Source organism: Schistocerca nitens, chromosome 2 (genome assembly GCF_023898315.1).
Source record: "Schistocerca nitens isolate TAMUIC-IGC-003100 chromosome 2, iqSchNite1.1, whole genome shotgun sequence".
Lineage (NCBI taxonomy): Eukaryota > Metazoa > Arthropoda > Insecta > Orthoptera > Acrididae > Schistocerca > Schistocerca nitens.
In genome coordinates this window covers 470886329-471174686 of record NC_064615.1, presented here as the reverse complement: position 1 = coordinate 471174686, position 288358 = coordinate 470886329, and the positions used below count along the sequence as shown (strand labels likewise).

The following is a 288358-nucleotide window of genomic DNA, read 5'->3' as shown; positions in this document are numbered from 1 at the left end:
CTACTTAAACCTAACTAACCTAGGGACATCACACACATCTATGCCCGAGGCAGGATTCGAACCTGCGACCGCAGCGGTCGCGCGGTTTCAGACTGTAGCGCGTAGAACCGCTCGGCCACTCCGGCCGGCTTGCTTAGTAAACTAACAGCTCCTCCAATAAGCTCTGGTCTGGAGTTCTCCTTTCCTGCTTTACGTTACGTTACGTTGTTTTGTGCATACACAAGACATTCGAGCGGCATCATGCACTCTGGTAACTGATGGCTGATGCTGTGCTTGTACCATGTCAGGACCTCTGGCTACCAGATATTTGCATTTGTTTATATTTTGGGTCTGTTGAAATAAACAACACCAAGTGCTAAAATTCATCACGTCTTGTTTGATTTGCGCCAAATAATCATTGGATACTACTACTCTACCAACAAGAAAGTAGCCGCCATTCTTTGCTATGCAGCGGGTTGTTGTTGTTGTTGTTGTTGTGGTCTTCAGTCCTGAGACTGGTTTGATGCAGCTCTCCATGCTACTCTATCCTGTGCAAGCTTCTTCATCTCCCAGTACCTACTGCAACCTACATCCTTCTTAATCTGCTTAGTGCATTCATCTCTTCGTCTCCCTCTACGATTTTTACCCTCCACGCTGCCCTCCAACGCTAAGTTAGTGATCCCTTGATGCCTCAGAACATGTCCTACTAACCGATCCCTTCTTCTAGTCAAGTTGTGCCACAAACTCCTCCCCAATTCTATTCAATACCTTCTCATCAGTTATGTGGTCTACCAATCTAATCTTCAGCATTACTCTGTGGCAGCGGGTTGGTCACCTAAAATTATTACTGCAAATATTTCCGAAACTGTAGACGAGCAACTGAACTGCTGCTTTCACAACTTGGAAACACGCATAGGAGCTCAGTTATGGGCTCAGCTCACTCTTTCGTCACAGAACATGGAATGTAGCAGTTATAGTACCCTCCTACTTCTGGTCAGTTGCAAATTAAATCAGCAACAGTGTTGCAGGGAGGGTTGGTCGATGACAGTCTGGAGAGATCTTTCAGTCTCCAACATTACAAAAATGGTTCAAATGGCTCTGAGCACTATGGGACTTAACTGCTGAGGTCATCAGTCCCCTAGAACTTAGAACTACTTAAACCTAACTAACCTAAGGACATCACACACATTCATGCTCGAGGCAGGATTCGAACCTGCGACCGTAGCAGTCGCGCGGTTCCAGACTGTAGCGCCTAGAAAGGCTCGGTCACACCGGCCGGCTCCAACATTCCACTATGAATGCGAGGACACTCTGTGATTCCCATCAACATAGGGGAAGACGTCAATCGTAACTGTAAATTCTGTTCTATGATCGAACTGCTAGAATATGTAGGTAATCTAACTTCATCAGTGTGGGACACTGATTTGCTTTGATGTATATGTCCGAGAATTAACCATGAATGGATGTATTGTACAGTCACATATCTACATTCGCAATCTAATATATGGTACTTGCAAAGCAGTGGCACAGTGTTTCAGCAATGATACAGAAACTGTGAAGCATGCTGCCATGTCATTGGTCGATGTTGAAATTACGGAAAAATTAGTAAAATCACTAAAATTGATCGCATTATCAACTGTGGTGCTCATTACAGTGCATTATCCCATATCGATGGGGTCATTTCCGCCCCGACCATCGATTGATACACTGTTTATTGCCACATAATGATTAACTGACACCAATTATTTGAGATTTAGAGACCTTCCGGGATGGCCAGCACGGAAACAGTGATTGCTTACACGGTTGCAACATGAGGAATCAATGCTCTCGATCTCTTTGAAACAAAACACCTAGACCCCATCACTGTAGAAGATGAGCTTAAATGTAGGGTTCATCACATTTGCACAATATTTGGGAATGCTCCACAATGCCCCAAACTCTTCCAGTTTTCATATGTTGCGATGTCCTCCACACTTTTGTTAATAAGAAACACCACCTCTGTCTTTTATTTCAACCACCCTACATGTTGTGGGAGCAGCATTGTTGACAGCATCCGATCTCCAGATTTCTGTGAGAGTCAATGGATCGAAAAGTGTTAATGTCGGTTTTGTACCTGACACAGACCTTGAGGTCATAGTGGAAAAGCAATATGAATGACGGTGAACAAAGCTGTAGTCATACAGTGCTTGGACGTGTTACAGCAGAAAAAGAATGTATCAAACTGCGTATGACAAAACAACCCAGGGGCCCTCTCCTTCTGAATGATAGTCGATATGGTCTTTCTCCAGTATGGGTGACAAAACTTTACACTGGTCTGTGCAAGCGACTTCAATCACTAGCCACCTGCTCTAGTTGACCAATACCTGTACAGTTAATAGGATAGCCACATATTCTGAACATCAGCATGCAGAAGTTATTCGTTTTCGATATACCGGAAGAGAGGGCCGTGGTAAAATCTAATCGATTTCTCTACTGGATGACGTTAGCAACGTTTTTATAGTTTGTAGTATTTCTCCACTGGACGTTGCAAAAATAATGAGGAGAGAGGTTTCCTTCTGTACATTGGAAATGGAAATGAAGTCCCATGCTTCTTTACAGAGCGTAGGGGAACGATGCGGGAGACCCGCACCGCCTTACTAGGCAAGGTCCTAATGGAGAGGGTTTGCCGTTGCTTTCCTCCGACCGTAATGGGGATGAATGATGATGATGAAGACGACACAACAACACCCAGTCATCTCGAGGCAGGAAAAATCCGGGACCCCGCCGGGAATCGAACCCGGGACCCCGTGCTCGGGAAGCGAGAACGCCACCGCGAGACCGCGAAAGTACATTAGTGTGCTATTTTTCTCGTTGTGATAGCTCTCTTCTAACTAATGGAAAAGTGCGGTCTGAACTTGATGGGATTTCAAGAGAATTAGATGGGGGCTGTGACTTGGCAGAAGACATCTCTTACTCATGGAAATAATGTGGATTCAAATGCTACACATCGAAGAGTGGAAAATTCGTGAGAATACAGTAGGGCAAGCGCTACTCTTGATGCAAGGGGAGCTGAGAGGCGCGGTCTATACCGCTTCTTCTAAGTGTTGGGGGCAAACATATTACAAGCTCTCACATTAGTCTCCCGAGTGACTGCTGTGAGAAAATTAGAAGCTAATATGAAGATATTTACCAACGGACAAGCAATAGCAGTAGTCCCGTCTTTTGTTTTTCTCAGTAAATAAGAGGCAATATTCTTCCGTGAGTTTTGCATGCCTGTAAGTGGATGGACTGACATCTTAACAGGTAGACTACATTTACATTTACCTCTATATTCTTGCTTCACAAGCCATCGTACAGTGTGTTATGGAAGGTATCCTGTACCACTATTAGTCATCCCTTTCCTATTCCACTCACAAATAGAGCGAGGGAAAAAGAGTGCCTGTATGTTTCCTTATGAGCACTAATTTCTCTTATCTTTTCAACGTGGTCCTTGTGCGAAATTTATGTTTGCAGTGGTAGAATCCTTCTGCGGTCAGCTTTAAATGTTGGTTGTCAATAGTGTACCTTGAAAAGATCATTATCCCCCTTCCAGTGATTAACGTTTGAGCTACCTGGCGAGTGTAATCCGACTGCTGAAAAAAAATTACTCGTCATGCAATGTGACTTCATGATCAAGTTAATCATTTAACCTATCAATCTGATATCAATGACGTGCCACCTGACAGTTGGAAGCGATGGCTAGGGTACCACTATTATGATTCAGGATTAGAAACAGTAATCAGGCGTTTTCTCATTGCAGTGATATCTTTTAACGAAATTTCAGTCTCCCACCTAAACAGGGAGAGATGAATCATAATAAAATCAGAAGTATTACCGAATTTATAAAGTGATACATAGTATATACCTCATATTTACAACTTCTCTGTGGTGTTACCTTAAGGGACATCGTATGTGGCGAAGCATTTGGTAACTTTAAGAGAATTTGAACGTGAGGAGGCATCCTGTGACAAAGATAAATCTTAGCAATCTCTCATGAGGCAAAAATGAGTTTAATATTCTAGTGCTGTTACACAGTGCATAACAGATATTAAGCTGATTAGAACAGATTATTTTACCTGGTGAGAGAATCTCACATCATGAGGTCCTTCCTCTCCAGCCCAGACTGAGTCCTCTTCCCACCAATTTCCAAATGGGGAGGGGAGGGGGGTGGGGGATTTCTCAGAGGAGGAGGGGTTAACTAAATGGTCGATTTAATTAATTAGTCAATTAATTTGATATCAAAAGTGTGCTTGTATTGGCGAGGGAGAGGGGTTGGGGATTTTACACTGTGTTGGTGGGGTGGAGGGGGAGGGGTGGGGCGTTTCTCAGAAGGATGGATTACCTGCTGGGGGTCATAAATCAACGCTCAGGGGTCATAAATCACTTAGCAGAACAGCAGGTTAAGCGGAAGTGATTGTAAATCAGTCAAGTTTGCCCCTGAATGTGTGCAACCCACACCAACTAAATGCGGTAGAACACAGGTACCCTACTACTTGTAGCCTGCCAAAAATCTTAAAAATAACACCTCGGTAACTTCTAATTTCCTTTTATCTGATCTGTTTATTATCCACTTAACACAGCGACTACCATCATCTTAAGGACTTCATTTGTATTGATTTCTGCATTTCGTCTCATAACATCATGTTATTTGAACTATGCTTTATTTCAAATTAATTTGCTTATTCTGTTGGTATGCTCCATCCTTCAACATAAGATATGATGTACACTAAGCAGTTGAAATTGGGTATTTATCCAACACTTCTATCATTTATAACTATTGGGTTATCAAATGTTGCATGTTTCCATTGGAAGCCCGTTGCCTTGCATCATGTTACTGATATCTTCAGATAAAAATTTTACATTTCTGCAGCTAATTGATATCAGATATATAGGTGTGAAAACTTGTTCATTACTCTTACAATTGCTCCTGAAAGGAGAGCAATAGACTCTATCCGTAATACACATTCGACAGTTTGCTGCTTTAACTATGTCGGATCTGTACAGTAAGAAGTAGTATACAATGAAGTTATTAGGATAACTCTAATATCATGTCGGATCTCCTTTTACTCGGCATAGTGCAGTAACTCTACACAGCATGGACTCAATAAGTCGTCAGAAGTCCCCTGCAGAAATACTGAGCCATGCTGCCTCTATAGCAGTCCATAATTGTGAAAGTATTGACAGAGTAGGATTTTGTGCACGAACTGATCTCTCGTTTATGTCCCATAAATGTTCGATGGGATTCATGTCAGGCGATCTGGTGGACAAATCATTCGCATGAATTGTCCAGAACGTTGTTCAAACCACTCGCAAGCAATTGTGGCCTGGTGACATGGTGTATGGTCGTCTATGAAATTTCCATCGTTGTTGGGAACTGAATTCAATGAATGGGTACAAGTGGTGTCCAAGTAGTCAAACATAACCATTTCCAGCCAATGATCTATTCAGCTGGACCAGAGAAACCAGCCCATTCCATGTAAGCATAGCCCACACCATCATGTAGCCCCACCAGCTTGCTCAGTCCCTTGTTGTCAAAATGGGTCCACCACTTTGTGGGGTCTACGCCACACACAAACTTTACCATCAGCTCATACCAACTGAAATCAGGACTCATCTGACAAGCCCTCGGGTTTCCATTTGTATAGGGTCCAACTGATATGGCCGGTCACAAGCCCAGCAGGGGCGTTGCAGGTTATGTTGTGCTGTCAGCAAAAGCACTCACGTTGGTCGTCTGCTGTCACAGCCCATTAACACCAAATATGCTGCACAGTCCTAACGGATACGTTCGGCATTCGTTCCACATTGATTTCTGCAGTTATGCAATGCAGAGTTGCTTGATGTTAGGCCGGTATTACACTATCAAATTTCTTTGTCAAATATCTTTGTCACAGATATTTGATGGTGTAATAGGGAACTTTGTCAAATGTCGTCCAATATTTGATCAAATCTAGGGTCTCTCTACAGATTTGATCAAAGAAGTCGCTTGTCTTCTGTTCACTGCAGTGTGACATGTTACCACATTCTGTCGTCTGTAGTGTTTTTATAAACATTGCTGGTAAATATAATTGGTGTGTGCCGACAACTACAAAATTAATAGAGATGTATGAAGCTGATGAGGCGCTTTACAGCGTGAGGCACGCTGAATACAAAAATAGATTAAGAAGATTGGACACCTGACCTGACCTGACCTAACCTAACCTAACCTAACCTAACCCTCTCCTGTAGCAAGGAATCGGAGTGTTACAGTGAGCCTGTCTTCTGCAGTTGTAGCAGTCCTTAAGTGAATATTTTGCTTTGTGATATGAGGATACACTTCATTGAGCACATACAGAAATGTATGCTCATCTACTCTTAAGTAATTGATGTATGACTTGGCGTCCTCCACTATAAGCTCACATAACAAGTTTTTGTTCAATGCTTTTTATCGTGTCATCGTAAAACCCACGGCTTCACCCATGTATGTTTCCTTTTTTTCCCCCGCTTCTCTTCCGCATGTGCACACAGTGCAATTGTGCTACATGCAACTGCTACGGTTAATAACAAGTTGTTGTTGTCAGCCATCTTGAACTTTGACGAAAAATATGATGACAGTGTAATACCCCTTCCAGCACTACGTCAAAGATCTTTGTCAAATATATTTGACGGAATATTAGATCACATCTTTGATCAAATCTTTGACAAAGAAATTTGATAGTGTAATACTGGCCTTAGCACTGACAACTCTTCGCTAACGCCGCTACTCTCGGTCGTTAAGTGAAAGCCGTCGGCCACTGTGTTGTCTATGGTGAGAGGTAATGCCTGAAATTTGGTATGCTCGTCACACTGTTAGCACTGTGGATCTCGGAGTATTGAATTACCTAACGATTTCCGAAATGGAATTTCCCATGCGTCAAGCTCCAATTACCACTCTGCATTCAAAGACTGTTAATCCCCTTCGTGCGACCATAATCACGTCGGAAATCTTTTCACATGAAACACCTCTGTACAAATTCCACTTCCACCAATGCACTGCCATTTTATACCTTGCATACGCGGTACTTCCGCCATCTACGTACGCGCTTATCGCTATACAATGACTTTTGTCACCTCAGCGTGTGCAATTAAAATTATGTATTTAGCTATGCAGGTAGTGCAGTTTGCCAAACACTGCTAGATCGCCGGCCGGGGTGACCGAGCGGTTCTAGGCGCTACAGTCTGGAACCGCGCGACCGCTACGGTCACAGGTTCGAATCCTGTCTCGGGCATGGATGTGTGTGATGTCCTTAGGTTAGTTAGGTTTAAGTAGTTCTAAGTTCTAGGGGACTGATGACCTCAGATGTTAAGTCCCATAGTGCTCAGAGCCATTTGAACCATTTTTGAACTGCTAACTATCCTCCAGCTGGTGTACGTCCTTGCTGTTCTTATCATTGATGGAAATGGAAATGAAGTCCCATGCTTCTTGACAGAGCGTTGGGGAACGATGCGGGAGACCCGCACGGCCGAACTAGGCAAGGTCCTAATGGAGGTGGTCTGCCGTAGTGTTCCAAATTTTAATTGAGCCACTGTCACTTTTTCTCTGCCTGAGCGACCTCAAGTAGGCAACAATTAGTTATTTAAACGTATAAAGTGTAAGTATTGTATGATATATTAAAGAACTGCGTACTTTCTGTGTGTTAACGTGTAGAGCGCATGGGTTCCGGGCAATGCGACCTACGGATCATCTACGGACGCGGTGTGCAGCAGTGCTTGTCACTACAAGAAGTCAACCGACGGCCAGCGCCTGGGAGAGATCTGTGATCGCATTGTCAAGATCTCAATGAATATTGTCTTAATAAAAATAATTAATGTTCTTTATAGAATATGTTAACATCTGTATCAATTCTTGATGAGTTTGCATTAAATCTGCATGAAGGTTAAATGCAATTGTGAAGTTGTTGAATATGTATGTGAATCTGTTTGCGTAATTCATTGCAGAATAGAAACGTAATAGATGGACGGAAATTATTCTGAATGTAGGTTTATTTGTCACACACAACTTCTTGAACGGATCTTTAACAATCGAATGAAACAACAAGTTTACTGTTTCCAGTCACTGATTGTTTATATCCACTATGCGTTTCAAAGGTTTCAACCTTTATCATTAGGTGGATTTATGTGTGTTAATATGACATGTGGGTGTTGCGTTATGACTTCAGGGAACATGTGGCACTGTCTTCAGTGATCAAAACTCCCTTCTCTGTCGTAATATCACATATAAACTGTAACACTTTGTGAACAGCCTCTCTGATAATGGAGCTTTAAAACTTTGTAACGCGTTGTGAGTATAAACAAACAGCGACTGGTAAACTTGTCGTTTCATTCGATATCGATAACAGTCACAGTAAAGTTTAACCTAAAATGTTCGCATTTAAAGATACTTGAGAGTTAAAAGTTTACTAACCTGTGGTGAACTCTACAAAGAAACGCAAGAATATATTTAGATTAATATTCACGCTAGAAATAACTGTAACAATGTATGTCGTTAGGGCTCTTGTTTAGCAGACATGATCTTTTGAATTCAGATCTAAAAGTCATAAACTTGGCACATTTCTCTTCAAAAAAGTTGAAATAATCCGCTTCAACACAAAAATTAACTAATATATAAAAAGTTTAACGAGAACATATACCAAGAGGGTAGGGAAAAGTGAGAGTTCCGGTGTTTGCGGCGTTGATAATGGCGACTCGGTCCTGCATATAACTCAGAGTAATATATCGTGCCTCATCCATTACCACCGAAGGAAATCCAGCTACATAATTTTGTAGCAGCACTGCACAGTACACAGTCGGCATGTCAATTACATCACCCACGTTGGCAGATTCCGCTGTCTAAAGCCACCACATCTGCTTTTCTACGTACTTGGGCTATGCGAGGCTGTTAAATAACGCGCAGTTTTCTGTGGCATTCAGGCCTAATTGGGGACAATGATCTCGAGTGTCAAGTCAAGGCACCAGCATCATGTTACAGGCGAACCGTATACTGCCGTCGGAAGCTGCTATGCCACTGCTGAACATGTCCGCGGAAAGATTTCTTGATGTAGTTTTCATCAAAGTCGCTTCACAAATATTTCGTTACCGAGCAGAATACGTCTCAGTTTGTTAATGACAAACGTGAACTCGCCATTCTGAAACAGCTTAGTTACAACATAGAGGAAACAGGATGTCCGATCATGTGATTTTTCGATTGAATGGCAAGAACTGTAAAAGACTGTAGGCTTAGAATTTAAGGTCTCATCGACGCGGAGGTCGTCAGACATAGAGTACAAGCTCGGATTGGATTGGGAATGAATGTGGAAGGAAATCGGATGAGACCTTTTCAGGGGAACCATCCCGATAGTTTCCTTGAGGGATTAAGGGAAACCACGAAAAAGGGATTTGTGGATGGCCGGACGGGGGTTTGAACCGCTGTATTCCGTTTGCGAATAAGATGGATTAATCATAGAGCCACATCGTTCGGTCGGCTGGATAAGAGGCGGGTGCATACAGGTTACGTGCTTTACACAATATAATACCTAACATGCACACTGTGCACTGTCTTGGATATTTACTGTTTTATTTTTTTCCTCTTTTCTTTGTTCTTCTGCGTCGCTTCCTCCTCCCTTTCCTCCCCCACGTTTAAAGATGGCAAGTGCGTGATTTCAATTTTACTTACATACGAGGTGTGATCAATAAGCAACGGGAATTTACGTTTTTCTTAAAAAATATTTATTTACTCATCAACATCAACTTTTTCCACTTCAAACTAATCCCCTCAGATATAATACACTTGTGCCAGCTCTTTTCCCGATCTTGGAAGCACTTCAGGAACTCACTTTTCCTTATGGGGTTCAGCTCCTTCAGCGATTCTGTTTTTATCTCATCAATGGCGCAAAACGACGTTCTTCCATTGTTCTCCTCAGCCTCGGGAATAGAAAGAAGTCGCAGGGGGCCATGGTGGTGGTGGTGGTTAGTGTTTAACGTCCCGTCGACAACGAGGTCATTAGAGACGGAGCGCAAGCTCGGGTTAGGGAAGGGTTGGGAAGGAAATCGGCCGTGCCCTTTCAAAGGAACCATCCCGGCATTTGCCTGAAACGATTTAGGGAAATCACGGAAAACCTAAATCAGGATGGCTGGAGACGGGATTGCGCAGGGGGCCATGTCCGGCGAACGGTGGCTGAGGCAACATAATGGTTTTGTTTTTGTCAAAAAAATCAAGCACAATCACTGTCGTGTGAGCGAGAACATTATCGTGATGCAATTTCCGCGAGTGGTTTTACCACAGTTCTGGTCGTTTTCCTGAGCGGTGTCTATGCGACGTCGACTTTGGTCGAAAGTCAACAATTTCGGAACAAACTCTGCTGCTACACGTTTATGTCAGAAAAGTACTGCACATACTGTTGCGGTATGTGTCATCCCTATAAACTGCAGCTGTCACAATATTACTAGAACAGAGACGCTTACAAAATGCCTTCCAATACTTGAAAACCGATGACATCGTATCTAACCAATTGCGCAGCATTGTAACGTTTTTCTGTTCCAGAGGAATACCAGGTATATGACGTCTCTGCCTTAGCAGAACACTACTGCAGTGGTCCTACGTCCGTTCAAGTTGGACAAAGCATCAAGTGTGTAAGTAGGCTGTTTAGGTTTTCTTATTGGTAACGCCACGTAGCGCTCTGTATGAAAATCACTGGCTGTGCTGTGTGCAGTCTGTGGCTAGTTTGCATTGTTGTCTGCGATTGTAGTGTTGGGCAGCTGGATGTGAACAGCGCGTAGCGTTGCGCAGTTGGAGGTGAGCCGCCAGCAGTGGTGTATGTGGGGAGAGAAATGGCGGAGTTTTGAAATTTGTCATGAACTGCTATATATATTATGACTATTAAGGTAAATACATTGTTTGTTCTCTATTAAAATCTTTCATTTGCTAACTATGCCTATCAGTAGTTAGTGCCTTCAGTAGTTTGAATCTTTTATGTAGCTGGCAGTAGTGGCCCTCTTTATTGCAGTAGCTCGAGTAACCAAGATTTTTGTGAGGTAAATGATTTGTGAAACGTATAGGTTAATGTTAGTCAGGGCCATTCTTTTGTATGGATTTTTGAAAGTCAGATTGCGTTGCGCTAAAAATATTGTGTGTCAGGATAAGCACAGTCTCGTATATAATTCTTCAAAAGGGAACGTTTCAAGTGGAACGAAGGGAGATTAGAACTTAATTTTCCGTCGACAATGAAGTCATTGGAAACGGAGCACAAGCTCAGACTGAAGAAGGAAGTTGGCCGTGACCTTTTCAAAGGAATCATCCCAGACTTTATCTTCACAAATTTAGGGTAACTACGAAAGCCCTAAATCTGGAAGGTCGGATGGGGGTTTGAACCACCGTCTTCCCACTTACGAGTCCAATTTATTACCACCTGTCTCTATGACAAAACATCACAATCGAGAACCGTGCAGTGGTGTTGTGTGAAAGGAACAGATGAACTTTTTGATATTGTCTGGATATGACTACTTCCTGTACACATTTGTTTGTTTTGTGTTCAAAACCTATCAACAAATGAATGCCAGACAGGTTCTGTTTAAGATATTTTACTTTATATTGTAGGGGAAGTGACGCATGTAGAGGATAGTTAGTATACCTAGGACCACATGGTGTTTTTTTCGTCAGTACTTCAGTTTTAGCGACTGATTTTAGAATCCCACGAAGAAACGCGCATTAGAGGCCACTATCAGTAGTTTTCGCCATTTTCTACAGTTTTTGTTGTTCTTGCGACACGAAGTTGAGTTTTGTGCGGCATTTATAAGTATTGCGTGTTCTACACATTTAAATGCTGTACAATATATTAAAGCTATTTGGAATAAACTATGAATCCTTCAGTAGTAATGTAGTGTTTGATATAATGTTTAATTTCGCTGGGTACCAAATTAGGTTTAGCTTTAGCTGGATATTGCAACAACAGGTCTGTAAATTTGGTATTTTGACTCAGGGTACGTACATTTTCCTCTGAGATTGACATAACTTTGCTCTCAGAACTGCGCTAGGTTACGTCATCTGTTAATCTCTTATTATGGACATCTACTAATAATTGAAATTTATTAAAAAAATCGGCTCCCAATTTAGCTATATTGATTTTCGCTACGATAAACGGCCACTGAAATTGACGTCGCACTCCAAAATAAATGGTGTGAAGTTCGATTCCGAATGCAGGAATTTCGTTACCATTAGGAGCATACAATTTATATGGTAATTCAACATTAATGTTTGAGTCAGTTGTAATTACAGAAACATCACCCCAACTGTCAACAAAAAATTGCATTTCCTGTTTTTTGTCGGTTACAAATAGGCGAGTTTTGCGGCAGTTGCCTTGGGCAGCAGAACTTGTCTCTATTCAGCTGCTGGGTTTCGTTTCCCTGTTCGAACCAGATACGTGGAGGCGGGCATTTTTAAAGTTCGCAGCGCCGTCCAGAGCGAAAGCGGTAATAACAATGCCCTTCAGGATGTACTTCGAGATTTACTGCGGCTGTTATTACGTCGACGGTCGAAGCTCCTCTGGCGAGGCCTGTCTGGATAATCAGTTGACAATGCAACTATTTGTTGCTATAGCCCCGAAATTCTCGACGTTATGTCACTCATTGTCAACAGAACATCCTTTTGGTCACAAGACTCAATGTTCACGACGAGAAATACGTTACGCGTATTCATTTCTATTATTCAGTCAACCATTACAACTTTTTTTCTAGTTCCTCTTCACTGGCAGTTAAAATATTCATCACAGCATAGGGAAATTTTTCTAGCCACAGTGTGTTAATGACCTTTTCCGACACATCTACTCCTGCCAAGCCTTGCATCCTGCGTAATAACTGGCTAGGCTATTGACCTCCGAAATCCATTCCAGTAACTAGTCTCTTAATACGCTTGTCTTCCCTTTGAATGTACACACTTCAAAAAAAAAATTGCATCACCTCAGTTCCGAGAGTTTCGGAACCTGTACAGAAAACTGGAATAGAGATCAACATAAACATCATTTCCGCCCTTTTTATTACTCATGAAAACCACACATTTCATGTTGTACCACCATACAGCGAGACCTTCAGAGGTGGTGGTTCACACACTCGTACCTCTAATACCCAGTAGCACCTCCTGTTGCGTTGATGCATGCCTTTATTCATCGTGGCGTGCTATCCACCAGTTCATCAAGGCACTGTTGGTCGAGATTGTCCCACTCCTCAACGGCGATTCGGCGTAGATTCCTCAGAGTGATTGGTGGGTCACGTCGTCCATTAACAGCCCTTTTCAATCTATCCCAGGCATGTTCGATAGTGTTCATGCCTGGAGAACATGCTGGCCACTCTAGTCGAGCGATGTCGTCATCCTGAAGGAAGTCATCCACAAGATGTGCATGATAGAGACGCGAATTGTTGTCCATGAAGACGAATGCTTCGCCAATAATCTGCCGATATGGTTTCACTATCGGTCGGAGGATGGCATTCGCGTATCGTACAGAGCCTTCACCAGCTTGAACAGTGGCCTGCTGACATGCAGGATCCATGGTTTCTTGAGGTTGTCTTCATGCCTGTCTTCATCCACTCGATACAATTTGAAACGAGTCTCGTCCGACCAGACAATATGTTTCTAGTCATCAACAGTCGCTTGTCGGTGTTGACGGGCTCAGGTGACGAGCAAAACTTTGTGTCGTGCGGTCATCAAGGGTAAACGAGTGGGCCTTCGGCTCCGAAAGCCCATATCGACGGTGTTTCGTTGAATGACAGTCTGACACTCGTTAACGGCCCAGCATTGAAACCTGCAGCAATTTGCGGAAGGATTGCACTTCTGTCACGTTGAACGATTCTCTTCAGTCGTCGTTGGTCCCGTTGTTGCAGGATTTTTTTCCGGCCGCAGTGATGTCGGAGATTTCATCGGATTCCTCATATTCACGGTACACTCGTGAAATGATCGTACGGGATAATCCCCACTTCATCGCTACCTCGGAGATGTCCCATCGCTCGTGCGCCGACTATAACACCACGTTCCAACTCATTTAAATCTTGATAACCTGCCATTGTAGTGGCAGTAACCGATCTAACAAGTGCGCTAGACACTTGTCTTACAAAGGCCTTGCCGACCAGAGCGCGGTATTCTGCCTGTTTACATACCTGTGTGTTTGAATACACATGCCTATACCAGTTTCTTTGACGCTTCAGTGTATTTCTAAATGTGTGTAACTTGCAACTGATTTTTGATAATACTCCTGCTTAAATTGATTTCAGTTACTGATTATTCGAGTGTACTGGAGTAATAATGTAACAGACAGACGATTAAATGCACTGGTGACAAGATTTTCTAGCTTGCAGCGCTTTTAAATTTCGATAGAAACTTTTTCCTGGGAACATGATCATGCTGTACCTTGGAACATGCTTTCATTTTTGGAAAAGCCTTAACTTAGAGGAGTAATTTTTGTTATTTCAGAAAAAGACTGCAGTACATGAAGAGGGAGTGGTATCGTTTAGAAACGGGATAAGAAAGACTATTAAACTTCCCTTACGGTGCCGGCTACAGGCGAAAGTCTGAAAAGTCTACAAGGCACAACACTCTCCCCAGCGATGCCCAGTTTCATTAGAGCTACAACTATCAACTTTGTTCGTTGATTCATAGGAAACAGAAAACAGTGATACGCAAGCCTTACTCTTCTTTAATAAACTAAGTTAACAAGTCTAATACGACTCGCTTAGTACTGTTAGTCAGCGATAACTTTAATAAAAAGGATCTGAGCACGCTAGAGCGTCTTAGGATGAGAGAGGCCATACTGGGAAAGGGGGAATGGATATGAGCTAAATATTCCGTCCCGTTAGCCTCTGGCTCACTATTGACGTTATTGTAGTGCCCAACTGCCAGCTTGTCTCATTATTATTTAAAACTCTAACATTAATGAAAATCTTGTTGTAGAGGGGCAAGTTGAATGGGTGTTTGTTACACATGTGAATACCTCACAATCAGCTTCTGTCTGTGTGACTGACCAAAGCGAGCGTGAGGGTACAGGTCCTGGACTTCCGATGAGACGTGCGATTTGAGACCTACGTCAATGTTCATTGCCTGAGACTGAGCAGAAGCAACGTTCTGTTGACAGGGGCTGTGGAGAAGCAGAGGTGATATCGGGAGGTCTGTGCCTTTTCTCTTCTCTTCCCCCACCACTACTTTTCCTGTTTAACTTCCCCAACGAACTTTCGGTAATTTATACTTCTAGTATTCACGTCCTCTCCCCCATGAACCATGGACCTTGCCGTTGGTGGGGAGGCTTGCGTGCCTCAGCGATACAGATGGCCGTACCGTAGGTGCAACCACAACGGAGGGGTATCTGTTGAGAGGCCAGACAAACATGTGGTTCCTGAAGAGGGGCAGCAGCCCTTTCAGTAGTTGCAGGGGCAACAGTCTGGATGATTGACTGATCTGGCCTTGTAACATTAACCAAAACGGCCTTGCTGTGCTGGTACTGCGAACGGCTGAAAGCAAGGGGAAACTACAGCCGTAATTTTTCCCGAGGACATGCAGCTTTAGTAGGACATGTTTTGAGGCATCAAGGGATCACAAATTTAGCATTGGAGGGCAGCGTGGAGGGTAAAAATCGTAGAGGGAGACCAAGAGATCAATACACTAAGCAGATTCAGAAGGATGTAGGTTGCAGTAGGTACTGGGAGATGAAGAAGCTTGCACAGGATAGAGTAGCATGGAGAGCTGCATCAAACCAGTCTGAGGACTGAAGACCACAACAACAACAACAACAGTATTCACGTTGCTTCTTATCTTTAAACAGTGTATTTATAGCATCTGTTCTACTTCTAAAATGTTCGTGCCTTGTGCAGTTACACACTATTATTCACACAAATAAAATACCAAGTTATTCCGTCAACAGTATGGTAACTGATATACATAATATGTACAATTGGAGCAAGGACACTGAATATAAGAAGTTCATTCCGCTCTAATCACCCTCAAGATTTATTTTACAGACTGTTGACTGGGGCTCTCTGATTCACAAGAAAGATCCCAATAACAGGTGCAAGGATGACCTTTTTTTGTTGGAATTGATGAAGTTTGCAGTAACGACATAAAAATAGACAGTGATAACTTTTTACACAAGATGAAATCTATGTAAATACAGATGACGATGTTGCTTTCACGTAATGTTGTTTGTTCACAAAATATATCTGCGGGATGTTCCAATGTGTGCCAACAATCTCGAGTCATGAGATCTTTGGTTAGCAACCGATAAACGCGTACTGTGTGTTATCTCTCGAAGCGAAAAATACTCGTTTTTCAGTATCTAAAGGGCTATAGCTGTCTCAAAAAAGACAAGCAGAGGTAGAAAACATGATTCCAGAGGAGCGAACGATATCAGCGGATGCACACAGCTCAGGTAAGACATCCTCTACTATAATATATCCTACAGTGAGGTCGAATTTTGAAGAGATGACAGACAACATGGAGATGAGTTTTGATTCAGAAAAAACTACAACAAATAAAAGAGCTGGAGAAAACGGCAAGGCAAAAATACACGAAAGCCTGGACAATCAACAAGTGCCAGTTGGAAGGAAAACAACAGAGCGAACACACACAACGGATAACAGATAATTCCGACAGAAGGACAACCACGTTAGCACATATATAGGAAGACAGATTTGGGTCCATATACGTAGTGCACGTCGAAAGTCTCGACAGAACTATTGTCAGACTCCATCCAATGGCAGTGCGTAGGCAAATTTATACAAGAATTCCGATTGTGAAACCTGATGTTAAAGTGTCTGTTTTGGTAAAAACCGTGTAAATATAGAATTTACAAAAATTGATTCAGCAAACGAGTTAGTACAGGAAAAGGTTTTCAAAGAAAATTATTGTTATGTGTACATTCCCTTACATATGGTAAAAAAACAACAAACTCAGGGTCGTTGACCTCTCAGCGAAGAGGAGAAATTGGACGATATTATTAGTGAATTCAAAGTTACAGAGGATTCTCAAGCCGTGTGACGCAAAATGTAATTGATATGCTCTGGAAAAATCAAACTGGAGTATTAACATTTGATGCCAGACTCTGACGGCTTTCGTATATATTACAATGTTTCAAATTTCGGCGTTACGGCCAATGCAGGAGACAGACATGACATGAAAGATGCGGTGGACCCAACGCGACACTGACATGTCAATCTTTCTTCATGGTAAGTATTTACTGCCAAGAAAATCACCTAACAACAGAGATAAGAAGTCATGAATACACAAGAAGGAACCAAATACAAGAAATAGCTGCCTACAACAACATATCTTATAATGAAGCAAGCAGCATGGTAAACTCACAGAGCTACACCACTGCAGAGCATAATAGGTCAGAATCTTCCAAATAGTACGCCAGGAATGCAGTGCCGAATAGATAACACTACAGAATTTCCTCCACTGAACAGAAAGGGCAGACTACATCAAGAAATGAACGTTAATCTTAGGACGCCCAAGCCTTTTTTTCCAGCTTTGATGCGTAATGGGGGGTGGGGGGGGGGGGTTCGGCGAGCCAACAGGTATTAAATAAGTTTACTGACCAAAAATTACAAGTTTCAAAATGGTTTATGTATTTTAACTAAGGCATCGGTTTATAAATGTTGTTAATTGTTATTGGATTCAGTGAATAAAAAATTGACGTATTACAATGCAAAATACAGATGTGTTCATATACAATAGACTACTCTGAGTCCTCAACTTCAAGGCAAGAGACACACTTCACAATTTTTTCTGAATGTGTGTTACACACATGTTTATGACACTGTCCACAACACTGTTTTGGTTTACTCAGATTGTTGTACTTCTCCTTCTTTGTTTTAGCTTCTCTTACACAAATATGGCACCGACCTTTCCCTGCAGGAGGCTGACGTGCTTCTGTTGTCACTTCTTTGATTTTCTTTTGTAGAATAGTCTCCATGGATTGAACAATTTGGTTAGATAACCCTCTTGCATTGGCACTTCTTTCTTCTACCTGCAGTTTCACTAGTTCCATCCCAGCTTGCAGAAGATAAAGTTTCCATTTGTTGTGTTTCTTTTCATTCAATCTTGGATGTTGCTGGATGAATATGGTGCTTGCATTGATAGCACAAATGTCGATGAGAGAGTAAAATACAGATAGAGGCCATCTCTTTGTTCCCCTCTTGCAGGTATACATATGCGCCATTTGATCAATGGTATCAATTCCACCTTTAGTGGAATTATAATATGCATTCATCTCGGTTTTATTCTTCTCTCCTCCAACAGTGCCTATATCTTGGTGCATTGTTGACATCATCAGTAAGTTTATACTTGGTTTCGTTTTTGCTATGTAGGACACCAAAGTTACTGGAGGCCTACCTGTTGATAGGTCTGTGAACAAGAACATTGATGAATATAGCTCTCGATTCGACATGTTCTTCATTATGTCTGGAATATGCTTCCTGTTTAACTGGAGAGTTCCTACTGTAGTAACTTTGTAGTCTTGGTATAACTCTTCTGCCAAATCCACCGATGTGTAGTATCGGTCTGTAGTAATATTTCGACCAGTATTTTTCATAGGTGCTACCAGACGTTTGACGACAGCTGCTGAACCCCGTTCTTCTTTCGACAAATTCTGAACATTACCTGCATAGGGTTCCGTATTCAAGACGTATCTATCAACTGCGTCGGACATCATGCGTATAAGGATGCCATAGGTTTATCCTTCATAAATACTTTGAAGGGCAGCGCCCTCTAAACAAGCTGAGCATCTCATCAATGGTGAGGTGGACCCCTGGTTTATACAGTAGTGGAAACCTATCATCCACTTTGTTGAAAACATCACGGATTGCTGTGAACTTGTCTGCTTCCCTTCTTAGCTGGCGGGTACTTTTGTTATCAAACCTTATGATTGCAATAAGTTCTTGAAACGTTCTCTTGCCGTAATAACCTTGTAAACTGGCCGACCCATTAGGTCTGACCAAAGATCGTGTAAACTGACAGAATTGTCCTTATTTTCCCCAATAAGTATCATGATTCCTAGAAAGGCATACAATTCTTTCTCATTAGTCAAAGTAACATTTCGCCTAACCGCCTCTTCATTTGAATGTTTTACTATAACATCCATGATGTCAAGCGTAAGAAGTAACTTCAAGGCTTCTCCAGGTGAACGGCAAACACCAGCTGGAGTTACTCCTGCCTGCTCTCTTGCTATATTAGCAACAGACCTCCGAGGAATTCTAGGCTGTATGGTTACGTACCTTCTTACAGACTTGGCCACAATAACATCCTGATCGTCTAACATCCACATCACTTTCCCGATCTGAATCATACTCCGTAACACCATCCTCACATTCACTTTCACTCCCTGAGTCAGAATCTTCATCTAAAATTTCATTCAGAACTCTTTCTAAACACGAGTCACATATTCTTTTAGTCATTTCTAAGTCTGGGTGTGAACAGTAGGGAACTGCACTAACTCACTGCATGTTTACAAGATAGTTAACAGCTGACTGACACCAACAATCACTTCCTCTGAAAGTAAACCGATTGTAGTGAATATCAAGAATACCAACCAACAAGAAACTAACTTGTATTGTTGTAGAGACGACAAATGCAAAATCCTACTAAGGGAAATTTTCTATACCATGGAAGCCTAAGGTGGGAGGGGGGGTTTGTTGGACCCATAATAAGTTTATTTATTTTTTCTTTCAAGGCACGAATTTTCTATAAAATATATTGACACTAACGTTTCATAAAATAGCCAACAAACAATAACTCAAAGGGAATAAGTAGTATGAAAGTTATTGGGCAAAAGCAGGGGACATAAAAAAATTGTGGGTTCAACGAACTCCCCCTTAGGCGTCCTAGGGTTAGGTCAACAATCGCCGCCTACTACAGATGAACATCGATTAGTAAATGGTATCGTCAGTTTAATATGGACTATAACGGAGCAAATAAAATCAACACGTGGTGAAAACATTTGTATATTTTCACCTCGTGTTGTTTTTATTTGCTCCATTATAGTCGATATTAAACTGAGGATACCATCTGCTAATCTGTGTTCATCTGTAGTTTGCGTCTTAGAAACATTCACTTTGTGAGGTGAAGGTGCGTGCGGAGTAGAGATTATTGGTTGGTCACTGAGAAGATACGTGAGCTGAACACTATGAACTCCAGTTGCTGATGTTATCTCTTCCCGGAGAACTCATGTTTATTTGACTGTTGCGTCGAGGAGCGTAACGGTTCACTGTCGGCAGCGATTGTTGACTTAACGTTCATTTCTTGATGTGCGCTCCCCTTTCTTTTCAGTGGAGGACATGCTGTAGCGTTATCTATTCGGCGCAGCATTTCAGGCGTACTATTTGGAAGATTCTGTCCTATTACATTATGCTCTGCAGTGGCGTAGCTGTGTAAGTTTACCATGCTGCTTGCTTCATTATAAGATATGTTGTTGTAGGCAGCTGTTTGTTGTATTTGTTTCCTTCTTGTGTATTCATGGCATCTTCTGTCTGTTGTTGGGTGATTTTCTTGGCAGTAAATACTTGCAGTGGAGAAAGATTAGCATGTCAGTGTCGTGTAGTGTGCACCGCATCTTTCACGTCAGTCTGTCTTCTGCACTGGCCGTAACGTAGACATTTGAAACATTGTAATATACTGTATATGAAAGCCGTCAGAGCCTGGCATCAAATGTTAATACACCAGTTTGATGTTTCCAGAGCATATCAATTACATTTTGCGTCACACGGCTTGAGAATCTTCGCACTTCTGTAACTGTGAGAAACTCTGTAACTATAAGAAATCAGGAAAACTATTGAACAACTTATGAAACAAGGTAATGCTTAAACGTTTACAGTGGAATGCACGATCAGCAGTATCCAATAACAAAAGTTTGTTATTAAGAGTTACACCGAAATGAAGTAAATATCGCAACACTTCCGGAAACGTGGTTTAAGACTGCTTCACCTACATTATTCCCAGCATACGATGTTATAAGAAAGGACAGAATGGTTGGATGGGGAGGTGTAGCGATTCTTGTGTGGAAGAATCTTTCCTAGACAATTTTACCTATACAGCTACCACCGGGCGGGAAGCTCCAAGTCATAGCAGTCAGAAGTCATTCAGATATGTACAGTTTCTCGCTAATCTCCGGTTACTGCCCGCCCATAACTAGAATCCAAGAGAGAACATGGAGAAATATCTTTACCCAGGCGCAACCACCATACCTGGTACGTGGTGACTTCAGTACACATGATGTTACTTCGGGGTGTGGAGTTGCAGGAGGATACAGGAGACATGTGGAAGAGATAATTGAAGACTATGGGTAAGTACTACTTAGTGATGAAACATCTACCATAATATCTAATCCGGGTAGACGACAGACAGCGGTAAACCTAACCATATGTTCACCAGAATTAGCTACTATACCTCAGCAATCAGTTCAGAGTGATACACTGGGCTCAATCCGCCTCCCAATAGAAAATAAACTAGGAGTAACTCCTGTGATAGACAATGAAGTAGATATAACTGGAAATAGGGAATAAAAGAAGCACAATGGGAAGAATACAAGACATGGACTCAGTACCTAATTTCTGAGCAAAGTATACATCGCAGTGTAGAGGATGATTACAAAATATTTATCGAACTCATAAAGAAAGCATGGCTGAAACAATCCCATTGAATAAAATATCGAAGAAACCAATGAAAAATCTAGCTACTTGGTGGGATGCAGAAAGTTAAAGAGCAGCTGCAGCAAGAAAAAACGCTTTGAGAGAGTAGTGGGCAATCAGTCACTCGACAAGTACCTACAATATGAGAAAATAGATGCCCAAGGGAAGCGTGTTTTAAAGAAAAAGACGAGAGAAATAGCCGGTCAGCAGTTTGTAATAAATAAAATAAAGTAATAATGTCACAGATAGATGGAGATGTATTAAAGCTCTTCGATATAAGAGACCAACGTCGAAAGGATGGATGAATCACTCGCAGACACATTCCTAGACGAAACAGCACGCCCATCAGTACTGCCAGAACCTTTGAGTGCCCCAGAAGAAATATCACATAAATTTCCACTTTCACTATTTACAAAGGAAGAATTATCGATCGCCTTAACCTGCTCAAAGAATACAGCACCAGGAGTGGACAATATTTACTACACAATGCTGCAGAATTCATCTGGATCTGCAGAAGGCGGTTTTTTGAAATACTACACAATGCTGCAGAATTCATCTGGATCTGCAGAAGGCGGTTTTTTGAAATTTACAATCGAATATGGTTATAAAAATCATTTCCACAAGATTGAACTACTGAGACCATTATACCAATTCAGAAAAAACAGCATCTGTTGTCTCTTATAGAGCCATAGCACGATCATTGTGCTTTGCAAACACTTTGGAAAGAATAATTAAGAATCGCCTCGAATGGTGGCTCGAAGCTAATAATGTACGCCACAATATGAAAGTTCCTTTCGGAAATATCGCTCTACGATAGATAATTTGACACAATGGACGTTCGACATACAAAGGGCATTTGACTAAAGACAATATGTTGCATCCATGTTTGTGGATACTGAAGGGGCAGACTATAATCTTATTATGTCCTTATTATGGCAACAAATATTAAAGATAGGAACTCCATATAACTCCGTTTATGGGATATGTAAATTTTTCGTCGGAAAGACTGTCCTCTTCACTCTAAAAAATGAAACTGTAGGCCCAAGATATGCCACCCTTCGCCTTCCACAGGAATCGATAGTGAACCCTATTGTCTTTATACAGCAGACTTAGGAACCAAGCTACCAAGAACTATACAAATATTCCAATGTGCTGACGATATGTGTATATATACTTCTGATACAATCCTTTAAGAAACGTGGAGTGTAATGAGCGCAGCAACGGCCCTGTGAGAAACCTGGTTGACATTTAAAGGTTTACTAATCTCAGTCATTAAGACGATTATTGTCAATTTTGGCAGGCGGGGGCTTCTAGAAGGACTAACAAACTAGACATGAATTAACTAGATTTTCCCAGTAAAGAGTGAAACTAAATTTCCAGGAATAATAATGCTCACGTCTCTCATATGCAGGGCCTATAGCATATCCCATAGAGAAGATCCAGCCTTGTCTTGAAAATGTTGCTCTCAGTTACAAGAGTATGGTGGGTTACGGACTATGAAATACTGCTATTAATATATAGCAGCCTCATAAGATATAAAATCAATTGTGGAAGCATGCTCTTCTGCAGGGCCAACACAAAATCAATTTTGAAACTAGAAATACTCCAATTTAGCCACATCATAACTTTACTGGGAGCTATGCGCTCCACGCAAACAAATGCATTGTTACCAGAAGCTGCAGAAATGCCCTAATGCCCTACGATGGCAATTAATGACACAGATATTCCTGCTAAGGAGACTTTCTGTAATGGACTACCCACAGATACAGAAACTTGTCAGATGGTTTAAGGAAGACATGAGCAGACAGATAATAAACACTGCCCTAAAATCAGAACTCTGTTTAAGCTTCATAAACCTAAAGGACATTTTATCTAATCTCCAAAGAACGCCAACATATCTAATTCAGAATACTAGTATAACCAAACAAGTCAGTAACTCATGTCTTCTACTTCCCAGTAACAATAAATAAAGGTACAGAACAATTAGTAAAAACGTAAAACGTATATTGATGATGATTTACCAGACTATCTGCAGATTTTTACTGACAGTTTCTAAAACCCCAGATAATGGCAGAGTGGGTTACACTTTCATATGTCCAAGCACAAAGTACAAGGAACTGACACCGCTGGCGGAGGCTAAAGCTATACTCGCAACTTTAAATTATTCGCTGACCCTCACAACAAAACATATTTTGACATTAACAGACTGCAGAAGCTTGCTGCAAGACTTACAGACACCTGCCGTCTCAAGAAAACTAATCCAATGGTAAACGACATCGTGGAAGCTGCAAAAGAAAACATGTATGTCGGAAAGAAGATAAAATTTATGTGGATCAAAAGACACGCCATCATTTAATATGATGAAATTGGGACTTAGCGAAAACCGCTGCTCAATACAGTACTTCAATAAATATCTTATTACTATCATCAGACATGAAGACTATTTTATGTAGAAGAAGAAGGCGACACTGGAACGACGAATATCAAGCCTCATTGCGAAAGGGAAATATTGCAGTCAATTACTGCCAAACACTCCTTCAAAGCCCTGGTTCGACACAATTTAGGCGAACAAAAAGTTTATAAACCTCATAATCGGAATGACATTCAATCATGGATCTTTCCATAGCCATCTTCACTGATTACACTTCTGAGACAAACCTTATTTCGAATGTAATGGTATAACCATAGGTGATATCGCTCACATGTTTTTTGAATGTAAACTGTATGAAAACCAGCAAGTCGAATTTATTCAGCAATTAATCAAATACCATCAAACATTACCAACTCTCTCACATCAAAATAATAAACTAATTCTAAAACTAATTATGAAATTTTTAGATAAATGTAACCTCACTCTGTAAAATCACGAAACAGTGAAAGATGGATGTATATCCTTCGGGCTAAAAGTCAAAATAAATAAATCTCATCGTCACTCTATTGAAGTATAGCTATGTGGAGTCATCTTATTTGACAACACTTGGTTATATCATCTATTATTCCATGTATAACAACCTTGTTGTCGATTGGATGTTAAACAGTAATCTCCTCCTCCTCGTCCTCCTCCTACATCATTTATTTGACCCATGCACTGTGTAATTTGATGTATAAGTTAGATTGTTTTGTCTTTGCACTATTGAGGTACACATATGTGGTGCATCTCCCTCTTATACCTAATGTTTACATTAAAGAGCCACAGCTTCTGTTGCAAATTCTGATTACGTCTTCTGTATACTGCTTTTTCTAAGTGTATCTATAAATCAGTGTACTATAACTAAATTGAGAATGTAAAGGATTCTGACATACATGTATAAACAACAAATTATAATTATTATGTTATGGATCGAATATTTTCCAAGGTATACATCCCACTACTTCATTGAGTCATTAATAAGTTAACAGAGTGTATAAGTTAGTTCTTTCTGATTGGTTTTACCTGGATTTTGACTGCACGATTCTGTATTACTCTCACAATGCTAGTAATTAACGTTAAGATTATGATGTAATATCATTTTAACACTTGACCTACTTAGATATTATCTGTCTTGATACTGAATTTTGACACGTGGTTTTTTATTTACTCACTCACCACAATGACAATCATCACATAATATATTAACTATAATATTATTACAGTTCTATACTGAATTACAATATTCCTAACATATGTTCTTATAATACTATACAACATTACAAATATTCTTGAGCCACTCTGTGGTTGAATCCAAGAGTCTGTGTGTGTCCTTCAGTTCACCCTTAGAAGCATGAACTTCACACACAAGTAAAATAGTCCATTGAATTAAAGTTCCTGCATTCACATTTGTGACTGTCTGATTGCATCCCATTTGCCCATCAGCTGTATATCTACCAATACTCATTCTGACACAGTTCTAATCTTCTTGTTGCAGTCATCCAAGAAATTTTGGTTCTTAGGTTCTATTACAGTCCAGAGTTCTTGAGTTGAAGATTTACAGTTCTTTATTAATGTTCCACAAGTCTCTCATAGACTCAAGTCCCTATGTAGGTGCTAGGTCGTGGTGTTTGGGATTTCTGTATTGTTTAGGGTTTTTCTGCATGCTCCTGTGGCTAACTATGATCATCTCATTTCAGTTTTGTACACTTATGGCTACTTTTCAACATAATCACCGAAAAGACTGAGACATTTATCGTACCTCTGGACAAGCCTTGAGATACCCTCTTCAAAACATGTTGCTGCCAATGATTCCAAATGGGCATTGACATGGTTTTAAAGATATCCGTTGGTTTTAAAGTGCAGCCCTCTTAGCCACATATTCAGTAAGCATTCCTATTTGTTTATTTTGAATGGACAAATTTGCATTTGAATTCAGGAATTGTGTTGATCCATGACAATGCTCATCCACACACTGTTGGCACAACTCAACGGCTCCTTGAACAATTTAAATGGGACATTTTCGATCATCCGCAGTACAATCCTGACCTGGGAACCAGTGACTTTCACCTTTTCCCTGAACTGAACACATGGCTAGGAGGGCAGCACTTTCAAACCAACAAAGATCTTCAAAACAACATCAATGCTCATTTGTCATCATTGGTGGCAACATTTATGAAGAGGGTATTGCAAAGCTTGTCACAGGTACGATAAATGTCTCAGTCTCTTCGGTGATTATGTTGAAAAGTCACCACAAGTGTACAAACCTGTTGGTAATACATTAATTGTTTTCTATGAACTTGTCTTTTATTTATAGCCTATCGGAGGTTGAAAAAAAATGGCCCTCGTATATGTATGAAGCATGTAACTATTTTTTTACAGTGAGACATTGCACATTAACATTCTGTATCAAGATAGATAATACATAGACAGGTCAACTATCAATGTGATAGCTATGGTTATGTCATTCCTTCGAAAAAACTGGTTAACATTAAGGAACCACAATTCAGAACTGTCAGACCATAATCTGCACAATACCAACATTTGTGAATGTAGAGAGCCTTCCAGAGGGTTAGAAAACATCATTTTCTTGTTTAAAGAGTACTAAAGGTTTGATATTCACACTTATACTACACAGTTCAGTGTCATCTGGTAACAGGTGCTTTGCATTGTGAGAATAGTACACCATTCGGGCTACAAGTAAAGTGTATTGAAAAGACCAACCTTTACACTCAATTAACATAGTAATGACTCAAGAAAGCAGTGGGATGTATACCATGGAAAACATCCAACTCCATTGCTAGACAAGCCCTCCATAGCATAACAATTATAATTCATTGTCTACACCCCAATGTCAGAACCCTTTACAATTCCCCATTTAGTAATATAAGACTGATTTACAGATATACTTAGAAAACGCAGTATACAGAGGAGGTAATCAGAAGTTGCAACAGACGCTGTGGGGCTTTAATGTAACCACTAAATGCAACAGGGTTATGATACCATGTACGTGTACTTTAATAGCAGAAAGACGAAGCATTCTGACTTCTACATCAAATTAAATAGAACATAGATAGAATAAACGAAATAAGCACATGTTGTCAAATAAGATTACACTGCAATATAAGAAGGAGATAACACCATATATTCATGATGAAACATTCTAAGTTGTAAATCAAATTATGTACTGCATGGGTTGAATAAATGATGTAAATGAAAGCTGTCAAATAAGACTATGCTAAAATGAAAGACGAAGGTGACACTACATATCTTTACTTCAATAGAGGAATGTCACACAGTTCAAGTTTTACAGAAAATTGTATACTGTATGGACTGAGAAAACGATGTAAACACTAGCCATCAAATAAGATTACACTATGGTGTAGGAGGAAGATGTCATCTATGCTTTAATAAATATATGTCCCTAAAAATTTCCTCCACCATATTCTGTAAAACTATATGACACAATTTGAAAGTGAAAACTATTAAGATGGCAGAATTATGTGTTAAAAAATCTTTCTCAATGGATCAGAGCCTAGAGATAGTAGTTTCTGTCAAATAACTTGCTACAAATCAAGTATGGAGTGCAACTTGAGCCAATGCATGTGTTTTCCAAATCCCAGTCCAGATTAACACTTTCTTGCTGCTCCTAACTTAATTTAAGCCTCTTCAGAGATTTATTTTTTATTGAATGATGACTATAGTCATTACACTAAAAATTCAATGAAATGTCTATAATAGGTCATATCTAATGACAAGTTTAGATGCATCATGTGTATATTTTCCGATTCATTATATTACATGTGTCAAACTTTTACTTCTCTCAGAGACCTCATGTTACGTATTATTACATCTTGCAGCTAAGGATCACTAAGTGAGGAGAAATGGTATTTTTACCTTTACTTTGTGTCTCACATATATGAACTTAGAGTATTTACCATGTAGATAACTGTTTCTTAACATTAATATTTCTCAAAAAAGAAAAAAAAGAAAAGAATAACCCATCTTAGTTATGCTAAAACTGATCTGAAAATCATCCCTACATTAAAGTGACTCTCCACCCTAACATAACAACTGACGTTAACATCTGGTTGACATTGTCTTGTTTTCAACTTCAGTTGTTTTATACAGGTGCTTGGGTGGAAAATAATGTAGACTTAGTGGTGACATATTGTGTTAACAGGATGCTGAGGCTGACATTTTAATAATTGTACACCACTAAATTTACTCCCTAAGTAATTATTTTGGGTGCAGAGAAACACAACATGTACAAAATATATATGCATCATTACAAATTTCTGATCACAAATCATGATCATCACAAACATTGCAAATAGGTTAGGGCTTTGCATTGTGTATCGTTTTACTCTCATATCTGTCATACTGCAATATAGTTGTCAAGCTACAATATAAGTAGAGCTTGATGTTGCTTTAATAAATATACACCGCTATATTTCCTCCCTAGGTAGATGTTTTAGGATGGACAGTAATGATAGATGTACAAAATAAATGCAATTTGTTTATTGTAATACGCAAGTATGACTGCATATGTCTGATTACAAATGAAAAAATTCCATCTTGTGTCAGAATAAAATTGTTTGTATTATTATTTATGAAAACACTAATGTTTTGATTAATAAACACTCACGATGCTGCTGTCATAACTTAATTGGTATTTAGCAGTAAAAAATAACAGAGAATTCATAATTGGTATGGGAACAGGGATTTGACCCTGAAAATAAGAAAAAAGTAATGCAGAGGACATAACTTGGTAAAGAAACCCAGTGCTGTACAATTACACTATTGGAAAAAAATCACTAGAAACAGTAATGATCGGAAAATATGGGGAATGAACCATTTGGGGCAATCTAAAGTGGAATGAACACATTCAAACAAAATGTAGGGAAAAGCAGGTGCCAAGAAATGGTTTATAAAACACTTGTCTGGCCTATTCTTTTTGGTATTATTCATCGGTCTTGGACCCTTACCAGATTACATAAACCCATTTTTGCCTGATTTTTTTCCTCTCTTTTACTATGGGTAAACATTTAAAATGAACCTAAAACAAATTGTTTGAGGTATCCTTATTGTAATTATTGATTTTTCACCATTTATTTTGACAAAAAATGTTGTTCCCCAATGGGAACTCCAGGAATGGGAGAGGTCTGGCAAGTTAAAACAAAAAGAAACATATTTTTTTCAATAATATCGATTTATTTAATTAAACAAAAACTTTAGTACAAATATTGATACATACATCCAACTAAAAGTTAATTCTTACAATGATAATCCTTGAAACAATGCTTATGGAGAGATATTTTACATTTTTCACATGCCTTTCTGGCTTTTTATTTATTTATTTATTTATTTTTTTACAGAGAGCACATCTTCCTTGCTTGGGCGCATTTGAAATCCAGTCGCCAGTGCTGTCAAAGTGTACTGTGTCGATATGCCTCTTTAGTAATTCTTTTGATGTCTTTGGTCTTTCTCCTGATGTTGGTGGTCTGCCATATTTTTGCAAATATGTTTGCACGATGTTCCTTCTAAATGATAGGCTGTCAAGATACAGATTATTTTTTCTCCCAGAGAAGTTGCCACACGTTTTGCATTGACACATCAATATAGAAAATAAATATTGTCCACCACAATTTCTTTGATCATACAGGCGTCTGATAACAGGAAATATTTAGATCCATCTTGTCTACAGCACCTATAAAACTATTATACAGGGTGTTACAAAAAGGTATGGCCAAACTTTCAGGAAACGTTCCTCACACACAAATAAAGAAAAGATGTTATGTGGACATGTGTCCAGAAACGCTTATTTTCCATGTAAGAGCTCATCTTAGTTTCGTCAGTATGTACTGTACTTCCTCGATTCACCGCCAGTTGGCCCAATTGAATGAAGGAAATGTTGACTTCGCTGCTTGTGTTGACATGTGACTCATTGCTCTACAGTACTAGCATCAAGCACATCAGTACGTAGCATCAACAGGTTAGTGTTCATCACGAACGTGGTTTTGCAGTCAGTGCAATGTTTACAAATGCGGAGTTGGCAGATGCCCATTTGATGTATGGATTAGCACGGGGCAATAGCCGTGGCGCGGTACGTTTGTATCGTGACAGATTTCCAGAACGAAGGTGTCCTGACAGGAAGACGTTCGAAGCAATTGATCGGCGTCTTAGGGAGCACGGAAAATTCCAGCCTATGACTCGCGACTGGGGAAGACCTAGAACAACGAGGACACCTGCAATGGACGAGGCAATTCTTCGTGCAGTTGACAATAACCCTAATGTCATCGTCAGAGAAGTTACTGCTGTAGAAGGCAACGTTGACCACGTCACTGTATGGAGAGTGCTACGGGAGAACCAGTTGTTTCCGTACCATGTACAGCGTGTACAGGCACTATCAGCAGCTGATTGGCCTCCACGGGTACACTTCTGCGAATGTTTCATCCAACAATGTGTCAATCCTCATTTCAGTGCAAATGTTCTCTTTACAGATGAGATTTCATTCCAACTTGATCAAATTGTAAATTTTCACAATCAACATGTGTGGGCTGACGAGAATCCGCACGCAATTGTGCAATCACGTCATCAACACAGATTTTCTGTGAACGTTTGGGCAGGCATTGTTGGTGATGTTTTGATTGGGCCCATGTTCTTCCACCTACGCTCAATGGAGCACGTTATCATGATTTCATACGGGATACTCTACCTGTGCTGCTAGAACATGTACCTTTACAAGTACAACACAACATGTGGTTCATGCACGATGGAGCTCCTGCACATTTCGGTCGAAGTGTTCGTACGCTTCTCAACAATAGATTCGGTGACCAGTGGATTGGTAGAGGCGGACCAGTTCCATGGCCTCCACGCTCTCCTGACCTCAACCCTCTTGACTTTCATTTATGGGGGCATTTGAAAGCTCTTGTCTATGCAACGCCGGTACCAAATGTAGAGACTCTTCATGCTCGTATTGTGGACAGCTGTGATACAATACGCCATTCTCCAGGGCTGCATCAGCGCATCAGGGATTCCATGCAATGGAGGGTGGATGCATGTATCCTCGCTAACAGAGGACATTTTGAACATTTCCTGTAACAAAGTGTTTGAAGTCACGCTGGTACGTTCTGTTGCTGTGTGTTTCCATTGCATGATTAATGTGGTTTGAAGAGAAGTAATAAAATGAGCTCTAGCATGGAAAGTAAGCGTTGCCGGACACATATCCACATAACATATTTTCTTTCTTTGTGTGTGAGGAATGTTTCCTGAAAGTTCGGCCATACCTTTTTGTAACACCCTGTATGCTTGGACTACGTTCAACTGTTGAACTACTTTTTTTTCTTTTCATCCTGGGACCGCCTACATGCCTCTCTGGTGGGGTGAACAGGGTTACACGCTGACATGACGTGAACTGGTCGGTTGTCATTCCAAACAGCTATCACTGATCCAGAATGTTTTTCTCTTCTGTAATCGAAGCTACCGCTAGGGGACTTCACTATTTCTCTTGGTTCATCTATAGGGCACTTACGTATTCTATTGCTCATTATTGTACGTGTGAATCCTGTTCCATTTTCCCTCAGTGTTTTGACCACATTAATTGAGGGAAAAAACGGTCGGCGTAGATTTTTTATGGAGCTGGTGGTAAGTTGCTGACTATTCAGAACCACATGCTCACCTAACCTAACGTTTTTCAGATGTTCAGTATCTTTTCCACTGTAGGGAAAAATTGTACAAGATACCCAAGTGGCACCAAATCTTGAAGCCAAATCTTATGGGCTTATCCTTCAGGAACTGCTTTGCTCCATGCCTGCCGTAATATGGTACCATAATCTTGTCAACTGAAAGATGTTCCGCTAATTGAGCATGAGACAAAAAGCGATAATTGAGAAGCTTATTAGGAGTGATGTTATGTCAAATCTGTCAAATGGAGGTATTTTTCAGTTATCAGAACAGCGGACAAACCGTTTTATTGTCTCAAATCTGTTGCACCTCTTTGCTGAACTGACAAATGCATTGTATGTCTCTGTGTTGACTTCCCACAGCATTCTCAATCTATGTATAGTTAAGTGTCCTGACAGAAACAGAATTGCTAAAAAACATCTCAGTTCGTCGCATGAAATTGCAAAACTGTGCTCACCTTTCTGGGATGCATATAGGGTAGTCATTTCTCGAAGGTGATTCAATACACCATCGTCAAAAAGGAGTTCAAAGGACCCAACAGGGCTAGAGGGGATATCGTTTCCTTGCAGTGAAGTAAACTGATCGAAATTGGGAGGAATGTCAAGTTTCTCCCACTCATAAGAACATGAGCGATCCCCTGAGCTTTGCTGAGTACTGCTTCCATTACTACTAGAAGGAGGTTCTCATTCACCTGAAGCACTTCTACCCACATACTCTGCTTTGCCCCATCTGATGGCTTTTGCTTCAGCTACAGCTGAAAGTTGTCGACAAGATAAATTATCATGTTTCTTCATCTCCATTGTCTTCTTCTGTCTCCCATCCATCGTCTGGAGCAACAATGTACACTCCTGGAAATGGAAAAAAGAACACATTGACACCGGTGTGTCAGACCCACCATACTTGCTCCGGACACTGCGAGAGGGCTGTACAAGCAATGATCACACGCACGGCACAGCGGACACACCAGGACCCGCGGTGTTCGCCGTCGAATGGCGCTAGCTGCGCAGCATTTGTGCACCGCCGCCGTCAGTGTCAGCCAGTTTGCCGTGGCATACGGAGCTCCATCGCAGTCTTTAACACTGGTAGCATGCCGCGACAGCGTGGACGTGAACCGTATGTGCAGTTGACGGACTTTGAGCGAGGGCGTATAGTGGGCATGCGGGAGGCCGGGTGGACGTACCGCCGAATTGCTCAACACGTGGGGCGTGAGGTCTCCACAGTACATCGATGTTGTCGCCAGTGGTTGGCGGAAGGTGCACGTGCCCGTCGACCTGGGACCGGACCGGAGCGACGCACGGATGCACGCCAAGACCGTAGGATCCTACGCAGTGCCGTAGGGGACCGCACCGCCACTTCCCAGCAAATTAGGGACACTGTTGCTCCTGGGGTATCGGCGAGGACCATTCGCAACCGTCTCCATGAAGCTGGGCTACGGTCCCGCACACCGTTAGGCCGTCTTCCGCTCACGCCCCAACATCGTGCAGCCCGCCTCCAGTGGTGTCGCGACAGGCGTGAATGGAGGGACGAATGGAGACGTGTCGTCTTCAGCGATGAGAGTCGCTTCTGCCTTGGTGCCAATGATGGTCGTATGCGTGTTTGGCGCCGTGCAGGTGAGCGCCACAATCAGGACTGCATACGACCGAGGCACACAGGGCCAACACCCGGCATCATGGTGTGGGGAGCGATCGCCTACACTGGCCGTACACCACTGGTGATCGTCGAGGGGACACTGAATAGTGCACGGTACATCCAAACCGTCATCGAACCCATCGTTCTACCATTCCTAGATCGGCAAGGGAACTTGCTGTTCCAACAGGACAATGCACGTCCGCATGTATCCCGTGCCACCCAACGTGCTCTAGAAGGTGTAAGTCAACTACCCTGGCCAGCAAGATCTCCGGATCTGTCCCCCATTGAGCATGTTTGGGACTGGATGAAGCGTCGTCTCACGCGGTCTGCACGTCCAGCACGAACACTGGTCCAACTAAGGCGCCAGGTGGAAATGGCATGGCAAGCCGTTCCACAGGACTACATCCAGCATCTCTACGATCGTCTCCATGGGAGAATAGCAGCCTGCATTGCTGCAAAAGGTGGATATACACTGTACTAGTGCCGACATTGTGCATGCTCTGTTGCCTGTGTCTATGTGCCTGTGGTTCTGTCAGTGTGATCATGTGATGTATCTGACCCCAGGAATGTGTCAATAAAGTTTCCCCTTCCTAGGACAATGAATTCACGGTGTTCTTATTTCAATTTCCAGGAGTGTATATACCTTCCTCCAAAATGACTAAAATTTCAGAAACAGTGAGAGATCTGAATATATATATATATATATATATATATATATATATATATATATATATATATATATATATATATATATATATATATATATATATATATGTGTGTGTGTGTGTGTGTGTGTGTGTATGACCAAGTTTGTGAATGTATGACTAACGAAGACCATATGTGCCTGGTGTTCCCACTGGGAACACGCAAATGTATACGATGCTTACTAATAAACAAATAAAGTTATTATAATTAATTTTGCATGAAACACTTCCTTGCAGTCCTAATATATTAAGAACAACTAAAAGAGATTAGGAGAAAACTACATTACTGTACAATACTTACTTTTTGGTAGACCATGATGCTAACTAAAATGGGTTCTAACTCTTTGTAAACACTCAACAATCATCAGACAACAATGAGGTGAGGTTCAATCCAAAGCACTTAGAAAGAACGCAGACTCTAAACTAGTGATCTAAAAAGAAACTCGCATTTTAATAACCATTAAATGGCTTGTAATAAATAAACAAAGACTATAAAAATATTGTTCCCAATTGGGAACACTGGGCAAAAATTTGCTAATAGAGGAGGTAGACAAGATCTTATGGAGACCAGCAAGCACATGATCATTTAGTAGATGTGAGAGCATTAGAGGGATGCCTAACGAACTACAGTGGTAGAGCTACAAAATAGGAATTGTACATCATGAAGAGGTTTACTGGTAGCGATGAAAAACCCGAGAGTACATTCCCAATTGGGAACAACGAGCAAAAGAGGTAGACAAGACCTTATGGAGACCAGCATGCACATGGTCATATAGTAGATGTGAGAGCATTAGAGGGATGCCAAACAAACTACAGTGGTAGAGCTACAAAATAGGAATTGCACATCAGGGAGAGGTTTACTAGTGGCGATGAAAATCAGAGAGAGTACGTTCTGGGAACAGTCAAGCAACGTATTACTTCACATACTCCTCACGAAAAAAAATACAGTGAGAAAATTCAAGAAATTAGAGCTAATACAGTTTTTTTCTGACAATCATTGTTTCTACATGCCATTCCAGAATTTAATAGGAATGAGTGTTAAATGATGTCTGTACCAGAAGTACTCTCCACTACACACCATGAGGTGGCATGCTAGTGTCATGATTATGATTCTTTATTTCACCACGTTTCTGTATATCTACAGAAATGGTGTAGACACAAAACACGCTAAACTTTGTATAATTAGTACTAACTTAGATGGAGTAAGTTATTGATAAAAAGATATTTAATGGAATGGATAAAATCTGTGTAATGCATGTGATTCTCGATTCAGTCATCATACAGACAATAACAGAAAACCTTGAGTGGTTGTGCAGCTATTACTATAATTATAGTGAATACACAATTCACTTTTTATGCGTGTTTTTGAGGTGTGGTAACTGTGCAGTAACTAAGTTTTTGTAATTAGACCTGTTTTATTAATCGTTCTCTGTCACTCTCAAACTCAGTGTTAATATAGCATCTTTTTTTTCGCGTTTGCTTGTCAGCAAGCTGGTCAGCATTGTGCTTATGGAGCCTATTTAGGAAATCTCACATGGCTATGAATTTTGTGCATAGTTTACTCAGACTTAGGACACATCCTAGAGGTTATAATGTATAACTCGTTAACTAGTAAGACTGTGTTCTCTCTTTGGAATGAAATGTAATTAATAGGTTTGTTTATAAAAAACTTTTTTTACTGTCAGTCATGTTTTCGTTTTTAAACGAATTGTGTGTTTTGACCCATAGACACTATATATCAATTTCCACTAGTAGATCGCCAGGTACTTTTTATCAGAAAGTGTATGTACAGTATAGATCACACATTGCACTAGAAACAACTAAGAGGGGAATAAGTTGGTACATGTGCATTGTCCAAGTGGTAGGAGGTATATGCTGTTCCTAGATGTAAACCGATATCAGAGTCGTCATATTGACCATTCCATTCTCGAGTATCATGCGGGAAAAATAAAGAATGAATGTATGGAAGTGTGTGGTGCCACCTCTTTTGCACTGTTAACAAGATATAGCAGGTTCAAATGCTCATGTGGATATTCTCAGTTTGAATATAATAGACTTTCTTGAGACTGAGAAGCTTATGTAAACGAATCAGCATGGTTTTAGAAACCATTGCCTGTGCGAAATTCAGCTTGTCCTTTTCTCACATGATGTACTGAGAACTATGGTTTAAGGGCAACAGGCAGATTCCATATTTCTAGATTTCCAGGCAGCATTTGACATGGTGCCCCATTGCAGGCTGTTCATGAAGGTAGGAGCATATGGAATAAGTTCACAGATATGTGGTTGGCATGAGGATTTCTTAAATAATAGAACCAGTACGTTGTCCTTGATGGCATGTTTTCATGAGACTGTTCATGAGGAGTTCCACAGGGAAGCGTGACAGGACAGCTGTTGTTTTGTATATACATATATGATTTGGTGGACAGGATGGGTAGCAATCTGGTGTTGTTTGCTGATGAAGGCGTGTTGAAGTTGAGCGACTGTAGGAAGATACAAGATGACTTAGACAAAATTTCCAGTTTCCAGAATGAGATTTTCACTCTTGCTGAGTGTGCGCTGATATGAAACGTCATGGCAGATTAAAACTGTGTGCCGGACCGAAACTCGAGCTCGGGACCTTTGCCTTTCATGGGCTTCCCAGGCACGATTCACGCCCCGTCCTCACAACTTTACATCTGCCAGTACCTCGTCTCCCACCTTCCAAACTTTACAGAAGCTCTCCTGCAAACCTTGCAGAACTAGCACTTCTGAAAGAATGGATATTACGGAGACATGGCTTAGCCACAGCCTGGGGGATGTTTCCAGAATGAGATTTTCACTCTGCAGCGGAGTGTGTGCTGATATGAAACTTCCTGGCAGAGTAAAACTGTGGTGGACCGAGACTCGAACTCGGGACCTTTGCCTTTCACGGGCAAGTGCTCTACCAACTGAGCTACCCAAGCACGACTCACGCCCCGTCCTCACAACTTGCCCGTGAAAGGCAAAGGTCCCGAGTTCGAGTCTCGGTCCGGCACACAGTTTTAATCTGCCAGGAAGTTTCAAGATTTCCAATTGGTGTGGTGAATGGCAGCTGGCTCCAAATGTGGAAAAATGTAAGTTAGTGCGAATGAGTAGGAAGATCAAGCCTGTAAAGTTCAGATACAGTATTACTAGTGTCCTGCTTGACACAGTCAAATCGTTTAAATAGCTGGGTGTTACGTTGCTAAGCGATATGAGATGCAATGAGCATGTGAGATCTGTGGTAGGGAAGGTGAACAGTCGACTTCTATAGTACCCTTATGTGGCCTATTCTTGAGTACTGTTCGAGTGTTTGGGATCTGTACCAGGTCGGATTGAAGGAAGACATCGAAGCAATAGGAAATATGGACATTATGGAGCCCATAAGTGTATTGTAAAATTAAGCGAAGTAGTAATTTTTGATAACATATGGTATAGAGTGCAAAAAAGGCTAGAATACTGAGACAGATGTCAAAAAGTACGAGCAAATAACAGAATTATACAGGGACAGATGTACTCTGTGGAACCTCAGAACAAACTAGATTTAGTTGCAGTGGATCTTTTCGGCCCTCTGCCCGTTTCTAGGGGATGTTGTGAATATGTGTTTGTGTTGGTGGATGGATTTTCAAAGTATGTGCGATTTTACCCTATTAATAAGGCAAATTACAGAGTAATAGTGAGTAAATTGGAAGAAGACTATTTTGTAAACATTGGGGTGCCGAAAGCAATTTTGTCAGATAATGGGCCGCAATTTATTGCTAAGCGTTTTGAGGAATGCTTGAAGAAGAGAAACATAGACACATTTAAAATTTCGGCCTATTTTCCACAGGGAAATATGTGTGAAAGGTCATGAAACAACTTAACCGTCTCTCTAGAACATACTGTCACAAGAAGCTTTCAGCATGGTCTAATCACTTGGAGTATTTTGAAGAAGTGATTAACAATTTGAAACATGAAGCCACGGGTTTTGCGCCAGTAGAATTAATGGGTGGCATTAGACCTAATAATCTCCTCTTTGACCAAGCAGAATTTCCAACTCTTACAGAGGTAGCTATGGAACAGAAGAAAGAGGTAGCATGTGCAAATATTAGGAAAAAAGCTTTGGAAAGGAAAAGAAGGCACAATACAAGGGCAAGGCCAAAGAGTTTTTAGGTAAGTGACCTAGTGCTTGTGAAAACTAAAGAAAAGTCTAAGGAACTGACATCTGAGACTAAAAAATTCAAACCTCATACAAAAGCCTACAGATTGCAATATTTTAAGTCACCCAAATTACTGGGCTAAAGAAATATTATTGATTTAAAGAAATACATATTGAAGGATCAATTAAATCGTAGTAACTAAATAGCCTCAGGGGAAGCACATTCTTTGCAACGTCAGGTGTTTGAAGAACACCAGGCATCTCTAGTTGTTGGCAATATTATTTCCATTTAATTTCGTATTGTCGACCTTCATCTTCATCATTCAGAACTTTTGCTATCATCTTTACTTCATTTCTGTTGAAGTTGGTAAAGGTTCAAGAGAGGAGACTTGTACATTTTATATTTGATTTTTATGATTGTTGAGAAAATAATATAGTGTAGGGATAAGTAATGAAAGATACAAAGAAGACAACTCTATTCAAATTTAGGGTATACCGAGTTACCTTGTGCGGAATATGAATAATCGAATATGAAACCTACCAGTTTCGTTTTATAAATTCTTAACAACCTCACACTTCATCATTCAGAATTTTAGTTATTATCTTTCATTCTTTCCTATTGTAGTAGAGAGTGTGGTAAAGATGTAAAAGGCAGACAAAATACTAATCAGTATGAAAAACGAATGGAAAGTGAACTGAAAGGCAATACAGTAATATGAAGAGTTTTCAGAAGTATTTTGTAACCTGTAAAGATGTTTTTGGCATGAAATATATTCGAAGCAGGAAATAATTACCTGCAAAATGAGTAAAAAGATGTTTTATATTTTATGAATTTTGAAAGCCACAAAGGTGGACTTAAGTAGAATTCAGTAATTTCAGTAATGTGTATTTTCTTTGACTATTGTGTACAAGGTGTGTTCGAGAGCCACAGAAGTTGGCTTGGGATAGATTCAATATTTTTCTATAAGGGCTTTTGGTATTCTCTATCTATAAGTGTGTATGTAATGTGAGATAGAAGGAGTGATTTCAGTATTTTCTATAAAGTGTGTATTTTATGTGAATAATTTGCAGTAATTTTATAAAATTGTTTTCTATTTTTATATAATGTATATAGGAGGTGTTGCAGTGCCGTAGATGATGGCATGAATGATTTTGAGTGTGTTGAATAATTTTGTATCATTTATGTAATGTATAATGATGTTTTTTAGAGCCACAGATGGTGGCAGAAATAATTTTCAGTATATTTAAGGATGTTGTTTTTTCCTTAAGGTATAATAGTTCATATTATATAAAGTTATGGAGCTTAAATAGCAACTGTAAAAGAAAATAATTTCGCTAAAGGAAAATTCCTAGAGAAAAATATTCGTGGATTTTTTAATCAGCAAGATTTGTAACAGTAACTTGCTTAAGATCCAAGATGATTTTTTGAAAAAATATTTTGGATACTGTTGATTTTTTTGAGAAACAGTTAATTCACTTTTTACTGAGAAGATTACTAAGAAGATGTAACTACACTAAAGTTATAAAAATTAGTAAAGTTTTACTTTTGAATCTGAGAGTCAAGCATTGAGAAATTTGTAACTATAATAAGTATATGTATGTTATGTTAGGATACAAATACTAAGAATGGACACTTAGACATACTGTATATTGCAGATACAGAACTGGATATGATACTGAGAGAGAATCCGATGTTGAGACAGAGCTGGATGCTGTATCCCAGTGACAAGCAATGAAGTGACCCATATGTAAGTGTTAAATTAAGAGATGACCCCTCACATCGCAGTTTAAGGTTCAGGAAAGGACACCATTAGCAGTGCCTAAACTATAATTAGTAAGGTTCTTGGACGCTGATTAAGTGACGAAATAAAATTATTTTTTTTTTTCGTTAAATGATATGTGGAAGATATAGAAGTTTTGATTAGGAAAAAGTCTGTAGTTTCTAGAACTTACGTAAAATTTCCCTATGTGACCAGAATGAGATTTTCACTCTGCAGCGGAGTGTGCACTGATATGAAACTTCCTGGCAGATTAAAACTGTGTGCCAGACCGAGACTCGGATGTGGGACGTTTGCCTTCCGTACGTGAATAATTGGTAAATTTAAATTGAGAGAAAATGTTGTAATAGGAGAGTTTGGGAGAAAGGAGAGAGAAATTTTTGTAAATTAACTTGAGTGTATGCCATCAAGCCCTAGCCATTAATATTTGATGTAGCTATATATAATGTTGTAAGGTAATTTTGATATTTTGTTTATTTGAGAAAGATTTCAGTTAAAATTAGACTTTAGTAAGAACTGTTTAGGTTTTACAGTGTTGGTATAGCTAATGAAATCATTCTTAACTAACAACTGTTTGAAGTAAGAACCATAATATATGCTCAAGAGAAATTTTATATCCTTACGGGAGTGTAACGTCACGAGTCAATATGCAATAGCATTTTACTGCAGTAAGCTACTTTGCAGCATGGCTCATAGCTTTGGAGCCATGGCGGTGATACAGCTGTTTCTATCTTAGCATGACCCATTTGCACCTGTCGCTATCCTAGCCATGGGAAGCGGTACCTGTGTCAATTCGAGTGACAGAATATTCAAGCCCCTAAGAATCTAAATAAACTATACTAAATATTATTCAATTTAGTTAAAAGTCAAAGTACTGCCCTTTGTTATTAAAAAGAAGATTGTGTAAAAATCCCAGCTTTCTAGCTGGCATACTTTCAGAGTTAGAGAAAATAACCTAAAACACCCCAAACCATACTTATAAGATTAAATTCAGTTAGGATTAATAACAGTTTGTCTTTTAGAATCATTTGGAATCATTACTGAAGTTCACAAAATATTAGGTCAATTTGTTGGAATTTTCAAAATATGAAATTCAGAAAATATTATTATTTAGTTAAAATGCTGTTATGTGAATAAATGAGAGTGAGTGAGAGTGTGTATGTGGGACACACGTAAATATTCAATACTATATGATGTACAGCATTACGTATTCGTGTTATGGGAAAGCTATGTTTTCCCCATCTTGCTGATGACGTATGTCTAAGGGTACTTGCTTTTGTAAGAAGGCAGCCAGAATAGCCATTTGCAGAGTAATAATTTTCTAAACTTATTTCAAGATTAGTTTTCTTTTCGTTTTGTTTTGTTAAACATTTTATTAATGTTTGCATGATGAAGTGACGTAAATGCATCTGTGAATGTTGATTGGTGTAAGACAGTTTTAGCGCGAAAAAGAACTCAAAGGATTGTTTTGATTGGCTGGTCATTTTAACAACCAGTCAGAGTTAAGCATTGCCCGCGCATCGCAAGTAGTTATAGGCCCTGGAAGGAAAGACAGTGAGTAAGTCACTAGTCAGCTATCGGACGTGCAGGTCATGTCGGACGCTTCCGTCTTTATTATGTGTAAAATGAAGAAACAATTGGCTTCTCGCGTCCAGATTGTGTGGCCGTAATAGCAGTTGCATTTACTGACAATTTTGTGAAGTTTGGAAGTTTTTGAATTGCTTTGTTGGAAAGAGAACCGCGTGTGAACTTTCTACCTTTGTAAAATTCCGAGTGGCATGTTTCATATTCGTCTACGGAAAATTTGGCGAGCAATTTCTTTATTAGAAATGCACTGAAAAAGGACCGAATGTGAAACTTATATATTGTAGTAATGAGTGTAAGTCGCGTAATAAATCGGGTCGGACTTAAGTACGTTTCCGACTGCCTTGCGTGTGTACTAGCTTGTATGAACTGTGAGCTCAGGACAGTGATATTTTTCGTAAATTAAATACGGGCTGCTGACAACTGTTTATTTTGAACCTAAAGAAAATAAAAGAACTCGTTGCAGAATTTTTCCATTTTTCTAAAGAGATGAAGCAATCGCTCGCAACCCAAAATTTGTTATAAGATATTACAGGATAGCTTGCTACCAGAGTTTACGTGGACTTTGCAAACGTAAGTACTGACGGTGTTTTTCTTCACCGCTGCTTTTGACGCCATCTGCACGGTATCTACGTATGCAGAGAAACGGGCTGGTGATCAGACGCCGTACTGAGGTAGGTGGGACTTTGGTAGTGCACAGTACGACGAGGAACAGTGAACAAACATTTACGCAACAATTCAAACCCTCCCTCCCGCACACCGTGCAGCAATTTGCGGAGGATCTATATACGTAGGTATATACATAAAAGTATAGTGATGTTACCCTGTGTGATGCAATCACACAAAACATGTCACATGCACGCATTGCACTGCTATCATAAAGATTGCCAGATCCGAATTTGATTACAGTTCTGTCAATTGTTCAGTGTCGAAAGTATTGTGGACACAACTGAAGTTGATTTTGAAGCTATTTCCCTTGTTTGTGGTGCAAAAGGCACTCAGCCTACAATTACGTTAAAGTGAGTAAAACAGGGCTCATATTAAAAAAAGAGCCAATAGGTCAAGTTTTGCAAGAGGTGTAATACAGAGTCAGATATGGAAGTCTTGTCCATAGTGTTTTTCTACTCATGATATGAAAGTATGTCCATGTCATGAAGCACAGTACTTCAAGTGTGGCAAGCCTTACATGCAGCCACAGCGTAGCTAGCAGAAAGTAACAGCCAAGACAGTGCAACAGGCACAAATAAGGCCTCACTTTTCTGCTTCACGGAAACCTTCCTTAGACCGAAGAACAAACATTTTATCCATGTAAAAGTGGCTCACATGGTAGTTAAATTTCAATTGGACATACACGTGCGTCTGTTTCTCTAACCAATGAAGACATGTATGATACGTTTGGTACCCCGCACTCCTTGGCCATTGTCAAGTGTTATGCTATTAACAGCCACAAAATACCAGTACTAGGTGTATGTAGATTATGCAGAAGACTGTAATCAGGTTACACATAGCCAGGATATATCGTTTTGAAGATAAAACCGCGCTTAAGCTTTATGTACTTTCAATGAAATCATGTCGTGTTCTGATCAGGGAAAATGCTAACTATGAACGCTGATGATGCAGCTAAATACTGTCACAGCAGACATGCTAACAAATAAAGTACATACAGCTGCAGCGGTTTCATCTTCAAAATGATATATCCTGTCATATCCAGCAACTTTTCAAGACATTATGAGATGTGTTTCATTTCATGTACTGTGTTCTAAAAAGAGTGCGAATATTTTTGGTTTAGACTTGGTTGATTTGTTCAATCTGTGCATGCAAGACAATGTGTTGCACATCAACCCATGTTGCAGACTTGTGCAATAAGTACAGTGAACTTTTTGAACCAGGACTAGGAAGGGATTTTACTGCTAAAGATAATTCACAGCCAAGATTTTATCGTGCTCAGCCTGTCTCCCAAGCTATACCTGAGCAGGTTGCAAAGGTACTGTAACGATTGAAGCACAATGGGGTGCTACAACCAATTTGTGCAAGCCAGTGGGCATACCCCTCGGTAATACTTAAAAATGCATCCAGAAGTTTACATCTGTGTGCTTATTTTAATGCCATCATAAACTTACAAACCATCATTAATTCTTTTACTCCTCTGTGATCAGAGGAATTGATGGACAGGGTGGGACATGGTACATTTTTTTCGAATATTGATTTATGTGGGGCATATTTACTGTTACCACTGGACAAGCAGTCAAAGCCAATTTTTGCAGTCAATATTTACATCTTGATAAATGAAGAACTGTGACAGCTGTTAAATTGTCCTTTTTTTAAATGACCGGTTTTGCAGCTTTGAGCTGCATCATGAGGTAGACATCTGAGCAGAAATAAGTGGAAAAAAATAAAATAGAATATTATCTACACTTCAAGTTAAAGAAGGATGTAGTAAATAATGGACAAAAGCACTCACAATCAATTCATTTAAAATCCAGACCAAGCTTAATTGGACAGCCCAACATCGTCTGTGAATTCAAAATAAACTGTCAGTCGAAGGAATGGTAGTCATGTAGTAAAATCGGCGAAACGATGGAGTCAACCACCCCAGATAGCAAACAAAAAACAACAGAAAACATCAAGAGAATTGATGGAGACTAAAATTTAAATATTGAAAATGTGGAATGAAAAGAAAGGTATTTAATAAACAGGAATATAATTAAATAAAATTTAAATATTGAAAATATGCAATGAAAACAAAGGTATATAATAAACAGGAAAATAATTAAATAAATTCACCACTGGGAGAGCAACACGATGTAGAATAGACTCATATGGTAGTAACATACACTGGTATGCAAGTGAAGAAACTGATAAGACAAAAATCATGATACACTAGGGAACTTAAAATAAGAACAGAGCATTAATAGCCAATAAAAGCATTAATAGTCAATAAACACAGGTTGGGTAAAATAAATATGGAGAAACAGGTTGTTCCAGAGATCATTTGCGTGATATTGTAATGATAAGTCATTTTAGATTCATATCGCAAATTAATTGGTAAATATGACTACATGCCACACATTTATAAGTTTTTTTTAATATACAGATGTGGGTGAGCAATTCCTACCCAACACCTTTTACACATTATAGTAATGGAAATTCTTCTACAGAGCAGAAGCAGCTGTCCAGGATAAACGTTTCCAGTTTGTTTTCAAATTTTACTTTGCTGTCTGTTAGACATTTTATATGGGTAAATTATCAAAAATTTTAATTCCAGAATTGGACACCCCTTTTTGTGTCAAAGACAACCTTAGTGTGGAATAATGAATATCATTTTTCCTTCTGGTATTGTAATTATGTAGATCATTATTCCTTCTCAACTGTAGGGGATCATTTACAACAAACTTCGTAAGGGAATAAACATATTGTGCAGTAGTATTCAGAATGCCCAACCCCATAAACAGATGTTGACAAGATAAGTATAGGTGAGCACTGCATCTTATTCTTATACCACAGTTTTGAGTAATGAAGACTTTCTTTCTTAAGGATGATTTATTCCAGGACATTATTCCATATGACATTGTTGAATGTAAATATGCAAAATATATCAACTTACTGATTTGTCTCTCCCCAAGATTTGCAATGATTCTAAGCGTAAGTACAGCTGTAGTAAGTTGTTTTGGATTTCCAAAATGTGTTTTTTTGCAGTTTAAATTCTCATCAGGATGGACAGCTAAGAATTGTGAAGTTTCTTATTTCCTCCCCATGTGTTCCACTTATCAATGGTGTAATACTCCTAGATGTGCAGAATTTAATGTGTTACGTCTTTTTAAAATTGAGGGTAAGACCATTCACAGGAAACCAGTCAATGATACTTTTAAGAACATTGTTTTCGATGTCTTCTGTTTCTGTATGTATGCTTGGATTGAGTATAACACTAGTATCGTCTCCAAGAAGAACTAATTTTGATTGTTGCATATTAGATAGAAAATTATTTAGAAAAAAGTGGAACAATGGTGAACCACAGATTGAGTCTTAAGGAGCCCCACATGTGGTGCCTCCCCAGTGAGAATAATGCCCACAGACTACATTGATTCAATTACTAAGTAGAGCTTTCTGCATTTGTTTCGTTAGATATAACATAATCCATTGGTTGGCCTTACCGTGAATCCCATAAAACATCAATTTATCTAGGAGAATACTGTGATTCACACAGTCACTGTCTTAGATAGGTCACAGAAAATCGGAACCAGCGCTACTTTATACCGTGATGTTGGCCACCGTGGTTCACTGCCGTGGCAGAGCTGGCAGATATGAGCAGCATCTCGTCATAAATATGGTTGTGATTTGCTATTATCAGGCATGTGCAACCCATTTTTTCAGCTGTCATTGTGCATGTGTTATTCCCAATTTGAATCCACAAGGTCTTATTGACGAACAGTGCTCGATCTCTGCAGCTCTCTAAGCTCAAATTTTATATTATCATGATCTCTGTGAGTCTGTACTTGGCTTGAAGGAACATTTATTTTTTTTTTGCTGCATTGTAGTCATTGCTCAGTCTCTTTTGTGTGAGGTGAGGATGTACGTACTTTGGAGCATTTCCACATGTATTTATGTGTCTTATAATGATGTTGTACTGCAATATTATGAGCATTACATGTTGGGAACACTGGCAGATCTAGTCCACTGTCGAAATGGTACCAAAATTGTATTTTTTCACTCTTTATTTCCAATACAGCTGGTATGGTTCATATGTACTGCGGGATACGTCCGTTCATCAATCCTGTCCACGTTTGAAGGATACTTATTATTAATGCCCAGATAAGTTTTTGTAGCAATAATTTTTTAAACACTGCAGTGTCTAGCTGTCCAGTGTGTGTCTTTGGAATTCTGTGGGTCAGTCGAAATTACGTTAATAGCAATGCCTATTTTTCCTGTAGTTAATATACGAAACTTATAGTAATCTCGCATGTACTAAAAATATTGTAGGGTTTATTTTGTTCACACATCATAATGATGTGTCTTCATTCTACATAGGAGTGCTATCTGGATGAACATAGGATCACCCATGCAAGTCTGAAAGCATGACGGCTGGTGGTGGTGGAGGAGGGCGAACTTGTTTCTGACTGGAGAGAAAGGGGGAGGGAAGGGAAGTGATTGTCAACTACGTTTCCGGGCAAAAGGCGCCAGCGCATTATGATAGGTTTGTTGTGGCAGGGTGACACTTCGATTATCAGTGACTGCCATTTGTATCAGCTACTAAGTCACTTACGTCAAAGATGTTGTTTAAATAATGCAAATTCCTCTACCATACCTGGTGAGATGGTCTGGTGCAGACTTGGATAGAGATGTCGGTCTCTCTCATTCGTGGACAAGGTCTCGGTGGTGGCCTTGGCCATTCGAGAAGTTCCATACTCTACCAGCATCTCACTTAACTCACCTGACATGCGAATGCTGGGGAGATTTCTTCATAATCTTGACATGTATTTGTAGAAGTCTGTGAAATTTCCACTGATATGTTGGAATCTGTATGCCATTATTACTGCAGGGGCAAGATCCCTCGGCCAGAAGTGATATAGCAGCAACGTAATCCACCAGACCAGAGAGCATTGCGTCTATTATGATGCAACGTGGGTATGCACCCACATTTCAGAATCTGAGGGGTGGTCTGCCCTGCAGGTGACATGATTTTTGTTGGAGTGATTTCAGTTACTGGTCGACTCTATCACATAGGGTGTGTATTTTGTAGTACTGTGTTACACACGTACAGTATCTTTGGTTAGAGGCCTCAGCACTTCACTATGACGTCACACAATGTAGTAATGTAGTGGTGGTTTGGCAGTTCATCTATCACAGTGTGATATTTCTTATACATTATATTTTTTTAGAAATTGGTAGTGTTTATAGAGTCTCCTATGATGTCATAATTTCTACCAATGTATTTGTTTCTAACGCTATGACGTCACACACACATTGGTAATGGGGTGATGGCTTACCACTGATAAATAAATCAGCACCGTACTGCATTGTGACTGACTGAGAGCATCATGACATTTTCTTATTGACCATAACATGAAAAACGTTTAGGAGAAACAGTAAAATTGGTACCAAATTTTCTGTTGTCATAATAGATATCCTATTTTCAGCAGTAAATAATTTTATTTTCAAAAGACAACTAGTAATATTTGTAGCATATCAGACTCATAAATTAAAAGAGAATCAGCAAGCTTAGTAAAACGGTTTTTATTTACTATTCTGTAAAACACTGCAGTAAGCTTAAGTAATTTGGTTATTGTTTCGTAAAATATTGCTCCAGACATATTGCAGCCCCACTTTGTTTGCTGTCCTGGGGCAGGGAATGAGTTGGTAGCTATTGATAAGCGGCTGGAAATCGCTCTAACTACTGTCAGGTGACTTGAAACTGCTGCAAATGTATGTGTTGGGAGGCTCCTGAGAGTCATGTGCAGGAGGTACTTTGTATCTCAAGTACTGTCCTCTCCTGAGGATACTGTCTCACTCCAGCAGAAAATACAGAACCTGTAATTAATCATTCATTTGACTGTAAGTGGCGTCCTATACAGGGGGACAGGGATTACAGAGAACTCATGTCGCTATACCTATAGTTCTATCCAACAGATTAGAGGTGCGGTCTTCCGCTGAAACCAAAGTTGAACCAGTGAGATTCACTTTCCTGCTGGAAAATCTTCTGTGTCCTGTGCATAGAAGAAACGAGCACAAAGGGGTGAGAGTGTTAATCGTAGGCAGTTCACATGCATGATGAATAATGGTAGTCCTTACGAAAATGGCAGCAAAAGTGGAAAGGAATACCAGTTGCACTTAGTGTGTATGAGTGGGGGCCTCATTCAACATGTTGAAGAGACTATTCCAGCAGCCATCAGGGGAACAGGTTGCAACCGACTGCAGATTGCGGAGTATGTTGGAACAAACCATACCTGTTGCCTGGGCTCCAAGATCATACTTAGATCATTAAAACGACTGGCAAAGAGGGTAAGAAGAGCAACCTTGCCAATGGAGTTTCAATGGAGCTCACAATTTGCAGCTTTGTCCTCAGAACTCAGCATGGAACTCTGGTCTTGAGCCAAGTGAGGGCTCTCTGGCAAGCTAGGCTGCGACTTCAGGGACTTGCGGCTTATAATAGAGAACTGTAGGGCCCCCATAAATGGGTCAGGTGTCCGCTGATACCCAGGAAGCTGACTGTCTGTGGAGAGTACACAAGGTTTTTTTTAGTTATGGTGACTCTTCATCCAGGCCAAATAACGACAGCTATAGGAGATTCAGATGTACAAATGCATGGCCGAAAAGAATGCTCCCGACAGGCAAGAGTAATAAAATCCTGGCATTTGACTGCCAAAATATTTGCAACAAAGTACCAGAGTTTGAAGTGCTCCTGAAAAGCACTGAAGCTCGCATAATATTAGGTATAGAAAGTTGGTCGAACCTGAAACTGACAACAGTGATATTTTTGGAGAAAATCTAAGTGCTTATCGAAAAGATTGGCTAATGGAAAGTGGAGGTGGTATATTAGTCACAGTAGACAAAAAACTCAAATCCACTGACATAGAGATTAATACTGCATGTGAGAATGTTTGACCAAGATTCAGTATCAGGGGCGGGAATAAAAATGGTAATTGGATCCTTCTATAGCCCACCAGACTCATCTCCTAATGTAACTAAAAACTTTAGAGACAACCTCAGTTCACATGTATGCAATTTCCCTAATCATAGTGTAATAACTGAAGGAGACTTTCATCATCAAACAGTCAAGTGGTACAATTAGAATTTTGTTAGTGGTGGGTGGAACAATACATATTATAAAACAATACTTAAATGCTTTCTCTGAAAACTACTTAGAACACATAGTTCAGAACCGCACTCACAATGGAAATATGATAGATCTGATGGCGTTATATAGAACTGAACTCTTTGAAGATGTCCACGCCAAAACTTGTATCAATGACCATGAGGCAATTATAGCAACAATACAGACCAAATACAAAGGACAAATAAAATAAGCAGCAACATTTATATGTTCAGAAAACGAGACAGGGAAACAGTAACTTCATAAGTGAACACTGGCATAGATATGGGTGAGTGGGGGCAGGAGGCTCCAAATCCCTCTCCCAGAGCCATGAAGTTTTTTTTACATGTGTTTAAAGTTGCTCAAATTATAATATAACAATTATTAGTTGTAATGAATATGAGCTTAAATTCTGTGTGTTGAACACTTACAATGACTGCAATGAGTCTTAAACTGTAAAGTTTGGCAGTAGGGAGAAGTGGCACTATGTCTATTAGAGTGCAATGCTAGTTAGTTAGTTCTTTCATGTTCCATGGATCATTTTGCACGATAAATGGAACGAGTAATTTTAAATTCATATTACAAATTAATTTGTACATCTATTTGTACTCTAAACATCACCATGTGATTATACATACACACATCAAAAAAAGTTTTGCATCTGCCCGGCATCCAGAACTCCTGAACCTAGACTTTCACTGTGGATATTGTATCACAGACATAGTCCCTTTCACTGTTCAGAAATGTCACTAAACCGACCCAAAAATATGAACAACCATGCACGAGCAGCGCCTATTAGACAGAGGGGGTCTGACAACAGATTGGTTTCAGTCATTCCACCAGGAAAGAGGTACACAGCTCGTGTTGTCTGTAGTTCAACCATTGCCTTAGACAAACTGTCCAGCGAGTGGAGCAAGGTGGAGCTTCCCTACTGTTTTGGGGTAGCATTATTTGGGGCCAACGTATGCCGGTGGTGGTCATGGAAGGCGCTGTAATGGCTGTACGATATGTAAATGCCATCCTCCAACAAATAATGCAACCGCATTGGCAACATATTGGTGAGGTATTCGACTTCATGGACTACAATTCGCATTCCTATTATGCACATCTTGTGAATGACTTCCTTCAAGATAATGACGTTGCTCAACTAGAATGGCTAGCATGTTCTCCAGACATGAAACATGTCGAACATGCCTGGGATGGATTGAAATTAGCTGTTTATGGACGACATGAAGCACCAACCACTCTGAGGGATTTACACCCAATCACCTTTGACGAGTGGGACAATCTGGACCACCAGTGCCTTGATGAACTTGTGGATAGTATGCCATGACGAATACAGGCATGCATCAATGCAAGAGAACGTGCTACTGGGTATTAGAGGTACCGGTGTGCACAGTAATCTGGACCACCATCTCTAAGGGTCTCGCTGTATGGTGGTACAACATTCAATGTGTGGTGTTCATAAGCAATAAAAATGGCTGAAATGATGTTTATGTTGATCACTATTCAAATTTTCTGTACATGTTTCGGAACTCTCAGAACCAAGGTGATGCAAAACTTTTTTTGATGTATGTGTATATATTTCTTTTTTTTCCTGAAATGGAAAGAAGATACATAGATTGAGTTAGCAATTCCTAGCCACCACCTTTTACGCATTACAAACATAGCAATTCTTCTACGGAATAGAAGGAGTTGTGAAGGAAAAACTTTTTCAATTTATTTTCAAATTTTATCTTGCAGACATTTTATATCACTGGGTAAGTGGTCAAAAATTTTTGTTACAGTGTTGTGCACATCTTTCTGTGCTAAAGACAACCTTAACGTCATTTTTTCTTCTAGTATTGTAATTATGTATGTCATTATTCCTTTTGAACTGTAGTGGATTGATCACAACAAACTTCATGAGGGAATAAATATACTGTGAAGCAGTAGTCAGAATGACCAACTCTTTAAACAGATTTCTACAAGATGATCACAAGTGATCATGACATATTATTCTTACAGCACGTTTTTACACAATGTAAGAATTTTGAAGTTCCCACCCTGTGTATTACTTCATCACAATGTGCAGCACTTATCACTGGTGCAGCGTCCCTAGAGGTACAGAATTGAATATGATGTGTCTTTGTGAAATTCAAGGTAAGACTATTCACAGAAAACCAGTCAATGATACTTTTGAGGACCTTGCTCTTCCATTTTACTAGGAGTGATTACAATACTGGTGTCATCTGCAAAAAGAGCTAATTCTGCTTGTACATTAGGCGGTAGATCATTTACATATATGAGAAATGGTAGTGGACCTAATATTGAACTTTGGGGAACCCCAAATGCGATTCGTCCCCAGTCATAATTATGTCCCTGGATTCTGTTGGTTGAATTACTACTAAATACAGCTTTCTGTGTTCTTTTGGTTAGGTATGACATGATCCATTGGTTGGCTATAACATCAGTCCCATAAAACCTCAATTTGTCTAGGAGTATACTATGATTCACACACTCAATATGTCATAGAAAATACCTACCAGTGCTATTTTGTTTTTTAATGTTTGTAATCTCTTCATCATTTGGATTTGCAACTCCTCGTGTTTACCATGTTTGCAGTTAAAACTGTAGGATGTAAGGTCCGCAGGTTATGTAAAACACCGTTTTTTCCAAGTTCCCAAATATATTTTAGCACCAATGTGCCTTCATCAGTGGGTTTCCGTTTCATTTAAACTGTAATGTGAATATTTTTACTAAATGAGTAAAAAATTTTGTGGATATTTAGTTCAAACAATAATTAGTTTCTTTTTGTCAACACTTTTACACTTGGTGTGCATGATTTTTCAGGACCGCTTGTATGTTATTTATTACAGGTGACTTGTCATCTGCAACCAAACGATGTTGATGAGAAATTTTGTATGTATGAGTGGTAGTGAACATGTAAATGGCATTATCAGTAGAGCAACCATTCTGAAACCCAAATGGTGATTTACTGTAGATATTATTGTTTCCAAGATGAGATACTATTCTAGAATACATGACCTTCTCAAAAATGTTGGAAAATGATGTCAGCATTTAAATAGGTGGGTAGTTACTGACGTCTCTCTTATCCGATTTCTTAAAGAGGCGTTTAACAATGGCATATTTTAGTCTCTTTGGAAAAATGTCTTGAGTTAATGATGCATTATGTACTTTGGACAAAGTTTAAATGTGATTACCAAAAACTTGAACGCTTTTAATATTTTAAACTTTGAAGCATCCCAGAGTTCAATTCATAGTGATGTAACAACAGTATACCAATAGTCGTATTATATGGGAACAAACCTTTAGTACTCTATTGGAAACTGTTGTGTACATAGTTCCGCGTAGTCAGCGCATACACAACTTTCCCACTAGAGAGCGCCCCGCTAAGCACAACAGCACAGGCGCAGCACTCGTCCATCTCCGCACTACGAGATGGTGCTGCCTTAGAGACGGACCAAATTCTGCTTCCGCGTATTAATATGTAACTCAGCCAATGAGTTTGCTGCTAATGTGGAACCTTTTCTCCTCGCGGATCACACTCGCGCAGTGATACTTGAATGCGCGAGGTATTATAACGAGTGTACAGACCTCCGATTAGTCAGTCTGCATTAGTCTGTACCAGTCTATAGTCAAGTTTCAGTCTGTGCCTAATAAGATTATCATATTCCTGTACATAGCCATGAAGATAAATGTATAGACACTTTGTCAAGTATCAGAGATATATGAGAATAAGATTAACGTACCAAAACCAAAGGAACTTCAGATTGTCAATTGTAAATAGCATCCAGAATCAAGTTACGTAATTTCTATACTTTTTTTTATTTTAATAAATGTGCGTGAAAATTAATCAAGTTCTGTTTAAAGTTGGTCACCATCAATCTGCTACTCTAAGTGGCATTTCTATCGTCTGACCTATTGCCAGAAGATAAACACGCCATGATAAGACCATGAGACATATTGCTGACACTCGCCTACTTCGTTAGAGCGACAAGTCAAATAATCTGATGGTGTGTGTACCGAAGGTCTTACAGTACGCACACCACAGAAACATTATCAGAACCAGAAGAGCTTTTATTATTGAGACAATGTATGACCCTCTTGATTTCACACGTGAAGTTGGTGGTACATTCACATCATGTAATTTTATGAGTTACTTCTTCAACATATTGCTGTGATCTTCCACTTGAGCTGATGGTCCCTATCCTTTCTACTGTATTTAAGAAATGATTATTAAACACGTTTGCTACCTGTGACTTGTCATTTATAACCCTTCAATTCAGTTCAATAGTAATGTTACCCTCTTCTGTGGTTGGCTGTCCTACCTCTTGCTTCGCTATATTCCATATTCCCTTACTCTATTGTCAGACATACTGATTTCCGACATTATGTGCATGTTTCTCGATTTTTTAAATAACCTTTCTTAGCAATTTTGAGTAGTGTTTGCAGTGCTTAACTACTGCAGGCTCTCTACGTGTTCTTCCCAAAAGATACATTTCCATTTTCCTTTCGCAAGATACTTTAATCCCCTTAGTGATCCATGCTTTTTACATGGCTGTTTAATTTCCCTTCTGCAGAAAGCTATTTTCAAATACTGATATGAATTTATCATGGAATAGATTAAATTTTATATTGGCATTTGGTTTTTTATAAATTTCATCCCCAGTTGTTTCTTGTAAACTCCTCTTAAAAACATTTGCCCTATCGTCATTAATGATTCTAACAGACTCCCACTGAGGTGTATCCACACTGTAAGGGACTATGTCATTTATCCCTGACTAACAATGTATCATGATCAGGTAGAGCATTTGTTACTGGGTAAACAGTTAGAATTCAGCTCTCTACTTGGCGACTGTCCTTGTGTTTCGACTGCTGCCTGTTCTAATGATCTAACAGCAGTGGCACTACAGTAGAGTGACGAACTCATGTTTTGTGTGTCAACTGAAAAATAAATAATGTGATGAGTATGTTTGAGATGAAAAACTATATGATATGCTTTCACATAACCTTGTACCTCCACATGTAATTTATACCACGCCCACTGATTATCTGCACGCATGCATACCTAAAGTGGCATCATTGTACGGCATGAAGATAACATTCCCCCTGTTATGTCTCTTCTCAAAATGTGAACAAACTTCCCCTTCCAGCTTTTTCTGCACGAAACTCTCCACTCTGGGGAAATCTTAACTTACCACTGCCTACTTATATCGACTGCTGTTTATATCTATGGAATGTAAGTTTAGTGTCTGAGCTCACTAAAACTTGAAATTAAAAAATACATGGTTTAAACCGATAGTGAATACCAAATCCTTGAACGCTTTTATTATCTTAAACCTCAGAGCGTCCCTAGAATTTAATTTGTAGTGATGTAACAACAGTATACCCATCGGCGTTCGCGAGAGGTGGCAATATGGAGTACCTTGCCCACGCACTTCCACAGGAGACTGGGTAAAGAGTTTTTAGTCATATATTGCGTCAGTTCTCTGTGATACGTTTTTTGTGCTACTTATTCAATGTAGCTCTTATGGCACAACATCTCTCGCAACTATCCAACTCGCTTGTATAGAAAATAGGAATGCTAAAGCCTTACCCCTCCTCCTTGAAAAATCTCTGTGAATGTCCATGAATATACGTAATACATAAGTTGGATGAAAGGAGGCTGTATACATGGAAGAAGCCTGGAGATACTGACAGGTTTCAGATAGATTATATAATGGTAAGACAGAGATTTAGGAACCAGGTTTTAAATTGTAAGACATTTCCTGGGGCAGATGTGGATTCTGACCACAATCTATTGGTTATGAACTGCAGATTGAAACTGAAGAAACTGCAAAAAGGTGGGAATTTAAGGAGATGGGACCTGGATAAACTGAAAGAACCAGAGGTTGTAGAGAGTTTCAGGGAGAGCATAAGGGGACAATTGACAGGAATGGGGGAAAGAAATACAGTAGAAGAAGAATGGGTAGCTCTGAGGGATGAAGTGGTGAAGGCAGCAGACGATCAAGTAGGTAAAAAGACGAGGGCTAATAGAAATCCTTGGGTAACAGTAGAAATATTGAATTTAATTGATGAAAGGAGAAAATATAAAAATGCAGTAAATGAAGCAGGCAAAAAGGAATACAAACGTCTCAAAAATGAGATCGACAGGAAGTGCAAAATGGCTAAGCAGGGATGGCTAGAGGACAAATGTAAGGATGTAGAGGCTTGTCTCACTAGGGGTAAGATAGATACTGCCTACAGGAAAATTAAAGAGACCTTTGGAGAGAAGAGAACCACTTGTATGAATATCAAGAGCTCAGATGGAAACCCAGTTCTAAGCAAAGAAGGGAAGGCAGAAAGGTGGAAGGAGTATATAGAGGGTTTATACAAGGGAGATGTACTCGAGGACAATATTATGGAAATGGAAGAGGATGTAGATGAAGACGAAATGGGAGATAAGATACTGCGTGAAGAGTTTGACAGAGCACTGAAAGACCTGAGTCGAAACAAGGCCCCGGGAGTAGACAACATTCCACTAGAACTACTGATGGCCTCGGGAGAGCCAGTCATGACAAAACTCTACCATCTAGTGAGCACGATGTATGAGACAGGTGAAATACCCTCAGACTTCAAGAAGAATATAATAATTCCAATCCCAAAGAAAGCAGGTGTTGACAGATGTGAAAATTACCGAACTATCAGTTTAATAAGTCACAGCTGTAAAATACTAACGCGAATTCTTTACAGACGAATGGAAAAACTGGTAGAAGCGGACCTCGGGGAAGATCAGTTTGGATTCCGTAGAAATGTTGGAACACGTGAGGCAATACTGACCTTACGACTTATCTTGGAAGAAAGATTAAGAAAAGGCAAACCTACGTTTCTAGCATTTGTAGACTTAGAGAAAGCTTTTGACAATGTTGACTGGAATACTCTCTTTCAAATTCTGAAGGTGGCAGGGGTAAAATACAGGGAGCGAAAGGCTATTTACAATTTGTACAGAAACCAGATGGCAGTTATAAGAGTCGAGGGGCATGAAAGGGAAGCAGTGGTTGGGAAAGGAGTGAGACAGGGTTGTAGCCTCTCCCCGATGTTATTCAATCTGTATATTGAGCAAGCAGTAAAGGAAACAAAAGAAAAGTTCGGAGTAGGTATTAAAATTCATGGAGAAGAAGTAAAAACTTTGAGGTTCGCCGATGACATTGTAATTCTGTCAGAGACAGCAAAGGACTTGGAAGAGCAGTTGAACGGAATGGACAATGTCTTGAAAGGAGGATATAAGATGAACATCAACAAAAGCAAAACGAGGATAATGGAATGTAGTCAAATTAAGTCGGGTGATGCTGAGGGAATTAGATTAGGAAATGAGACACTTAAAGTAGTAAAGGAGTTTTGCTATTTAGGGAGTAAAATAACCGATGATGGTCGAAGTAGAGAGGATATTAAATGTAGACTGGCAATGGCAAGGAAAGCGTTTCTCAAGAAGAGAAATTTGTTAACATCGAGTATAGATTTAGGTGTGAGGAAGTCGTTTCTGAAAGTATTTGTATGGAGTGTAGCCATGTATGGAAGTGAGACATGGACGATAACTAGTTTGGACAAGAAGAGAATAGAAGCTTTCGAAATGTGGTGCTACAGAAGAATGCTGAAGATAAGGTGGGTAGATCACATAACTAATGAGGAGGTATTGAATAGGATTGGGGAGAAGAGAAGTTTGTGGCACAACTTGACTAAAAGAAGGGATCGGTTGGTAGGACATGTTTTGAGGCATCAAGGGATCACAACTTTAGCATTGGAGGGCAGCGTGGAGGGTAAAAATCGTAGAGGGAGACCAAGAGATCAATACACTAAGCAGATTCAGAAGGATGTAGGTTGCAGTAGGTACTGGGAGATGAAGAAGCTTGCACAGGATAGAGTAGCATGGAGAGCTGCATCAAACCAGTCTCAGGACTGAAGACCACAACAACAACAAGTTGGATTTATTCCAGTGGGATAGCAATACATGGTGGCTGTGGCCTAGGATCACTGACCAGTCACTGAGCGTTTATTTGTTGACTTGAGGGTTAAGCAACAAAGACAAGTATAGCCTATGGAACTTTTAAAACATTTAGTCACACTGATAGCAAAAAGAAAATTGCAATACTTAGCATAACAGACTGTGTTGTTTGGCCAGGTCATCTGAACTGATATTTCATGCTAAGTTTTTTATCTATGTTTTGGAAGAGTAAACTAGTATTAAATAATTGTGTTAATTTAATCATACTAACCTTACATGACAATAAATGTAACTCTTGTATCATCCACTCAATATTAAGGTTAGGGGCTACCACTTAAATAAAACATGAATAATTTGTTTCTTGTGCCCTTTTAAACACATTAAAAAATAAAGGTAATTCTCCAGAAGACCCACTGGGGAGCAACACATGACTTTATATGTAGTGTAATGTATAGAATAATGTTCGAAAATGAACGAAAAACGTTTCATTACTAAAGTATAGGGATGTAATTTCCATGTCCACAAGGTCAGCTGTATGAGGGAAGGATTCCCGCCACACAGAAGCCATCCTATATTTTGGCATACCTAAATATACAATTTTGCTTTTGATTCATATTTCATTTCGGTAATAGTTCTAAAGGTCCAAATGGCTCTGAGCACTATGGGACTTAACATCTGAGGTCATCAGTCCCCTAGAACTTAGAACTACGTAAACCTAACTAACCTAAGAACATTACACACATCCACACCTGAGGCAGGATTCGAACCTGTGACCGTAGCGGTCGCGCGGTTGCGGACTGAAGCGCCTAGAACCGCTCGGCCACCCCGGCCAGCAGTTCTAAAGGGCTGCCAATCCTTAACTCCTATGACACACCTACAAATTATGTCATAGACTACGTAATTTTGACGTATTTTCAAATCGTGTTCCTCTGGAAAACAGCAAAAATTGATAACATGCTGAAGGAAACAGAAAACTGTTCAATACGGCGAATTCACGTAAATCCTACTTGGTGGACCTGCTTTTCTGCCACAAGTCAATAGCAGTATAGCTTGTTCAATGGAATTTTGTGGGGGAACTCTCCTATAATGTTGGATTTTCAACTGCATTACAATCTGACCACTTAATGCCAGGGATATGACATAAGGAAGTAACAAGGTTTCATGAAAGCACATCAGGACTATGTACATGTTGATATCTAGTACATTCTTGTAGCAATGAGTATGAAATGAAAATAAATTAATGGAACAGTCTAATGTCAAACTGTTCAATGCATAATGGCTAGTGCAGTGCCACTTATAATAACTAATGTCAGTTTGTGTAGATTGGCAAGCACAGTGGTAAGCATCATGAAAACTTCCGAATTCTGTTGGCGAATTCTTAACTGTATGAGGGGGCATTGCATCAAGAAAAATTGGACAGATTGTATGATATGGTCACGTTACACAAATGCAATTGCCTTCTGTGTACAAAGTAAGAAACTACAAAATCTTGCAGTTTGCTTGACGAAACATTTACATATGATGTGGGTCAGTTACTTGGATCACCGGTATGTGAGTATGAAACAAATGAGAATTTTATGTCATATGTCCAATAGTTTCCTTTGGCTGGGGAAGATTTTTGATTTCATATAAAAACAGCGAGTTACATGTGAACAGTGGCATGGCAATCACAGCTTTTCATTTAAAGCCAAGAAACTTCAAAACAGAAGTGTAAGTCACAGTAACACAACTCGCTACATTCCAATAACATTCTTCAGTTTACCCAACAGAGCTAATGAGTCAACAGAAAAAAATAATTTAGTGACTGTCATACTAATGCCTTCTTTGTTAATAACTATCTTCTTGTAACGAATAAACCATTACAGTGATGTGTTTTTTGTGAATGGGTCTATCTTCTGGACCAAAGGTTCCCACATAGTGATATATATATATATATATATCGCTGCTGGTATGCAAGGACATTCCAAGTGGTTCGCATACAAGTGAACAAAACACATACTGCTATAAGTAAAATTATTTGCTTGTGTTACTTTATTTAGCAGTAGGAAACTGACTGATGAAAGTAGCATCTGTGTAATGTTAAACAAATTGGATTAACCGCAGCATCTTTGTTTCGGAATGTATGTAGAACATAGGAAGATTGGATGCAACCTCCCCACATCTCCCTTCATTTGTCGTCGCTGCCGTGGCCGGGAATGATTCATCTTGTTTTGACGTTGGCAATATTTTGATAGATTGTTGGCGGTTACATGATAGTTTTCGTGCCATTCTGCAACTGCTGCCAATATATGCAGGGTATCGTTCTGTGACGCTGCAGTGGCCAATATGCAGTGAATAGTTTATTGCTGTTATTGTCACTTTGTTGGGCGCCATGTTGAATGACATTGTGATATGAAGAAGGCTTTTATCTGGAGCTGGACTGTGCGTATTGCAACAAGCTTATTCTTGACAACTACAGTTGTGATGTGAAGTTTAACTTGGTTGTGTGACTTTCATGTCACTGTGTTTAAGTTAACCATGAAGCAATCTTAAGCCAGGATGTTCCATCTGTCTACAAGTATGCAGTTAAAGGCCCTAAAACAACACCTAAAAGCAAGTATGATGAAAGATACTTAGAGTTTGATACTACAGTAAAGGCTGGTACAGAAACCATTGATAACTCACTTCCCCATTGCATTGTACACTTACAAATCAAAGCTTGAAACTTAGTTTTTTAAAATGTCATCAAAGTTCTAATCACTCTGAATTAGTTGGTAAACCTATTGACTTTTTCTTAAAGGAAATCTGGGTTTTGTAAAAGAGAGTTCATTTTGCATGGCAGATTTCATAAACACTGATACTAACAAGTAAGTTAAAAAAATAAGAAAAATTGGTGAGTCTCTATTACTGCCCACAGTTAGAGGCATAGTCGAAACAGTTTACAAGGAAACAGCTGCCTAGGAACTACAGAATGTTCCATTACCCAACAAGAAGGTAAACTGAAGACATGTCTTCCAATATTGTAGAAAAGTTGCTATTACAGCTGCAAGAGTGTATTTGTTTCTCTCTTCAGATCCATTATAGTACAATCATCGCAAATACGATGTAGTTACCCATTTTCCTTTACTTATTGACCATAATGGAGATATAAGAGAAGAGTTTTTATTTTCAAACAGCATATGTCAAATGGTACAGCAGAAAATATTTTCAGTATCATTGACCTTTATTTGTTTAAAGAAGGTATTCCTTGCAAAAATGTGTTGGTATTTGTAGAGATGGAGAAATGTATAGCAAAGGAAATGAATAGTCACTTAACAGGACTGGCGGCAAAAGTGAAGAAAGTTGCACATGATTGTTGAAGCACACACTGTATAATACGGCGAGAAGCATTGAGTTCTAACTATATCCTGAAGCCCCAAAACTCTTTATATTGTTTTGACAGACGCTGTAAAGGTTATAAACTTCTCAAAGTGAGGGGTCTAAACTCATCGCTATTCACACTGTTGTCTAAAGATATGGGAGATAAATTTAAAGCTTTGTTCCTACATATGGAAGTAGGATGTTTCTCTCGCAGAAATATTTTAAACTGAATATTTAAACTTAGATCTGAAGTTTTTATATTTCTCAGTGACAAAAACACTAGTATATTGTATAAAGAATTTTTTTGGTGATTATCAATGATTATCTGCGTTTGCTGATATCTTCGACAGGATTTATATTTTGAATATGAGCCTACAAAGAGGATGCATAATGGCTTTCTTAGCAAATAACAAAATATCATCTTTCAAACGAAAGCTGTCTCTTTTTAGTTCATAAGTGCTCAAACCTTAATTCTTTTGCTTTACCTACACTTACATCATTTTTAGAAGACAATGAACTACCTCCCACAGACGATTTTCTTAGAGACATTACTACAGATTTAGAGATCCTTCAAAAATGTTACGAAAAGTACTTTCCCAAACATTACACAAAGTATGCCTGGATAAAATGTCAGTTTTCAGGAAAAGTACCAGAGAAGTAATTACAAAAGAAACTTTCATCGATGTATCTAGCGACAGGTTAATGGAAGATGATTTCAAAAAGAAACTCTGCTTTCTTTTTGGATGGGAACAGAAAACGAATATAGTACCCTTCTCTTTCAAAATAATCAGTCCGATTTTTGGTGCAATTTGTCACTAATTATCTGTGTGAAAGTGGGTTTTCTAACTTCTTGTACATTAAAAATAAATATAGAAACAGTGTTAGGACTGACGAAGGCTTGGGAGTAAAGCTGAGCTCAATCGAGCCAGACTTTCAGACTGTGATAAAGATAAACAGTAACATGCTTCCAACTGAAACATGTAGATATTCTTTCATCAGAATATAAATTTGAGAACTCTGTAATTACTGATTCTGAAGTATGATTTAACATCAAAGTTCCATTTGATCTAGAATTATTTTCTTTTCTTTACTCTAATTTTCAGTTTATTATGCTCGTGCACAACTGCTTTATAGTATTTGTGACGAAAAAGTTTAATATATATTTTAAATTTTATTTCTCTGTTTCTCACTTATGAATTGGATCAGAAGTGGCTCAATTTAATTTTATGTTATTTGCCACAAATAAGTACCACATGTGAGCTTATCATGTTGTACAGAGTGGCAAAAAGTTTGGGGATCCTTGTTCTGGAGGACTACCAAAGTCAGTATGTGGAATTTTTAAACATTTCATTCTTTTCAGATTATGCATAAGATAACACGTGTTCTAGAAAATCATCTTACTTAGGCTACTTTCACTCTTTTCCCTTAACACAAAGCATTTCCAATTACTGAAGCCTTACAGTGGCAGTAAATTTCAACAACAAACGTTTCACATGTTCATTGGCTCTTTTTAGGAACTGTCATAGTGCCAACAGTTCACAAAGAAACCTAACAAGCACAAATTAAATCACTTTTAATAGAAAAGTAGCAAAACTGGAATCACCCAATGAAGACCTTAAAGAAAGTGGTAAGTATGTTAAAAATACAGGAAGATGGTATTAGTTTCACTTTTTGTTCTCAGTCTGATTTTGTGAGATCAGAGGATAGCTACAATTGTGTTGATGTTTCTCTATTTCCGACCCCACCTGTAAAAAGTGATATATCTTTGTTTGTCGACAGAAGTAACTTAAGTGATGCTGGCTGATTTCAAATCTTAGACAATATGTAGTTAACTACGCTGAGAAAGAAAGCATTTGAAATTGACTGTCGCGTAACATACAGTCACTAAGTACTAGTGATTTACAGAGCGAATTACATCACCATCAAGAAGCATCGCAATTTTGCTACTGCAGTGCCTTCATTTCCATTCATTTGAATCAGAATTTTCTGTGGATACAACTTGTGTTCCAATTATAAACGTTGAAACTGTTTACGACACTTCTGCTACTAACATTTTGGTATACTGACCTGAATGAACATCTTATACTTGAACAGAACTAAACCACCACCCCCTTCTCCTTACACCAGAAGAAAAAATTATCTTCACACCTGTATCTCAATGACCAACAGAAAATTTTCACTCAGTACAGGAACATATACAAGAACTATGGTCCATGTTTAAAAGAATAGTTCACCATGCACTGGATAGACTTGTAACAGGTAGAACAGTTCGTAATGGGTGTGACCCTCCATAGTAAACAAGTACGAAAGTTGTAAAGCAACAGAGGCTACTGCACAATAGGATAAAACGAAGCATGGGACTGTAGATAGGGATGCTGAATGGAACATGTTTGGCTGTCAAAAGAGCAACACATGAAGCTTTCAATGACTACCACTGCAGAATACTGTCGAATGATCTGTCCCAAAACCCAAAAAAATTCTGGTCATATGTAAAACCTGTTAATGGTACTTAAATCAGTTTCCAGTCACTCATGGACAAGATAGTTACCGAAATTAAAACCAGAAAGCAAAAGCAGAAATCCTCAATTCTATTTTCATTGACAAACAAAAATTCAGGAATGCTGCCTCAATTTAATTCTTGTACCACAAAGAAATGAGTGGCATAAGCGTTAGTATCAGTGGCACTGAGAAACAGCAAAGACCGTTAAAACTGAACAAAGTCCCAGCTTCTTATCAGCTTTTATACTGAATTTGTGACTGACTTAGCCCCTCTGTTAATTATAACCCTAGGTCCATTGAATAAAACACACAGCCCAGGAATTCGAAGAAAACACAGTTCAAAGCTGTCTATAATGAGCGCAGTGGAAGTGATCTACAAAATTACTGTCCAATATCCTTAATATCCATTTCTTGTAGAATCTTAGAACATATTTTGAACTAAGTGATAAGATGTCTTGAATGGAACGACCTCCTCAAAACCAACTAGCATAGATTTCGAAAGTGTCGATCATACCAAATACAACAAGAAAATTTCTGACATGACATACTTAAAGATATGGATTAAGGCAGTAATGTAAACGCAATATTTCTTGATTTCCGAAAAATAGTTGACTCAGTAGCACACCAATGCTTATTAGCAAAAGTATGATTGTATGGGGTACCAAGTGAAATTCGTGTCTGTGTTGAGGTTATCTTGGTAGGGAGTATACAACATGTATTCTAGGACTGAGAGTCATCGACAAATGTAGAAGTTACTTTGGGTGTATTCCAGAGAAGTGTGTTGATTCGCTTGCAGTTCATATTGTATATTAATGACTTTGTGGATAATATTAACACTAACCTCAGACTTTTTGCAGGTGATGCAGTTATCTACAATGAAGTGCAGATTGAACAAAGCTGCACAAGTATTCAGTCATACCTCAGCAAGACTTCAAAATAGTACAAAGAAAGGCAACTTGGTTTAAATGTTCATAAATGTAACATTGTGTACTTCACAAATGGAAAAATTGTAATATCCTATGACATGATATCAGTGAGTCACAGTTGGAATTGATAAACTCATACAAATGCCCAGGCTAACACTTAGTAAGGAAATGAAATGAGACAACCAGATAGGTTCAGTGGCGGGTGAAGCATATAACAGACTTCAGTTTATCAGTAGAATACTAGGGACCTATGATTGAGATAGCTTACAAATCAGTCAGGCGACTCATCTTAGAATATTGCTCAAGTGTGGGACCCATCCCAAATGGGGCTAACAGGGGATATTGAACAGGTACAGAGATGCATTTCCTTGAACCATCAGAAAGTATCATAGAGATGAAACTTCCTCGCAGGTTAAAACTATGTGCCAGGGTGAAATTCCAACTCAAGCTTCCTCTTTCATAGGCAAGTGCACTACCAATTGATCTAGCCAAGCAACACTCACGACCCATTCCCACAACCCTACTTTCAGCAGTGCCTCATCTCCTACCTTCCAAAATGCACATCAGCTCTTCTACGAAACTTCCAGGGCTAGCATTCCTGAATATTGCGATGACATGGCTTAGCCACAGCCTGGGTCATGTTTCCAGAATGAAAGTTCCGTTCTGCAGCAGAGTATCTGCAGATATGAAACTTTCTGACGGATTGAAACAGTATGCTGGACTGAGACCCGAACTCGGGGCTTTTGCCTTCTGTAGACAAGTGCTCTATTGACTGAGTTACTCTAGCATGACCCACGAGCCCTCCTAACAGCCCTACTTCTGCCAGTACCTTATCTCTGTCAGAGAGATGTTGCAAGAACTACATTGGCAGGCTCTTGAAGACTGGTGGAAACTAAGCTGAGAAAGATTGCTAGCAAAGTCAGGAGCCAGTTTTAAATTATGACTTTAGGAATATGCTACAACCCCCTATGTATCGCTCTCGTAACGAATGTGAGGATAAGATTATATTACTTAAAGCACACATTTAAACAATCATCCTTTCTGCACTCCATACTTGAGTGGAATGGGAAAAAGACCAAGTAGTTATCCAGTACAATGATATGTACCCTCTGCCATGCACTTTACAGTGGTGTGGCTTTAGATGTAGATTGTAAGAAAACAATCTTTGAACGTTTGTAGAGTAACTTAGAATAGAGTGACAGAACTGGTACGTTTTCAAAGTTTTCAGCACAAGCAGCAATTTTTGCTGCTGAAGAATTTACATAGCTTTTTACCCAAATTTAAATCTGTTTCTGCGCCGCAATTACCTGCTCTGAAGTAACGCTGTAAAGATCAGAACTGATCAAATGGCTTAGAATCATCAACACTAAAACTCTTGAATCACAGGTATTCTATGCATGGCAAAATGTCATATCTAATATTTGTTATATTGTCAAATTTCAGCCTCTGGAAACACTTAAATTCTTCCACAGGCTTGGACCACTCCCTTAGAATAGCAATGCAAGTGTCATAGAAACTGTGCACATTTTAATGAAAAACGTTACATTCATTTTTGAAAACCGGATTTGGTAAGATAGTTCAAAGACTTATTTTATTTTTGGTACTAGGAACTCAATTTTCAGGATGTCATTTAGGGGAACAAGAACAGGCAGATGTGTGCCATGCATTTCCACAACAGCATTATTTTGACTTTTCGCTGCTGAGATACTAAAATGGAAAACAAACTTCGTCGAATGAAGAAACCAAAGATACAGTTATGAGAACTCGTTTTGAAATAATTATCTTGTAGTTATTGGTACAGATTTGGCTGAATGGGAGAGAAAACACTTTATAGCAGGGAACATTTCAATCAGCCTCTCCATGGCAGCAAATTAGCTCAACTACCTAATTTTCCAAGAAGTCAAAAACAGTTGGTAAGTAAAATGAACAAATTCATAGAACTCCTTACATTCATCTGTCCTAACTGTGTAGTCAGTAAAGCAATTCAAAATCTCCAGCTACGTGCCATCTATGTTCATTGGTAATGTAACAGCAACATGCTGGAGGCAGTTGCGCAAAATATGGGCCACACACCCAACTTCTATAAGGTTTTTATTAAAGTTACGTTTATTGATGAAAATAAGTTGTTTCCCTGAGGAGGAGCAAGACAGTCAAAGTTGACACTGACTATATTATTAAGTAATTTTATGCTTTTGTAAGATCTCAGAAATGTATTCATACATTGCCCTCGACTTTTCATTAGCGCAGGTGTGCAACTCTTTGAGGTCTTTCGTGTGATTATTCTTCCAGTTATAATGCTTTTTATTACAAGAAATAATTTCAGAGACCCTTGGTTACTCGCATCAGCAGCCAAACCCAGAGATGCTATACCATCATGAAACATGTCAATTGAATGGGAAGCAAGTATCCATTTAGTATTGCTGTAGTTTTGGTCAACAACAGTTTGTGTTTTAAGCAATATAAGAGTCCAAGAACAGTACTTTATTTAACTTTGAGATAAATCAATTGATATAAAAGATTGTAATACCATAGTCGCCAACTTTATCTTTCTTCTGAACTGGTAATTGTTTTCTACCAAAGGTGCAATGAACTGACACATGGTGCAGGGAATGACAATTGAATCTCAATGTAGACAAGTGTAATGTGCTGTGAATACATAGAAAGAAAGATCCTATATCATTTAGCTACAATATAGCAGGTCAGCAACTGGAAGTAGTTAATTCCATAAATTATCTGGGAGTAGGCATTAGGAATGATTTAAAATGGAATGTCCATAAAAATTAATCGTCGGTAAAGCAGATGCCAGACTGAGATCCATTGGAAGAATCCTAAGGAAATGCAGTCCGAAAACAAAGGAAGTAGGTTGCAGTACACTTGTTCGCCCACTGCTTGAATACTGCTCACCGGTGAGGGATCCCTACCAGATAGGGTTGATAGAAGAGACAGAGAAGATCCAACGGAGAGCAGCGCATTTCGTTACAGGATCACTTAGAAATCGCGAAAGCGTTACGGAGATGACAAATAAAGTCCAGTGGAAGACTCTGAAAGAGAGACGCTCAGTAGCTCAGTACAGGCTTTTGTTGAAGTTTTGATAACATATCTTCACTGAGGAGTCAAGCAGTATATTGCTCCCTCCTACGTATATCTCCTGAAGAGACCATGTGGATAAAATCAGAGAGATTAGAGCCCACACAGAGGTATACCCACAATCTTTCTTTCCATGAACAGTATGAGACTGGAACAGAAGGGAGAACCGATAGAGGTACTCAAAGTACCCTCCTCTACACACCGTCAGGTGGCTTGCGGAGTATGGATGTAGATGTAGCTGTAGAACTGATGAAATATTTAATGAAGTCGTATTTATTCTAACAAATTTTCTGAGATTTTCGTTACTCTCGTGTTTTTTCAAAATCTCGTGTACCTTTGTTTTCAATATTCATATACCTGTCAGACATTTTACATTTCGCTTCACTTTCACTATGCCCTTCTCTACAACAAGGATATTTTTGCCTTAGTTTATCTAAAAATTTACACTCCATAGTCTTTTCACTATTAGAGGCACTTCCCAGCACTTCTAAAGACAAAATATTCACTACAGCCAGTAAATGTAGGTATATTAAAATTTCAATGAAATAGGCAGACAATTCATTATTCACTGATAACTGATGGTTTGCTTGAGAAATATGTGTTATATACAAAAAAAATCTAACAGAAAGATACATGACCATGACATTTTTCCTTCTTATTCACATCATAGTCTGCCATCCTTGTGTCCAACAATGAACCGGATCTTTGATGTTAATAATGTACTGCTTGGAAAATTTTCTTTCACATTTCAAGGAGTGCACATATCTTAGAACTGAAGTTACTTGTCAGTGTTGAAGTAATCAGAAGCATATGTTTGTAACCATAGATAAATTAAATAAACTAATAAAAATCAATGAAAAATTTTAAATATTAAATTCGCATACAGCAAAATACAGAACAGTTTATCAAATATAAAAATTTTGCCATACACAGTCAAAATACAAAAAAAGAGGACACGTCCCCTTTTGCTGGATAGAGTGTAACCCTATTTGTTAATATTTTGATGTGTTGTGTCGTATTACTCTCTATTATCACACAGTGGTTAATGAGTAAGTCAACTCATTAAAAAATGAGAAATTCAGTCATATTCATTCTTAATGTGGAATATAACCAATACTTCTTTACCCAGCATACCATTTGCGAAGAGCGCAGGGAAAGGAGAAAATGATAATGGTACTAAAATTATTCTTTAATAGTTAACGTCAATCTGACTTGTGGAGTAATGGTGTAGGTCTATGTGAAATTAATCATTAATACCCACATCTCTTTTCTGTAATTTTATTCACAACTTGTAAGTGGGCTGTAGTGCTATATCTGTTTCTGAAATCAGTTTCTTTGCGTTGTTGATTAAAAATTTCAGTTTTTTACAGTGAAACTGGCGATAATTTTAATCAATATCTTGTACATTACAAAGTTCCCTCTGTCAGGACTACAATTTCTGTTTCTTGTTTTTCCCATTTCTTGTTCCATTTTTCGAAAACTGTCCCCTTCTACAGACTTTCTGTAAGTCAGGGCTTCTGATACTGGGAGGTAGTGGCAGCACTGGCAGTGAATGTGTTTGGAGGTTGCACAACAATCTCAGAAAAAGTTTTGCTTACTAATTTTTTATCTCATACTTCACTTTGGATTTGGGTGTTAACAGCGTAATGAACTGTGATCTCTCGCTGGGTTCAGCCATTGGTCAGTTTTTCATATTTTATTACAAACAGCCACAGTCATCAGGAATGATAAATGTTCGGATTCATTTCTTGTGGTGTTTGGCTACTGCTGGAATATGGTGGACTCTTTTAATGTCCCAACAACTGTCCTCACTGATTAGCTATGTTGAAGTTTACAACAGCTGTGTATAAAACTGTTGATACTAGTTTATGACTTCTTGTATTCGATGATCTACTAAGTTTCTCGGTTATAGTGTTCATTTGGCTAAAACGTCCTCAGTTAACTTGCTATGTCAAATTTGGATAAGTTCCCCAAAGCTCTTGATGATTGCCTCCAGCGACATCGAGGAAAAAGCTAACTGTCATGAAGCTGGGGAGGGTGCCACTTTTATACCTAGAGGATGGCATGAAGCCAATGAACTGCTTGTATGAGATAGTGTGAAAAATGTGAATATATGTAAATAATCTTCGTTTCAATCCTGACATTTGTACTGAGAAAATACAAAATCAACTGCCTGTGTGTATGTGACACTCCTGCAAAAAAAGAAAAAGACTACAATTAAATGTTAAAGGAAGGAACTGATGAAAATAGTGAACTTTGTGATAAATTACATTGAACCAGAGCCTCTATAGCAAAATGGATGTAATAATTTCCATATAAAATTTCAAAAATTTCAAAAACACCGAAAATTGCTAAATTTGTGAAAAACACATCTTCTGGATATGACATTCATGACTTGGAATACATTACGATGGTTAGAAATAACGCGCTTGTTGCAATAGTCATAAAATGTAGCAAATTGAAGAATACCATCATTTTTGTAAACTATTGTATCAGAACTCGAACTTCAGCTCTTCCAGGTACAGAACCAGTGCGAGAAATCCGTCCACAATGTTTACCTTTGACAAGTGGCTTGGGTTAGAGCTATCTGATTTTATCTTAACATATTCGATCAACTTCTATAACTTTCACTGGATATGTTTCCGAACCAAAATTCATTCGTTCAGACTTTGTATTCTGTAAATCCCACCAACAATGGGAATCTTCAGAGATGTGAAACAAGTGAAGACACCTATTGAAAAGAGTGATGTAACTTGTAGAAACTTAAACTGTTCATTGTACTAAAAGTAAACAAGAACTTAATATTATATGGGATTACATCCGCTGCATGTAGCCTAGTAAACAGCAAGAAAACTGATACTTATAAATTGAAAAAGCTGCTGCTTCGACAGCCATGTTAAATAGCTCCATTTATCTCTTGTTCTCTATTTTCGTCAACTTGGATTTTTATACACCCCAAGTGAGTTGTTTATTTCATCTTGTAATTTTCCTACCAGAAATTTGGCACTGGTTAACTATTCTTGTGAGATTTTCCTGTCCTTATCTTGCAAAAACCTGGCAAAAATGCAGGCTGTCCATATAATCTAACTAACTACTTCTGTGATGTTTTAATAGATTTGAATGTTGGGTAGGCCTCTTAAGATTAGGGTCAACAGCATATTTATTCCCCTGGAGTCCATAGAAATCCATTATACAGTTGTATATTTGTGAGTATAATATGTTAAGGAAAAATTGCATGGAAGACAACTGATTCAGGACAAGGAAAGTAACGTTGATATTCAACGTTTGTAGTCCTGTTGTCCTTGGCTGTGTGTAATATTACAGTATGGTGATAATTTTTAACTTTGGACCAAAAACGCAACATGTAGAACAATATTCATGGAACCTGTAGCTATAATTTAAAATTATTACTACATAGTAGAAAAGGCACCCACCATAATTGTTTATAACTTATATATACCTCATCTGAAAATGTAAACTAAGTAGTAAAACCAAAATATGTACATATTCTATACCACTGAAGAAGGCTAGCTAAGAAATTAATGCAAAACGGGTTTGGTACGAAAACTGTGTTTCATTCAGTTGCAATTAGACAGTCCAAAACTAAAAATTATCAACATACCATAACGTTGAAAATTATTTAGGAGACATTAATACTTCTTAAACATTTCTGACAGAGCAGTTGGAGTAGAGTTATTACACTGTATAATTCTGTTAGACCTTGCTGGATCTCCAGAGCTACCTTGGAGTGATTTTATAGTGTGTTCACAGGCAGGCAAACAGGAAATGTTAACAGAAGACTCATTCTCAGCATCAACTCACAGTTAAGGACTGGGAGCACGATGAATTAAGTCCACCTCACTAATATAACTGATTGTTCATCTCTTAGTGACAATAGACTGCATAAGAACACAGAAATAATGCCTAATATGCCACGGAAAAAATTTGGGTATGATTCATTGAAGCAACTATGTGTAGCCCATGTGGTTGTAATTGACACCAACAGACTAATTTTGTCTTCAGAAGGTAATGAGAACTGTCATGGAAGGGATTACTTACATTGCAACAGAATAAGTGTAAATTTAACTGACCAGCAGTGCAGTCATGTCTCTCCTTAAATAAGTTTCACTTTTCAATGGGCTTTGACAGGTATGCAGTACTTGTATTCCAACAGAATAAGCGAAGGTTAAACTTGACCCAGCAGCCGTGCCAGTCATGCTCTAATCAAAAGAGTTTGTTTGCAATGGAATTTGACTGTTGATGAATTTTGGTACTGGAAGAACACATTATGTGTTACATCCTATATGTCTTAAGCAATCGATGTGAAGAGGGTTCATCTTATCATCAGTAACAGTACCTAGTATCTCTTATTAATTATTTATGAATCTCGTAGGTCTCAAGTGAAAGCCAAACTCTGTTGACCCTCTGTGAATCCTCTTGGTTGTTATCTGGATAATTCACACCATTTTCTGCTTGTTGTATTGTTGTAAGAATAAAATCCAGGGTTAAAGTTTGACCATAATATGTTGTGTCTGTTGTGAATCTATCTTTTCGGTGATTGCTTTTGGAGAACGTTGTTTTGTCTGGTATTCTATTTCTTAGATTTCATCGGTATATTCTGAGCTGTGTATTGGTTATGCTTTAACTAAACTTTTGGCTAAATATATGTTCTTGTTTGTATTCCAGGCTTGAAATTTCACTTTTCTCACCATTTATAACTGATGTGAAAACATTTGGTTTCGTTTTGAGACTAAAAATAAGTGTCATCAAATGTGATAATACAATTTGCAAATGAATCAGGACATGTAGAAGTAAAAAAGATAGAACCAACAAATGCGCTATGGTAAGATTAGATGAATTTATTTATAATGCAGAAGATTGTAGATGAATGACATTGTGCTACACTGTTCATGCAAGTGCCAAAATAGAAGTAATTCTCTGATATTATTCTGTACAATCATGCTTATTCTACAGAAAGTCCAAAGAAACTGGCACTGCAGTATTGTCCAAATTATCAAAATTTTCAGGAGAGCAATTTCATAGTTTGAAACTTAATTTTGTGGGTATTAATAGATAAAATTAATGAGTACTAAAGTCATTTGGAGGAACATTTAACATGCATTAAATGTAATATAAACTGATACCTTAAATATTCAAATTGTAGTTTTATTAGCATAATATTTAAAGTAATGTCCTATGTCACAAGGGAAAAAGTGCTACTTGGATATAGAGCAATAGAAGATACTGCAAGTAAAACTGTATTTTTTTTAAAACACCATGTGTCAAAATACTTGAGGCTGTTGAAATCAAAGTGGTGTAAGTCATCTTTTATGTATTTTGAAATAAAGAAGGTTTTGTTACACATATTATAATAAATTACACAAGACATTATTAGTACTTTTTTGTTGTGCAATTCAGAAAGGTGCTGTGGGCTCAAGTGACTTATACCACTTCGCCTTTGAACAAACTTACATATATCGTAAAGTGAAAAACAAGAAAAAAACATATTTTAGTTACAAATTATATATTTTACTCAATAAGTAACAGTAATACAGTGAAAACATGCTTTCTTTGCAATGATAAAACTCAGTGATGTTCAGTTTCAAAAATTTCAGCAGGCCTGTATTGTGTATCTCTGTTGTTTCAACTGTTGTAAGTTGCTGGAAGTAAGCATGGTTGATGTGTGAAATGTAACATAGAAGATGACCTTAGTCACAGGTCTTGGTCCAAGGTATATATTTTCCTGAGTAATATGTTCAAAGAAGATTGTCCTTCCTGATTAAGCTTTCTTTAGACATATGGAAATTCCTCATTTAGAGTTTCCTTGTAATATAGTGTCAGTGGTTCGTTTTCCACTAAGCAAATCCACCACATGTTGAGTCATGACACCGGTATGTTCGTGACACTTTCTTTCTCTTTGTAACTTCTTGTTCAAAATTCTTCGTAGGCTTGAAGTCTTGAATTGATATTTATATTTCTGTTACAAAAACAAAATTTCTCTTTTCTTCACTATGAGACTATGGAGCGCCAATCAGCAGGGACAAAAACGCTTACCTATTGCATAAGAATCTATGGATCCAATACCTGAAACATTGGAGAGGTAGGGGCGACCACTAATCATAAACTTATGGTCAATAATTTCTACGCTGTGGTGGCAAAAATCTTAGCATACCTCCTAATATCATGTCAGACCTCCTATTGCCCTGCTTAGTGCAGCAACTCGGCTTGGCAAAGGCTCAATAAGTCATTGGAAGTCCCCTGCAGAAATATTGAGCCATGCTGCCTCTATTACCCTCCATAACTGCCAAAGTATTGCTAGTGCAGAATTTTGCACATTTACTAACCTTTCGATTATGTCCCATAAATACTTGATGGGATTCATGTCAGGCAATGTGGGTGGCCCAATCATTCGCTCAAATTGTCCGGAATGTTCTTCAAACCAGTGGTGAACAACTATGGTCCAGTGACATGGTGTACGGTCATCTGCAAAATTCCATCGTTGTTTGGGAACATGAAGTCCATGAATGGCTGCAAATGGTCTCCAAGTAGCCTAACAGAGGCATTTCAAGTCAATGATCAATTCAGTTTCACCAGAGAACGCAGTCCATTCCAGGTAAACACAGCCCACTCCATTGTGGAGCCACCCTCCCCCCCCCCCCCCCAGCTTACACAGTGCTTTGTTGACAACTTGGGTCCACAGCTTTGTAGGGTCTACACCACACTCGAACCTTGCCATAATCTCATACCAACTGAAACTGCAACTCATCTGAGAAGTCCACGGGTTTCCAGTCGTCTAGGATCGAACCGATATCGTCATGAGCCCAGGAGAAGCGTTGCAGACAATGCTGCGCTGTTAGCAAAGGCGCTCACTTCTGTCATCTGCTGTCATAGTCCATTAAAGCCCAGTTCCGCTGAGCTGTCCTAACGGATACGTTAGTCGCACACCATACATTGATTTCTGCGGTTGTTGCTTGTCAGTTAGTGCTGATAACTCTACGCAAACGCCACTTCTCTAGATCATTAAGTAAAGGCCATCGACCATTGCACTGTTCGTGGTGAGGGGTAACGCCTGAAATTTGGCACTCTTGGCACACTCTCGATACTTGGCTTTCGGAATATTAAATTCCCTAACGATTTCCGAAATGGAATTTCCCATACATCTAGCTCCAACTACCATTCCGCATTCAAAGTCTGTTAATTCCAGTCATGTGGCCACAATGATGTAGGGAACTTTTTGACATGAATCAACTGGGTACAAATGACAGCTCCGCCAATACACATCCCTTTTATACCTTGCGTAAGCAATGCTACTACCATAAAGTATATACATCTATTGCTATCCCATGAGCTTTGTCACCTTAGTGTATGTTGTCACTGCCTTGCATCAATTTCATAACACAATTCAAATCTCAAATTTCCTCAAGTGTCACTATAAATGCCAACGTGTCTTTATGTTGAGTAATGCGTTTTGTAACACAAGAAGCTATTTCTTGTGAACCACTTGAAGCAGTCATCTCATCCCATGTGTACATAAAGCCGAAATTAGTTGATAGCTCATGACAGCCTAGATTGTATAAATACATGTCTCTTTTATAATAAGCCGTCGAAGTGGTTAATATGGGGAAGACAGAACTTTCTGTGGGTCAAAAGAAAAGGCATAAAACAATTTATCAGTCTTTGAATTTTATGAATCTAACGTCATTGCTGTTCAAGGAGCCTGTGCCCTTTGAAAATGAAATTCATACTATGCTTTCAAGTTACTTTTTTTCATTTTCGTCTTCTAAAGTGGACATCTTATTCTGTATGTTCCATATTTTAACGAGGTATCTTCACATGGTGCGTGAAAGTGCAAGTTGAAGCCACTATTGAAACATCTGTAATGAATGGGCTCTTCAACAGGTAAAATATTTCCCTCCTTGCGGTACTTTCTGTATAAGTTGTATAGAAAGATTCATTAAGGTCATGGGCTAATACTTTATATCTGGGTTTTCAGTTTTAGTAAAATGAGACTGATATGAGGGGAATGATGAGATATAATTCTGAACTACAATCATTCTTTCATCGGAGATTTTTTCATGTGTACCCAACTTCCTCGCTTATCTGCTCCTGGTCAGTCTCTTACTTTCAATTTCTTAATAGTGTTGGTCAGCCACCCATCTGAAATTTGGAAGGTTTAAAGGAAATATTTTTTTCATACTTTAATACTACGAGCATGAGCCAAATGAAAACCTTAAATTTGTAATAAAAACTCGAAATTTTGCGCCGCTATCCGGTAAGTTGGTAAGATGCTACAAACAGCGTGCAGAATAGCCTGTAGGTGGCAGCATAGTGCAGATGCACACATGCCGTCGTAGTATCAGTATAAAGATGGCCGCCCCACTTGCGACTTGCACCAGGGAAGAACAGTGTTCTGTTATTCGGTTTTTGCGTAGTGAACGTCTGAAACCTATTGAAATCCATCAACGAATGAAGGTTCAGTACGGTGATGCATGTTTTTCACAGCAGCAATCCTACGAATAGAGTAGGAAGTCCGCAAATGGTGTGACTTCAGTGGAAGATGCTCTTCGTCCAGGTCAGGCGCAACGAGTTATGACTCCGCGAAACATTGCAGCAGTTGAAGCCATAGTGAAGGAAAACCGCCGAGTGACACTGCATGACATTGCAGCATGTTTACAGATTAGTCATGGATCAGCACACCACATTGTGCATGATGTGCTCCAGTTTCACAAAGTGTCTGCAAGATGGGTGCCACGGCAGCTGACCCCTGAAATCAGAGAGTGACGTGTTGATGCTTGTGAAGAACTTCCTTGGCACTTGGAACGAGAAGGTGATGGCTTCCTTGCAAGAATCGTTACTGCAGACGAAACCTGAGTTCACTTCCATCAACCGGAAACAAAGACAGCGAACAAGGAATGGCGCCATTCCTCATCACCAAAACCAAAGAAGTTTCGAGCAGAACCATCAGCAGGGATGGTTATACTGACTCTCTTTTGGGAAGAAAAAGGCGTCATTTTGGAGCATTACATGCCTAGAGGGACCGCTGTCACCAGTGAATCATAAACAGATCTCCTAAAAAATCACCTGCGCCAGTCAAATCAAAGCGACATGGGTTACTGTCAGCAAGTGTCCTTTTGCAACATGACAATGCATGGCCCCACACTGCCCATACAACAGTTTCAACGATCACAGACCTGCATTTTGAGTGTCTTCCTCATCCACCATACTCACCAGGCCTTGCCCCAAGTAATTTCCATATGTCTGGACCACACAAAGACGCAATGGGAGGAAATAAGTTCCATTCTGATGAAGAGGTACGGCACGCGGTGCATGAGTGGTTGTGCGGACTACCAACAGAATTTTTTTCTAAAGGAATTCATGCACTTTGTAAGTGCTGGAGGACTTGCATTGAGCTTGGGGGAGATTATATTGAAAAGTGATACAGCTTTGTACCACTTCTGCACAATAAATAATATTTAAAAAAGTATTGAAGGCTTTCATTTGACTCACCCTCGTAGTTCCATCAACATGAATGCAAATTTGGTTGGTAGTTGACATTGACTATCTTGATTCATCTCTAAGGCCCTACGTTTAGTCTCATTTGCTTAATCATCCTACACACACGCGCATTCTGACAAGAAAAGGAACCTAATTTCCAAAGTATTTCAAAGGAATTTCTGTGTGGCTCTTCAGATACCTTCTCCACACATTTGTGGGGCGCAGTTACAGCTTATGTTACTGAATTTCTTCTTAGAAACGATTTCCCTTCCTTATTTATGTATGCTGTGCCAGAATTTCTTTTCTTCTTCCTCTCTGGATTTTTACTCTCATGTTTTTACCTTTTTTACTTCGTTTCGGAAATTCATGTTGTGTTTTTTCAACTTCTACTTGGTTAGGCATCAATTTTTTTGTTATTTTTTAGAGGTTAATTCCAGACTGTTACGCTACTACATTTTTTAGGTTGAGCGTTAAGTTTATTATTATTTTTCAGAGTTTACTTAGTGACAATGCTTGTGTAGGGCGACCAGTATTGCATTTCAGAGGACAACATGGAACTGTGTTACAGCCAAAGAAAATTATGTATTTATAAACTGTTAAAATTTCCTGAAGAATCGGACATTTCAGATTCTGATGGTTCATAATCGTCAGAACATCCTGAATTTTCCAATATAGTGGGTTCACAGCTTGCATCTTCATCAGACTGAGGGTCCATTATCACCAACAAGGTATTGTAAGTCCTGCGTATGTAGAAATTCACATTTCACGAACATTTACAGGAGTAGTGGTGAATGTCTTGAAGTTGCTGTGGAGATCTCGCCAGCGATGAAATCCAAGCTCCATTATAAGTTTCTCGATGTTGAATGAGGCAGGGCTGTTTTTTTCTGACTACCTCTCTGATAGGCCTTATTAGGAATGGATGTTTCTCGATGTTGAACGAGGCAGGGCTGTTTTTTTCTGACTACCTCTCTGATGTCCTTGTTAGGAATGGATATTTCCTAAAATATTTCTTCTACAAAAACTATTCTCAATTTTGGATCATATGTTGATTGACCACCATAGCATCAATTGGCTTAGGTTTGCTTTAAGCTCCAGTCATGTTCTGCACTCAGTCCATTGGAACTTAAGCTTCTGTTTTTGCATTAATCAATCTCATATAATTATGTGACTCTAAGAGGAATGTCCTCTAGTTGAGAAAGTTACTTTCACTGTTCCTGAACGTTTCAGTTCTCTCAGAAGATAATTTCAATACTTTATAAAAGTGTAATTTTTGTTCTGGCCTGAACACGAATCGCAGAAAGCTTCAAGATGTTTGGCTTTCTTGTCCAATAATTCTGTCACAAAGTGATTTAAAAAGGAAACAACTTCGTTGACCACTTCCCTTCCTGTATCTTCAGTGTAAGTGCAAACTGCTGAAGTTGCACTTGAAACATGATGAATATGAAAAGACAACTACCTTTCGTAACAGACATCATTGGTACTCATGTTCGGCAAGCATAAATGGTTTTGGTATTCAATGCAGATTATTTCTGTTTTATTAGACTTTCGACTTTTATATAATAATTTCTCTGTGTGGAATAAAACGTTTCAGCTTTGAGTTTGTGTACCTTGTGAACAATGATGATCTTGCTAGTGTCTTTCAAGACTTGTTTCTTCATGCTGTCACCTAAATTTCAGATAATGTTGCGTTCAGCAGTTTCATCTCAGCAGTGTACTTACCACAGATTGAGCATGTATCACTCCTTGGGTACCCAACAGCAATGTTGTATTTGGTGTCGCATACTTTTCTATACATTGCATATGAAATATCAAAATTTGTGTATTTTTCATAGAACGTCTTATGTATTCTTTCACCAAAAGTTCCCATGGGAGATTAAACGTTTTGGTCTTGACATTACTGTAGCGATTTGATCTATCTGTAAATGAATCCTTGTGATCATAAATTGTCTTTCCTACTTCTTCCATAATTTTTTATGCTCACCCCTTCCATCACAAAGACAGTCACTAAACTTCTAAAATTTCTGAACTATCATTAATCGAAGCCTTGTTATACCATGTACTGGCATGAAGGTGTTTCTGCACATAGTAATTTCATGTACAGTGTCGTCGAGATTCACTCTCATCTGTAATTGAAATTACACTCTCAAAGCTGTTCTTCATCTTCATTCTTCATTGATCTCCTTGTGTGGACTGGAAGTATTGTAATGAGCAATGTCAGATGCAATGATTGTTCATTTCAATTTTCTTTATTCTTAAATTTTCTTATATTATTTGATCTTTCTTCAGAACTTATTTCCTCAAAACACTTTAACTTATAGCCTTCTTCTAGTTCACGCAATTGAAATGTTAATTTCTTCATGGCTGTACTCATTTGCCCTTCTACTTGGCTTTTCCTAAGACTGTTAGACGCTGAAGGCCTCTATCTTTCATCCTCAGATGAAGTACTCATCAACCAGTACAAATAATAAACTATTAAAACTGAAATGTCTCACTTACAATGTCTGCATTTTTAAACAGACTGTCTCGAACTAAAGCAAGTTTTCACTATGCCTCTCATCACACACCACCTTTTTTATATTTTGTCTATATATCCAACATGTATTCTGCTATGTGAGCTATGTGCCACTACTGGCGTCTCTCACCACGCACTGTCTTAACATAACTTTCAAATTGACTTATCCTATATCATCATGTGCTTTGTTGTACAAAATGTATGATCTGAAAGACCAATAAAAAATAAAATAAAAAGAATTACTTGATAGTTGACATCTCTGACTTGCTACTACAGTTTTGCCATATCCGCTGTCAGCTACCGCTCAGTTGTAGGTGGCACACAAATATGGTGGTCGTTTCACAAATGCTGTAGTGTGTAATGTGGAGCAACGTTGGAAGTGGCCACTGCGATGTATGACAGAAATGGGAGATGCTCTGTTGGCAGCTGATTTTAAGTGAAATGTAGCAGACGACTGATTTTGTAGCCCTGAATTCAAACCTATGTCCTAACCTAACCAAAGCCTCGTGATATGTAACGTATCCGTGAAAACGGCGATAAAACAATCTGCAGCAGAACTAAAATCACGATCGCTTTGTTCACAGCGTTTAAGGCTAACATCTATAAGCAAGCTCAAGAAAGAAAAATTTCGTAATATGTTTGTTTGCAGCCATCTTTCACAACAAAATTTCAGTTTTAGGGGTAAAAGCAAACTGTAATTTCTCGCTGTCATTCGTTGCCCGAAACTATCCTGACACTGGTTAGATGGAGGGCTGTGTTACCAACGAATGAGCAGCGCTGGTTGCACTTGGTTGCAGATTGTAGGCAACACAAGTAGATTCTAAACGAAAAAAGAATGACAGGAAGAAAATAAGAGTAAATAGAAAAGTCGATATGATGAGGAAAATTATGTGGGAAAGTATTAGAAATAAAAAATACATTTAAACCATTTAATAAAAATGATCATTAAAATCATTTGTTTGGATTTAGTTAAATAAAAAAATGGCTCCATTTGGCGAGATTCGAACCTTTAACCTTTTACATACCAGCTTAATGCACAAACTACTACACTAGGTCATTACACTGCAGAATGCTCTTGTTTATAGAACTCTGGTGCTCAAGTCGAAACGTTTAATTGATAGCTTTCAAAACTTCGGTTGCACGCAATGTTTTGTGAAGCTTACCTAATATAACCCGATCCCTGTGACTGCAATAACTGCATAAATGACGCTGAATCGCATCTTGTTTGGAAGTATCCAGTAGTTTACGGTTAGTACTATGCATGAAACGTGTGTATTTCGTTAGCATCGTTGTGTATGTGGTTTTTAGTGTGATTATCACCTGCGATGAAATACGAAATAAAAAGGCCAGACGCAAGATTCAGGATCCAAACAAATCAAGAAAGAAAACCTGACCAAGAAGAGCAAGTGAAGTAATGGTTGTTGTCGTTTGGCAACAGCGAACACTTCGGACGTGACGCTGAGAGCTCTGGAGGAACAAGCTACAACCCATGACGTGTCAACTGTGAAGCGTACAGCTATATCTATACTCAGCAAACCATAGCAAGTTGCATTGCTGAGGGTACGTCCCATTGTACCAGTTATTAAGGTTTCTCACCGTTCCATTCTCGTAGGGGGCGCGGGAAGAATGATTGTTTGAATGCCTCTGTCGCGTGCATTAATTATTCTAATCTTATCCTCACGATCCCTATTTGAGCGATACATAGGGGATCGTAGCCTAGAGCCATTATTTCAAACCGGTTCTTGAAACTTCGTTAACAGACTTTCTTAGGATAATTGCCGTCTGTTTTGAAGAGTCTGCCAATTCAGTTCCTTCAGTATATCTGCGACACTCTCCTGCTGATTCATCGGACTGTAGTACCAACAATGCAGAATAAAGCAGAATTCTCTGTTACTTGCTTTAACATTGTTTGCCAACCCACAATGAATCTAAAACATAATACACAACATTGGACAAGTACATTCATTCCCTGTAGAGGCAGATATTAGCACATTATTACCCTGCATGCCTAATCTAAAGCAAGTTACACAACGTCTTATATTAATTTTATCTAATTAGTCGACTAACAGAGTCGACAAAACGGAATCCTATATCTCACAGCATACATAACTCTTACTTATTCTTTTCCTGTACTCTTAATTTGATAAAAATTCCGTTTAATCAAATCGGTATATTCGCTGATCGCAGCATCGTCGTACGAATCGTGATTGTTCCAGAGATCAAGTTCCCCACCCCAGTATTTAATGCAGAGGGGCAATATTGCGAGGTACAGTCGCAGATATTACTGTCTTCGTCTGCTGCTGCTATGGCGTATTGTGTTCGGGTTCTTCATAGCCAGGTATAGAAACCTGATTGTTTTTGAAGTTATTACGATTTAATTGTGAAAATGTGAAGTGTTTTATACTAACCAGTTGTAAAAGTCACAGTCCCCCTTCGTCTACACGGGTAACTGTGTGTACTGAAAATTACCAGCAGACGACCTAATTTCCCAACTAGAGGTCACGAGTAATTACCGGTTACCGGCCCGTAGTGTTGTCTTTGTTAATATTATAAGCATAAATTCTTTCAAGACAGCGGGTGATAGTGGAAATAAAAAAAAAAGTGATAGTACTTGAACTTTAACCCGTATGGTTAATAGATAGGGCTCAAGTTTAGTTCATGGCCAGTTGACTGATAAACCTATTGGTGTGTGTTCTGATAAGTCGAGTGCCGGCTTTCTTATCATAAATGCCTTCGACGATACAGTTCGTGCAATATTATTTTTAAGTAAATTCATAGCCCTAGTTACGGAATCGGTGGCCCTGTAATCGTGTCACGATTCACCTTTTCCGTATACTAAATATGTTGTAGCGTCCACGAAATAAACTGAGATATCATGGATACTTTTTGTATTGAATGAAAATTTTTCCCTTTTAGTATCCTTTACTTTTATATTACTGTTTGGCATGTGGGGCTGTGTGATCCCGCGAAGAATATATATCAGTGATTGGTAAAGATCATTGTGTAATTAATGCATCCTTCAGCTTAGGTAATTTTCCAGGATACCAAAAGCAGGCCGCTACTAACGAAAAGTTCACTACTATCACAGTTCTCAAATAATTAAAGTGGTCATTAAATATATACTAATGAGTTGCTTGAATAACTACAACGGTTTTAACAAACTTTAATTGGGGACTGAAGTGGGAAAGTAAAATATCAGTCGTTACAGAGTTCACAAAAGTGGTACTTGAAGCCTTGTGCCACACTTTTGACAGTGTGGATCATAAAACACTAGTAAACAAAGAACAAGCATTAGGTGGAAGACGAATATCAGTCTTAGCAGAAAAATATCCAGCAAGAGGTAGAGATTGTTCACATGTTAGCAGATGATGTATTTTCTGGGAAAAGGTTGTCAAACACATAAATGTAGGTGTGCCATAGGGTAGTGTATTGCACCCAGTTCTAGTCTTATTATGTCAGTGACTTTCCAGACGGTATAAGACACAAAGAAAAATTTCTTTTTGCTGATGACAGCAGCCTCATAATCACTGCCAGAACCCTAATGGGGGGAGGCAAATGGAAACCCTATGCTATGTTTACAGTGGGCACTGTGTAAGAAAAATAACTTTGAACATAAACAAGATAAATAGTAAGCGGACAGATGACCGTAGCAGTCTGGTCCCTTTAATCCCACAAACCAAACCAATAAATAGTAAGCACTTCAGCACAAAGAGGGGGCAAAAGTATAGACAGTAGGTCTAGCTTGTAGGGGGGGGGGGCAGTTTTTAGGGATGGACAACATTAGTTAAGATTGAATGAACACACAAAGATACTGACATCCTTAATGTTTGCAGCATGTAATGCTCATAGGTTTCTAGTAACAGGTTGTAAGAGCCATTACCTTATGGTGACCTATTCCTACATACAATCAGTACGGATACTGTTTTATAATTGCAGGTAAAGCCCGTAAGAATAGTAACAGAAACTGGTGGTTGGGCTCATTGTAAATAATTGAAAAAAATGCGTTTCCTTATTGGATCAAGTGGGTATGTATGTCAATCTGTTGTTCATATTGGGGAAAACATTAGTGTTCACTGATGGTTGTATAAATAATAATGGAAGAAGAGTCAATTAGGACTTGGTTTTACCAAGGAAAATTGAGCAAACTCAAAATAGTATTTTCTATTTGGGTATAAAATTATGATATATTGCCCAAGAAGTTTACTAAAATACATCTGTTTAAAAAGGCAGCTGGAACTACTCCATAAATAATGCCTACTTCACAATTAAAAATTAGGACTTTGAGTACAGTAGGGATTAGTGATGAGAGACCACCACCTTGTCACATTACAATACAAAATTACAAGAAAATGTGCTAAGGTGTATGGTGGAGTTGAACCTGTCACTAGTCAGCAGTGGGTTGATTCAGTTTTCCAGGCATACTGAAGGGAGGACATGAAGACCTACATATTTGTGGTCCTGGAGTCACCAGCGGGTCTCATAGTGTGTGCAGTGCAAAGCTATGTTTTTATTTGTTTGGTGGAAATCGTGTATGATCAAAAGAACATTGTAGGGCCTTCAGTAGGGATCAACCATATGAGCTGGTGCAGTTCAGAAACTTACTTTGTGTTTGTGAGGGTGGAGTTTCCTCTGTCTTAACCTCCTGATTTAGGTTTTCCAACTTAATTTCATGCAAGTACTGGGATAATTCGTTCAGCAAGACTACAGCCAACCACATGTTCTATCATAAACACGTTTGTGTGAATATTGGACTTGTATACCATTTTTGTAAACTTTTTATACAGGGTGATTTCTTTTTCTGCTGTATACAAACTCAACGGATTGATTGGTGAGAGGATATGGAACAAAAAAGGTTTAATGAAATTATATCCGGAAATGCATTGTTTCCATGCTAGAGACCGTTTATTCAGTCATACATTGTTACGGAGATTGCAGTCTTAATACATGCTGTACCATGCAGCCACTGTTATAGTATGTGTTGAAAATGGTTTCCGGGTACCTCAACGCATGCCATAGCATTTTCTGTCTCACATGTTCACATTGACCAGACCGCATCCGAACAGTGTCAAAGGCAGCATGAAAGCGCTGCTTCAGTGTGTCCACATTTGGAATACTTCTGAGGTGGCCTCCATAACCAAAAATCACACGGGTTGAGATCTGGTGAGTGAGCAGGCCATGTAGCTGGACCTCCTTGTCCAATCTATTGATGAGGGAAGGCACAATTGAGATTTGTCTGAACATTAATGGCAAAGTGGGCTAGAGCACCATTATGTGGCAGCCACATAACCCTTTGAATCAACAATGACAGTTCTTCCAGCAGGCAGGCAAAGTCACCCACAAGAAATGTCGATAGTTCCAGCCTGTTCGGTGACGTGAAAGTAAGACGGGTCCCAAAATATGGTCACCAGTTATCCCGGCTGCACTGATGCTGATGATTCGCTGTCACCATACCATGGGGGTTCTGCATTCTATCAAACAGATGACTGTTATGGAAGTTGAAGATACCACTCTGTGTAAACATGGCCTCATCTGTGAATAGCATAGATGACACAAATCCTGGAATCGCGGTTTCCTGGTGAAGAAATAAGTGGTGGGTCATTCCATGTCAATACAACACAGTAAAGTAACATTTTCAACCAGACCATCTCAGATTTCTTTCGAATTTGGTGCATTCAATGACCCAGGTAAGAGATGGAAAAATTACAATTTACAGGTGTGTGTTACAACTGTGAAGAAAGTTATAGGTCTGTAAAGTATGGAATTTGTGCGAAATTTACATGCATCTGTCACAACATAAGTGACTGTAATTCTGGTTCTAATTCAGTTACAGCAATGAAAATGGTACCATTGGAGAGCTAACGAATAGACCTTTACATTGATATGCCACATGGCAAGTTTCTGAGAATTTTCATGCTGAAGGTCATATATATATACACACACCATCTTGAATATTTTTGAAAAAAAATGTATTTAATTGCTCCAGTATGTTGCTATGAATATGGTATATTAAGATTGCACACCAAAGGCATCATGCACAAAAAAACTTTGTCAGCATCAAAACACTACCGAAATGAAGAAGGTAACACACATATATGAAGCACAAATTATGATAAAGTACAATCCATAAGTAATATTGTACAGAAATATGGTTTACATTATTATAGTGGTATTATGAATTATTTACATTACAGTTGTAATGAAAAGGCAATGAAAAGTTATTAGATCTCTCCTCACTATTCTCCAACTAAATTGTTAATGTTCACCAGATCTGATGCAGGGAGAATGTATGTGCTTCCAGTTGGTGTCATTCGATCCACTGTTGTGATAATGTCACATTTTCAGATGACACCAGTGCCTGGTTTTGCAGGAAACACAAATGACGGAGATGATCCATGTGGATGCAAGAGGTTGACCTTTACTTCATCTGTTTTTTCACATGTTTGTAAGACACTTGCAACCCACCAATGACTGTCATACATACAGGCAACAAATCCATGTATATTTGTTAACAGCATTTCATTGACCGTAGCAATCACTGACTGTTTTATACTCACTAAACAAGCAGAACATGTCTTTGTCTTTACTAAACCTTTGTTAACAGGTATTACACAATGAAGTTTATGAGTACCTGGAATTGGCCTTGTATTTTTGAAATGTTGTTTCAGCTTGATCGTATCTTCATCATGGTGGGAAACCGATGTGTTATGGAAGACACATGAAGGAATATTTTCCTTGCACCACTCAAACAACTGTCGTGATGTCAAAATATGATATTCATAAGGTTGCTTATGGCTGGCAAGTCTTGCTAATCTCTTTACAGTTCCTGCTACCCCATTACAAGGTCCTTTACCATGCGCTGTAGCGAAGAAATGCCATTCTGTTGTAACATAAAAATTTTCTTGATGGTAGGACAGATTCATAAAGTTCTGTTTTTGTATTGGGCAGTACATCCATCCAAAAAGTAATAAATGTGCTTTGAATTTCAAAACTGACATTTTAAGAGATTCATGAAATTTGTGTGGAAAGAATAAACATGCACTGTATCATGCTGATGGCAGTCAGATATTTCCACTTACAATACATGTCGTATGTAATTAGTGCTTGAGTCTCTGTAGTAAGCAACAAATGCATGGATTGTAGCATGTGAATTATTCCAGCGGAATCCTTCTACCTCATCCTGAATGGTGAAGGAGAAATTTTCTACAAAGTCACAGAGAACACAAAACTCATTTACTTTGAGACCTTCTTTAGTGATTTTACAGGAATGTGACTGCTGCTGGGAGATAAATGAGTTCAGTAGGAGGTGTTGTAACCCCGATGCAAATACCTCAATGAAATCATCTGTTGACTTTGTTATAGCCTCTAGAACTACCGTGCCTGTAGTTAATCAACACTTATATGCAATTTCATCAATGCAGTTCTTACCAAACAGACCATACAGATAATCAGTTTGTCTTGTCACACCTGGACAATAGGGACATGAACCTAAGAAACATGCTGGTAGTGCAGGATTACATGTACCAAATGCTACACAGTGCTTGTATGATGGTAATGTGTATTTTTCACTCTTTGTTAGTGCTTTAAATTTACAACCTTCAATCATTAACTTGAAAGTCTGGTACAAGACACACACACACACACACACACACAGAGCATGGGTTACACTGGAATTCGCAAGAACACAGTGCTTTGTCCACAACTCACAAAATTTGGAGAATCCAATATTTATATGTAGGTATTTATCTTTAGGCAACGGCCTTGCCACAGTGGCTACACCGGTTCCCGTGAGATCACCGAAGTTAAGCGCTGTCGGGCGTGGCCGGCGCTTGGATGGGTCACCATCCCGCCGCCACGTGCTGTTGCCATTTTTCGGGGTGCACTCAGCCTCGTGATGCCAATTGAGGAGCTACTCGACCGAATAGTAGCGGCTCCGGTCAAAGAAAACCGTCATAACGACCGGGAGAGCGGTGTGCTGACCCCATGCCCCTCCTATCCGCATCCTCACCTGAGGATGATACGGCGGTCGGATGGTCCCGATGGGTCGCTTGCGGCCTGTAGACGGAGTTAGTAGTTAGTTAGGTATTTATCTTTGAAATATGCATACAGTTCCTTAAGGTTGTGCAATACTAGCTGCTTTTTTTATGTTCTGTAATTCCATTTCTTTCACAGACAACAATCTTTTCTTCCTGGCATCATATGGCTCACGTCATGATCACATTAAAAATCACCCACACTGAACAGTTTTCTCACATAATGTCTTATTTGGCTTAGGATTTGGTATCACTAATATACCATGTTCCGCTACTAACTGTTTTGCTCTCCGTACCGTGTAATCTGAGGCAGAAAATTCTTTGATACTCAATCTCTTTGGAAGTACAATTAGAATTTGTGTTTTGTCGCACATACGGTCTGAATTTTGAAACTTATCTTTCAGCTGGATGATAATTTCACTTTCTCCATTTTCACTCTCTTCTTTTTCCGGTTGTGCCACATAAGTATGCTCCAACATAAGAGGCTATTTTTTTCAGTTTTTGCTTTGGGTACTTTTTCTCACTCAGAAGAGTCTTTTTCTTCACAGAAGATTCAGCCTAAATACTGAAGGCTACTATTTAAAGCCTCGAGTGCCAGATCTGATGCTACTTATCTTCACTTAAATCTTCTCTGGAAGTACCAGGCACAACTGAGGCAACATCTGCAGTGATTGTTGGGTTTTGTGAGATTTTTTTCTATATTTACTGCAAATTTTTCCATCTAACAATACATCAGAATATTTATCATCCACTCCTGAACATTCCTTAAATTCTTGTGCACTCTTGCGTGACCTTCTTCCCTAAACGGATTGCAACAATACAATTTTGACTTGAAATCCATTTTTTACTAAGTATTACTTTACAACACATTTAAACTGCACTTTGTTAAACAAGCCACAGCCATAAAACATATGAAACAAAAATTGCATAATATATAGAGATCAGTGGACTAATGGTGACTAGTTGAAATAAGTCTCTCTGATTGGCTGTTCACTAAAACAGGGTAATGTTGATTGGTTGAAATAAAGGTGTCGCTAATTGGCTGTGCACAGCTAGAAATATTAAAGAACAGGTCTGAATAAAAGTAACTGCTATTGGCTGGTGTTACAGAAAAAACCGGATACATAGCTGCTTACTGCATGTTGGATGGTGCACTTAACTTGATATTTATCATATTTATAGTAACATACTGGAGCAATTAAATATATTTAAAAAAAATTGAAGATGGGGTGTTTTGAGATATTAAAGGTCAAAGGTCATGGTCAATGACCTTTAGTATGAAAATTCTCAGAAACCTGCTGTGTGGCATATCAATGTAAAGGTCTGTTCGTGAACTTTCCAATGGTACCATTTTCGTTGCTGTAACTAAATTAGAACCAGAATTAGTCATTTATGTTGTAACATATGCATGTAAATTGAGCACAAATTCCAAACTTTCCACACCTGTAACTTTCTTCACAGTTGTAATGTACATCTGCAAATTGGTATTTTTTTCATCTCTTATATGGGTCATTGAATGCACCAAATCTGAAAGAAATCTGAGAGGGTCAGGTTGAGAGGTGTGTTGAATTGACATGGAATGACCCTGACAGAACTGCTCCCCATGTGGAAAGTCTGTCGATAGTAAGCCCTGCACGCAGTGTAAGTGATAAGTGTAGTAACAATTATCATGGAGAATGTTCCATACAGTCGTCAGGTGTGTCCTGCAGTGGAGGGCAAACTGCATGGCACTGACACAGTGGTCGCCTTCAACTGTGCTAATCAAATTTTTCTCCAGGTCAGGTGTCTGAACATTTTGGGTACATCCTTAATGATTTCCTGTATCCTGAAATTACCCTGTTGGAGACAAATGGCAAAATACTGTTGCAAACATTGAATGCTGTGTTTGTTGTCGGCGGGTATAGGTCTCCTGACATTACCTTGCTGCCGGCTGTCCTTTGCCATTTGCCTTTTCGTAAGTAAACACCTTGTTGACATGCTTTCGATTTCAATACAGAACCATTGTATACAACGCAGTATCAAATCCATTACAAGATGAGTCAGCAAGAGAAGTGAATTGGACATACTATCGATTACTATGGCAGGAAAGGGCACTAGGACATGATGTGTGAGGAACAGTACCACTCTCTTGGAGGATACCGTGCATACTGTAACTGTGGCTGCATGTTACAGCACACATTAGACTGCAGTCACTGCAACAAAGTATGATAGAGTAAATGGTCTCTAGCCTGGAAACCATGCATTTCCAGACAAGTTCATTAAACCTTTTTCGTCCTGTATGCTCTTGTCAATCAATCCCAAGAGTTTGTACACAGGGGGAAAATCATCCTTTATAATGTTACTGCATATTGTGCTACTGTAGCACAACTAACTGTACTAAAAATAATGTTGGAAAGATCTTTGATGTGCTGTATAATTTAAACAGCAAATTTTTGTAATACGCAAATAATAATACAAAAATCACCAGTTTCAGCATGTCAGCTTGAAACACACTGAAATAAAGGTAGCGGCTGCTTGATTTGCATCTATCAGTTAATCACAGAAAGCACGGGACATGTGATATAGTCGGCTGATTGCAATATGACTTTTTTTGTCATGCACACACAGATTAATAAACATATAGTATTGAATAAGCTGTGCCTTCACAAGTACTTGGTTTTTCTTATGGAGATAGTATGATGGTACACAAGAGCACAGCTTAAATTTGTGTGTCAAAAGAGAAGCAGCAATGTTTACTTAGTTGCTTGTTAAATATGTAGCTCTTTATTTCTGAATAGGTTGAGGTTGGCTGACTGGATCATGTATCTTGTGCTAGTTGTGTTTAGCTGACAGAAGCAAATCAAGCAGTCACTGTCTTGATTTCAGTGCTTTTCAAGCTTACATGCTGTAATTTGTGGTTTCAGTCTTTAGTTTAAATGATAAAATGCAAAATTTGATGGTTTTAGTAGTATGATTTGGTGTGCTACAGTGGCAGAAAGTGTATAATAGTGTTACCAAATAAATAAATAAATGTAAGAGTGATTGCTGTACCCATACTGTACTATCTAGCATATTTTTCAGTAATTGAATTATACAAGGGTTGGTCAAAAATATGGAAACACTCGAAACTCGACACATTACTATGCCTAATATTGTGGATGGAACTCGTTGGCATTCGAAACAGCTTCCAGTCATCTCAGACTGGATAAGAATGGGTCCTTTGTTGTTTCCAAGGGAATCTTACCTCAGCATGCCATATTTCATGTATTAGATCAGTATACTTTGCGTATATCCATTCTGTTGTTAGTTATGGGATAATGTTCTGAGGAGTGAACAGGAAAAATATCGAAGCTATATTCAAATTGCAGAAAAGAGCAGTACGTATAATGACAAAGAGTAGCAGCATGGCTCACTGCCTTGAACTTTTTAAAATGGTGGAAATCTTAACTGTCCCATGTGAATATATTTTTCAGAATGTTATGTACATTTAAAAAAAAAAAAAAAATATATTGGACACTATGTTAACAATGGTTCTGTACATGGTTACGAAACTAGGAACTGCAATAATTTGTATCTGGATAGAAAAAATAAAGTTAAAACGCAACAGAGTCTACTGTACAATGCCATCAAATTATATAATAAATTACCGCAAAACATAAGACATAGAGACAATCTCCTCCTTCAAAGAAAAACTAAAAAAAAAATTACAAAATAAAAGTTACTATACAGTAATGGAGTACTTGAATTAAAAAAGGTTACTTAAAATCTGAAAGTTCTGTGTTAAACTATATGGAGAAATAATGATTATATAAGACTGAAAAATGTAAATTAGATTATAAGAAAATTTCACTGTCAACTATTGTGTAAGAAACAAATTTAAACTGTTAAATTGTCTATTATTCAATGACGAAATCCATACAATGTAAATAGTTTCACGGATTAATAAAGAAATCAAATCAAACTATTCTTCCTGAGAAGTAGTGACAAGTTCTGATGATGATGGTGGAGGTGGATAGCAGCCTTCTCTGTAAAGGAGACCACAAAGACTCAATAATAAGGAATTCTGGCGACTGCAGTGGCCAGGAGAGATGTGGCTGTTTGGACAATGTGAACTGTTTGGCCAGGGTCCCTGTCTGTCATCTTGGAACATAGCTCAACAGTTGCGGTAACCAACATTGTAGCACGAAATGGACCTGATTAGCTAAAACTGTCACATAAACCTTGACACTAATTCAAAACTGGAGAGTAATTGTGGAGCCCATTGAATGCCATGGTATGACTACTTAAATCACCATACCACTGAGATGTTTCACTCCTGGGACATAATCTCAGCTAGAAGTTGGAAACAGTGTGAAACAGTTCATCTGACCAAATGACTTTCTTCACTTGATCCATATTCCAGGTTTTATGGCTTCATTTTCACCTTTTCCCAGTACGGGCATTTGCATAACTGATGAGTAGTCTTTCAATTTCAGCTCATTCTGTAATTTCCTGCTTATGGAGCTCCCTATGTTGGTTTGGTGCCAACAGGGTTCACAAGTGCAACTTCCAGTTCTGGCATTAGATAAGCATCCAGTTCCACCCACCTGTTTTGACCCTTTTGACGCATGACATCATCAATATGGTGGAAATGTGTACTTTCAGTGTATACTATATGGTGGTGATGTCATTGCTGCACACTCGTGCCAACAAAGGAAAAAATGCCACAAGTGTGTTACCTCAACAATAAAATTAACTAACAGGACAACCGTGAGAATTTGTGGGCTTAGGGTTCTGACAAGCTAAATATATAACAATACAAAACACTGCACCATCCCAAAACAAATATTATATACAAAGAAAATCTTAACATACATATTAAATGCTACAGGCACAAAACCAACAGCAACTGAACACTTAGCTTGACTCGTATAGCTCAAACGAAGCTCATGATACCAGAAAAGTCATTATTTGCAATTCCAAAAAGTGGAATCAAAGACCAACTATGAAAAGTGGAATTGGAAATTTCCATTGACCTATATAGCTTAAACATGGGTCATGATACCTACTGGCAAACCGCTGATACGAAAACAAAACTTGGAACTACTCAAAAACCCAGAACCCCCCCCCCCCCCACACACACACACACCAAGGTAGTCAGATCTAACAAAAACGTCAAACATATAAACAAAAGGAAAAAGCATAACTCACTGAAAATAAAGAAAGCACTTCCAAATCAACATTACAGCACTGATTACCTAGACTCAAATAAACCCACATTATCACAAGATACTCACATGAACTCAAAACCAGACGTTACACTCAACACGTCAACATCCAACACCAGAGGGCAGCATCAAATACATAAATGCAACATCTACAAACACAAACTCGGAAGCACTGTGCTATAGTGACATCACACACCACAATACCATTATGTTACGGGGAAAGCAGGCAGGTCGAATCGGGCAGTTCCAATGACCCTCAGTTATTCAGTGAGATTTGCAGCTGTTGTCATCGTATTTTCATATCGATCATCTTCAATGACTGTGTGCTATGTTCACTCAACACACACTTTCATCTGTGTTGCGACTTAGCAGTTGCTGTTTTTTACTTCCCCTAAAAGTGGGATAACTGCCTCTTAAACCATGAAACACGTATACTACTTTGGTTAGACACACCCGTCATATGAGCCCATGTTCGACTTCATGAAGCTCTGGTGTACTGCACTCACAACTTTACAGGACACTCTTGTGACAAGTATTGGCACTTGCAATGTATTGGGGACATTGCACAGGTGCCATTCATGGTCAAATACAACAGCGCGACCTGGAGGCTTGGTTAGCATCTGTATTTATATATGTTCAGGCATACATTTCTTATGATATTTCCATATTTTTGTCGAACCCCTGTATTTATAGTTAATTACCCTTCTTAAAGCTAATCGTACAGCATCCATGATGGGCCTGACTTTCTCATGATTATACTGTAATCTACAGTGATATAATTATAAAATTGATAGTATGGTAACAGAGTGTAGCACATCTCAAGGTAACCACCTGAGAAAGAAGAAAAGAAAGTGTGATTGCTGTCTTAAATCATTGGTAAATTATAAAAAATTCAGCTGATTATCATTAAATGCTCTTGTACAGTTAAACATTTTTAGGGACTTGTTTTTCAATTTAATTAAGCAGTAGTCTTTGTGTCTTCAGTGTAGGTATTGTAACTATGGATTTCATATCTGCCGCTGAAAGTATTTGTGGTTAACTTTTACATGAATGAGGCGTGTTGCTTATATCGTCAGTGTTTAAACGTGGTTTGAAAACTGTGACTTGTATATTTTATAAAGATACATTAAAACAAATATCTACATTGTTTATTTTCTTCAACAATGTGTTCCAAGGGCTTCACAGCCTGTTTTAGCGAAATGTTTGAGAGCTGACTATTCAGTATTTCATGGGCCGTTAAATAACTATTCTAGACAGTTCAGATCTCTTATATCTCACCATTTCTTAATCACATACCACGACAAATAACAAAAATGTACAAATTCTCTTATTCTTGTTTGTTATGTTAACTGTTGGCAGTTATTTTTCACTGGAGTAAGTTTAAGGGGGTTCATCATTATAATTAAATAACTAATCGGGCAAGAGATGAACACTACACAAACAACAAATTATAAAATGAATGTGTACAGTTTCCTCTCCTGTTTGAAGTTGGTGTTGCGTCGTACCCATCGTCAGATATTGATGTTACTATGGTTGTTTCTTCACATCATGGAACTTGGAGTTGATTGTGTAGTAGCACCACTGTTTAAGACAGGAAAAAGTTAGATTCGGTGCAATGCTTCTGAGCGCACAAGTTACAGCCAGGTGCAGGCCTGTTAACGGTAAGTTATGCTTACCAGCAGTTTCGAAGTAGAATGGAGGCCACAGGGCCGTAGAACCACTGAAAATGCATCAGTTTACATGGCACAAGTTACAAGCAAAAGGGGCCCACTGGCCTATCTAGGTGTTACGAGTACAAGACTCAGAACGGTGCGTTAGCAAAACAGAGGGGCATGCCACGTATAAATAGGTGCCGGTTTTCTAACAAAGAGGATTCAAGTGTAGCAGCTCTCCTGGATGGTGGGGCGTGTCACACCAATGGCTACACGCAACAGCAGATGGGGTGCCAGCGTTCCAGTCCATGGCGGGTCACTGGTTCAACTGTCTGAGGCCAACGCGGTGTCCGTAGCCAACCAGCAGCGGGCCACTTGACAGCTCGCTACTGCGGGCAGTCTTGTTGGCTCCCAACACATGCCGGAGGCATCCCAAGGCGAGGGCCACAGATTTGGCTGTCGGATCGCAGGCACTTGCTGTCGCTGCGATCTTAACCATGACAGTGAAGAAGCAGGCAGCGGGCTGCCCTGCGGCTCCCCAGTGAGCAGAGCTGAGGCAACGGGGGTGAAGTCCTCAGAGTCGGCTGCCGGCACATCCTGACATCACCAAAACACCGCTGCTGGACATGGCCGGCATGCCACAGTATGTTGCATGGGTTGCAGAAGTAGCCCTTCCGCGCCAAGCTGTTTTGGAGACATTGAAGTGACGTCCTCGGAATCGGTGGACCCTGTGACGCAGACAGAGGAACACGGCACTGTAGCTTGGAATAATAAACCATTTGAAGATCGTGGCCGAGTATTTATACGGCGCATCCTCACAGTTACCATCCATGTCCACCATTCCTGCCCTGCACGCCAACATATACATTTGGCCGTGACAGCTATATTTGGTGTCAGAATAGCGGGCATCATCTGTACAGTACGATGTTAGAGCCCACTGCCTGCATTAAAGTCACAAAATGTGGTGTGTTGACCAATTTTTCTTTTTTGAGTATTGGACGCTTTCTTTCTTTGTGTTGTCAGAGTAAGTATTAGTGTGTTTGGGGCAGTAAGGTTTTTCTTCATTCATGGCATTTAATTACTTTTGTATTTGGTTGAGTATGATGTTTTATTTATCTCCTCCTAAACATAAGATGAGATACTGAGCTGTAGGAAGTCAGTTTATTTTTATAGTTAAATGTTTTGTTTCTATGGGAGGTTGAAATGGGACTAACTGGGAATGAAAGCAACACAATGGCAGTCAGGGGTGCAAGGTGTGTTGGAAACAGAAGCGGTGTGGATTTTGTTGGGAAAGGTAGCACAATTAACAGCGGACAATTCGCAGTTGAGAAGTGAATTAACATCTTGGAGTGAGCGGGAAACCGCATCGGACCCGTCGTTGTTGCCTAGGGTGATCCAGCTGCCGCGAGTTTGATTATTCCGTTTTCTGGCAAGGCATCTGAGGATGCATGTTCATTTGTGGAAGACTTGGAAACTTCAGCTGTGATGAAAGGTTGGTCTGATGAACAGTTGTTACATGTAGCCAAGATTAGATTAACGGGTGAAGCGAAGACATAAGTGGTGTCCTCAGGCCTTAAGGAAGGCTGGGCAGTTTAAGCAATTGAAAGAGGTGCTTTTACAGAGGTACAAGAAACAGAATAGCACTCGGTACTTTAGGGAAAGGTTGAGTACAATGGCGAAGAGACGGACAGAGATGCTAGAGGAATTTGATGACAGAGTAAGAGAAATTAATGAGTATACGTAAGAGTTGGGTCAGAGTGATGAAGCGAATGGTGTTCTGTTGCAGGAGACCGAGCAAAGGGCACTTGATGTATTTTTGAGGAGGTTACCGGCGCATACGGCACTGAATGTGCGTGAAGAGAGACTGAAAGATTTGTATTCAGCCATTCGGCTGGCAATCCAATGTGAGGAAATAGACGTGGCAGTGGGGATATGTGATAGACAAACAGTGTTTACAGTGGGTATGTTATGAGTGTGGTCATATGGGACATGTGCAGAGGCAATGTACCCAGTCACCGAGAAATAGAGGAAGGTGTGGAAATCAGCAGCGTGGAGGATGGAGAAGTGGATTTAGTAGGGATGGACAATTTTTAAATGGCAGAGGGGGCCCAAGACTCACCTGGGCGAGCTCCCGTTTAATTTCAATGCTACAAATACGTATGTAGAGGTGGAATGTTCAGTTGTAGGATCCATAGGAACTTAAGTTTTAAGATTTTGTTGGACACAGGGGTGCAAGTGTCAGTGGCTACTAAGATTCAATGGGACAAAGGAAGTTAGACCCACCATGTTATAGGTTGCGTGGGGTGGGGGATAAGGTCACACCTTTGGGGTCAGTGACAGTTGACTTTCGCATAGGGAAAGTCCGATTTGATGCTAGCTTGGAGGTAGTACCATGGGTAAGCAAGGGCTATGCCATGACCCTAGGAGTAGATTTCTTGCATCAACATCATGCCAAAATTGTCCTTGGACAACGAACTGTGGAACTTGGTGGTATGTTATTTCAGCTAGGGGAAACTGTTGTTGATGCAGAGCTGTCGTGAGAGGCGTTCAACGCAATGAACAAACCAATTGACCCGTTTACATGAGCAGTAAGGCGTAATTCGCATGAGTGTGTGTCTGGTGGCACTGGGATGTCTCTTTGGGTAAGTGTGGTGTCAAATCTACCTGTGGGTACGGTATGTGTTATTGAACCATTGTAGGATAATGAAGTTCTGGATCCATTAGGTTGTTTTGTGAAACGTAAAGAGGGAAACGATGGGTGGGTAGTCCCCGTGAATGTGGATAAATTAGGCGCTGTAGACGCGAATTTGTGGAAAGGAGTTTCAGTAGTGAGTTTGGATGTACCAGATGGCGAAGACTGGTGTTCGAGAGGTAGGCGTAGCAATCAACCACTAACTGCCGATAGAACTGCATTGCATAACTAAGTTAATTATTTGAAAGGAGGAGGAAAAAGAGCATACAGAAAAATTGTTTTGGGAATTTGATTTGTTTTTTTCCGCGAGGGCCGTTACCGGCAACTCCATTAGTTCAACATAGAATACCAACAGGGAATGAATCATCTGTTTACCGTAAACCATACAGAATACTGAGGTATTTGCAGCCAATTGTGGAGGATTTCATTGATCAGCAGCTTGCAGATGGTATTATAGAGCATAGTAATAGTTGATGGGGATTGGGCATTGTCGTTGTGCCTTAAAAAAAAAATCTGTGTATGGAACTAAGAAATACAGGTTCTGTTGTGACTACAGATACCTCAATAATAAGACAGTAACAGACGCATACCCCATTCCAAACATATCAGAGACTTTGGATCGCTTAGGACAGTGCCAGTACTTTTCTATGATTGATTTGACAAGTGGTTATCATCAGTTGAGGTGGCTCCAGAGGATCATCCAAAAACTTCTTTCTCTACTCCTGGAGGCCATTACCAGTACATCATAATGCCATTTGGTGTGAAAAATGCTCTGGCAACATTTCAGAGGTTGCTAGACAGTGTGTTGAGGGGTTTGAAACCACGGCAGTGTCTTGCCTATTTGGATGACATTGTAGTGTTTGCAAGTAGTATGGAGCAACGTAGACAGCAGTTAAGGGAAGTATTTATGAGGTTAATAGCAGCTCGTTTGACTTTGAGCCTGGAGAAGGGTCATTTTGCATTGGAAGAAGTGAAATATTTGGGTCTTATCATCAGTAAGGATGGAGTGCAAACAGATCAGAGGTTGGTACAGGCTGTAAGGGATTTTCGGGAGCTGAAAACAGTTAAGGAAGTGCAATCATTCATCAGAATTTGCAATTTCTATCGAAAGTTCATGAAGGGTTTTGCAGATTTAGCACAGCCATTGTTGTGATTGTTATGGAAGGGTGTGAAATATGAGTGGACAGAACAGTGTCAGAAAGCATTTGACAAACTGAAAGAAGTGTTAACATCAAGTCCAGTTCTTGTGTTTCCAGATTTTGAAAAGGAATTTATTCTAGCATGCGATGCATCGAATCAAGCATTAGGGTGTGTTCTTAATCAGGAAATTGATGGGAAAGAACATCCTGTAGCCCATGTGTCTAGGCAGTTGAATGCAGCAGAGAGTAATTATTCAACAACAGAGGTGGAGATGCTTAGCATAATGTATCGAATCACATATTTTAAATGTTATTTATATGGGAGAAGATATTGGATAGTGACAGATCATGCTGCGTTGAAGTGGTTGTTGGGGTTGAAGGATCCGTCCACTAGACTCGCTAGGTGGGCTGTGAGGCTTAGTGAATTAGACTGCGAGGTGGTGCACAAGCCTGGGAAGAAGCACGGTAATGTGGATGCACTGAGTAGAAAGGTGGCAAAAGTAGAAGTTGTAGATTATGACCTAGCAGTATGGCAAGAATTACAGGACGTGGACAAAGATTGTAAATTGTAGTGGACACAGCCACAATGTATGACGGCCTTCTGTGCAGGGAAAAGAAGATAGGGCCAAGGGTAGTAGTGCCAGTGAAGCTGAGAGATGAGGTTTTGAAAGAAGCTCATGATCATGTATTATCTGGTCATGGTAGGAGTAGAGCAACAAACAGGAGAGTGGCGGAGAGGTATTGGTGGAGGGGTAGGAAAGCAGTTGTGGATCAGCATGTCAAGAATTGTATACCATCTGCGCAGAGACCAGATTTGAGTCGGAAACGGATACAGCTACGACGATTGCTGGAAGCGACATGTCTGTTTTCTGTGTTGGAATTGATGTCTTAGGGCATATCAGTCGAACACCATTAGGGAACAGATTCGTTCTGGCAATAATAGACCATTTTTCGACATATGTGGAGATGGTGGTTATTCCGAATCAACAGGCAGCAATGGTCGCGCAAGTGTTAGTAAACAACTGGATTTTGAAGTTTGGTGTACCAGAGACAATAATTTCTGACCAAGGGACCAACTTCATGTCATATTTAATGAAGGAACTGTGTGAATTGTTGAATGTAAAGAAGTTGTGGACAAGCACTTTGCATCCACAGGCAAACGGAAGGACAGAATGGGTACACAGAACAATTGGGCAGATGCTGCGTTTTTATGAGGATTCTCATCACCGTCAGTGGGGCGAGTATTTGAAGCGTATTGTATGCGCATACAATGCAAAAGTCCATACCAATGCTGGTTTGTCTCCGTTTGAGGTAGTGTATGGGTGAAAAATGCTGTCGCCATTTGATTTAATGAACCTACAGAAAGGAAGGACTGGTGAATCTGTATGTCAATTCACGAGGACAATTCAGGATGTTTGGAAACGGGTACAAAAGATGAATACAAAGGCTTTGGAAAGGCAGGAAGATGCCGTGAAGTGGAAAAGAAGTTTACCGCAGTATAGAGTAGGGCAATGGGTAATGCTATCCAGCCCCTATATGCCAAAAGCGAAAACGAAGTAGTTTGTCGCAAGGTATCAAAGGCCATACCAAGTAGTTGAAACCACATCCCCCGTTAATGTTAACCTTCAGCTACCAACTAGAACAATGATAGTACACATTGGGCGGTTGCGGCCATTTAAGGGTTGTCCGGATGTGATTCCAGGCAAGTCACAGGGGGGGGGGGGGGGGGAGAGAGAGAGAGAGAGAGAGAGAGAGAGAGAGAGAGAGAGAGAGAGAGAGGTGTTATGCGCAGGGGAAATCAGGAAGATAGAGTATAGCATGATGTACCGTATGCTTTGCGATCCAGAAAGTAGTAGAGTATTTGTAGTTTTTTGTTTTCTTGTTATGTATCATTGGGCTTGTGTAGATTAATTAGCCATTGTATTTCATATGTTGTATGTGTTTTTGAGTATTGTGAGCCTGCTGGGGACAGCAGGCCAGGAGGAAAGAACTAGACTATCTAAGGGGCATCGTGGAGCCAAAATTGAGCTTGCAATGGATAGGGATGCATTGGATCTTCTTCACCTACGAAAATTTGATGGTAATAGCAAGTTGTTTTGAGCAGGGAGTATTTGCCGAAGTGAAACATATGGAGCTCAAGGATAGCGGAATTTTAATCAATGGAACTGCTTGTAACATAATAGGATCAACCTCCCGTCTGCCAGTGTCAATTTCAGGAATCGCGCAACTGAATGTTACACAGCCACAGCTGTACTGGCCAGAAGCAACTTTAGAGTTTTTGCCAAGGCAGAATCGGACCTTGTTAAATCCAACTCTGGAATCAGGTCTGTTGATATCCATAAACCAGTTCATTTCAGAGCAAGATGGGCATGTCTCAGCCGAACAGATTGTGCAACATGTCACTCAATATAGGGAAAGGCAATGACAAGTAACGATCGTTTTGAGCACCTCTGTGCCAAGTGCCATCGCGACCTTAACTTTGTTGTGTGTTGTTTTTCATTCTGGTCAGGCAGAGAACCAATCCCAAGAGGGAACTGATGGTAGTCCAAGTCCCAGTGGATTGGATACCAAGGGCATAAGACGGGCAGGTAAGGGGTTGATCGAGCATTAAGTGGAGTGGTCATCCAGTAAGGATTTTTTTTTTTTTTTTTTTTTTTTTTTTTTTTTTTGTCATGTGTTTTAAGAGGAGTAGACCACATCCAAGTTTTCTAATAGTAGTAGTAACTATGTCATAAGTATGTGCTGACCCAAACAAGTTTAAGAGTAGTTAGATGTCGACCCGGGGACCAGGTCTTTCCGAAGGGGGGAATACTGTAGCGGCACCACCGTTTAAGATAGGAAGAAGTTAGATTCCGTGCAATACTTCTGACTGCACAAGTTACAGCCAAGTGCGGGCCTGTTGACAGTAAGTTAAACTTAACAGTGGTTGCGAAGTAGAATGGAGGCCACAGGGCCGTAGAACCACTGAAAAGAGTAAACGCAGCAGTTTGCATAGCGCAAGTTACAGGCAGAAGGGGCCCACTCGCCTGCCTAGGTGTTAGGAGTACATGACTCAGAGCGGCACGTTAGCAAAACAGAGGCACACATCCGCGTATAAGTAGGTGCCGGTTTTCTAACGAAGGGGATTAAAGTGTGGCAGCTCTCCTGTGACAGCAGGGCGTGTCACATGACCGGCTACATACTGCAGCAGATGGGGCACCAGCATTCCAGTCCATCAGGGTCCGTAGCCAGCCAGTTGCAGGCCACTCAACAGCTCGCTACTGGGGGCAGTCTTGTTGGCTCCCAACCCATGCCGGAGGCATCCCAAGGTGAGGGCTGCTGATTTGGTTGTCGGATCGCAGGTGCTTGTCGCCACAATCTTAACCACGACGGCAAAGAAGCACGCTGCGGGCAACCCTGCGGCTCTCCAGCGAGCAGCACTGAGGCAAAGGGGGCGAAGGCCTCTGAGTTGGCTGCCGGCACATCCTGACGTCAAAATGCCTGCGGCTGTACACGGCCGGCATGCTGCAGTACATTGCACGGATTGCAGAGGTAGCCATCCCGCACCAAGCTCTTTTACAGACAGCGAAGTGGCGTCTTCGGCATTGCAGGACCCTGTGATGCAGACAGAGAGGAACACGGCACTGTAGCTGGGAATATTAAAACACTTGAAGATCATGGCAAAGTTTTAATATGGTGCATCCTGACTGTTTCCATCCACGTCCAACATTCCTCCTCCGCTCGCCAACATATACATTTGGCAGTGATGGTTACATAAAATGTATTGTGATGAGGACATAAATTTTTGTCTGTCAGGTAAGATTTGTAATGCTTGTGGGTGGGGGATTCCTGGTTTGATAGTTGCCTGGTGACTCACATAGTGGGAACAGCCGAACAGAAGCTTGTCTTGATCTGCTATTTCTGAGGGGGGGGATATTCGCAATATGGAGATGTTTAAACTTTGATTGTTGTATAAGGTAGACATACAATGAAAGGTATTTCTTTTGTGGTGCCACTCTTTACTAATTGGTTAACAATTAGCTGTCTTGCACCACAATGCCCTGTCACCCAGAGAAATTGTATATTTTGGATCATTTGATCACTGGATAGTTTCTTTACATCAAAGAGGTAATAGATTGTTTTCAAGTTCCAGGATTGACAATCTAGTTTTTTGAGGTGATTCTGCAAATCTGTTAGTGAAATATCACTGATGTTATGCATTGTATATCTGAGTGCTTCTTACTCCCAGAACTTCAACTGTAAAGCTGCTCATTTTGAGGGAGGAGGGTGTTTTCATAGTGGGGTACAAGTATGCAAATCCTGTTGCTTCACTCGACTTACATCTGCAAATGTATATCGAGATGCTTACCGGGTACTCTAAGGTTTGCTGAATGATATTTCGGTCTTCAGAGATAGAAGTGAAGGAACGCCTTGGTTGACGTGGTATGGATGGTTTGTAGTGAGGAGTTTAACACTAAAGTCTTAACATCAGAGGTGTCACATAACTCAATATGAGTGGAGTGGTGTATTTAGTGTGACTGCAACTGCAGGCTAATCGAGTTATTTCTTTGCTGCGCAGCGTATCCCTGGTACTGCTTGTTTTGTTGGACAGCTGATATCTCTGAAGGGGGAACAGTGACAAAAGTGCCCTGCAAAATATAATTTCCTGAGTTAATAAATATACAAATTTTCAGTGGCATTTCTTTGGCTTCCATCAGTAGTACGTTTGTCAGAGTGGATTTCATATTGCCAAAACAAGTCTAATAGCACGGTGCTGCAGGATGTCGATTTTGTTGAGTTTATATTTTGGAGTGTTTCCATTCAAATTGCTATCATAATCCCATACTGAATGAATGAGGTTGAGTTTTAGTGAGGATAAACCCTTTAAATTTGCTCCATACCGTACTTGGGAAACTGCAGGTAGTATGTTCGTGCACAAAGATTAGGGTGTTCAGATACCTGTCTGAACATTTATTTCATGCTCAAGAGTAGATTCCTTGCATGTGTTAAAAGTATCCAAAGTTCAGTGCTTATTCTTTGAGATGACAAGCTGTATCCGAGGTTGACATTCCTTTGACACACAACTTCCAATGTAGAATAAAGTACTGTAGTGTTAATAGTAACCTTGAGCTTGATGAGTATTTAATTTTCTTTTTTACTTAAAATAAAAGATTCAGGTAATAGTTCGCTTCAGAATATAGCCTGCAAATTCTTCGCATAAAAGTAGGTATCACTTATATATATTTGAATAAAACTTTTACTCTGCAGCTGTGCTGGTGCTGATATGAAACTTCCTGACAGATTGGAACTGTTACCATACTGAGACTCGAACTCAGGTCCTCTGCCTTTCACGGGCAAGTGCTCTATGGGTTGAGCTACCAAAACATTTGCCCAAGAAGGCAAAGGTCCCAAGTTAGTCTCAATCTGGCACATAGATTTAATATATTTAATCTGCCAGGAAGTTACTAATGTATATTGTTGTTGTTGTTGTTGTTGTTGTTGTTTTTCTCAGACGTTATGTCTGGTCAAAAATGAAAGTGACGCGGACCTTGATCAAGCCTTTTATCACCAGACTCTTCTCTTCAGCAATACATCATTAAGCATCCTGTATCTCATAGCTGCTCTTTTCTTTCCAATGTAATATCTGTATGTGTAATTTAGTTTGACATTTGCATCTTGTGAAGAATTATTTTCATATTTAGATCAGACTGAGTCATACATTTGGAGGTAAAGGTTTCTTTTGTGGGCCCTCCCTGGAAAGTCTCACCCTGCCATTCATTTTAAATGACTAGAAAACCTCAATTTCTACTGCAGTGCTTTAGTTCCAAAATAGAAAGTTAGACCTATGTTAATATTTATTGCACCAGGAATGTGGAATCATAAACTGTTTGGTTTGTTTGAGGCTCTTATAAGCAGCATTCTGAATAATCTTTATTATGAACATTTTCTTTTCCTCTAATTCTCACTGTCCTCCTCGTGCCTTTTACACAGAAACAGTGCATTGTTTCAACTATGCCAAATCAGTTTGTGCTTAAACTTCAAAATCCCTTGATGCCATATGCTTTTTTACTAGAAAAAAGTTTGTGACAAACAATTCTAATTACTGAAACTATTTTAGTAGCAAGTAGTTTAGAACATTAGTTTGAACCTTATTTGCACAAATATTATGCATTTGTGCTTGTGGTGTGAAATACCTTTTTGTCACATGAGCAGTTTTAGTGTTTGTTACCAATTGCTACATTTGCAATGTAGGGAACACCATGGCTGGTTGCTGCACAAGAAATTCAACGGCGATGCTTTCATGTTTCGCCACTTGCTGCTGCGGCTCGGAAAGTCGCCATGAGCAGGTTCGACAAAGACAGTTACTTACCCTACGAAAAACTTGAGAAGAACCTTAGTATTGTTAAAAAGAGGTAGGTATCCACCTGTTGATTGTTGGCTTCTGTAATATTAAGTGAAAATATAAAGCAGACTTTTTTGTTTGAAATTTGCAGTGTTGTATACTGTTAACATGAAATTCATTTATTTTCACATGACACATCCATAATTTCAATTGCAAATTCTTAGGAATGTTGCAGTAAGGGTGAGTGCATATAGGTGGTATTCTGTTTAGATGCTTAAGGTATTAAAACAATGAATAATGCATCATTGTACTTTGGTTTCACAATAGACTGGGTCGCCCTCTGACATTATCAGAAAAGGTTCTTTATTCTCATTTGGATGAACCGGACAAGCAGGATATTGTGCGTGGCACAAGTTACCTCAGGCTGAGACCGGACCGTGTCGCAATGCAAGATGCTACTGCACAGATGGCAATGCTGCAGTTCATCTCATCAGGTCTGCCAAAGGTTGCTGTCCCATCAACAATACACTGTGACCATCTTATTGAAGCTCAGGTACGTGTGTATTGTGTTAAGACTGTCTGACAGAATAGAATAAACTGAAAAATGTAATGTAAATGTTGTATCATAATATATTGGGGTAAATAGCTTTAAAAAACTTCCACATTAACTGTTAAGTTTAAAATGCGACCAAGAATGTTGTCATCTGAGACATTAAAGTATAACCATAGCATACCAAGTGCTATCCAACTCTTGAGTTTGAAATTAAGGAAGCAAAGAGGTTATTAATTCCGTGAAGAAAAGATCGAAGCATTCATTAAGACAGAATGAAGTTGCCAGTAAACAAGTTATTAATAATTGTTGATTATGCAGCATCATTGAGCTATGCTCTTCATCTCAGATATTTCTGTAAGAATTTAAAATATGTATAGCCCAGGTGTCAATGTGGCTAAGTTGATGTTAAAAGATTTTTGGGGAAAGCGGAAAAACGTACTCTGGCTCTCATGGCAGTGTTACAAAGGTGGCTATTTTCTCAATAAATGGAAAAAAAAATTGCATTGAAAGTGATATTCTACAACTCCTATGCCCGAGTCGTCCTTCGTAAAAAAGGAGCCACTACAAAATACTGATATTTTCTTTACTGTGTTATTGTCATAAAACTTGTGCACCATTGCTATTCTCCATTTCAAAACTTCTATTTCTAAATGCTTGATTTTCCTGGTATTCATTTCCTTTCCATATTTTCAGTGCTTTAAAGTATGGTAGTATTTAGAGAGCAGTTACTCATTTTGATTCTCAAGGTTTCTTCTTCTTCTTCTTCTTCTTCTTCTTCTTCTTCTCAACCATGCAAACTCTTTTTGGGCAGACATTTTTTTTTAAATTAAATTAATCTGTTCTTTGCTTCATTCTTTGATTTTGGAAATCACTGCATTCATTCCACCATGGCGATTTCAGCTGTATTTCACAGTTTTTATGGAAAGAAATCTGCAGAAATTCATAGCAGGTAGCCTTGGCATATGATTTATTACAGTGAACAGTTAGCTTTAGAGCAGTGGTTCTCAAACTGTGGGTTGTGACCCCAAGGGGGGGGGGGGGTTTGGCACAAATCGTGTGCAAGGGGGAATGTGTTATGTTTGGGGGGGGGGGGGGAATATGTTCTTAGCAACTGACAGTTAGGTTTATCTTCTGTCAAACATATGACATGCCGTTGATCTGGCTTGAATTTCACCAGACTTTGGAGTTAACACCAGGTGTGGTCAATGACAATATGAAACCCCAGCCACATTTCCAGCGTTGTTTGAAGTGATTGGTCGAGCTGTGTGACTTCCTTCAATGCCACCTAGGAACAAAGCCTACACATGTGAGCTGAGTAGGCTTTGTTCCTAGGTTGTGTTGCTTCTTTAGATAGTCGGCGGAATACCCTTTGTCACCTGTGCCAATACTGTTCCCGTAACTATCCCATGCAGTGCAAGGTTTGGTTCATGTATCTCAACGCATCCCAGTAGTGACAACTATAGTTATAGTCTTATAATTATAGACTGTGTGAGGAAGACTTGACTGCAGTATGAAGCAGTTCCTGACTAGTGACAAACATAAAGACAACAGTGGTCCGTCAAGTGGCAGAGGGGAGGGAGATACTCCAAAGGTGAAAATGAGGAGGTATCATGCAAACTATTTATTGCTAGGCTTCACAAAAACTACGATCAATGGTGAAGAAAGTCTGCAGTGTGTAGTTTGTTTAACGATTTTAGCTGCTGGTAGCATGAAACGTAACAAGTTAATGAGACATCTTGAAACCAAACATCCTGAATTAACGGGAACCCCAAAGGATTTTTTTGTCGGGAACTAAATGTTTTATTATCTACCCAGAAGAACTTTCACTAGAACGACGAATGTGACGTCTAAGGCCCTTTTAGTCTCTTACCAGATTTCTCATTGAATTGCATAATGCAAGAAACTACATACGGTTGCAGAAACTCTGGATTTACTAGCAGTGATTTGATATAGTATCAACAATGCTCGTTGACTCGTATGCTCAACAGTTGAAAAATATTCCCGTCTCTAATGACACAGTGCGTAGAACAGTTTTAGATGTTTCTGACGATTTACTCGAGCAGTTAATCGATAAATTGTGCAACAGCTATTTTGCACTTAAAGTGGACGAAGCAACTGGCATTCATAAAGATGATCGTTTGATTGCTTATGTTGGTTTGATAGAGGAATTTCTTTTCTGTGAGCTGATACTAAAAATAGCTACAGCTGAAAGCCTTTTTGACATGCTCAATACTCTTTTAATCAAAACGGTATATCATGGCTTAGGCGCATTGGAGTATGCACAGACGGAGCTCACTCAATGTCTGGAATTCATGGTGGACTGCAAGTGAAACTTAAAGCTGTAGCTTCTGATGCTGTATGGACTCACTGCATGATACATCAGGAGGCTCTGGCTGCTAAAGAACATGGTCCACCCCGTCATGAAGTTCTGCAAACGGCTATACAAACAGGGGCGTTCGAAAAGTCCGTGCAAAAATAAAAAACTACTTCAACATAGTCTCCTTTAGACTTACACACTTTGTCCAATGCTGTTCTAATTTGTTGATCCCTTCCGAATAATAGGAATTGTCCAAGTCTGCAAAATAGCTATTAGTTGCTGCAATCACCTCCTTGTTTGAATAAAATCTTTGTCCCACCAGCCATCTCTTCAAATTGGGGAACAAATAGTAGTCCGAGGGAGTCAAGTCTGGAAAATAGGGGGGGATGTGAAACGAGTTGGAATCCTATTTCCATTAATTTTGGGACCACAACTGCTGAGGTGTGTGCCGGTGCATTGTCGTGATGGAAAAGGACTTTTTTGCGGTCCAATTGCCGGTGTTTTTCTTGCAGCTCTGTTTTCATATGGTCCAATAATGATGAATAATATTTACCTGTAATAGTTTTACCATTTTCCAGATACTCGATGAGGGTTATCCCTTGCGAATCCCAAAAGACAGTAGCCACAGCCTTTCTGGCCAAGGAATGGTCTTCGCCTGTTTTGGTGCAGATTCTCCCTTGTTAACCCATTGTTTAGATTGTTGTTTGGTCTCGGGAGTATAGTAATATATCCATGTTTCAATCCACAGTGACAAAACGGCACTTAAAGTCCTATCCTTGCAACACTTCATATGATTCAGTTTTTGGTCCAGCGTGAACAATCGCGGAACCCATCTTGCGGGTAGCTTTCTCATGTCCAAATGTTTATGCAAAATATTACGTACCCATTCATTCGAGATGCCCACAGCACTAGCAATCTCACGCACCATATCATGGATTTTTATCAATGATTTCTGGAGTCGTAACCTCCACAGGGCATCCAGAATGTTCAGCATCACTTGTACCCATACGGCCACTCCGAAAATTTTGAAACCACTTATAAACTGTTTTAATCGAAGGTCCAGAGACATTGTAATGTTTATCGAGCTTTTCTTTAGTCTCCTGAGGTGGTTTGCCTTTTATAAAGCAGTGTTTGATCACCACACAAAATTCTTTTCTGTCCATTTTTGACAGTCACTCAACTTCCTTGACTCACACGAATGCCAAACACAAAGAAATAGACCAATATGGGTGAAACTTGGTGTGCATTCTTTCCAAAGATGCTACTAACTAAACATGACCTTGATACGCGCTGGTGGTGCCGTGTCTTGGACTTCACACAGACTTTTCAAACACCCCTCTATTAAGGCAAAACTATAAATTTGAGAAATTTGAGGCTTTTTCACTAAGTTGCTTTTTTTATTTTTTATTAGTAATGCTCGATGGCTTTCAAGGGGTAAAGTATTGAAAAGAATGTTTGAATTGAGGAATGGGGTACTCTGTTTTTTAAAGGAGAGAAAGTCACTCTTTGGCAGACCAATTTTAGGTTATTGTTACATCAAAAAATTTTGATGAGAAATTTCTAGATGTAACTTAGTTATGGTTAAGATTAACTACGACATTCTATGGTCATTAGTTCACTAGATGTGAACGTGTATTTTAATGTGTCTGCCTTTATCACTTGTGGCATGTGCTGGCTGTTTGAATCATTAGTTGATCATAAGAATTCCAGTATAAACAGACAGTGTTAAATGACTTTATTGCTTACAAAGTATGCATAATTCGTTTCAGAATTATTTACATCTTCAGAAATGAAGGTGGAAATTATTTTGAAAAACATCAAGCATACTTTGTGATCAATAAAGCCATTCCTCACCTGCTGCATGACATTTTATGTGTCCCATCCAGCTTAACTACAGATCTGTACACATTTACACTGCACAAGGTGTACGTCAGAATGTGACGTAGTTCAACTTGGACGACATATAGTTTTAAAATACGTAACTTGTTCTGTCCAGTGTAGTATGTTTGTTAACCCCACTGAGTAAATATAAGTGAAGTTATGACTAGAAAATGACAACTTTAACCTGTAAAAAAAATCTTTAATTTGAAAATTAAGATTTGGTGGGCACTATGAGCACTGTCAAACATGCCAAATCGTAGAGAAAGCAAATGCAAACGTGGAAGTTTTTCACCAATCCAGAATGTGGATATCATGTAGTCAAATGCAGATAAAGTTTCAGTGCCTTATTCCTTTTATATCTGTAGGACTTTTCGCATACGTCCTGGCTGACGAAGTTTCCTTGTTTAAAAACTAATAAGTGTTGTTCTGTTACTGTTTGGTGAAAATGGAGTTGTAGCTCCAAAATGCGTCACAGTAGTAAGAAAATAAAATTTTTGTGACTGGGGACATAATAGTGTTGGTAAAATATGTGTAACCCAGATAAATCTAACTTAAAAAATTGTAATTTTGCCAGTAATACTAATCTGATTTTTGAAGGTGAAACATCACTGAATTCATCACTTTTAGAACTAAGATATTAGCAGCAGACATTACTATTCTTCCATAAAAAAAGTGCATACTGTAACCTATATTGATAATCTTATGTTCCGCAGTTAGTACTTGTTGATAAGAACCACCGCAGTTCTATTAAAGTACATTTATTATGTCACAACCTGTTTTGTTCAGTGAACAGCCTCCCATGTACCCTGCTCTCACTGCTTGCTGTGCTTTTTCAAGGCACTCTGCAGTGTGTTCACATCTACATCTACAGCTATTCTCTACAAGCCACTGTGAGGTGGATGGTGAAGGGTACGTCCAATTGTGCCAGTCTTATTAGGGTTTCTTCCTGTTCCATTCACATATGGAGCATGGGAAGAAGAATTGTTTGGATGCCTCTGTGCTTGCAGTAATTATTCTAATATTGCCCTCACTATCCTTGTGTGAGTGATATGTAGGGGATTGTAGTATATTCCTAAAGTCACCATTTAAAGCCGATTTTTGAAACTCTGTTAACGGACTTTTTTGAGATAGTTTACATCTGTCTTCAAGAATCTGTGAGTTCAGTTCCTTCAGTATCTCTGTGATATTCGTCCATGTATTGAACAAACCTGTGACCATTTGTGGTGTGTTTCTCTGTATAAGTTCAGTATCCCCTCTTAGTCCTATTTGGTATGGGTCTTGCACACTTGAGTAATATTCTAGGATGGTTCACAAAAGTGATTCGTAACCAGTCTCCTTTGTAAACTGATTTAATTTCCCCAGTATTATATCAATAAACCATGACTGAGCCTATGTGATCATTCCATTCTATGTCTCTAGAAAGTGCTACACCCAGGTATTTGTGAGTTGGCTGTTTCCAACAGACTCATTGATGCTAGTCATGGGATACTCCTTTTTCTTCGTTTTGCAATATGCACAATATTACATTTGTGAATGTTGAAAGCAGGTTACCAATCTTTGCAGCACTTCGAAACCTTATCAAGGTCTGACTGAATGCTTGTGCAGCTTCCTTCAGACGGTACTTCATTACAGATAACTTTGCATCATCTGCAAAAATCCTGATGTTACTATTCATATTGTCTGAAAGGTCATCAGTATACAACATCAACAGCAAGGGTCCTGACACACTTCCTTGCGTCAAACTCTAAGGTACTTCTACTTCTGATGATGACTCTCCATCCAAGATAACATGCTGGATCGTCCCTACCAAAAGTCCTCAATCCAGTCACAAATTTCACTTGATACCCATATGACCATACTTTTGACAATAAGCTTAGGTGTGGAACTGAGTCAAATGTTTTTTGTAAATCAAGAACTATTACATCAACCTCACTGTCTTGATCCGAAGCTTTCAGTATGTAATGTGATAAAAGTGCAAGATGGGTTTCACATGATCGATGTTGTTGGAATCCATGCTGGTTGGCATTGAGGAGGTTATTCTGTTAAAGATACCTCATTATGTTTGAGCTAAGAATATGTTTTAAGATTCTACAACAAATCTATGTCATGGATATTGGACTGTACTTTAGTGGATCATTTCTACTACCCTTCATGTAGACATTTGTGACCCATGCATTCCACCAAGAACTGGGCACAATTTTTTGTTTGAGAGATCTAGTTAGAAGAGGGGCTAATTAAGTTGCAAATTCAGTATGGTATCCGATAGGGATTCCATCGGGCCCTGGAACTTTGTAAATTTTGACAATTTCAGCTGTTTCTTAACACCACTGACACTAATACTTATTTCATTCATCTTTTCAGTGATATGAGGATTAAATTGGGGTAATTATCCTAGGTTTTCCTTTGTGAAGGAACATTTGAAAATGGAGTTAAGCATTTCACCTTTTGCTTTGCTACCTTCATTTCAGTTCCTATCTCATGTGGTAGGGACTGGACACTAACTTTGGTGCCACTAACGGTCTTTACATATGACAAGAATTTCTTTGGATTTTGTGAAATTTCATGTGATAATATCTGCTATGGTACTCATTGGAGGCTCGCACATAGCTCTCTTGACAGCCAGACGTGTTTCATTCAGCATCTTTCTAACTATAGCAGCACAATGTGTTTTACATCTATTATGCAATAATCTCTGTTTCTTTAGAAGTTTCTTTACAGTGACTGTATACCATGGAGGTTCCCTCTTATTATGAACTGTTCTACTGGGTACATATCTATCCAGTACATGGTCGGCTATTCTTTTAAACTTGAGCCAGGGTACTTCCACATGCTCCTGACCTGTGCTGAAAATTTCAAGTTCCTCATTGAGATATAACACACTTGATTTTTTTAATCTAGTTCATACAGTTTCATAGGGTGTCTTATAATGCCCACCACTAACAAAATTGTCATTTTCCCAAACAATTGTTGGGTGATTAAAGTATTCACTGATCATTACAGTATGATTGGGGAACTTGAGTACACGTGAGCTGACATTTTCTCTAAAGTTTTTGATTACATCAGGGGATAAGTCAGTTGGATGATAGGAGGATCCAATGATCAAAATGTTGGTGTGAAGCAGCCATTGAAATAGAGCCAGTTGTACTCAACAGCATGTTTTGCCACTGGGTGATTAACCCTGCTCTTCATTGCAGTTTCATGGTTGCCATTCATTCTGATGGGCAGCTGTTTCATGGTCACCCCACATGAAATGCTATGCAAAAATTGTGACAGAGCTAGTGTATGACAAGACTGCTTTCACAGGTGATCCTTCCTTTGATTGGATGGGATAAGCCTATGATAGGTATGAAGAAGGATGTGCTATATAGGTTTATTGGACAGATATTACGATTGGGTCTTGCTTAGAAATGTAACCCATGTTGGGAATGGGGGTGGCATAGGGACTAAGATATTGCATAGATTCACTGGGTGGTGGAATAACTCCTTTAGGAGGTGTTGGGACTGTTGGTGGATTGTTCCTCTGCCCACCTACTCTGTGCAATATCCTAATCCATCCTTATGCCCCATCCTTATGCCACTCCCACACCCAACCGCTTGCCACACAATTTTTATCCCTGTAGAAGAATCACGGGCAAGACCGGTCAGATACATCCACAAAGGACATCTAACGTCAGTCCCATCACAGGCTTATTCTGCCCAATCAGAGGTAGGGCCACCTGCGAAGTTAGTCATGTCATACGTCACCAGTAATGTCATGCATCAACTCTGTTGCACTTTATGCACAGCATTTTATGCCCACCAGCCAGCTGTCTACCCAAATGCCTGGTGTGCGCTTCTTCATCTTAAAACTAGCAGAATCTCTTATTCGCCTTTCAACGACTCAGTGCTCTTTTTAAATTTACTCCTAAATTACTTACATTCCACAAGACTTCCCATTACCAAATTAATAAAACATTTACTTGCAGAAAGAATCTTTTGATATTGTCGTACCTACTATTGTTATAATTTGAGGGGGACTGGAATAATTCTGCTTTCACATTGATTAAATATAAGTAATTAGATTTAATGTATGATTTTTAGGTAGGTGGTGTAAAAGACCTTGCAAGAGCCAAGGATATCAACCAAGAAGTATATGACTTCCTGAGTTCAGCTGGTGCCAAGTATGGAGTTGGTTTCTGGAAACCTGGTTCTGGGATTATTCATCAGGTTGGTTAACTTTGCAGCTCTTAGTGATTATTATTATTATTATTATTATTATTTTAATGTTGGTCTGTGATAAAACGTAATTCATCACAGAAGCATGAGAAACACAGAGCTTTTAATATTCAGTCACCCTTGCTTATGGTGAAGGTTTAAGTATCAAAAGTACTGAATGTAGGAGAGATCATTCTACGATTTGTGCTGAGGTTGGACATTAAAATTGCAGAAAATGTTGTTGCTTTCACAGGTTTTGTTTCATAATGAAGCTGCAATACAGTTGTTTTTGTATAAGTCTTAAAAATATGTTATTGTATATTGTCATTTTATTTCTGATATCTTATTATTTTAAGTTGATTGTTTGATCGCTGTTTAATTTCTTCAGAGATACATAATAGTGGCAGTTGCTTGTCAGTATTTTATATTTATTTGAGTTTAAATGAATTAACTGCCATCTAACGTTTAGATCTTCCAGAGAAGTGAATGCTCGACATGTTTGCTTCATATTGTAGCCATAAAATTTGATCAACACTTTAACCTGATAGAGTAAAAAATCTGCATTATTGTGATGACATATGTGCTCTAAGAAATGTGCCCATCTACTGTCACAGTTTTTACATTGTTTTTGTTTGCAGAAATTGTGAACATGTGCTTTGTGATTGGTTAGGTTGTGCTGCACTGGATGTTATTACATCATTGAATAATTTGCTAGGTCATTTTGCTGGAGAGATTTTGCTCCCTCTACAAATACTATTATAGGGGTTCACACCAGTCAGCATTCTGACAAAATGTAGTGAAGAGAGAGAACAAAGTAGTTCACTAAAAAGTTTCTTAATCAGAAGAGGAGCTTCAGTGATGGCTCCCTCACATGTGTTTTCATGTAGAATAAAGCAGGAATTATATAAAAATGTTAGAAGTAGCCACAATCAAGCTACAGTAGCCCATTACAAACAGTACTGTAAGGTTCTTAAAAATGTTGTTAGGAAGGCAAAGAGTATGTGGTATGTAAATAGAATAGCTAATTCACAGGATAAAATTAAAACCATATGGTCAGTTGTGAAGGAAGTGTCTGGTAAGCAGCACAGATTGACAATATAAAGTCAGTTCGTAGCAAAAATATTTCTGTTACTGATAAATCAGATATATGTACAGTATTTAACAACCATTTTCTCAGCATTGCTGGTGAATTAAATAAAAATTTAATTTCTGCAGGGAGTCATAACTCTCATGTCAAATGCTTTTCCGAGATTGATGTCTGAAATACTCCTCTCTGATACAGACAAGGGGAGGTCACTGGAAGACTAAGGACTCTCATGGTTATGATGGAGTTCCTAGCAGAATATTAAAGTACTGTGCTGCAGTTGTTAGCCCTGAACTTAGCCATATTTGTAATTTTTCCTTTAGGAATGGTCAATTTCCTGAACGATTAAAGTACTCAGTAGTAAAGTTGCTTTATGAAAAGGGAGAAAGGGATAATGTAGACCTATTTCTATGCCATCAGTGTTTGCTAAAGTTATTGAAAAGCCTGTGTATGTAAGGATAATTGATCATTTTATATCAAGTAATTTGCTATCAAATGTACAGTTCAGCTTTAGAAGTTGTTTAACAACTGAAAATGCTATATTCTTTTGTCTGTGAGGTACTGGATGGGTTAAACAAAAGCTTTCGAACGCTAGGCATATTTTTTATTTAACTAAGGCGTTTGATGGTGTTGCTCAAGAGATATTGCTCCAGAAGTTAGACCATTACGGAATACGGGGAGTAGCTCACAGTCAGTTCACCTCTTACTTTAGCAACAGACAGCAAAAGGTCATTATTCAGTGTTGAGAATGGTTGTGATGTGGGGTCTGAGTGGAGTACGGTCAAGTGGGGGGTGCCCCAGGGATCAGTGTTGGGGCTACTCCTGTTCCTTATTTATATAAATGATATGCCCTCTAGTATTACGGGTAACTCTAAAATATTTCTGTTTGCTGATAACACTGGCTTGGTAATAAAGGATGTTGTGTGCAACATTGACTTGGTTTCAAGTAGTGCAGTTCGTGACCTAAGTTCTTGGCTTGTAGAAAATAAACTAACTCCTTCACAGAAAGACTCAGTTTTTACAGTTTCTGACACACAATTCAACAAAACCTGACGTTTTAATTTCATAGAATGGGCATATGATCAGTGAAACTGAACAGTTCAAGTTTCTAGGTGTTCAGATAGATAGTAAACTGTCATTGAAAGGCCACATTCAGTATCTTGTTTAAGACTTAATGTTGCCATTTTTACTATTCAAGCAGTATTTGAAGTGAGTGATTGTTCAACATGAAAATAGTCTATTAGCTTATTTTCATTCACTTATGTCATATGGTATTATATTTTGGGGTAACTCTTCCTACTCTGAAAGGATATATTTGGCTCATAAATGGGTGGTTTGGGCAATAAGTGGTGTAAGTTCATGAACCTCTTGTTGACCCCTGTTCGCGAGTCTGGGAATTTTGACATTGTCCTTGCTGTCATTTCTTGTTAACAATACTAGCTCATTCCCAAGAATAAGCAGCTTTCACTCAGTTAATACTCGGCAGAAATCAAACCTGCATTTTGATCGGACTTCCTTAACTCTTGTGCAGAAAGGTGTGCAGTATACTGCTGCATTCATTTTCAGTAAGCTACCACTAGAATTCAAAAATCTTAGCATTAATCCAAGCACTTTCAAATCGAAACTGGAAAGTTTTCTCATGGGTCATTACTTCTATTCTGTTGAGGAGATCCTTGAAAAATTAAGCTGATTCGTGTTGTATTTTTGTTTGCATTTTACTTAAGCTTATGGCTTGACTTTTTTCGGATCCATAAACATTTTATTTTATCTGTTATTAGTTTTATGTTGTAATTTCATGTACTGACACATTTCATGACCTTGGAGATTTGCTCCTCAATTTGGTCCTACGGAAATTGTCGTGTAAATAAATAAATAAATACCTGTAGAAGTGCATGAACAGTTACTTAGGAACCTAATTACAATTAGGAAAATGGTGTAGTAAACTCTTAACATTAATATAAATAATATTAATGTAAATTCATAAATGTAGGGTTACCATATGTCCTCTCTTTGATGCAAGAAAATGTCCAGGCAGATATACAAAATGTTCTCTTTTTTTCAGCTCCAAGAACAAAAATTTTTTGAACAAAGGAAATAAGTCATCACTGTAATTAATTGTAATACATCTGCATTACTTTTGACAATGAAATCTGTCTTTGATTTGGTAATGAATTATTTATGAATAGAGACGGCTCATCAAAAGGCAGAAGTGCTGGTTGTCGACAGATACACAAACAAAAGGTACAAGGTTATTGGAGCAAATGATGTGCTGTAAGGATAGCTTCCATATTTGGTGTCGTCGGTGAGATTATTAGGAAGTTCTCTGGCCTTTACTCAACCAGTATGTTCTGTCTTTCACATTGTGTTCTTTGGTGTTGCTTCTGCTAGCCTCAGAGTTTGAGGTTAAAGTTATGTTGTTTATTTGAGATAGTGGTGCGTCTTTTGCATCAAAGTGTTATGAACTTAAATACAAAGTGCCAAAAAGAAAGTCATGTTTAGTGTTGGGCATGTGGGGAAATATAAATCATCATAAAAAGGAAGAAGTGAACACAAAGCACAATTCTTGATTTGCTGTGCTGGTACTTACATGTTAGTTGCTAATAAAAGTATGTCATATAAGTATTGTAAGTGTTAAAGTTGGATTGTATTAGTCTAAATGGGTATTTATTATTACAGACTGTAATACCCTCACCTTGTTTTCAGGTGCATTTGATCTAGAAACACATGAAAGCAGTTGTAAACAAGAACATCTGCAGGATGTAAGCTCATCTTCCAAACTTACAAAGTTTTTAATTACAAATCAGAGTAAAGAGAATGATTCGGTGTGTGCATTTGAAGGTACTCTGGCATTTCATGCAGTTCGGTACCATTATAACTTTGCCAATGGACTGCTCAAGTAAATTACACACAGTTTTGCACAAAGACTCTGTCGTTGCTAAGCGAGTTCCATGGGGTGTCTGTACAATTGTGTGTAACATTGTTTTGATTCTGGGGTGAAGACTGATATTGATTCAGTTGTTTTGAGGATATTAAAATACTTTTTCCATTTAAACGTTATGCACAGAGAAGCTGAAAGAATTTCGTGGAGGTTAGATACCAGCAGTTGTTATACCATACAAAAACTAGGTGGTCCTCCCTATTTCCTTGTATTGATTCGTATGTTCCCAGGATTGAAATCATACTTCTTTTCTCAGAGTTCTATTGCTGTGATGTTCACACATTGATGTCAGTTTTCAACAATAATATGGTGAACTTGGAGAAAGAATCGAATTCTCTAGCTGAACCTATTTCTGTTCTAGACTCTACTTTACAAACTGTACAGAGGGAAGGTGCAAACATAATTATATGCGCCTTAAAAAATAAAGGTAATACTTACACACAAAAAGGGAGGGAGGTTACTCACATGAGTGTTACAGGATTGGCAAAGAGATGACAGTTGTATGTGGTTCTGCTGTTGAATATCTACACAAGTGGCTGGCTCAGTATCAACAGTATTAAAGTGCATGCAGCTATCGAGAATTCCTATTTGGGAGATGTTGAAAACTGTATAACATATCTCAACAACCAAACAAATAAAGCATTATGATACATTGTACTTTCATAAGTTTTGTAACTTCAAAAATTTTATTAAGTGCTATCAAGGGAAATAAATCAACCAGCAGCTGAAGGGTGGTATGCATATTTCATGCAGTCATCTAGGGTTATGTTATTCTGAACTGCTGAAAATTGTAGAATTCATTTTTTGCTATACCTAGTTACAATGCTAACACAGAACGTGCCTTTCCTCTCATAAAAACATGTTCGACCAAGGGCAGGAAGAGACTGAAAATAGAAAACATAAAAGGTGTTGTGTGTGTGTGTGTGTGTGTGTGTGTGTGTGTGTGTGTGTGTGTGTCCGGCAAAATTTCAAATGCTTGAACTGTCTAAACTTTTATTGATAATTTTTGGGAAGCAAAAAAACAGTTAAGAACAATCTCTTCATCCTTCAAAAGTTTGTGGCGTAAAAGTGATAAAAACAGTAATGAAATATAGAATAGTGATGATGAATAAACCTTCAAGGTACTACGTATTTAGTCTTCAACAGAAAGCCACTGTTTTAATTTAAGGTACTTTTACAGGGTTTACTTTGAAGGTTTTATTGCAAAAGTGTCCCCCCTCCCCCCCTTCTCTCTCTCTCTCTCTCTCTCTCTCTCTCTCTCTCTCTCTCTCTCTCACACACACACACACACAGTGTCCTCTTTTTATGATGAACATGTACTAACCCTACATAAATGTCCATCTTGACCACAGATGCTATACCATTTGCAATTGCTGTGTTTCAGTGTAGTTTCAATCCTCAGATCTGTTACAAATAGAAAAAACACTTTGACAAAAATAAGTTCATTTAGCTCTGGGCGGACTACTCAGAACCTAAGAATACAAAAAGTATAACATAGCAAAAAGCCATACGGGGTATTACAAAACAATCTGTACATATAAAGTGTGGGTGATGGCGTGGGAACATCCTATACTTACACAAACATAACTACGGCCAGTAAAGGGCCGTAGTACTGAGGTTTTAGCATAACTAGCACCGTAATAAATTCAGTAGTTTGTTATAGAATGGTTTCATATGGCAAAATATTGTGTCTGACAATAAAAAATGAAATAAAATATATAGAAATAAAATCCATACTCAGTCCAAATAAAACTTGCAAAAGGCAACTGTTTGTTAACAGAAACCTCCTTGTAGGACAAAGTAAATAACACAACATTGTGAGAAACTCAAAATGAATGATGTAAAAGTTAATTTAGAATCTATTAACACTAAACTTCACAAAATAAAAAAATAAATAAAACACCATCTTGTTTGAAAGATGCGTAATGAAACAGTAATTATTGAATTAAGCCTTGACAGTCGATAGGTTGTTCAGAATAGAATCTAGCTGTTGCCACCTCATACCCTCTCTTTAGGGTGTTCTTTGCCCGGGTACATAGCAGCCCTCGGAGCCAATGTGGTGCACAATGCTGCTCAGACTAGTAAGTTACTGAATATGTCAAAATAGGCATTCAGCTTACTAACTCTGTTCATTAAGCAATAACCCTGGTTGGTGCTTTCTGTGTACATAGATATCCATTTCCTCCAGTATATGCAGTAACTGTTCTTGCTTCAAAGAACATCCATATAGCGACAATAAGAGTGCAATTGGTACACATTTGGATGAGCAGAAACATGGCAGGAAATATGCAAGATGATTTTGAGGATTGCATAGGACATTAAAAGGACTGTTACTGAACCTATTGGAGGAAATTGAGATTTATATACATAGAAAATGGCAATGGACCTATTACTTAATGAACAAATGAGTTTAATTTTGAATGGCTGTATCGACGCATTCAGGAGCTTACCAGTCGCTGTGTGTGGCATTATATACTGGTCACCACCAGCATCATGAAGACTGGGCCTAATGGCGTAAGCTCCACCACTGGAAAACAAAAACACACTCCAGAGAGCTGGATCCTACTGTGAATACATAATCAACTACAAGACTTTAATTAAAATTTTGAACATAGTTGCTAAGGTTCATTGACTGTGTCAGAATTATATTGGAACAAATAAGCTCTCTGTCACAAATATTAAGTCAAAATTGACCTGGTTTTGACGCTACTATGAGCGTCGTCTTCAGAATTAGACTAACTGTTCTAAAACATATTAGGTATATAGTACATTAATAAAATTAAAGTTTGTACTGACTAGAAAAGATGCAGTACTTACAAGTCGCATATTAAAAAAGATCTGAGCCGGAAAGGCGACGTCATGAACAGTTGTGAGATGGCGAGCCGTTAAGGGCTGCTTGTACTGTGCTGCCAATCAGTTCACCCAAACCAAAAAGTTGAAGCAATCTCTCTTACCAATTTGAAAAATTATGGCTGCCATTTTTTGGAATGAAAAGGGTGCCCTTTAGATTATTTCATGGGCTGTGGGGCAATAATTACAACTGACACACACTGTGAAACACTAATGAAAATCAGATGTGTGATTCAAAATTGATGCTGTGGGGAAACTGTCAACTTTTGTCTGTAAGACAATGCCTGCTCTCACACTGCTGCCAAAACCAAGGAGAAGATATGAGAGTTTCGTTGGAAACTTTTTTGATGACCATCTGTACTGTCTCAATCTTGCATCTATTTCCTCTTCTTGCATTTGAAAAAGTGGCTGGGTGGATTTTTCAAAACGATGATGAACTCAAGACTGGCATTACCACCTGGTTTAATTCCCAGTTGGTAGACTCCTATACAGAGAGATTAAAGAAGCTGTTGCAGTGTAACAGAAAGTTTGTAGATGTGAACAGTGAGTATGTGGAAAAGTAAAATAAATATATAGTAAAATATTATAGTCAATAAGAACCTTTTCTCATGTGCTTACTTCTTTATGGTGAAACGGACCTTAATTTTGGAAGACACCTCGTAATAAACTTTGCTTTATTTCTACAGAATTTAAACATGTTAAAGAACAAGAAGGGTGTGTTTCAAGATAATTTAGTATACTGTAGAGGCTATTGTGCAATACGTACTAATATATATAGTGGCGCACAAAAAATTGGCCCAGAGTGCAGACTGCCACAAGTAGATATAACAAAAAATAGATAAGAATGTAATAATTAGATAATGAAGAAATACTGACAGTACAAAACATAGCCACAAGAGCTTTGAAACAATAGACGGAAATTGGTGGGCAACAGTGAGCAGTCTAGTACTTGGAGCCAGCTTTTCATCCACCACCCTATTAAAAGGGGAAATGTTGTTAGGAAAAATATCTCAGAAGTTCTTGATATATTTGCTTTAAATTTTCTCATTATACTCCTCTAAACATTCAGACGGGTGTGAGTCATATATTTGTTACACAACAATGTACAGGTTTTCTGTTAAAACTGTCTACAGGAAAGAAACATGTTTTTTGCGAAAACGAGTGGCTCCATTTTCTTCCTCGAAGTCAGTTTTAACAGAAAACCTGTATATTAGAAAAGTTGTGCTTACCGCTTATCAGCTTAAGATTAGAATACTATTGTGGAACTTGAATTGTCCAAAACCTTTTGATATGCCTGAAATTAACAATATTATTTTGGAAAATATATCTAAAAACAAAGATGATGTGACTTACGAAACGAAAGTGCTGGCAGGTCAATCGACACACAAACATACACACACAATTCAAGCTTTCGCAACCAACGGTTGCTTCATCAGGAAGGAGGGAAGGAGAGGGAAAGACGAAAGGATGTGGGTTTTAAGGGAGAGGGTAAGGAGTCATTCGAATCCCGGGAGCGGAAAGACTTACCTTAGGGGGAAAAGTATACACTCTCTCGCTCGCGCGCGCACACACACACACACACACACACACACACACACACACACACACACACACACACACTTGTGTCTGTGTATGTGCGGATGGATATGTGTGTGTGTGTGTGTGTGTGTGTGTGTGTGTGTGTGTGTGCGCGCGCGCGAGTGTATACTTTTCCCCCTAAGGTAAGTCTTTCCACTCCCGGGATTCGAATAACTCCTTACCCTCTCCCTTAAAACCCACATCCTCTCGTCTTTCCCTCTCCTTCCCTCTTTCCTGATGAGGCAGCCGTTGGTTGCGAAAGCTTGAATTTTGTGTGTATGTTTTTGTGTCTATCGACCTGCCAGCACTTTCGTTTGGTAAGTTACATCATCTTTGTTTTTAGATATATTTTTCCCACGTGGAATATTTCCCTCTATTATTTTGGAAAAAGTTACTGGAGAACATATGAAATACCAGTCAGTTGATACTGTAGTTGCCCATGAAGATGTGGTTCTCAATATCCACTATAATTCCTAAAGTAAATGAATCCAGCTGGCTTTCCACCACACAGTTTGGTGCTTAGTCAGTGTTCCTGTAATACTAGTATGCAATTCCACTCCGCCAAAACTTCATAATGCTACCATTTGCAGATTAAAACTACATGAAGTAGTGACATTGAAGACACTATCCTCCCAGGTTAAGTAGCTGGTGATGTAATGATCTGATTTACCTATTCATTTTCAGTGACTTCAATTCCAAGTCGAGGTTTTGTTTGCAATAACAATGTCGAAGGCTCAAGGTAGAAACTAAAGTAGATTGGAATTTATTTGATCAGTTATATGTTCCCCTTTCATGAACTGCCAGTCCAGATAACCACCTTATATTATACTCTTACCACACAGCATCCAAAAAACAAAAAGTGTTGCGTATACTGAAGTTTCGTAATAGTACTGCATACAAAAAGTTTAAGTATCTTAAAACAAAAACAAAGCACTGTTATTCTATATTACTTTTATAATTTTGAGTTCTGTACATTCAAAGTGAATGAAGTCACACCGAGAAACAGTCCCGACAAGATGTATAGGTATACCTAGAGTAGGTCGTCTATCCAGTTCCCATACATATTTAACAATTTGGTCATTGCATGCCAAGCGGACTAGAAGTTCCCACATAACCATCATGGATTTTGACGAAGTTTTGTGCGAACAATCATGCATTCCCAGTGGACAGTGGTATCGCTTCACAATCTTTAATTCGATACTTTCAGAAGTATAGTTATCTGTTTGACGCTATGGTGCAGCTATCAACAGTGCACCCGGCAACTTTGAGATATAGTAGCTGTGGTAATATTTTCTGGAAAAAAAAGGAAACTAGGTAATCTTGTACAACCTTTTGTACTCTTAAGTAAAATACTAAAAAAATATTTCTTCAGTGATTTGCATATGCATAATTTGAAGCAAAGGTGTCCAAAAAAATAGACAGTTGAAAGGAATGTGAAGTTTTAGCTTTTTATATCGACAGAAGGAATAGCGGGATACACATGAAACCTTGCACATAACTTAGCAATACAAGGCCTTAGCATGTCAAATTTCATTCTTGTACTGCTTTCCAGTAGTTCCCAAATTTAGGGAAAAACTGACCAATTTTCTTCTAAAATGCCAAAAGTGTCTGTTTTTGACCAATTTTTATCATAAGTGTCCTGCAAACACTCTTATGTTACATAATTGTATAGTACTGCCTGGGTAAGGCAGTATAAAAAGTCTTTATAACTAGGAATTGATATAAATTCCAAACAACTCGAAAGGCTTCAAGAAATGCAGGTCTTTTGCCACTAGCCATCAGGAGATATTTGTATGTTTTTCTGCGATAACCACAGACTCAAACTGGTTGTAAACTTCATAATTTAACGGCGCATTGCCAGGGCAGTGGAGGTAATGGTAGTAAAATTGTTGCATAACAGCTGCAGCACACATCGTATAAATAGCCTGCAGCTTTTTAAGCACTGTTATATTGTGTAAATTTTGGTGAAGTTCACAGCAGGCTTCCTGACACTTTTTAGAATGTATTCATGTTGTAAAGAATTATTTGTATGTATTTTTATTGTGTAGTGCTATTGATGTGCTGGTTTAAGATAAAGCATACTTCGTTTTAACATAATTTGCGGTTAATCTAGAACATTAGTGTACTCGTGAAGAATTGTATAAACTTTTTGCTATGGTCTATGGTGGCCTAACCACTGCTGTGTTCTTTCAAAGTGAGAAAACCAGCATCTGTATTGCCATAGGGACCACATCTGATAGCTTGCAACAGCAGTCACAGGTGAGTTTCTTTAACACAGGTTCCCAAAGTTGATAGGGTTTCTTTACACAGGATCCCAAGCTGATGGTACGTTTCTATAAGTGCCAGAGGCCAAAACTAGAAGAGGTCTCTTTTAGGATTCTAAGCTTATGTTTACTTAGAACTTTTTTCTGTAGAATGTCATGAGGAAAACTATACTGCCAGCCATATCATTCCACTGACTGTATGGTTTGAGAAGAAATTTTGATAAGATGGAAGCCAAAAAATTACACTTTACAAATGTGGCTTCTTCAAATTATTAGACACACACCAGAAAAGAGAAAACTGATCTTTTTATTGGGTTCCTTACTCTATTTCCTCCTTTCTTATAAAAAGAATTCTGTAGAGCTGAATGCTGTAGAGATGTCAAAAAATATATTTGCTTCCTTGCAGCTTTTCTGACATGAGCTCCTTTCCTAGTAAACAATTGTAGAACATAATAATTTGAGTACCAGCAGAATATGGGCACATTTTCAGTGCACCCCCCAGCTTTTCTCCCACATGGTCGAATTTCAAGATCAGATACAGTTTTTATGTGGTTTAGAACATGTTTTTTAATGGAAATGATTTAAAGAGTTTGCAGAAGGCTCCTGTTTTGTAAAGTTGGGGCAAAAATAACCATTTGTGGCGATTTTTAGAAAAATCGTCAACTTTGCCCAAAATTTGTAAACTAATTGGAAAGCAGTAGGAGAATCAAATTTTGTTTTGGTAAGTTGTTATGTGCGAAGTTTCAGGTTTATCCTGCAGTTACTTTCAGAAATATGAAATGCTATACTTTTTTTTTTCCAAATTATCCACATCCAGTTCACTCAGTGAATTAATGTTTTTCATTATTTTTAATTACTTTGCTTAAGATAGCACATAAAGTTGTACAAGATGACATAGTTTTATTTCTTCCAAGAAAATATTGCCAGATATGTTGTGTGTCAGAGTTGCTGAAATCTCATGGATGCACTGTTGATGCTGCACTTTGGGCTCATTAAATGAATATATCTCTGCACATATTAAATTGGTGAAAGTAAACTTTGTCAATGTTTATTGAAAACATGTGTGACTGTTCACAGAAAAATTCAGCAACACCCAGGGTGGTCATGCGGGAACTTCTCTGAAATTATAACATTTGGCATGCAATGGTCTAATTGCGGAGCATTGCTGGGTTCACATTTCAAAATTATAAAACTTTTCTACTCCTGTGGATGAAATTCCAAACACACTTCATCATATTTCATTGAGCATTTTAATTATACTAAAATGTGTTTGTCACATTTTTAAGTCATAAGCAAGCTATTAGGGAGAGGAAAAAATAATTTTACTATATAGACTACTTCATTGCTATTTTTTGCAGATTTTGGTATTAATTTTTTTGGAGCATTTGCTTCATATTTGCTCCTCTTCCCAGATATTTCTTTTTGTCCTATTTAACCGTTTGTCAGTGTCATGTTTAAAATTAAACTGTAAAATCAGTTACATTATATTTAAGTTGCCACATGTATTTTGTTTATCTACCTTAAACAGACTTCAGGACAGAACAGAAAGGAAAAAAAAGAAGACATTAAATTTCATAATGAAAGAAAAAGAACACATCAAAGCAAATAGGCTGTCATGATTTCTTGGTTACCTTGAGAGAGATTGTGTTGCCAATTTGCCAACACTTTGCTCATTAGAAAATGACCTGTCACTATCAACATGGGAATACAGAAACAAAATAGCTTTTGGTTCCACAACTGCAAACTGCTGATTGTCAACTCATGTTGGCCTTAGACATTTACTATATTCACATTTCCTGTCTGCACGGACATGTGGTATGCTTTTCAGCAATATTACAAAGAGATTACCCTTTCAGAGTATCTGCACTACTAAGGCCAGGCATTCCAGGCACTGACTGAAAGATCCTTGCTATGCCTACATGAATGGGATTCAGGCTTATTCTCCTGGAGTTAACACACAAATGTCGATGGTAGGCAATGGAAAAACCTTGTCACTCAATTTTGGTAAATGTCATATGTGAAGCAAAACTGATTTATTAAGAAATAAATAAATAAAGGAAGTTTCTCCATGTGTGACTGTGTAGTAGAAGCCTAGTTATAGACAGATTAGAGATATCCATGCACTTTCACATTTCTCTTGATAATGAAGTTTCTGGCTACAGGAATTAAGAGTTTTCAGAGACAGATAGAGTTCTGAGATTTTCATTGTCTACCATTGGTATAGAGCAGGGCTTAACAACTGGCTGGTTTTGAGCGCGAGTACTCGCGTCTGCTCAGGCACATGCTCGCGAGCAGGTGCAAGGTCGCGGAGTAGGGAGGGAGGGGGGGGAGGGGAAATGCGCGCGCACATTTGAATGTGATCTCGCGTTCTTAGCAGATTTAACTAGCCATCTGAATGCTTTGAACATTTTACTACAAGGTAAAGATCTGCTAATTACTCATTTCATAGATCGAATACGAGCTTTTAAAATGAAATTGACACTTTGGGCGAGTCAGCTGGAAACAGGAAACCTAGCTCAATTTCCTAAATTATCATGCATGCAAGATGTTCACAAAGACTGTGAACGTTATTCACATAGTTTAGTTGATCGGCGCTTTCAAGATCTGACAGCACTAGACAGTGATTTTGATCTGTTCTCTCCATATTCAGCGAATATTTAAGAGATTCGTCCTGAGCTGCAGCAAGAAATTATTGACCTGCTGTGTGACAGAGAATACAGAGACAACTTTCAGAACAAGAAAAACATTTTGGAATTCTACAGACACTTCCCTCAGGATAGATTTCCTCGTTTGCACAAACTGGCGGCTACAATAATATCAATGTTCGGTTCCACGTGTGTTTGTGAACAACTGTTCTCTGCAATGAAATGTAACAAGACTCGCCTGAGAAACGCATTGTCTGATCGAAATTTAAACTGCACACTGCGCCTAAAATGCACAAGAACAGTTAATCCGAACATAGATGCAATTGTAAAGGGCAAAAAGTACAAGATAACCGAGAATCCCACACTTCAGTGACACCTTTTATTGTGTAACAGTTCACAAATTAATGCGAATGTAGAGGCATACACTAAGCTAATAAAATTATGTGGCATGTGTACGTTCTCCTTTATTTGTTTCATTGGTCGCAGTAATAATTCGTGAGTGATATCCCTGCAGGTGGCCGCGGATTTACATTGACTGGCGGCAGCTGTTGTGTGCCCCATGTGACTTTCCCCACTCTCCGCTCTGGTCCGGTAGTGGGGAGTGCGGATAGCGTGCTCGCGCTGCTCCGTGCTCGCGCCTTGCTGCTCACAGCTTGCTCTGCGAGCACGTATGTTGTGAAGCCCTGGTATAGAGCTTTGAAGACAGATATATTTGGATCTGTGGCTATGAGAGTTGACACCCTCATCTTAAAGTGTGCTTCAATCCAACCGTAACTTCTGCATGAAACACTTGTCTCTCTATTTTTGTATCTTATTTTTCATCATGAAACAATCCTTTGCCCCACAGTACTAAAACCTTCTTAAAACTCTTCTAGATTTGAATAAAGTTCATGCAAAATGGGATATTTTGAAGTCTCTAAGAAGATAGGCATGTTAATGAAGTCACTGGTGTATTCTTTAACTATCTTGGCATCCATAAGAATCCAGTTAACCGCATCATACAGCGGATGGACATACTCAGTGTGTGTGCATTGGACAGCTGCCTCATGTTAGCTCTGCAGAAGAATTAAACTTCTACAAAACATTCTTCCATGTAAATATCTGTGGACAGCCAAGAGTTCTAGTCAGTTAAAACTGCATCTCTGTTCCTTTCCTTCAAAAACAGCAAATAAAAATATTTCCTCGTCCTGGTGCTCAAGAAACCACTCTTTACTCTTTGAGTTGTCTTTTGTTGTGTTCAACTTGCTAAGATCCTCAAAAAACATCTGCAGTCAGGTTGTGTATGTGTCTAGCACTTAACACCTTTTCAAAGAGTCAACACATTTGTTTATGTATCTAGCACTACCACACAGAACTGCTTTAACATTATGGTATCATACAGTTCTGAAAAACCCTCAAAATGTCACAAGCTCATCACACTGCACACTTTTTCAGTTCTTAACAGTACAATGAAAACACAACAGCCTCTCCCATCAGTGCTCTTGTCAGTTTAAATTCATATATGCGTTGCTATTGGATATATGTCTTTGTTGCAAGCATGTTTCCAATGGTGTTCTGCAACAAGTTTGGAACTTTGTTCCTTGTTAAGGTCACTGTCCACACTGGCAGCAATCATTTCCCATAGTGTATTCACATAGTGTGTAATGCTGTTTCTTGTATGGAATATGTATTACCTGCTACATTATGTCTAGGTATGAGGAAACTGTGTTGATATGCAGCACTGCACTATTAGTACTTGAAGGTTCATGCAAATGAAAGAACAAGCTATCATTGTTGGATGAAGAACTACTGCAGAGCAACTTGCAGGAATAACTTGCTATAGGAACTGAATAAGGGAGAAAAGTCCGATTTTTTTGTCATCCACAGACTTTGAAATTCTGGTAAATATGGTAGCATCGTGTGTTAAAAAAGACTTACATTTCAGGGAGCAGTTCCAGTCAACCGAAGACTTGCTGTTACTCTTCATTTTCTTGGCAACAGGAGGTTCATTCAAAGCCTTATGTATTTATTTCACACTTTGAAGCAAGCCAGGTCTCATATAGTACATGAAGTTTGTAGATCACTGTTGGAAGGCCTGTAGGATTATGTAAAGATAACTAAATGTAAAACTTTGTGTAATAACACTTTATCAAATTTTTTTTTCCCTTCCAAGAACTACAAACACACCAAAACGCAAGTCTTCCTTGACTGTGTTGCTAGTAAATATGACTGGGGAATCAATACCCTCTGTTGATGCACTCTACACAACAACACATACTTATTCTATAATCTTGCAGGAAGCTAACTCTGCCTGAAACATCATTCAGCACTGTATTTATGGCAATTTTCTCAACATCCATGCTACATATTGGCTGTAGGTGCAACATTTCCAGTATCCTTATTTTTCGGATTCTACAATGCTTTTGTAAGCAAGTTGAAAGCTACATTGCAGCTTTATTGCTTCTCACCTTATTTTAATTTTTCCCTGGAAGGTGACGTAGAACATCTAGCAGCTTTTTATCACCACCTCTTCCCACTATATAACTTTCCAAAACCTGAAATCAGCTTTATTTTGGACTGAAAAAGATTGGTGTTAAATGGCATGTCTGTTCTCGCAGGTACTTCATTTCTCCCCCTTGCATGGGCGCAATTGATGGAAATATGTAATCCTACAGCATCTTGTTGCTTGTGGAAATAAATTTTACAATTAAAAATGTTCATTTAGCATTGGTCTGTTTACTGTTGTTGATGTCAGCTACAACTTTTCATACCCAGATATTGGCTGCCATGCAAGAATTTCAAGCAGAGGTGTATTGAAGAATGCAACCATGAGTGTGAACATATTCACAAAAAACTACTGAACTTGCCACTAGCTGACTGGCCCTACCATATGTTTCTGCATCAGACAGGAAAACACAAAACTATACCCACGAATGTATGTCCAAGGTTCAAAGGAACGAATTTTTAACTACTGATTGTATAGGGCTAGAATGGTTGCAGAATACACAGTTGGTATTATGGCTTCAGTTTTTCATGTCTTCTGAAAACCTGTGTTGCTACATGAGAAGGCAGAAATTGTCATATTTACATCTGTGTGTGTCATAATTTATTAAAGTGACTTGCTGAAGCAAGGAACCAATGTACCCCACAAGGAAGCTTCAGTTCATATGATTTATCATCACTTGAGATGATACCTGGTATGTGGAGATGAGATGACACTGCATCAAATTTTAGTGAACTCCAGAACGTGCCACAGACAGCTTCTAACTGAAACAGATGCATTCCTGACAAGTTTGCAATTTTTTTTTTTTAAGCCTAAAAGAAAGTGTACCACGGGAAATAACTATGAATGAATATTAACCGTGCAGTATAAAATACTAATATAGACAAGCAAGCATAATTTTTGCACCTCTTTGCCCACGGAGTCTCTAGTTTCTTTTGGCTCATGGATCTCACTGAGGAACTGCAAGGCTGGACAGCCAAGTGTGACATTCACAATTCAGAAATTTGCAAAATAAAAAAAGGTAATTATTATTGGTACCGAAGAATATACTTCGAAAATCTAGGGATGATTTTAATCAGAAAAGTTGCCAGTTTACATCACTGGGAGTTAGCTTTGAGTTTGTTAATGTACAACTAAGAAAAGTATTAAAAAATACACTTAGCTGCAAGAAATAGAATTCAGCCATTTGTCTGAATTTTTGTAAGTGCATTAACAACTGGACAATTGTTCCAAATTCAACATTTATTGTATCCAATTTCTTTAGACAAAAATAAACAGAACATCACATGGTTTTAATGTTAACATGATTTGGCAATGGCTAACACAGGCTACCTATCTTAACTTTGAACACAATAGTGACTACTCAATTTTTGGTTGATACAGTGACAAAATATGACTGAAACACTTGGAAACTTGCAACTTAGTGTGATGCCAGTCTGCATCCAGTGCAGAACTCACTCTGTGTATTCTGTCCTTTGTGTTACCACAGATCACACGTGATTGTCCCCATTTGTACTGGGAATGCAAGATCTGTGAGAGTCCTGTTTGTACTCTGCTGCATCTAGGCAGAACACAGAGATTGTGAAAATGCCCACCCAGCTGGCATCTTATAAAGATGTCCTTGTGTGTGTAGTTGCACACAAAAACAACACAAAGTATAGACACATGCTAGTGCTGTTCAGTGGTGATATGCTGTGGCTGTCCAGAAACATTGTTTCCTTTGATTCATGCTGACACTGCTATGGATAGCTGTTCCCATGTTTCGAAAGACATTTAGAACATATTGTGAACATTGGCCACAAAATAGTGACAGGAAACATGTTCCCAAAAATGTTGCAAATGCAGTGTGGAGACAGCTCAATGACATTTTTACCTGCTAGCTGCTCCACGATAGCATTGTTTGTTATTGTATTGAGGCACAATAGTCTCTCTTATTATTTTTACATGTTAAATTTTGCCTGTGCCTAAAGTGGAATAATTATTCTACTAGTTACCTATTTTGGTACTACACTACAGCAAAATACATAATTTTATTGAATATAAAGTTTTAAGTGTGGAGGTCAAACTACATTTTTACTGCTAACAAAGTGCTGCTCACCATCAATGATTTGTTCATCCATTGCTGAAAATCTTCGTTTTCCAGTTTGTTGAGTGTAATGTTGGCCTTCAAAAATGTTTCCACAGTCTTTTGGGCCAGATACCCAGTTGCTTTTCCTCTTCAGAGCGGCTACTAATTGATGACTGCCACTTCACTGGCAAACTGGGCTGTTTCATTTTGTTGCCCCTATGTTTTTCACTCTGCACATGTTTCAAAATAGTGTCTTTATGCTCCCATGAAATTCTGCTGTTGCAGTACTTGCAAAAATAAAAGTGAATAAAGAAAATGGAGCTGATTTATTGCATGCATAAAACCATTCGGTTTCATACCCATGCACTGTCTTCAGCAGTCATTGCATGCTATGGCATTTTCACTTGGGAAGTACTTTTGCACACAGGGTACAATGAATAGACACAGAATTTCTCAAATGAGATTTCATGAGAATTGTTGAGGAAACATCAATACACTTGAACATCTTTGGTGAACAGCTACATGGCTGAAAAATGTGTAGCGAGATGAATTGCAACTCAGTAAATAGTTGTAAGGGTTTTTTTTTCTGTGAATGCAGAAACTCTTGCAATGTCTTTCAAAACAATACCAAAACTGTTCTAGTGGCATTAAATAATATTTTTGGAAGTCAGTTTACATTAAGAGCTGTGCTCACAGTGTGACAGATGAAGAGTTCGTCATGCTCTTACCCGTATGACAAATGCTGAAATGAAATTTTGTGTAATCAAAATTTAAATTGTGTAATGTATTTACATGTTCATTAGTGGTATTGCTTGAGAAATCTGTATTAGCAATAATGAAACAAAGCATTCAACCATGGCTACCACAATGCTATTGCACAAGATATTGTTTAATCCCTAAGGTTGGCAATGAGTGGATACGAAATACCTCTGGTCTCATTTCTTAGTGTAAGAAATGAACTATTGCATTAAACGAGGTTATGTGCTACAATTGGCACTGACATCCCCAGGTGTATGATGTTTTTTATGTGGCAACAGGGAAAAATGCCATTTTCTGCAACATTTCATTAAAACCAGCTACTTCATCTTATGTTGCTAAGAATCATGTACTTCGTATTACTTTGTTAAAAACTGCTGATTTTGCATTGTTTGTCGCATTATCTTCTAAATAAAATTTTCGTGTTGCTAGATATTATATACCAAAAAATTTGTCATTATCTTACAGCAGCACAAAACATAACATTAGCTTTAGCATATTTTCATTTTTGTCCTCCACAGAGTAATTTCCCACCAAACAGGATTAAAATTCTGGAAATCAAAGTTCCCTGTCTGTTAAACAGGAAAGATTACAGATGTGTAAAATAGCTGATGTATATTTTGCCTCAAGATCTCAAAAGTGAGGGATTTTATAGTTTTTACTATTCATTCTTATGTTCATTCAGTAAATTTGTCATTTTGTTTTTGAGATGATCTTCCTCCATACTTTATTAAAAATGGTGGGAAAGTGGCACATTGCTCAAATACAGATTGGGAAATGTTGAACAGTTAAGTTGTTTGCAAATTTCCATGATTTTTACTGTTGGGGCCACTATATATTTCACATCAACTGACAGAGCATTCACTAAGCTTTTTTTAACAGAAGTATGTCTGCCTAATTTCTGGTAGTTGTATCAGACTTCTAGGTCATGGCAAATATATATGCTGTTACATACTGTGGGGATTACTGGGAAATTTTCAAGACTCTTGTGACATTTAATTACATTTTGTTGCAGATTATTCTTGAGAATTATGCATTCCCAGGACTGCTAATGATTGGCACTGATTCTCACACACCAAATGGAGGAGGACTTGGTTGTCTGTGTATTGGAGTTGGTGGAGCTGATGCTGTTGATGTTATGGCAAATATTCCATGGGAACTCAAATGTCCAAAGGTAAGTTTCAGAAATATATGTTCCTTTCTTGTTATCTGTGCATATGATGAATATGATGTAGTAAGAAGGTGGCTTTCTTAAAAAAAGCTTTCTCTTTAGGCACAAAGCTATGGAAAGGATAGATTGCTACTTGCTATAGAGCCAATACGTACCAAGTGGTCCAGCACTGGTTGCTTGACCATCTCAGAAAAATTTTATATTTGTTCGGTGAATTCCCCAATGTTTAGTACTCACAAAAATATTTTTTAAAAAAAAATTGTTTATTATTTTGAAATGGCGGCCAATTTGTTCCAGGTCGCATGCATTTTTTCCTATTTGCAAGCATCTACATTTTTTACAATTATTCAGTAGTGGATTGTCCTAAGCCTTTCAGATAAAATGCATTTAGTTCAACACACTCTGGGCTTCATATTGACATCATTATTCCTTAGCTGAATGTATTCTTTTATATTTTAATAGTTCAAAGTTATCAGCCACAAATTAAAAAAACTCAATTTTTGAACAGTAGTTTTCCAAAGAAACAATAATTTCTTAGCTTTAATGTTTTTCTGCTATTACACTGTGTAGTATACAGTAGTTACTTTTTTTATAGAGTATCAATGGTGAGCAGCTTACACATAAAACATTACTCTATTTTAAAAAATGGATTTTTTTATTTCTTCATTTTGTGGCCTGCAATATCTTTGTTGGGGACCAGATAAACATCTGAAAATTTCACAGTTACTAGACCTTTATGATATCAAACTTCAGTATAAATTTCAACTTTGAGATTCAATTGGAAGTTATGGAAAAAAATTACAAACACAAGTCAAAATACATCTCTTAACATCTGCGATATTTAGGCTTGTTGTTGTTGTGGTCTTCAGTCCTGAGACTGGTTTGATGCAGCTCTCCATGCTACTCTATCCTGTGCAAGCCTCTTCATCTCCCAGTACCTACTGCAACCTACATCCTTCTGAATCTGCTTAGTGTATTGATCTCTTGGTCTCCCTCTACGATTTTTACCCTCCACGCTGCCCTCCAATGCTAAATTTGTGATCCCTTGATGCCTCAAAACATGTCCTACCAACCGATCCCTTCTTCTAGTCAAGTTGTGCCACAAACTTCTCTTCTCTCCAATCCTATTCAATACCTCCTCATTAGTTACGTGATCTACCCACCTTATCTTCAGCATTCTTCTGTAGCACCACATTTCGAAAGCTTCTATTCTCTTCTTGTCCAAACTAGTTATCGTCCATGTCTCACTTCCATACATGGCTACACTCCATACAAATACTTTCAGAAACGACTTCCTCACACCTAAATCTATACTCGATGTTAACAAATTTCTCTTCTTGAGAAACGCTTTCCTTGCCATTGCCAGTCTACATTTTATATCTTCTCTACTTCGACCATCATCGGTTATTTTACTCCCTAAATAGCAAAACTCCTTTACTACTTTAAGTGTCTCATTTCCTAATCTAATTCCCTCACCATCACCCGACTTAATTTGACTACATTCCATTATCCTCGTTTTGCTTTTGTTGATGTTCATCTTATATCCTCCTTTCAAGACACTGTCCATTCCGTTCAACTGCTCTTCCAAGTCCTTTGCTGTCTCTGACAGAATTACAATGTCATCGGCGAACCTCAAAGTTTTTACTTCTTCTCCATGAATTTTAATACCTACTCCGAATTTTTCTTTTGTTTCCTTTACTGCTTGCTCAATATACAGATTGAATAACATCGGGGAGAGGCTACAACCCTGTCTCACTCCTTTCCCAACCACTGCTTCCCTTTCATGCCCCCTCGACTCTTATAACTGCCATCTGCTTTCTGTACAAACTGTAAATAGCCTTTCGCTCCCTGTATTTTACCCCTGCCACCTTCAGAATTTGAAAGAGAGTATTCCAGTCAACATTGTCAAAAGCTTTCTCTAAGTCTACAAATGCTAGAAATGTAGGTTTGCCTTTTCTTAATCTTTCTTCCAAGATAAGTCGTAAGGTCAGTATTGCCTCACGTGTTCCAACATTCCTACGGAATCCAAACTGATCTTCCCCGAGGTCAGCTTCTACCAGTTTTTCCATTCGTCTGTAAAGAATTCGCGTTAGTATTTTGCAGCTGTGACTTATTAAACTGATAGTTCGGTAATTTTCACATCTGTCAACACCTGCTTTCTTTGGGATTGGAATTATTATATTCTTCTTGAAGTCTGAGGGTATTTCGCCTGTCTCATACATCGTGCTCACCAGATGGTAGAGTTTTGTCATGACTGGCTCTCCCGAGGCCATCAGTAGTTCTAGTGGAATGTTGTCTACTCCCGGGGCCTTGTTTCGACTCAGGTCTTTTAGTGCTCTGTCAAACTCTTCACGCAGTATCTTATCTCCCATTTCGTCTTCATCTACATCCTCTTCCATTTCTATAATATTGTCCTCAAGTACATCTCCCTTTAGGCTTATGGAACAAAATATATCAGTTACAGTATATAAAATAATCATATCTATGATTACTTACTTTTTTATTGAAAATATGACTACTAATTACATTATATTTTCTTATTTGTTTTCAGTACGTCGTTCATTGAATATTTGAGAAATTTGTTCACTCAGTTTGGGTGTTAGATTATAAGTTCGCCCAGACAGGATTGTAAATTTCATGGGAGACAGCTTCCTTAGTACATTTTTAAGTGGCATCCAAAGTTGATGCTTCTCAATTTTTTTAAAAGATGTCTTTGGTCCTGGAGGGTGACAAAATACAAACATGTACATCTTAGTTTTGACAGTCAATATTATCAACTTCTCCAATCCACTACTGTTCATCGTAAACACAAGTCACTACGGTATGTCTTTATTTTGAAGAACCAGTTGTACAAGTATTCCACACTGATGAAGTTCACTATCAGGCGAAGTTGATGTGATCTTATACTTCAGTAAGATGTGTGAATGGGGTGCAAAACAATGAAAAGATTGAGTGCCTTTAATCTTCTGACAAGTGTTGTACCTTTCCTTAAAGACACTGTCATAGACTTTACTATATCCTCACATTGTACAAAAACTTAGATAATTCCTTTGATATGTTTTTTACAGAATTCAAACATTTCTTGGGGTGTTATGATATGATTGTCATCGGTCCGCTGCAGACTTGCTTTTGTGACAGCTCACTTTGTTATACCCCCGACACCATCACAAGCATTCTTCCCATGGCATGAAGTGGAAAAGTGCCATTCTACATCAAACCCAAAATCTTCTTTATGAAAGGAGACATCAATAATTTTTTTTATATTGACTTGCTGCCCCATCCGAAAAGTAAATCAGTCTTTTTTATGGAAGGGTGATGCTGTTTAATGTAGTCTGTTAATTTTATTTGAAAAATGTGCACTGCTGTTGTGTTGTGTTCAAGGTAGTCACTAATGACACAAAAGCTGTGGCTCGTTAGTTTATCTTCAGCTTTATATTATAATACAAATGGATAAACTGTGGCTTGTTTGTTTACCCAGTAGTGCCCTTGTACTTCATCTTGAATGACAAAGGAATAATTTTCCGAAAAGTCAGCAAGAACTAAGCATTCATCAACTGCCAAGGTTTGCTTTTTGTCTTTCAAAAAGTTACTTTTAGCTTTTGCAATAAAATGATGCATATTCAGATTTTCAAGGTTCGCCACCAACACTTCAAAAACCTCTTCTCGTGATTTTATGACGGTCAATATTTCAGTTCTGTCTTGTGTCACCCATTGTCTGTATTTTGTATTTTCAGGCATCAAACTGTCTTCCTTGCATTCTTCAAACATGTCAAGTAGGGCTTGTTCGCCTGGACAATCTTCACATTTTACTTTGATCATACAAGTGTAACTGTCAATATTGCATACCATAACTTCCAAAAGGTCTTTATAGTCAACTCTAAGATGGTTAGTGAAATGACGTGAATTCTAATAATTGTACACTACTGGCCATTAAAATTGCTACACCAAGAAGAAATGCAGATGACAAATGAGTATTCATTGGCCAAATATGTTATACTAGAACTGACATGTGATTACATTTTCACGCAATTTGGGTGCATAGATCCGGAGAAATCAGTACCCAGAACAACCACCTCTGGCCGTAATAACGGCCTTGATACACCTGGGCATTGAGTCAAACAGAGCTTGGATGGCATGTACAGGTACAGCTGCCCATGCAGCTTCAACACAATACCACAGTTCATCAAGAGTAGTGACTGACGTATTGTGACGAGCCAGTTGCTTGGCCACCATTGACCGGACGTTTTCAGTTGGTGAGAGAATTGGAGAATGTGCTGACCAAGGCAGCAGTCGCACATTTTCTGTATCCAGAAAGGCGCGTACAGGACCTGCAACATGCGGTCGTGCATTATCCTGCTGAAATGTAGGGTTTTGCAGTGATGGAATGAAGGGTAGAGCCACTGGTCATAACACATCTGAAATGTAACGTCCACTATTCAAAGTGATGTCAATGGGAACAAGAGGTGACAGACGTGTAATCAATGGCACCCCATACCATCACGCTGGGTGGTACGCCAGTATGGCGATGATGAATACACGCTTCCAGTGTGCGATCATCATGATACTGTAAACAGAACCTCGATTCATCCGAAAAAATGACGTTTTGCCGTTCGTGCATCCAGCTTCGTTGTTGAGTACACCATCGCAGGCGCTCCTGTCTGTGATGCAGCATCAAGGGTAACCACAGCCATGATCTTCGAGCTGATAGTCCATGCTGCTGCAAATGTCGTTGAACTGTTCGTGCAGATGGTTGTTGTCTTGCAAACGTCCCCATCTGTTGACTCAGGGCTCGAGACGTGGCTGCACGATCTGTTACAGCCATGCGGATGAAATATCTGTCATCTCAACTGCTAGTAATACGAGGCCGTTGGGATCCAGCACAGTGTTCCGTATTACCCTCCTGAACCCACCGATTCCATATTCTGCTAACAGTCATTGGATCTCGACCAACACGAGCAGCAATGTTGCGATACGATAAACCGCAATCACGATAGGCTACAATCAGACCTTTATCAAAGTTGGAAACGTGATGGTACGCATTTCTCCTCCTTACACGGGGCATCACAACAATGTTTCACCAGGCAACGCCGGTCAACTGCTGTTTGTGTATGAGAAATCGGTTGGAAACGTTCCTCATGTCAGCACGTTGTAGGTGTTGCCACTGGCACCAACCTTGTGTGAATGCTCTGAAAAGCTAATCATGTGTGTATCACAGCATCTTCTTCCTGTCAGTTAAATTTCGCGTCTGTAGCGTGATATCTTCGTGGTGTAGCAATTTTAAAATGGCCAGTAGTGTACTTATTTTAGTGAATCGTCTGGAATACCTCTGTGTTGTCATAACTATTAAATAGTGTCTTTCTTCGAAAGAACAGGGTTCGAGTCTTATCCTTTAAAACTGAATGGTATGGGGCACCGTCAGTAATAGTTACTGACCGATTTTCTAAACTTGGTGACAACATATTTTTGATCTAATTTAAAAATGTTTCATGATTGATTTCCTCATGGTACTCTAATATTTTCTTGGATCTGAAAAGCAGTTGACAGCTGGAAATAAAGCTGTGGTAGATACCAGCATGCAAAAGGATACCCTATCACCTTTTCCACTGGGAAGTGTCTTACCTTTTTCTTGCTTGCCACTCCAACCTTTTGTAACAGTATGACCTGCATTTGCCCAAGTTTCATCAATCCAAACAATGCCCTTGAAATTAATATATTAAATTTCATGCAAAAATCTGCATCGCTATGTGGCTTTGTCTTCTTATTCCATCAGTAATTTACAGCCTGAAATAATTTTATATTTAAAACAAAGACTGCAGAACTAGTCACAACAATGATCTGCTGCCTTCAAAAAGTTCAGCATCTCCCAGTGTTGCAGGAAAGTAATTTAATGTAGGCCAACCGGATCGTATCTTTGCCGAAAGCATCCAGATTTGTTTTGCATTTCTGCATTCTTCTTTTCTTCCCCATCATATGAAGACAAGAGGGTCCTGCTTCATTTCTTTCATTCTCGTATTTCTCTTTAGTAATATGAAGTGTGGTCGGTTCACTAACCTTAATCACAGCTGATGTTTGCGTGTCATCTTTGGAAACCACTAAGAGTGGTCCCCCGTTTTCCACCTCCCTCTCAAAGTATTCCTGCACATTACACCCCAGGTGTTACATGCTTCACCCACTGTCCCTGCTGTCGAGACATCTTCGCGGGTACCGGGCGCGGTTGGGCCACCCTTTCCCCAAGGGGAGTGGCGGGTTCAGCGGCGTTTGCGGCACACGAGGCGGAGGGTCAATGTGGAGGCTGGCTGTGTGGCATCGCCCGCTCTGCCTGTGAGTGGACATGCGGCTGCTCCTTCAGCAAGGTCCGAGCAGGCACACGGGGGGAGGGGTTTATTAGTTATTGGGAGCTCCAACATTAGGCGGGTGATGGAGCCCCTTAGGGAAATAGCGGGAAGGTCGGGGAAGAAGGCCAGTGTTCACTCTGTCTGCTTGCCGGGGGGTCTCATCCGAGATGTGGAGGCGGCCCTACCGGCAGCGATAGAGCACTGGGTGCACCCGACTGCAAATTGTTGCTCATGTCGGCACCAATGACTCCTGCCGTCTGGGTTCAGAGGTCATCCTCAGTTCGTACAGGCGGTTGGCGGAATTGGTGAAGGCGGAAAGCCTCGCTCGTGGCGTGGAATCAGAGCTAACTATTTGTAGTATCGTTCCCAGAACCGATCGCGGTCCTCTGGTTTGGAGCCGAGTGAAAGGCTTAAACCAGAGGCTCAGATGATTCTGCGGAGATCTGGGGTGCAAATTTCTCGACCTCCGCTATCGGGTGGAGAAATGTAGGGTCCCCCTGAATAGGTCAGGCGTGCACTACACGCCGGAAGCGGCTACAAGGGTAGTGGAGTACGTGTGGAGTGCACATGGGGATTTTTTAGGTTAGAGAATTCCCTCCCTAGGCCCGACAAGACGCCTCCTGAGACGCAGAAAGGTAGGAGTAGTCAAAATGCAACAAGGAATAACAATATTAATGTGCTAATAATAAACTGCAGGAGCGTCTATAGAAAGGGCCCAGAACTGCTCTCGTTAATAAACGGTCACAACGCCCATATAGTACTAGGGACAGAAAGTTGACTGAAACCAGACGTAAACATTAATGAAATCCTAAACGCAGATTGGAATGTATACCACAGAGACAGGCTGGACAGTGAAGGGGGAGGCGTATTTATAGCGATAAGAAGTGCAATAGTATCGAAGGAAATTGACGGAGATCCGAAATGTGAAATGATTTGGGTGAAGGTCACGGTTAAAGCAGGCGCAGACATGGTAATTGGATGTCTCTATAGGCCCCCTGGCTCAGCAGCTGTTGTGGCTGAGCACCTGAAGGATAATTCGGAAAATATTTTGAGTAGATTTCCCCACCATGTTATAGTTCCGGGTGGGGATTTTAATTTGCCAGATATAGATTGGGAGACTCAAACGTTCATAACGGGTGGCAGGGACAAAGAATCCAGTGAAATTTTTTTAAGTGCTTTATCTGAAAACTACCTTGAGCAGTTAAACAGAGAACCGACTCGTGGCGATAACATATTAGACCTTCTGGTGACAAACAGGCCCGAACTATTTGAAACGGTTAACGCAGAACAGGGAATCAGCGATCATAAAGCGGTTACGGCATCGATGATTTCAGCCGTAAATAGAAATATTAAAAAGGTAGGAAGATTTTTCTGTTTAGAAAAAGTGACAAAAAGCAGATTTCAGAGTACCTGTTGGCTCAACACAAAAGTTTTGTCTCGAGTACAGATAGTGTTGAGGATCAGTGGACAAAGTTCAAAACCATCGTACATTACGTGTTAGATGAGTATGTGCCAAGCAAGATCGTAAGAGATGAAAAAGAGCCACCATGGTACAACAACCGAGTTAGAAAACTGCTGCGGAAGCAAAGGGAACTTCACAGCAAACATAAACATAGCCAAAGCCTTGCAGACAAACAAAAATTACGCGAAGCGAAATGTAGTGTGAGGAGGGCTATGCGAGAGGCGTTCAATGAATTCGAAAGTAAAGTTCTATGTACTGACTTGGCAGAAAATCCTAAGAAATTTTGGTCTTATGTCAAAGCGGTAGGTGGATCAAAACAAAATGTCCAGACACTCTGTGACCAAAATGGCACTGAAACAGAGGATGACAGACTAAAGGCCGAAATACTAAATGTCTTTTTCCAATGTTGTTTCACATAGGAAGACTGCACTGTAGTTCCTTCTCTAGATTGTAGCACAGATGACAAAATGGTAGATATCGAAATAGACGACAGAGGGATAGAGAAAAAATCGCTCAAAAGAGGAAAGGCCGCTGGACCTGATGGGATACCAGTTCGATTTTACACAGAGTACGCGAAGGAACTTGCCCCCCTTCTTGCAGCGGTGTACCGTAGGTCTCTAGAAGAGCGTAGCGTTCCAAAGGATTGGAAAAGGGCACAGGTCATCCCCGTTTTCAAGAAGGGACGTCGAACAGATGTGCAGAACTATAGACCTATATCTCTAACGTCGATCAGTTGTAGAATTTTGGAACACTTATTGTGTTAGAGTATAATGACTTTTCTGGAGACTAGAAATCTACTCTGTAGGAATCAGCATGGGTTTCGAAAAAGACGGTCATGTGAAACTCAGCTCACGCTATTCGTCCACGAGACTCAGAGGACCATAGACACGGGTTCACAGGTAGAGGCCGTGTTTCTTGACTTCCGCAAGGCGTTCGATACAGTTCCCCACAGTCGTTTAATGAACAAAGTAACAGCATATGGACTGTCACACCAATTGTGTGATTGGATTGAGGAGTTCCTAGATAACAGAACGCAGCATGTCATTCTCAATGGAGAGAAGTCTTCCGAAGTAAGAGTGATTTCAGGTGTGCCGCAGGGGAGTGTCATAGGACCGTTGCTATTCACAATATACATAAATGACCTGGTGGATGACATCGGAAGTTCACTGAGGCTTTTTGCAGATGAGGCTGTGGTGTATCGAGAGGTTGTAACAATGGAAAATTGTACTGAAATGCAGGAGGATCTGCAGCGAATTGACGCATGGTGCAGGGAATGGCAATTGAATCTCAATGTAGACAAGTGTAATGTGCTGCGAATACACAGAAAGATAGATCCTTTATCATTTAGCTACAAAATAGCAGGTCAGCAACTGGAAGCAGTTAATACCATAAATTATCTGGGACGCATTAGGAGTGGTTTAAAATGGAATGATCATATAATGTTGATCATCAGTAAAGCAGATGCCAGACTGAGATTCATTGGAAGAATCCTAAGGAATTGCAATCCGAAAACAAAGGAAGTAGGTTACAGTACGCTTATTCGCCCACTGCTTGAATACTGCTCAGCAGTGTGGGATCCGTACCAGATAGGGTTGATAGAAGATATAGAGAAGATTCAACGGAGAGCAGCGCACTTCGTTACAGGATCATTTAGTAATCGCAAAAGCGTTACGGAGATGATAGATAAACTCCAGTGGAAGACTCTGCAGGAGAGACGCTCAGTAGCTCGGTACGGGCTTTTGTTAAAGTTTCGAGAACATACCTTCACCGAATAGTCAAGCAGTATATTGCTCCCTCCTACGTATATCTCGCGAAGAGACCATGAGGATAAAATCCGAGAGATTAGAGCCCACACAGAGGCATACCGACAATCCTTTCCACGAACAATACCAGACTGGAATAGAAGGGAGAACCGATAGAGGTACTCAAGGTACCCTCCGCCACACACCGTCAGGTGGCTTGCGGAGTATGGATGTAGATGTAGATGTAGATGTACACATGAGGTGTTGTGATTGTCCTTTAAATGCAGCTCCTTCTCAGACTTTCTTTTGTAATGTGTTTGTATCCTTGATGCTGGGTCTGCCCCTTTTCTTTTGGATTTCATCAGACATGGTAAACCACACAAAAAGCACATGCACAATGATGGTAATGGAATACACACATTTGACACACAAAACTAGTTGTTATATCCACAGATTAACACCCATGTGCGAACAAAAATTTTTATTGGGTTGAGCAAGGCCAGTGCTTAATTTTACAAAAGGATAAACTTTCTTCGGAGAAAAAAGGCTCCTTCTCCTACCAAAATTTTATAACAAGCCAAAGAATATGCCACCTTATTCAATTGAAATATTAGCAACTGAACTGAATTTACGTTCCTTTGTCGGGTTTTCTCTCTACGCATTCCGGCGGATGCCGAGGCAGTAGATGGGCGCAGAGTCTGGGGTCGATGGGCGGCGCAGCGAAGACGTTCCGGCTGCATCGAAGTATCTTCCGTGCGGCAGTCCGTGGCGGGTTGAAAGACTCCTGTTTCCCTTTCTTCCGGCTATTTAACATGGCGGCTACAGTCTTCCTCCGCTGATTACGGAGTGATGATTTGCGGCTGTTGGCGATCCCTGAATGGTGGATGGTGATATCGTAGTGTGACGACCCGCGCCGGAAAAAGGCTCGTGCCTGGGCGTAGTTCACGGCTGATTGAATGTTTGATGGGAACGCGTCTAGCGCCGGCACTAAGTTGCATTCGCCGCTTAACTCTGTCGCCGTAGCCGACCGTTGCGTTTGTGTGGCTGTGCGCGCCACAGTAATAGTCACAGTGGGAGTCACCTGAGCATTTGTTGGGGCAGTTTGGCAATTGCGAATGGTTCAGGTGCGATGTTGAGCTCTCCGATTGGAGGAAACCAGGTCCAGCCTGTGAAGTGTCAGCTGTCAAGTAATTAAAACAGACTGTAGGCTTTTGCAGGATAGTCAGCATGACTTCAAACATCTGCTAGTTGAGATTTTTCAGCATTTATGTGACTATCCTGTGGCTCAAAGTAACCTGTGGTCATCCCTATTGCCTTTCTTTGCATATGTTCCATATTCCCTCTTCTATCTAAGACATATTCATATAGTAAGTTTCCCTGGGGGTCATGAATAGAGACAAAACATAATTTAATTGAAATATTTACTAGAACAGATACAGGAAATGTTGAGCTATTTTTCAATATATTCACCTCTGGAATTCAGAAATTTGTCGTAATATGGGATGAACTTTTGTATCCCTGTGTCATCTTTGCCACCTGGGATTGGAATCACTGTGTGACAACATCTCTGCCTCTCCATCAGTGTGAAAATGTTGACTCCCACCGCACAGAAGTTTCTTGAGGTTCCACATCAGATGGAACTTACTGGAAGCTAGCTTTGCACTGTAAGGTGGATTATCAAACACCTCCCAGCCAAACATTTGCAATAGCTCTCTTGTCTATTGAGTTGTGCTGTGCTCAACATTATCATGCAGCAAGTCAACATTGGCACTGAACATCGCAAGCTGTTTGTTCTGAATGGTCCATCATATCTGTATTGTTTTGCAGTAATTCTCTCTTCTGGTCAGGAATATGATTAGAAGTCCCCGTCTGTCTGTCCCAGAACACTGAACACAGCACTTCTCATGCTTCATCTTGAATGGAAAGCCACTGTGATGCCAATGCATTGACTACTGCTTGGTTCCTGGGGTAATGTGTGAAACCCATGTCTCAATGCCTGTGATGAAATGATCCAGAAGTTCATCACTGTCATCGTGGTACCACTGCAGAAAAGTCAGAGCTGCCCCCATGCTCATTATTTTGTGTTCTGGAGCCTTTAGCTATGACCCCCACATGGCATGTAATTTCCAGTACAGCAGGTACTCCTTGACAGTTTCATACAAGACCCAGCACATCTGTGGGTTTAGATTGTCAAGTCCCATTATTGTAATGTGACAGTTCTCCACAATGTGTCCCCACATAAGGTCGCCTGTAATGATTGATGGCCTATTGTTGTGTTTCTCATGATGTTATCCTTATAGACCAGGAACAGCTGACCATGAATTTAGAGTGGTGCTGTGTTCTGTGCATTCAAAAACTTTTAGTGACTGCACTTAACACATGTTGGGAGCTGGAACATGAGCCTCCATTTTCAACTGCTAGTATTGGTATGATTTTACAGATTTTGATTGTGACTCATTGATATTTTACTCTTAGGTAACTATGTTTTTACAACGTTACATTTCTGGCATTTAAAGCTCTTACCTCTCAAAACTGTTCAAGATATGACTGAATATTTTTGCAGAGGGTTTTTTTTTCCAAGTCCTCATTATAGGTAACTGCATCATCTGAAAAAGTAAGAAATTGTTATTAATATTAATTAATATTATCAAACATGCATTACTGCGGCGTGACTGCAGTTTCTCCTCCGTCCAGGATATGAGGTGATGAGGTGTGTCCACAAAATAAGGTCTCAGAGATGCTGAAGCTGTGAGAAACACTTTTACATGCAATCCGATAACACTGGAATGTAGCCTGGCTAGTGCCCCAACCCTTCCCCCTTCAAGCCCTCACCAATCTGAGCCCACTGAGATGCTCAGTTTTGACGGGCAGCTGTTCGCAATGGGTTCCCCTTGGATTCTCTCACCATGTGTAAGTTAGATCCAGTGATCTGGGCACTACCCCCATTGCCATTCATCATCTATTATATAAAGTCTATGTACAGTGTATGGACATAAAAAACGTGAAAGTGGGTCAGAGAGTTTAAGGATCGACATACAGCCTAAAAACGTCCATGACCAACAGACTTCTGGTTGCCCTCTGATTTTGGCCAAAATAATTGCAAAAATGAAGACAGAAATGCTTGAAGATTGGCGTGCAACAATCAATCTCCTGGCCCAATTTGGACATGACATTCTGACCTCTCCTCCCCCCTTTACAGCGCAGATTTCTTAGCACCTAGTGATTTTCATATGTTTCTGGAGCTGAGATCACTCATGGATAGAATAAATTTCCAGTTCAATGAAGAGCTGAAAAACGAGGTTGAGTGCTACTTACACAATGTGGCAGAAGAGTTCTGTGGCAAGGGTATACAAAAAATGCCACAGGACATGTAAATTTACATCTACATCTTTGTCGATACCCCGCAAGCTACCATACAGTGCATGGTGGAAGGTACCCTGTACCACTACTTGTTGTTTCCTTTCCTGTTTGACTAACAAATAGAGTTTGGGAGAAGCAACTGTCTATATGCCTCCGTATGAACCCTAATTTCTCATATTTTATCTTTGTGGTCCTTAAACACAATGTACGTTGGTAGCAGTAGAACAGTTTGGCAGTCAGCTTTAAATACCAGTTCTCTAAATATTCTCAGTATAGTTTCTCAAAAAGAACATTGCCTCCTCTCCAAGAAACCCCATTTCAGTTCCCAAAGCATCTCCATAACAATTAGGCGTTGTTCAAACCTACTGGTAACTGCTGCCCTCCTCTGAATTGCTTCAGTTGCATTGGTCATAACGTTGAAAAATAGCTGTAACTCCTGCCTTTCCATCAATGTAACATTGTCAGTAAAGGTGTTTCCTATGTGAAAATATAATTGGAGACCTTATTTTATGGTCATGCCTCGTATTTTACTTTCTCCCCACCAAGAAATCCTCACTTAAGTCACAAATTTTGGCTATAACAGATGTGATCATACTTTTATCTGGAAGTGTTTTGTGTGGAGTCAAATCATTTTTGTAAGTAGAGAAATTCTGCATCTACCACAAGGGCTTGGGTGATGGCTTTCAGGATGTCCTGTGAGAAATGTACGAATCAGGTTCTGCATGATAGATGCTGTAAAAATCAGTACTTATGGGCATGGAAGAGAGAATTCTTGTGGAGATACATCACTGTATTTTAAGACTCTACAGCAGGTACATGATACTGGATGATAGTTCAGTTGTTCACTTCGGCTACCCTTCTAGCAGATGGGTGTGACCTGTGCTTTCTTGTAATTAGGAGGCACATTTTTTGTTATGGTGAAAAACGGGGTCATCTCAGTTGCAAATCCTTTAAGGAATGTAATTGGTGTTAGAAAATAAATGTCGTAATAGGCGGGCTAGAAGACAGGATTTTCGTATTCAGCACAACATGCAATGAGAAGTGGAACACTGAACATACTGTTCAGTAAACCATGACAAGTAAGCTCTGAAATTACTCAAAGGACTGGTTGAGTAGTGAACAGAAAATGTTTGGCATATTGCATTTAGAGCCTTATACTATGGAGAACAATAGCCTGCTGCTGCAGTTACTAAAGGAATTGATTTTGCTGTTTATGGTGAAAGATATGTGTAAACCTCTTATTTACTCTGCCTACAATTCCTTTGCTTATTAAAACTTTGTTACTTTTCTTACTAAAGTTTGCACTTTAACTAATGCCTTTCATATGGAAATGTTCAGTATTGAGTAATTTTATATGCTACCTGTATACTCTAGAGTTATACATTAGTATCACATTTTCAGGTGATTGGAGTAAATCTCACAGGCAAGTTGAAGGGATGGACATCGCCCAAAGATATCATTTTGAAAGTTGCTGGAATACTCACTGTGAAAGGTGGCACTGGTGCTATTGTGGAGTACCATGGTCCTGGAGTGGACTCAATTTCGTGTACTGGTGAGTAATGTGTGTATATTGCAGCTCGTAACACTCCTAAATGTATCTAAAAATTGGAGCAGAAAATATATCTAAAAATTGGAGTCTCATCTGCTACAATCAGTAATTAAGAACAATGCCGCTTCTCTACTAGTCGGATATTTGTGGCTTTGCTCAAGAAAACATCAGGTTGAATGTAGTATATTTAAATTTGAGGAAGGAAGTGTCAGTGACAATGAGGTGATTGCCAAAACTGACTGCTGAGCTAGGTAATACTGCGGTGTTCATTTCTTTGTGAGCAGATGTGAAAGTTGAGTGTTTGTAGACAGATGTCAATTAGCAGGATACACAAACTTACTTACTGCACTTGTGCGTGATATTGAACTGATTTTGGCATGTACCATTGTGGGAAATATGATGTGGTCAATGGGAGGATGGTGTGTAGTATCCAGTAATCACTCTCAACTGTCACTTCTTAATGATGTGAAGATTCACCATGAATGACTTTTGTATGTTCCCTCTGCCTGGTAGGATTATACACACGCAAATCCCTGAACTGTTTATTATTATTACTATTATTATTTCTTTCTTTTCTCAGACGTTATGTCTGGTCAAAAATGGAAAGTGACGCGGACCTTGATCAAGCGTGACTTCCTTTTAACTGTATGGTATATGTTATATTGCATTTAGGAACTTTCGGGTAATTGAACATGTATCAATAATTACGGATTTCTGTAGTTGCATGTATAAGTTTGGATGTAGCTGTATTGCATTGATGTACTGGTGGATATTGTGTGGTATGACTCCTGTAGTTGATAGTATAATTGGTATGATGTCAACTTTATCCTGATGCCACATGTCCCAGAAGACATGACAATGTAGCAAAAATAATACATCAACAGCTTGCCTTACAACATAAACTTATAAAACAACAAGCTCCCACATACAAGTATGCACCACAAAATGTACTGGAGAGTGATGAATACAAATTATACTGGAACAGAACCATTATAACAGATAAAACAACACCACATAACAAACCTGACATCATAATCACCAATAAAAAGAAGAAATTAACGCAACTAATCGAAATACAACAAATATACAAAAGAAAACAGGAGAAAAAGTCAAGGACTTCCTCAGCCAGTCACCACATAACAAACCTGACATCATAATCACCAATAAAAAGAAGAAATTAACACAACTAATCGAAATATCCATACCAAATACAACAAATATACAAAAGAAAACAGGAGAAAAAATTGAAAAATACATCCAACTGGCTGAGGACTTCCTCAGCCAGTTGGATGTGTTTTTCAATTTTTTCTCCTGTTTTCTTTTGTATATTTGTTGTATTTGGTATGGATATTTCGATTAGTTGTGTTAATTTCTTCTTTTTATTGGTGATTATGATGTCAGGTTTGTTATGTGGTGTTGTTTTATCTGTTATAATGGTTCTGTTCCAGTATAATTTGTATTCATCATTCTCCAGTACATTTTGTGGTGCATACTTGTATGTGGGAGCTTGTTGTTTTATAAGTTTATGTTGTAAGGCAAGCTGTTGATGTATTATTTTTGCTACATTGTCATGTCTTCTGGGGTATTGTGTATTTGCTAGTATTGTACATCCGCTTGTGATGTGATCTACTGTTTCTACACTCCTGGAAATTGAAATAAGAACACCGTGAATTCATTGTCCCAGGAAGGGGAAACTTTATTGACACATTCCTGGGGTCAGATACATCACATGATCACACTGACAGAACCACAGGCACATAGACACAGGCAACAGAGCATGCACAATGTCGGCACTAGTACAGTGTATATCCACCTTTCGCAGCAATGGAGGCTGCTATTCTCCCATGGAGACGATCGTAGAGATGCTGGATGTAGTCCTGTGGAACGGCTTGCCATGCCATTCCCACCTGGCGCCTCAGTTGGACCAGCGTTCGTGCTGGACGTGCAGACCGCGTGAGACGACGCTTCATCCAGTCCCAAACATGCTCAATGGGGGACAGATCCGGAGATCTTGCTGGCCAGGGTAGTTGACTTACACCTTCTAGAGCACGTTGGGTGGCACGGGATACATGCGGACGTGCATTGTCCTGTTGGAACAGCAAGTTCCCTTGCCGGTCTAGGAATGGTAGAACGATGGGTTCGATGACGGTTTGGATGTACCGTGCACTATTCAGTGTCCCCTCGACGATCACCAGTGGTGTACGGCCAGTGTAGGAGATCGCTCCCCACACCATGATGCCGGGTGTTGGCCCTGTGTGCCTCGGTCGTATGCAGTCCTGATTGTGTTGCTCACCTGCACGGCGCCAAACACGCATACGACCATCATTGGCACCAAGGCAGAAGCGACTCTCATCGCTGAAGACGACACGTCTCCATTCGTCCCTCCATTCACGCCTGTCGCGACACCACTGGAGGCGGGCTGCACGATGTTGGGGCATGAGCGGAAGACGGCCTAACAGTGTGCGGGACCGTAGCCCAGCTTCATGGAGACGGTTGCGAATGGTCCTCGCCGATACCCCAGGAGCAACAGTGTCCCTAATTTGCTGGGAAGTGGCGGTGCGGTCCCCTACGGCACTGCGTAGGATCCTACGGTCTTGGCGTGCATCCGTGCGTCGCTGCGGTCCGGTCCCAGGTCGACGGGCACGTGCACCTTCCGCCGACCACTGGCGACAACATCGATGTACTGTGGAGACCTCACGCCCCACGTGTTGAGCAATTCGGCGGTACGTCCAACCGGCCTCCCGCATGCCCACTATACGCCCTCGCTCAAAGTCCGTCAACTGCACATACGGTTCACGTCCACGCTGTCGCGGCATGCTACCAATGTTAAAGACTGCGATGGAGCTCCGTATGCCACGGCAAACTGGCTGACACTGACGGCGGCGGTGCACAAATGCTGCGCAGCTAGCGCCATTCGACGGCCAACACCGCGGTTCCTGGTGTGTCCGCTGTGCCGAGCGTGTGATCATTGCTTGTACAGCCCTCTCGCAGTGTCCGGAGCAAGTATGGTGGGTCTGACACACCGGTGTCAATGTGTTCTTTTTTCCATTTCCAGGAGTGTATTTGTTGTTTGCAAAGTCTGCATTTATCTGTTGTGGTACTGGGATCTTTAATAATATGCTTGCTGTAATATCTGGTGTTTATTGTTTGATCCTGTATTGCAATCATGAATCCTTCCGTCTCACTGTATATATTGCCTTTTCTTAGCCATGTGTTGTATGCGTCTTGATTGATGTGTGGCTTTGTTAGATGATACGGGTGCTTGCCATGTAGTGTTTTCTTTTTCCAATTTACTTTCTTCGTATCTGTTGATGTTATGTGATCTAAAGGGTTGTAGAGGTGGTTATGAAATTGTAGTGGTGTAGCCGATGTATTTATATGAGTGATTGCTTTGTGTATTTTGCTAGTTTCTGCTCGTTCTAGAAAGAATTTTCTTAAATTGTCTACCTGTCCATAATGTAGGTTTTTTATGTTGATAAATCCCCTTCCTCCTTCCTTTCTTCTTAATGTGAATCTTTCTGTTGCTGAATGTATATTTGTGGCATTGTGATCGTGTAAGTGTATTGAGTGCTTCTAGGTCTGTGTCACTCCATTTCACTACTCCAAATGAGTAGGTCAATATTGGTATAGCGTAAGTAGTTATAGCTTTTGTCTTGTTTCTTGCTGTCGATTCTGTTTTCAGTATTTTTGTTAGTCTTTGCCTATATTTTTCTTTTAGTTCTTCTTTAATATTTGTATTATCTATTCCTATTTTTTGTCTGTATCCTAGATATTTATAGGCATCTGTTTTTTCCATCGCTTCTATGCAGTCGCTGTTGTTATCCAATATGTGATCTTCTTGTTTAGTGTGTTTTCCCTTGACTATGCTATTTTTCTTACATTTGTCTGTTCCAAAAGCCATATTTATATCATTGCTGAATACTTCTGTTTCTTTAGTAATTGGTTGAGTTGTTGATTTGTTGCTGCCAATAGTTTTAGATCATACATGTATAGCAAATGTGTGATTTTGTGTGGGTATGTTCCAGTAATATTGTATCCATAATTTGTATTATTTAGCATGTTGGATAGTGGGTTCAGAGCAAGGCAGAACCAGAAAGGACTTAATGAGTCTCCTTGGTATATTCCACGCTTAATCTGTATCGGCTGTGATATGTATTATTTGAATTTGCTTGGATATTAAGTGTGGTTTTCCAATTTTTCATTACTATGTTTAGGAACTGTATCAATTTAGGATCTACTTTGTATATTTCCAATATTTGTAGTAACCATGAGTGGGGTACGCTATCAAAAGCTTTTTGGTAATCAATGTATGCGTAGTGTAGCGACCTTTGTTTAGTTTTAGCTTGATATGTCACCTCTGCATCTATTATCAGTTGCTCTTTACATCCTCATGCTCCTTTGCAACAGCCTTTTTGTTCTTCATTTGTAATTTTGTTCTGTGTTGTATGTGTCATTAATTTCTGTGTAATGACTGAAGTTAATACTTTGTATATTAGGTATGTTATGGGGCAATATTTAGCTAGGTTTGCCGTGTCTGCTTGATCTTTAGGTTTCAGATAGGTTATTCCTTCTGTAAGTGTATCAGGGAATGTGTATGGGTCTGCAATGCAACTGTTAAATAATTTAGTTAGATGTGAATGTGTTGAGGTGAACTTCTTTAGCCAGAAATTTGCTATTTTATCTTTTCCACGGGCTTTCCAATTGTGAGTAGAATTAATTGCTTGGGTGACTTCATGTTGCAAAATTATCACTTCAGGCATTTGTGGTATCATCTTGTATGTGTCTGTTTCTGCTTGTATCCACTGTGCATGCCTGTTATGTTGTACTGGGTTTGACCATATGTTGCTCCAGAAGTGTTCCATGTCTGTTATGTTTGGTGGATTGTCTATTTTAATGTGTGTGTTATCAACTGTCTGGTAAAATTTCTTTTGGTTTGTGTTAAATGTTTGGTTTTGTTTCCTTCTATTTTCACTTTTTTTGTATCTTCTAGGTCGTTTGGCCAATGCTTGTAATTTCTGCTTCTTTTCATCTAATTGCTCAATCGCGTCTTGTTGTGAGATTTTACCTAACCTATTTCGTTTTTTGTCTGATATTTCATTTCTTATAAACTGTGTTAGCTGTCCGATGTCTCGTCTCAGTTTTTCTATTCTGATCTGTAGCCTGTGTTGCCATGCTGGTTTTGTGGGTTTCTTCTGTGTGTTGGTTGGTTCTGTCTCTGCCTAGTGTGTATATCTAGTGTAGTGAGTGCTCCTATATAAACCAGTAGTTGTAACTCTTCCATAGTTGTGTTTTCATTTATTTTGTTGTGTATGATTGTGTTGATAGTTTTTATTGTTGTTTCGACTTGTGGGTTATTTGGCGGTCTATGCAAGAATGGTCTAATGTCTGTATTTGTGTCTTTGTATTCTATATATGTCAGCTGAAATTTTTCTTCTATATCTAACGTGTGTGTCACTTCGAGTTCTATTTGTGCTTGTTCTGGTGGCTGTCGCAGATTTCGTTTTCCTTCGATTGTTTAATCGATGCGTGTTGTTCTTTGTTTGTTTGCTCTGGGATGTTTGAGTCCATTACTGTATTTTCTTCTTCTTCTGATTGCACATTATTTTGTTCCAGTATTTGTTGTACTTGTTGTTTGATGTTTTCTAATTCTGACTGGGGTATCCTGTTATTTTTTATTATTACACGGATCTGATCAGCTAGTCGTTGTTCTGTTAAAAATTTTAATTCTGGGTATCTGGTAATAAATGTTGTGTATACTTGTGATTTGTATCCAGTTGTGTTGGTTCCTAGGTTTGTTGCTTGGTAATAACAGAACATGAGGTGTCGATTAACTTCATCTGACTATCTCATCCTCTGTCTTTGTTTTCCTTCTAGGGTGGTTGCAGGAAGCATATCCTGCAAAACACCTCTATTTGGATTTAAATCATTTTCCAGTTGGCTAGCAGTGTCGTTACCATTGTGGGCGGGCATAGGGTTCAAGCGTCGTCCCCGACCATGACGGCGCTTATCCGAGGCTTCATTAGTTCTGTCCTGAACCAACTAATCACACTAAAAGGGGGGTTAGCCCTATTAGTGGTTTGTTCTTTTCGTCGCCTTTTACGACTGGCAGAACAACATTATTATTATTATTATTATTATTATTATTATTATCATCATTGTTATTGTTATTGTTCTGCAGCTCTTAACCAGATGACCTTTGCATGCTGGAAAGTACAAATTGCTCAATGTTCATATGATGTTTTCATCCTTATCTCCATATTGAGACTTTGTATATACAACTTATGTATTTACTTGTATTGTTCAAATAAATGCATTAAATTCAAAATAATAAAATTTTGATAGCAGTTGGTGCTGTAGTATAGCCCACTGTCTAGGCTAGGTATGAATCGTCAGAGCTATGCCATGAACAAGCAATGTTATTGTCCAGAAATAAGGTTTCTTTTCATAGGCATACACTTACATAAGTGTAGTTGCTCATGTTACAAATTTAGATTTGTCACCACAGTCAGAAGCATGTATTGTTATTGCCCATTGAGAATAAACTATTGTTTTGCCATCTTAGCCACCCATCATAACTCGTGATTGCTGTTAACATGGCCCTTCGTAATGGTTTTCCAGTTTTTGCGTTGACTTTTGCAGTGCTTAAGGTTGTTTCACACCATAAGAACTTCAATAATGTGGAAATAATTGTGTAAATAAATATGGTGGCAAGCTGGAAACTGATAGCACTGAGAAACAGTTCAAGCTGAAGTAAGAGAGAGAATTTTTTGCATCTTCCGTAGAGAAGAGTTCAGTTTGTAAGTGGCCTTCTGGACACTGATCTCAACACTTCTGGATCTAACATCCTCTCTTTTATTAACCACATTGGTATTTTGTTTTGCCATGCCGTATGCTCACTGATTATTGATTTATATATTAAGTTTTGTTCCTTTGAAAACCATGGGCAAGAAAATTGTACTCGAGTAAATGTTATGGATGTAAACATTTATATCATATAGTACTGTCAACTTCAAAGTTGTGATATTGACTCAGTACTAATACATACTACAGTTACATTATTCATCTACACCTTCCTTCAAGTCATCTTTGTTTGCAAGTTATTGGACTGTACGATGAATATTGGTGATGAAAAATAATTTCATTCCTCTATTGAAATCGAGGATGTTTGTGTTTCCCTCAACTCTTCAAGAACTTTGTTTATATGCTAATTACAGGTATTGCATTGTTACAGGTATGGCCACTATTTGTAACATGGGTGCTGAGATTGGTGCAACCACTTCAATTTTCCCATATAATCGGCGTATGAGAGACTATTTGGTAGCCACAAATAGAAAGGATATTGCTGAGGAGGCAGACAAATATGTTAAGTCACTTTTCTCTGCAGATCCAGGAGCACCTTATGATCAGGTATAATTACCCTCCCCCCCCCCCTCCCTTCTCTTCACCTGTTTCCTCCTCTTCCTCCCTCCCTCCTGCCCCACACACATTTTATTGTAACATTGCTGTTGGCAGGGATCATTTAAGGTTTGTAGATTAAATTAACAAAACTGAGTGATAGTACTTTTCCCCACTTCCAACAAAAAGTTGGTATATACCAATTATATGAATCTAAGAAGCTAGCAGAATCTCGCTGCACTAAGCTTATCTACCTTTTTCATGGTCAAATATTATCTTACTGTTCATGAAGTGTATGAACAGAGGTCACTTCCAATGTGTAATCTGTAGCATCAATTAAATCTATGCCAGTCACTTAAGTGATTTTGCGATGTTTAACTGTGATGAGACGTCATATGTCAGGTGATTTCTTCACTTGCACATTAGAATAGATATACTTGTAACAGGAAAATAAATTGTATAATTACAACAGAATAACCCATCAGACCAGCTGGCATGAAATGACATTTTAAAAAAGTGGTACCCCACTGCTTGTAAGGTATTTGAAAGGTCTTGATTTACCACTAACAGCTGCTGTCCAGTAAAAAATTTTAACAGCCCGTTTTTCTTCATGGACCCTCATGAGGTTCATAAAACTTTCACATAATCATACTGTTGTTGTTGTTGTTGTTGTTGTTGTTGTTGTGGTATTCAGTCCAGAAACTGGTTTGATGCAGCTCTCCATGCTACTCCATCCTGTGCAAGCTTCTTCATCTCACAGTACGTACTGCAGCCTACATCCTTCTGAATCTGCTTAGTGTATTCATCTCTTGGTCTCCCTCTATGATTTTTACCCTCCATGCTGCCCTCCAATGCTAAATTTGTGATCCCTTGATGCCTCAGAACATGTCCTACCAACCAGTCCCTTCTTCTTGTCAAGTTGTGCCACAAACTCCTATTCTCCCCAGTTCTATTCAATACCTCCTCATTAGTTATGTGATCTACCCATCCAATCTTCAGCATTCTTCTGTAGCACCACATTTCGAAAGCTTCTATTCTCTTCTTGTCCAAACTTTTCAGAAACGACTTTCTGACACTTAAATCTGTGCTCGATGTTAACAAATTTCTCTTCTTCAGAAACTCTTTCCTTGCCATTTCCAGTCTACTTTTTATATCCTCTCTACTTCGACCATCATCAGTTATTTTGCTCCCCAAATAGCAAAACTCCTTTGCTACTTTAAGTGTGTCATTTCCTAATCTAATTCCCTCAGCATCACCTGACTTAATTCGACTACATTCCATTATCCTTGTTTTGCTTTTGTTGATGTTCATCTTATATCCTCCTACCCGTAATAGATGATACAAAATCAGTGGCATCCAAATAATAAAATCCATGAATTTGTTACTGTTGACAAGTAGGAAATCAAAATGAATTGCCAACAATAAAAATAAACAGTGCACTGATTCATGTTATATTTGCAGTTAGCACAAACATTAAGAACAGGCATTGTATGTACTCAAAATGGAAATGAATATCGAAACACTTTCAGAAGTTCGACTTGATCTAACGCTACTTGATCATTCATTTGAAATCTGACTCGTCATTCATATTTATTCCAGCACTAAAGTTCTATTTTTAAGCTGCTGTATAAATTAATACACTGAAAGAGAGAGAGAGAGAGAGAGAGAGAGAGAGAGAGAGAGCGCACACACACACACACACACACACACACACACACACACTCTTCAACTTTAGTATGATACAATGTTGTTTTGTGTGCTGATAGCTAGATTTTTGTTTTACTTTTACTTTTGCACTAAATACTGGGTACACTCGTATATTTCAACAAAATTTCGCATTCTGTGTCCCTGCAACTTCATGCAATTAATGACTTGATTTATCAAATAGATGTGATTAAAAAGTAACAGCATTTTTTCCTTAAAGAATCTTTGTGTGTTCAACAACACCACATTTGTCCCCTTCAAAGTAATCCCTCCTCAGATGTAATAAAATCGTGGCAGCCACTTTCTCCAGTCTTGGAAACACTTCTGGAACTTCTTTTTCGTCATCAGTGGTGGCAAAACGACGTCCTTCCGTCGTCCTCTTCAGCCTCTGGAATAGAAAGAAGTCGTAGGGGTCCACGTCTGGTTAATATGGTGGCTGAGACAACATACCGGTTTTGTTTTTAGCCAAAAAATCACGAATAAGGACTGAGATCAGTGTGGGAACATTATCATGACGCAATCTCCATGAGTTGTTTTACCACTATTGTGGTCAATTTCTTTGGATTGCTACATGAAAATGGTGCAAAACTTCCAGGTAGTGTTACTTATTGTCTGTACAGCTAGAAGGCAGGAACTCAAAATGCACTATCCCAAAGTAATCTAAGAAAACAGTGAGAACCACCTTCACGTATGATCAAACTTGCCAATTTTTTTGGTGTTTGCTCTTCAGGCAGTTTGCACTGGAATGTTTGGGTCGTGGTTTAGACATTATATCTGTATTGCCCATGTTTTGTCACCTATTGTAACCATCTTTAGAAATTCTGGATCATTGTCAACGTTATTCAGTAATTCCGGAGTGATGTTTAAGTGACTTCTTTTTAGTCAAAATTAAAATTCTGGGATAAACTTTGCTGCTACACATTTCATGCCCAAAAATCCAAAAACATTGCTTGGCATGAGCCATAGGATATGCCGACATCATCAGCAACCTCTCAGATAGTGATTCAGCAATTTTCCAGCACCATTTTCTTTACTTCTTCCATATTGTCATCAGTAATTGATTTGCTTGGTGGTTGTCATCTTAAATGTCTTCTCAACCCTCTTTGAAACTTTTACACCACTTGTAAACTTCTGTCTTGCCCATAGCAGACAAGCCAAAAGCCACAGTCAGTATTTCATATGCGGTGCTGTTCTTTATTCCATTTTACAAGCAAAATTTAATGCAAATTCTTTGACCCATCATTTTTGAAAGTAAAAATCCCCTGAGCATTCAAAAACATGTATAACCTATTAAACTGTCAACAATAAACTATATATTCAAAACAACTGAAAATGCAAATATACATTAAAAACGTGTGTGAATGAGAAAAAAATTGAAAATCGGATGTGTAAAACCTGTGAAATTAAAAAGTTCCCATTGCTGTTTGATTACACCACATACATTTTTAATTACAGGCTGATCTCAGATTTCCAGACAGTTTGGTTCTGTGGCTCACTTGAAGTTCGTTCGTATACAGCTGAGCGTTCACTCATTAGGAGTAGAGTGTGATTGTGAAGTTACCTGGACACGTTTAACAGGGCTAGGGGAAATAAAGTTAATTGTGGGGTGTTATTACTGGCCACCAGGTTCCACCATGAAAGTTCTAGAATCATTCGAAGGGAGTCTACATTCTGTATCGCAGAAGTACCCGGATCATGCTATATTAGTCGGAGGTGACTTCAACCAACCTAGTATAGACTGGGATATCTATGGATTCATTACAGGTGGTACAGACAAGTCGTCGTGTGAATTACTTTTGAACACATTATCCGAAAACTGTCTTGAGCAGCTAAATCGACCGCCAACGCGTAATGGAAATATTTTAGATCTGGTAGCCATGAACAGACCAGACCTCATCGACGGTGTCAGTGTTGAGACAGGGGTTAGTGATCGTGATGTTGTCATTACGACTATGGTCATGAAATTTAAAATGTCGGTCAAGAAGGCTAGGAGAGTATTCTTACTAGAAAGAGCAGATAAGCAGTTGTTAGCATCCTACTTAGTAAATGAATCGACTTCATTTACTTCCGGTATGATGGACATGGAAGAATTATGGGCAAATTTTAAACACATTGTAAATCACACATTGGACAATTATGTGCTGCAAAAGTGGGTTACGGACGGAAAAGACTCACCGTGGTTTAACAGCGCAATTCGGAGAATGCTCAGGAAGCAAAGACAGTTGCACTCGCGGTACAAGAAAGATCGGGAGAATGAGGACAAGAAAAAGTAAGTAAAGATTCGTGCTGCTGTAAACAGATCGATGCCCGAAGCATACAACCACTACCACAGTCATACCTTAGTAAAAGATCTTGCTGAAAACCCAAGGAAATTCTGGTCTTACGTAAAATCGGTAAGCGGGTCGAAGGCTTCCATTCAGTCACTCACTGATCAGTCTGGCCTGGCAACGGAAGACAGCAAAACAAAAGCTGAAATTTTAAATTTAGCATTTGAGAAATCTTTCACGGAGGAGGATCGTGCAAACATACCGCCGTTTGAGTCTCGTACAGATTCCCGTATGGAGGACATAATGATAGACATCCCTCCGGTTGTGAAGCAGCTGAATGGGTTGAAAGTAAATAAATCGCCAGGTCCTGATGGGATTCCAATTCGGTTTTACAGACAGTACTCTACTGCATTGGCTCCTTATTTAGCTAGCATTTATCATGTATCTCTTGCCCAACGTAAAGTCCCGAGCGACTGGAAAAAAGCGCAGGTGACGCCTGTATATAAGAAGGGTAGGAGGATGGATCCTCAAAATTAGACCAATATCCTTAACATTGGTTTGTTGCAGGATTCTCGAACATATTCTCAGTTCGAATATAATGAATTTCCTTGAGACAGAGAAGTTGCTGTCCATGTATCAGCACGGCTTTAGAAAGCATCGCTACTGCGAAACGTAACTCGCCCTTTTTTCACATGACATCTTGCGAACCATGGATGAAGGGTATCAGACGGATGCCATATTTCTTGACTTCGAGAAAGCATTTGACTTGGTGCCCCACTGCAGACTCCTAACTAAGGTACGAGCATATGGGATCGGTTCCCAAGTATGTGAGTGGCTCGAAGACTTCTTAAGTAATAGAACCCAGTACGTTGTCCTCGATGGTGAGTGTTCATCGGAGGTGAGGGTATCATCTGGAATGCCCCAGGGAAGTGTGGTAGGTCCGCTGTTGTTTTCTATCGACATAAATGATCTTTTGGATAGGGTGGATAGCAATGTGCGGCTGTTTGCTGATGATGCTGTGGTGTACGGGAAGGTGTCGTCATTGAGTGACTGTAGGAGGATACAAGATGACTTGGACAGGATTTGTGATTAGTGTAAAGAATGGCAGCTAACTCTAAATACAGATAAATGTAAATTAATGCAGATGAACAGGAAAAAGAATCCTGAAACGTTTGAATACTCCATTAGTAGTGTAGCTCTTGACACAGTCATGTCGATTAAATATTTGGGCGTAACATTGCAGAGCGATATGAAGTGGGACAAGCATGTAATGGCAGTTGTGGGGAAGCGGATAGTCGTCTTTGGTTCATTGGTAGAATTTTGGGAAGATGTGGTTCTTCTGTCTTATAAGACACTAATATGAGCTATTCTTGAGTACTGCTCGAGCGTTTGGGATCCCTATCGGGTCGGATTGAGGGAGGACATAGAAGCAATTCAGAGGCGGGCTGCTAGATTTCTACTGGTAGGTTTGATCTTCACGCGAGTGTTACGAAAATGCTTCAGGAACTTGGGTGGGAATATCTAAAGGAAAGGAGGCGTTCTTTTCGTGAATCGCTACTGAGGAAATTAAGAGAACCAGCATTTGAGGCTGACTGCAGTACAATTTTACTGCCGCCAACTTACATTTCGCGGAAAGACCACCAAGATAAGATAAGAGAGATTAGGGCTCGTACAGAGGCATATATGCAGTCATTTTTCCCTCATTCTGTTTGGGAGTGGAACAGGGAGAGAAGATGATAGTTGTGGTATGAGGTACCTTCCGACACGCACCATATGGTGGATTGCGGATTATGTATGTAGATGTAACTGTTTATGTCTACCTGATAAATAGGCTGAGATTGTCGTTTGTCCTGATAACAGCAGTAGTGCATCCTTGCATGGACTTCATAAGATACTCAAAGTTTTTGGAAACCACATTGCTTCATTACGACTCAACCACTGTCCATATTTTGGAGCAATTCCAAAAGTGATCATAATTTACTTCTTGTCACAAATATGCTCAGCTAGATCAAATAATTGGGGCAAGTACACACACCTTTACACCTCAATTTCTCGAACCATTTTTGACCCAATTTGGTGGTAGTGCATTGCCTAGCTGTAAATGCACTTGCATGTCAGCAGCTATCATTGAACGAATATACAGGGTGTTTATAAATAATTATCAGGGGTTTTAATGCTTTATAATATTTATTACATTAAACTTACAGTTATAAATGGTATGTCAAATGAAAGAGCAACTCAAACAGTTGTGTTTGGCACCATCGCGCAATGTTTCTGCCGCAATCCACTGAACATTGGTTAAACTTCACTGTACCCAAGTGCTGGATAGGCCGCAAGAGGCCCAATGACAGGGCTTGCTTTGCATGGCCTCCACGTTCACCCAACCTAATGCCATGCGAGTTTTTCCTTTGGGGCTTCATCAAGGATCGTGTGTACATGCCTCCGCTACCAGCAGACCTCCTTGAATTAAGAAACCGGATTGAAGCAGCTGTTGCTACAATCACTGATGACACATTTGTCAATGTTTGGGAAGAACTCGGCTATAGACTTGATGTGTGCCTTGTGACAAATGGTGCTCACATTGAACATTTATAAGGTTCTTGGTAAAACTATTTGAGTTGCTATTTCATTTGACATATCATTTATAACTGTAAGTTTAATATAATAAATATTATAAAGCGTTAAAACCCCGATATTCATTTATAAACACCCTGTATATATGTGTGTGTGCTGCAACAGTAGGTTCCTCTGTAGAGCATCGTTGAAACATCGCCCACATAGGAGCACCCCTACTAAATGTTGTCCCGTTGGCAAGCAAGGTGCATCATCAACTCATTGTTGGACATACTCTTAAGTGTCATTGATATGTTTTAATGTCTACTTTGATCATCAGTCCAGGTGACCTGTTTCCAGGCTGTGTCCAATGGAAGTATGCCTACACCTTTGCTGATCTTTGTTCTGTGAAGTTCAATTAACAGATTTAAAGTTTGCACACAGGCCCTGTATGCCAAGAAATTAGATAATTGCAGTTCGTATATCTGCCATCCTGTTTATTTTATTGTTAAATATAAATTGGAGAATAATTTAGTGTAATGTGGACAGTGTGTTGGGGGGGTATTGGGTGGGTGGGTGGTTGCAGTCTGCATTGGACAACGGTGATCTGTGTGAGAAGTATGTTTGTTACAGCAGTCTACTCTGAAAGCATTGCTTCATCCTCAGTCGAGTTCGGTAACGCGCTGGCACGTGAAAAGCTCGCTGCCCCTCTCTTTCTGTCCACCCCCTCCAACCTCAAACTGTACAACTGTGCTCTATCAACATCCTCCATGGCCGAGAAGGTGACTTTACACCCATACTTGTGCCCTACATGCACCACGTGTCGTCGTGCCGTGGTCAGGACAGCCGGCTCCTCTAGGCAGGACAACAGTCCATACACCCCCCTCCCCCCTCTTTCTGTCTGCTTCTTCCCCTGTCTGGCGGTATCTGTGTGCTCCACCCCTTCTCTGCCTGTCTGCTCCACCCCCCCTCCCTCCGTGTGTCTGCCTGGCTGCCCCCCCCCCCATCTGTCTGTCCTCCCCCCTCTCTGTCTGTGCTCCACCCCTCTCTCTGTTGGACCACTCTGTCTGACACTCTCTCTGTCCGGCCGATCGCCCCTCTCTCTCTCTCTCTCTCTCTCTCTCTCTCTCTCTCTCTCTCTGGCTGGCTGCTCCTCTCCCCTCTCCCCATCTCCGGCTGGCCGGCTGGTGCTCCGTCGCGTCCCCCCTCTCTGGCCGGATACTCCGCACCTTGCCCTCCCCCCCCCTCCCCAAAGAGATTTGTAGTTTTGGCAGATAAACCTGAAGATGAGTCTGCTGACGTGAAAAACATTAGTTGTGACTAAAGCACCTTCATACAGCTATCTGGGTTTTGGAAACACCTTATTGTTCTTGACTCTCTTAATTGTTATAAGTTTTATTTGTTAAAATGTTTATAGTAATTTGAATGGTTATTGAGTGTTTTTTATGTTACACACAATGTCTCTTTGGTTTGGTTGTTCTTCCCAGAAAGTTGTTTGTACTTTGCTTATGTTGAAGAAACTGCCAATTTTATCAAATTGCAAGACTGGAACTTTAAACCTGTTACTCATTTCTTGTATCATTACATAGCTAGAAAATAGTAATGAAATTTTTATTCTTTTTAGGTAACAATATTGTCCACATAAACATAAACTTCTGAATCTTTGTACATTTCTTTGCGCTATGAAACACACTTGCTTGATTCTCCTTCACAATTTCAAGACAAATCGGTAAATTCATTCATGTCATTGTTAGTTTCTTACTTTTTGTTAAGTACTTTGTTCTCTTTCAGCCCATGTTATGATCAGAAAATGTACCATTATTATTGTGTTACATGTTGTTCAAGTAGTGTTTGCCATTTATTTATGTGTATATAAATTGCTATCCAATACATAATTTACTTCAGATTTTTTGCTCATATTGCAGACAATAGAGCTGAACTTGGACACACTAGAACCACACATCAATGGACCCTTCACCCCAGATTTATGTCATCCTATTTCAAAAGTTGGTCAAGCAGCTAAGGAGAAAGGATGGCCTTTGGACATTAGAGTGGGTAAGTACTTTTACAAGGAAAATGTTGAGAGTGGAAACTAAACGGTATAAACACTAACCTTCCGTGTTACACGTCTTAAGCAAAAGTGAATGGTGAAACAGAACAAATATAGTATCACTATTAAACATAATACAATAATTGTACAAAGTGTAATCATGTTAGTCATCAGACTGTTTACCATATTGTATCTGGATTACCGTATTTACTCGAATCTAAGCCGCACCTGAAAAATGAGACTCAAAATCAAGGAAAAAAAATTTTCCCGAATCTAAGCTGCACCTGAAATTTGAGACTCGAAATTCAAGGGGAGAGACAAGTTTTACGTCGCACCTCCAAATCGAAACAAAGTTCGTCTAATTGTAATATGAGACACAATTTAGGTCGAATGAATGACGATACAGCTGCAGTAGTTTGGTTCGAGTCGTAAGCTTAGCAGTTACGGTTTACCAGGTAGCCATTGCTACGCGCCACGCGCTTCGTCCGTATTTATACGGGTACCCTTCCTTTTTCACGTGCTTCGTCTGGTTTGAACTGATTGCTTATTTTTCTTTGATCTGATAAGTGCCGTTCTCTTTGTTATAGGTGTTTACGTCACTCTAAACTGAAAATGCATTACTGTACTGTGTCATGCATTGTTTGTCGCATTCTGATAGGTGCGTGTTTACGGCCTGTCGCCGCTCGCGGCGTGGCTTGCTTTTGTGCGCGCTACCACCGCTTACAAATAAAAAATAGAGAGGAATCGTTTCATTAGCGAAACATTTGTTGTTACTTACACTACTGCTTTCTTTGATAATGATCAACAAGAACCAAATAATAGACTGCGTATGATAGATGATGTTCTGAACGAAATTTTAGCGAAAAGTTTTCTCCGTTTGAAAATCTTTGTAGGTGCCTCTTTAGTTCATTACATTCTGCACAGAAATTAGAGTCATCTTAGATTTAAAAATCTAGTCAGTTGCCGTGCTTCATTTCTGACTGTATCACTATCAGGCATAAGAATAATACAAATATAAACATGACATGATATGTATATTCTTCCGCGTTTGCTGTTGTCTCACTCTAGTTTCGTAGTTCATTAGGCAGACAGGATTTAAATGAGATAGCAGGAAACACAAAGGAATACATGGCAAAATGTTTATATTCGTATTAATCTTATGGCGAAGAGAATACTACATGTGATTCACAATTCATAAAAGCTCCTGTTAGCAACCATCTCTTCTCACATGTAGGAAAAAAATTCAGAACGTAGAGTTGGCCATATTGACAAACATCCCAAACAGTCTTGCCAGTCAAATTTTCGTAGTACATTGAAATTCTGCTACATTCGAAGATGAACGATACGGAATTTGTATTTACTTCGTTGGATAATGTATGAAAATGCAGTGGTCAAAGCTCGGGGCGGAGAAAAAAGCTCGTCTTCCACTTTTTTTTTTTTAATTTATTTATTGATGCAGAGGTTTTGGCGCCAGTATTTATCTTTGTGCCTACAAAGCATGCCTGTGTAGCGCTACATATATTCGACGGCATAAGTTAGTTGTGGCGGCACCCACCAACATTTTTCAGAACTCCCGCTTGCTTTGCACTCGATTCTAAGCCGCAGGCGGTTTTTTGGATTACAAAAACCGGAAAAAAAGTGCGGCTTAGATTCGAGTAAATACGGTAGGTAACTAACATCATGAAGATATCAATAGGGTCACAGACTTAATCCTAGAACATATGAAGGGCTGTGAGCAAGATGGGCTATCCTACACATTTGTCATTCTGGGAGAAGTGCATTTTAAAGTTTCAAAAAATTCTGTAAATCAGATTTTCGTATTTCACTTTAAGTATCTTACGTTGGTTTATGTCAGTTATTCCATATTTTCAGTTGGTATTATGGCATGTTTATAGTAAAATCCTTATGTAAATCACAATTAAATGAAGGCATGCACAAATAATGGTAGCTTAGCACTTTCTTACTTTAGAACTTGGTATAATACATCAGTAAAGAATGATATTTATTAATTCTTACCTATTAGATAGTAAATAACTGCTGATAAATAATAAGTGTGTTTTAACATGATATATGAAACAAATGTAGGTCATAAGCACAGATTGTTCAGTCAACATTAAGAGTGCAGTCATAGTCACTACCACTTTCTACATCTTCCATTCTCTTTGCACATAATACTATTATAAAATGAATGGTGCACTGGTGGAATGAACTGAAGTAGATTTTGCAAATCCTGGGTGCACTCAGCCTCGTGATGCCAATTGAGGAGCTACTCGACCGATTAGTAGCGGCTTCGGTCAAAGAATACCGTCCTAATGGTCGGGAGTGCGGTGTGCTGACCACACGCCCCTCCTTATCCGCATCCTCCTCGGAAGATGACACGGCGGCCGGACGGTCCCGGAAGGGCCACTTGTGGCCTAAAGACGGAGCTTTTTTTTTTTTTTTTTTTTTTTTTTTTTTTTTTTTTTTTAACTTCTTTGAGTCAGCTGGAATTGGTTCCCTGTACTTCTGAGCTGAACATCTGCTAGCCGTCCTCACTTTGCAATTGTTAGTGGAGCTGCTTCGCCATACACAGAAAATTTCACATACATTGTTCCCGGTGCTTCACTCAGGAATTTGAAACTGTAAACTTTGCCAAATTTAACATTTGCTGATGAACCGCTCTTGTTATGATGTACGAGGGTAATCCCAAAAGTAAGGTCTGCTATTTTTTATAAGTACAGAACTCTGTTTGCATGGCAGTTGGTCACACTGTTATGAATAGGTCACACTGTTATGAATAGTGCTTCACGAGCTGTGTGTAAACGTGCACACGCCGTGCTGAGGCGCTCAGTCTTGGCTTGGCAGCCGTTGAGAATGGAGTTCCCATTGGATGTTACTGCCAAATGTGAATTGCGCGCAGTCATTCGGTTTTTGAATGCAAAGGACACTGCACCGATTCAAATCCATCACCAATTGATGTAAGTGTATGGTGAGTCGCGCATGGATGTCAAAAATGTTCATAAGTGGCGTAGAGAGTTTGCAGCTGGTCAGACCGATTAACGATGAACAAAGGAGTGGGAGACCATCAATTTCTGAGGAGACAGTGTTGAAGGTTGAGAAAAGCATGCGTGAAGATCGGCGGATCACGCTGGATGATCTCTGCTCGTTGGTTCCTGAGGTTTCCCGAAGCACCGTTCACAGAATTTTAACAGAAACATTGAACTAACGGAAGGTGTGCGCAAGATGGGTGCCATGCATGCTGACTGAGGACCACATGCGGCAACTAGTTGATGCTTCCTGCGCATTTCTTCACCGCCTTGCAGCCGAACAGGACAACTTTATGGACTCAATTGTCACAGGTGACGAAACCTGGGCATACCACTTTACACCTGAGACCAAGCAACAATCACGCCAGTGACGGCATCCTTCTTCGCCAAAGCTGCAGAAATTCAAACACACACAATCTGCCGGTAAAGTCATGACAACCGTTTTTTGAAATCAGAAAGGGGTATTGTTGGTAGACTTTATGCCCACTGGGACCACAATTAACACTGACAGGTACTATGAGACTCTGAAAAAACTCAAACGGACAATTCAGAACTGGAGAAGAGGAATGTTGAGCAAGGGAACACACATTCTCCATGACAACGCTCACCCATGCACGCCCAGTGACTATCACCTGTTCCCTTGGGTAAATGAACATTTGGACAGAAAGCGATTCAGCTCTGACAACGAGGTGAAAGAAGATTTTCGTAACTTTCTGAACAGCATGGCAGTGAGCTGGTATGACTTGGGCATACAAAAACTGCCACAGCACCTACAAAACTGCATCGACAGAAATTGTGGTTGTGCCGAAAAATAGCTAAATATTAAAGCTGTAAACTGATGTGAACCATTGTAGAAATAAACAGGTCTATGTACTTAGAAAAAATAGGAGACCTTACTTTTGGGACTACCCTCGTATGATAAAATAGTGAGGGTGAAAGGAAACTGATTATAAGTCTGCTCAGTGGTTACACAAAACCATACTATTATGAAATAAAAGTAAAAATGAAAATATTTACTTTTTGCTGTGTGGAGTAAGTGAAAAAGTAACATGAATGTGCCTGTCGTATTACTATGAATGTGTCTATCCACAGCTAAAATGGAATGTGCACAAAGAGCAGTAGTGCACTACACTATAAAGAGTAATTTACTGACTACACAAATTAAAATCTTAGGTCAGTAAGGAACCGCTTCTGTCTTCATACTATGCCTCTATTTATGTTGGGTGTTCAGAAGTTTTCTTTAGAACCATTTAGTATGTATTCTTTAAGATTTAACAACTTGTTATACCTTTCACAAGTATTATGAAGTATCAGAAATAAAGTAAATGATCTAAAAGTAATAAAAAGTTGTCATTATAGAACTTCACATGGAAAATTTTGTACCTTGGACTACATTCACTCGTGTGCCATTTTGATATTGGTGCTTCACTCTTCTTCTTTCTAGGTCTCATTGGGAGTTGCACAAATTCTAGCTATGAGGACATGGGCCGATGTGCAAGTATTGTCAAGCAAGCCCTAAAACATGGACTCAAATCGAAGATTCCATTCAATGTAACACCTGGATCTGAACAAGTGCGAGCAACAATTGAGAGGGATGGAATTGTGAGTATGGCTCAATGTTAAATTATAAAGACTTGTCTTGTGACAATGTTGTAGTTAAATATTTCATAAGCAGATTAATAGCCATAAATACACAAGCATCATAAAAGCAAAACAAAGATATCAGCTGGACATGCCTTCATAATTTGCATTCCATCATATGATTTAGTTTATTTTCATAGTTACGGTGTAGGGTCCAGTTAATGAACTACAACTGAATCATCACGGAAGATGAGACATTAAAGCTATATTTTGAAGCAGTTGCTTGAATGTCAGAGTTACTGCTATTGACCATGATACACACATGCTAATAAGTACACTGAATGAAGTGATGGCTAATTCTTCAATTAGCACTGATTTCACTTCAGGATTTTATATCAATGCAAAAAAACCAACTGTGGGGATTGTGTGTGTGTGTGTGTGTGGGGGGGGGGGGGGGGGGATAGTTTCTGCTTGCCCTCCACCCCACATCCTGGAAGTTACTATCTGTCAGACAATGTTAAATAACTTCTACCTTGACGCCATTCTGTCCTGTCCTGTCCTGTCCTGTCCTGTCCTGTCCTGTCGTAAGTTTCTGTGGAAGAATGGAGGATCTTTACATCAGGTCTACCTACATAGTGAGCAATAGAACACCACTGTAAAAACATCCATTTTTAAAAAGGTTTCTGTAACTGGATAAAAGTTAAAAATACATGAAAAGAGTCTTTTTCCATTGAGAGTCTGTCGCAGTAGTTCAGCAAAGAGAAAAAAAGCACACCTGCAAGTGGCCATCTTGTATGACATCTGCTGGCTGATCAGGAGAAAGCTAGAACTGCTTTACTACCAATTATCAGTTAACTAAGGTTCCTTGATAGAACAGAAAACACACTGAGGTGTAATGGGATAATCACTGGAAACTTCATGACACAGTTCTGGTAAATACACCATGGCAGTTGGTTAGTGCCAGCGATACAAAATGAAATATCATAATTATGATTCATTTGAGACATTCTGCAAAAATAAAAAAAGTGTATATTAAGGAATTGCGCTAGATACAGTGATGGGTGTGTCTGATCAGAAGCAGTTCACTCAATGTGTGTGATGTTGCACCTTATCTGAGATGTTTGAAGTAAAAGAATTTTTTCTGGGCTTATATAGTCCGCTAGACACCAAAGCAAAAACACTGGCAACGAATACATCTTTCTAATACTCTAACCAGAACTGATTTCTATGTGCCCATTGGTTTAATGGTGCTGTTGATATGTCGGGCAAGAAAAAGTGTGTGAAGGGAGTCATTCTTAAACTCTAGCTTATGAATAATGTATTAATTAAAAATTTTTGAAGTCAAGATTGCAAAAAAATAAATAAAATAAAATAAAATGTGGTTACTAGTTTTAGCTGCACATGGGCCATTTTCAGATCATAAAACACATTCTTGATTGGTGTAATTGGCGTAAGGGCTTACTTAACACGGTTAGGTGAGTTTTACAACTGAAATGCCATGGAAAATTCGAGAAAATTTTTTATGGCAAAGTTTATGGACTGTGGAAGCATTTGATATGCTTCTACAGAAAGCTGAAGATCATTCTAAGAACGTAAATCTGAAAGACCCAAATACATCAAGGTCAAGAAAAATACCAGTGAGATTGAAATACACAGAAACATCTGCTGTTCTTGCAGAATTGTCTCCTGAATAAAGATCGAAGATGACGAAAGATGCATTTGAAATTCATGTTCTCTTTCTGAATGAGACTGGTGAAAGGTTCAACTAAGAGAATCTTAAGTGTCTATCCTATATTGAAGAGAGATTTGTTGCAGCTTTTCAAACAAATCTTCCACCTATACAACTGGAATGCTGTAGTTGCTTGGAGTACACACACATGGCTGTACAGCCTTCATGCACAGCTCAAAATAGTGTGGACCATTACAACTCGTGTATGACTGTAGAATATATTCTCTATTGGATGACAACTGATTACGTATATTTGTATGGTTAATGCAAGGTTTCTGGAAGTTATTTGCCTGATCATTCTGATTGAGAGTTCCAGTTTCGTCAGCATCCTCTGAGAGGTCATTCAGCACCTTGTGACGTCTAAAAACTTGCCTTAGGTCAAGTGACACCACAGAGTCAAGTCCATCTACTCCTCATTAGTCTTCATCAAAACATGTTGAGAAAATTAATCTTATGGGTGTGGTGAGAGTTTTATTTTGCAAACTGTGGAAAGGAAAGTTGCGTTTGGAAATAGCTAAATTTTTGGCCTCTTAAAAATAAATTAAAAAAATCCCTTCTTTTTCAAAAGAATTATCATTTCCTTTTTAATTGATATCAGAAAAGAGTGGAACTAATGCGTCCCCAGCTATTTGATATCTTTTTTCAAAAATAAAAGAAATGAAAGTGTTTCCAAGAAGCAAAATGGGCCCATATTTCTGACTTTTAATATTAATGAATTACGTAACAATATTAGAAATTCCTTGATGAAGTAGTGCAAAAAATGAGGGAAAGGCAACCACTGACTTGTAGCAGATTGATGCAATGGAGTACAGAACACTCAACAGAAAATGGCCCCCCTGCAGGTTTGGGGGTTAGAATAGGCCCGTGGTAATCATGCCTGTTGTAAGAGGCGACTAAAAGGAGTTTCAAATGTTTTGGCCTTAATGTGATGGTCCCCTAAAGGGTTCGACCTCCACTTTTCAAAATTTTCTAATAGTGCGTACCATTTGGGGAAGGATGCCTTACATGGTGCATCATAAATCCATCATGCCCTAAGATCCGGCACACTCGCTATTGTCACGGAGTCAGACTCGCACCGAGCTTGCAGTCACTTTGGCCACAGCGTGTTCCGGGTAGCATACCTTCCTTCCGTTGTGCACTTCCCTCTTCGCACTCACGATACAAATGGATATTTGACACCCAAAATCCAGCACGGTAGCCAGCCCGTTGTAGTGGAGTCGTCATGTACCCTCTAGGTGGTAGCCCCCTGACTACACAGGGATCGCACTGCAGATGCCTGAACTGCTAACTCCCCACGTATACTGAGGGGTAGATGCCTGTCTACCTGGGGCTTCAGGACTCGCGGCAAAGGCCATCCTGCCAGGTGCTCTTTGCTGTGTCGGGGTGGCGCCCGTGGGGAGAGCCCCTGGTCATAGTGGGTGGCATCAAGGCGGATGACCCACAATGGAGCAGTGTGTGTCATCTGTTGCTGGCCCTCAATCAGCAGTCTCAAAGCGTGGAAAGCATCAGTTCAATGCCAGGAAATATCATCCGAAATCGTTATCCTCCCTGGCCACACCGTGGGAGGAACGTCAGGCTACAGAAAGGGACGAGCCATATTTGCCCTGATTTTTAGTTTGCACATGATCTGATGGGGGAATCTTTCACCACCTTGAAGCCTCAGTTCTTTGTTGACAATTTAGAAGACAAGTATGAGGAGGTGGCCAGTTTGTCCAAGATGCATTCTGGGTGTCCTAATACAGACAGCATCCTCTGCCCAGTAAAAGGCGTGTAAGGTAACAGGGGATAATATGGAACTCTTTCAAGTAATTTAAAATTCAAAGCACGGCAGCAGAGACAATATGCTGGGCAAAATAGACCGGAAAATACTTGTTTGTGTTTTGATGGACGTTGTAGTTCCGTTGGATAGTGTTTTGGTTTTCTTTTAATTGCAATGAATTATATAAGTGTGGTGATAATTTGTAAAATTATATAATGTATTTAGATTTAAGTATTTAAATATTATAAAATATTGTAAACGAATTGTGGCCATGTTTAGCAATTATTTTGACTACTGTGGTGTCATGTGACCCGACTCAGGACTGTGGATGTGAGCGGGAAAATCGGGGTCTTTTGTCGTTGGCCGTTGTGGTGGTGAGTTGGGAGCGGCAAAGTGCCGCGAGTGCAAGCATGGACGGCAGGGTATGCGAAGGAACAAAGTGAAAGTGTGTGGGTGTGAGACAAACAGAGTACGAATTGCACCGATTATTATTATTTGTGAACTGAAAAATGCATGGCCACAACGTTAAAGTGTTTCTTTTGAATAAATAAGTTTCAATCTGAACGTGTATAGTTCAATTCACTGCTCTTCAAAAGCTAGCCAATATCAGACTCAATAATAGGGGCGCAAATGCAACCGTTTACTACCAACCCCCTTTACAGATGAGCCACGTGAAAAAATAGGTAGTAAACGAGCCCGAGTTCAGTTGCAATTGGGGGCTCGTCCGGGATAGGACTTTCTTCCATATTCCATAGTATTTCGGAATCGAATGTACTTTTAGGTTGGAAATTTTAATGTGTTGCAGAGTGGCTGGCTCATACTTTTTTTATCCTCATGATCAGCCAGCCCGGGACATCTGCTGTACTGTTTTAAGCTCTTTTGCTTGTTTCTTGCGTGTCTGTGCTTTTCTTGTCTTCTGTTGCCCCCCAGTGTGTTCAGCTTCGTGTTTTTTCCATCTAGAATTCCTGTGGTGTGTACTGTTTGTTTTCTGTTTTATGCCATGGACTTGGTTCAGTGGAACAAGGGACCGATGACCACACAGTTTGATCCCTTTAAAAATAAAACCAACCAGAAAACTGCATTCACATAGCTTTCGAGCCCCGATTCTTTTAGCATTACACACACACACACACACACACACACACGGACATGGAAAGACTAATTATTGATACTTGATTACTGAGAGCAGTGGCCTGAGCAGATAGAGATGAGTTGGGTGTAATGAAGGATGTAGGGAGTGTGTAGCAGGAAAGGTCTTCGAACAGGTGACTCGGTAGTGACACAACAAGATGAAAAGAGTGCACAGGGTATGGCAAAAATAAATGCAGGGTGGTGGGACCTGAGCAGGGGGTGGGGGTGGGTGGGGAGAGGAGAGAAAGGTGAAGATAAAGAGAGAGGGAGAGAGAAAATGAGGTATTGAAAGGGAGGAGTTGGAGGGGGGGGGGGAGAGAGAGAGAGAGAGAGAGAGAGAGAGAGAGAGAGAGAGAGAGAGAGAGAGAGAGAGAGCACTTGGTACCATCTTTTATTGAGTGGAAAAATCCTGTGGACTGCAGTAGGAGGAGGTAGGTGTGCGTATGGGACAGGTCTTGCACATGGCTCCATGACAAGAGGACCATCCATAGGTTCCAGGATTTTGAGTAGGATTGGAATAGGAATGGAAAAGCGTATTCTGTAGATTGCATGGGTGACAGAGCACTACTTTGGGCGTTTTGGGCAGGAGTTTCGGTGGAATATCCCACATCTCAGGCCATGACAAGAGGTAGAGTCTTGGTGAAGGACGTGGTGGAGCTTCTCAAGGCCAGGGTGATACTGAGTGAGCTGAGGAGTGCTGGTCAGTTGCTGGTTAAAAGTTTTACTGTTGTCTGAGAAGCAGATAACACAGAAGACTTGTTTATGGGGAAGATGGATAGGATGTTGTCCATTAGTAAAGGCTCTGGTAAGGTTATCAGCACACTTTGGCAGCTCCTGCTTTTCACTGCATATGCAGTGTCTACAGATTGCGAGGCTGTAAAGAAGAGACTTTTTGACATGGAATAGAAGTATTGTTGGTGGTTGATGCACTTGATATGGATAGTCGTATTTATGGAGCCATCTGAAAGGTGGAGGTAGATATCTGGGAAGGTGGCTTGACAAGTTGAGATGGATCAGGTTAAGCAGGTTTGGGAATAAGTGTTAAAGTTATGGAGGAAAGAGCAAATGTTGTCCATTCTGTGAGTCCGAATCGTGAAAATGTCATTTCTGACTCTGAACCAGGCAAGAGATTTAGATGTTGACTGCATAGGAAGGGTTCCTTCAGGTAGCCCATAAATAAGTTGACATAGGGTGGTGCCATGCAAGTACCGTTGGCAGTACCATGGATTTCTTTGTAGATTTGCCTTCAAAAATGAGATGATTGTGGGTCAGAATGCGGATGGCCAGGAGGATTAGGAAAAATTTGACAGGTTTAGTATCTGGAGGAAATGAGAACAATGTTGGGAAAGGCAGTGTGCATGGGGGAGGGTGGTGTAAAAGGATGTCGCTTCCACACTGACAAACAGGGAGTCTGGTGGGACTATGGAGAGGCAGTGAAGGAAGTGAACAGTGTTTTGAATGTAGGATGGGAGACTATGGACAATAGTTTGGGGGTGTTGGTCAGCAAAGGCAGACGTTCGTTCTGTGAGAGCATTGTAACCAGCTGCAATTGGGTGACCAGTAGGCAGACCTATGGGTTTGCTTTGTGGAGTTTGGACAGTAGGCAAAAGGTAGTAGTGTAGAGTGTTGTAGGTGTGAGAAGGGAGGTGGATTCAGGTGTCTGGTTTTGAAATGAACCTAAGGCATTGAGAAACTGCTTGAGGTCACGTTAGACTTTTGGGATGGGATCATGGTTGTAAGGTTTGTATGGAGAGGTGTTGGAAAGTTGGTGGAGACCCGCAGCCACACAGTAACTATGATTCATGGCCACTGTGGTCATGGGAAGATGATGTCAGGATTGTTTTTCAGGTTACAGTTGGCAATGTTTTCCACAAAAGTGGTGATGTACTTACCAGAAAGGGATCTAGGAAAGGAAGGTGAGGCCAGTTAAACTGAGAATTCCTTAAAGATAACCAGAGAATGACTTTGTGGAAGGATCAGGTTTGTAGGGAGGCTGTAAATGCTGTAGACAGAGCTGTATATGGAGTTTCAGTTGGCTGTTATGAATAGGGTTGTGTGCCAAAAAAATGTTTCCCTTGCAAAGAACAAGTAAAGGAAAGAAGGTGTTTCTACAATTCCAGTCTGGTTGAAATCAAGTTTGGGCTAAAGGTGACTCCGTTAGAAAACACTGGGACTTCTTGAGGGATCAGAGTTTTGGCGGAAAGGTTGACAACAGTTTTGTGGGATGGATGTTCAGGAGTACCAAGATCCACGGAGAGTGATGGAAGTTTTTGGGGATATGGAAGGTGGAGTAAGTCTGCAGGGCATGGTTGGGGAGCTATGAGGGTTGGCAGGGGTGTTGGATCAGAGGGGTAGGCTTTTCATGCTTGTAGGTAGTCCCATGTGGGCATAAGACTGGAGTAGCTGGGAATGGTGGTGGGAGTGCTGTTCCAGCTGTTTGGGTCAGAGAGTAAAATGATTTTGCAAAAAAGAGTAGCTACTGTAAAGTATGTTTTGAGCTTGGATTGTATGATTATAAAGGACCTGATTTGTGAGGGTGAGAGGCTGATGGCATTGAGAAGGTGGAGCCTCCTGCTGTAGGATACGAGATGGCCTGTGATGATGACCGTTTTTATGGTAAGTCCATTAGCTGGTATATGATGTGCCAGGCAGGACTTTAGAAAGAGGATGTGTCATTGGAGTTTTTTAAGGGTAGAGGAAAGTTTTCAGGATTGATACAGGCAGAATGAGCGAAGATTCATGGTTGGATGGTCTGGCATCAGGAGGAGTAACTGAAAATTTGTACAAAAATATGGAAAATGAGAAGTTGAAAATTTATGGGTGAAGTGTTATAATGTTAATAAATGGTAGGTAATATATAGAAAGGTACAAAGGAAGTTCGCAAATTTTTTTTTTTTTTCTTTTTTAAAAGTAGCAGGAAATAGTGGGCGCTCCTGTCCATAAGTAAGTTTGATTGCAAATTTATACCCACAACAGTAGGAAACACATGCGATTGTACAATGATATCATAAACAAACATGCATGATCTGCTAACAGTCAAGATGGGAATCATAGCACGGCTCTCTTTAGTTTGGCAGCCGATAAACATGGGCGTTCATATTGCGCAACAGAAGGTGGCTGGTGTGTGTCTGTGCAACAACCTGCCTTTTTTCCACTACCTCATCCTTCCCTACTCTCTCCCTATCAGTTCAGGCAACTGATTCCAGTAACAGATTGTCAATAATTAGTCTTGCCGTGGGAGCTTGCGTTTGGGTGTCTGTGTGGTTATGTTTGTGAATGTGTGTACTATTACTAGGAAAAGACCTAGTATTCCAAAGCTAGTATGAATGCTGTTTTATTTTGTGTGTTTCTGTGCTCCATGCTTTGATCCACTATAGGTGAGTAGTTGTATTTCCCTTATTTTACATAATATTAATGAACTGTTTCCTTTGTAGAGCAACATAACACTGACTGCCTAATCTTCCACACCCTACCAATAAACTTGTCTATTTAATGGGTTTCCTGAAAGATATATGTCTAATTCGCATTAGATGAAACCAGTGAGGTTTATTGCCAGCCCTCCCCTTCCTCCCCCCCCCCTCCCTTTTTCACTCAACAAGGACTGAAAACGTTTGCTTGCCCTCCACTAAAAATAAAAGTTAATATGCCATTATGCATAACAGTGAGAAATCTTGGGGACTGAATCATCTGTTTAACATGGGAACAAATTATTGTCATTTCATTGTATGCTTCACTAATGATACTTCAAAGTCCACAGTGGAATGTGAAGACTTGTAAGTGCAATATTTATTTGTTTATTGAGTGTTGCTGGACTGATTTTTGTTCCGATAGCACTATTGGCCTAGACAATTTTACTGTTGGTAACTGACATTTTTAATACCACGATTATTAATTTTTCAGGCAGAAACACTAAGGCAGTTTGGAGGCACAGTCTTGGCCAATGCCTGCGGACCTTGTATAGGACAGTGGGATCGCAAAGATGTCAAAAAGGGAGAGAAGAATACAATTGTGTCTTCGTACAATCGTAACTTCACTGGACGAAATGATGCAAATCCTGCAACACATGCCTTTGTGACATCGCCTGAGCTCGTTACTGCTCTGTCCATTGCAGGCACCCTTGACTTTGACCCTACGAAGGATACCTTGAAGGGATCAGATGGTATGTTTTTTAGCGTTATTAGATCTGTTAATGTTGTAAGCAACAGAAACTGTAGTTGCTCTTCCTGTATAAGGGATCATGAAGACAGCTCTTCTGAGTTATTAAGTACCACATTGATAGGCACAGATCGAATTTGTACAGATGTCTTAATAATTTGTGTGTCCTAATAGTAAAAGAAAAAAAAACGTGCACAGAGGAGTAAAGCTCAAGTACAGAATTTTTGTCACTATTTCAACATGCTGGAAAGTTGAGTCTCTGTGACCTCTCAGTTTTCCTCGCGATTATTAATTAATAATGTGCTTGTAGTTGCACAACTGGGTTGTTGTTTCAGTGACTACCCAGTTGTTAAAATATTGTGCATAAATTGGTAACAACTACTTGGCTGAATAATAGCAACATATCATTCTACTTCAAGAAATGTTCATCTAGAGATGTGTATCCTTGTGCATTTTCAACTTTTCGCAGTGTAATGAATAGTGCATTGAATTTCAGGCAAACAGCTATGCAAATAAAATTTCTTCCACTGATGTTTGGCTGCATATCATCCGGCCATCCTCAGAGTGAGACACAAGACTGACGACAAGGTGCCAAGTGCAGCCTTATATACTCCACAGTGGTGGTACGTGCCTGCGAGTCACAGATGCTGGTCAGCAGCAAAGAGATACACTTTCACATGCACGGCCTTTGGCAAAGGCGTACAGATATTCGATTCGCTTGTCAATGTATATTCAGCGGTGATGTCACTGTGACGACTTCTCAGCAGTTTAATTATCTCAAGTGACGGATTCCATGCTTTGTCCAAATTAAAACCATTATCTCTTGTTTATTAAATTATTATTAGCTAATCTTATCTCTATAGCTTCCTTGAAGACAGAATCCCAAAAGGAAGAGTTGGGTAGAGATTAGATTAGTTAATAATAATTTTAAAAAAAAGAGATGGTTTTAATTTGGACAAAAAATGGAATATGGCTCTTGGGATAATTAAGTTGCAGAGAAGCCGTTATTGTGTCATTGCTGCTGAACATACATCAATAAGCAATTCAAATGTCTGTATCTCTTTGCTGCTGACCAGTGTCTGTGACTCGCAGGCACCTACTGCCATGGTGGAGCATATAAGGCTGCACTTGGCACCTTGTCATGAGTCTTGTGACTCACTCTGAGGATGGCTGGACTACACACAGCTGAAATATCAGTGGAAGAAATTTTATTTGCGCAGTTGGGTGCCTGAGCTTTAATTTCCTTGTCCATATTTCTACTGAAAACTTACAAATTTTACTCAATTATCCAGTTACTATTTTAAAGGGAAAAAACTAATCATACACATGAAATGTAACTGTGTTTGGCAATATTATTTATTGTAGTAGATTTCTGAGCTACTACCTTCTTTTATACACATGTCGTTATTTATATTTGGATGCTTTCACAGATAGTAGTACACATAGTGCACATGCCATTATTTACATTCTGTAGCTCTTGCAGAAACTACTAATAGCATATATTCTGTGTGAATGCTGCCAACATCCTCCTCAGCAGAGCCACCAGGCTTACTTATTAATGTTGTCACCCTTCTCATCCACACTTAGCCTTCTGCATTTTACTTCCCCCGACAATTTCCTTGTGCACCTGCAAACCTTTGTCTCCTCTCCCCTGCCCTCCATCCTACCATGTGTTACCTCTCTCTTTATTTCCATCCCTTGCGTCTTGAATTTCTTCTCCTCTACCTTGTGTGTGTCTGTTACTACAATATTTAACTTCCTTTCTTTCCCCTCCTTCCTCCCACCACCCTGTCCATAGTAGTTAACGTGCCCCTTTGTTCTGCTCCCAGGACCAGTGCTTTTGGCTTATATCTCTGATATAAATTTGCCCCCAAGTAGAGCCAATCAGAGTTTTAATGTTTCCACAGCAACTTTTTAAGTCCATCTTTCTTGTACACCATATATCGTCTCCCTGTACATGACACTACTAATGACAACATCCATCTGTCTGTCACACTTAGCCAAAATACATTCAGTCATAATATTGTTAGCAAGTAGTTGAGAGTGTAAATCAGGTTCAGAATGCAGGTCAGAGGTGCAGGGAATCTCTCTCAAGTGAAGATTGATCCTGGCTCCCTTTGTGAGCACTTAATCAATTTTTAAATTAAAATCACTGCTCTGGTTTACTGTGTGAGCAATTGTACATGCATGTGTTTACGAGTAGGTGTGCTATATTTTTGTGTGTGAATTTTTTTTTTTAATTTGTGCTATTGCTAATTAACTTAAAAAGGAAATTATTTTTCCCAGGCAAGGAATTTAAGCTGGATGATCCCTTTGCTGATGAACTACCAACGAAAGGCTTTGACCCAGGTGAGGACACATACCAAGCTCCCCCACCAGATGGTGGCAAATTGAAGGTTAATGTTGATCCTAAGAGCCAGCGTCTGCAACTTCTAGAACCATTTGATGTTTGGGATGGAAAGGACCTCACTGACATGACAATACTCATTAAGGTATGGAAGAAGTGCTTGTGTAATCTGCATATGGCTTACATTGTATCATTGATAATTTCTGTGAAGGTTGTTGATTTAGACACCTGAAGACAACTAACACTTGATAATGGGTGACACTTGTCTCTGCCAATGTAATATGCACTCATACTTTTTCTGATGTTTAATCCAAAAATAAACAATATGGAATAAGAAAAATCAATGAGAAATGGCATAAGGGCAATTTTGAAAACTAATCATAAGGCCATAATGGTGTACTGAATCACATATCCACTTAATCTCTCACAGAATTCCACTCGTCATAAATGTGGATAGCAACATAGGGTAATTGTCCATATCAGTGATAATCTAATGCCTAACACCTAGACTAAAATGTTAACTGTGCCCATGTTATTATTTAATTTCTGTATTTACATGAGCTTTGGCCAGTTCCAAACATGCAATGAAAGTTCTGGAAATATTTGTGAGCTGCATGGGAAGAAAGTGATAGCATCACACATGACATTTCAGCACATATTAAATGTTTGACTTTCACTTGTCTTCTGAGACAGGTTAAAAAAAGTTGTGTGCACTTGGCCTGTAAAGATGAATGCTGTATCTTGGAATGGAAATGGGAGGCCCCATTCGGGGGAGTTTGGCCACTGTATTGCTAGTCGTCTTTAGTTGACGCCACATCAGCGACTTGCGAGTCAGTGATGACGAAAATGATGATGGACACAAAACACCCAGTCCCCTGCCGGGAATCAAACCCGGGCCCACTGCGTGGTAGGCGGTAATGCTACGGAGGCAGACTTTATCTTCAAAATAACTAGCAATAATTTATTGTGTCCTTTGGCATGTTATGCTAGTAATTCACATAACAGAAGAATGAAAAAATTAAATGATGTACAAAACATACAGAAATACTGGTTGACTTCTTGAGAGAGAGAGAGAGATAGAGAGAGAGAGAGAGAGAGAGACTCTTAATATGACTGAGTTCAGGTATTGTTTTCCTATGTCAAATTATCTACTCTTGTGAATAAAACTTCACACTGAATATATGTGCTTGTAACATGTGTTGAATTAATGAAACAAAAACAAAATACTGAATGTTGGCTTCATAGTGTTATATAGTAACACAAGAGACACCTAAGGAAAGCAAGGAAGATTATGGTTTATCATCCCATCGACAATGAGGTCATTGGAGACAGAGCACAAGCTTGAATTGTTTTTGTTGGGGCATTTGCCTTGAGTGATGTTGGGGAAATCACAGAAAACTTAAATCTGGATGATCGGATGTGGATTAGAACCAGCATCTTCCCAAATGCGAATCCACTGTGCTAATCACTGTGCCATCTCACTCGGTCACACTGAAGGAAATAGTGAAATATTTTACTTGTATTTTCTGTGATAATAGTAGAGTATGGAGGGGAGAAAACAATGACAGATGCTTTTGTCTTAGCACCAAGAAAATAATTTGAGACAGCTGTACAGGTAAACACAATGCAGCACTCAAGTAAAACATAATGTGTGTGAACTACAGTGTTCTATAGTATGGAATTAAGTTTAGACTGATCATATTTCTTTAAGTAGAATTTCTTCTCATGGTATGTCATTCATTGCAAAAAATTTCTGACATAAGCATTTCATTTCAGTGGCATCAATGACCACAGCTCTTTCTTGGAAATTGTGAACGTTACTAATAAAAATTGTTAATGTTATAGAGTTGCTGTCATTTGTTCTTGCTTATCGCACACTGTCCTCTTTAACATTGTGTGTGTGTGTGTGTGTGTGTGTGTGTGTGTGTGTGTGTGTGTGTGTGTGGTTTTCCTGTGCTAGCTAAGTCTGGAGGAGGATCTTGACTGGAACCTTAAAAATTGTTAAGTTTGTTTTCACCACTGAATGCCTCAAATATATGAGGAGTCATTACTTTTACTCTTTCCATTATTTAAGCTGTTAGTGGGCAGAAAAATCTGGCTCGACACCCTGCTCCTCCATCTTCCTCCCTTCCTTTCCATGCATAATTAATAAATCTTGAAGCCAACAACAGCCTTATGCCTTCATATGATGATAGAAGGGGGCCACACTGTAAATTTTGGTGATGACAGATTTCTGTTTCATTGTTCCGTTTTCCAGACAGTTAGCCAACAATAGCAAGCAACCTAATCTTTCACAATTTCAACATTATGTTACTATAATCATCTCTATCTGCAATCTTTCTTCGATTCAATGAATTCGGATGTCACCAACTTTAATGTTAAGGTTTGGGTACTAGACAACAACTGCTCTAAAATATAATTTTGCTCTACTCTTTCGACTAGTTCATTAACCATTTCCATGCAGTTATTCCCTGACAGGAAGTTTGTCATTCTGAAAGTTGAAGTCTCTTATTTATACATAAATACATATGCTAAATCAGTATTGGGACTGAGGCGCCATACTGAGCAGAAGGGAACTGGAAGAGACCATCATTGAACTCATTTGAAAAATAATGACTGTATCTTGAACTCTTCGAACTTACAAAGGAAGGGTGGGACAAATTTGGACATGGCCCTAGCAGATATGACAGGTTTGCACCATTTAAATGGCTGGAAGGCTGGACTATTGGCTGGTGTAACACTGACTTGACTGCTTGTAATATCATACACTGTGCCTTACCAGGAAAGGAAATGAAAGAGCATTGAAACTATTGTTTCACTGACAAGATAATAAATAAACCTAATGTGGAAGAGATGAGGACAGTTCTTTCTTTGGGAATGCCAGTGCTGGACAATAATGTCAGTTTGAGGATTCAGGAACTGGAAAAGGCCACAGATAAAGGACCATAACAAGAAATACTCAGCACGAGCTACAACCAGTGTGGTATTCGGTTTAAGGTACTGCAGAAATTATAATTTGAATCAAGGTGGGAGTGAGCTGGAACAGAGGAATGTGATCACAGAAGAAAGAATTGAAAGGCTACATGGATAGATATGTTAATGCAGAGTTTTGGAGCAGATATGGGAGGGTGGAGACAGTTTACAAGAATTAACTGGGAAACGGGCCACTGGAATACCATGCAAAATATTTACAGAGAAGATTTTATCACAACATTTCTGGCTACATTTAAACAAAATTGAACTTTAACACAGCTAGGAACAATTAGTTGCCATATTTATGAGAACATTCCATTCTCATGATGAAAGATCAGTATAAATTATGTATTGTGAAGTGTTGAAGAAATACAGACATAAGATTGTGTATCTACCGTATTTACTCGAATCTAAGCCGCACTTTTTTCTGGTTTTTGTAATCCAAAAAACCGCCTGCGGCTTAGAATCGAGTGCAAAGTAAGCAGAAGTTCTGAAAAATGTTGGTAGGTGCCGCCACAACTAACTTCTGCCATCAAATATATGAGCACTACACAGGCACAAAGATAAATACTGACACCGAAACCTCTGCGTCAGCAAAAGGTAGAAGAATGTAAACATAATGCCGTGTATTCTTTCGTGTTTGCTGCTATCTCATTTAAATCCGGTCTGCCTAATAAACTAAGATACTAGAGTGAGTCAACAGCAAACACGGAAGAATATACATATCATGTCATGTTTATATTCATATTATTCTTATGCTGGGTGAATAGTGATAGTCAGAAATGAAGCATGGCAACTGACTAGATTTTTAAATCTAAGATGACTCTAATTTCTGAGAAGAATGTAATGTACTAAAGAGGCGTCTGCAAAGATTTTCAAACGGAGAAAAATTTTCGCTAAACTCTCGTTCAGAACATCTTCTATCATACGCAGAATATTATTTGGTTCTTGTTGATCATTATCAAAGAAAGCAGCGGTGTAAGTAACAACAAATAGCAGTCTCTTGCCTTTGTTTCGCTTATGAGACAATTCCTCTCCTTTTTTTTGTATTGTAATCGGCGGTAGCGAGCGGCTACAGGTCGTAAACACTCATTATCAGAATGCGACAAACAAAGCAGGATACAGTACAATAATGCAGTTTCAGCTTAGAGTGACGTAAACACCTATAACAAAGAGAATGGCACTTATCAGATCAAAGCACAATAAGCAGTCGATTCAAACCAGACGAAGCACGTGAAAAAGGAAGGGTACCCGTATAAATACAGACGGAGCGCCTGACACATAGCAATGGCTACTTGGTAAATCTTAACTGTTAAGCTTACGACTCGAACTACTGTAGGTTTATCTTCATCCATTTGACCTTAATTGTGTCTCATGTTACAATGGACCAACTTTGTTTCAGTTTGGAGGTGCAGTCTAAGACTTTTCTCTCGTCTTGAATTTCGAGTCTCAAATTCCAGGTGTGGCTTAGATTCAGGAAAATTTTTTTCCTTGATTTCGAGTCTCATTTTACAGGTGCGGCTTTGATTCGAGTAAATACGGTATTCACAAAAGAGGAGATTCAACAATTTTACAGACAAAACAGGAGAAAGAAACTGAAGTCAGCGACCATTGGCTGAACAGTCTGACAGTATGTTCACTGAACCAGTTTGGGTTATTTCAGAAATGTGATTCAGTGATAGTAGAATTAATTGTATTGTTTTCTGCAGTAGAAACATTGCTGATATCTGTATCTTATCTAGCAGATAACACGTTGTGTTGGTGGGAGGTAGAGTAGGGCAAAATTTAACTCTGAACGGTTTCAACACACAAGGAAGTGTGAGTGGGGTGGAGCAAGGGTGCTTAGTGAGGAAACTAATGAAAAAAAGTGCAATGATAGTGCTCAGAGTAGAAATATTTGGATTGTGGCGTTAAAGAGTGAATGGTAGTTTTCAAGCAGTAGTATTTTGTAACAGTGATATGTAGCAAATACTAACAATAAAGTAATGGGTGATTCAGAAGGAAAGAACTGATTTTATTACAGGTGAACTATGGAAAAAAGAAACTCTCTGCACATGTCACTGAATAGAGGAAGGTTAATGTTTCATGTTCTCTCTCTCTCTCTCTCTCTCTCTCTCTCTCTCTCTCTCTCTCTCTCTCACACACACACACACACACACACACACAAGCACTTAGTGAAACACCAGAATGATAGTACATTTCATTCCATACATGATTCAGCAGGTCTCTGTTTATCGAATGGACAGCTTCATCAATTCAGTTTCTTAGTTCTTGAAGAGCAGCTGCCATAGGTGGGACGAAGATTCTTTTATGTACCACCACAGAAAAAAATAATTGCTAGGTATGAGGTCTGGTGACCTGGGAAGCCAAAAGCAATAAAAAAAGATCTTATTGTCCACTTCTGGAAATTCCTGTGTTATTGCATGGTGTTGTTAAAATATCACTGCACCTCAAGGTGAAAATGAAATGGAGTGCCATCATGCATAAAAATGCAATTATTGGAAAGTGAGGAAACAACAAGTTTTACAGCATGTCCGGGTATTACATTCCTGTGTCAGTTACTCTGCAAAAAGGGAAAGTCCATAAACTTTGTGAACAAAAACAACATGAAACACATTCAGTTTTGGTGAGTCTCTTTCATGTTCAACGATGATGCCAGGATTTGTGACCCACAAATTCTTATATTATGGCAGTTTGCTTTACCCAGTAAATGAAACATTGATTAATTTGAGGAAGTCGTGAACGCATCTCGGATATGCTCGATATTTTCATCAGGCGTGCATCACCAACCAGTGCTCTTCCCTTTTCATATGCAACCAACTTCCAAGAATTTTGTATACCAGTCATAAATCTGCTTATGCAGAGATGGCTTCTTGCTGAATTGATGGTGGAATGCACGTTGCACTTGAACAGTGACTTCATTTTGCACAAATTCCAACATGCACAATAATTTCTCTTGTGGTGTAGTCACAGTGTTGCTACAAACAACAGTGCAGCTGTGTCAAAACTTTGAACCTTCTTCCATAGATTGCTACTCACAATAAAGATGAAACATTGAGTTGCAGACAGACATGATGATGAGACTTCCTAGCATCCCCAAACCCCTAACCTCTTTCTGGTTCAGGTTCATTGATGATATCTTAATGATCTGAACCTGGGCCCCCTAGCTTCATACCTTTACAACCTCAACACCTTTTCTCCCATCTCTTTCACTTGGTCATCCTCAACCCAACATTCTTGGCAACTGACCACCTCCTTTCTGCTGGCTCCATCCACACCTCTGTCCATGTTAAACCTACCAACCAACAACTTGCATTTAGATAGCTGTCATCCCTTCTACACCAAAAAATCCCTCCCATACACCCTGACCACCCGGGAACAGCATATCTGCAGTAACAGGGAGCTCCCTTGCGTAGTATGCTGAATGTTACAGAAAGGCCTTCACAGATATACTATTTCCCAGACCTAATCCTCAAACATATTTCCTGTGTCAGATCCCCAACAACCCCCAAACCTCCCGCCATCCCCAAGAACCAGCTACAGAATAGTGTCTCCTTTGTCACATTGTGTGACCCAAGACTATAACTGCTGAACCACATCTCTCATCAGTGGTTCGTACCCAAGATCCTTTCTAGCCCTCCTAAAGTGGCATGCTGTCACCCACCTAACCTCCACAACATCCTATTCTGTCCCTGTACTACTCTCAATCCCAACACCTTGCCACAAATATCATATCCCTGTGGAAGACCCAGATGCAAGACCTGCCTAGTCCATCCACCCATCACTTCCTGTTCCCACCAGTGTGAGCAGTCATGTTACATACCAACTCTGCTGCAATCATTGCTCAGATTTTTATGTTGGTATGACTAAGCTGTCCACCAGCATGAATGGGCACTGGCAAACTGTGACCAAGAGCAAAATGGATCACCATGTGACACAATATGCAGCTTTTAGATTTCATGCCCAATTTCAGTGCCTGCTTCACAACTGGAGCCATCTGGATTGTCCCCCCTCTACCAACTTTCCTGACCTGTGCAGAAGGGAGCTATCCATACAACACATTCTCCACTCCCAAAAGTCATCCCAGGCTCAACGTATAGTAACCTACTCTCCCCGTACCCTCCACCAATTTCTGCCCCCTTTGTCCTGTCACTTCCTCATGATTTCCTTCGCTTCACCCTCAATGTGCACTGCTTTCTGTTGGCACACCCACTGTTCTTTTCTCCTTCTCTGTTCCTCTCCTTTTCACCCCCACCCCTGCCCATCTGAAGTTAGGTAGGTCATACCCCCACAGTGTTTATCTCCAGACATTAAGTGATATGTTTACCAAGTTTGGTTGAAATTAGTCCAGTGGTTTAGGAGGGTGGAACATAAATAAATAAGTAAGCTTCTTGTATTTGAAGTTTGACAGTTTATAAAGTATTAACTTAAAGTATTATTTTGTGCAGTTTTCTCTTCATAATTTCACCATTATGAATACATCACTAGTGTACTTGCTTGACTGTATTATTTTTGTTTTCTCTACTAGCTTCTGCTTTTGTAATCAAACAAGGACCTTAATATCAATATAGGCTAAAGACACACAATTTTCATTGTTACAGGTAAAGGGCAAGTGCACAACTGATCACATCTCTGCAGCAGGCCCATGGCTGAAGTATCGTGGCCATCTCGATAACATTTCGAATAACATGTTCATAGGGTAAGATATTTATAAATCATTAAGTTCGCTTTCTTTCTAAAACTGGAGGAAAAATAAGAATATAAAGCAGATATTATATTAAAACAAGCTTTCAGAAAAGATAGCAGCTCAATAATACTGTGAAAGGTTGGTTGGAAAATTGTGGTAATGCCCTAAAAATATTATTTTATTCATTAACAAGATTGGTGGTAACTTCACAACATTACAGATTTTGGTTGTCACCAGCAACCATTTTCAGATTACTTTAACACACATGCAAATATATATTCAGATAATGGTATGTAATTTTATGGCTGCATGAACAGTATTTCAGGATGAATCACATACCAGTATGTTCTAATCCCTACATTTTCTCACACTTTAAATGTCCTCAATTGGGTGGCGGGGGGAGAGCAGTAACTACTGGGTGTGGGTGCGTGCAGTAATTCATGCTTCAAGCTGTAGTTCAGAGTATGCATGACTTTAGTGCTGGTTGTAGTAAATTATAGTAGCTATGTTGTAACACCCTCTGCAATACTGTGAAAGGAGAGAAAGGGACCATAACAGACGAAAGCAGCAAATTTTTGTTCACTTCTCCTCAATGATGCATAAAATGTCAAGATCAATATTAATCTTGGTTATTGGTTACACAGGAAGCTTATGAACTTAACCAAACATGTAAGTATCAATTAACAAGTTGTGAGAGCACACAATAAAATAGGTGATGTCAATTTCTGAGCAAGCTGAGTTGAATGATGATGACTGTAATGCATATTCATTTGGTAGTGTTGTAACAGGAGAAGAGTTTTGTATAAATGTTCTCCTGTAAGCAGTGTTTATATATATTATTCTCAAGCAAGCCTCATAAAAGTTTAATTTAAAAAATTCTTTAAAGTACTTCTCTTAGTCTTTCTATACGTTCTCAATAAGTTGAACGACTACATAAAAATATTACAAGAATTAGTTTATATTTTTGAACCTTAGGTATAAGAGCCATCCAGAAAGTAAAGAACATTTGTGTCACAGTCCATGCATCTGTGTTGCAGCAGCCACTCATTGTTTTTGGTTTATTGTGATGCGGACAGTCACTGCATGTGGTTGTAAGTAGGACCTGGTTACACGGTAAGTGCAGAGATAGCTGTGATCATGGCTATGCTGACTATGAATCTCACCAACTGAGAGTTGCGAGGTGTTATTCAGTTTCTGCAGGTGAAAAATATTAGACTCTGTGACATTCATTGCAGATTTATCATTTACTTCAAAAGTTTAATGAATGTAGCCAGTGTCCAAAAGCGATGCATAATGTCTAAGAACAGAAGAACAAATGTTCATGATAAAGATAGATCAGGGTGGCCCTTCATCATCACAGATGTGCTGAAACACAAAGATGGTTTGCATCATTTAAGATAATAGAAGATTAACAAGTAGCAACATGCATGAAGAATGTCAGGAACTGTCTTGTTCAATTGTGCATGAAATTGTCACTCAGCGCTTGGGATGCCACAAAATTTGTGCATGGTGGGTTCCACAGTTGCTCACAGCTGACCAGAAAGCTGCAGGAATGGGAGCTGCATTAGCTTTCTTGGCATATTAAGAAAGGGATGGCAACATGTTCATTGAACAGATTGTTAAGTGAAAAGAACTCTGGGTTACTCATAACACCCTCATAATGGAGTGACAATCTATGGAGTGGCATCATTGTCAGTCACCAAAGGAGCCACACGAGTTCAGACCAACTGAATCAACTCAACAACTGAAGGCTTCTGTATTCTGAGACAGTGAAGGGGCACTACTCATCAATTTCATGCCCCACAACACAACAGTCAATAGTGATGCACACTGTGACACCCCTGAATGTTTTCATTGGGCTTTCCGGAACTGCTGAAGGGGCAAGCTCTCGCATGGAATTTTTTTGTTGCATGACACTGCATGTCTGTGTACTGCCCAGCAGACACAACCCTTGCTGTATGAGAAATTCCAGTGGGACATCTTCAAGCTTATTCCATACAGTCCAGACCTGGCATGTTCGGACTTTCTCCTGTTTGCCAAAACTGAAGGAAACCTTGCTGGTAAATGCTTCACAAATGATGAAGACCTCAAGGATGCTGTAGTGGCCTTCTTGAATACCGTAGCTAGGCAGCCACATGGTATAATGAAGGTATACACAAAGTGGTGTCAAGGTACAAGAAGTGCCTTAATATCAGAGGCAACAATGTGAAACAAGAAAATCTTGGTATGGCAGAATGTTCTTCACTTTGTGGTTGGTCCTTGCAAATTACTTTTGTAGTGTTGTTGTAATGAAGCACATAAGTTAGTGATTGGTTGATTTATTATTTCTTGAACTTTAGAGCTGTGAATGCTGATAATGGTGAAATGAACAAAGTGAAAAATCAACTTACTGGTGAATGGGGACCAGTCCCAGATGTTGCGAGAGCCTACAAAGCGAAGGGTGTGAGATGGGTAGCTGTTGGAGATGAGAATTATGGTGAGTAGTATCCTTAACTGGTATCTCGTACCTTGTTAAGACTCTTTCACAGCAATCATCCCCCCTGCGGGTCTGGGGATTAGAATAGGCCCGAGGTATTCCTGCCTGTCGTAAGAGGCGACTAAAAGGAGTCCCTCCCCCTCAAGGGGGTAGTTAGCGCCTGCGTCCGGAGACGGACGGTTCCACGACCTCTATTTGCGGTCATTTTGCTTTTTCACTTCTCGTTTCTTCCTTCCTTTGGTTGGTTCCTTTCTTTGCTCTTCTCCACCTCACTGTCTTCCTTATTCTTTCCCCTGCAAAATCTCATTGCCTTCTTCTCCTTGCCTTCTCATTGCCTTCTTCTCCTTGCCTTCTCATTGCCTTCTTCTCCTTGCCTTCTCATTGCCTTCTCTGGTCTCCGCCTCGGCGTTTGAGACAGTCTGTCCTCTCTCTCTCTCTCTCTCTCTCTCTCTCTCTCTCTCTCTCTCTCTCTCTCTCCTCTCTCCTTTTTCCTCTTCTTCCTTCCTCCCTGTGCGCGCCTGAAGGCCGACCCACGCGTTCGCACGCGTAGCCGGTGACGGGGTAACGCGTAATTCCCCGCCCTGGGTAGACATGTAAGGCACGCGCGTACCCCCTGGTAAAGGCCAGGCCCGGGGAGGGGTGATTGCCTGAGCTGATACCTTCTGACCATGCCGATTGGTCCCTCCGTCTGTTTCTCGGGAGGTGTGACCTGAGGTGTAAACATTCACCTAAGGCGGGAGTGCCCTCTGAGAGGGTCCCCACAAGGAAGGAGCGCGCCATCGGAGACGCTGGCAATCATGGGGGATTCCTCCGCAATGGATTTCACTCCATCTCTCTCGACTTCTGCCCATAAACAGAAACTTGACCAGCTACCAGTGACAAAAGTACTACCGCCTGCCCCACAGTTCCTCGTCGTTTCTCAATCTGAGGAGGGAAAGGATTTTTCCTCTGTCAACCCTTTCGTTATCCAGAAGGGCGTCGATGCCATAGCCGGATCTGTCAAATCTTGTACCAGGTTGCGTAACGGTACCTTATTACTCGAAACTGAGAGCGCCTTTCAGGCACAAAAACTGCTTCGGGCCACACTCCTGTACACATTCCCTGTCAGGGTGGAGGCTCACCGAACTTTGAATTCATCTCGTGGTGTGGTCTATACTAGATCCCTCGACGGCTTGACTGACTAGGAGATTCAATCTTTCCTCGCTGAGCATGGCGTGACGGCTGTCCATAGGGTCATGAAAAAGGTCAACAATGACCTTGTACCGACCCGGACACTTTTCTTGACCTTCGATAGTGTTAAGCTGCCATCGCCCATCAAGGCGGGCTATGAGGTCATTTCAGTTCGCCCCTATGTCCCGACACCTACGCGCTGCTACCAGTGTCAGCGTTTCAATCACACTCGACAGTCTTGTTCCAATGCGGCTAAATGTGTCACTTGTGGCAGGGATGCCCATGAGGGTGACTGTCCACCTCCGTCTCCTCATTGTGTGAACTGTCAGGGTGACCATGCCGCATCCTCCCGCGACTGTCCTGTCTATAAGGAAGAACGCTGTATCCAAGAAATTCGGGTCAAAGAGAAAGTGTCCACCTCGGCTGCTCGCAAGCTATTGGCTAGTAGGAAGCCCACGCTGCTCCCAGCGGGAAAATACAGTACTGTCCTCGCCTCTCCTCGGACTACCAGGGAGGTGGCAACCCAGACATGCGATCTGACCTTCAGCACCACGGTCGTCCGTTTGGCCAGTGCTAAGATCGCGCGGTCGACGTCTCCTCTTCCTCCCATCACCCCACAGACACCAGCCCCTTCATCAGCTTCTGCTAAGACGAAGACCCAGAAGTCAGATGCACGGGCCTTCAAGAAGGAACCGTCCCGTGCAGACTTCCTCCGTACCTCGACCTCCCAGCCTTCGACCGGTACTTCCACCAAACGACCTTCCAAGAAGGCACATAGGAAGCACAGTTCTCCTTCTCCGCCACGGCGCATTTCTTCTCCTGCGCCACCCAGCGGTTGCCGCCCCAGGCCGTCCTCCGTTTCGCCTGGCCGCACCGCTGGTAGCCGAACATCTGGCCGTTCACCGGCGGAGGAAGCTCCCCCTCCCGGCCATCCTCCCAAGATGGCCGATGAACCTATAGACCCAATGGACGATGACTGTCCGCCTACTGATAGCGGCGGCAGTGCTCGCTCGAAGCCAGGCCCTCAGCGGACTTCGAGGTGACCCCTTCTTTCATCTTCTTTTTTTTTTTTTCTTACAATGGCACTTATTCACTGGAATATTCGCAGCATTCGCTCCAACCGAGAGGACTTGAAGTTGCTGCTCCGCTTGCACCGTCCGCTCGTCGTAGCCCTCCAGGAAACGAAGCTACGCCCATGTGATCAAATTGCCTTGGCACACTACACCTCTGTGCGTTTTGACCTATCCCCTGTGGTAGGTATCCCGGCTCATGGAGGGGTTATGTTGCTGGTCCGGGATGATATTTACTACGATCCCATCACGTTGCACACCGGCCTGCAGGCAGTTGCCATCCGCATTACTCTCCCCACTTTTACATTTTCCATTTGTACCGTTTACACTCCATCGTCGTCTGCCGTTACCAGGGCAGACATGATGCAACTTATTGCTCAGCTACCTGCACCATTTTTGTTAACTGGAGACTTCAAAGCCCACCATCCCCTTTGGGGCTCTCCAGCATCCTGCCCGAGGGGCTCCCTGTTAGCAGACCTTTTCAACCAGCTCAATCTTGTCTGCCTCAATACTGGCGCCCCTACTTTTCTTTCGGACACATCTCACACCTATTCCCATTTAGATCTCTCTATATGTACTCCCCAACTTGCACGCCGGTTCAAGTGGTATGCACTTTCTGATACATATTCGAGCGACCACTTCCCGTGTGTTATCCATCTCCTGCAGCATACCCCCTCTCCGTGCTCATCTCGTTGGAACATCTCCAAAGCAGACTGGGGGTCTTCTCTTCCAGGGCGACCTTTCAGGATCAAACATTCACAAGCTGCGATAGTCAGGTCGCACACCTCACGGGAGTCATTCTCACTGCTGCTGAATATTCCATCCCTCACCCTACTTCTTCTCCACGTCGCGTACCGGTCCCCTGGTGGACCGCAGCATGTAGAGACGCTTTACGTGCTCGTCGACGTGCTTTACGCACCTTTCACCGCCACCCTACAGTGGCGAATTGTATCAATTATAAACGACTACGTGCACAGTGTCGTCGTATTATTAAAGAAAGCAAGAAAGCCAGCTGGGCTGCTTTCACAAGCACCTTCAACAGTTTTACTCCTTCTTCTGTTGTCTGGGGTAGCCTGCGCCGGCTATCTGGCACTACGGTCCACTCACCAGTTTCTGGCTTGACGGTCGCGAATGACGTCCTTGTGGCCCCTGAGGCTGTCTCCAATGCCTTCGGCCACTTTTTCGCAGAGGTTTCGAGCTCCGCTCATTACCACCCTGCCTTCCTCCCCCGCAAACAGGCAGAGGAGGCTAGGCCACCTAACTTCCGCTCCTCGAATCGTGAAAGTTATAATGCCCCATTCACCATGCGGGAACTCGAAAACGCACTTGGCCGATCACGGTCCTCCGCTCCAGGGCCTGATTCTATTCATATTCCGATGCTGAAGAACCTTTCTCCTGCGGGTAAAGGTTTTCTTCTTCATACTTACAATCGCATCTGGATTGAGGGACATGTTCCCGCATGCTGGCGCGAGTCTATTGTTGTCCCGATTCCTAAGCCGGGGAAGGACAAGCTTACCAGCTGTGTCTGTAAAGTGATGGAGCGAATGGTTAACTCTCGATTGGTTTGGCTGCTCGAGTCTCAACGCCTACTTACCAATGTACAATGTGGATTTCGTAGGCGCCGCTCTGCTGTTGACCATCTGGTTACCTTGTCGACCTTCATTATGAATAACTTCATGCGGAAACGCCCGACCGCGGCTGTGTTCTTTGATTTGGAGAAGGCTTACGACACCTGTTGGAGGGCGGGCAGTCTCCGCACCATGCATACATGGGGCCTTCGCGGTCGCCTCCCTCTTTTTATTCGTTCCTTTTTAATGGATCGACAGTTCAGGGTACGTGTGGGTTCTGTCCTGTCAGACACCTTTCGCCAGGAGAATGGGGTGCCACAGGGCTCAGTTTTGAGCGTCGCTCTCTTCGCCATAGCGATCAATCCAATAATGGATTGCCTCCCAGCTGATGTATCAGGCTCCCTTTTCGTGGACGATTTTACCATCTATTGCAGCGCGCAGCGTACGTGTTTCCTGGAGCGCTGTCTTCAGCGTTCTCTTGACCGTCTTTACTCGTGGAGTGTCGCCAATGGCTTCCGTTTTTCTGCCGAGAAGACGGTCTGTATTAACTTCTGGCGCTACAAAGAGTTTCTCCCACTGTCCTTACGACTCGGTCCCGTTGCTGTCCCATTCGTGGAGACAACAAAATTTTTAGGTCTTACATTTGACAGGAAACTTAGCTGTCTCCACATGTGTCATATTTGGTTGCCCGTTGTACCCGTTCTTTAAATGTCCTCCGTGTTCTCAGTGGTATGTCGTGGGGAGCGGATCGAACCGTCCTACTTCGCCTATATCGGTCGATCGTCCGCTCCAAGCTGGATTATGGGAGCTTCATATACTCCTCTGCACGGCCATCCATCTTACGCCGCCTCAACTCCATACAACATCAGGGTTTACGACTTGCGATCGGAGCGTTTTATACTAGTCCCGTCGAGAGTCTTCATGCTGACGCTGGTGAGTTGCCACTCACCTACCGGCGCGATATACTGCTCTGTCGGTATGCCTGTCGGCTACTGGCAATGCCCGACCACCCGTCTTATCGTTCCTTTTTTGATGACTCTCTCGACAGTCAATACGGGTTGTATGTCTCTGCCCTGCTACCCCCTGGAGTTCGCTTTCGTCGCCTCCTTCAACACCTTAATTTTTCACTCCCTGCAACCTTTCGAGTGGGCGAGAGCCACACGTCACCTTGGCTCCAGGCTCAGGTTCGCGTCCACCTTGACCTCTGCTCGCTCCCGAAGGAGGTTACCCCCGGTTCAGTCTACCACTCCCATTTTATCGAACTTCGTTCGAAGTTCATTAATATGACCTTCATTTATACAGATGGCTCTAAGACCACTGACGGGGTCGGGTGTTCTTTTATTGTCGGGGCACAAAGTTTCAAATACCGGCTCCATGGCCTTTGTTCGGTCTTCACAGCTGAGCTCTTTGCCCTCTACCAGGCTGTCCTTTACATCTGCCGCCACCGACATTCTGCATATGTCATCTGCTCCGATTCCCTGAGCGCTATCCAGAGCCTCAGTGATCTGTCCCCGGTTCACCCTTTCGTGCACCGGATCCAACGCTCTCTTCAGCAGCTGGTGGACGTCGGTTCTCCGGTTAGCTTTATGTGGGTTCCTGGCCATGTCGGTATCCCTGGGAACGAAGCTGCAGATGCCGCGGCCAAGGCTGCGGTCCTCCAGCCTCGGACAGCTTCTTGTTGTGTCCCTTCGTCAGATTGTAGCAGGGTAATTTGTCGGCGCATTTTATCGCAGTGGCATGCCGATTGGGCTGCACTTACAGGCAACAAACTTAGGGCCCTGAAACCTCTTCCCGTGGCTTGGACATCCTCCTCACGCCGTTCTCGGCGGGAGGAGGTCGTTTTGGCCTGGTTACGAATTGGCCACTGCCGGTTCAGCCATCGCCATCTGCTGACGGCTGCGCCGGCGCCGTTCTGCCCATGTGGGCAATTGCTGACGGTCTGTCCGGATTTTAACACCCTGCGTCTTGATCTTGGCCTGCCATCTACTGTAGAAGCCATTTTAGCGGATGACCCACGAGCAGCTGCTCGCGTTCTTCATTTTATCAATTTGACAACCCTCTCCAAGGACATTTGATTCTGCTGTTTTCTTTTTTTAATCCTATGCCTGTCAGTCTGTCTTTTATCGTGTTTTCCGTTTCGTTGCTGTTTTAAACTTGTGACTCGCGGTGCATTCCTCACGTAGTCTGGGCGCTAATGACCATTGAAGTTGTGCGCCCTAAAACCACAAAAAAAAAAAAAAAAAAAAAAAAAAAAAAAAACAGCAATCATGTGAAACACTGGTATCACAGTACGAAAGGATAGAGAACTACTCACCACATAGAAGAGGCCTTGAGTCGCAGACAGGCAGTGTAAAAGAACACTAGAAATATTTCAGCTTTAGGATAAACTTCTTCTTCAGACGTAAGGAACACATACACATTAGAACAACTCACACACACATGGCCGCTGTCTCCAGGCACTAAAGCACTGCTGCAACATAACCTGACATTAACAAGAATCTAGCTGGGGTGGGTAGAGTGGGAGCAAAGAATAGGTGTGGGGTAGGGATGGAGGGGGATAGCAGGGTAGGAGTAGGGGAAGCTGCTAGTGGTGCCTGTTGGTGTGTCCAGGGATGTGCTGGGGACTGGATAGAGTTTCTGGGAGTGGTATTGAGAGGCTATGTGTGTGTGTGTGGGGGGGGGGGGGGGTTGGTTATGGAGAGGAAAGAAGTAGAAAAGAGGAAAGGACAGTGTGGGTGCATTAACAGGATAGAAGGCATGTGTAGTACTAGCAAGTGAGCAGGGAAGGGGGGTAGGCAGATGGAAGACCAGGGAGAATATCCATGTTCTCCACCTGCTTATCTCCTTCCCTGCTCCCGCTCAGTACTTCTATTCTGCCAATGCACCTACATTGTACTTTCCTTCCTCTCCTTTAGCCCCCTCCTCCTCCTCCTCCTCCCAACACTGCACCTGGCAGCCCTATCCTCCTGCACGTTCCCACAGGTAGCAACTAGCATCTACTCCCATCTCTACGCTGTTATCCCTCTGTATCCCCACTCCACACCTATTCCTTGCTCCCAAACTAGACAGTTACTCACATCAGAGGCAGTTGCAGTAGGGGTTTAATGCCTAGTGACCGTGGCCATATGTGTTTTTGCGTGCATGCATTTCTATTTCCAAAGGAGGACTTTGTCCAAAAACTGAAATACTTCTAGTGTTCTTTTTCATTGCATCTGTCTGTGACTCAACACCACCTGTATGTGATGAGTAGCAATCTAGCCTTCCCATATTGTTGTTTGTAATGTCACTTAGAACTCGGATGGGTTATGGTGTTAGGATCCAGTTCCCAGAAGGAAGTAAGCTCTTTGCTGCTAAGTGAAGTAGGAAAGAATGCAGTGAGTAGTGTTTAACGTTTAGGTGCTATGGATGTTCAACCCAGAACTTGAGTAATGTGGAAGAACAACACTGTAATCAGTTGAGCACGGGCAGATATAGTTGACTGTCCCCAAAAAACCTTAACTTGTTTGCTTAATGCTGTCAAAGAGTCAAGTGGACTACCAGTTCACTTATAACATATTCCATAGTGTATTGCTGGCAAGATATACAGTGTGTAAAAAGAAAAAAGAAAAGATCGATAGCTATTAAAATGTGAAGTAAAAGTCAGTGGGCCCCAGGTAATTCTGGAGATAAACAATAATGGCCAGGAACTCTTTCACTAGAAACCATATCCATTACTTTTCCGGGTTGTTATTTACACTGTGCGGTGGATTGGCATTAAAGCAGCAATTGGTAATGAGTTGTTGCAGTGACTATTCCATCCACTCCAGTTTGTTTTCTCTCTGTCATCAAAAGGCATACAGAAGCCTTCACGTTACATTGTAACAATCTCTTCTTGCCATTTCATAGAGGAGAGGGGTGGCAAGATAATTTTTCCTTCACGAGGGAAAACAGAAGTGAGACAGAGATCATAATTTCCATTTATCATCTTGATTTTTTTTTAATTAATATTTCACTCTTTTTTCAGATATTAACGAGTTGAGGATAATGTCATTATACAGCATGTCTTTGTTTGCTGAAACAGAGGTAAATCAATAATGGTGAGTTATGGGGGTGATGGCGTGCCAACACAGGATAGTCTGAACCATGGGACAATCTTGCTCCGAAGTTCCCTAATTTTAGTTCAGTAGGTAATAATTCTGAATAGAGGTATGAAAAATGATAGCACAGTTGTAATTGCAGCATAAATTGAAGGACTTTTACTGAAGAATGGATACTGATGGACTGACAAGAACACAGTGAAAGGATGTCATGTTTGGTGGTATAACTGTGGGATCTCTCAACAGCTCAAAGAGTTTGTACACAGCATTTGTTTATCAGTTTTCATAGTGTTACATGAAAATTTCATTTTGCTAAATGAAACGAGTGGTCTCCTCATCGTGATATGTTTACCTGCTAGATTGTTTCCAACAGTATTGGATCATTTTGGTAGTCCATATACTACTATGTCATAAACTGATCAGTCAATGTCTACATCTACATCTGTACTCCGCAAGCCACCCAACGGTGCGTGGCGGAGGGCACCCCACGTGCCACTGTCATTACCTCCCTTTCCTGTTCCAGTCGCGTATGGTTCGCGGGAAGAACGACTGTCTGAAAGCCTCCGTGCGCACTGTAATCTCTCTAATTTTACATTGGTGATCTCCTCGGGAGGTATAAGTAGGGGGAAGCTATATATTCGATACCTCATCCAGAAACGCACCCTCTCGAAACCTGGCAAGCAAGCTACACCGCGATGCAGAGCGCCTCTCTTGCAGAGTCTGCCACTTGAGTTTATTAAACAGCTCCGTAACGCTATCACGGTTACCAAATAACCCTGTGACGAAACGCGCCGCTCTTCTTTGGATCTTCTTTATCTCCTCCGTCAACCCGATCTGGCACGGATCCCACACTGATGAGCAATACTCAAGTATAGGTCGAACGAGTGTTTTGTAAGCTACCTCCTTTGTTGATGGACTACATTTTCTAAGCACTCTCCCAATGAATCTCAACCTGGTACCCGCCTTACCAACAATTAATTTTATATGATCATTCCACTTCAAATCGTTCCGCACGCATACTCCCAGATATTTTACAGAAGTAACTGCTACCAGTGTTTGTTCCGCTATCATATAATCCTACAATAAAGGATCCTTCTTTCTATGTATTCGCAATACATTACATTTATCTATGTTAAGGGACAGTTGCCACTCCCTACACCAAGTGCCTATCCGCTGCAGATCTTCCTGCATTTCGCTACAATTTTCTAATGCTGCAACTTCTCTGTATACTACAGCATCATCCGCGAAAAGCCGCATGGAATTTCCGACACTATCTACTAGGTCATTTATATATATTGTGAAAAGCAATGGTCCCATAACACTCCCCTGTGGCACGCCAGAGGTTACTTTAACGTCCGTAGACGTCTCTCCATTGATAACAACATGCTGTGTTGTTTCCTAAAAACTCTTCAATCCAGCCACACAGCTGGTCTGATATTCCGTAGGCTCTTACTTTATCAGGCGACAGTGCGGAACTGTATCGAACGCCTTCCGGAAGTCAAGAAAAATAGCATCTACCTGGGTGCCTGTATCTAATATTTTCTGGGTCTCATGAACAAATAAAGCGAGTTGGGTCTCACACGATCGCTGTTTCCGGAATCCATGTTGATTCCTACATAGTAGATTCTGGGTTTCCAAAAACGACATGATACTCGAGCAAAAAACATGTTCTAAAATTCTACAACAGATCGACATCAGAGATATAGGTCTATAGTTTTGCGCATCTGCTCGACGACCCTTCTTGAAGACTGGGACTACCTGTGCTCTTTTCCAATCATTTGGAACCCTCCGTTCCTGCCGGCCGCTGGTGGCCGAGCGGTTCTGGCGCTACAGTCTGGAACCGCGCGACCGCTACGGTCGCAGGTTCGAATCCTGCCTCGGGCATGGATGTTTGTGTTGTCCTTAGGTTAGTTAGGTTTAAGTAGTTCTAAGTTCTAGGGGACTTATGACCTCAGCAGTTGAGTCCCATAGTGCTCAGAACCATTTGAACCTCCGTTCCTCTAGAGACTTGCGGTATACGGCTGTTAGAAGGGGGGCAAGTTCTTTCGCGTACTCTGTGTAGAATCGAATTGGCATCCCATCAGGTCCAGTGGACTTTCCTCTGTTGAGTGATTCCAGTTGCTTTTCTATTCCTTGACCACTTATTTCGATGTCAGCCATTTTTTCGTTTGTGCAAGGATTTAGAGAAGGAACTGCAGTGCGGTCTTCCTCTGTGAAACAGCTTTGGAAAAAGGTGTTTAGTATTTCAGCTTTATGCGTGTCATCCTCTGTTTCAATGCCATCATCATCTCGGAGTGTCTGGATATGCTGTTTCGAGCCACTTACTGATTTAACGTAAGACCAGAACTTCCTAGGATTTTCTGTCAAGTCGGTACATAGAATTTTACTTTCGAATTCACTGAACGCTTCACGCATAGCCCTCCTTACGCTAACTTTGACATCGTTTAGCTTCTGTTTGTCTGAGAGGTTTTGGCTGCGTTTAAACTTGGAGTGAAGCTCTCTTTGCTTTCGCAGTAGTTTCCTAACTTTGTTGTTGTACCACGGTGGGTTTTTCCCGTCCCTCACAGTTTTACTCGGCACGTACTTGTCTAAAACGCATTTTACAATTGCCTTGAACTTTTTCCATAAACACTCAACATTGTCAGTGTCGGAGCAGAAATTTTCGTTTTGATCTGTTAGGTAGTCTGAAATCAGCCTTCTATTACTCTTGCTAAACAGATAAACCTTCCTCCCTTTTTTTATATTCCTATTAACTTCCATATTCAGGGATGCTGCAACGGCCTTATGATCACTGATTCCCTGTTCTGCACATACAGAGTCGAAAAGTTAGAGTCTGTTTGTTATCAGTAGGTCCAAGATGTTGTCTCCACGAGTCGGTTCTCTATTTAATTGCTCGAGGTAATTTTCGGATAGTGCACTCAGTATAATGTCACTCGATGCTCTGTCCCTACCACCCGTCTTAAACATCTGAGTGTCCCAGTCTGTATCTGGTAAATTGAAATGTCCACCTAAGACTATAACATGCTGAGAAAATTTATGGAAATGTATTCCAAATTTTCTCTCAGTTGTTCTGCCACTAATGCTGCTGAGTCGGGAGGTCGGTAAAAGGAGCCAATTATTAACCTAGCTTGGTTGTTGAGTGTAACCTCCACCCATAATAATTCACAGGAACTATCCACTTCTACTTCACTACAGGATAAACTACTACTAACAGCGACGAACACTCCACCACCGGTTGCATGCAATCTATCCTTTCTAAACACCGTCTGTACCTTTGTAAAAATTTCGGCAGAATTTATGTCTGGCTTCAGCCAGCTTTCTGTACCTATAACGATTTCAGCTTCGGTGCTTTCTATCAGCGCTTGAAGTTCCGGTACTTTACCAATGCAGCTTCGACAGTTGACAATTACAATACCGATTGCTGCTTGGTCCCCACATGTCCTGACTTTGCCCCGCACCCGTTGAGGCTGTTGCCCTTTCTGTACTTGCCCAAGGCCATCTAACCTAAAAAACCGCCCAGCCCACATCACACAACCCCTCCTACCCGTGTAGCCGCTTGTTGCGTGTAGTTGGGTATAACTCTAACTGCAAAAGTGCGATAACTAATAATATCTCTTTCATTGTAAGACTCCAATCCTTCAAGAGGTTTATCAGTACCTCTTAAAATAGCAATTGTTAACCATGAATTGCCACTAACTACTTCTGTTGTAGTACAAGAGCTTGTTGTTTCAGCAAAGTAATTTTAAATCTCTGGTGTCAGATGTATCTGTTCTTGCCATTTTTTGTTTTCACATATTAAATAAGAAAGTTTGAGAGTGTGTAAGCATGTCTTCTGTGTTAGAAATTAAGTAGAATGCTATTCCTTATGTGACTTGACATTAAATGTTTCTCAGGGGAAGGAAGCAGCAGGGAACACGCTGCCCTGGAACCCCGCCATCTGGGTGGTCGAGCCATCATTGTCAAGTCATTTGCTCGTATCCATGAGACCAACCTGAAGAAGCAGGGTCTATTGCCACTCACATTTGCTAATCCTGCAGACTATGACAAGATACAACCTACAGATAAGATCTCACTTCTTGGTCTTAAAAATCTTGCACCAGGAAAGGTAAGGATCCAGTTACTTTTATAATTTCTTCCTCATTAAACTCAAACTTCTAACCCTAGTCATTTTTATAGACAACAAAAAATTGTTTTTTGCAAACCTAAATTTAATAGTGAACTAATTTGGCTCGCTGTTCAACTGCTTAAAGAGCGGAAGCAAAAAGATAACATATTGGAACTTGAATCTAAATTTCAATCAGAAAGTTGTAAATAATTATTTGGACTCGTCTTATTTCGTGATCTCCATTATATCTTCTTCATAGTATTGGCATGGTTGTTTTGATGCGGTATAAATTGTTCCTGTGTCATGCAGAAGATTATTTGATTTAATTTCCTGCTGTGTATTAATATTAGTAATGAACAGGGTGTATGCGACCCAGGACAAATGGGAGATCCGGGAAAAACCCGGGAATTTTTTCATCCGGTAGAAAACCGGGAAAAACCCGGGAATTTTTTAGAATTCCGTGAATTTTTCATTGTTTTAGTTTTCAGTTAAATTTCTGTAACTTTGACTGGTAAGAACCAATACTCTAACATAGAATATTACTGTATCTCGCTACTGCAGAATAATACTGCAGCAAAAAAAAAAAAACTGAAGTTGCAAAGGAAATGCAGCATACACAACAACAAAACACAGTGCTCATACAAGCGTCTGCCAAGCAAAATGTGTCGAAGGCTTTAGGAAGACTATGCAATGTTTCATAACAACAAATTGCCTCCGATGAGCGTGACGTCACAACTGTTCACATTAGATTCGTTTCAGCAGTTGCGATCGAGCTTATGCACATGTGCAGTTGAGTCGCGTATGAGTAGTGCTTTCTCCCATTACTGGCTAGAGAAGCGCGGCAGTTAGCTGTATAAGCAATAGCAGCAGGCAGCCAGATGCCATCTGGAAAAATTTTACTGGTACCCCTAAGCTGCCAGATTCACAAATGCGCAACAGGCCCGGAACTAGGGGTCAGGGACAAACTGCTGTATCTGCCCCAGGCGGCAGTTCGCACGTTGGTGTATCGATTACCCACATGATTTTGAACACATCCCTGTTGGTTTTTGAACAAATTCTATGTTGATTTCTGAAAGAATCGTAAGTTGATTTTTGAATGCGTGCATAGTGTACGTGATGTGCCTGCCATGAGAATCCCGTCGCATCTAGAAATAAACTTTCCTGCAGTCAAAAGAGACGGCCAATTGCTGTTTTATGTGGTTGACAGGGTTTGCAAATGATCAGCGTTGTTATAACTACTAGCGAATTCCATAGATTCAGACTACCACAGTGGAAATAAACGGCTAACGGGAATAACAGGCGAAAAAGATTCTGTATTGTCTCCTCCGTGTATCCAAGAAAATGAAATTTTGACAGGAAATTTTTGGCCAGACCACTACACTTTTAACGGCCGGTGATACAGTCCCTGGCTAGCAGCCGCTTACATTCTGTTCTGGGAGTAGCGCGCAAAACGTGTTGTACGAACACATAACAACACCTAACCGGAGAATAAATGCGGGGTAACTAAACCGGTGATTGTGGCAGGGTTAGTGAAGTTAACCGAAGAATAAGTTTTGACACCGGCAGGAATAGTTAGAGAATTAGTGATGACAAGATTGTTTGTTAGAACGTGGAAGGAGAAGAAACAGGGACTTGCACAAAGCACGATAGAATATCCAAATTTATATAAAAATTTCGTACTACTACTTTTCGATCTCATGCTTCAGAAACTAGAGTGTATGAATGAAATGTGATACTATTTCCTAACATAAAGCATTTTTCTTGTAGTAGGCCTAATAGGCATTTGATATTGGTACTTCATGAATTATATTCCGTGGTGTTATAAAAATGACCATTTGTGCCGAAACAGTCTCGTTTATTTGGTGTGTGTAACAATTGCTGCAATATTAGGCAGGCGTATTTCATTTTATCTAGCAGACAGTGACAAAATACACGTACCGTATTTACTCAAATCCAAGCCGCACTTTTTTTCCGGTTTTTGTAATCCAAAAAAAACCTCCTGCGGCTTAGAATCGAGTGCAAAGCAAGCGGAAGTTCTGAAGAATGTTGGTAGGTGCCGCCACAACTAACTTCTGCCGTCAAATATATGTGGCGCTACACAGGCATGCTTTCAAGGCACAAAGATAAATACTGGCACCAAAACCTCTGCGTCAGTAAATAAATTTAAAAAAAAGGTGGAAGACGAGCTTTTCTTTCTCCACCCCGAGTTTTAACCACTGCATTCTCATACATCATCCAACGAAGTAAATATAAATTCCGTATTGTTCATCTTCGAATGTGGCAGAATTTCAATGTACTACGAAAATCCGACTGGCAAGACTGTTTGGGATGTTTGTCAATATGGCCAACTCTACGTTCTGAATTTTTTCCTACCTGTGAGAAGTGATGGTTGCTAATAAGAACCTGATGAAATGTGAATCACATACAGTATTCTCTTCGCCATAAGAATAATACGAGTATAAACATTTTGCCATGTATTCTTTCGTGTTTGCTGCTATCTCATTTAAATCCTGTCTGCCTAATAAATACAAAACTAGAGTGAGACAACAGCAAACGCGGAAGAATATACGTATCATGTCATGTTTATATTCGTATTATTCTTATGCCTAGTAGCGATACAGTCAGAAATGAAGCACGGCAACTGACTAGATTTTTAAATCTAAGATGACTAATTTCTGTGCAGAATTTGATGTACTAAAGATAAAGAAGCGGCCGCAAAGATTTTCGAACGGAGAAAAATTTTCACCTAACTCTCGTTCAGAACATGTTCTGTCATACGCAGTCTATTATTTGGTTCTTGTTGATCATTATCAACGAAAGCAGCAGTGTAAGTAACAACAAATAGCATTCTCTTGCCGTTGTTTCGCTAATGAGACGATTCCTCTCTCTCTCTCTCTCTCTCTCTCTCTCTCTCTCTCTTTCTTTTTTTTAAAAAAGTGGCGGTAGCGCGCACGAAAGCAAGCCATGCTGCGAGCGCCGACAGGCCGTAAACACACACTATCAGAATGCGACAAATAATGCATGACACAGTACAGTAATGCATTTTCAGCTTAGAGTGACGTAAACACCTATAACAAAGAAAACGGCACTTATCAGATCAAAGCAAAATAAGCAGTCGATTCAAACCAGACAAAGCACGTGAAAAAGAAAGGGTACTCGTATAAATACGGATGGAGCATCTGACACATAGCAATGGCTACCTGGTAAAGCTTAACTGCTAAGCTTACGACTCGAAGCAAACTACTGTAGGTTTATCGTCATTCATTCGACCTAAATTGTGTCTCATATTACAATGGACCAACTTTGTTTCGATTTGGAGGTGCGGCCTAAAACTTTTCTCTCCCCTTGAATTTCGAGTCTCAAATTTCAGGTGCGGCTTAGATTAGAGTGCAGCTTAGATTCGAGTAAATACAGTAATCAGATCGAGAAACCACACCAGTCTTGGATACTATTTGTATCAACAGCTTTTCTAGTGTTAGACAACGTCATTTTGTTTTTTCATGTAGCAAAACGTTGACGAACTTTGATGAGGTAATAGATTCTTTCCCAGAAAGTAAAGTACGCCATATAAAGCTGTGGCAAGATTAGAGAGAAAAAAAGCTAGGACTTAAGGGTTGAAGAAATGTGTTCTACTGTCTTGCTTGTCTCTTGTCTTTACTCGTTTAATGTATCCTATATTTAATTTTATTTCACACAAAACAGCAAGTTATTAGCTAATATGCTGTAAAGACTGCAGATTTTCTGAAAAGTTCTTGTTCTGCCGGTTACAAATAATCCCATCCAGTATGAATTGTGAGATTTTTTAAAAGAGGGACAGTATGTCAAACCGGCCTATTGGGAGCAGGAAAGGTTCCACAGGACATTATAATTTCCACTGGCATGAATATAGTTTGATGGCACCCATTACAAAATATTACGTGTTGGAATTCCATAGAGTGAAATACAGAGACGTGTGATGGAGGAACGCTGTGTGAAAAGAGGCTTGGCACTGCAGTTTGGCACACTTAAGACCAGATAACTTGTCTAACATGTGACCCGTGTTTACGTTACGTGATTTTGCTGTTTCCTCTTCGTTTATTGCTCTCACGTCAAATGAAAACAAATCGGATTTCTGTGACCGGGAGCTATCAAGTGAATTAAAATACATTCACATAACTACGGAAGGCTAAAATATGTAATTAGTTTCAGATTTTATTTTGTTTCCACCTGTCTGACAGTCAAGCGTTAATCGCCTTGCAGAACAATGAAGTTATTTTTGTCGGTTTGTTAGAGAAATATTTTCTGTTGAGGCAGTCAGTTTATTTGAACAAAGTGTTTCATTCCACACTATTGGCTAGTTTCAACTATTCGCTGCATTTCAAGTTCACTTTTTCATCTTCTAGCACGTATGGGATTATACCTTAATAAAGAACCAAACATGAGATAATACAGTACTGGTACTCCAAGAAAATTTACATCTGAATCTGGACATACAGATGTGCACTTTAAGCTAAATGATGCATTTTATTATGGTTCACAAAATTCCCATGCTCTTGGAGTCTCCTCTAATGTCTAGTTTCTCTTATGACATACTGTAAGATCTTTCAATGTTTTACAAATGCAAACATACAGGCTTCCTGCGTCACCGTAGCTGCGCAAGCGCAGTGAAGCCTGTTATCTAGCGCTATCTGGCAACTGCTGAAACGAATCTGTTTCTAACAGGTCGCGAGAAAATATTCCGAATGGTTGTTTGGAAAGCGTTACTTTCAAAGTAAATTTATTTTTACGCAAGATGAACTCTGTGCGAATGTCTGATGAATTTTTTAAATCACAGAGCGTTTGACTCTCATTCAAAAATAAAATCTTTGACGATGACCATTTAGAATATTTTTGAGCCCAGAAGATCAGACATATGTCATTGTTACAAATTCTGCTGGCACATTTGTGTGATATATCTTAAAGTGCAACACGCGCAAAAAAGATCAACATTATGTTTGAAAGCTTAGCTTCTCTTGCAGCTTATTAATCTTGGAGACCAATATTATACATAAAAACTTTTCTTTTCTTGTAGCAACAATATGTATATTAATTTAAACCGTTACTTTTTCCTATTTGTGTGTTCGCGCTACTTAAGTGATGTTGCTATTGGCTGACTACATCATGTGTGCTATGCTCTGAATATACGCTGTCATCGGCTGGCGAGATCGCTTGACATCAGCTACGACTGGCTTACAAAAGCGCATCGCAATCTCGATTTCAGTTCTTCGGAAAGTAACATGCAGTGTTTGGTGGAATTCGAATTTATACTTTCGTAATACAAAAATATGCAGTGTACATGTTGCTGCACATCAGACATCTTTCCAAAACGTGCTTTTCCCCCTGAGTTTAGTTTTCTAAAGTGCCCGGAAATGCTACGCCGGTGTGTAAAACCACAACCATTGAAAGGATTGATAAGTTTTACAGTTCCGAGGAAAAGTATGCTGTTACTTAATATGGAAAAGGTGTTTTTTCATCTGGGAGAAACGGTATTTTTAACCGGGAAATCTGGGAATTTTTTTTCCTCATCCACATATACACCCTGAATGAAAATGCAGGAGTTTATATTTAAACAATGGGAAATCCAGGATGGAATACTAACAATGTTACAAAAATATTTTTTATATTTGTACATAAGTAAGATGATAAATAGAAGTTTATATTCACTATTTATCACATTTACTGCACATGGGTGAAAAATGCAATTCAAGCACTCATGTTAATGACATATACACACACACACACACACACACACACACACACACACACACACACACACACACATTATGTAAATAATGATTAATAATAATAAATTTAACAATTTCACAAGACCACCTCAAAATTGAACAGAATATGTTTAGCACAATTTCTAGTGGTTTTATTCTTAATTTGAACTACTTTATTATTTCACTTTTTTATATTTGTAGAAATAATTTCTAAACACATTTTTTTAAATATTTGTACATCAGTAAAATAATAACCTACAACTTAATCATAATCAGCAAAAAATTGTTGATCTCTGGAAGATGTCCATGTATTGAGTAATACATTTACTAGCATGTATTGAGATGTACAATTTGTAGTGAAAGTGAACCATTCATCAGTTCATTGACACTGCAGAATTAAGATATTGTCTTAAATATGTTTAGGAGATAAACGTTCAAGATAGCAAGTTAATCACAATTCAAGCACACTTTGTGTTGCACCCTTTAAATTGCTGTTTCCAGTCTGTTAAACCTCCTGCGGCTTGCATCTTACTAGTGGAGTGTACTACTACTACTACTACTACTACTACTACTACTACTACTTCACTTTCTAAAGAGCCACGGCATGGTGGCTGGTTGAAGTAGCTATCTCAGTATGTCTGATGGCCTTAGTCAGTACCAACAGTTGTTAAGTTGTTTCGGTGCAATAAACATGGCCAACTGTAGTTAGTAGGCAACAGCATGTTCAGAGTATCTTCATACTCATAAACAAAAGGAGATATATCACACAGAAATGTTATGTGTATTTGAATCAGTTCTTAACATGGACTTGTGTTATAACTGATACAAAATTAAGATAATCGACAAAATAAATTTATAGTTGTTTACAGTGCAGCCCCACTATGAATGTTATTCTTGGGCATGAGATGAAATAGTTGCTATCTGTAAGCACCTGCAAATCAAGTGACTGGAGCATACTGCAAATGGGTGTGTTAAGAAACATACCGAGATATGTACCAGGGATACCAAATGCAGCTAAGGTACTATGCTGTCCACATTACAGGAAATACAGAATTTGTCACCACTCATACACTTGACTGAGAGTGGTGTGTGAGTGGTATGTCAAGGGATCCTTTCAATGGGAGTACAAAAGAAAGCACAGAAGTATAAATGGAGCATTGCTTAGAGGATCATGTTTGGTTCTGTAAAGGGGAAATTGTAAAGCCTTCAGTAACAACCGTGACAGAATATTTTCTAAAGAACTCTTACAAAATCTAAAAATTTCTGATCATATGTGAAGGCTATGAGTGGCACTAAGTTTAATGCCCAGACACTCTTGAGTAGCACAGGATAGCAAAGCAAAAGCAGAAATTCTGAATTCTGTTCTTCAAATTTCCCTTTTTGCAAGGGGGAGTCAGGTGAAAACATTAAACCTGCAATTAAAAATATATATTTTGTACCATTGTTGTGTAAGTTGGTGGCACTGTCAAAAGTGATGTAAGAAATGGCCTACAGGTGGCAACATACTACAGACTAGTGAAATGAAATGTGTCCACAGTACCTCTTCAAAATGGTTTCCCATCTGGTGACATGCACCAGGGAAGAGCAGCATCCTGTCATACCTTTTCTGACAAGGGAACCTCCCCATCGCACCCCCCTCAGATTTAGTTATAAGGTGGAACAGTGGATAGGCCTTGAAAAACTGTACACAGATTAATCGAGAAAACAGGAAGAAATTGTGTGGAACTATGAAAAAAATAAGCAAAATATACAAACTGAGTAGTCCATGTGTAACATATGCAATATATATGTGAATATTGGCTCAGGAACGCCGTGGTCCCGTGGTTAGCGTGAGCAACTGCAGAACGAGAGGTCCTTGGTTCAAGTCTTCCCGGCAGCGAAAATTTTAATTTTTTATTTTCAGAAAATTATCAAAGTTCAGCCACTTACACAAAATCAACTTCGCTCTCCAAAATTCCAGGACATGTTCAGATTTGCTTGGACATATGCAGGATTTGACGGTCTACACGCAGAAAAAATTGAAAACGTTAAAAACATATGTTTTGACAGAGCACAAGGAAAACTGTGCGACTGCGAAACTGTTGCATTCATTTGTTGCAGTTTATGTGACAAACTCTTATGTTTTCATCACTTGTTTGGGAGTGATTATCACATCCACAAGAAAACCTAAATCGGGCAAGGTAGAAGAATCTTTTTACCCATTCGCCAAGTGTACAAGTTAGATGGGTCGACAACATTTTCCTGTCATGTGATGCACATGCCGTCACCAGTCTCGTATAGAATATATCAGACGTGTTTTCCTGTTGAGGAATCGGTTCACCTATGAGCTTGCAATCAAATGTTTTCGGTTCCCATTGGAGAGGCACGTCCTTTCGTCTACTAATTGCACAGTTTTGCGGTGCGGTCGCAAAACACAGCCACTAAACTCATTACAGTGAACAGAGACATCAATGAACGAACGGACAGATCACAACTTTGTGAAAATAAAGAATAAAATTGTTTCACTCGAGGGAAGACTTGAACTAAGAACCTCTCACTCCGCAGCTGCTCACGCTAACCACGGGACCATGGCGCTCCCGAGCTCGCCAACTCCTTGATGTTGCCTATCTTCCACATGGACTACTCAGTTTGTATATTTTGCTTATTTTTTTCATAGTTCCACACAACTTCTTCCTGTTTTCTCGATTGATCTGTGTTCATTTTTTCAAGGCCTATCCACTGTGCTAGCTTATAACTAAATCTGAGGGGGGGTGCGATGGGAAGGTTCCCTTGTGAGCAGCAAAGGTATGAAACTTGTTGAAATCCATCAGCAAATGAAGTTCCAGTATGGGGACACATGTCAATCACTGCTGCAAGTGTGCGAGTGGAGTAGAAAAGTCAGACATGGCACGATTTCTGTGACAGACGCTCAGCATTCATGTCTGGCATAGCACCTTGTGACACCCATCTACTGTGGCAGTTGAAGCCATGTGACAGTGAATGAAATAGCCATAAATATGAAGTCTTTAAGTTTCTCAAAGTGTTTGCTAGATGGATGCCACAGCACCTTGCTCTAGAACTGGAAGAGCAACAGGTTGACATCTGCGAAGAACTTGAGTGGCACTCAGAAGCTGAAGGTTATGGCTTCTTTGGGAGAATCATTTACAGGAAATGAAACGTGATTACACTACCACCAAATCAAAACAAAAGAGAGCAGGCAAGGAGTTATGCCATTCCTCATTACCAAAACTCAAGAAGTTTTGGACACAGTCATTTGCTTTAGCCTGCAATACAATCAAAGCACCATGGACTGCTGACTACGGGTGTTATTTTGCAACATGACAATACTCGGCCTTGTACTGCCCATGCAACACTTGCAATCATCAATGACCTGCACTTTTATCCTCTGCCACATCCAACTTGACTCACCAGACTTTGCACTGAGTGATTGCCACATGTTTGGACCTCTAAGAGAGATGATGGGAGGGAAGAAATTTCGTTCAGATGAAGAGGCGCAGCTGCTGGTGCTCAAGTGGCTGTGCACAAGCGGCTGTGCACAAGCGGCTGTGCACAAGCGCAGAAAAAGTTGCCCCCCCCCCCCTCCCCAGAGGAATCGATGTACTTCCTATGCATCGGAGGAAGGTTGTTATACGACAGGGAGATTATGTCCAAAAATTATACATTTCTATTCCACTTTTGCTCAGTAAAAAATATTTAAGGCTTTTGTTTGACTTCCCCTCATAGAATGAATTTCCATTAGTGGTGTCACAATTTAATTACCACACCACTGCAAAGGGGATTAATTTGTGTCAATTAAGAAGCAGTTGAAATTGCTAAAACTGAGCCAAGCTCTAGGTTCCAATGGGTTCCCTGTCAGATGCTTTACGCAGCCAGTGAAGCTCCCAGGTATAAAACAGTTTCAAAAGTCTGATTACTTTAAAAGTGATTTAATGCGTTAAATATTTGATCTTAAGTGTATAAGCAAGAAAGAGTTCTGTATAGGTGTGTTTTCAGTATGTTGGAACTTGATAAATCCTTTAATTCTGTAGTATTTTATGAATGTAGTCAAGACATTTGCATGCTGTTGGTTGTGCTGGCTTTAAGACATATGCACAGTTTCTAAATGCAATACTTGTTTTGCTGGGTTAAACCTGTAATGTAAATTATAACTCTTTAATCAGTAGATTATGGCAGCATTTTAAATTTGGTCAAAAATTAGGACGTACTGAAAATAAAGTTCTTGTATCCCATGGAAGCTGTTATGTAGGCAATCTGCAACTGGGACCAGTTTACTGTGCCTTGGGTTAGGCACGTAGTGATATAAATATGTGACCGAGTTAGCCCCCTCTTTAACCGTAATACACCAAAGACTCGTCAACAAAAATTTTGTATGTAGTAGTAGTAGTAGGAAAAGGCAAAGCTCACACCAGTCTATAAGAAACAGTTCAGAAGTTATTCACAGAGCTATCTTTGTGTCCTTGTCGTATGTCTGTTGCAGGATTTTAGAACATATTGTAAGGTCAGAGAGAATGACATATATCAATCAGAACGACCTACATGCAGACCGGCATAGGTTCTGAAAACATCGGTCACATGAATCCCAACTTGCACTTACCTCATGTGGCTGAAAGCACTGGGTCAAGGCAGTCAGGCAGCTGCAGTGTTTCCTGACCTGTAAGACAATATTAAGAGTAACCTCACATTTTTTCGTATTACACAGTTACCTATAATGTACTCTCTGAGAATAGCTGCAGAAATATTTAGCCAGATATTAAGAAGATTCAAAAGTAGTGCAGAGAACGGCAAATTGCTTTGAATGTTCAGAAATGTAAAATTCTGCTATTTGCAAAATGCAAAAATGTAATATCTTTAGACTCCAACTTGTACAAATACCTGGGAATAACCATTTGTTTGGGCATGATATTGAATGAGTGCATTCAATTTGGTTGGTTACCTGGAAAATAAACTAAGTCTAAGAAGGATATCTCGTGCAAACAATCCTAGGCTATTTCTGTGTGTGTGTGTGTGTGTGTGTGTGTGTGTGTGTGTGTGTGTGTGTGTGTGTAAAACCTTAACAACATATTTAGAAGCCAACTGTCCCACAAGTCACTCAGTGTTTCAAGGATCAGCATTATGTGAGGACTCCAGGAATTACTAGACTCCTATATATTTCTCCTGCAACTGAAAGCCAGAATTAAATTAATAAATAAATTACACCGTGGATAGGTTATTCTTTATGCATTCCATAACTGAATGGAACAGAAGGCAATCCTAATGTGATAAATGGGAAGCATTCTTTGACATGCACTTCAGTGTTTTGCAGGATGTACATATAGATATGATAGTTTAGTAACAGTATTTATTTCTCATTTTTGTCACTTTGTATTGACATATTTTAAAAATATGTAAATACCTACAGAATTGTAAATATTGCTATTTGTTTCAGCCTGTAACAGCAGAAGTGAAACATGCAGATGGAAAGAAAGAGCAGATACAGTTGAATCACACAATGAACGAACAGCAGATACAATGGTTCAAGGCAGGCAGTGCCCTTAATCACATGAAGAGAGTAGCAGCAGGAAATTAAAGGAAATATACTGTTATTGGTGCAGCAAGTAGACAGTTGCAGGACAGTAACTAGTGCATATTGCAAGTGTTGTGTATATAGTGAACCATTTGTTTTATATTTGTAATATGAACATTTGTGATACAGCTTACGTGCAGTAATTTGTACACAATAAATTATTGTAAGGTAATTATCCTTCCCATTTTATTATAAATGGGTTATAATGATGCAGTGCCTCCCTTTTTATAAGAAATTTTTGATGATGATTGAACGAAACAAAATGAGGAACAACTTTAACTGATCTCTGTTTTACTGGTCAGTGCGATGGTGGTGATGACGATAATATAATGGCAATGATGACAGTGACATAGTTACTTAAATGTTGTTGTAAAGTGCTAGATGTAAAAATTGATACTGGTGAAAGTATAGCTATTTATTCAGTTGACACTGATTTTTCTCAACCAATGCAGCCCTTAAAATTGTATCAGCTGGAGTAGGGCTATCAGTTTTATATACATTTTCCAATGCTTGGAAGGAGCCTGAAGCATGCAAACTTTAGTATCAAGCATAACTGTGGTATTATTGCGGTACGCTTCAAGAAGCAATAATTACTGGGTAAGTTTCCAGCATTAATGGGTGCGTCCATTTCTATTTTTGCAGCTAGACTTTGGCACATCAACAAATGTGATACCTCCATTCCTATGTAACTATTTATAATATATACATTGAGAGCTTCCTAAAAGTTCCATTCTTCTGTAGCTTGAGTTTCAACAAGACTTAAATATCGTATATTTTGTAGTGCCTGTTGTTGAGATGGAAAATAAATTATTGTATCTAATTGAGAACTTCAATTTTTTTTTCCCATGTATTGGTCAACTTTAATATTGATTCAATGCATCGTCAGTTTCTCCCTTTAATATAAATGTTGTATTGTAAATCTTAACAAGACGTCGGGAATTAATTATTAATTACTTTCATTACATTGGAGCATTAGAGAGAGAGAGAGAGAGAGAGAGAGAGAGAGAGAGAGAGTAGAACAAGTTAGTTTACAGGATATATATACACGATTGGTGTTAACATTAGGGAACATATTATTCCTTAATCTTACTCGTGCAGATACACTCAAAAACTTGTACTTTCCTACATGCTACTAGCTTTTAAATAAAAATTTGTCAATGGAATGAGAGTTGTCCAGGAGCAATTACATTAGGCTAGATTCACAACTTGTGGGTCATTTTATGTGATTGAGCAAATGATGTTGCTGAATATTGAACTCCTTTGTAAGCCACTAACAACTTTAATAATGGGTAATAAATGTCATTTCTCCCTCTAGTGTTATAGGTTACTATTCTTCTCAAACTGTGATGGATTATTTATTATGAATTTCGTTAGTGAATAAATGTAGCATGACGATGCAGTTAAAATGCCTAACTTCATGAAGAAGAAAAAAAATCTAGTCATAAAGTGTCAGCAGGAGAACAGACATAAAAAGAAAACGTTTTAGGTATGCAAGCTTTTGGAGCCAGTGGCTTCCAGCAGAAGAGTTGAAGGGTAAAGAAGAGGGGTGAAGAAAAAGAACTGGAGAAGTTTAGAAAAAGGGGGCTGTGTTCAGAAAAATCGCCAGAGGTCAGAGGTAACTTAACGAATGGGGTGAGAAGGAACCATTCCTCAGGTCCCTATAACATGACCCTTAACCTGTCCTTTGAAGAACTCCCAGCTCTTCATTCCCTAAAAGCTTACAACCCTATCATTATCCTCCCAGCAGACAAAGGATCTACCATCGTGGTTCCTGACTGACAGGAGTAATCATATGTTAGTGAAGGCCTACGGCAGCTGTCTCATACCTCTACATACAGCACCTCCATTCAAGATTCCACCCCTGTGATTCAAACTGACCTGCAGTCCCTCCTTAGAACCTCAGGCCCCTCACTACTAACACCTCACTCCGTCCAAACCCTGCACCCCTATCTTTTTACCTTCTTCCTAAGACCCACAAACCCAATCATCCTGGCCATCCTATAGTTCCAGGCTACAAAACACCTACTGAATGAATATCTGCCTCAGTTGATCCACAGCTGCAACCCTTAGTACAGAGACTGTCTTGCTATATTAAAGACACCAACCATTTACACGTCGTCTGAAATCCATGAACGTCACACTTCCACCACGCACCTGGCTCGTCACCATTGATGCAACCTCCCTCTATACCAGCATTCCCCGTGTACATGGTCGTTCTGCTGTTGAACATTTCGTCAGTCAGCACCCATCTGATTCCAAATCTTTGACAAGCTTCCTGCTCACCTTAATCAACTTTATGCTTACCGACACTTACTTCGCCTTTAAGGGGCAGACATAAAAACAGATTAGGGTATGGCCATGGAAACCAGAATAGCTCCTTCCTATGCCAATCTTCTCATGGGTTGCGTGGGGGATGGTTTCCCAGGATCCATAAGCCTTTAGCACATGGTTTGGGAGGACGACGGTTCAATCCCGCGTCTAGCCATCCTGATTTAGGTTTTCCGTGGTTTCCCTAAATCGCTCCAGGCAAATGCTGGGATGGTTCCTTTGAAAGGGCACGGCCAACTTCCTTCCCCATCGGATTTCCGAGCTCGAACGTGTGTATTCGCAAACGCTTCAACACAATGGTAAAATGACCGGTGTAGGAACACGCGTGGAAAAGGAAATGGCATGTACGCTTCATATCAACAAGCAATAATTCAGAAAAAGAAAATATGCATGTTCACGGAAGTAAGCTTATTCCTAATCAGGTGGTGGCAGCTTCTCCTTCCACAAGTAGTAGCATATGGAAACACCGTCAAAAGATCCAATTTATAGTAGCACACATCCAGGGTGACACTGCCCTGTGGGCAAACGAAATAATAGACACTTGTCATAATATAGCACAGTTCAAAACATCATTTTTGGAAAGATATTGGTCTAAAGCGATTCAAGAACATCTTAGAACCGAAGTTTATAGCCCACAGATATGCAACCAAAGCCAAGGCGCGCTTCGAAAATATTTCGAGAAATACATTAATAAAACCAGATATTGGGATGAGCCCATATCAGCACGTGATGTAATCAGGATATCAAAATTGCGATTGTTAGGTCATATTCGTGACAAACTGATCAATGTGCCCGTAGATGATTTGGAAAGATATTTATCTGTATTAGACGAAATCGATCTATCGTAAGAAGAAAGCAGGGCGAATAGGGACCGAGAAAACGGGAACTTTTCGCCACGCAAATATGGGAATTGAAATAATAATACTAATACTCATCAACTTTGAGAACAACAGCAACGGCAAAGAAAACCCACATGCAGATCAGAATAGCAAAAACGGAAATGGTCAAACACCTTACAATAAAAAACGTAGATGGGAAGAAAGATACCATCCCAGATACAATAACAACAGCAACCTGAAAAATAAACGCAGGTCGAACGATGGTCAATGGCCTAACCAAAGTAATAACATGAACAACCATAACTATCTGGTGCAGTGCATGCAAGCTTCATTGGCACAACAACCGCCCGTCAACAGTAATACCTATCAATGTGACAACCGCAATTCCATACAGAATGCAAGTGCCATACTGCAACCATGGACAGACAATAACAGTAGCATAAGAATCGTTGAGATGACAGGTGAAGGCAGCAATAACATTGCGCGACCGTCAAATGAGAAACGACCGCAATAAGCTCCCAATTGTTGGTCGACGGACAGATAGGGGGCACATCTATAAGTAGTGCACAAGACAATGTACGACTGCTGAGGTAACAGGACGGAAATAGTATGCAACAGGATTTGTTAATCAAACCAAACAAATGTAATAACACAGAAGTAGATGTAGTGCACACCATTGTAAAAGCAAGAATCAGTGAAATTCCAATAGAAATATATATAGATACAGGTGCTACTACAAATGTCATGAGCTACGATCTTTTTAAAACCCTAAGTCAAAACTGCATACCCAGTACAGAACTGTTGTGTTACTGGAGCCATTAGTGCACAAGCACAACACATTCAATACCAGGTGTGGGTAGATTCATGCCTCGGAAAGGAAAACATAAAATGTGCGTTTCTGGTGATTAAAGGATTGCGAGTGGCCTGCAGCCTGGGGTGCGACTTTCCTAGCTCAAGAAAGGCACAAATTGACCTCTCGAGTGGAAAGATTTGCATTTTGAATGAAAATAGACAGATTGTGCTGGATTTGGTGTGAACAGAAAGTATCCCTGGTACAGATTGCCAATGCATACAAGTTAAAAGCGGAGGACTGCCAATATTACAAGTAAGCAGCGACTTAAGGGGACAAGAAGAGTATTATGCAGATGTAGTTCCTGATGAAACATTTAGCTGGACAAAAACCGTTGACGGCAAAGTACAAGAATCAGATTATTTGACCGGATCACAACGGCAACAACTTATACAGTTATTAAACCATTATAGTGAAGTATTTTCCGAAAGACCTGGAATCGTCAAACGGTACGAGCACAATACAGATGTTTCCCCACAAAATATACTGCCAAGCTTCATATTCTGTTCCATGGACTAAAAAAGAAGCAGTAAACAAGGAAACACAAAAGATGGTGCAATGGGGAATTCTAGAACCATCCCTATCACCATATAGTAGTCCTCTAGTAGCTGCAGCCAAGCCTGGTGGAAAAATTAGACTTGTCCTAGACGTGAGGAACATAAATAAAATTATCATACCCGTGAGGACAAGGCCGGCGAGCCTAGAGGAACAAATACAAAATTTTTATGGTGTAAAATACCTGACCTCTATAGATTTGTGAAGCAGTTATTGACAAAGCCCGCTAACGAAAGAATCTAGGAAATATAGCGCCTTCATTTTCAACGGAAGGCGCTACCACTTTAGAGTATTAACCTTTGGACTCAATGTAAGCACAGGAGTATTCATTACCGCACTGGATCAAGCACTAGGCGCAGATTTGTTAGAAAAAGTGACTCTTTACGTGGACAATCTTTTAGTAGCCACACCCACATGGAAAGAACATGTAGAAATTTTAGAGAGAGTGTTAAGTAAACTAGCAGAGGCAGGTATTACTGCAAATATTGAAAAATCCAAGTCTGGGAGAAAACAACTTAAGTAGGAATAATGTCCGACGAAAAAAAGCTCCAAGCGATTACAGAATTCCAATAACCTATAAACAAAAAACAGTTAAAAATCATTCATCGGATTGGTTTCCTTTTTCTGAAGTTTTGTGCAGAATCAGTTGCTCAACCATGAAGCATTGCTCACCTTATTGCGTAAAAACGTTCCCTGGAACTGATCCCATCCGAAGAATGTCAGCAAGCGTACAAAGATATCAATATAGCCTTAGTAAATGTACAATTGTTATATCATCCCGATATGAACAAAGATTTTTGTATAGCCACTGATTCTTCATCCTATGGTTTAGGAGCATGTTTGTTTCAACTAGAAAAAACCAAAGGGGATTGTGAAATAAGGGTAATAGCTTTCGCCAGCAGGGTGCTTACTAAGTGTGAAAGGGCCTATTCAGTAACGGAACTGGAGGCACTAAGTGTCATGTGGGCACTCCTAAAATTTCATTATTATCTTTACGGCAAACAGATAAACTTGTTCTGCGATCATCAGGCCTTAAGCTTCCTATTCATGTGCAAGTTATTACATGCCAGACTAGCACTAGGGCACTAGTACTACAGGAATATGATCTAAGAATAATGTACATCAAAGGAAAGGATAAATTGCTGACGCATTGTCACGTCTACCAGTAGGAATGTCACAACTAGTAGAAATGGTAGAGCAAGCGTCCGAATTTAAAGTTTTATTGATGACGTCACAACCATACCGTCGAGAATATATTCACCTGTATAGGAACAGTAGGACAGCTGCAAGACGAAGATCATGTCTGGAAGAAAATAAAACACTCAATAATAACAGAACAAGACGGTAACGAAACCTACCATTATAAAATAGAGAACAATATATTAAATCACCGAAACAACACAAAGATGGTGTTATATTCCGAATGTTAAACGTATGGTTCAAAAAATAGTAAGAACATGTGACATTTGTCAGAAAGCAAAAGTCAACAATAGAAGTAACAAAACCATTCCACATTCAATCATTCCCATTCAGCCACTTCAAACTGTATCGGTGGACGTCTTAGGACCACTACCGACCGCTCGTGGTGGAATGAAATATATATTGGCTATTTACACTACTGGCCATTAAATTGCTACACCACGAAGATGACGTGCTACAGACGTGAAAATTGACAGGAAAAAGATGCTGTGATATGCAAATGATTAGCTTTTCAGAGTATTCACGCAGGGTTGACGCCGGTGCCAACACCTACAACGTGCTCACAAGAGGAAACTTTCCAACCGATTTCTCATACACAAACAGCAGTTGACCGGCGTTGCCGGGTGAAACGTTGTTGTGATGCCTCGGGTAAGGAGGAGAAATGCGTACCATCACGTTTCCGACTTCAATAAAGGTCGGATTGTAGCCTATCGCGATTGCGGTTTATCATATCGCGACATTGCTGCTCGCGTTGGTAGAGATCCAATGACTGTTAGCAGAATACGGAATCGGTGGGTTCAGGAGGGTAATACGGAACGCCGTGCTGGATCCCAATGGCCTCGTATCGCTAGCAGTTGAGATGACAGGCATCTTATCCGCATGGCTGTAACGGATCGTGCAGCCACGTCTCGATCCCTGAGTCAACAGATGGGGACGTTTGCAAGACAACAACCATCTGCACGAACAGTTCCACGACGTTTGCAGCAGCATGGACTATCAACTCGGAGACCATGGCTGCGGTTACCCTTGACACTGCATCACAGAAAGGAGCACCTGCGATGGTGTGCTCAATGACGAACATCGGTGCACGAATGGCAAAACGTCATTTTTTCGGAAGAATCCAGGTTCTGTTTACAGCATCATGGCTGGCTCTGAGCACTATGGGACTTAACTTCAGAGGTCATCAGTCCCCTAGAACTTAGAACTACTTAAACCTAACTAACCTAAGAACATCACACACATCCATGCCCGAGGCAGGATTCGAACCTGCGACCGTAGCGGTAACTCTGTTCCAGACTGTAGCGCCTAGAACCGCTCGGCCATTCCGGCCGGCCACAGCATCATGATGGTCGCATCCGTGTCTGGCAACATCGCGGTGAACGCACATTGGAAGCGTGTATTCGTCATCTCCATACTGATTATGGTATGGGGTGCCATTGGTTACACGTCTCAGTCACTTCTTGTTTGCATTGACAGCACTTTGAACAGTGGACGTTACATTTCAGATGTGTGACGACCCATGGCTCTACCCTTCATTCGATCCCTACGAAACCATACATTTCAGCAGGATAATGCACGACAGCATGTTGCAGGTTCTGCACGGGCCTTTCTAGATACAGAAAATGTTCGACTGCTGCCCTGGACAGCACATTCTCCAGATCTCTCACCAATTGAAAATGTCTGGTCAATGGTGGCCGAGCAACTGGCTCGTCACCATACGTCAGTCACTGTGGTATCGTGTTGAAAATGCATGGGCAGCTGTACCTGTACACGCTATCCAAGCTCTGTTTGACTCAATGCCCAAGCGTATCAAGGCCGTTATTACGGCCAGAGGTGGTGGTTCTGGGTAGTGATTCCTCAAGATCTATGCACCTAAATTGCATGAAAATGTAATCACATGTCAGTTCTTCTATAATATATTTGTCCAATGAATACCTGTTTATCATCTGCATTTCTTCTTGGTGTATCAATTTTAATGGCCAGAAGTGTATGGTACCTTTACGATATATGTGAAATTGTATCTTATGAAAACCACTACCACCAAGCATATGATACAATGCATGTTAAAAGATTTCATACCGAAATTGGGAAAACCACAGAATATCTTGACAGAGAATGCTAAATATTTCACTGGCCGCATGTGGAGAGCGTTTTTACACAACCAGGACATCAAGCATATATTAGTTGATCGTTTCCATCCAGAAGCAAGCCCTATGGAGAGAACCCTCCGTGAACAGGTTTATCAGAACCTATATCCACCAACAACACACAAATTAGTATCTTTATTCGAAAACATACACAACAATTTGCCACATCCGTCAACATACACACCTCATGAATTGTTATTCAGTACTTCAGAGCTTAATGAATGGATAACACCACTGTCAAAAATACCATGCAATGGTAAAAGTCACGATGATAAGATAAAGGACGTGATCAATAACATGACCAGACGTGCTCATCAGCCTAAGGTACATTATGACAAGACGATAAAGAAAATATTCCAGTATCAAGTGAATGACAGTTCTAATTGAAACCATCCTAAGTCTTCATCAATAATAAAGAAAAATAAGAAATGGCAAATGCTCTATACAAGACTGTACAAAATAGTCCAAATGCCGCACAATTTCAGCTACCTGATAGCGAATTTGAATAATGGGAGGATAAAAGGATTATACCCTCACAAAGACCTAAAGAGATTTATTGAACCTGGAAAGATAGCATAAGTAATTTATTGTATTTTATGTCTAGTATGTAAGTTTTGGAAACATTTCAGTATATATTTTGTGTAGTATAAGAATTTTGCTTCGTGCTTGTGTTTACTATGTAATAGGTGTGATGCATATGTAAATGAATGATTAACCCATCAACATTTAAATGAATATAGAGAAGTTGAAGGACCTTAAGTCCAATGATGAAATTAGCTTAGAACAATACCTGCAAATACGATCTGTCTTTCAACTAGTAGTAGAATTAGTAGGTCTAGAGTTTGATATGTGCCATGCTGAATATTTAATTAGTGAATGTAATGAATATTTCAATTTGTCATGGGAATAGTGACCACTAAATGAGAGATGTACGCACCATAATGCTGTAAACACCATGTGACATCGATGATGGTGCTGTATTGTAGAATCATCGGAACAGGACATTTGAGAGTATAGCCTAGCTCAATTTCAGAGCTTTTTAAATACCATTTCAAACGTCATTGTAGGATACGCATTTACGCTAATGGTTTGTGAAGCAAGAGCATGTGTAGCGGTCCTAATCATAACATGAATATATAATATGACAAATTTGTTACCAATAAGCGTAAAAAATATTGCAAAGTCAGTCCAGAGTCCGTTGCATGTATAATGTAACAATTACCAGTATGAAAAAACTTAACAGGAAGTGATAATTGCTCTGTAAAGTTGGTATAGGATATTTCTGTATACAACCAGATACTTGTGTCACTATATAAACTCACAAACCAAGAATCATGTAATGCAATTTTGTCAAAGTCATGCTGTAAGCCGTACTAACAAGAACTGTAACAGTGTGTTGGTATTTGCGAATGAAGTGTGAGCTTTGAGAACTGTATTGGTGATAAACTTCGAGAGTGAACACTTATGTGCTGTGCAACGTTAGCTGTACGAAGTACAAACATTGGCCAAACGTTTGTGTGCAGTGAAATAAAACACAAAACTGTGATCAGTGTGTGTTTTGCAGACAATAATTTTAGTTTGGACGCTACCTTCAGTGCTCCAATAACATTAAGATGCTATGCACAGCATAGTGGGACGTTAATGCAACGACTAAGGTGGGACAGCATCGGACACTGAGACTCCATGCGAATTAGTTGCATCAGAGATGTGAAGGGCTTAATCAGGCGCCATATCTCCTGCAACATTCAGCACCAATTCGTGCAAGTAAACTAAAAATGACAAGTGACAGAGCCTGTGCCTCGACGACGCAATATTGTACATTAATCCGTTCATACCCACAGCTGTAACATCTAATGATAAGTTACACGACATATGTACATTTGTTGCATGCTTTGAGCGAGACAACATCCTCTCCCGTGCTGAGAACGCGAGCGAGCGGTGCGTAGCCACACAACAATGCTGACGCACCTGGCGGACAGAACAAGGTCGGTCCGGGATTCGATTACTGATCGCCGGCTCCAGACAAGAGTGCAAGCAAGAAGACAACCGTTTCCATCCGACGCTCCATAGCAACGGGCACGAGACATCACGATTGCGCAATACAACGCCTTCGACACTACCACGTGAAGAGAAATTCGCCAATTACAACCACCTTTAACATTACGAGAGACTCATAAAAGAACACATCTCAATAAAAATGAACATGTGGTACCTATGTATTTGTTCTTTTTCAAAAAGACTGTATGTGATTTATGTACCTGTAATGATAAGAGTATGTATGGTCATTTGTATAATTAATGTAATGGGTGAAATCTACTAGGTCTACCGAGGTTTTTCTGGGGTTTCCCTGCGGCCCGCGGCCAAATGGAAGAGCTTATTGTACTGTGTTTATCCCCAGCTATGATGTATGAAAGATACTAAATGAATAAACCTAAACGCACAAGACTGTGAGTGAAGTGAGCGGAGGTTATGAACGAACGACATAAAAGTGACACTTGTGGGCTACAAGGACCAAACATTTGGGAAGTGTGTTCCTTGTAGCCCAGGGGGCTGTATAGTGTCCCTTTTGAATTATTAAAGCCGATATATTTGAAGTAAATAATAAAAGGACTCTGAAAAATATTATATGGACATAAATGATAAATTAATTATGAAAATGTATTAAATTAGCTTCAAGGAAGGACTATATCGATTGGAATGTAAGGAAAAGACATTATTTATATTAGATGAGATCGTAGTGCATAACGTTCTCGTAACTAACATTATTATCTTTTTCTTTACATGTAAGAGAAAAAAGATATTTAAAATCACTTCGAGTCAGATCATTTCTTCTGCTGTACGGTATGTAAGGTACGCTCGCTATTGTAAAGCGGTAGCTTTTGTTCTATTTGTTCTCGTACGTAGCGAATAATGCAAGTGTGTATTCTGTGCTTAGTGGAAAAATATTTACAAAACGTGAGTGCATTGTGTTACTTAAAGAGCCCATGCAAACAATTCTTCCTGAATTAATAATTGCAAGAAGTTATTTAGCATTTTTTTCAGTCTCTGCGAAGCGAGCAGCGGTGATCTTTGACTGGCAACAATTGGCCACCATTACGCGGCGTATTTAAATTTATTTTTTTGTGTAACTTATCACCACAGCCGGAGCAGAAAGAATCATTTCAAGTTATTCAATTAACTAAAATGCAAAGCTTAACTAATTTTATTTCGTCAAAAAATACATACTTTCAAAGATATGATTTATTCTAGGTCAGCGAACTTAGTAGCCTGCGTTACATTTCGCGATAATTTGAAACATAATTTAATATTTATTTTTGGCCACCTATATATATAAAATCCCTTTCTTGTGTTTCACTTAATAATAATAATGATTAATAACCACAGAAAGGAAGGGATAATATAGACGCTACATAAGCAACACTACAAACCGACATAGAAATATAGTTCGAAAATAGGTGTTACAGACCCACAGCAAACATGGACTGGGATTGCCAGACAGAGAACTGAACCTCAGTCTTTCCTAATGCGATTGCATTTTGATGACCACTGCGCCACTTCGCTCACTGAAAACAGTTCATTATTCATTGTTCTTCTCCGTTGGAGATTGTGTGCCAGATAGGGATTCGAATCTGGATCCCAGTCTGGGTATAGCTTGCTCTACTAAACAGTAAAAAAATATTATTCCTGATAGAACGTTGTTCATTGTAGGCACATGGAACCCGAATGTTGCAAATTGGAAGTCTTACATGATGCTGAGAATGTCTCACTGACGTCACGGAACTGTTGTACGCTTCGCCTGTCAGACCATTCATTAGACATCAGTCAACATTATAGCTTAGTGAGACCGGTCAACATATGTCATTTTCGTTGCCTTTTGTTTTTGAGCCGTCAGTCTCCTGACGAGTTTGATGCCACTGTCTACGATGTCTCCTTCAGTGAAATCTCTTCACGACATAGTAGTACTTACACTCAACGTCTTTAGCTATTTGTTGTATATATTCCAACCTCTGTCTTCTCCAATTTTTGCCCGCTACGGCTGCCTCTAGTGTTTATGGAAGTTATTCCGTGACGGATTAAAGCTTGTGCTGACATGATCCATTGCTATTGACGAAATAAGAAGTCTGCTGAGAAATGATGGAGGAATCAAATCTCAAAGGCACTAGGAAAAAGCAATGCAAGTATTTTTCAGACCGCTAACGTCTATTTCTGTCTTACTGCAACCATGCTACAGATGCTCCAGTTTTACTGTTGAATCCCCACCACGCAACGCCTTGTGAAATCACAACGCAGTTCTATCGTTGTCTTTGTACATTCTCCGATGCCCCGAATTTGAGTACTACCGCCCTCTTAACTGTGCGTGACAATTTGGCGACGGCCTGTTCCAGGAAGTCATCGCGCCAGGACAGCAAAGAAGTCCCGGCTTGTTCGAGTCCAGCAGGGCGCCTGCCACCTCGTCGTGTGACGCTCCAGACTTAAAAGACAAACAGCTGAGAAAGTTTAAGCGTACAGGTTATACATATTAGATGGCCTCCACGACAGAAATAAGTTTCAAAAAAATTGTCCCGGCTACAACAGACATCAGTGAGGTCGTCAGTCGCGCCAATAATGTCACTCTGCGTCGCTATTATACACTACTAGCCATTAAAATTTCTACACCAAGAAGAAATGCAGATGATAAACGTGTATTCATTGGACAATATGTGATTACATTTTCACGCAATTTGGGTGCATAGATCCTGAGAAATCAGTGCCCAGAACAACCACCTCTGGCCGTAATAACGGCCTTGATACGCCTGGGCATTGAGTCAAACAGAGCTTGGATGGCGTGTACAGGTACAGCTGCCCATGCAGCTTCAACACGATACCACAGTTCATCAAGCGTAGTGACAGGCGTATTGTGACGAGCCAGTTGCTCGGCCACCATTGACCAGACGTTTTCAATTAGTGAGAGATCTGGAGAATGTGCTGTCCAGGGCAGCAGTCGAACATTTTCTGTATCCAGAAAGGCCCGTACAGGACCTGCAACAGGCGGTCGTGCATTATCCTGCTGAAATGTATGGTTTCGCAGGGATCGAACGAAGGGTAAAGTCACGGGTCGTAACACATCTGAAATGTAGCGTCCACTGTACCAGCTGCCGTCAATGCGAACAAGAGGTGACCGAGACGTGTAACCAATGGCACCCCATACCATCACGCCGGGTGATACGCCAGTATGGCGATGACGAATACACGCTTCCAATGTGCGTTCACCGCGATGTCGCCAAACACGGATGTGACCATCATGGTGCTGTAAACAGAACCTGGATTGATCCGAAAAAATGACGTTTTGCCATTCGTGCACCCAGGTTTGTCGTTGAGTACACCGTCGCAGGCGCTCCTGTCTGTGATGCAGCGTCAAGGGTAACCGCAGCCATGGTCTCCGAGCTGATAGTCCATGTTGCTGCAAACGTCCTCGAACTGTTTGTGCAGGTGGTTGTTGTCTTGCAAACGTCCCCATCTCATGACTCAGGGATCGAGACGTGGCTGCACGATCCGTTACAGGCATGCGGATAAGATGCCTGTCATCTCAACTGATAGTGATACGAGGCCGTTGGGATCCAGCACGGCGTTCGGTATTACCCTCCTGAACCCACCGATTGCATATTCTGCTAACAGTCATTGGATCTTGACCAACGCGAGCAGCAATGTCGCGATACGATAAACCGCAATCGCGATAGGCTACAATCCGACCTTTACTGAAGTCGGAAACGTGATGGTACGCATTTCTCCTCCTTACACGAGGCATCACAACAACGTTTCACCTGGCAACGCCGGTCAACTGCTGTTTGTGTATGAGAAATCGGTTGGAAAGTTTCCTCTTGTGAGCACGTTGTAGGTGTCGCCACCGGCGTCAACCCTGTGTGAATACTCTGAAAAGCTAATCATTTGCATATCACAGCATCTTCTTCCTGTCGGTTAAATTCCGCGTCTGTAGCACGTCATCTTCATGGTGTAGCAATTTTAATGGCCAGTAGTGTAGATTATTTTCAAAAGGCATGCATCTCAGTCATCATGCATGCCGTAGCACAGTAGCCTCCTAAATGTTCTGCCAATAAAACGCAGTCCTTGGTTCACCTTCCCCACAACATTTTCTGTGTGTTCCTCCCAGTATAAGTTGTTCGTAATTGTAATTCCTAGCTATTTAGTTGAATTTACGCCCTTTAGGTTTGATTGATTTTTCGTGTAATCGGAGTTTATCTATTTCTTTTAGAACTCATGTGGATGACATCACACTTTTCATTATTTAAGGTCAACTGACAGTTTTTGCACCATACAGAGATCATTTCTAAATCATTTTGCAATTTGTTTTGATCTTCTGATGACTTTACTCGACGATAAACGGCAGCGCCATCTGCAAACATCCTAAGACAGCTGCTCAGATTGTCTCCTAAATCGTTTGTGTAGAGTCTTGTACCTCAAGGAAGCAAGAAAGATGATGTAGTTATGGGTGGCCGGCATCCTCTTTCTACAACACAAATGCATATGCAGATTAATATGGTTCTTTATTTACGTGACCGGGAACATTTACTTAACTTGAACAGAGTCCATGTTTGTGGTACAAGCGCATCAGTAGTAGTCCTGCTACAGTCACTAATCTGGTCGCTGTGTACTGTCGTAACCTGTGATGTACTAAACCTGCTCTGTGAGGAAACAGACAGACGCCTAATTGGATGATTGACTGAGTGAGTAAGTGAGTGAGGCCCTCTGGTCGGTGGCGGCGGCTTAAATACAGGGTGTCCGAAAAGTCTTTCCCTGATTACATAAATTGATAACTCAGGCTAGAAGTAAGATGCAAATATGAAACTTGTGTCGAATTGTTTACAACTATCAAAGTTTTTTCTGTTTTAGATTCGCAGTACATAAGTAGAGGATGAGGTGCAGTGCCCAAAATTCCATGTTAACCAATCAGGAGAAGGCACAGTGTGTCCTGTGATACCATAAGACACGATCACCAACCACAGTGCAGAGTCACTTCCACACAAAATTTGGAAGGAATCCACCTGATGTCAAGAGCATTAAAGCCTGGTATGAGAGGTTCAAGAACACAGGATCGGTTGCTGATCTTCCGAGGTCTGGTCGACCGAGAACCTCAGTAGACAGGGTGGAAGCTGTAAGGCAGTCTTTTCTGCGAAGTCTGAAGAAATCGGTGCGCAGGGCCTCACGTGAATTACAGATGCCAAAAAGCTCTCTTCATGACATTTTACAGAAACGTTATTGTTTCGTGCATACGAAGTGCAAATCGTTCAGGCCTTGTTGCCCAATGACAGTACACGTCGATATGACTTTGCGGTCAAAATGCTATCACGTATTGGGGGCGATGATGGTTATCTCAGACGAATTGGCTTTTCCGAAGAAGCGACCTTTTTTGTCAATGGAATAGTGAATCGCCATAATGTGCGCATTTGGGGTTCACAACCCCCTGGCGAGGTCATGGAGTGCACCAGAGGCAGTCCAAAGGTGAATGTTTGGTGCGCGCTATTGCACGATCGAATCATCGGGCCATTCTTCTTCGCTGAGGCTACCATCACATCTGCAGTGCATCTGGACATGTTGCAACTGTATGCTGTTCCTCAGCGGCTTCAGTATCACCCTGATGTCTTGTTTCAGCAAGACGGTGCACTGCCTCATTGGGTTTGGACGTCCGTGCCAACGGTTTGGCCTCCACGCTCTCCTGACATAACACCATTACACTTCTTTTTATGGGGTTATGTGAAGGACAAGGTCTACCGAACACGTGTACCAGATCTTGAAACCCTGCGGCAATGGATAACCACAGTCATTGAATCGATCCCTCCAGTGATGTTGGCTAATGTGTGAACGGAAATTGAATATCTCCTAGACGTGCTACGTGCTACCAAGGGTGCTCATGTGGAAGTTTACTGAAGTGTGAAAAAAACTTTGATAGTTTGTAAACAATTAAGACACCAGTTTCATATTTGTATCTTACTTCTAGCCTGAGTTATCAATTTATGTAGTCAGGGAAAGACTTTTCGGACACCCTGTATATGCTGTCGAGAGAGCGTTGTCGGCGTGTTGCTTGTGATTGTGTCTCTAGCCTCTCTTGTGATAGGCGCGCTTGATCCAGCACCTATTAATGGATCTTCGCGCTTCATATTTGCCGACCGTTTTGCCGGCGACAGCTTACGCCAGCACATTTTATATAGATACGGAACAGCAGAGGGCCAATAACACTGTCTGAGGGAATGCCAGAAATCACTTCTGTTTTACTCGATGACTTCCCACCAGTTACTATGACCTTTCTGACAGGAAATCAAAAATCCAGCTACATAACTGAGACGATATTCTATAAGCATGCAATTTGATTACTAGCTGCTTGTGAGGTACAGTGTCAAAAGCCTTCTGTAAATCTAGAAATACGGAATCAATTTTAAATCCCTTGTTGATAGCACTGAACACTTTGTGTTTCACAAGAACGATGTTTTCTAAACCCTTCTTGACTATGTGTCAATAGACCATTCTCTTTGAGGTAATTCAAAATATTCGAACACAATATATGCTCCAAAATTCTGCTGCATATTAACATTAATGATATGGGCATGTAATGCACTGTATTACTCATATTGCCTTTCTTGAATACTGGTGTGACCTGTGCAACTTACCAGTCTTGGGTATGGATCTTTCGCCGAGCAAATGGTCGTATGTGAATATTAAGTATGGAGCTATTGCATCAGCATACTCTGAAAGGAACCTAATTGGTATACAGTCTAGACCGCAAGGTATGCTTTTATTAAGTGATTTAAGTTGTTTCACCACTACGAGGATATCTACTTCTAAGTTAGTCACGCTGTCAGCTGTTCTTGACTAGAATTCTGGAATATTTATTGCGGAAGGTTCTGTTTAGTAACTCTGCTTTAACAGCACTGTCATCGGTAGTATTTCCATTGCTATCACGCAGAGAAGACTTTGATTGTGTATTGCCGAAAACTTTACATAGACCAGAATCTCTTTGGATTTTCTGCCAGGTTTCCAGGTCGGCAAATATGAAGCGCGAAGATCCATTAATAGGTGCTGGATCAAGCGCGCCTATCACAAGAGAGGCTAGAGACACAAGGTTTTGCGCTTGTTTAAGTCTGGTAAGCTTTTTTCCTTGCTTCTGCAACATTGTTCTTACCTGTTTTTATTTATTTTTTTTTTTTTTGGATAAGCTCCATCGTTTGTTGATTTATTTGATATGAATCTCTCGATTGCTGTCGATACTATTTCTTTGAATTCAAGTCACATGTGGTCTACACTGTCATTGTTAATTTGGAAGGAGTGGGGATAGTCTCTATTGTCTCTGAGGACGCACCAAGCTAATTTTTATCTGCTTTTTCGAGCAGATCTATTTTTCGTTGCAGCTGCGATTATAGGTAGCTTTTATCAGGATGATATCTTCTTCCAGATGACGACCATCTGCAGTAGGTACCGAAGCGTTGAAGTTTTCCTTTTCATCATGATCAGTTCACATTCAAAATAAACAGCTTATGCCTAGTTCTCTATTGTGATCCAATAAAAGTAAATGGTAGAAATAACTTCAGTATATTTCAATATTCGATGTGTGATAGCACTTCTGCTGCTGTGAGCAGAATTTTATTCCATTGTCTTTTATTTTTTTTTATTTTTTTTTTAGTAGACAAAAGTTTACCAACACCTATTTTGTTCCAGTCTGAATGAATATAATGCAGAATGTCGCTAAGGTACAGGGAGACGGAACTTCAGTGTCCTTTAACCCTAGGCCTCCAAGGCCCTTGTATGTCTCCATTAAAAAAAAATTCTGTAATTTTTTTGTTTCATTTCAAACTGCTTTCCAGTACTCTTTCACTAACACTGTGACATTCCTCCTATCAAGTCTGAACGAGATACCTTTTTAAGTTCTTGTTTATAATTCAATACGTTTACCCATACTCCGTGAATGCGTAAGCAGGGCTTCAGAAGCGCTCACACATTTATAAATGTTCTTTAGCCTATATTGTCTTCAACATTTGTTTGGGAGCAGTTATTAATTCAACAATAACTGTAGTGGTATTTCCAGCAACAGGAGTGCCAACAGCAGCAGTAGCTGTAGTAGTAATAGTATAACTAAAAAATAATACACACTACTTTCACATATTGGCGATGTCGGTGTACAATTGATCTTTTTGCTATCAAATGTTTTATTATTGTACAGTATTGTTATCCTGTGCTGCTCTTGTCAGCCTCATTGTTACTGTAGTTTGTTTGTTGCTGCAAGGCCCACATTGTTACGAGTATGACTCGTTTAGTGCTGCACAAGCTGCTGTTCGAGAGACACCTTTTGCTATGGCTTCGACACGCAAAGCAAGAGAGTCACTACGTGCAAATGCAGCTAATTTTGAAAGTGTTGTGGCTCAGTGGTTTGAAGAAGATGATACTTGCGAGGAAGGAAATATTTTTGAAGATGCAAGTAGTGAAGAATCAGCCAATGAACCTGCAGATGTGAATATTGAGGCAGATGAAAGTCCTTCCGATAATATTACTTGATCAGAGTTTGAAAATGAAGAACCACCACAAAAAAGTATAGAAGACCACACATGCGTTGGTCAGAAGGGAACGATTTGGAAATTAGATCCTCCTACAACTTTTCGTACGCCTGTCCATAATATCCTAAAGAAGGCATCTGGTCCAGCCCGTGATTTGAAAACCTGTAAACGTAAGGATGGCTTGGACTATTTCATCTCCAAGGAAATACCAGAGCAAATCATCAACTGCACAAATATTGAAGGCAGAAGAGTGGCTGCTTTACGTGGTAAAACGTTTAGCTTGCTGAAATGGAGGGTTTTCTTGGTCTTTTACTACTTTCTGGTGTTGAGAAGATTTGGGATGTCCCTATTAGAGAATTATTCTTGGATGAAAAGGCAAACCTACATATAAGGCCGCCATGTCAGAAAATAGATTCGAGGATATAAGGAGAATGATTAGATTTGATGACAGGGGTACCCGTGAAGCTCGATCTGCAGATGACAAACTTGCAGCTGTTCGCTATGTATGGGAACTATTTCTTGACAAGTGTAGAAATGGAATGATTCCCAATGATTCGCTCACAGTTGACGAACAGCTAGTCCCATTCCGTGGAAGATGCAGCTTCACCCAGTATATGCCCTCTAACCAGCCAAGTATGGCATAAAAATATTTTGGCTATTTGATGCTACATCTGCATATGCTTTAGACGGTATTGTTTACACGGGAAAGAAGCCCCATGAACCTATTCAGAAAAATCTTGGATTGAATGTGGTGAAAGATCTTGCTAAAAGCATTGAAGGATCGTCAAAAAATATTACTGTTGACAACTTCTTTACTAGTGTGCAGCTGGCAGAAGAGATGCTTCAGAAGCAAATTACAGTGGTGGGAATAATCACACAAAATAAACCAGAAATTCCTAATGAGATGAAACCATCTGCCTCAAGAGCGATTCATTCCTTTTTGTTTGCATTTAGAGGTGACATTACAATGGTGAGCTATATTCCCAAAAACAAGAAGTCTGTAGTTCTCATTAGCACAATGCATCATGACAGAAACATTGATGAAACTCGTGCAAAAAAGAAACCAGATATAATGAAGTTCTATAACTCTACGAACGGTGGAGTAGATCAAATGGACCAGAAAATTCGTTATTACACTTGCAAGAGACAAACAAGAAGATGGGCATTTGCATTATGGATGAATATGATGGACGTCGCAGCAATGAACAGTGAAATTTTATTTTCCGCCCAACATCTGACATACCATAGTGGAAGAAGTGATAAAAGACGTTTGTTCCTAAGAGATTTAGCAGAGGAAATGGCAAGACCACTAATGGAACTTCGTATTCAGATCCCTAATCTTCCAAAGAAAATCGTTGATGCCATGCAAAGATGTGGTGTTCAAAAAGATGTCATATTGCCGAACCAACTATCTGTTTCAGGAAAAAGAAGAAGATGCAATTATTGTCCATATAATAAACACAGGAAAGGTGCTATGACATGCATTAAGTGTAAAACCAACATTCGTAAGGAACATAGTGGCGTTCTTTGTGCTTCTTGTTTGTCACATGTTGAAAACCAAGAAAAATGCAATTTTATGTGAACAATGAATAATAACTTTTTGTCAAAATATTGCCTATACACATAATATTGTCAATATGAGTATGTTGTAATTGAAGAAATTGGTTGTAATGAATGTTATAAAATGTAAACTGCAACTTATAAGTGAATTAATAAAATTATTTGTATATGTTGTATGTAAATGGATGTAACTAATAAAAATTCACTCTTAGAGTTTTTTTAAAAAATTAATAAAATGTTGATCAGGCCCACCAGTTCCTGTTACTGTATCTTAGGAATCTTTCAATATTACAATAAATTTGACAAATAAATTTAACTCCAAAGAATGATTATATGAAAAGAGGAAAATTTTAAATTAGGGCAGAGCCTTGGAGGCCCTGCTTGCATATTCATTCATGCGTGTTTTCGGCACGATGCATCCTAGGGTTAACTGGATACCAGTGCACCACCTCCAGCGAATCGAGAACATGGACCTTCTCACAAAGAAAGCAATGAGAAAAGCGTTTAATTGACTTCGAAAGTAAAACTTCGTCAAGCGACCAGAGTAAAAACCCTAAGAGGTTTTGCTCGTATGTAAAATCAGTAAGTGGGTCAATATCATGCATTCATTCACTTAGTGACCATACTGGCTCCTAAACCAAAGAAAATAGAGAGAAGGCCGAAATACTGAATTCCGTCTTCCGAAACTGTTTTACCGCGGAAGATCGTGAACACAGCCCCTCCTTTCAATCGTCGTACGAACGTCGAAATGACGGATTCTGAGATAACCGATATCGGAACGAAAAAAAAAGAGAAACAACTACAATAGCTTAGTAGTGGAAAGGCGTCAGGACCAGATGAGATACCTATAAGATCTTACAAAGATTATGCGAAAGAACTTGCTCCCTTTCTAGCAGTAATTTGTCCTAGAACGCTTGAACAACGAAAGGTACCTAGTGACTGGAGGAAAGCGCGGGTCACTCCTGTTTTTAAGATGTACCTTTGTACAGGTGCACACAATAGGATATTTTCCTGTTAGAAACATGGTTCGGATTGTTGTTATTCGAAGTGATTATAAGATTCAAATCGCATTTGCAGCCAATATTCTCACAAAATATTTCTAATTTTTATGTCATTAAAGCTTAAAAATTATTAAACATCAAGATTTAACAACGTGATCGAAAACGCTGTGTTATTGGCTGACACCCTGGTGGCGTCTCGTCACTGCATTTACGTACGGCACATCTCCTGCAAGACGAAAACTGAATTTCGGAAAACGTTTTTCACTGTCGCATCTACATGTTAAGGCCTGATGCAGAGTTGCTAGCCCAGTTAAATATGGCTCCTGGCAAACAGCTGTTATAGTGTTTTGATTTAGTCAGCACAATCGCTATTTCTCTTCAGTTAGACGAGGTGTAAACAGCTTCGGTGTAATATTTACACTTATCCTTCACTGTACAAAAAGCCACTCCGTCCATATCAGCCGAAAATTTGTAACAACAAGACGAAACCTGAGAGCCCAAGCACGTTTCAAAACCGGTTGCTTTTACATGGGAGCGAAAATCGATAGCGGAATTCGAAAATGGCAACCAGAAGCGGATTTCCAGAATCGATATTGCAGTGTTTGCATTACCACCCAGAAGCGGTATTGGGAAATCGGTTTATGAAATCCGTTTTTAGAAGCCTCATGTAAACGGGGTGCGTGTGTTACAAGAATGTTAGCAGTAGTTACTAGGTTTTTACGTACGTTTTCTGAAAATAATTCAGTTATTTAGTAACGGTTAACGATTAACTGCTTTGAACTAGCAATAGAAAGGAATTTTGTGAACGCTGATAGTGGAAACCTTACCAAAACTGACGCGTTTATGGTCCACTCATTTAAAGCTGCGATATGTGCAAGGACGGACATTCTTTTCCCTGTTCCCTGCAGCATAATTAAACCCGCTCCAAACTAAGTAACTGTGGCACTTTTGCATATGGGTCTGTATCTTATATCTAGGTTTTCGACCATCAGTCGTGAAATACAATCCAAAGAACAATAAAATTATTTTTGGCAAATCTTGGTGCTGGTTTCCCCTGTACAATATACTCAACAGAAGTACAGCTAAAAGGGCGGGACCTGTTGCGCAGTGTATAGTGCGTGTATTATATGCACAAAGTTGACACTGGCGCGATGGCTGATGGGAGCGACTGCAAAGCCGCTCTCATCAGCCACCGCGCCGGAGTGTCAACTTTGTTTGTGTGTTTAATAATTACACATAAGAAGAACGCAGTTTCGCCCCTGGGAGGGTCACAAAGTTTTAAACAAAATATGAAAATCGCACCAGCAAGAACTAATTGTAGCACTTGTTTCGATGTTGGACGTATTGTGTATAGCGTCACATTTATCTTACAAGGGGAGGCCGCCAATTGTGAAATTCAGATTCGATTCATACTGCGCATAATAAAAGCTCCTGGCCAGATGTGTAATGTGGCAAAGCATCAAGATGCACTTCTCAGCCGTTGTCGAGAAAATCGACAGTTAAAAGAAACCGTTGCGGTGAAATACTCTCTACGATTAATAATTTTCTCCAGCGTCGTGGCGCAGCGGTAAGCGCTCGGGTGCGTAATCCAAAGGTCGCCGGATCGAATCTCGCGCCATGCATCTTTTTTTATAATTAGTTTTTTGTAATTCAAATATATATATATATATATATATATATATATATATATATATATATATATATATATATATATATATATACTATTAATGAATTGCTTATGCATGTTGGTGAAGGCGGATCGCTCTCCAATTGTACCCCCTCCATTTTTCCGTTTGTTTAACAGGGTGTACCAAAGCTCTCCCGTCCGCACTGATTTTCGACGATGTTATAAGTTGCGCTAGGGACCGCATCTACCTTCTTTCGAAGTTAGCAGGCAACTACGCTGTAATGCGGCGGCTCGTTTCGGCCCATTCAACATCTGTCCTTCAAGTGCAGCGAGCGAGTAACGGAGTTTATATTTCATACCTGCCACAGCAAATTTATGTTCGTGGGGTCTCTATTCTAATTCGAACGTTTGACTTACGCTATACGTATTCGTTTCGGAATATCGTTTTTACGTCTTCCGTTAACTATACGTGGTTAACATTATGAAGACAATTAATAACATTTGTGAAATACAACTTTGTTTACGGAAAACATAATGATGTTCGAAGTCGCCAGTTTTTCCACGACAAACGACTTTCAGCAACTTATGATATGCATTTGTTGCAACTGATTGCCGGGAATTATATAGAAAGTTATTAATCGTAGAGAGTATTTCACCGCAACGGTTTCTTTTAGCTGTCGATTTTCTCGACAACGGCTGAGAAGTGCATCTTGGTGCTTTGCCACATTACACCTCTGGCCATGAGCTTTTATTATGCGCAGTATGAATCGAATCTGAATTTCACAACTAGCGGCCTCCCATTGTTAGTATGAGAAATGTACAACTGAGGATAAATGCATCTACTTTGCTTACAAACTATTACCTTTTTTGGAAAGCATTGCTAGTATTGACGATATCACCACGTTCCCCCAGTACAACGAGGTGTAGGATGATAGAGGTTTCCGTATGTAGAGAGATAGAAGACATGTGCAAAATGCAGATAACACAGATGTGAGGGATGTGCTATGTGTGAGTGTAAACTAACGTCAGTGTCTGAAGCAGAAGTAACTTCATCTTATGTAAGATGGTGAAACTTCAAAAGCTTAAACATTAAGGATCCTAGAGGGAGAGTACGAAGATAAAATGAAATTTTGTTTCTAATAAATAAAAAAAGTGCGTGGTCACATTAACTAGAAAATATATTTTTGAACATGACATATGCGAAAAGCTATTGCAAATGTAAACGCATATAAACGCCGAGGAAAACACAATAATACTCTGTTTCTGATCGGTGCGCTGAAGTTTTGTAATCGTGATTTGGTTTTCATACGAAAGTAGTGTCGAATTGTTTTATACATAACTTGAAATATTGTTGCAGGCTAGTTTCGAACCACGGACCTACGGGTATCATCTTTTAATATTCGACTCTCCACTGCTCTATCAACCGAACGACCAATGGTGTGCAAAGAAATTCGTATTACTACGAGTTTAATTTCCTGAAATGACGCTATCCTTCTTTGTAACAGTGGGAAAGCGTATCTCGGAGGCAAATTAATGTAATTTCAGAGTGCAAGACATTTTTAATTAAGTAATGGAACTTGGGCATCGACGTGGTGGCATTTTGCCAGTGTAGTGCAACCAGTTTTTACGCACCTTCTCATTCTCTAAAACACTTAAAAACAACTTTTCAAGACTTTTTATGGATGTATTTATATAGCGTGGTACTACATACCGTTTGTAATCCATTGTCCGAGACGTAAATTCCAAAGCAAGACGTCACTGTGAATTAGCTTGATGACAGTGGGAGTAACGAGCCAGCCAGTGACGTCACAGGCATCACAGACTCGAATGGGGCGTTTTAGCGCACTTTCAAATCATCCGAATTTCATTTCCGTTTTTATAAAAGAATACTGAAATACAATAAGGAAAAAAGCACGTTATGAGCATAAAATGATATACACTCATGCTCATAAATTAAGGATAATTGCAGAATGTGGTGCCACACAACGTGGCACTACACAAAACTGGCGCTAATAGCATAGGCACATAGGAAAAACACACGACACAGATCTGTAAGTCCACGGTATTGGTTATAAGTTGAGAAAACAGTCCCGAAACACATGTGCTACAAAACGCCACTGTTTCCTGCACATATACCCCGACATCAATATGAGATATGATCGCCATGCACACGTTCATAGGCCGCACAACGGGGTGGCATACTCTGAATCAGGTGGTGGAGCAGCTGTTGGGGCATAGCCTCCCATTCTTGCACCAGTGCCTGTCGGAGCTCCTGAAGTGTCGTCGGGGTTTGAAGACGTGCAGCGATACGTCGACCGAGAGCATCCCAGACGTGCTCGATGGGGTTTAGGTCTGGATAACAGGCAGGCCACTCCATTCGCCTGATATCTTCTGTTTCAAGATACTCCTCCACGATGGCAGATCGGTGGGGCCGTGCCTTATCATCCATCAGGTGGAAGATGGGACCCACTGCACCCCTGAAAAGGCGGACATACTGGTGCAAAATGACGTCCCGATACACATGACCTGTTACAGTTCCTCTGTCAAAGATATACAGGGATGTACGTGCACCAATCATAATCCTACCCCACACCATCAAACCACGACCTCCATACAGGTCCCTTTCAAGGGCATTAAGGTGTTGATATTCGGTTCCTGGTTCACGCCAGATGAAAACCCGGCGAGAATCTCTGTTCAGACTATACCTGGACTCGTCCGTGAACATATCCTGGGACCACTGTTCCAATGACTATGTACTGTGTTCTTGACACCAGGTTTTACGGGCTCTCTTGTGACCAGGGGTCAGTGGGATGCACCTTGCAGGTCTCCGGGCGGAGAAACCGTGTCTGTTCAGTCGTCTGTAGACTGTGTGTCTGGAGAAAACTGTTCCAGTGGCTGCGGCACGGTCCCGAGCGAGGCTACCTGCAGTACTACGTGGCCGTCTGTGGGCACTGATGGTGAGATATCGGTCTTTTTGTGGTGTTATACACTGTGGACGTCCCGTATTGTAGCGTCTCGACACGTTTCATGTCTGCTGGAATCGTTGCCATAATCTTGATATCACACTTTGTGGCACACAGAGGGCTGTGTTTGACCAGCCTCCAGTCGCCCTAGTATTCTATCCCTCATAACGTCATCAATATGTGTTCTTTGAGCCATTTTCAACACACAGTCACCATTAGCACGTCTGAAAACGTCTGCACACTTACATGCACCGTACTCTGACATGCACCAACACACCTCTGTGTACGTGGACTGCTGCCAGCGCCACCGTGCGACGGCCGCAGGTCAAATGCACCGCATGGTCATACCCCGAGCTGATTTAAACCCGCAAACCGCCCACCAGGGCATCGCTTCACCATGCATCAGTATTATCCTTAATTTATGAGCATGAGTGTAGTTAACCACTTAAGACGATTTCCACAAAACAATCAAATACCATATTATAGCCCATATCGTTGCTGTTCATCTGTTGTAGAATTATGGAACATGTTCTATGTTCAAGAATTATGAAGTTTATGGAGGATGAAAATATCCTCTATAAAAATCAACAACGATTCCGCAAACAGAGATCCCGCGAAACTCAGCTCGCTCTGTTCCTCCATGAGATCCACAGTATATACACTCCTGGAAATGGAAAAAAGAACACATTGACACCGGTGTGTCAGACCCACCATACTTGCTCCGGACACTGCGAGAGGGCTGTACAAGCAATGATCACACGCACGGCACAGCGGACACACCAGGAACCGCGGTGTTGGCCGTCGAATGGCGCTAGCTGCGCAGCATTTGTGCACCGCCGTCGTCAGTGTCAGCCAGTTTGCCGTGGCATACGGAGCTCCATCGCAGTCTTTAACACTGGTAGCATGCCGCGACAGCGTGGACGTGAACCGTATGTGCAGTTGACGGACTTTGAGCGAGGGCGTATAGTGGGCATGCGGGAGGCCGGGTGGACGTACCGCCGAATTGCTCAACACGTGGGGCGTGAGGTCTCCACAGTACATCGATGTTGTCGCCAGTGGTCGGCGGAAGGTGCACGTGCCCGTCGACCTGGGACCGGACCGCAGCGACGCACGGATGCACGCCAAGACCGTAGGATCCTACGCAGTGCCGTAGGGGACCGCACCGCCACTTCCCAGCAAATTAGGGACACTGTTGCTCCTGGGGTATCGGCGAGGACCATTCGCAACCGTCTCCATGAAGCTGGGCTACGGTCCCGCACACCGTTAGGCCGTCTTCCGCTCACGCCCCAACATCATGCAGCCCGCCTCCAGTGGTGTCGCGACAGGCGTGAATGGAGGGACGAATGGAGACGTGTCGTCTTCAGCGATGAGAGTCGCTTCTGCCTTGGTGCCAATGATGGTCGTATGCGTGTTTGGCGCCGTGCAGGTGAGCGCCACAATCAGGACTGCATACGACCGAGGCACACAGGGCCAACACCCGGCATCATGGTGTGGGGAGCGATCTCCTACACTGGCCGTACACCACTGGTGATCGTCGAGGGGACACTGAATAGTGCACGGTACATCCAAACCGTCATCGAACCCATCGTTCTACCATTCCTAGACCGGCAAGGGAATTTGCTGTTCCAACAGGACAATGCACGTCCGCATGTATCCCGTGCCAGCCAACGTGCTCTAGAAGGTGTAAGTGAACTACCCTGGCCAGCAAGATCTCCGGATCTGTCCCCCATTGAGCATGTTTGGGACTGGATGAAGCGTCGTCTCACGCGGTCTGCACGTCCAGCACGAACGCTGGTCCAACTGAGGCGCCAGGTGGAAATGGCATGGCAAGCCGTTCCACAGGACTACATCCAGCATCTCTACGATCGTCTCCATGGGAGAATAGCAGCCTGCATTGCTGCGAAAGGTGGATATACACTGTACTAGTGCCGACATTGTGCATGCTCTGTTGGCTGTGTCTATGTGCCTGTGGTTCTGTCAGTGTGATCATGTGATGTATCTGACCCCAGGAATGTGTCAATAAAGTTTCCCCTTCCTGGGACAATGAATTCACGGTGTTCTTATTTCAATTTCCAGGAGTGTATAAATGATCTAGTACAAAGCGTCGAATGGTCTTTAAGGCTGTTCGCAGATCGTGCGGTTGTCTATAAAAAGGAAGCATCGCCAGAAGACAGTAACGATTTGCAGAATGGCCTCCAGAGATTTGATGAATAGTGCACGCTCTGGCAGTTGACCATGAATGTAAATAAATGTAACACACTGCGCCTACACAGGAAACGAAATCCACTACTGTACAGGTACAATATTGATGACAAACCGCTGGAAACAGTATCTACCGCAAAATATCTGGGAGTGACTATGCAGAGGAACTTTAAGGGGAATGATCGCATAAAATAAACAGTGGTAAAAGCAGATGCCAGACTGAGATTGATGAGAAGAATTTTAAGGAAATATAACTCACCACGAAGGAGGTGGCTTATAAGGTATTTGTTCGATTGATTCTTGAGTATTGTTCATCTGGCTGGGATACATACCAGGTAGGACTGATAGAAGAGATAGAGAAGATCCAACGATAAGCAGCGCTTTTCGTCACGTGATCGTTTTGCCGGCTTGAGAGCGTTACGGAGATGTTCAATAAATTCCATTGGCAGATGTTACAACAGATGCGCTGTGCATCACAGGGAGATTTACTATTGAAGTTTCGAGAGAGCAGTTTCTGATATGAGTCAGACAACAGATTACTTCTCCCCACATGCGCCTCTCGTCATGACCACGAGGAGAAAATTCGAGAAATCATAGCCAATATAGAGGCTTACCGACAATCACCCTTCCCACGCGCTATTCGGGAATGGAACAGAAGATTTTGTTTTATGGTGTGCTCAACAGCGTGGTTATCAGTGTCTATACTAATTCCCAATCTCTGAACCGTCAAGTCTCTCCATTTCCCTGAATGAGGTGAAATGATGAGGAGAACACATACAGTCAGTCCCTGTGGGGAGAAAACCCCGACCCAGCCGAGAATCGAACCCAGGACCCGGTGACCCAAAGGCAGCAATGCTAACCGCTAGACCACAAGCTGCGGATACAGTTGGAGCGCTCAATTAGCGGTACAAAAGTACCCTCTTCCACACACCATTAGGTGGCTTGCGGAGTACGATGTAGAGGAAAACAGTGCATACCGGCCACTTTCTCGATGTTTATTTAAATGCGTCCAGTCACATCTCTCAACCTAAAGCGAAATCTTACAAAGCGTTTGCTGTGTCGTCCGAACAAGACACAGCCAGGGCAAAAGCACCACAGGCGCAATGATGCGAGCTGATGCCATTGCTATAGAGAATCGCCACTTGCGCGAGTTCCACCAGCACCAAGGGGTGGCGCCTCGGTCAATTGCCGGCCGAGTACAATCCACCAATGACCGGACAACAGACAGAAGCCTACTCGGGAGACAGAAGAGCAGCTCTCGCCCGTTTGATTATAGATCATCGTCCAGGGCTGACTTAGACTGGGACTTATACAGGGAACGTCGCCGTGGGCCTTTTTTGTGTTATATTACAAAAAAGTGTTGCAGAAGTCACTATTCGACACGTCACAATGATAGCTAAAAAAAATGGTTCAAATGGCTCTGAGTACTATGGGACTTAACTTCTGAGGTCATTAGTTCAAATGGTTCAAATGGCTCTGAGCACTATGGGACTCAACATCTGAGGTCATCAGTCCCCTAGAACCTAGAACTACTTAAACCTAACTATCCTAAGGACATCACACACATCCATGCCCGAGGCAGGATTCGAACCTGCGACCGTAGCGGTCGCGCGGTTCCAGACTGTAGCGCCTAGAACCGCTCGGCCATCCCGGCCGGCTGATAACTAAAGTTTTTAACCCGTTTGATCGATTTTGTTACCAAATGGAATCATAGGATGTGGATTGGGGAGATAAGAACAATTTATTATTATTATTTCTTTATTTATATATGTACAACATTGTTGCAGTATTTTAGTTCTGCAATATTTAGCTAAAAATGGTTTCTATAAGCCTTAAATTCAGCCCGTACAGCATTAAGTCCAACAGGCATGTCAACACGAACGGAGTGTTCAAATGAAGAAACGTCGTAACAATCAAACTGGTTCAAATTTGCATATGCCGCAGTAGAATAACATAGTAAGACATCTAGGGAGGTGGACACAGTGTCCGGCGTGGTTGTACCATGTCCCACCTACCCCTAAATAAATTCAAAGCTGTACCCTCAGCAGGCAGGGTGATGCTCAACATATCATTTGGTGTGCAAGGTACAGTACTCGTTGAATTCCTCCAACACAGAAAAATCATTAATAGTCAGATGTACTTTGAGACACTCCATAGCCTATACAAGTCCATAAAGAGCAAGTGGCCTGTGCTGCTCACGGAGGGAGTGATTTTGATCCATGATAATGTGCACCCACATATCTACAAGGTCACACAAAGTGTAACGACCATGTTCAAGTGCGGGCAGCTTGAGCATCTGCCCTACAGGCCAGACAAGTCGCAATGCGACTTCCATGTGTGTGGTCTGCTAAAAAAACTTCGCACAGGGAGCACTTCCACTCGGATAGTGAACTGAAGAACACAGTGAAGGCCTGGTTCCTGTCACAGCCCCAGAACTCTGGGAACAGGGAATCCTTCAGCTCATGAAAAATAGAATAGTTGTACGCACTACTATAGGGATTACTTCTGAATAAAGCCCTCAATTATGCTAATAGTGTTGTTTCATACCTTTGCTTTTGAACGCTTATCGTGTATGGGACCACTGTCCATGAATTCTGTTCAAATGGGCCTTGTGCTTATATGATCCACATTCATTCACTTTAGCACAAGGGGAATGCGTGCATTTACATACTGTTGTAATTGCTTCATACGTGTATCAACACTGTTCTCACACAAATACTCTACAAGTCATCATATGTACCTCTTATATACAGATGCCAGTCAGTAACGGACAGTATAGATCATCCAAAATTCACAACACTAGAATGTTTTAAGTAAAAGTGGAATTAATTCAAGCAGAGCTTCTCCATACATATCCTCCCAAACATCTGGAAGTCATTTGGTGTACAAGATGGATCATTCGCTGTTATCATCCTCTTCTCTATGTACTCCTTCAACCTTCACAAACAGCCTCATTCGCACCATGAATACTGCACTTTAGCCCCAACACATTGAATATTCTCTACTTCAGTAACTCCTTCAAAGTCACTGTTGGGTTCTAGCCCTAAATTAACAGGTCTAGATCCAGTAGCAGTCAAATTCTATGTGTTAGCAAATAGCAGTACTCTGTTGGCATATAACTTAGGCTTGGTGAGTTGAGGGAACTCCACTGGCTGTGGCAGCAGCACAGAATAGTTGAAGAAATGCAGGTCCAGTAAATCTAGAACTGTCTATGGGTTGCTGCATTTCAGCTACTACTGGATCAAGGACCCCTTACACTGCTAGATCAAGGACCCATTACACTGCAGGAAAAAATAATAAAATATAATTAAATATAGTAACAATAATATTAATAATTGATTGATAAATACTTATTTTAATTCTTCTTCTGATTTTTGAATGCAGTTGCCAATCTCAGCTGATAGCACTTCATGGCGATCCTTTCCCTACTGTGTGCGGACAACGAATGATTCGTGTTGGGCAGGACAAACTGGGGGAGGGGAGAGATGTGGGGAGGAGGAATTGGGCAGAGGGTAAGGAGAGGAGGGTGGAGAGGGTAGGGTAGGGAAGGGCTCGTTCGTTCTTGAATATGACAAGCACAATTGCATCAGTTGTAATATGACACCGGATGCAAAAAGTGCTGATGGATGCTGAGTCAATGATTTTGGCCAGAATCGACCCTGTTACTCTACCACCGCTGCATACCTACTCATAGGTCATATCATCTCATGTGTACTCATACGCATGTCTTATGTAGGCTGATGATAAAATCACCAGTCTTCCAATGTTGTCAACGTTGCCGTCATTTATGAACGCATCTCTCAAATGAGTGTAGTCTCCTGAACGCAATTTCTTTTGGTTCTGTTGCACGAATACCATTCGTTCTATCTCTACATAGCAACTAAAAAGAGATGGAATGGATGACGAGAAAGGGCAATATGAGATGTACCTCATTGTTGCTGATACATATAGAAGCCGTTCAGAGAAACTTTTCTGTTTGTGTCTGTTCCCGTATTTGGGTTTAGGTGTTTCAAACAGAAGTGGTAACTGTCTTTTCCTTTTATAAATATTAACAGATATTGAAATGTACCGTAACTTTGATATGTTTCTGTGATACATTGTAATCCTTATCTTCTTCATTGAATAATTATGCCACGACTTGTGAACATGATGTTCACAATAACAATAGCGATTTCATTGATCTGAATTGCAGTGAATCAATGTTCGTCTGGTCTTTTGTTGGCCCCAAACGCATCGTTATGCTCATCAGATATCGTTTGATCCAATGCTGTTTTGAACACTAGAACCAATTGTTTGTTCTGGGAGAGGCTATTCAGGGGTAGCAGGTAAAGTGGCACTTCGCCAATATTTTTGTCTTTGTTAGCTTCTAGTTTACATACTTGCCTGTTTTGAACTGCGTGGAACTCTCTTGTAGCAGGAAGCATGCTACTCTGGACAGGTGAAGTGAAGTAGTCTTGCTTTCTTACAGCATGAGCTAATGGGTCGAGCCACAGACGTAGAGAAGCTAAATTCACTTCTGTTGGCTTTTCTGCGAAGTGACTGTCACGTCTACATGCCCAGTTTCGACGATCGGGGATGTCAATCGACTATCGACGTCATATCAAATTAGTTGAATCTCGTATTTGATAGGTTCTAAATTATGACGTATGTCCTATGAATATATGCTACTTCACATATTAAGGCTTTCTCGAAAACTCATCGTTAATGGTACAATTTGCTATAATGAAATATAATTTAAAATCTTAGCAGGGGTTAAAAAACAAAAACAGAGGCACGTTTTGCGTGAATCCACAATGGTATAGTGAGTAAAGTAACCAATAGGGGGACAAGGAGGACAATGCTGGCATCAGGAAAGTTTGTTGGTGCAGGTTGCGACATTCAGGCGCAAGTATGCATTCAGGGACAGCTCCTTAAACTATTCTTTCCCCACCCATCCCAATCCCTCTCCTCCTCCTCATCCCCCTCCACCTCCCCCATCCTTATATGAACTCTCCTCGCCAAAACAAGCACGTTTTCAATACCAATTTCATTAGCTAATTAACTAAATCGATCAATTAATTAACCCCCTCTGGAAAACCCCCAGCCATCCCCCTACCCTCCAGCACCCGAAAATTACTGGGAAAAAGACTCAGTTTATGGGTTATTTGGAGGGAAATCGATTTCAATGTATGAAATATTGTTTAAACAATCTGGACAATGTGTGAAATGCTGTTCATTTAAACAATTTCTGGAATACAGGACTGTGTATGAAATATGTGCACATAGATCATTGTACACTGAACACCCAAAGAAACCTGTACATCTGCCTAACATCATGTAGGAACCCCATGGACTTAACTAATGCCTGAAGTAGTGCTGGAGGGAACTGACTCCATGTATCCTGCAGGGCTGCCCATAGATCTGTAACAGTACGAGGAGGTAGATATTTCTTCTGAACAACACGTTGCAAGACATCCCAGATATGCTCAATAATGTTCGTGTCTGGGGAGTTCGGTGGCCAGCGGAAGTGTTTAAACTCAGACGAGTATTCCTGGAGCCACTTGTAGCAATTTTGGACATGTGGGGTATCGCGTTGTCCCACTAGAATTGCCCAAGTCCATTGGAATGCACAATGGACATGAATGGATGCATGTCATCAGACAGGATGCTTACGTAAATGTCACCTGTCAGAGTCGTATCTAGACATTTCAGGGGGCCCCATATTACTCTAACTGCACATGCCCCAAGCCATTACAGAGCCCCCACCAGCTTGAACAGTCCCCTGCTGATACGCAGGGTCCATGGATTCACGAGGTTGTCTTCATACCCGTACACCTCCATCTGCTCGATACAATTTGAAATGAGACTATTCCGAACAGGCAACATGTTTCCAGTCATCAACAGTCTAATGTCAGTGTTGGTGGGCCCAAGCGAGATATGTTTGTGTCGTGCAGTCATCAAGGGTACACAAGCGGGCCTTTGGCTCTGAAAGCCCAATCGATGATGTTTTGTTGAATGGTTCACGTGCTGACACTTGTTGATGACCCAGTATTGAAATCTACAGCAACTTGCGGAAGGGTTGCACTTCCGTCACGTTGAAAGATTCTCTTTTTCTGGCCGCAACGATGTCAGAGACTTGATGTTTTACCGTATTCCTGATATTCACGATGTACTTGTGAGATGTCAGTAAGGGAAAATTCCCACTTCATCACTACCTCGGAGATGCTGTCTCCCATCGCTCATCCGCTGACTATAACACACGTTCAGACTCATTTAAATCTTGATAACCTGCCATTGTAGAAGCATTAACCAATCTAACAACTGTACCAGACACTTGTTGTCTTACATAGGCGTTGCCGAGCACAACACCATATTCTGCCTGTTTGCATATCTCTGTATTTGAATAAGCATGCCTATACCAGTTTCTTTGGCGCTGCAGTGTATATAGGAAATGTATTAGGATGGGTGGAGTGGGTGGTTGGCTGACCTTGAAAAGTAGTGGAAACTTGGTAGTTGAAAGTGTAGCGGCCCTCTTTTCTCACCTATATGAAAAGTACTTGAAACTAGGTAGCTGAAAGCGTAGCAACCCTTTTTCTTACCTATATGAGTCTGGAGATGGCCGTAGAAAACACACCAGCAAGTAAGCAGGTTGGGGCTGCAAACAGCGTCTCAGTGGATGCCTTTGCTCTTGTCTGGGGCTGTCCCATACTCTGTACACCAGTTCAGAGAGTCTGGGAAAGCTTCTGGTCTGCTGCGGCTTATGACAATATGGCTCACGGCTCTCCCTGGACACGTGAATAGTGAACTAATACTTCGGGACCTCGTGTGTCTTGTGCATACTCCGTGAAAATTGGAGAAGGTTCAATATGATGAGTGTTTGTGCTGGAAGTATTGATAGCATTCGAACTCCTACTACTATGGTCCTCCTGTGGTGAGGGCCCCCCGTGGCTGGTGGGCCTCTCTCTGGCTGAAAAGTACTCCTGTGGCTGTGACCACGAGTCATGTTTGCAGTGGTACTTTTCTCCATTGGCGCTGTCCTGTGGCATACTGCGTGTGTGCGTTCGGAAGGTGAGTAAGTGGGATGTCAGAGTGTTTTCAACTGACTCAGGCATCTAGCTGTAAATGGATCGTGTTTTTCAATACATTGCAGCGGTATTTATTGTTGTTACTATCCTATCATGCGGTAGACACTTTCCTCCATCTTTCTTCGTCCTGGTGTTGCCGGTCATCTTATGAATTTTATAGCACTTTTAAAAAGAAAATACACTTAGCAGACCTGCTGTGCTTGGGAACTCTATAACTGTAATGGTATAATTTTTATGTCGAAATGTGAACTTCCATCTATCATTTCATACATCATCACTTCCACCACGATGTCCAATAACAATAGGTTTGTAATATTTAATGAAATTTCTCGCCAAAAACGTAACACTGTTGTTTATGCACCCAAACTACTGTGCAGTGATGATCTCTTTTTATTTCGATTACTTTTAATTTGTGTGAAACAAATTATTTAAATGCTATATTGATTTAATTAACATTTCCCGTGGCATGTCTTCAGAAGCAGCATTTGTGACATCTTCAAGATGTGATACTCCGCACCAGCTTTAATAACTCTTGAAGCAGTTCGTAAAATGCAGCACAAGAAAGTGCGCCAGGCAGCTTAGAGCCAACGGCAGTATGAATTATCCCGTGCTAGTTCCTATGTCATCTGCAAAACATACTACAGGTCTCTCTCTCTATGTGTGAACTATCTTTTTTTTAAATTGTATTTCGAGTCAGCCTGCTACTAGCTTTGTGGCATCGTCAATTTGTGTGTGTGAAATAGCTACCACATCTGCCTTATATCCCCTATCATGATCATGTGACCAGAAATTAATTATTTATAAACTTCACCAGTATTTCTTCGTCGATTCCCTGTCAGGTATTTGCTTTGGAAGGAAGAAGGCATCTCTCACATGCAGTGATATCCGACAGGTTGGTCCATGCATACAGATCACTTGAGATGGCGGGGAGAGGGGGGAGGGGGGGGGGCAGCGACAGGAATTTCTCAGGTATCAGCATCAGAGGGTGCCACCACTTGACGCTTTTGTTCAGGCATTAGCGCAGTCCCTCATGTAGCTGTGGAGCTGGGGGCAATTGTTGTCGACCCTGGGATGTGTGGCTGGGCAGCTTGCGCGGATGGTGAGATGCGAGAAAGTTTTTCATACTTGTTTAAGTAGTCTGTGACAGTGTAAATACGTGTTTCCTTACGTGATCAGAATGAAAAAGTGCCATAATTGTTTAAATATTCCACAAACTGCAGTCAATATCCTGCCAAATTCTTTGCATATATAAATAAACTATATTCCATACATGGCCTTGTATCCCATAAATTGTTTAATTAACAGTATTTCACTGATTGTATAAATTCCATACACTGCAGTCGATTTACTACCAAATTCTTTACATAAATTAATAAACTAGATTGTCTATCAGGAAAAAGAATACTAGCATCCTACGGATCGGAGCGTGGAATGTCAGATCCCTTAATCGGGCAGGTAGGTTAGAAAATTTAAAAAGGGAAATAGATAGGTTAAAGTTAGATATAGTGGGAATTAGTGAAGTTCGGTGGCAGGAGGAACAAGACTTTTGGTCAGGTGAATACAGTGTTATAAATACAAAATCAAATAGGGGTAATGCAGGAGTAGGTTTAATAATGAATAAAAAAATAGGAGTACGGGTAAGCTACTACAAACAGCATAGTGAACGCATTATTGTGGCCAAGATAGACACGAAGCCCACGTCTACTACAGTAGTACAAGTTTATATGCCAACTAGTTCTACAGATGACGTAGAAATTGAAGAAATGTATGAGGAGATAAAAGAAACTATTCAGGTAGTGAAGGAAGACGAAAATTTAATAGTCATGGGTGACTGGAATTCGAGAGTAGGAAAAGGGAGAGAAGGAAACATAGTAGGTGAATATGGATTGGGGGGAAGAAATGAAAGAGGAAGCCGCCTTGTAGAATTTTGCGCAGAGCATGACTTAATCATAGCTAACACTTGGTTCAAGAATCATAAAAGAAGGTTGTATACCTGGAAGAATCCTGGAGATACTAAAAGGTATCAGATAGATTATATAATGGTAAGACAGAGATTTAGGAACCAGGTTTTAAATTGTAAGACATTTCCAGGAGCAGATGTGGATTCTGACCACAATCTATTGGTTATGAACTGCAGATTGAAACTGAAGAAATTGCAAAAAGGTGGGCATTTAAGGAGATGGGACTTGGATAAACTGAAAGAACCAGAGGTTGTAGAGAGTTTCAGGGAGAGCATAAGGGAACAATTGACAGGAATGCGGGAAAGAAATATAGTAGAAGAAGAATGGGTAGCTCTGAGGGATGAAGTAGTGAAGGCAGCAGACGATCAAGTAGGTAAAAAGACGAGGGCTAATAGAAATCCTTGGGTAACAGACGAAATATTGAATTTAATTGATGAAAGGAGAAAATATAAAAATGCAGTAAATGAAGCAGGTAAAAAGGAATACAAACGTCTCAAAAATGAGATTGACAGGAAGTGCAAAATGGCTAAGCAGGGATGGCTAGAGGACAAATGTAAGGATGTAGAGGCTTGTCTCACTAGGGGTAAGATAGATACTGCCTACAGGAAAATTAAAGAGACCTTTGGAGAGAAGAGAACCGCTTGTATGAATATCAAGAGCTCAGATGGAAACCCAGTTCTAAGCAAAGAAGGGAAAGTAGAAAGGTGGAAGGAGTATTTGGAGGGTCTATAAAAGGGCGATGTACTTGAGGACAATATTATGGAAATGGAAGAGGATGTAGATGAAGATGAAGTGGGAGATATGATACTGCGTGAAAAGTTTGACAGAGCACTGAAAGACCTGAGTCGAAACAAGGCCCCCAGAGTAGACAACATTCCATTAGAACTACTGACAGCCTTGGGAGAGCCAGTCCTGACAAAATTCTACCATCTGGTGAGCAAGATGTATGAGACAGGCGAAATGCTGTCAGACTTCAAGAGGAAAATAATAATTTCAATCCCAAAGAAAGCAGGTGTTGACAGATGTGAAAATTACCGAACTATCAGTTTAATAAGTCACAGCTGCAAAATACTAACGCGAATTCCTTACAGACGAGTGGAAAAACTGGAAGAAGCCGACCTCGGGGAAGATCAGTTTGAATTCCGTAGGAACACTGGAACACGTGAGGCAATACTAACCTTACGACTTATCTTAGAAGAAAGATTAAGGAAAGGCAAACCTACGTTTCTAGCATTTGTAGACTTAGAGAAAGCTTTTGACAATGTTGACTGGAATACTCTCTTTCAAATTCTAAAGATGGTAGGGGTAAAATACAGGGAGCGAAAGGCTATTTACAATTTGTACAGAAACCAGATGACAGTTATAAGAGTCGAGGGACATGAAAGGGAAGCAGTGGTTGGGAAGGGAGTAAGACAGGGTTGTAGCCTCTCCCCGATGTTATTCAATCTGTATATTGAGCAAGCAGTAAAGGAAACAAAAGAAAAATTCGGAGTAGGTATTAAAGTCCATGGAGAAGAAATAAAAACTTTGAGGTTCGCCGATGACATTGTAACTCTGTCAGAGACAGCAAAGGACTTGGAAGAGCAGTTGAATGGAATGGACAGTGTCTTGAAAGGAGGATATAAGATGAACATCAACAAAAGCAAAACGAGGATAATGGAATGTAGTCGAATTAAGTCGGGTGATGCTGAGGGAATTAGATTAGGAAATGAGACACTGAAAGTAGTAAAGGAGTTTTGCTATTTGGGGAGCAAAATAACTGATGATGGTTGAAGCAGAGAGGATATAAAATGTAGACTGGCAATGGCAAGGAAATCGTTTCTGAAGAAGAGAAATTTGTAAACATCGAGTTTAGATTTAAGTGTCAGGAAGTCATTTCTGAAAGTATTTGTATGGAGTGTAGCCATGTATGGAAGTGGAACATGGACGATAAATAGTTTGGACAAGAAGAGAATAGAAGCTTTCTAAATGTAGTGCTACAGAAGAATGCTGAAGATTAGATGGGTAGATCACATAACTAATGAGGAGGTATTGAATAGAATTGGGGAGAAGAGGAGCTTGTGGCACAATTTGACTAGAAGAAGAGATCGGTTGGTAGGGCATGTTCTGAGGCATCGAGGGATCATCAATTTAGTATTGGAGGGCAGCGTGGGGGGTAAAAATCGTAGAGGGAGACCAAGATATGAATACACTAAGCAGATTCAGAAGGATGTAGGCTGCAGTAGGTACTGGGAGATGAAGAAGCTTGCACAGGATAGAGTAGCATGGAGAGCTGCATCAAACCAGTCTCAGGACTGAAATCACAACAACAACAACAGATTGTCTAAATTGTTTAAACAATATTCCATACACTGCAATCAATTTCCACCAAATTCTTTCTTAAATAAATAAATGAACTATTTTCATACACAGTCTTTTATCCCACAAATTTTTAAACTAAGCTCATTGGCCAAATTGTTTAAACTGTATTCCATACACTGATTTTCCTCAAAATGACCAATCAACTGAGTCTTTTTCCCACCAATTTTCGGCTGCTGGAGGGAAGGGGGTTTCCCAGAGGGGGTTAATTAATTGATCGATTTAATTAATTAGCCAATCAAATTGATGTAAAAAAGGTCTTGTATCAGCGAGGGGAGTTCCCTGAGGGATGAGGAAGGTGGAGGGGGATGGAGAGAAGGAGATGTAGGGGGATGGTGGGGGAATGCATACTTGCCCCTGAATGTAGGCAACCCTACAAACAGATTGTCCTGATGCTGGTGTTGTCCCCCTACTGTCACTACATAAATGTTGAAATTAGTTGGTACCGTTGTTCAAGCCTACTTTTGTTAAAAAATTTTCACTTTTCTAAAAGATTGTGGCACCTTTTTACAAATTTACGAAATTAAGTTATATTATATTCGATGTTCCGTATATATAAGATCGCTCTTTCCCAAGAGTGAGTTGTCACTGTCAACAGTTTACAAATTAAGCAGGAAACACGCAAATGACGGCAAAAATTCGAAACGTATTCATCATCTAGTAAAGGAAACTAGGTACCACTCAGAATAAAGACCGTAGAAAAGATTTATACATTTGAAAAAGAGTTAAAAGGTTCCTCAGTCTTCGACATAAAATGTAAAAGGAAATTTATGAGCTAGTTATTTAAGGAGACCTTTTCCAAACAAGAACATCTTCAATTAAAGTACATATGAGGGAGACGTGCATTCCAGTACTGGTTTTGGTGCAAGGATGTCCCTGCTACTGTTTTATTTCGTTGTTTCAGTTATTTTCAAGTGCCGAGAAAGAGGTTCACTTTTCTCACAGTGAATTATAATTTTTCGTGCAAATTAGAAAATACTTCATATGACCAGCGCACTTTTACCGTTGAGGGAGCTTATTGCTAAGTACTTTCTGTAATAATATGAAAATAACTAGTATGAAGATGATAGGTTCTCACTTTCCAAGGAAGAAAAGGCAGCAACAGTTCCCAAAATTGCAATGAGTTGCTTCTTTACTACAATGGTTACCACAGTCACAACGATAATCTGTATTTACAATCTTTTAACGGTTTCAGAAGAGTGTTAGGGTAAGAGATACTGCATTTATTATTCTGGTGTGCAAAGCATGTTTAATTTTGTATATGTACCTAGCCGACTTAACCTTATGTACCATGGTACTCAAGTAAATAAACAGATCAATTACAACAAACAGGCCAAATAGAATAAGATGAGACAAGATGTGATTTATCCACTGGTGTGTAACCTATAAAGACGTTTCCATCTATTAATATTTACTAGGCACACATAATTATTGTGTGTTTCCACTTTCTGAAATGAACATATCCCAAACACTTTCATGCCTGGAAGTAATTAGGTATTGGAAACAGCAACCAGTCACATTATTTCTGACGATCATTAGGTTATGGCAGCAGTTTTACCACATACGAGGTTTCTTCTGCAAGAGGCTCACCACGCTAATGCTCTCCTACTGGATACAACCACAGAAGTCGATAGACATCTCTGATGGTAGAGACTGGGCATGTACACGTCATAAGAGACTCACGGAGAAGAGTTGTACGGGGGAATACCCCCCCTTCCCCCCCACAAGAAGAGCATAGCTGTGTGGTTGCTATAGCGACTGTGACGTCACCTTTTTGAGTGTTTGCGGAGGGGCATGCGGCTGGGTGATGGAAATTTTATTCCCAGCTAGTTCCAGCTCCAGGCTGTAATGCAGTGGTTGTTGCGTGGGTGGTGTGTTGCGCAGGCCATGCTTGGGTTTTAGCAATGAAAACAACGCCTGAAATAGTCTCACGATAGTACTTCCCTCTCTCAGGATGAAAATGTTCAAAGGTATCGAGCTTCGTATCACGATGTTTTGGACAACGTTTTCATGGATATGAATGAGAGATTTCACAAGTGTGAAAAAATTCAGTTTTTTTGCGTTGTAGATACACAAAACTTGAAGAATACCACAAGAAAATTTGCGAAATTTATTTGGACCTTGTATTCTCCAAGATATTATAGCTTAAGCAATGGACCCTTTAGTTTACAAGCTAGTGAGAAAAACAGAAAGAATTCCACCGGAAAGACTCTGAAACGCTCAGTGAAGATGACGACATTTTTTATGGATACTTATAATGAACTGTTCTCCCTTATTCTGTCCATCTCTTCTGCTAAAGCTTTTCTTGCCTGAAGCGTGTAAAAACAATTTCAGAAGAGTGGGCTTCCTTCTTTAGTGAATATTTCAATTCAGAAAGAGCTTCTAGTTCAGTAAATAAAAACAAAGCCATTCTATGAGGACAGCTGCAGCTTTAAAGTACCAAAGGATTGATTTGGTGTACAAGAAATACGTAACCTCAGTTATTAAGACAAGCTTGTGTAAATATGAGTATGCGAGGTGCTAGGGTGGAGAAGAGTTTGTATCTCTTTAATTCAAATGAACTTTGCATGAGAACGAGACATGCACTCGACCCCTTCCTTATCTACCAACTAATTAATTATGTGCACAACGGTAACAGAGGGAAATGATGGTGGACCCTGCTAATTGGTAAAATAAGGAGTGCACACTCACAATAATTTAATAAAAATCGTAATCTACCCAAAAAAGAGAACTTTATCATAATAAACAACAGGAAATGGGATTCTGCATATATCTACGAAATGATATGCAGATTAAATATTACAATGAGATTTATTATACATCAGAACATAAATGCACATGATTGTCGACACAAACAGCAGATTAAAGGATAGGGTATATTGAACTATTATGAGAACAAGAGTTGGCTCGAGAACACGGGGCTCCTACTCTCTGTGATGCAATAGATTGACGATAATAACTGCAGGTCCTAATGAATCAAATATTAATCTTCCGACTATATAGCAGTATCGCAATTAGTAGTGAGAGCTCAAATGGGATCACATGGAGAAACAAGCAAGGTGGACTTGTAGCAAAGCGAGCGCGCGTGCTGCTGAGGGATTCAGTGTAAAACTGATAAGGTCCTACAATTCTGGACCCGCAAAATACTGTACCAGTACTGAAATCTGCAGCACGTCGTCGGCAGACAGAGTCCTGAAGATGTAGGCGCCGAATTCTGCAGTGCAGCAACTCTGTGTCAACCCCTGTCCTCGTAGGCTGTCCGAGAATTCTAAGTTCTTCCGAAAAAGAGCGAACAAGTCGCAAGACCATCCGACTCTGACGAAGATCAGATCCCGAATCTTCCTGCCCGCTCAACGCAAGAGCGAAGCCAACATTGCTCTACTCCCTACTCTCCTCGAAAACCGCGAATCACCATTGAGTTCTGATTCCAAAATTCCCCCACACTGTCTCAGAACATCATTCGCGCCAATAGCGACCGTTCCCTCCAATTTCGAGCAGGGCTTTATGGCGTCAACTAGCCTCAGTTTAAGTTGACCAATCATGCCTCTGCTATTCAGCTGAGGGCACTGAACTTGCCGTTTGACTGGCTACGAAAACAACGTGCCTAGACAACCGGCCATCCGGCGCCAGACAGTTGCACCCAGCAGGGCACGGTCCACAAGTATTCTCAGAATCAAGAGGACAATGCAGTCAGTAGGTGCCAGGAATCTTCTGTTCCGGACGCGCCGGAACGGTAAACACATAAACTGCGGCGACATTCAGACGTCTCACAGGTCGTTTCACCCTGCATACAGTAGCCGAAACTCGACCGACGTCAGTCGTTCCGTCAGTCGCTTAAGCCTATTGGACGAACCCCTCAGAATTCAGGGAAGTGCAGCCCCAAACCGGAAATGCCGTGTGCCGCGACCTCTGATGCTTGTCTCGCACAAGCCACCCAGGGAAGTAACCCAACATGTTTAGGAATCAAGTGAAAAGTATTTTTTGAGCTCTCAGAACAAATACTCTCATTACAATAACCTTATTCGATCTGTTACTACAGTGCAATGACATAGAACATTAATAAAATTGATGAAAATGAGCGGAGACATGCAGAAGAGGGCATGGAACCTCTCAAGTATATTTGTCTTTCCTGCTAATTCTTATCTAAGTTCCCAGCCACGAGCTGCCAGTGGATTGTACTTATGAAAAATCATTTGCATTTCTCAATCCATTTATACCTGCATAACGTTGATCCACTTCCGTTTCTCCGTCACCAATGAAATGCACCTGCAAAAATTTATAGCATTCGTTTCGCAATGATAGCAGCGATCCAACGCTTTGATAGACTTCTCCTTCAACCGGAAACAGAGGGCTGAATTGGTGTTCTTCATTGCTCATGAGAGTAGCACCAAATAATATCATTCGAAAGTAAATATTGTACGCTCTCATAGTTTATACGAAATGTTTTGATTCTTGAGTTTCTCCAGTCATATAATGACATAATTCTGGTGATGGTACTTCCAGTGGTATAAATCGAATTTTTCTACTCAGGCAAAGTATTCCTGTTGTTTCTCTAATGAATTTCGTGGCACCGCAGAACACACTTGATCCATTTTGCCATTGACGTTGTGTTTGTGTTTGTTGTACTCTGTAAGTTTAATGGGATCATACAGACGTGTTGCACCTTTCCAGCTATAATCTCTACTTCTTTTGCTTTGCACTTCTCGCACAGTACTGTTTAGTTCATTAGCTTGCGATTGTCTTCCACGAACTTCACTCGTTGCAACAATACTTATTCCGTAATATTGTTTCGTCAGCCGTTTCTCTATGTCTGCTTGCTGAGTGTCTCACTCAATCCTCTTTTCTAATACGCTCTCAATTTATTAATTCCCTTCCATTATGAAGCCAAACAGCTAAACGTGCTTCTCGCTATCCGTTTAATTTGCCGGCCGCGGTGGTCTAGCGGTTCTGGCGCTGCAGTCCGGAACCGCGAGACTGCTACGGTCGCAGGTTCGAATCCTGCCTCGGGCATGGGTGTGTGTGATGTCCTTAGGTTAGTTAGGTTTAAGTAGTTCTAAGTTCTAGGGGACTTATGACCTAAGATGTTGAGTCCCATAGTGCTCAGAGCCATTTGAGCCATATCCGTTTAATTTCTTCGCTCTTGTTTCTTGTATAAGGTGATTCATCTGTCGCTACTGCTGTCGTTTTATGCAGCCCACATTGTTATAGCTGGCCTTCGTAAACAACGTGCGATATTTGCATATTCTCTCGCTCGTTACAATCAAATTATTAGCCCTATAGAAAAAATGAGAAGAACTTTTTTTATAGGAAATTTAATTTAGTTAAATTTTGTACTGGCATACGTTTTCGCTGGAGGCCAGGGTTTTCGAGTTATTCAAGGACAAAAGTATAAAAATGACCTTCAAATGCAACCCCGCCCCACACGTATCCTTCACCAGTCAGAAGTTCTAGACGTTGTTCATGGCACTCCCACCTACCACTGTACAAAAATTTCCGACTACACGAATTATTCTCCATATTCGTCTTTTTACTATTTTTTGGTCTCTATTGATTGGAGTATTACACAAACAGCATAGTCCGCTACTTCGTTTACATTACTACTTCGTCAACATTATTAATTTAAACGTGCACGTATGGGTAATGAACGAAGAATGGCCGACCGTTGTGACCGAAAGGTTCTAGGAGCTTCAGTCTCGAACCGCGCGACCGCTACGGTCGCAGGTTCGAATCCTGCCTTAGACATGGATGTGTGTGATGTCTTTAGGTTAGTTAGATGTAAGCAGGTCTAAGTTCTAGGGGACTGATGACCTCAGATGTTAAGTCCCATAGTGCTCAGAGCCATTTGAACGGAGAACGAATTTTGTAAACGTTACGCTAAAAGTAACTGCGCTGACAATTCGATCCAATCTTAGCTCTTAGTTTCGTAATCAAAAGGCCTGACGAATACAACGATGTAACTGTTTCTTTTACGCTGTGAAAATTCACAAAACTGTTAGGTAAAATTGACACAAACTTCAATTTTACAATTTGTTGGTTTTCGACTGCACCGGTGGTCTAATAAGGCTTTCAGTTAAGACTAAAAAAGAGGACGAATGTGGGAAACATTTCGTGCTCTTACAAATTTTTGTACAGTGGTAGGAGGGAATGCCAAGAACAACATACTAGAAAATCCTGATCCATCGGGGCTGAGTGTGGAAGTGGAGGTACGTTTAGAGGTAGCTTTTGGACATTTTTTCGTGAATAACTCGAGAACTACGGCCTCTAGTGAAATTTAACTATATTACAAATTAAGAGGACCTTTTTTAGGAAATTTAATATACACTACTGGCCATTAAAATTGATACACCACGAAGATTACGTGCTACAGACGTGAAATTTAACCGACAGGAAGAAGATGCTGTGATATGCAAATGATTAGCTTTTCAACGTGCTGACATGAGGAAAATTTCCAACCGACTTTTCATACAAAAACAGCAGTTGACCGGCTTTGCCTGGTAAGGTCGGATTGTAGAGTATCGCGATTGCGGTTTATCGTATCGCGACATTGCTGCTCGCGTTGGTCGAGAACCAATGACTGCTAGCAGAATATGGAATCGGTGGGTTCAGGAGGGTAATACGGAACGCTGTGCTGGATCCCAACGGCCTCGTATCACTAGCAGTCGAGATGAGAGGCATCTTATCTGCATGGCTGTAACGGATCGTGCAGCCACGTCTCGATCCCTGAGTCAACAGATGGGGACGTTTGAAAGACAACAACCATCTGCACGAACAGTTCGACGACGATTGCAGCAACATGGACTATCAGCTCGGAGACCATGGCTACACAGACAGGAGCGCCTGCCATGGTGTACTCAACGACGAACCTGGGTGCACGAATGGCAAAACGTCATTTTTTCGGGTGAATTCAGGTTCTGTTTACAGCATCATTATGGTCGCATCCGTGTTTGGCGACATCGCGGTGAACGCACATTGGAAGCGTGTATTCGTCATCGCCATACTGGCGTATCACCCGGCGTGATGGTATGGGGTGTCATTGGTTACATGTCTCGGTCACCTCTTGTTCGCACTGACGGCACTTTGGACAGTGGACGTTACATTCAGATGTGTTACGACCCGTGCCTCTACCCTTCATTCGATCCCTGCGAAACCCTACATTTCAGCAGGATAATGCACGACCGCATGTTGCAGGTCCTGTACGGGCCTTTCTGGATACAGAAAATGTTCGACTGCTGCCCTGGCCAACACATTCTCCAGATCTCTCACCAATTGAAAATGTCTGGCCAATGGCGGCCGAGCAACTGGCACGTCACAATACGCCATTCACTACTCTTGATGAACTGTGGTATCGTGTTGAAGCTGCATGGGTAGCTGTACCTGTACACGCCGTTCAAGTCCTGTTTGACTCAATGCCCAGGCGTATCAAGGCCGTTATTACGGCCAGAGGTGGTTGCTGTGGGTACTGATTTCTCAGAATCTATGCACACAAATTGCGTGAAAATGTAATTAAAAAAGATGATTCAAATGGCTCTGAGCACTATGGGACTTCACATCTGAGGTCATCAGTGCCCTAGAACTATTTAAACCTAATTAACCTAAGGACGTCACACATATCCATGTCCAAGGCAGGATTCGAACCTGCGACCGTAGCAGTCGCGCGGTTCCACACTGAAGCGCCTAGAACCGCTCGGTCATACCGGCCGGCGAAAATGTATTCACATGTCAGTTCTAGTATAATATATTTGTTCAATGAATACCCGTTTCTCATCTGCATGTCTTTTTGATGTAGCAATTTTAATGGCTAGTAGTGTAGTTAAATTTTGTTCTGCGATCGTTTTCACTAGAGGCCGTATACATATATATTTCTTGTGCAATAAATAATTGAAAGTTTTCCCAGACTTTATGTACACCCTATATATATATATATATATATATATATATATATATATATATATATATATATATATATATATTTGTACAGTGGTAGGAGGGAGTGCCATGAACAACATACTAGAAAATCCTGATTCGTAGGGGCTGAGTTTGGTAGTGGGGATGCATTTAGAGGTAACTTTTGGACATTTTTCGTGAATAACTCGAGAGGCTATAGGGTGTACATAAAGTTTTCCCTGTCTTTATATATATATATATATATATATATATATATATATATATATATATAGGGTGTACATAAAGTCTTTCAATTATTTATTGCACAAGAACTAAACATTATACAGATCTCATACATATTGCATTTTGAAGAGAAACTCTGAAAGTTTTTTTTACAAAGATTCGATATGCGAACCATGAGTCAATACGATAATCGAATTCTTGCCATACCCATCCCCGCATGGCACCGTTGACTGTGGCAGTCGCTTCCCATATTCTCTCCCGAAGCTCTGCTACATCACGTGTTAGAGGCGGTACGTACACCAGATTTTTAATGTGTCCCCACAGAAAAAAGTCACACGAAGTGATATCTGGTGATCCGGGAGGTCATTTCATGAAACAGCTGTCCCCTTCTGTAGCATGGCCGATCCATCGATGCGGCAGCTCCGTGTTCAGGTAGCCACGAACTTCACGATGAAAATGGGGTGGAGCCCCATCCTGCTGAAAGATGAACGGAGAGTCCGATTGCATTTGAGGCATCAGCCATTGATGCAACATGTCCAAGTAGGAATATACAGTGACAGTGCTCTTGGCGAAGAAGAATGGCCTGACGTGACAAGGCACAAAAAAATATTTACCTTTGGGAAATCACGCTCAAATTCAGTGCATTGGTGTGGATGCTTTGTACCTCAGATTCAACAATTATGCCTGTTCACTTTTCCATTAGTGTGAAAAGTGGCTTCGCCGCTAAAAATTAAGCGATCAACAATGCCATCCCCATCCTCATTTGTCGTCTTCATTGAACTTCTGCACTAGCTCCAGTTTGAATGGTTTCACGGACAGCTTCTGTCGCAGGACTTTCTACACTGTAATTGGAGCCATTTCGAGTTCACGGGATGCACGGCTGACCGATTTCTTTGGGCTCCATATGAATGTCTCTCATACGCGCTCCACATTCGCTTCACTCACACTGGGACGTATGCTTGTTTGCCGGGCACAAGCAACCCGTCGTAGCCAATTTGTTGTGCGAGTGGTAAATGGCCTTCCTTGCTGGTGGCTTCTTACCGTACTTGGTTCTAAACATCCGTTGAACAGCTGTAGCACACTTGTTTTTGTCGTACTCCAACACACAGAAAGAGCTCGCTCCGCACCTGAACTCGCCATGTTTGCGACTAGCGCTGACTATCGGCAAATAACCAAACTACGCTGTGGAAGTATACATGAAAAAAAAAAAACTTTCAGGGTTTCTCTTCAAAATGACATATGTATGACATCTGTACAATGTTTAGTTCTTGTGCAATAAATAATGGAAAGTATTCCCAGTTCCCAGACTTTATATATATATATATATCAAGTACGGGCTGTGTTTTTAATCATCATATGGCAGTGAAACTTGATAGATATGCTAATGAGTTAATGCAGAACTGATTTGCACTGGGAAAAAAAATTGTTCCAATTTTGGTCACCAGGTGCGAAACGGGCTCTGCCTAGCACCTCGTCGATGCCTCCGGTGCTCATATTGAATAAACTGTATAAGCGATGGTTGATAATCGAATAAACGTTGTGCGTTTCGCACCTGTTTGGCCTATTTTTCATTCGTCCCGTTTCTAACCCTTTACAAACAGAAAAATTTCTGTCCGTTTCCTAGCATTCACAGCGTCAGATTTACGCTGGTGGCCTAAATTAGGACTAATTGTTTTCCAGCGTAAATCGGTTCTGCATAAACGCATTAGAATTTTACCATGTTTCGCTACCATACGACAATTACAGCCCACAATGGACCTCTGTGAGTAGCTACACTTTAATTATAAACAACCAATATCATGCAGAAAGATTTATAGTCTGAGCAGTCACAGCCTGTTGACTTTTTTTCAAGCATGCAAATGATCATGCGTCATGTTGTACAGATGCCATATGTTTGTGGGATGATGTTCCATGCCTGTTGCACTTGGTCAGTCAATACAGGAACAGTTAATGCTGTTCTTAGATGATGCAGGAGTCGACGTCCGATGGTGTCCCACATGTGCTCGATTGCAGACAGATCTGGTGACAGAGCAGGTCAAGGCAATACGTCGACACTGTACAGCATATTGGGTTACAACAGCGGTATATAGGAAGTAGGAGTAATCCGCTGAATTACAGACCTGTATCACTAACGTCGATTTGCAGTAGGGTTTTGGAACATATACTGTATTCGAACGTTATGAAGTACCTCGAAGAAAACGATTTATTGACACATAAATGGCTCTGAGCACTATGGGACTTAACTTCTTTGGTCATCAGTCCCCTAGAACTTAGAACTACTTAAACCTAACTAACCTAAGGACATCACACACATCCATGCCCGAGGCAGGATTCGAACCTGCGACCGTAGCGGTCACGCGGTTCGAGACTGAAGAGCCTAGAACCGCACGGCCATACCGGCCGGCTTATTGACACATAGTCAGCACGGATTCAGAAAATATCGTTTTTGCGAAACACAGCAAGCTCTTTATACTCATGAAGTAATGAGTGATATCGACAAGGGATGTCAAATTGAGTCCATATTTTTAGATTTCCAGAAGGCCTTCGACACCGTTCCTCACAAGAGTCTTCTAACCAAACTGCATGCATATGGAATATCGCTTCAGTTGTGCGACTAGATTCGTGATTTCCTGTCAGAAAGGTCTCAGTTCTTAGTAATAGACGGAAAGTCATCGGGTGGAATAGAAGTAATATCCGGCGTTCCTCAAGGAAGTGTTACAGGCCCTCTATTGTTCCTGATCCGCATTAACGACATAGGAGACAATCTGAGTAGCCCTCTTAGATTGTTTGCAGGTTATGCTGTCATTTACCGTCTTGTAAAGTCATCAGATGACCAAAACGAATTGCAAAATGATTTATATAAGATATCTGCATGGTGTGAAGAGTGGCAATTGACCCCGAATAGCTGCGCGGGATTAGCCGAGGGGTCTCAGGCGCTGCAGTCATGGACTGTGCGGCTGGTCCAGGCGGAGGTTCGAGTCCTCCCTCGGGCATGGGTGCGTGTGTTTGTCCTTAGGCTAATTTAGGTTAAGTAGTGTGTAAGCTTATGGACTGATGACCTTAGCAGTTAAGTCCCATAAGATTTCACACACATTTGAACATTTTTTTAGCCTGAATAAAGAGAGGTGTTAATTTATTCACCGGAGCACTAAAAGAAATGCGCTAAATTTCGATTACGCGATAAGTCACACAAACCTGAAGGCTGTAAATTCAACTAACTACTTAGGGATTACAATTACAAATAACCTAAATTGGAACGATCACATAGATAATATTGTGGGTAGAGCAAACCAAAGACTGCTATTCATTGGCAGAACACTTGGAAGGTGCAATAGGTCTGCTAAAGAGACTGCTTACACCACGCTTGTCCGCCCTATTCTGGAGTATTGTTGTGCTGTGTGGGATCCGCATCAGGTGGGACTGACGGAAGACAGCGAAAAAGAACAAAGAAGGGCAGCTCGTTTTGTATTATCGCGAAATAGGGGAGATAGTGCCACAAACATGATATGTGAATTCGAGTGGCAATCATTAAAACAAAGGCGTTTTTTCTCCTCCGATTGGGAAAACATTCTATTGGCACCCACCTACATAGAGAGAAATGATCATCACGATAAAATAAGAGAAATAAGGGCTCGCGCAGAAAAATGTAAGTGCTCGTTTTCCCCGCGCGCCGTTCGAGAGGGGAACGGTAGAAAGACAGCTTGAAGGTGGTTCACTGAACCCTCTGCCAGGGAATTTATTGTAAATATCAGAGTAATCACGTAGATTATATGTATATGCGAGCATTACCCTGTTGGAAAACACCCGCTGGAATGCTCTTCATGAATGACAGCACAGCAGGTGGAATCACCAGCTGACATACAAATCTGAAGTCAGGGAGCGTGGGATAACCGTGCGAGTGCTCCTGCTGTCATACGAAATCACACCCCAGATAATGACTCTAGCTGTAGGTCCAGTCTGTCTAGCACGCAGACAGATTAATTACAGGCCATCAGCTGCCCTCCTCCTAACACACGGCCGACACTGGCACCAACGCAGAACCAGCTTTTATCAGAAGACACAACAGACGTCCACTCTGTCCTCCAATGAGCTGTCGCTTGACGCCACAAAAGTCGCAAATGGCGGTGGTTTGGGGTCAGCGGAATGAGCGCTACAGGGCATCTGGCTCGGAACTGTACTTGAAATAACCAGTTTATAAAAATTCGTTGTGTCACCATGGTGCCAGCTACTGCTCAAATTACAGCTGCAGGAGCAATACGATGGTCTTTCCTCTCGCTAGTGCCACGTCGCCGTCCGGACACCGCTCTTCTTGGGACCGTCCCTTCTTGTGACCATCACTGCCAGTAGTTATGAAGAGTGGCTAAATACCTACCACCTCTTTCTTTAGCCCTATTACACGGCCTTGTTCAATCTAAGCGAGGTGCTGATAACGGCTTCTTTGTCGCCTTAGGGTCCGGTCACACATGTATGAGCCGAGTCAGTGCCCAGACACGCCCGAGTGTCTATCCGGGCTGTGCTCGAGGAACGTCAGTGAGCCGAGAGCGTCCCGGTCTGAATTTTTTCTGTTCAATTTTTCACGTGACGGACGACGCGACTATAGAATTATTTTGTAGGCTGTGCAACTGTGCAAGACTGTTTTTTTATTATTATTTTGTACAGGAAATGGACGAGGGAAGACTAATAGAAGAAATTCGTAAATTTTTCGTAACTTCTTTTTTGTTTGCCTTCTTTTTACTCAGTAAGAAAAAACAGCCAGATGTTCCTTAGGTGAAACTGATAGTCTCCAGAAAGTGTCGTTTTTTTCTTAATTTTGGGTCTAGCTCGATTAAAAGCTGACAGAAGGTGTACTGAGTCATATTAAAAAAAAATCATAAAAATTTGTCTGATAATCCATGAGACGAAGATATACTGTTTGAAACTCTCCATGTACCGGTCTTATTTTCCAGGCACTGTGGGGCCACATATTTTTTCTTTTTTTGATTCGCTACTTTTTCTTCTTCATTTACAGCAAGCGCTCTAATCCCGATTCACTATTACGAAACTTATCGAACATATTTACAACTTTCAGGAACAGAAACACAGACCACCACTTCCGAGTCATAACAACACAAACGCGGACGAACGTCAGTCGTTTGTGGTTGCTAGAGGAATGGATCGGAGCATGGACGTCACTCGTCTGATGGTCGGTCCTGACACGGCGCGGCCATATGTGACCTTTAAAGACATTCCCGACTAGCATAACTCACCACGTCCAATCTCAAAGGTAACTAACGTCCACGAAGTTACGGCCTATATTTAAAGCAAACACGATTTGCATCCTCATAGTGGCGTTCTAGTGCCATCTTCATGTGACTGGCGCGATAACTGAATGGACATCATATTATAGATTTAGAAATATGCCTCCCAACTTTCATTTATATCGCCCAACTCCTTCTTGGTATTGCGATTTTTTTCGTCAGTGAATAGTTTAAAAAATAAAGTGTTTTTAGTAGGTCTCTTTTTTTCAACTGGCTTTTAACTTCGTTGTATGAACAATTCTAACATGAGGAAACTAGACACTAATTTAAATCAGAAAAATTTATATGTCGAGAACATACAACTCAAGAGTCTAAGTCTGTTGTACATCTTTATCTATGCTCCACAAACCACCTTACGGCATGTCGCGCATATCAGGACCGTTTTAGCAATAACGTATCCAAACTAATAAGGATAATACTTATAAAACTTTTTCCAGACAACCACTTAAGAGAACCTAGGAGATAGGGGATTTGCTTCATGTTACAGTGAATCTTGCAGCCGTCAAATGTGGGGAGTTTAGAGTGTGATTCGGGACGATGACGCTATGTTATATGTACACTACTGGCCATTAAAATTGCTACACCAAGAAGAAATGCAGATGATAAACGGGTATTCATTGGACAAATACACTCCTGGAAATTGAAATAAGAACACCGTGAATTCATTGTCCCAGGAAGGGGAAACTTTATTGACACATTCCTGGGGTCAGATACATCACATGATCACACTGACAGAACCACAGGCACATAGACACAGGCAACAGAGCATGCACAATGTCGGCACTAGTACAGTGTATATCCACCTTTCGCAGCAATGCAGGCTGCTATTCTCCCATGGAGACGATCGTAGAGATGCTGGATGTAGTCCTGTGGAACGGCTTGCCATGCCATTTCCACCTGGCGCCTCAGTTGGACCAGCGTTCGTGCTGGACGTGCAGACCGCGTGAGACGACGCTTCATCCAGTCCCAAACATGCTCACTGGGGGACAGATCCGGAGATCTTGCTGGCCAGGGTAGTTGACTTACACCTTCTAGAGCACGTTGGGTGGCACGGGATACATGCGGACGTGCATTGTCCTGTTGGAACAGCAAGTTCCCTTGCCGGTCTAGGAATGGTAGAACGATGGGTTCGATGACGGTTTGGATGTACCGTGCACTATTCAGTGTCCCCTCGACGATCACCAGTGGTGTACGGCCAGTGTAGGAGATCGCTCCCCACACCATGATGCCGGGTGTTAGCCCTGTGTGCCTCGGTTGTATGCAGTCCTGATTGTGGCGCTCACCTGCACGGCGCCAAACACGCATACGACCATCATTGGCACCAAGGCAGAAGCGACTCTCATCGCTGAAGACGACACGTCTCCATTCGTCCCTCCATTCACGCCTGTCGCGACACCACTGGAGGCGGGCTGCACGATGTTGGGGCGTGAGCGGAAGACGGCCTAACGGTGTGCGGGACCGTAGCCCAGCTTCATGGAGACGGTTGCGAATGGTCCTCGCCGATACCCCAGGAGCAACAGTGTCCCTAATTTGCTGGGAAGTGGCGGTGCGGTCCCCTACGGCACTGCGTAGGATCCTACGGTCTTGGCGTGCATCCGTGCGTCGCTGCGGTCCGGTCCCAGGTCGACGGGCACGTGCACCTTCCGCCGACCACTGGCGACAACATCGATGTACTGTGGAGACCTCACGCCCCACGTGTTGAGCAATTCGGCGGTACGTCCACCCGGCCTCCCGCATGCCCACTATACGCCCTCGCTCAAAGTCCGTCAACTGCACATACGGTTCACGTCCACGCTGTCGCGGCATGCTACCAGTGTTAAAGCCTGCGATGGAGCTCCGTATGCCACGGCAAACTACCTGACACTGACGGCGGCGGTGCACAAATGCTGCGCAGCTAGCGCCATTCGACGGCCAACACCGCGGTTCCTGGTGTGTCCGCTGTGCCGTGCGTGTGATCATTGCTTGTACAGCCCTCTCGCAGTGTCCGGAGCAAGTATGGTGGGTCTGACACACCGGTGTCAATGTGTTCTTTTTTCCATTTCCAGGAGTGTATATTATACTAGAACTGACATGTGATTACATTTTCACGCTATTTGGGTGCATAGATCCTGAGAAATCAGTACCCAGAACAACCACCTCTGGCGGTAATAACGGCCTTTATACGCCTGGGCATTAAGTCAAACAGAGCTTGGACGGCGTGTACAGGTACAGCTGCCCATGCAGCTTCAACACGATACCACAGTTCATCAAGAGTAGTGGCTGGCGTATTGTGACGAGCCAGTTGCTCGGCCACCATTGACCAGACGTTTTCAATTGGTGAGAGATCTGGAGAATGTGCTGGCCAGGGCAGCAGTCGAACATTTTCTGTATCCAGAAAGGCCCGTACAGGACCTGCAACATGCGGTCGTGCATTATCCTGCTGAAATGTAGGGTTTCGCAGGGATCGAATGAAGGGTAGAGCCACGGGTCGTAACACATCTGAATGTAACGTCCACTGTCCAAAGTGCCGTCAGTGCGAACAAGAGGTGACCGAGACATGTAACCAATGACACCCCATACCATCACGCCGGGTGATACGCCAGTATGGCGATGACGAATACACGCCTCCAATGTGCGTTCACCGCGATGTCGCCAAACACGCATGCGACCATCGTGATGCTGTAAACAAAACCTGGATTCATCCGAAAAAAAGACGTTTTCCCGTTCGCGCACCCAGGTTCGTCATTGAGTACACCGTCGCAGGCGCTCCTGTCTGTGATGCAGTGTCAAGGATAACCGCAGCCATGGCCTCCGAGCTGATAGTCCATGCTGCTGCAAACGTCGTCGAACTGTTAGTGCAGATGGTTGTTGTCTTGCAAATGTCCCCATCTGTTGTCTCAGGGATCGAGACGTGGCTGCACGATCCGTTACAGTCATGCGGATAAAATGCCTTGCATCTCGACTGCTAGAGATACGAGGCCGTTGGGATCCAGCACGGCGTTCGGTATTACCCTCCTGAACCCACCGATTCCATATTCTGCTAACAGTCATTGGGATCTCTACCAACGTGAGCAGCAATGTCGCGATACGATAAACCGCAATAGCGATACGCTACAATCCGACCTTTATCAAAATCGGAAACGTGATGGTACGCATTTGTCGTCCTTACACGAGGCGTCACAACAACGTTTCACCGGGCAACGCCGGTCAACTGCTGTTTATGTATGAGAAATCGGTTGGAAACTTTCCTCATGTCAGCACGCTGCAGGTGTCGCCACCGGCGCCAACCTTGTGTGAATGCTCTGAAAAGCTAATCATTTGCTTATCACAGCATCTTCTTCCTGTCGGTTAAATTTCGCGCCTGTAGCACGTCATCTTCGTGGTGTAGCTAATTTTAATGGCCAGTAGTGTATGTTTTAGAAGTTGTCACTTAGACAAGGATGTGAAATCTAACCACCTGTGCCCCAGTACTTCATTTCAAGACAACGACAGCAACCTAACATTCTCCTGAAGTACTGCCGTGCTCACACAAGAGTAACTCTCGGTGACCACTTGTCGCAAATGTTCCGGTTCGGCTTTACTCTGGAGAAGAGTACTTAAGTTGAAACCAGGAATGGAACATTCGTATGTTGATTGTATTCAGATCGTCGTTTTCGTATTAAGTATAAGATAACAATGCTGCTTGGGTTTTTACAGACTATTCTTTACTAATCTCTGTAATATAATAGCGGGAGGCTCCCCATGATAAGTAGATAAGGCAGTTTCCCCGTCTGGAGTGTTTTCTCACCGCCAAGTTCTTGTAGGCTATATGCATACTACAATGGAAATATCTTCACCGTAAAGTAGTCATCAGCTATTACATCAGTTGCTTGTATTGGTGTGGTTTTGTCAACGGTAACTTTACGTACCAGCATATTTGTCCTTCTAGAACTGAAATTTGCAACCTGACACTAAGAGAGATGTCAGTGTCTTCTAGTGAGCGGACAGCAAAAAATTCCAGCAAATGCTTGTAGCCTAGCAATAAAATGTGACACTTAATCAGTGTCGAGGACCAAATGAAGAGATACGCTCATCCCAGACGAATTTAAAATTCTCTTGTCAGTACTTAAGATTAGTTCTGAAGTCGACAATCAAATTACTGGCGGTCCACCAGAGTATATAACTGATCGTCATCAGTCTTATAAGAAAGAGTTTATTTATTTGGAGATCTGTATCAATGACTGCCACTACTGGAAGAACAACTTTTCAGAGCTATTCTACTTTCATTTCGTAGTTGTAGGAATTCTTTGCTAAGAGACTACTTGCTGAAATATGAGTTCTTTACGAAGAGGCTGTTTAAACTATCCTGCTGCTTTATGGGCTACTTGTAACGAATAAATTTTTCAAACTAAAGGGAATATAAACAACACACTTTACTAATCAAGCCAATCGGAATTTACATTGGAGACCAAGGTAAGTCTTGGATCCCCACAGTTTCTGTAAAAATTGTGTGGATCGCCTAAGACAGAGCAGAAATGGAAAGAGGAAAGTGTTACATTTTGTAGTGCATTTGGTGTGGAGAGAGCCAAGAAACCATCACGATGACTGTTACTCTTGTCTTGTGAATATAAAAGTCTTCATTTCGTAAAAAAACGTCTAAGTGGTCGTGGGAAGTATCCTAATCTAGAGTCAAAAAAGCGATCTGTGTTACACAGCGCACATGTTCCCCCACCAGAGATGAATGAAGTCGTAGAATGTCCATTGTTGAATGTCGAAAAATTTGGCTGTATTATTAGCGGTGGATCTGAATTCGTAGGAGTTCGCCCAGGAAGAACTAACCGATCTGATGTGAACCTCGATTTGTCTATGGAAGCTTCTGAACTCTTGCCATCCAGACTAAAGCCAGAAGCTAAAATAACAGTTTACTGGACGAAAGAAAAGGGACTTCTTCCGTACTTCAGTCAAGATGGTAATCTTCTACACTGCAAGGAAACCCATGAACTATTTATTTAAATGTTACCTGAATGTCGACCAGAGTACTGGACGACTTTATGGCTAAGCCCTTCAGAAGCCGGAAAAAGGGTGCTATTTCACAATGGAAACTCGTAAGCACTTATCCGTATTCATTTGCTCATTCAATAAAACTGTGTGATGTATACGAAAATGGCCTACAGGAATTTCGTTATCATTAGCACGAGTGGGCTATATGTATTACAATCAAGATGGTGAACTTCTTGCTTGGGTAGCAAAATACACGTACTAAGTACCTGCATTTCATATGCACGTGGAATAGTAGAACACAACTGGATCATTGGAGAAAGGTAACGGCCTACAGGGGAAAAACATGAGAACTGGTGTAGTAAACATCGTAAATTAACGATTGATTGATGAGAAAAAAGTAATGCTCCCATCACTGAATATCGAACTAGGCCTAATGAAGCAGTTTGAGAGGACCTTGTATAGAAATAGAAATTGTCTCACGTATATGTGCAGATCGTTACAATAGTGACATCAAACAGATGGAGATTGCTAATGCTATAATTGCGAAGTTAATTTTATATACAGACTCCAGGTTCACTGTGACGCTCATATATTCAGTTTTCAGTGTTATGGTAATATTTGTACATTATTTTTTAAGAATGAAATGTCTTCATCTAATATTTTCGGTTTTATTTGTGTTACTTATAATGTACATATTTCAAAAAGTAGAGCCAGTAAGGAAAAGCCAAAGTCATATTTCGATTCCACATCATGAAGTTATTCTAAATCTACTCTGGATGGCAGAATAGTCATTTGAAGGTGCCAGTGAATCGAGAAGTCTCGCAATAACACTCTGTATGGTCTTGAGACCTTCTCATTTAAGGTAGGCTGTCGCCTCATGTACTTATTATAAATTTACATAATAAGATAGATTTTTCTATACACTGAGGAGCCAAAGAAACTGTTACACCTGCCTAATATGGTGTAGGGCACCCGCGAGGATGCAGAAGTGCCGCAACACGACATGGCATGGAGTCGACTAATGTCTGAAGTAATGCTGGAGGGAACTTACACCATGAATCATGCAGAGCTGTCCAAAAATCCGTAAGAATTCGAAGGGATGGAGAGCCTTTTTGAACAGCACCTTGCTAGTCATCCCAGAAACGCTCAATAATTTTCATGTCTGGGAGATGAGGCTGTCTCCATTCCCGTATACGTCCATCTGCTCTATAGAATTTGAAACGAGACTCGTCCGATCAGGCAAAGTGTTTCCAGTCACCAGCAGTCCAATGTCGGTGTTGATGGGCCCAATCGAGGCTTAAGGCTTTGTGTCGTTCAGCCTTCGGCTTCGAAAGACCATAGCGTTGATGTTTCGTTGAATGGTTCGCACGCTGACACTTGTTGATGGCCAAGCACTGAAATCTACAGCAATTTGCGGAAGGTTTTCACTACTGTCACGTTGAACGATTCTCTTCAGTCTTCGTTGGCCCCGTTCTTGCAGGATCTTTTTCTGGCCGCACCGATGTCAGAGATTTGATGTTTTACCAGATTCCTGATATTCACGGTACACTAGTGAGATGTCCGTAAGGGAAAATTCCCATTTCATCGGCTAACTCGGAGATGCTGTCTCCCAACGCTCGTGCGCCGACTATAACACCACGTTCAAGCTCACTTAAATCTTGATAACTCGCCATTGTAACAGCAGTAACCGATCTAACAACTGTGTCAGACACTTGTTGTCTTATATAGGCGCTACCGACCGTAGCACTATATTCTTGTCTGTTTACATATCTCTGTATTTGAATACGCATGCCTATACCAGTTTCTTTGGTGCTTCACTGTATAATTGTGTGAAAAGAGATGTTCCTCAGTGAGAAATTCCTATGTCGGCTATTGGTTCATCGCAGGACACCGCCGCTTAACAACAACTTTTGTGGAACGGTGTCTAGGCAGCCACGAAGACCAACATAAGTATTTTCTGATGTACAATGTGATTTACATGAACCAGTTGATGATGAATTCCATAACGGCTGATTACGTCAACCTTGACAGGCGGTGCTGAATTCTTTCTTCCTGGAGGTATGGCGCTGCTCGTTCTCTCCATTGGCCAACGAGTCAGCACCTTCCTGATCACGCTTCGCTACGCTGCTCTGGTCAGTGTGCAGTCGACGCATGAAGACTGCACAATAATTAAAATAGTAAAACAAGTTAAAAGGATGAGTTTGTGTATGCTAAACGTGATGATGCATGTTACTGATATTGTCAAAGATCAAATGGTCTCATGCCAGCAGATCATGACCTGGTCCTATTATGAGCTGTTCCCAGTAGACACAGATGATAGGAAGGAGGGTTGCAGAGTAAAGGAGCTTATGTGGATGTAGGATCTCAAGATATTGACGTTGGTATAGTTAGAAGACTGAAGCCCTAGTCATAAAGAGAGTCTTATCATGAATTTTTTAACTGAATCTGATAACGTGTGTATGCGTTATTAGGTCCCTCACTGCACCTTTCTGGCTGTACAATATGGCTAATCTCTGGAACTACTGTAGACTTTTGTTACAGTTTTCTTTAACAGGTGGACTGGTTGATTTCAAAGATCTGCGTATATCATTTTCCATTTCTAATAATTATGAGTATGAAATATATGCTCTGATATCTATTCCATATTTAACTGGCGTCTGGAGTGACACCTGGTGGCAATGCAAACTTGAAGCTGGTCAGTTCGAGAGGAGGTTGTGTCTGGTGGAAAACGCAGTAAACAGCCATGACAGCAATGACATTTGACCGGAATGTATACATACTGCAAATTAAAGACCCTCACCGCATTTTTATGCTCTACAAAATTGATTCACATTTTGAGGATGTGGGTAGATTCAAATGGTTCAAATGGCTCTGAGCACTATGGGACTTAACATCTGTGGTCATCAGCCCCCTAGAACGTAGAACTACGTAAAACCTAACTAACCTAAGGACATCACACACATCCATGCCTGAGGCAGGATTCGAACCTGCGACCGCAGCGGTCACGCGGTTCCAGACTGAAGCGCCTAGAACCGCACGGCCATAGGGCCGGCATGTGGGTAGACATCAGCTGTTGTTACACATGAAAACTGGTGTTCGACCAGGACTCGAAGCTGAACTTCCGGCTTATCACGAGTGGTCACCGTAACCACTTTGGTTATCTGAGCACGCCTCCAGGTTTGACCCAAACTTCGATATGTCACAGAGTCCACAGCCATTTCGCTCAAACATATCGTAATTACAGCAGAGTGACAGACAAATATTTTATCATCTTTTCAGCCTATGGAAGCATGAAAGCTACATTGATCCTTACAGTGTCTGTGTTTATACAGTGTCTGTACCTTCACATTACAGTGTCCCTCAGACATGCACATGTACATGAATGTCTGAAGGACATCGTAATGTGAAGATGCATGCATGCTTGTCTGATGGGCATCGTATTGTGAAGATACAGACACTGTACAAACAAGCACATTGTAATCATCATGGATTTTCCTGCCTTTATGTCAAAGCCAATCTCAGGAATTACGGTAGAAGTTTTACTATAGTTCTCACTAACAAATAGACCGGTTCACAAAGAAAGTTTTCATATATCACTATGTATTATAAACAAGTTGTCTAGTTGCAGAACATGGTGCCACCCATGCAAACCTGGGGCAGGTTGTTAATTACAAATAATTGCGATTTGGAGCCATTGTAATAAATATACTGTCTAAGAAGGGAACATTCCTAAGTGTAAATAAACGATCTTTATCAAACATGGAAAGTGTGTAGAGGTAGAGAAATAATGAAGTACATATTATTTTGTTTGTGCCCAATTTTACTTTCAAGTTGTAAAACACTCCATGAAAGGTAATTTGGTATGTTAGGTTTGGAGGGAATATCTTCGAAATGATGATATATAAAAAATGTTTCTCATATAAAAGGTCATACGAAATTAACGTTCTTGAAAACCGTATAATCGAACTTTACAATAATCTGAAACTTTGTAAAATACCCCATCACCATTAATTAATTTTCAAAAAATTAAAACTTTTGTCATAACATAAATTAAAGAAGCTTTCAAGTTACATACATACGTATGTAAAAAAACTGATTTCTGAAGTACCATTTTTGGAAAATAAGCTGTACACAATGTGCTGTCAGAGTAATTCCAACATACCTAATTAAAATATCTAAACATTCATTATTAGTCTATTTATTTATTTTACTTACGTTTGATTTATATTTTAAATTATTTTCCTTTTTGGTTTATTGCTTCATACATGTGTACTTTGCTGATTGAAAATAATAAGTAACTCATTATTATGGTAGAAAATCGTTACAATAATGCTTAAAATGTACGTTTTCTTACACCATACACATAAAACGAACGAAATTTCTTCACATAATATACATGACAGAGGATACAATATAAAACAAAATTCAGCAGGATGTCATGGATGATCCTCTGAATGTCCTGGTCTGTATCAGGCATGTTTCAGTAATTGGTAAGCCATGGCAAAAATAATTGATTATGTAATAGTGATTGCAGCTTAATTATATTGATTCTCAAGTGGAGATTGACATTAAAATCATTCAACAGAACTAGATTCGAGTATATCCCCATAAAGTTTTTCCAACATCGAAAGCTGTACACATCTTACAAATTTACCTGTGCTGTTGGATCCTTTCGTATCACCAGATGAATAAGTTCCTTGTCCTCAGGTATGGTGCTCTATATGGTTCTTTCACTCTAACAACCCTAAGAATCTAACAATAATACGAATTTTTCTCCCTCACTGGGAAAGGAAACAACTTTCAAATACCTTTCGATATGGTCAGGCGTTTCTTTACCACATTTCAATGCTGTCACAAGGACATTTGGGGCTTCAAACAAAGGTTATCCAATTCTCAGTCCAAATCCACCGTTAGTTTCCTTTAAAACTATGAAAAGGCGGTGGTCAGTGTGAAAAAACCGTTTTGACCATCATACCCAAGGACAACAAGTTTGTTCATCCAGTGATCCCAAAGGATTCGATGGCAGAGGTATAGATGTGCTACATATATAGTTTTCGATATTGGAAGAACTTTCTGAGAAGATATTCAGATCTAGTTCTGTTGAGTGATTTCGATGTTAAACACCACTCGAGAAACTATATAATTAGGCTGCAGTCAATAGTACATAAAAATTATTTTCGCCATTGCTTAAAATATTCCTGATGCAAATCAGAATATTTAGAGGATCACCCATGACAATTTGAAATCCTGCTGCATTTTCTTTTATGTTGTGTTCCTTGTGGTGTACATCATGTGAAGAAATTTTGTTCATTTTATGTGTATGGTGTAGGAAAAGTTATATTTTATGCATTCATTTACATGCTATCATCATTGTAATGATTTTGTATCATAAAAATAAGTAGTTACTTATTATTTACAATCAACAAAATATATGTGTGTTAAACAATAAACTAAAAATAAAAAGTGAATGAAAATCGTAAAATAACTGTTTAAAACACATTGTGTACAACTTAATTTGGAAAAATGGTATTTCTGATACCAGCTTTATTACACACACACACACACACACACAGCCAATTCAATCTTTAGATGATGTGGCCTCTTCGAGTTGTGGATTCAGGTAGGCTTTCAGAAGTCTTCTCCAAGTGGGATGGTCTTGGGCAGTTCTCTGCCAGGTGTTACCAGCGATCTACTTGATGTCTTTGTCCCATCTGTCTGGTGGTCTTCCTCTAGGCCTCTGGTGCTCTCTCGGACTCCACTCCAGTACTAGCTTCGTCCATCTATTGTCTTTTCTTCTTGCAACGTGGCCAGCCCACTGCCATTTCAAGGAACCTACTCTCTCTAAGATGTCATTAACCTTCGTCACAGACCGGATGTCATCTCCCCTTTTCCTGTCCTTTCTTGTATAGCCCAGCATTGATCTCTCCATGGCTCTCTGTGCTGTCCTAAGTTTCCCTTTTGTGAATGAGTTCAGTGTCCATGTCTCGCAGCCATACGTCGTCACAGGAAGAATGCATTGATCAAATACTGCTTTCTTCAGATTTACTGGCATTTTTGATCTGAATACTTTTGAATTCTTCCCAAATGCTTGCCAGCCAAGCTTGAAGCGTCGATAGATTTCTGGCCTTATGTCTCCCTTCATATTTATAATCTGGCCAAGGTAGACATATTCACTGACCTCTTCTAGTAGACTGTCCTTGACTTTCACATCTCCAGCTGGGACCCATTTGTTGGATATTACTTTTGTTTTGGAAAGGTTCATGTTCAAGCCAACCAGCTGACATTCCGATGCAAGACCTGTAACTAAGTTTTGGAGCTCTGCGAAGTCTTTGGCCAGTAAGGCAATATCATCAGCAAATCTCAAGTTGGTAAGCCTTCTTCCATTAATTCTAATTCCCTTACCTTCCCAGCTCAGCTTTGACATAGCCATTTCCAATACAGCAGAGAACAGTTTTGGGGAGATGGGATCGCCTTGCTTGACACCCCTCATGATGCGAAATTCTTGAGTTGATTCGCCGATGTTAACATAAGCTGAAGAATTCTCGTAGATTTTCCTGAGCACTTCAATGTATGCTGCTCCCACTCCTTGCTCACTCAAAGCTTGGAGGACAGCTACATGGCTAACGGAGTCAAATGCCCTTTCAAAGTCAACAAAGGCAATGCAGAGAGGCAGTTGGCATTCATTCGCTCTGCTTATCACTTCACTAACGGTCAGAATGTGGTCAATGGTGCTAAAATTGCTTCGGAATCCAGCTTGTTCTATAGGTTGGGCTGAGTCTAGGGTGGGACTAATTCGGGTTAGCAAGATCTTTGTGAAAACTATGTACAAAATTGAGAGCAAGCTGATAGGACGGTAGTTTTTAATATTGTGAATACTTCCTTTCTTGTGTAACAAAATAATCTTAGCCTTGTTCCACGATAGTGGGATTGAAGCATAGTGCAGGCAGGAAGTAAATACTTTTGCCAAGTGATTTATTGTTACCTCTCCTGCCAGTTTGAGGATGTCAACGCTGAGCTCATCATCACCCGGCACTGTTCCCTTCTTCATGCTATCTAGAGCACACTTGACTTCCGATGGGAGTATATCTGGAACGCTAGGTATATCATTTAAATTAGATACACTCAAATTTTCCCCTGGATTGCTATATAAATTGCTATAAAAGTCTCTGATGAACTTCAAAACCGCCTCCTTTTCAGTGATTCGACTGTCATTTCCATCGAGTGCGATAATCTGCTTTTTACCGATTGTGAGTTTGCGTTTGGCTCACTTTAAACTTGTCTTGTTCTCCAAGCTTGCTCGTAAGGTGTCTTCAGTGAATTTCTGTATGTCAGTTTTCATTTCTCTGCGCACTGCCTTACATAGTTCGGAATACGCAACCATGTCACGATCGGTTTGGATTTTCATTTCTCTCCTCTGTTGTAAAAGGGTTTCAGTTTTGGCACTGAATTTCTTTGGTTGTTTATTTTTTTGGCATAGGCCACCGACTTCTTGTGCACTTGAAACAGTCATTTCCGCCAAATCACAATATTTAGTTACGTGGAACTTGCTTTGGAGGACTTCTTGGAATTTCTAGGAATGTTCTTCCAGGTTTTTGAGGTTGATTACCCTTCTGTTCCCTTTCATAAGTTTACTCCTTTCATTTCTTACATTGAGTTCGACCCTTGTTCTCACAAGACGGTGATCACTGCTAGTGTTGAACTGATTTAGCACTGATACGTCTTTTACAATCTGCGGAATATTTGACAGAATAAAGTCTATCTCATTTTTGACACTGAAATTTGGGATCCTCCAAGTCCATTTTCGGTCAGGGTGCTTCTTAAAGAACGTATTCATGATGGACATACTAGTATACTCAGCGAACTGGACTAATCTCTCACCTCTATCGTTTCGGTCGTCAATCCCATAGTTGCCCACCATTGTGTCGCCTTGTTTCTTGGTGCCAACTTTTGCATTGAAATCGCCAATGACCATCTGGAAGTGACAATAGCTACCTTTTTTACAGGTGTTATCCAGACTTTCATAAAAGGATTCAATTTCTTCGTCAGGGTGACTTGAGGTGGGAGCGTACACCTGAACAATCTGTATTTTATACCTATTCGACACCTTCAGGACCATTCGAGCTGTCCTGCTGGAAGTTGCTTCTAAGACAGATACTCTATCAGCAATATTTTTGTTGATTAAGAACCCAACTCCATTGAGTTTTCCTTCTGGGTCGCCACAAAAGTAAAACAAGTTGCCAGAGCGCAAACGGAGACAGTCTTCCCCTTTTCGGCGTACTTCGCTTAAACCAACAATACTCCAGTCGATTTTTGTAAGCTCTTTCTCGATCTCTTCTAGTCTGTCGTTGCCTACTAGAGAGCGACAGTTATATGTACAGACTTGAAGAGTCTGTATCTTCTTCTCAGCACCACTTAGTGTTTGGGACATCAAAGTTGCTCCCACCCGGAGATCCGAATGTGGGGCTATTACTCCGGAAAATTTAACATTAATGTCACACAACATAACTCGAAGGTGAGAAGCATAATCGCCACGCTTGCTTCAGAACGGATTGGCGATATAATTTCCAGGCCGCCCCTGACATGGCCGGCCGGAGTGGCCGAGCGGTTCTAGGCGCTACAGTCCGGAACCGCGCGACCGCTACGGTCGCAGGTTCAAATCCTGCCTCGGGCATGGATGTGTGTGATGTCCTTAGATTACTTAGGTTTAAGTAGTTCTAAGTTCTAGGGAACTGATGACCTTAGAAGTTAAGTCCCATAGTGCTCAGAGCCAGAGAGCCGCCCCTGACATGGGGTACAGATGCCTTTGGTAGGCTGCTCCACTAGAGTACAGACGCCACCACGCTGCTAGTTTTGGTCCACCCCGGGTATTTCATTTCCCCGGTGCCACCCATATCCGGGAGGCTTTCCCCTATCCGCCACCTGGGGAGGCGCCCGATGGGGGACTAGCAACCCCACACGGATATATATCTATATATGACCAGTTCCTTTTGCTGCCTTCCTTGCTGCCCAAACTTCCCACATTCGCTCGCTGTGTTTCTGTTTCCCGTCCTCTGTCCATGCTTCTTGTCGGCTTTGTGTCTTCGGCTTCATCTTGATTGCCTTTTTGGTTGCCCGTATTTCTTTCATCTTCCGGCTGTGATCTTGCTTGTGTTCTTCGGTCCATTTTACGCCTGTTCATTTGTCACATTGTATCTCATGTAGTTTACTTTTCTTAATGATGTTTCTGAATTTTATTCTGTCGTTTATTGTGTCTGCTGTTATGTTGAGTTGGTTCAGGTCGTTTTTTACCTCTGCCACCCATTTGTTGTTTCTAGTGGTTACCCAGTCAAAGATCTGTTTGGTCAGCCTGTGTGATGGCATTCTGTATAGGTGTCCATAGAATTGTAGTCTGCGTTTTCTAACCTTTTCTGTGATTGTCTCTGTATGTTTGTATAGTTCCTCTGTAGGTTTCTTGATCCATATTCCATTGTTGGTAGTTGCGCCAAATATTTTCCTAAGTATCTTCCATTCTACTTTTTCTAGTTGTCTGATACGTGTATGCCCTAGGATTACTGTGGTCTCTGCTGCATATAGTGCCTCGGGTAGCACCACCGTGTCGTAGTGGCGTAATTTGGCTTTTTGTGAGATAGACTTCTTGTTGTAATGATTCCACACTACTTTGTGTGCCTTGTCCAGTTTAGTCTTTCTTTCTTCGTTTGAGTCTCTGTTATGTCCACTCATTTGTAGTGTTTCACCGAGGTATTTGAAGTTTGCCGTTTTGTAAATCGTACCATACTTTGTGTTCAGAGATGAGGGTTTCTTTGTGCTCATAAACTGTGTCTTTTCGTAAGAGATCTGTAGTCCAGTTTTGGAAGCGATTTCGTGCAGTTTTTCAGTAGCGTCTTTTGTTTCCTTTATACCTTTCGTGACAATCGCCAAATCGTCTGCAAAATCCAGGCATTTAATCTGTAGGTTTCCTAAGGTTATCCCCTGTTGTGATGTTTCCCATTCATTTATTACCATATCTAACACCAGATTGAAAAGGAGAGGTGAGAGGCCATCGCCTTGTCGGACACCTGTTCGAATTTCAAAGGGCTCTGATAGTTCCCCACAGAACTTTACTTTGGAGGTCGTGTTGGTTAAAGTTTGCTCTACGATAGCCCGTGTTTTGTTGTCTACTTTGTATATATATAGCTTGAAAGCTTCTTTAATTTCTGTTGTAACAAAAGTTTTGTTTTTTCAAAATTAATTTCTGGTGGAGGGGTATTTTGCAAAATTTCAAATTATTAAAAAGCTCGATTACATAGTTTTAAAGAACGTTAATTATGTATCAACTTTTGTGAGAAATAATTTTATATACATCATTGAAGATATTCCCTCCAAATATAATATGTCAAATTACCTTTTCTGGTTTGTTTTACCTCTTAAAACTGGAATTGGGCACAAACAAAAAAATACATATTGCATTATTTCTCACACTCAGCACACACACTAAGTTTCATCAAGATCATTTATGGAGACTTGAGAATGTTCCCTTGTTAAAGAAAAACATATCACTGAATAATTAGGGAGGCAGTAGTTTGTGAACTCCACAAATAAACACTCAAAACATTCCCACACTGACAAGCTATAATACAAGGCTTGGATGACTTGAGAAAGCTGAATCTTATACATATGAATCAATATTCGTTGTAGAATATACGCTTCTGGTAATACCAACGGATCCCACCTTCCCTGTTCTGCTGACGTATGGCACTTGGAAAGAATGATTGACGGCAAGCGGCAGTATTTACTGTAATCTCTCGAACTTACCTGTCGTGGTCATTTTGTGAGCTGTGTGTGGGACTTAGTTAATATACGAGGATAATCCCAAAAGTAAGGTTTCCCTTTTTTTTATGAGTACAGAGCTCTGTTTGGTGGCAGTTGATCACACTGTTACGAAGAGTGCTTCACGCGCTGTGTGTAAACATGCGCACGCCGCGGTGAGGTGCTCAGTTTTGGCTTGGCAGCCGTTGAGAATGGAGCTCCCGTTGGATATTAACGCCAAATGCGAATTGCGCGCAGTTATTCGGTTTTTGAACGCAAAGGGCACTGCGCCGATTGAAATCCATCGCCAATTGATGGAAGTGTATGCTGAGTCGTGCATGGATGTCAAAAATGTTCGTAAGTGGTGTAGAGAGTTTGCAGCTGGTCGGACCGAAATTCACGACGAACAAAGGAGCGGGAGACCGTCAATTTCTGAGGAGACAGTGTTGAAGGTTGAGCAAAGCATGCGTGAAGATCGACGGGTCACCCTGGATGATTTCTGCACGTTGGTTCCTGAGGTTTCCCGAAGTACCACTCACAGAATTTTAACAGAAACATTGAACTACCGGAAGGTGTGCGCAAGATGGGTGCCACGCATGCTGACTGAAGACCACATGCGGCAACGAGTTGATGCTTCCCGCGCATTTTTCACCGCCTCGCAGCCGAATAGGACAACTTTCTGGACTCAACTGTCGCGGGTGACGAAACCTGGGCATACCACTTTACACCTGAGACCAAGCAACAATCACGCCAGTGGCGGCATCCTTCTTCGCCAAAGCCGCGGAAATTCAAACAAACACAGTCTGCTGGTAAAGTCAAGACAACCGTTTTCTGGGATCGGAAAGGGGTATTGTTGGTCGACTTCATGTTCACTGTGACCACAGTTAACGCTGAGACTCCGAAATAACTCAAACGGGCAATTCAGAATTGGAGAAGAGGAATGTTTAGCAAGGGGAACACATTCTCCATGACAACGCTCGCCCACACATCGCTCGGCAAACCGTTGCTCTCCTGCAACAGTTTCAGTGGAACATTATCATCCACTCACCCTATAGTCCTGACTTGGAGCCCAGTGACTATCGCCTGTTCCCTTGGTTAAAAGAACAATTGGCCGGAAAGCGATTCAGCTCCGACGACGAGGTGAAAGAAGAGGTTCATAACTTTCTGAACAGCGTGGCGGCGAGCTGGTATGATATAGGCATACAAAAACTGCCACAGCGTCTACAAAATTGCATCGACAGAAATGGTGATTACGTCGAAAAATAGCTAAATGTTCAAGCTGTAAACTGATGTAAACCATTGTAGAAATAAACAGATCTATGTTCTTTTAAAAAAGTAGGAGACTTTACTTTTGGGATTACCCTCGTATTGTCCGAGAAAGTGCACACTCGAAATTCCAGTAGCAACTCTTTGTGAGTGCTTCTCTCGTAATGTCTGCAAAAAAATTTTTTTGAACATCTCTGTAACGCTCTCGTGCTGAATAAACGCGAAGAAACGCGCTCTTCGGTGATTCTTCTTTATCTCTTCTACTGGTCTTGTCTGGTAAGGGTTCAGACTGGTGAACAATACTCAAGAATCGGTTGGGTCAAACATGCGTCTTGTTAGCAACCTCACTCATGGACGAGCTACATTTCCTTGAGATTCTTCCTACGAATCTCAGCCTTGCATCCGCTTTTCCTAGCTTTTGTTTTATGTAGTCTTTCCACTCAAGGTCGCTGTGTATAGTTACTCCTAGGTATTTTCTGGTAGATACTGTTTCCAGCAGTTTGTCATCAATAGTGTAGTTGTACAGTAGTGGATTCCTTTTTCTATGTATGTGCAATATGTTACACTTATTTATGTTTGGGGTCAACTGCCAGAGTCTGCACCGTTAATTAATCGACTACATATCAATGTGCAAATCGGTACTGTCTTCTTGCATTGCTGCTTTCTTATAGACAACCTCATCATCTGCAAAGAGTCTTAAAAAGCTTCCTACGCTTTCTACTATATTATTTATATACAATGAAAACACTAACAGTAGTATCACACTTCCTTGGGGTACTCCGGAAATTAGTACCTTTACATTTGTCAATTTTATTACATGAAGAGTGACCTGTTGAGTTCTATCTGCAAGGAAGTGTTGAATGCAGTCGCAAATATGGTCCGATATTAGGTAAGCTCGGATTTGTTTTTCACTAAAAAGCAGTGCGAGACGGTGTCAAATGCCTATAATTATGTGCAACTGTCCTACGACCCTTCTTGAAAACTGGAATGAACATTGTTTCTTTCTTCGTAGCTTCAAAGATCTACGATAAAATACTGCTAGAAGGGGAGCAAATTCTTTCGCATTATCTTTATAGAGCCTTACTGGTGCCTCATCTGGTCCCGATACCTTTCTATTACTAAGCGATTGTAGTTGCTTTTCTATTCTGTGATCGGTTTTCTCAACAGTTGCCACTTTAATTTTCCTGCAGTGATTGAAAGGAAGGACTGTGCTACTAGCTTCTGTGGCGAAACAATTTCGGAATACCGATTTCAGAATTTCTGTCTTCTCTCTGTTGTCTTCCATTTTAGAGCCAATATGGTCGTTGAGTAAATGTATAAGCGCTATTAAATTGGGTGACAAATAAATTATGTTTAAAACCAATGTTGTGTATTGTTATTTCAGTCAATCACTACACTTATTTTACCCCAGAACTGAGCTGCGGCTCAGATTGCGAGCCTAATTCAGCTGCATCAGTGACCATTGACATGATAGTTGTACGAGAATTTGTCACTCCACCAGTAACTTCATCCATGGGATATAAACATGGTGTGTGGCCACCCAAAATACAGTTCTCTTCCTTTTATTAAAAAAGTAACGGATCAGATTGGTAAGATTTTACAGAAACATGACATCAGACCGTTCCTTAGACCAACAAAGAAAATCAGCCTAGTACTCCGATCTGTGGACAAACGCCCTCCTGTGTAGAGATGTGGTGTACACAAAACTCCGTGAACATGTGGTAAAGTTTATATTGGAACTACCAAGAGGAGCGTAAATACACAGCTAAAAGAGCACAAAAGTCTTTGCCGACTTGGAAAAATAGAGAACTCAGCTGTAGCAGGGCATGCTCTTCAGTCAGGAAACCACCAAGTGAAGTTTTCTGAAACACAAATTTTATCTACGACATCAAATTATTATCCATGACTATGCAGAGAAGCCATTGAAATCTATAAGCATCAGGATAATTTTAACAGAAAAGAGGAGGTAATGAAACTTAGCGACATATGGACAGAAGCTCTGCAGAATAGCTACACAATTTTATCTTTGACAAGATGGCAATCGATGGTTAAGTTTTATCTTTGACAAGGATTATCTCTGCTTATCACGTGTTACTTGGACCACGCCCCCTTTCTTACAGTATATATGTCGCTCTCGAAAGTCCGATCAGTCAGTCGGCAAGACTCAGCGGAGGAGCACCTCTGAAGATGTCCAGCGTAGTTCTGGACGAAATACAAAATTGTTGAGGCTTTCGTGGCCACTTGTTGACAAACTGCCTATTGGCTTCTGTCTCGGGTTCTTCGGCCGAAGAACCCGAGACAGAAGCCAATAGGCAGTTTGTCTGGACGAAATGTCAGGAACAGAAGAGTTTCTTGGACCACGACCTCACATCCTGAAAGGTTTACCAGCAATTAAGCGTGTAAACGTTTATGTATTGTGTTGTATAGGTGCTGGTTGTCAGTTTGTGGGATGGAATTCAGTGCCTGTTGCACTTGGTTGGTCAATACAGGGATTGTTGCAAGAGTGGACACTGATCTTGTCATCAAGTCGGCCAAGACAACATGGTAACTCTCCGTAGACCATGTTTGGTTACAACAGCGGTATGTGGTCGATCGTTGTTCTGTTGGAAAACACCCCTTAGAGTACTGTTCATGAATGCCAGAACAACAGGTCGAATCACCAGACTGACTACTAATTTGCAGTCAGGTCGTGTGGGATAACCATGAGAGTGCTCCTGCTGTGGTACAAAATCGCCAGAGCTCCACTAGGGTGTGCATATTTGAGTGAGGCCTTATAATATCTTCGAGAAGTAGAAGTTCGTTTGCATTTTTGTAGCGACGAACACATTGAAGTCGTTTCTTCAGTTTCAGAGGGTAATAGGCAATGATTGGCTCACTTTCATTAACATCATTTATCGACTGCAGACCAGTCGCTACTACTTTACCTAACCAAACCAATAAATGTACCTTTGAAAACACATATTGTACACCTTCATTTATGCCAGTCGGTACTAAAAAGTAGAAATCAAGAAAACAATGCAATAAATCCATTAATGTGGACAGATCCCAAGTTTTAGAAGCAAACAAAGTGTTATAGATGACATCAAAGTTGAGTAAGCCTTTTTTCTTCATTATGAGGTGTACTGAAGTGGCATTTTTGTTGATTTCGAGCTTAATTTGAAGAATCATTCTGTTTATTCCTGTTCCAATCTAACATCGTGGGACTGTGAATAAATCATTTTTGTAAATATTTTCTAGCTTCATTTCATAAATCCTTGAATACACTGGATTTAATAACAAGAGGATGTAATTTCATATTGTTCAATCAAAGTGGCATCCAAATTTATATTAATAACACACAAGGATGCACTTTGTATATACAATTGAAATACGCTTAGCCCTACCGTCTGCCAGTCAGATACTTATGTCATTTACCTTAAAAATAAAAAGTGGTTAACTAATGTTCAGTACAGTGTGGTTCTCTGGGCCTGGTCGCGGAGTTACTTTAACTATGTCTTTTGAGATACAATAATGTTTATTTACTTCTTGTCAGATTTATGAGGGTGGTGTGAAAAGTTCTCGGAATCACCACGAGAGTTCAGCGCTAGCTCTACGAGTTGTTCACGTGATATTCATTGGACCGTTGCCTGTAAACAAGTGCTACATCAGTGCTCTTGGAAGAGAGCTGTGGTGGTGATGTGGCTCTGTTGTTGTTCCCACGTAGTGATTTGCGAAGATGGAAAAAAATCGAGATTCGAGCAGTGATTAAGTACTTCGTAAAGAAAGGTACGACAGCAAAGGACATTCATGCTGATTTCCAGAATACACTGGGGGACTCTGCTCCTTCATATTAAGCTGTTGCCAAGTGGACAAATGAATTTAAATTTGGTTGGGAGAGCTTAGATGATGATCCGCGCAGTTATCGGCCAAGATGTGTCACTACTCCAGAAATCATTTCAAAAGTGCACTAAATGGTCATGGAGAATCGCCGATTCAAAGTGTGTAAAATTGCTCACGTTTTCCAGATGTCATTTGAAAGGGTATATCACATTTTAACTGAAGAATTAGAAATGAAAAAATTATCTGGAAGATTGGTGCCGTGGCTCTTGATGCACGAGCATGAACATATTGGAACAATGTTTGGCTCGTTTTAGGAGAAACGAACAAGATTTTTCGCACCTTTTTGTGACCACAAATGAAACTTGGGTGCACTTCTATATCCCAGAGACAAAATAAGAGTCAAAGCAGTGGAAACATGAAGATTCTCCGCCACCAAATAAAGCAAAGACAATTCCTTCGGGAGGCAAGGTCATGGCATCAGTGTTCTGGGATGTGAAGATGATTCTGTTTCTAGATTACTATGCTAACCTCCTGGAGAAATTGCGACAAAAGAAACGCGAAAAAAGGCCAGGTTTAGCAAGGAAGAAACGCATTGTCCATCAAGACAATGCGCGCCCACACGAAGTGTCGCCATGGCAAGATTACACGAACTAAGATATGAATTGTTGCTAAACCTGCCTCATTCACCTGATTTGGTTCCATCAGACATCCATCTCTTCCCAAAACAGAAAATTTTTCTTGGTATACGAAATTTCACTTCAAACGAAGAATTGATAGCCAGAGTTGACAACTATATTGCAGGCCTGGAAGAAACTCATTTTCGAGATGGGATCAAGTCACTGGAGCATCGTTGGACTAAGTGCATTAATCCACAAGGAGACTACATTGAAAAATAAAAAAAATGTTACAGTGATGTAAGTACTTTTTTCTATTTCGTTCTGAGAACTTTGCAAACCACCCTCATAGTTCTTGGGGCAGAACGAGTTTTCAGATTCAACAAATCAGTTAAACTAGCCCAGTACTGGAAAATGTTCTGCAGACGCCCATAGTCATAATGAAAACAATTCACCAAACATTGTCAACACCCTCTATGAGCGTTGCTTCCTCATCAGACACCCCATTAGCAAACCGTGTCTTCCAGCAAACTACCCACATTGGTTTCGTGACATTGGAACTTTAGCGTGGTGCAGTGTATTCTGAGGAGCAGGATATTGTGCAGTCTTCTTACAGCAAGTTTTTCACGCGACTCTGTGGCCCAGTGATGAAGTAACTCAGTTACCAGGCCCAGAGGACCGCAAGATGCCGACCGGCCGCCGTGTCATCCTCTGCCATATGGGGTCATTTGGGTGCGGGATCGGCACACCGTTCTCCTGGCTCTTGTTTTTTCAGACCTTTGGAGCCGCTGCTTCTCAATCAAGGAGCTCCTCAATTGGCATCATGAGGCCTAGTTGACCGTGAGTCCTCCGCACAGATGTCAGACGCGCTGACCGTTCCACTAGGGAAGTGGACCAGTAGTAGAAGGCCAGATTATAAATCCAAATGTCACAAGTTCGATCCCTGGTCACTCCTAGGATTTAAATCTGTCACTTATCACTTCTTTCACCTCTGGCAATGTTTGTTGATGAGAAAACTGCCCATTTGCACCGTGGCTCGGAAACCATAGTAAACGCTGGGGGAAATCAATTCAAAGGATGGAGGAAATCAGAGGCATATCACCTCAATAAGGCTATGCCTAGTAAAGCACTGTGGCATTCACACGAACCGTTGGGTTGATGACTGCTTTATTTGAGTCAGTGATCGTCGAGATGCATTTCAACTTCCTGGCAGAGTGTCTACACTACTGTCAAAGGGCATTCTACTACAAACAAGAGCAAGATATGAGTTTCCAGAATGAGATTTTCACTCTGCAGCGGAGTGTGCGCTGATATGAAACTTCCTGGCAGATTAAAACTGTGTGCCGGACCGAGACTCGAGCTCGGGACCTCGAATTCGAGTCTCGGTCCGGCACACAGTTTTAATCTGCCAGGAAGTTTCATATCAGCTCATACACAGCTGCAGAGTGAAAATCTCATTCTGGAAACATCCCCCAGGCTGTGGCATAGCAACGTCTCCGCAATATCCTTTCTTTCAGTAGTTCTGCAAGGTTCGCAGGAGAGCTTCTGTAAAGTTTGGAAGGTAGGAGACGAGGTACTGGCAGAAGTAAAGCTGTGAGGACGGGGCGTGAGTCGTGCTTCGGTAGCTCAGCTGGTAGAGCACTTGCCCGCGAAAGGCAAAGATCCCGAGTTCGAGTCTCGGTCCGGCACACAGCTTTAATCTGCC

The 288358-nt window shown here is 40.5% G+C and overlaps 1 protein-coding gene across 1 annotated transcript; it reads left to right on the top strand.

Annotated features, from left to right (window-relative positions):
* Positions 1–81452: 81452 nt before the first annotated feature.
* LOC126236387 (probable aconitate hydratase, mitochondrial) lies at positions 81453–213413 on the top strand. The gene is made up of 15 exons (XM_049945673.1): positions 81453–81555; positions 104148–104308; positions 104566–104791; positions 113070–113195; positions 132864–133022; positions 147320–147470; positions 154699–154874; positions 163312–163441; positions 167907–168064; positions 176563–176821; positions 179104–179309; positions 186739–186836; positions 189164–189300; positions 201078–201289; positions 212456–213413. Exons 1-15 carry the CDS (start codon positions 81523–81525, stop codon positions 212594–212596), a joined length of 2373 nt encoding a protein of 790 aa, XP_049801630.1. The 5' UTR covers positions 81453–81522; the 3' UTR covers positions 212597–213413.
* The last annotated feature ends 74945 nt before the right edge of the window (positions 213414–288358 follow it).

Bases quoted from the DNA above. Each gene is read 5' to 3' on its own strand.
- LOC126236387 (XM_049945673.1), top strand. From the start codon at position 81,523: ATGGCGTATTGTGTTCGGGTTCTTCATAGCCAG. The intron at 133,023-147,319 runs GTAAGTTTCAGA...TCACATTTTCAG, and splicing joins GGGAACTCAAATGTCCAAAG to GTGATTGGAGTAAATCTCAC. The intron at 176,822-179,103 runs GTATGTTTTTTA...TATTTTTCCCAG, and splicing joins TACCTTGAAGGGATCAGATG to GCAAGGAATTTAAGCTGGAT.